The sequence below is a fragment of the Pseudopipra pipra genome, chromosome 5 (genome assembly GCF_036250125.1).
Source record: "Pseudopipra pipra isolate bDixPip1 chromosome 5, bDixPip1.hap1, whole genome shotgun sequence".
Classification (NCBI taxonomy): domain Eukaryota; kingdom Metazoa; phylum Chordata; class Aves; order Passeriformes; family Pipridae; genus Pseudopipra; species Pseudopipra pipra.
This window is the reverse complement of record NC_087553.1, coordinates 12,385,801-12,648,314: the sequence shown is the minus strand read 5'-3', so window position 1 is coordinate 12,648,314 and position 262,514 is coordinate 12,385,801. Positions and strand designations below refer to the sequence as shown.

Sequence of the window (262,514 nt, the reverse complement as noted above, 5' to 3'; positions counted from 1 at the left end):
GGGAGATGCTGTTTCCACATGGCACTGTGGAGAAGTGGCTGCCCTGAGCGTGTCTTGAGGGAAGCAGAGCCCGGGGCCAAAGGCCATGTACCTCAAATGGGGGTCACCATCTCGCTCTGCCCCACCAAAAACCTGGTAGAGACCTTCAAATACCCTACATTTTTCTCCACTCTCAATCTCCAAGGGAAGCTTGGGGAATATGACCCCCAACATCGCAGCTCTGCTAGTTTACATATCTTATCCCCTTATTACACTTTTTTTTCTTGCATAATAACTGCCAGGTTTTTGAACCATTCTTTTAGACCTACTTTTGCTGGCACATGAATATTTTATCATATTTTTTCCCACTCAGGATATACCCATATGAATCTCTTTAAATCGGGGGGCCCATTCCTTCCTGAACTATTTTGTTGACACAGTTGTCAATGTCACTTAAGTCAGAGAAAAATGGAAACAGAAAAAATTCTGGGAGGTAAAAAACCCCAGCAACCTGTGGAAAGGAGGCATGTTAAAATATATAGGAAGAAAGGACACTGGGTATTTGAAAACATAATGAGATCCTACTGGAAAACTTTGCTGACTGTTACTTACAGTGTAAATACACTTACAGTGATCAACTTACAGTGATTCTTTTATATAGTGGACACCTGTCACTGTCCACCCTATACTCATTTTTGTTGCAAGCTTTTTTTCCATCCCAACATTGCCTGAAATGACCCTCAGTTGCTACACAGCTTTAAACTGAAAAGGTGAACACTAATGTAACATTGAAAATCCCAGCACTGCTACATTCAACAGGGATGTGGTTTTCACCCAGACTTCGAAAGATTTTGTAGCACTGTTCGTCTAAAATATAGATATCTCCACAGTCATGGCTAACATGGCCAATACTTATATCAGTACCAACACCAACAAACTAATTTAATCAGCCCAACGTTAATATTAATTTCCATTTCTGGGTTTTTCCATTTTCAGGCAGCACTTACTTATTTCCAGATCCCATCGGATGCTTTGGATGCTTTCTTTTTCAGGCATGAGGTCTGAAGAAAAGCATTGCAGCCAGTGATAAAATATCTTGGTAGTCTGTTAAGAAGATGTATTACCTCTGGAAATACAATGGAGTTGAGATGTTGTCTGCTACCCCAACGCTCCTGTAATGGACTTTGGAAAAGGCAGGTGGGACTGAAGGTATGACACGATCACTTTTCTTCTGTGTACTGAGATAACCTTGACATACAAAAGGCATTTTGCTGATAAACACAGATCGAACTTTTCCCTGTGCAGAGAGAAGAGCATGGTTATTCTCAGAAGGTGGGCCAGGCCTTAAATTCCAATACCCTTTAGGTCTAAATAAGATGTGCCCTTAAGGAAAGCTTCCCAGAATCTGTCACCCTTGGGGGGATGTTGTTCAGCTTTTCCCACAACTTTTGAGTGCACCTCCCACATCTATTTCTGTCTTCTGTCAGTCAGTGCCACTGGGGAACAGAGAAGCAGTCTCTGAAGAGCTGGAGTGCTTTCTAAAAGCACTTCCCAGGCATGCTTCATGAAAGCGATCCAGAAGAAGCCAATTAAGTAAATAAAAATAGTATTGGATCTAAGTTAAGTTAATCATAGCTTTCTCATTGACTTAAAGGAAGAAAGATCAGACACCCACTTGCAATTATCACACAGAATACAAGCGGTGTTTCACACCATCTTCTTTTTAAATCTTCCTTATTAGACGCTGCTAAATGTCAATGAGCAGTTTCAGCACTGTTTTCTCTCATCAGGTAATGTCAACATTAGTACAAAATGATCCATCATCAAATACACCCTGTTCTTTTAGCCTGATGCTTTGCAAGATCTTAGAAAATACTCACTTGGAACAGCAAGGCAGAACATGCACAAAATCAATGTATGAGTCTGTGGCTTGGTACTACAGAGTTTTATTTTTTTCTTTCTCACAGTTCTGTCTAAATGAATTTTCCTTGGGTTTCCAGTTTTTGCTAACCTTGTTTTCTGGTGCGTCAGGAAACCACAAGTGGGAACAAAGATTTGGGCACTCCCATGTGTCCCAGTGAAAATCTATGAGAACAATGACAATTTAAGAAGAGGAGGAGGACAGGCTGGAAAAGCTGCTCTTTGGGACTGTGACATATTCTGAGTCAGCTCTGGTTGAACTTAGCTGGAATGATCTCTCCGAAAGGTGTCAAAAAACCTTTGAAATTCAAACAAACTTTGTTGAAATATGATCTAGAAACTTAAAATGGAGAAAAATTCAGAGCAAGCATGAAGGGCAGAGCAGCCCCACCTCCAGGTCATGACCCCATGGCCTTTTGAGAGCACACAGAGTGTAGAAATGAAGACAGTATCACTGGTCAAAGGGATGCTTCAAAACCTGATAGTAGGTTTTGTTAAAAACATTTTCTGACTTCAGATTCGTAGCTATCTCTCTGCCCCATCTTTTTTTTTAATCTGGAAGGGGATTTGTTGCAATTTGTATCCAATTTATGGACATACTGATATTTCTCAACCACTTCAGGAGGTCTCTTTTGTTCTTTCTGTTCATCCTGCAGTGATGAGGAAAAATGCAGGGAACGAAAATAAAAATACAGCATTTTATTTTCTGCTTTCAGCTAGACTGTTTTCTACAGGTAACCTCGCTTAGGTGCTTCAAGCCAGCTTCACAGGGCTATTTCTAAGAGAAGACACTCTGTGCCTTCCAGAAAAGTCTCTTCTTTTCCTTGTCACTCACATATTATAAGGAGAAGAGGTAAGTGCAAATGTCTAAAAAGGGCTAATACTTGCTGAAGTACAACTTTTCTACCTCTATTTAGCTGCTGCCAAGGTAAGTAATACACAGGACTCTCATTCTTGGAAGACTTGAATGGACACAGTAAGGTTTAGTAAAGCCAAAAGCTGATAAAATAACTGCAAAACCAGCGAAATTCCACTGTGCTGAGGAAAATAAATAATCATAATGGCTGCTAAATTTTAAATAACACTTGTTATGTACAGAACTCTGGAGAGGTTAATGTCACAATATTGATATCAGCTGTTACTTCATCAGAAGCCCATTACCAGATGGCAGTAGGAAGGGAGTGTGGCTTGCTCGGTGCCCTGTAGCAGGTTATTAGCAGAGCTGCAAATAGGAGCATATCTGAAGTGTCCTAGTCAAAAACTGTACACACTTGGCTGCCCAGCAGCTCATAGAGCTAGGGTTCGTAATTCTGGTTTATCCTTTAATAAACAGAAGCTTTATCCCAGGATTACCAAGCACTATGACAGTAATTAAGAGAGGATTTCTTTAAAGGACAAATGTGAATTAGACACCTGTTAGTTTGCAATAGATGCTAAATGCCCAATTGCTCTCTTTGCCTTTGCAAATCTATTCCGATCCCACAAGCAATGGAATTTATGGTGCTATTTTTCAGCCGGGAAACAGAGTACAAAGCAGAACATGCCCAAAGTCAGCAAGTCTCTGACCTTTACCTGGGGAGGAATCACAGGGCTGGGAACAGCATCCCCTGCTTTACAGTTAGACAACACCTTGCTCCATTAATTTCATGTACTCTTTCCAATCCATTAACTAAAAGAGAGTCATTACCAAGAATGGAAAATAAATAACTTGCACTGCTACTTTTCTGGTTCTAATAGCAGACCCTTCCCAAAGGACAAAGCATGATGAACTGAAAATTATATGCAGAGGTAATATGCCAAGAGTCCAGGGCTGGGCCAGGTTATAAGGAGAGTACACCACCATGGAATCTCTTAACAGTTTAGCATAATGCCACTTTTTAATACTGCCACTTTCTAATACCAACTGCTGTAAAGATAGTAATCTGACAAGATGATGAATTCTATTGAAATGGAGAGCACTTAAGCAGCATGATTAAGACATCTAATGTGAACCTAATATATGTACATGCTCAAACAGGCATATACATTGTCCAAAATCTGCCCTTTGTGTAAATATCTGAAGACAAAAGCCAAATCATGCCAGATGGAAATGTGGCTCATGGTGTGGATTTGCAAAACTAGTGTACTCTCATCCCACCTTACTTCTCAAAACAAAGCAAAGCTCTCCTGATTTCAGGCTGCTCTTGCACTGGTACTTCATGCTGTGATCCCTATTTATCCACTGTACCAGCTGCCACGAGTACCAGCTCCTTCAGCTGCACCTTGGCTCTGCCCCAGGTGCTCATTTCCTGTGTCCTCCTTGTGATTTCTTCATGGAAAGGGTTGTCAAGCATCGGAACAGACTGCCCAGGGAAGTTGTGGAGTCACCATCCTTGGAAGTGTTCAGGAAATGACTGGATGTGGCACTGAGTGCTGTGGTTTAGTTGACAGGCTGATGATCCATCAAAGGTTGGACTTGGTGATCTCAGAGGTCTTTTCCAACCTTAGTGATTCTATGATTCTCCTACCAGCCCCCTGAAGAGCCCCGTGCCAGGTCCCCAGGACACTCCCAAGGTCAGTCGGTGGGTCCCCACAAGGTCCCTCATGTACCATGCAGGGGTGCAGAGGTTGGGTTCTCACCCCCAGGTATTTTACTGCTCTAGAGCACAGCTCATCCTTATTCATGTGATTAAAGATAGTCTGATTTATGTCCTTGAGTGTTGGACAAAATCTACTCTTTCAACCTCAGTTGAAACAACAAACGATCAATACTCATGATTAAAAACAGTCATATATAAAGCACGTTCTGGTCAGCAGATGGTCAACTGTACCATGGTAGGATCTCATTATCCCACTGGATAACCACAGGCAGGTTAACACTGTCACATGAGACACAACAACTCTGCTCTGCTGCCTGGAGGAGCAGTGTTTAAAAACTAAGGGAGGATATATTTCTCTGTGGTACTGACTCGCTTCCATTCAGGAGTGCTGCCCTTACAGTCTGTGCTCTTTGTTTAAAGAGGGACAAATTAAAGACTTAAAGCAGAGAAACAAAATACCTGGAAAAGGCCCAGCAATGTCAAGGATTGATTATTTTCAGCAGAGAGGAGGCATTAATATTTTACTAATGGACAAAAAGATGCTTGAAAGACAACCAGGATAAAAAATTTTCTCATTAGCACTGAATATAGAGCAAGCAGTAATGAGCTTAAACAGCAGTTCCAAAAATTTAGCTTAAACAAGATGAAAAATTTCATATCCATTAGAATAAGCAGCTAAGGGAGGTTATGAAACCAGGGACCATGAAAGTACTTAAAGCTAAATAAATAAGCATATATTAGAGAGAATTTACTGCCACTCTGCTCTGATTTTACTGCCCTGCAATATGCTGGCAAAATAGGATTGAACCTAATTTGTAAATATGAGATCTCCTTAAGTAAAAATAACTCTATCTATCCATGGACTCTAATTGTAGTGGTTATTCCCACAATGGTTTTCATGGAAATAACAGAGATTTTACTGGCATTGGCTTCGCATTTCACCTTCCAAAAAGAGGAGCCTGCCAGGGACATCGATGGCAGTTTCAGAATCCAGGTATCGAGTTTACCTTTGGAAGCCTCCACCATGCTCATCTTCCCAAAGGCAGGCAGGGATCTGCACCTCTAGAAAATCCTGCAGGTGGTGGAAAAGAAGAGATCAAGACTCTGTCCAGCTCTGTGGGTTTTTAGGTTCACTTTTGTTGAACTGTGATATACACTACTAAATATTTGCACTACTTTTGGCCTGACAAACTCTTTTCTAGCTGGGTAGTTGATAATTGAAACTCCCTGAGGATAACAGAGAGAAAGGTGCAACTCAATCATGAAAATCTCCTGGGGTTTGAACCCTGCCAACAAATGTACCTTAAAATGCAGTGTTATTCCAGGCAGGAACTGGTACTTTTTGGACAAAGAAGAAACAACTGAAGGGAGGTGTAATGACAGCATTCAAATAATAAAAAAAACAAACAACCCTGCAGCCAATAAGAAGGCAATGGGTTCTCTAAGTCCAGGGGACTTGTTTAAGTCAGGATTCAGAAGCAATGAGCTTACATTACAACAAGGGAGATTTAGAGTAGTGAATATAAAAAATAATTAATCATGCAAAAAGGAAATCACCAGAAGAGATTCAGCAGAAATGACTGTGGAGCCTGCTGAGGGAGGCAGGCTTTCTAAAGACAGATTAAATAAATGTGCTTTTATATAGAATCATAGAATGGTTTGGATTGGAAGGGACCTTAAAGATCATCTAGTTCCAAGCCCTCTGCCATGGGCAGGGACATCTTTCACTAGACCAGGTTCCACTAATCCCACGTCTCAGTAATTTACATCAGACTTAACCAAGTTTAGGCATAGGAGGAAAGACTTGTCTCTTCAGATTCCTTTCCTAATACTAACCACAACTTCTTTTCTTCTCCAAAGCTTTTGGACTGCAATTCTTGCTGTCAAGCCCAGAGAAGGTGATTTATAACCCTTGTGTATCCATTATCACACCCACAAAGAATTCAGCAAACCAACATCCAACCCATGAACAAAAGGATGGCATCAGCAACACACACAAACACTGACAGCCCAGCATGGCTAGAGTGTGCTTGAAGGAAACCCACTGCTTATGCTGACCTGTGCTCCTTGAGTTATGTTCTGGATTAGGATCCACCTGGACAAACTGTTCTTTTTGTGCTGGCTTCAAATGAGCACAGAATTGGTGAGGCGATAATTGGTGAACTTATGCCACTGCCATTTGTTCTCAGCCACACTAGGGCATCTGTGATGATTTGTTTCCTACCTTACACTCCTTTTTTGCTCATCTTCATTAGGAAAGTGCCTGATGGTGGCTCATTAAAACATATTACTTTGATGCATGCTGCAGAGATGTTGAACAGCTACATCCATCTTCCCTGGAGACTGCTACTCCAGCAAGGCTGGAAGACCTTCCTCAAGGTGATAATAGTATTATTGTAATTTTTCAAGTGGATGGGGAGGCAATGTTGTTCCTAGCTAGTCATCACATTCCTTGTTTCATCTGCTCCTGCCTCCCTGTTGCTGCTGGCATTGCCACCTTCCCTCATCCAGCTGCTTCTGCTTGTGACCCCCAGCAGGTTCCATTCACATCCTTGTCAATCACCATTAGGGAAGCACTAAAAAGCCACCAGGATAAGAGCCCATCATTAGGACTAAGTGTGGTAACTGAAGAGGAAGCTGGAGTGTGGGATATCTCTAAGATAGGACTGCAGGAATGTGTTTTGGAGTTTTGTTTCTTTAATTTACACTAGATCTGAGGCACCTCCTGGAAAAATGGTGGAAATGAGGGTGGATAAGGCTTGAAAGCAACACCAAGCAGAGAGTTGCTGCTGATATGGCCCTTGGGGATAGTTATTCTCATCATACTTAGTGAAGCCAGGTTCTCTGCTGTAGGTGTGTGTGGTAGTGCTTTCCCTGGAGCTACTCCTGCTCTTGGGAAAGTGCAGTGCCTTGGCTAGGAGCACACTGGAGATCTCTGGGGATTTGGAAAGAGGCAGAACACTATCTGATGATTGTGTGTAATCACAGTAAAAGCTGAGAGATGCTTTTACTGCTTAGCAACGTGAACTAAGGTACCCAAGTCCTCCAGAGCATAGTAATAGGCATGTGTGAGTGGCACTAGGTATATTATTTGAGTGCAAACAGGGCCAGCACAGGTTCAGTGCAGTGATTAAATATCTTCTTGGATCTAAACCAAAATGTGTATAGGACAGATCAATATTCTCCATCTCAAAGTGTTCACAGCCATTCAGCTGTTAAAAGAATTTTTATCGGAGAGATGATATAGATGGAAGAAGTATGGTTTGGGTTTTTTTTTCCAAAACACCATTAGCTTGTTTTGATTTGCGATTTTCCATCCATTTGATATGTATAATAAACTCCATATTACCCAGTGGGAAATTTCTGGCTGTCCCCTCTTCTATGAAATCATGGTTCTTTCAGAGGTAATGTAATGGATAGAACTCACAATTCTCCAGCAATTCTACCTTTTTTTTTTTTTTAAATTAAAGACTTTGATATCCAGTTTCAAACTGACCTACAGACTTTTATACATCATATTCCTGGTAAGTGAGGGGCTGTTTAGTAACACGATACTAACGGAATTTTCATTTTTTGTATTACATCCATATATAATGGAATTAAACCTTGAAACAATCAGTCAATTTGTTTAGAAGTGACTCTTGGAAGTGAAGGGGGGTTTCAGATATTGCTTTCACCTTTGATAGTACCATAGTTTTAGTCTCAGTGATTCTGCTTAGAAAAGGCAGAATAAGAATTGATAGCTAGGAACAAAAGCTAGAAAACTTCAAATTAGAAGGAGGGTGAAACTTTGCAAATATTTTCAATAAAAATGACCATCAATTAGAAAGAAATCACTGAGGAAAGTGACAAAATAATTAAAACAATTTCCAGACAGTCCTGAATGCCTCTCTGGAGGGTAAAAGTTAGCTAAACATATGTTATTTAGGTCAACTCAGATCTCTACTAGACAAAATTTTGCCCTGCATTATTCATAAGATCATATAATATGAAAAACATTGTAAGGACAGAATATATTATTGATATAATTTACAGATCACAGCTGTTTCATTTACTAAAAATGAAAATTCAGCAACCAGAAGCTAGATCTTGGGGCTGCACTGGAGCGTGTTGGGGGGTGTGTGTATAAGTGAAGCATATAAAATTCCTGTTTCTATAATCTTTCCCTTTGTTTGAAAAGAAACTTGCCTCCTAAATATCTACACATGCACGTGCTGTTCCTGCTTATTCCTGCACCCTTATTCTTTTGGCAGCTTTGTTTTGCTCTAGTTGTCACAATAATCTCCTGCCTACATGAAATGCGTATTCTGCTTATTGTTAAAATTGTCAGTTGTTGAGAAAGGTCCAGCAGCAGAGTATCAAAAAAACCCATGCTCCTCGGATATTCAGTTATGTTCTCTTTCCTGGGGTCTTCAAATGCCATATAATGAGCTGTCCAAGAAACGCCAGAGTTCATAGGAATGACATTTTAAAAGAAATATGATTCCTTACATATTTTGGATGAATAGTTCACGGGAAAGAAACAATAGGATGAGTGCAAAGCTTGCTGTTGTAATCGAACAAGTAAAAATTATTAATCACTTTGTTATGCAGCTAAAAGATTGTCTTGTCCCATTCATTTGCAGAGGACTGTTTTTCCTACTTGCCTGTGAGCATCAGGATCCTCAGCCTTCTACATTTTGACATGAAGAGGAACATCCTTGTTAATAAACTCTACTAGTTTTCTATTAATCACTCTTAAAGGGTACAAATTTAGTATTGATTTCACCATTCATTTAAATGGGAGCAAAAATTCATACAATGGGACTAATCCTCTGACCAGTTAAGCTGTAAGACACAAGGTGATATTAAATGCTTTGCTGTTCTGGATACCATTTGAAACCAGGGAAAACCTGTTTTTAAATATGTGGATTTGGTTTGTTGGGTCTTTATTTTGGTTTGGTTTTTCTCCATTTGGAAAAATTGAAGGTTTTTGTCAAACTTGCTTAGTTTGAGAGTAAGAAAAATTGATGAGTGTAGACTACTGTAAGGAAAACTTAAATGATGCTTTCTGAATTGCATTATGAATTTCCTTATTTCTCTTTCATTTTCATTATCTTAACTCTTAAAACTGAGTTATGTAAGTAGCTGTGCATAATAAGCTACTGATAAATCAAAATGGCAGCGGGATGTGCTTTAACCAATTGATATCTTGGACCTCTGTAGAAAAAGAGCCTCATTGCCTAAATATCAGCAACCCAGAGTGAAAGGTAGGTTGACTTCTCTGCTCCCCCTCCATAAACACAGTTTAAGGGTTAGTGTTTGCCATGCATCAGTTCAGTCACTCTATTATCATCCCTTTAATATTGTGAAGGTGGCTAATTTGCAATGACTGAAGTTTCGCTTCCTACATCAAAGCCTCCTGTTTGTATCATGATTGAAATATTCTGCTCCTGTACAACACTGTGTTTTCAAATCATGCTTCAAGGACTTCAGATTACAAAAAAAGGGGCATATTTTGATCCCTCCAGGGATATTAAAGACTTCATGCCCTGTTACTGCCGTACAACATCCACTCCTGTAACAAGTTCCATATGTACCACATGCATTCCCTGTGACTCAGAGGTTTGAGACCTACAGAAACAATCATTTTACTTTATGAGCTACACAAACACTTACAGTGAGTCCAGAGAGGGCCATCAAATTGATTAGAGGGATGGAGCAACTCTCCTACAGGGAAAGGCTGAGAGAATTGGGATTGTTCAGCTTGGAGAAGAGAAGGTTTTGGGGTGACCTAATTGCAGCCTTCCAGTACCTGAAGGGAGCCCACAAGAGAGATGGAGAGAGACTATTTACAAGGGCCTGGAGTGATAAGACAAGGGGGAAAGGCTTCAAACTGAGAGAGAGCAGGTTTAGATTAGATATTAGGAAGAAATTCTTTACTGTGTGTGTTGTGAGGCACTGGCACAGGTTGCCCAGAGATGCTGTGGATGCCTCATCCCTGGCAGTGTTCAAGGCCAGGTTGGACGAGACTCTGAGTAGTCTGGTCTAGTGGAAGGTGTCCCTGCTGATGTCACGAAGGCTGGAACTAGATGATCTTCAAGGACTCTTCCAACCCATGCCATTCCGTGACTCTATGATAAAATTTTAAAATAACCTGACATATTCATTATATTCCATCTGTTATAAGTCTTATGAAAGTTTAGAAAAATAACGGTGACTTTCTCACACTTCTGTGGTTCAAATCTCTGTTGCTTAATAACTTGCATAAAATAGCATGGAAGACTTATTTATTATTAGTTAAGCCAAAATAATTAAAAGTTATGATAAAGCAATAATTTCACTGTAACATTAAATGTACTTTCCTGCACTGAGAATGATTCATCTGCTCTGTATTTTTTTCTCTTTTAAGTAGTTTGTTCTATCACTAAATTAGACCTGCAGCTTACAGCCATTTGCAGTGTAATGCAAATCTGGGCTGTTGAAGGCAAGATTTATATGCATAATAATTAGATATCTCTCTCTTCCCTTGGTTTAATTTGGTTTAGTAGACAACTCATATTTTGGTGTCAGAGTAATTGAATCATTACTTCTATTTTAGAAAAAGCTAGTTCTTGCAAAGGAACACACTGATCATAAGGGTGGTACAGTATCTATCTAGGGGTTTATTTTTACTCACTAATTTGACATCACAGTGCAGCTCTGGCTCTATACCAAGGACATATTAGCAACACATGAATCCCACCTACTGTTATTTCATCTGTACTTCGTCATGTGTCATCTTACCTCTTACTTCTCTTTTGGACACTGGGCACCAGGACCAAGCAAGAAGCCCAAGCAACACTGAAAATGCACCAACTCCCTTGGTAAAAACAAATTTTACACACAGGTCATACCACAGCTTAGTTTCATCTGATGCCAACAAATAATGACGTTGCCAAAAGAAAGCAGTGTGGGGATACAGTAGCAGTATGGAGCTGTTCCACCAGAAAAGCTTGCCAGGAGGACTCTAAATGAGGAACAGAAGATGAGGGGGGAAAAAACCTCAGCACTCATATATTTCTATCACAGGAAATTCCCTCCACTTTCTAACTGGGGAAAAAAAAAAAAAAAAGAAGAAGTTATTTTACCACAGTGACCACACAGCTGCTCACTCACTCCCCATCAGTGGGATCAGGGAGAGAATTGGAAGAGTAAAAGTGAGAAATCTTGTAGGCTGAGATAAAGACAGCTTAATAGGTAAAGCAAAAGCTGTGCATGCAAGCAAAGAACAAGGACTTAGTTCACTACTTCCCATCAGCAGGCAGGTGTTCAGCCATCCCCAGGAGAGCAGGACTCCATACGAGTTGAATAACACTAATAGACAGAAAGAAGCACTATTGTGCTATAATTGCCTTTAAGGAGCACAAAAACTCAGGAACAGTGGAAAAAAAGAACATTAAATGTGCCTTTGGAGGGGAGGGGTGTGAGGGAACTCTTCAGAAGGTTTTCCTTAGCACAGGGAAGTGCTAAAGAGGTGGTGCAAGATCTCATCATGCAGACCAAAGAGAAAGAAAGGGGGGAAGTGGTCAGAAGTAGGGCTTTTTTCCCAAGTGTTTTTAATCTGAAAATGATATCACCAGACTATATTACTGTCCCCTGGCTCAGGTCCCCCTTCACTTGCCATTGGAGGCATCCTGGACTCCTTATGATCCATGCCAGCCCACTCTTTCATACCTCTCTCTTGCTGCACTATAGCACATGTACATTTTATCTTCCCCAAATATTTCGGTACCAGTGTTGGGTTCCAAAATATGCAGAAAGAAATTTGAGTGGTCTCTGCAGAAAGCCATGGGCTACAGAAGCTGGGAAAACCCTTCTTCAGTAACCTCATCTCTGTGGACTCTTCCTGCCTTCTTCAGCAGAATGTAAAGAGATTCCTTACATGATGCCGGAGCCAGAGAGTCCACATCCTGATCTCATCAGATCTCTGCATAAAACCCATTGTGTTCCCCCCTTTGCACGTGTATTCTCTGTATCCTGTGAATTTTGCAATCCTGAATACCTAATCCCCCCTGTAAAATCCCCTAAAATAAAATGGGTTTTTCCCATGAGGTAATTCCTAAGACCCCAAGATGTGTCAGCCTGGGTTTTTCCCTATTCCTTCATCCTTGCAAAACCCCCCAATTTTAATAGAGTGGATATGCAAACCCCCCAATGAATATGTAAACCCCTGCTGAATATGTAAACCCTAAACTCTTTAAATATGAAATTGTAAGTCCAATAAACGATTCCAGTTTTCTGCCTCCCCTGAGATCATCTTAGCTTCACTGACCTCTGCATACCAGAGACTTGAAGAAGACTTCTGAGAGTTAACTGTAATTTTCCACTGACTACCAGACTTTCAGTTTTGTTTTTAATTGTTAAATTAAAACAATAGTTAGTGGTTAATTCCTTACAAACTTATTCAAGCTTATCTGTGAAAACAAAGACAGATTGGCTGGAGGTTGTCTCCTGAATCAGAACAGCTATAATCATCTGAACCAACAATACTGTTTTTTTCAGTCTTGTACGTTTTCTCCTGACATGTAAATTCACAAAATACTGATGCTATACTCTCTCTAAAGGAGAGTTTTCATAAGGAACTTTCTGATTTGGAAAATTTCCCACTTCAATTACTGGATTACTGCTACAAAATTTAAATCCCATGCTTGCAATCATGATTAACAAAGACAGGAAGTTGGGAGCTTTATCACCCTACTGCCTGCTGTCATCTGTGGGGGATCAAAAGACATTATCCATGCTCAGGGTTTCACCATCTGATTAGCTTCCCTTCTCTTGCAGGTCTGTTAAATGACCAGCTAATCAGAACATCAACCAGTGAAAAAACTATTGACTGGGAGAAGGCAGAAAGGTAATAACAGGATGAAGAAAATACAGCAACAATATTTTATTAGAATTTATTAGAACTGGTGCATATGCAGTAGGAATAACATCAGCATGGGGAATTTCAGGCTTTGTTGAGTGGTGTTAGTTAAATGTTTGATATGTTTCCCAAGTATGTTTTTCACTTGAAATGACAATTAATTTGTGCCTGTTGTTTCAATCTCCAAGTGTTTGTTTTTCACAACAGCAAAACATCTGCATTGCTCTAGGCCAAACTAATATGAATTACCAAAAGAATTGTAATTTACCCATTTAGACAATTGCTGTCAACTGTTTGACAGCTGAAAAATTCCCTGGTTTTGACTATCCCAGTAGTCAGTCTTGCACAGCTGACTAATTGCTCCACAAATGATGTGTTCACACTGCATGAAAAAGAGGGGGCATCAAAGAGAGCTTGATTAGCCAAAAAGTAATAGCCAAATACCCCCCATGGGAACAATCAAACAAGTCAAGTCAAAATGTGTCTTTCTGCTTCATCACTGACTCTGTGTAAATATACCATGACTCTGTGTGTGAACATATAAATTCTCGGACAGAATGTCCAATAGACATTAAAAGAGTACAAAATTGCTGTTGCTGAAGCACAGGCTGCTTTCCAACCTGTGATTTGTGTCTATACTATATGTGCATCTGCTGTGGCTACACAGCACAAACTGGATCTAACTTTAAACTGAGAAAGAATCAAGCTCAGAGTAACTATCTGTATTTTAACTTAGTATCTTGATGAGGTTTTGAAGCCTGGTCTTAGTCTATGGAACAATGCTGTGCTCTAAACATACCCATTACAGTGGAGATGACATATGAAATCTATAAGAATATTACTATCACCATATAAAAATAATTTATTAACCAAAAGAAGAAGGAAAGAAAAAAAAGAGTTTTTCTTGAATTGATGTAATTAAGTTGTAACTTTCTGCTAGGATAGAATCCAGACAGTTATGGTTCATACTCTATTAATTCTGAATTTATTACTGGTACAAATGCTTTTGGAATACTTCAAGCTGCTTTGCTGCCCACATTTCAAGCAAGTGAAAACACAGAAGACTGAGAAAAGCAATCTGGGAGTTGCTGAAGTATTACAACACATTCTGCATGCAACCTTGAGGAGATCACATTTAACATGAGTGAGGCAGCCAGGGCATGATGATCCTAGGTCTGCAGGTATTTCTGTGGAGGAAAATATGTGCGAGTGTAGCTTTCTTCAATCTAACAGGCAGGCACAAGAAGATCTGATGAGCTTTCTAATAAGTCAGATGATGTGAGAGTAGAAATGATGTACACACAGTTTTCAGTGAAATTATTGGAATCATTGGAGTTATTTTCAAGAATTAGTATGGCTCTCACTACCAGACCATCTTTAAAAAGTAAACTTTTTAATACTTCTGCACTATCAGAAACACCAGCTGCCTGCTTTGGTTTCCTTCCAGATTACAAAAGATACCCTGTGTAACCTTCCCTGACTCGGTCAGTTCTGTCAGCTTTGGAGAGTACAGAGCAACCACTTCTTGGCTGACATTCCCAGTCGACAGTGAGGACTATGTGCTGTTAGGGTAAGTGTAACTCACCTGCTGACCAGGTACCAACCAGCTGGACAAGAGGAAACTTCTGTGTTTTGGGAGAGGCTGATCATTGAGTTGCTTATGGTTCTGTTTTTTTTTTCTTCCCTAGGATTTTGCACCATTTCATGTCAGTGGTCCTCTTTTGAATCCTATAGCTGCTAATGTCGCCAATGCCACAATTTTACTCCACAATTTCACTTTTCTAATCTTGCACAGCTCTAGCCCATATACTTTTTCACGACTCAAACCCAGTTTTCTCAGTAAGTGTGATTGTGGCCTCACAGCTCTGCTGACCCAAACTGGGCCTCAGCTCACCACCAGCTAGACCTCCAGGGGAGGGGTTTTGGTTCTGCTGGGAGAACATCTTATTCTAGATGGATCCTGGAGAGGAGCTTCACGTGCTGAAGGCTGTTACAAACCAAATTTAAGCAAAACATCAAAAGCAGGACTGTACATTGGTCACTACAAGACTTTCCCTGGTAGAGATCTCAGATATTCCTAGTACCTTAGGGTCAGTCCTGGAGAAGCAAGGAACCACGGAAGCACAGGGTGCTAAGAATACTGAAGCTAACATGCAGGTGTTATAAAATCCTTAAACTCAGTTAGACCTTAGGTAGGCAGAAAATCAAGAATTCGGGTGGGGTGTGAACTGTGCTGCTGAGGGACTGAAAGCCCTGACCTATTCTGTGGAGTCTGATACAAAGAGCCTGGCCTGTCAGGGAGAAAATTTTAATTGATCCTTCCCCTCTAGCAGAGCTGCAGCGTTACCAGTAGAGCAAGGAGCACTGCTCACAATACTTGCACACACCTTCCACCTCAGATGACACCACTAAAAACATTTGCCCTCTTATAATCACAGTTTCCCAGGATGAGATGTGAGACCATTTCCATGACCCTGGAGTAATTACTTAGTGAAATTACTTACTGAGGCTTCGGTGCATCGACTTTGCAGGGCAGAAATATTGCACAGGAAAGCAGCAGAACACATTCCATAACCAGATGATCAGCTTTTGGCTGCTGAGGTGTCACAGGCTGTTGAAGGTAGGATGAAGGTAGGATACAAACTGATCCTGAATTTTTATTCCAGCATTGACCTTGCTTCTTACATGTGCTCGGACAAACCAAGCACATAATTTTCCTCCTCTGGGTAATTGTCTCTTCAGTAAAACATTAGTAAGAGTCATCCTAATAAGGTTTGTGGGATTTATCCAGAAGACTTCAGGTTCCTCCTTGGGAAAATTCTGAGGGAGATAGCATGGTTAATGTGGTGTTGCAGTTCCCCATGCTGTGTTTAGAGATGTCCAGGACACTTCCTAGTTAAGAAATGGCTGTGGCTGGAGATGCAGGCACCCAAACGAACCTCCTCTTCCATCCCTTGTGTGACACCAGGACATCACTCATCCTTGCCCAGCATATGGCACACAGAGGCTGAATGGGGCACACCAAGCAGGGGCTGAGCACAGCCCTTCCCTGGCAGGCTCCCTACGTGCACTCACCATCCCCAGGAGGGACTGTGGGCTAGGGTTGGGGTTAGGATGGGAGAGGGAAGGATCATGACTCTCTTGATCCTTCCTAATGGGTGAGCGGCCAACAGGGTGAGTGGCCAACAAGGGTCATACCAAAGACTGATGTGGCCACCACATTCCTCTTGAACACAAGGATTTGTGATCTCCCTAAAGTGTTTTTTCTCCTCCGACTGCCTCCCTCAAAGACCTGCCATGGTCTTGCTCTTTGATCATGTCAGATATTGTCAGCTCTAAGGTCAGCACCTTTGGTACTTCTCTGTGAGCAAACACAAAAGGAAAATGTGTTCATTCGACACATCAGATGCATCAGAACCAGAGTCTCTTTCTTTCATGTGACCTCTGAAAGGTGGAGGAGGTGACCTCTAAAAGCAATTGGCTGAATACATTGAGATCAGTCAACCCTTTTCAAGACCTCTCAAAAAACTTATTTATTTATTATAGTGGAGTAAGGTGCCCAAGTTTTTAAACTGTCACTTGATTCTAAAAAATGTTAGACTGATACACTGATTCACAGTGCCTGAGATAGAGTATCTAGAACATATTTTTTATAAATAAACATCAGTTCCAAGTCATTCTGTCACTACAGTTAAGGAAACATTTCTGCAAGATTCCTTGTTAATCTACAGCCCCATATTTTGCACACAGGCCTCTGCTTATTAGATTTCTGATTTTATTGTAATATATTAGTTTAATATATTTTTTGGTACTAACTGATAATACATACAGGCAGGATTTACAGCCTCAACTTCTATCATTTGAGCATTCAGAAATCCTCAGAGAGGACAGAAATCCACCTCTTCTGCTATTTACAGCTACAGCAAAGAAACCCGAGAGCTTGAAAATTACCAGCAGACAGTCCAATTTCTTTGCAGACTTCTGGGTCAGAAAAATTTAATACTTTACCAAATCAAAAATTCCCTCTTTGCAGGGAGTGCAGAAGCAGGTAGGAAGACTGGGGCCAGCTGGCCCTCCTTGCCCACAAAGGGACATGCTGGTGTAGTCATACAGGAGCATGTAGGCTGAGAGCAGAGGATTTTGGCACTGGCAGTGGGAGAGGGGGAGATCTCACTTCCCCAAGGAACAGATTCTGAGGATGGAAGATGTTGTTTGACATGACTATGGTAACTATGTAATTGTTAATTGCTGTAAGGAGCAAAAAGGGAGTCCAGACTCCATATACCCCAGCAGAACATTGCCAGTAGAGGTGATCTAGGTCCACTGGTGAAAATCCCTTACACCAACACCTGTATTTCAGGGTAAGAGTTAGGGCACTATCTTACTTTCCTTCAGACCTGTTTTGAAACAACACTCAACGAACCAGAAGAGATTCAAACACCTGTGTCAGAGACTGTCTTGGCATACAAGATTAAATGCATGTGCCAACTTATTCTGGAAATGAAACCAACAAAAACCCCTCTCCATTTTAGATAGGTCTTGCAACATAAAAAAAAAATAAAGGAGCGAGAGGTGGGGGGGAAAGAAAAGAGATGAATGGCAAGACTCCAGGGAGCTGTAAAAATCTATTTTCTCAAAAGTTGTGTCTTGGCTACAGAACAGAGCATGTGGAGGTATGGCATCTATCCTGTAATATATATCACTGTTAGAAACCAGAAACTAGGCACTTCTCTCATCCTACCAGCAATGCCTTAAAAAAAATAATGGTTTTCCTTTATAAGTTGTGTTTACAGTCTCAAAGTACTCTGTAGCCCCCAAAATACAGCATTAATGGGGTCCTACCCAGCCACCAGCCTCCCACAGAGGTGCTAGTATGTGTATCTGCATGATTTTTCTGAGCAGTGGCCAGGTTGGATGGAGCTCTGAGCAACCTGGTCTAGTGGAAGGTGTCCCTGCCCATGGCAGGGGGGTTGGAACTCGGTGACCTTTAAGGTCCCTTCCAACCCAGGCCATTCTATGATTCTCTTTGCCTGGGAGTTATGCTTACCATGTACAACATGAGGAGGGCACTGAACATCTTCCTGTTCATGGAAAGCCAACAAAGCAGCCCTGAGGTCCATAATTGCCCTCACAAGGCTGCTCTATGGCCACTGTCACATATTCAGAACCGTGGCTTAGAGGGGAAAGTAGAACAAATGCTGCAGAAAGTCACTGCTGTGGGGATTCTGTTGCACAGCTCCTATGCAAGAGATAAGGTTTCGGTCTCAGCTGAATAACCTTGTAATAGCCTCAAATAAATAAAAGCAATTTGGACCTGGGGGTAGCTTTGATTTCACTCAGCTGTACTGAGATTACACCAGAATAACTCTTTGCTATTGTTTTCTCCACTTCTGCCAGCCCAAAAAAATCAAGGAAGGAAATACAAAGGCTTAGTTGCCCTTTAAAAGAACAAAACGCTGCCACTCACATGTCTGCATTCCAGGACTCCTTCAGAGCAGAGGTGGGTTGCTCCAATTCACCTCTTTCCATGCCTCCTGCAGTCCCACATAAGATGCTTCTCGCTGGCAGAAGATGCTGGTGTTGGCAAATGTTCCCCAGAAAGCTGTGTTTTGGCAAAGATCTCCACTGCTCCATGTGGGAACAGGGCTCTGGCAAGGGCACCAGCAGCTGGCACATGCCAAGAGTCGTAACAGGGCTTGCCAGCTTTGAACAATATCTGGGCACTTTTCACCAAGTCAATGTCTGTGCCCTAAACAGCTGGGAAAAAAAAAATAAAAGTGACCTGGCTGAGCACAACTGCTGGGTTTGGATTCAGACCAGCAAAACTCATCCCATCTGCAACATGGGAGGGCAGTGTTTCCTTGGGAGCATCGTGGCTGTGGGGAAAATCAAACTGTGGATAACCAAGAGGTGAGTAGATGTGGAGATACTTTATTCTTATGCTAAGGGCCATTTGACTTCATTAAAGGTGGCAGCTAATTCAGGAACTGGAAGAAGGCAAATTGCAATTTTTGTCACAAAATAAATCATTCCAGTAGTACCCACAGCTGAATAGTCATGACATGCTGCAAAGGGATCTTATGAACTGAACAGGCTTAATGTAGATTAGGCCCTCCCCCAAACCCATAGGCAAGTAAAATGAAACTGAAAAAGTAATTTGTGTTGAAAAGCTTTAAATATGGGAAAATGAAACAAAAATTAGCAATGGCATAAGGAAAGCTTTCTAAAAGTGAAGTGAGAGCAACAACTGCACCAGATGCAATGGGACAGGTGCAGGAGCAAAAATACCCATGAATCTGCAAAACAACGTGGAATCATTGAGGAAGGCAACCTGTTAGTGCCAGAAACAACAGATCTGCTGTTCCTAGTGAGAACCTGGATTGTGCTGGTGTACTGGTGGCCTCTGGGTCATCTGTGCATCAGTGGGCACTCACAGCTCCAGCCGCACACAGACATCGGCGCTGACCACAGCGCCTGCGAGACAGTTCAAACCGAGAGCTGTCGCTGCCAGATGGGGTTTCTGGAGACCTGCTAAGAAGTGAGCTGCAGGCTCCAGCCCAGTTCCCAGTAAGCAGCTGTCGACCCTGTTAAATGCCGTGGGAGAGGCTGCCAACAGCCAGAGTGTGCACTCTGGGCAGCAAAGCCAAGGACTGGCTGTGACACTGCCGAGACCGTCGAGTTCTCAGAGCACTGTACAGCCTCAGCTTCTCTGCTGCCTTTGGACCAGCTCTCACAGGCTGCTGTTCTGGCATTTTAATAGGAGAGAGGAAAAAAATGGCTACAAAAATTAAGCCACACCTGAAGCGGATTAAAAAAAAAAAAAAAGAAGGAAGAAAATAGTAAAAAAAATAAGTAAAGAGACAGTATATAAAAAATAAGCTGCGAAGTGTCAGATTAAATCAAAGACAGATCATGACAGATCATCTTGGCTCCACAGTAGCGTGACTTTAAAAGAGAAAATGAGTGCAGGGAGTTTTCAGCTTCTCTTTTACTTCCTTAAAAGTTCATCTAAAAGAAGCAAAATCATTCATTAATTCACTTCCACTGATTTCCCCCTGATCTCCTCATGGGAAGGGAATATTCTGCTACATGTTTTACCCTATTTTGCAAAAAATATTTCAGAGGAACTCGAATTTATGTGTTGTTTTCAACAGTCTGACATTTCCAAGCCAGTCATTAGGAAAAAATTTCCATCTCAAGTGGATCTCTGTCTTTGAGCCAGCCCCAAGCTGAAGATACTGCCTGAAACTTAGAGCCTGATCTGAGAGCCCAGCTGGCTCAGAGGGGGATGTGGAAGAAGGGTGGATCCCTACCTTGCTTCTTTGCTCCAGCTAGGACACCCTTGAACTTTTGCTGAAAGTTACGCTCCTGAGGTTTTCAATCTGTTTTTCATGAAAAGAAAAAGCTACTAGTTAGACAAAACACATTCCTTACTCTAAATCAAGGTAGCAAGCTCGTCTATTCCTCTCACTTTGTAAATTTTACTAATGCTCTTCCTCCCCCTAGTCTAGTACACATCTGCCCCAGAGAGAACAGGATTTACTCATAGTGTTTTTCCTCTTAAATTTTTATCCATGTCCTTTTTTAGAGCATCTCTAACTGTATTTTCCATAGGAGCTGCTTCCTTACTGCTACTGTGAGCGTGAACAGCACGACTGCTCTAGGAAACCCACGATATTCCCACTGCACCAAAATAGACTACCAGTTGTAGTAACAAGTACACACTGCAAGAGATTGCCTTCATCTATCAGGATGTGTTAGATGAATGCCTGTGCAATCCTTGCATATCTAATTGCTCTGCAGAGGTCATCTTAATTGCTGCAGAGAAAGCTTCTCTCTTGTGACAGTTCCTATTTTAATGACTTGTTTACACACCGGAGTCAGTGACTAATGTGCATTTTGCAAAGAGCTTGGTGTCCTATGCTCTGCCCTGGATCCCCCTGGGCAGGGTGGAGCAGGACGTTTAAAAGCCGCTTAAATCCCTTGTTCGCTGACACTGGTAAGGCAGGGGGATGTGGATAAGCTCTGCACTGACCCAGTTCAAACCAGGTGAATTGGGTGCTGTTCTTCACGCCCTGTCTTGCTGGGGCACAACTGTGTCTGAAGGAGAAAAGCAGGAACCGCTTCAACCCACACTGGTGGATTTCTCCACCTTGTCTCCAGCTCCCCTGATGCTGATGTGCACGGGCAGGCAAAAGGGCTCTGCTTGATGCAGTACAAGCAAGGCACCTTTCTGCACTGTCAGCTCTAACACTGCTACGGAGAGACCTGCCAATAGCAGCCTAATTGTGGCCTTCCAGCACAATTGGGAGCCTATAAGAAATACGGACAAGGACTTTTTACAGGAGCATGTAGTGACAGGGCAAGGGGGAATGGACTCAAACTGAAAAAGAGTAGGTTTAGATTGGATATCAGGAGGAAATTATTTCCTGTGAGGGTGGTGAGGCACTGGAACAGGTTGCCCAGAGAAGCTGTGGATGTCCCATCTCCGGCAGCGTCCAAGGCCAGGTTGGATGGGGCTTTGAGAAACCTGGTCTAGTGGGAAGTGTCCCTGCCCACAGCAGCAGGGTTGGAACTGCATGATCCTTAAGGTCCCTTCTAACCAAAACTATTCTATGATTCTATGATATACCAGAGACAATAGTAGCAAAGGGGGTTGATTTGGGTATAATCAACTAGTTAAACACCGTATGTAGGACTGCACAGCCGAATTTGCTCTCAGACTCACAACATTACCTTACTGTGTCTGAGGGCCATAGAGAGAAAGCCCACAAAGCACAAGAACCCCATGAGTGGGAGCCTGTGAAAATACTGAGTCAGCTCTCATGGTTGAGATTGTGGTGCCCCATGTCATATCAAGAGGATGTCAAAAGTCAGGCTTTTGACAACCAAAAATAAGAAAACTCCAACCACTCTATTACTCTTTCCTCCCACACAGACCCCAAACTACTTCACCTCATTTTATAAATGACCCAGTTCCCAAATCTAGATCCATAAGAGCATGAGAGCTTTGCAGATGCTTTTGGTTCACTTTTATCTACCATAGCTACTGGCAACAATTTTCTTCACATTTGCAAAGCAAAAGCTAAAAGCACGATCCATTTCCAAAAACTCTCAACAGACGGACCCAGACACTACACCTACACCAGTAAATCATGCCCAGTAATTTCTTTGGGACCTGTGCCAGTGTTGTCCACATCCACAATTAATATAAACTCCTGCTTAAAATGAGAGAGTGGCACGCAAAGTACCTTTGGCAATGGTCCCTGGATTATCCTGATCCCTAAACTGTGCCTGGCAAACATTTGGGAGACCCCCAGATGGCAAAGGCACAGGATCACACTGACAGTTTACTCACCTAAATGATTGTGTTCCTGTGCCTAGGAGCCAATCCAGGCACAGAGGAGTTTACCAGAAGAGATGCAGCCATAAAGTCTCTGACAATGACAAATAGTGGATCATAACTCGTCCTCATTTCTCTACTGCACGGGAATCCACTGAGGACAACTCAAAACACCAGGAGCCCGCCTGTTACATTACTTTTAGACCCATCTCCTCCTATTGAAACGAATGCTCTTACTGTGACATTTACTACTACAATCAAGTCATTATTAGCCAACAAATAGCCTTGCATGTGTTTAGACAAAGAGATTTCTGCATGGCCCTCTGAGTGCTACACAAACTCCCCTCCAGTATTCAGATGTCCACCAGTGTCAATAGCTGTGGATGTTGGTTCCATTAATCACTTTCATGGGATTTGCCCTCCTAGATCCCTGCATTTGCCAATATACCTGTCTCCTGCAGAATGATAGGAGAGCTCTGCAAGGCGTATTTACCTCTTTCAGGAAATCAAAACAAACAGTCGTGCCCACAGACAGCTGTATTTTCAGTAAGTTTGGAAGGATCGATTTTTGCAACTTTAAGTGGAAGAGCCTGTCCAAGAGCAGCAGTGTTCTTAAAAAGTGTAAAGCAGACAGCTGCTGACAGCCAGGACCCAGACATGCCCCAGGCTGAATTTGGGAACCGCCTGGAATTTAGCTAAACCACCACTGGCTGCATTTAAAAATTCAGTCCTTAATCTTTTGTTGTCATAACAAAAAGTCAAAATTAGGTATTTAGCATTCAGATTCTCACATCTGAAAAAGGAGATGCCTAGAGAGTGTCATTAACTTTCAACTCTAAACTTGGTAGATGATTTCTATTTCAGATGTGCTTCTACAACACTGCTCAGGTAGCGCTTGAGTACAGTTTAATCTTCCTCTGAAAGTCTGTCTTTGAATGCATAATTGTATATTAACCCTTTATAAACAATAATCTGAGTGTGACAGTAATATTAAAGGCTTACAGGGATGTTGACAATTCCCAACAATTTCAGCAGAAATGTAAATTTCTAGCAAGTTCGTTCAATATATATTTCTGGGCAGTTTCATTTCTGCTCTTTTCAAGTCAAACTGAAGTAGGGTTTCTAATTCTTTTGCCTTGAGATTTTTACTGAACTGATCTTGAACTCAGCTTACATTTTTATTAATCCTGTGTAATTTTTCCAGAAATCCCTCTACTCTTCTCTTTAAATCCAAACCATCTGTCCACAAGCCTTAACACAGAATTGAACTTTTCCCTTTACACATCAGATTTATATGGTTCACCATGAATCTGATATCAGAAAAATCTGGTTCATATTCTGTTTCATTAATTGCATGGCAAAAGCCTTATGAACTATTGGAAATGGATTAAAATGGGAACACGTACCTTCTAATTGCATTATATTTTTGAGACAGACTTCAGCAATCATTTCTTAATGAGAAGCAGAAGGGAACAAGAAAATATTGCTCTGGCAAGTTACAAAATAGTAAACGCCCTTCTCTGTAAGCAAACTGCAAAAAGGGGTCCACCTATTCCTTCATGTAGGGAACATTTCCAGCAATGCAATTGGACCTATATTAGTCCATTAGTGAGGCTAAATGTATGTGCCCACACGTAGGTAGCAAGAAAACAGAAAGAAGAAAAAGAAACAGAAATCTAAAGATCTTGCCCAAATTGTTTCCATACTGGGAGAGGAATGCTGGTACAATGTCCACAAAAGGATTTTCCTATGTGGAATTGGCCAGTGACAGGAACCTGTCCAAGCAAATGCCGTCAGTTGCTGGTTATTCAGTTATTCAAGAAGTGAAAGAGAAATTATTATCTAATTTAAATTTGAACCAAACACAGAGTAGTTTAAACCAGAAAATCAGCTAGCTGAGACAAAAAAAAAAAAAAGGATATGAAAGTCAACCAGCTTTAGTTACTGTATTTGCAGAACTTTTTATTTGCATCTCCTCTGACTGAAGTCCCAGTGCAGATACCATCCCTAACTCCCTACTAATCAAAACTATTCCACTACCAATTTTATGCTGGAGATGATTGTCTATTTAACACCCTCCATAAACTTCATCCTCATTAGCCTCCCAGTATTGGCCTGCTGGCTCCAGGGAATATGAATAAAGTCTGGCACTTGGGAAAACATAATCCAGCAGTGCAGCAAAGGCTGGGAACTACGTGGCTGGGAAGTTGCTCTGTGCAAAGGGACCTGGGGATCCTCATGGACAACAAGCAAAAAAGCCAACAGCATGCTGAGTTGCATCAACAAGGGCATCATCAGAAGAGATAAATAAGTCACTATCCCACTCTATTCATTGCTTGTCAGACCACACCCAGAATGCTGTGCTCAGTTTTGGTTCCCACTATACAAAAATGATGTGGACAGTCTGGGGAGGGTGCAGAGAAGGGACACAAAGGTGATCAAAGGGCTGGGAAGCCTGCCATGTGAGGAAAGGCTGAGAGAAATGGGTTTGTAAGGCCTTGAGAGAGGAAGATTTAGGGGAGACCTTAGGACCATGTTCCAGTATTAAAGGGTGGCTACGAAGAAGACAGAGACTCCCTTTTTACAGAGAGTCACATGGAAAAGACAAGGGGTAATGGAGAGATTCTGATTAGACACAAGAGGAAAGTTTTTTACAATTAGAACAATAAGCCACTGGAATAATCTCCCCAGGTGGATTCATCAATGTTGGACATGTATAAGATTCACCTGGACAGGTTGTTGGGCCATCTTGTCTAAACTATGCTTTTACCAAGAGAAGTTGGACCAGATGATCTTTGAGGTTACTTCAAACCTGGTATTCTATGATTCTGATTCTATGAATTAATTCTGCTTCTTGGAATCTACAGTATGATCAGATAATGCTGATACAGTAAGCCCTTTTACATGAGGGCTTTGTACCTTACTTAGCTGGATGGTGATCAAAATTATGAGGCTTTTTTTTGATGTACACAAGAGAAAAGGAAGAGTTCTGCTCTACTTTTCAAGTGCCCTGCCTGTATCTCTGCCCACTGAAATTTTGCAGGTGTATTATGACATCTATAATTCCTATGTGTGCACACAAGACATTCCTGTGACCAGAAAAATCCCAACTCCCATGATTTTCCCCTTCTTCTTGACCCTTTCCAGCCCATATGGGCTTGCAGACTCTTTGTTGGAGCAGTAAGAGTAGCACCAGTGAGAGTCAATAACAACCTCCAGTAGTGGACACAATAGATCAATCTTTTGAAGGATAACTCTGTTATAAAAATACTACTTGTTCAACAAGGCCAGACTCAAAGCCACACACTGAGACTGCTGGGTCTTATCCAAAGTTGCTTCCCAAACTATCCTTGTGTTTACAGCATCTGCTTGAAACGCAAAGAGCACTGACCTCAAAAAGGGGAGAGCAGCGAAGAAAGATCTCTGGCGTGGTGAAGGCAGAACCATAATTCCTGTGCATAACACCTGCTATTCAAGTAATTTGCATTGATTCTTCCAGGCTTCACACAACAAACTTTGTGCCCTGTTGTGCTCTGCACAGCCTGGTTAGATCCCACTCTGCAGAACCCCACTGCTCCCACCCTGTCCTTGGCCTTCCATCCCTCCCTGAGGCCGTGGCAAAGCTCACACAGCTACACGGTGAACAAAGCTCAGGGCTGGGATATACCCTGGCTTTTCTATGTACAGTTTATGGCACTCTTCCCTGTTAAATCCAGGCAACAAAAACTTCCTACTCATAAAAGCTAATGTTTATGCCCTATCTGTTCTAAGTTACCACTGTGCTTTGTACTGCTGCATACCAGCGGAACCTGTAAACCTCACCCCCACCCCGGATTTTAAAGTGGTTCCTAAAGCAGCTGAACACCAGGGAATGGTGCAGCTATGCCAGTGAGGGCATCTGTGACATGCCCTTCAGATACACTGCTTTAGGGATGTCCTAACAGAGGACACACCAGTTCACAGGCATCTCTTGTGATACCAAACAACAACAAATTTAATTTTCAAGGCTTCTTTTTCTGCATAGAGTATTTTAGATCAGCCATCCCTCCCTGTTCCATGGGTTTGTGTTACTGTCAGTAAATACTGTAGATGGCCAGCCTGTGCCAGGCATTTGTGGAAAAGGTTGCATAATATTTGTTTCCATTTTCTAGGTACATCTGTTCTGAGCTCTGCCTGGTGCCAGCAGGGTTTGCAGAATTAAGCCCTGGGGATCTATAAACTCAGAATTGCACACGCTTTTATAAATATTAAGTTTCATAACAGGCTTATGCAGTAGATAATACCCATCTGAATTATGGATGGATATCAGTACTTGTCAGAAGGGCGACGTTGGCATCATCTACAAAAGCACTTTTTCATCAGTATTGTCTTTCTGTGCTCCTCTTTCTCTCTCCACTGCTCAGTGCACTTGTGTACATGACTTACACACCTGATTTATTCAGGGTTGCTGATATCAGAAGTTACAGAGCACTAGGATAAAGTGGAGCAATGCACAGCGTAGCACAGACACAGGATAGTGGTAAATCCAAAACTGTGTTGCTTTTCCCTTTTAAGACAATTTCCTGCATGCCTTATATAGAGGCATTAACTTGAAATTATTTTGGAGACTTTGCAATGAGACTTACAAATGCAGAAGAGCTCTACAAAGCCATGAAGGAACAATATCTCTATGTGTAAATGTCTGATTTGCCCAGGAGTGAGAAGGAAGACGCCTGAATGTTTGCAGAGGAAAAAAGGGATGGAGATCATATACCAGGGTTTGAGAACACCAGGCCTCCAGCAGCAGCAGCTGCAGTAGCAGCTGCTTTTCCCTCCTCATCCTTGCAGTTCTGAGAAGATTTAAGAAAAGGAATTCAGGTACATCATTTTAAAATGAGGAAGATGACACTAAAGAAACACAGTCTGTCCAGTTTGTCATGATATTGTCCTCTTTGTGTTTACTGCTCTCAGGAAAATGGGGAGACATCTATCAGTTTCCTGAGGAAGGCCCAAGAAAAGATAAAATGTGGACTAACCATTGTAGGGGACGGGAGGACAGGCTTGCCAACTCCTTTGATGTGCACAGGACCCAGGACCACCCTATGAACACCCAATGACATAGGGCTGTTTCCAAAAGACACAGAGCAAAGCCTGTCCAGCACATCCATCAACAGCTCAGAACAATAGTTCTTAATGTGCCAGGCCTTGGGTGCTTAGGAGAGCACCACTAATAGAACAGAGGATGGTTTTAGACATTCATTTGTCTTCAGTCACAAAGATCCTAACATGCCATTGGGAGCTTCCCTACCCAGAAGTGTTTCACAGTGTGATATCTGACTCTTGTATTGGGAAAAGCAATGGAGCTTGTTATCAACAGAAAAAAAACCAAACACCAAAACAAAAACCCACAACCAAAAAAACCCAAACAAGAGAAAGAGTCCCTAGAATAGCAGAAGAATGATAGATAAGATACTGCCTTAGAAAGACACCAAAATCCAAGTCAAGAAGATGAAGCTGAGGCATGATCCTCAACAAAATGAACCTCGCCCTAAGTGCTGAGGTGTAGCTGCCAGAGGAGCTCAGACACATATGCTCTCCTGTGCTCCTCGTTATCACTACTACTTCACTATCTTTAATTTCTACTGATAGCAATTGATTGTGAGAGACACAGCAGGACTGCAAAAATCAGCTGGATTGTGGTTAGTCCCAGTTATGTGCTATTATGAGGCACCTAAATTGTCAAGTGCCTGTGAAGAAGTTGAATTAAATTGTGTTTCTAAGCTCGGGATCTTGTCAGCCACTGTTATAAGATAAAACTGGGAGCATATATTTTGAAATATGCAATATATGGGATGGGTTTCTTTTGGTGGCTGGGTTTTATTTTTTTTGGAGGAAGAAGGGAGCAGACTGTCTTCCAAGAGGTCATATAAAATTTCTGCAATTTCTGGCAGTTACAGATCTGCTTTTCATTGGATGATCATTCATTATGATTTGTATGAATATGAACCATGTGTTAGAAGATAAGGCACTAATGTGTGTGCAACATGATTGCTCTAAATATTGATTTTGATGCACTATACTGTACAATGCTGAAAATTATTTCTGTACTTCAGATGGATAACTGCTTTAAGAAGCAGCAATAATGTAAAAGGAATAAAATCAAAGGGACGAGATCACCCATTGTGTTATTTTATGGTTATGTTATCTTTGTATTGTTACACAATAATATTTGTATTGTGGTTTCATCTGAACATTCTGGATGAGGTTAAAACATGATCAGGCTAAGTCTAAGGGAAGAACTTTACAGGCAGAAAACAGAGGCACAAAGGGACCTCTTCAGCTCCAGAGGTAAGAATTCAGCACAGACCCTTGGAAGTGCAAAGAGGTGCCCTGGTAATAAAGAAAGGAATAAGCACGTCAAGGGAGTAGCTCATCTGATCTACTTTAGGACATTGACTGCACTTTTCTCCTCACTGACTCCAAGTGGGCAATCTCAGGATCTGGTGAGCTGGCAAGGCTGCTCCAAACCTGCACAAACTCACAGTGTAGCATGAGCATCAAAATTAGTCTTATTTGGCTTAGCACCCTCATATACTTGTGGCTGCCTGCTCCAGTTTGCTTGTTTTCTCTCTGTATTTCTGTCCAAAGATCTGAGTACAGACTGTGTCAGAGCAGAGCACACCCCGACAAAATGCTGCTAAACTTTGATATTAACACTCAGATTAGACTCACAACCAGCTTCCAGGCAGGTGCCTGTACAAGTGCCTGTGAAAGTGCTTAGATGCAGTCAGCAGATAACACCAAGATAAAGTTACTCATTTACTCCAGCTTTTTAGTTATTCTTTCTCCCTCACCAACAGGTATTCAAAATCATTAACGTAAATATCTGAGGAAATATACATAGAATTAGATCCAAAAGAACATTCAAAGCACAGTAAATCATGAGGCCAAGGACTTCAGAATTAGAAAATAAAAGAATTATGTTTGTCTGTGCAACATTCAGCTGCTTTCACTTCCCTTGTGCTCCTGCACTGAGTTACATACTTTTTGGGTTTTTTTTTTTGCTAAACAGGAATCTCTTCTTTTTACACTGAATAAATAGTTATTTATATTTCTTTTATATTCAGTGCTGTTGCCGTGAGCTTTCTAGAGTTCAGACCAACAAAATAAGCACTGATGAAAGAGTATTTGCTTCCTCCAGGCTACTTTTGTGGCTTTTTTCCCTACAGCATCTGCCTCAGTCTGTCAAATGTCTTTGATGCAGAGCAGCAGCTTTAGCGATGCCTGTAGGAACCTGAGTGGGAACAAGTGCAGGGTGACAGGATGCGAATCCTGTGACCAGTGTGGGGGAAGTGGGCAGGAAGCATCCACAAATGGCAGGGTCCTGAAGGGAGGTAGAACTTTGGGGTCCAGAAAGGGAGCAAGAGGTAGGAGATGAAATGGAGGAAAAGAAGGAGAAATGTGGAGTACTTGAAAAATTGGGAAAGATGAAATGTCTGAGAGGGATTGGCCAGAGCAGATAGGGGCAGAAAGGGATCTCTAAGGCAAAGGGAAAACTAGCCCCTACCCACTGTGACCCAATCCCACAAATACCTGAAGGGAGATGCTCCATCCCTCTTGCTCAGCCACCCTCACACTGTCCCACCAGCCTGTCCCATCAGCTGCCCACAGAGGTGATACACACCTGTGCACTGCCTGGTTGTCCTTCTGCACGTCAGGCTTGAGCAGGAGAAAATCTGGACTTGCAAAAGGCAACAACGAGGTTCCTCAGGTAGCTGAACAGCCCCACTGAAGAAACAGCAGCAGTCTCACCAGGTAACTTGTTTCCTGGCAGGCAGGCCCACAGTATCAAACAAAGTGCATTTACAGGAGTCCATCTGGAATGGAAAAGAGATTTAGGAAGATGTTCTGCCCTCTCTTCTAATGACTCTGGCGTGATGTAGTTGTTCTAGTCTCCTGCAGAGAAGGAAATGGAAAAGGAAATGCAAGCCCTTCTCTTGGCAGTCCCATGTCACAGGGGTGAAGAAACAGAACTTCACATCTTGTGACAGCATCCTACATCCAGACAAGTTTTAGGATTGACCCTCTGGGACCCACTCTGTCACACAGCAGTATTATTGACATCCCTACTACTCATAGCATAGTTCAGGTTGGAAGGGATGTCTGTAAGTCAGACCTAACTTCAAGGTTCGGACAGGTTGCTTGGGCCTTGTCCAGTCCTGTTCTCCTGGTGGAGATCTCCAAGGCTGAAGACCTCACAGCATGCCTGGGTGCCTCATCTGGTGTTCAGTGACCCTCACAGCAGAATGTTTTCCTTATAACTAACAGGAGGCTTCCCTTCTGCAGCCTGTGGCTATTGCCTCTCATCCTTTCTGTATTTACCTCTGTTGACTCTCACCCACCTGGCAGGAAGTCGAAGAGCACCTGCATCTTCTTTTGTTCAGGCTGAACAAAGGGGCAGCCGCCCCTGTTCTCTTCGGGTGCTCCCCATGGCCATACCACTTTTTTCTGGAGTCAGTCCAGTTTTTCAGTATCTCTGTTGTACCAGGACACCCAACACATAATTGTGGAATCGCAGAGTAGTTTGGGTTGAGAGAGACTTTTAAAGGTCATCTAGCCCAAGCTCAACACCAGATGTAGTACTCCAGATGCTGACTCACAATTATCCTACATGGGAAGATCCCCTACCTCGGCCTCCTGGACACCCTACATGACCACTGGCCCTCATCCCAACCACGTGCTGTTGACTTGACACTCAACGTGCTGCCCACCGGAGTCCAGGTCCTCTTGCCACAAGGACTATACCCTCACCTGTCCCTCATAAAACACGTTGTACTTGTCTTTGTCTATCAGCTGTGAGCTCTGTTGACCGCTGATACCTCTAACAAATATTCATCCAGACAGTTAATGATTCCAAGAGCTAAACCACAACTGACAGGTCACATGCAATCTAAGACAAAAGTGCCTTGTCACTCAACAGATCTAAGGCCATGCCGCTGCCATTCATGATTTTCTTTTGTTGTCATGTTTTTGTCACTCTTTCCCTGTCCCCAGACATGTCTGGTATGTCACCAAAGGTGTTTTCTCACACTGAGCATTTCTCAGTAGCCAGCCAGTGTTTGCAATGCCAATGGGTGGTGGATTTGGAGATGGGGAGCATGAAGAAAGCAAGTGACTAGCGCTGAATGGCAAAGCTCTTGAGTTACCATGGATGGGTTATCAGGTTTTATTAATTGTTTTTGCTAACGATGCATGTTAAAACCGTTGAAGCCTTCAAATTAAATCTTGTTTTTAATAACTTGAACTAAACAGCTTTTGAGAGATTTAGATTCTAAAAGGGACTCTGAAAAACACATTAATCCAAGATAAAAAGTGCTCAGTTATGGTACAGGATTGTAAAAGAGAATGTGACAGAACTATTTTGAACTTTGTGTTGTCTCTCCCATGAATATTTTCAGTCTCATCTCCTTACTGGAAAATGTTACACTCATTTGATTTCCAAGTACTTTATTTTAAAACACTTCTTTTTAAATTTAAACACCACACACAGAGTCTGAGGATGATTCGGCATACACAGTCGTATTTTATTTTTAGTATCATGACAGATAACAGGGATTCTGAATAGCTTTTCCTCATCATCTATAATGTTTTTCTTGTAGTGAGGCTGCATAACACAGTAAAAGAATGTTCCCTTTTTGGGAAAGTACTCTATGTCTTATGAAATATTTTTGCATAATAACATGGGTATAGATTAATTTCAACAGGTACATGTGTAAGTATCATCAGTTGTAATTCTAAATAGTGAATACAAAGTTCCAAGAAATAGATGCATATGTCCTGCCTGAAAATTATCTAGAATATTTTTATTGTGGTCCTGAATTGTAATTTGGCAGTATATACATGTACTTGACTTTTTTTTTAACCATTTTATAAGATGTTTACATTGCTGGTACTGATTATGAAAACCCTAGTTTTTTGCTCATTTATGGGTACATAATAAAGGAAAAGTACAAAGTGGATCAAAAATATTGAAAATACCATGGTGATCTTTTTGAGAACTGGATCAAATTGTGTTGACAGGGACTAAACCACAGTACAGTTTTATCCCTGTTAAATGCCTACAGAATAAAAGAAGTCTGTAGCAGAGTGGACCAGAGCCAATGATTCCATCTCGCAGTATATTTCAAGATAATTAAATTAGTTCTTTTTCTTCTTTACAAAAGAAGCCCATGCAGATCTTTTCACAGAAAGTAGCTGTGTCCTGACATTCTTTCTTTAAAATATCCAAATGGATAGGGCTTGCATTTAAATCTCTCTTCAGTCAGAAGTCTACTCTAGGCACCTGAAGCCATCTCATCAAACCCCAGGGTGTGTACAGAAATTAAATAGAACAATTACATTGAAGAAAATGCAAAAACATTCTAATTTCAAATTTTAGATTCAGTGGCTTAGCCCACCAGACTTGCAGATCTTGAGGTTGCCAGGGAAGAGGCTAAAAGCTGGAGATGAGCAAGGCCTGATTTGACAACCACTGAAAATAATGAAAAGAGACCTTGTAATTCAGATTCCATGGAATTCTAAGCGTTTTATCTCAAAAAAGAAAGAAGCAGGACCAGAAAAGACTGCAGGGAAGAGCAACAGGGATAATCACAGCCACTGGATGCTTTAATTAAAAGCAACAGCTAAATAGGCTAGGGAGTCCTATCTGGAGAAGACTCAAAGCCTTTGGGCTTGATAGATGGAGAAAAAGCCACACTGTATGATGGCAAGTTAACTACCACACTGAATGGGTAATACAGGAGGATGCTTTATGAAGTATCAGTTTAATCAAGATGAACATAATGCAACCTCTCATGGTTGTGGTGCACTTAAAATATTCTCTAACCCACTATGGCAATGCAAAATGTCATGGTGACCTGTGATTAGCACTCAACTGGATGAACTTTTATGGGCAGGGAGGCTTGTTTCTTTCAAGACTCCAATTTTCCCTGCCAGCATTTGTCAAAGTACGTTAAAAATATTTTACTTTAATATCTGAGAGACTGGGAAGAACTGGTCCTTTCTGACTGATAGAAGCAATTTGACAAAAAGTGGTTAATCAGTTTGAGAGGATAAGTAGGCAATCTGTAGCAGCAATCACAATGTTTTTGACCAAAGTCCCAATGTGTCTACTCCTGAAACCCTCGACTTGAAGTCATTACTCATGTTACACATAAAAAAATCTCACGGTCATTAGGAAGACAGCACATGCTGTACATCATCTGCTGCCTGATGGAGGGTAAAATCTCTTTGTTGCTGAACAGGTTTAAGCAAACATGCCACAGCCAGTTGGTAGATCCCTGTGTGCAGAAGCCTGATGCATCAACTCCATAAAACCTCTGAACAGAGCTAGGTAAAATTGGGCCAGATGGGAATACCTCCATTAACCCATACTCATTAACACCATGATACTTACACTGCAGTTCCCTCTGCCAGCTGGCCTTTTCATTTAGGAGTGTATTTTCTACCAGACATCCAGATCAAATAACAGAAGATGTGTAGCACTTCTGCTAAAATGCCATGAGGACATGAACTGGAAAAGCACATAAAGGAAACAGATATTCAGAAGCCAAAAAGTAACAGCCTCACCAAGGTGTCCAAGCTGGGTATGTGGATAGTGGGTTGGATATCTGGGTGAAAAAGGATTTAAAGTGAGATACCAAGAGAGTGTCCTGCATTGGATATACTTCTTTTATCCCAGCAATGACCTTCTCTACGACATTGAAGCATCTTCTGTCAAAGCCAGATGGAGGAAGTCTGAGGCACTGATTCTGTCAACATTTTGCCTTTTCACAGAACATTTTCATACAAAGAATGACTATTAGTGTATCAAGGCTAAAGGGTTAGGAGGAAGAGGCACAGGGCTAAACAAAATACCTGGGATCAGTGGCACAGCTAAGGTCTAACAGTAGCTGCAAGACATCACTCTCAAGTAGCACTTCATCAGCTGAAAGTAAAATGTACCTTCAAGGATTTGGAGATTGGAGCTAGATTCTCCACCTTCCCAGGTAGTGTTGCCAATGTGCAAATGTGCTTGCACACAAGCAAGCACCCCCAGCGAGATCCTGCACAGAAGCTTCTGCTCACAGAGAGCTCACCTGACAGAAATCCTCAGAGGCAAGAAGTTCTCATTTTCTGAACCCCCACTGACATCTGTCCCTTCTTGAAACAGGAAGAAATCTAGGGAGGGACCTAGATGGAGATGGTATATTCTGAAAACTAGGAAATATTAAGTGAGACAAATGAGGAACTCTCATTTACTCATTGTGTAGAAACATGGCAAGTTCAAATGGCAGGTTTTGGAAAAAGAATCATCATGACTAAAGGAATGGGAGCTTCCGTCTTCCCCTTTTCCCTTAGCAGAGACCATATTTGCTATGGATAATTCTTGTAATAAAATAGAGAGATGCTTGTTTTTTTGGCTCTACCAGGCTAAGGAACCCTACTCCAGCTGTCCCTAGAAGGGTGAGGACCATTTCACCCTATATCCTCCATTGATTTTAAAGGGACCTGGGGCATGGAGGTTTAAAGTCAGAGAGGAAATTTTCATAATCTCAAAAGGAACACAGTGTCAAGCTCCAGCTATCTTGAAGAGGCTTGTGCACAGAAAATCTGCATGTGGAAAATCCAGCTTGAAAAATCTAAAGACATCCAGGCTAGGTCCATCAGATGTTCAGATACTAGAACTATAATTTGCTTTAGAAAATGTACTCAAGGACTCCTACACGGGTTTCAGACTGAGCACTAGAACATTCCAGTCCAAGCAAATGGGATTTAGCTATGCTGATTGAAGTGCAGAATGGGAACCTCTCTTACAAAATACCTGTGTTTCCTTGGGATTTCCATGTGCACCCAAAGTTGTGTTTCTGGGTTGTTCTGTGAAGGAAAAAAGGTACAGATTCAGGCCCAGGTTAATCCTCAGACTGACACTGGATAAACCTGTGTCACTGAGTAAGCTACAAAAGAAAAGGAATTGAGTAAGCAGAATAACCAGGAATATCAGATGAGGGCAATGGATGCAAATCTCAACACAACAATAGACTACACAGACAACGTAAAGAGGAAGAGGAAATTACTTTGATTGTTTGAACATACTGAGTTTGAGAGCGGGGAAAAGAGAAGAAAAAGAAGCCCCACAAATACTGTTTTCATTTCTTAAAATGGAGATATTTATTTGTTAAGGTAATTAAATCCAAATAATAAATAACATAATAGTTATCTTCGAAAATTTCCATCAAAATTAAACGAAACAATGAGCCTGTCCCTTCTGATCATGCTCATTAAGACTCTGCAGCTATGAAAAAAGGCATGGGCTACTATAAAATCGTTATTTGTTTCCATCCACTTGCACAACATTATAAATAAGACTTTCCTTATAAAAAATCACATGAGATGATTGTGGTATATTTTGTAAAATGTGACTAGAAAAAGACAAGATACTGTTAATAAATAATACATTCAATAACAAAGCAATTTTTGCTATTGAGAGACATCTAGACATTTTGGGGTACAGTCACCATGAAACCACCTGAAAAGGAGACATTCTTCAAAGGAGCACTACACACTACTTGAAAATGAACAAATTCTACTGACATAAGAGAAAATACATTATTGCAGGGCAAAGAAAGATAAACCCTTAGACCTTGTAACAGTGTTAGCCGACAGCAAACATTTGCTACATTGGAGAGTGAATTAGATCGAAGCCCTAATCACAAGACTCTGAACAACAACACACTTTGTGATGTTTTACACACTCCACACAAGTACTTTTGCCCCTGAGCGTGCCAAAATAATGATGATTCAAGATGTTCACCCAAGTGCTCATGTCATTTTGACACAACATCCAGCCTGTAAAGCTTACACACATCATAAATGGTACAACAAATATTACATGCCAGTCACTGGAGGTAAGACAAATCCATGGAATCACGCAACCTCAGAGGCATAATGATTTTCTTATCTACTTCAAAATCACCTCAAGACATCGAACTACCACATTACCATCACATTTTTCAATAAACTGGGCAAGAGAAGGAGCACAAATGAAAGTACTAGAATTCACCAGCTAACACTGACATCCCACATCACATTGCTCCTTTGGAAATACTGTGTGAGAGAGCAAAAATGGCAATTATGCCCAGTCCCTAAAGATACAGGAGACTTCTTGCACCTGTCCTACTTGGGCTTTGTATATCAGCATTACTGTAAACCACAGACTGATCCCAAGTCAGCTTGTTTTATCCAAACACTGAGCTCCTTCCAAACATAGGTTTATGGTTTGGTATCACCATTGATTCAAGCACACTTGCTTGAGCATTGCACCAGGAGGAAGGCTTGTCCCCTCTCACAGCCAGCTTGGAGACAGGGTCAGCTACAAAGCAGGAGGCCTGAGATGTACAGATGGCATGACAGGGAAGGTGAGAGCAGGGACCTTGCAACTACAGGTAGAGGCAAGTAGAAGCTTTAAAGCAACGCTTCCTAGGCTGCTTGCCTTCAAATCACTACTTTGTTCCCAAAGCAAAACATCAGGGAGTTGGGATAATCCCAGAGATGAACCAGCTGTGGGTTCCCTGGTCACCTACGGCTGGGCAGATATTCCGGATGCCTGCAGCTCCAACAATGAATGCTGGTCCCTCCTGAAATCACTGACCTCTCATAAATACCTCAATGACGCAAAAGCAAAATTAATAATTTTGAAAAACCTTTGCCGGTCCATTTCTGTTCCAGTCAAGCACAAAACTTCCTCAAGCTGAGGCTATGCCTGCAAGAAATGGAAGGGAGCTCACAGCGTTTTAGTTTGCACTTCAGCTTCCAGCCATAAGCAAGCAGCAAACTGTACCAAACCACAGTCACTTATCTCCTGGCACAGGAACAGACTGTTGGATTCTGTGGGCAGCAAACATATGGTACGGCATCATCAGTGAGCCTGACTGATCTCCCAGCCAGTGCTGCCCAGTGAGCCCACGCCTGGGAAGAAGTCTGATCTGCTGGAAATGGAAATAGATTTTCCCTTACAGTGCTGGAAAGAAGTATATTTAACTTTAGGAAGAGAGTAGTTTGTGTGTTACCATCCTTACGGTAAAAGCTCACGTTACCAAAATCTGAGTCTGGTTTTGAAAAGGGAAATAGTTGAAAGAGGACGTGGTTCACTGCAAAACCTGCTAGAAATATCTTCTTTCCATTTCTTTTCTCTTTTCAGTATTTTTACACTACAGAGCTCATACTAATAATCCATGTCATGGACACAACATTCAAATAAAAACACATGCAGGCTTTTACATTCATCATCATCCACATGCTACATTTCACAGTTCATTATCAGAGCAATGTACCACTCTATAAAAACATCACATTGAGGCACCTTAAATCTCCTTCATGTCTTTGTTTTCTTTCCTCTTGAACTTTCAGAAATAGCCAGATGGAACCAGCACTAACACAGGCTAAAGCCAGGTGTCCAGTATGAGTAAGAAACAGAAAGGCAGAATTGCAGCGTCACCTTGAACTTGCCAAAACTGGAGAAGATGAAAATGACTCTACAATATTTCAGCTGGTAACTCAGATACATAATTGTCCTCCAACACACCGTATAAAAACAATAATCTAGGTCTCTAAGTAAAAACAGAAGACATTTCTATCCTATGCTCAGGGTGAAATATCAGAATTTACAGCAAACTGCACATTCAAACTTCTAGCTCTTGACCTGGAAGCGGCTAAAAGTGTGGCACAAAAATGCTTTGCACTGTGTTCCCTTCCACAACAAAGGAAAAAGAGCCTTGTTGCTATTTGATTGCTATAGCTGTTGCACTTGGAAGTTTCTTCTCCTTTCAAGAGTGCCCAGACACTTGCTGGCTTATCCCTCAGCTGATGTCTTGGCTTTGCTGTGGCACCAGGAGGCTGCAACGTGGAGCTCCCAGCACACAGCTCTGGTGCTGAGCTGCTCCAGACCAGGAAAGGCAGGGCAGGGGATGACATACCCACGCTCCGTGCGTTTCCAGCTAGGAGACTACTACTCAGACTGAAAACTCCTTCCCAGCAGGGTCAGCAAGGCTGGCTGTGTCTGAGCACCAAGCACCCATTGCCACATCCCAGGGAGGGAGCAGGCAGCAGGAAGCAGGGGGCAGTGGCTGCTGCTCAGCTCCCACCAAGCGAGGGCCGGGGCTTGTATCCCCTTCTGCTGCCCCGCTGGATCTCCTCTTGTCTGGACTGTGAGTAAGCCCAAGGACTACCCCAAACCCCTGTGCCAGCCTGGCCCCACAGCTCAGCACGAGATACAGCCCCAGAGCATCTCCCAAAGCCCCAAGAGGTTCAGGAGCCAGAGGCTGCCCTCTGCCCCCAGCACAGGTACTCAGCACAAGCAAGATGACATCCAGGCAGTGGTTTTTAATGCCTTGCTTTCTCATCCAAACAGTTCTTCCTCAAGAGGAGTATAAACCCTACTTCATTTAAAATGCAACTATTAGTAAACTCTCCAGTGGAACAGAACTTTTACTCAAAAACCAATTCCTGTACATGACACATAGTAATAATTTAGGTATTGGATGAGAACCTGAGAGATATTCACTATACAAATAAAATAAAAAATTAAAAATACTAAGGTCAAAACTTACATGTACAAAACCAACAGGACAACTGGACTGATACTGATTCGAGTTGTTCATGTTCTTGCCTGAGCTTGTAACTTCCATTACACATAAAATGAAAATGAAAGATATTTTTATCACTACAGTAGTTACAGGCCATTACTAAAAAGGTTTATTAAAGACCCCTTGTTTTTCACTGGGGTTGAAAGGAATTTTGAAAATTAATTTCTATTTTATTGATGTCTCATTGTTTATGAGTGCACTAAGACATTCCAAAGACTCAGGACTTGACTGCATGCAATTTAGGCTGAAACCCAAAGACACTTACAGCCAGACTGGGTTTTAAGAAAGCCAGAAAATTTTTCAGTTCTTAAAGACTTTTAGTGGTTAAAAAGAAGATAATTTGTTGAGATATCATTGAAAAGAAGATACTATGCATAACACAGGAAAAAAGCATAAGACCAACATTTTTAAGAAAACCAACATCTGATAGCTATAAATTGTCATTAAAAAAAAAAAGATAATAAGAAAGATTTCTTCCCTGCAAACACTATCAGAAAAGAAGAATTACAGTCGAAAAGCAGAGGGAAAAGATCACACTACTCCATCAATAAAGTCTAACAAAATTATTTGACAATGAGTGGAAACACTGGCAGGTATCAGATCCATCAAGGATAATAAATTGAGGATATCTAATTCCCAGATACAGCCAGTCAACGGTGAGGCTTCACACTGTAGAAAAATCCTTTTTTCATTTTCTCTTGGCTCATACAATACACTTGACAGATGGAGCAGCACATGGATCTCTTCTATGCAACTTGCTGAAACAAGGACATGACACAGATCATGATTTGATTTCAGACTGTGACACCTTAGCACAGCACAAGTTTGAAATACAGTAAGGTATCTGCCTTACAAAACCAACCAACACATAGCATAAACTGCTCATGATCTACACTTGTGGGGAAAAAAAAATCAATAGCTTACAGAATAGCTCTGACTAAATCCCATAATCTGGCATTGCCTTAAAATTAGCTTAATTTAAATTTTTCACAGGATGAACTCCCTCAAGGTTTGAGAACAGACAACTAGTTAAAATCTAGGCAATTCTATTGATTTGAGAGTGAGAGTAGAGAATAGTAAAAGAGAGTAGAGAATTTGGCTCAGAAATTGAAGGGCAGGGCAGAGAGGACAAAAACCTTCTTTTCCAATTAAAAATGCATGGCTTTTCACTTTCCTACACTCCAGGTGTTCCCTGAAGGTAATGTTTTTATTTACTTATTAACAATGTGGGTGGATTTTAACACAAAAGCATAAATTCAGTTAGATAGAAAGGGTGGTTCATTTGCTTGTTTTCACTGTCCAAAACAGATAAAGTTTCATACTTTATAAAATTTCTGTTTGTTTTTTTTTTCCACTTCCCAAGCATGAGTTAACTAACTCTCAGAACATCTAAGCTAAACACAATCTCCATTCACCTGACAGAGAAATCACCACAGGAAGAAGGACTGGAAATACACTGGACCAAGTGGTATTGGAAATAAGAAAGCCTTCCTTTTAATTCTGAGTTAATACAGTAATTAGCACTAGGAGGATGTGAAATGCTGCACAGAAACTTGCTTGCACTCAGTATTGATAAACCTGAAGCAGTTTATGTCTGTCAATTTTTTAGGCTTATAGCCCAGAGGAAAGTCCACTTTAGTGAAGAAAAAATTTTAAACACTTTGGGAACACAGGTTTCACCCCAGTACAACAAGAACTGAGGGAAAGAGAAGCAAAAGAGTATAGACCTACATCTGTTAATAACTGTAGGTCCCAATTATGAGAAAGACTGAGTCATCTTGTGTATTTATCTCCTTTCTGATCTTTGTCTGGTTCTTTGGACACCACGACTAAATGGCAGCGCATAAACAGTAACAGACTTCAGAAGATCTGAACCTCTGTAGTGAATTTGTTTTTCCTTTTTCTTTTGACTAAATTTAGAGTATAACATTTACTTTCTTATCTAAGGACACCACAGAGAGTAGTCTAAATTTCCAGATTTGGACTTTCTATTTAGACAGCTTTGCAGAAGTGTGGACTTGAATACAAAGCTAGAGGTGCAGAATAACTTGAAACCCAGGGAAAACTCTTGCATAACTCTAACATAGTTTGTTCAGTTATTTTAGGAGAAAATATTGTTCATCACTTTAGGAGAACAAAAGAAAAAAAAGGATCTTTTTCACATGTAATATTTGTGTAATTTTTTTCCCCACTAAATGATTTGAAAGTAATTCTTCAAGATACATACCAGCATTTGAGCTATAAACTTCAGGCTATCAGCTATTTTGTTTATGTAACTGTGTGCCTATAAATTATTTAGGTAGCCTACAGAGGCATCTGAAAAGGGTAAGATCTCTGATTGACACTTCCTTCTGTTTTCAATGCAAGGTGATGTGCATGAACAACAAAAAAAAAAATCTACTGTTTCTGTCTGTGCACGAGCAATTCTTGGAAATGCTTACGATGTGGGAGTTTCAAGAGCACTGAAAGCTGACTTGATCCAATATTGGCTCAATGGGGATTTCATTATTGATATAAATAAAACCACAGCATTTTTTGGAAGTCCTTGCTCTATGCAGCATCAGGCATTCACCTTCCAGTGACCTCCTCACATATACAAGTCACATACTCAGATAAAATGGCTTTTGGATACGGAGAGGTCTGTTTTGTAAAAGGCCAAACCATGCAGCGTGACCAAACGACACACTAAAGGACATCATTTCCAGGCATTTCCATGCTCATTGCAATTTTCAGTACGAAGTCCAGGCCTTTAAAGCTAGTCAGCCCATGATCTGCAGGATCAAAATCCACGCTTGAAGAGCCCTCACAGAACAAAGAAATACCCCTCTGCATAAAGGAGACATCAAGCAGTCAGAGCTGCAGCTACAATACCTTTTTTCACTGTCAGTGCAGCACACTCTGTATCAGCTGCTCGACCTCTACAGCTCAAGAGGCAGTAATCAACTCATGAGTCCGCAGGAGTCCTGCCAGTCTACTCCAAAACAGCATCTTCCTGAAAACTGGACATCTTCTGTAGGTTTTGCTCTGCATACTAAATGCTCTGGGTACCCAAAAGGAAAACTAGCGCTCCTGAAGAGGGACCGTTTGCTTTCAGCGCGTGTACGGATTATAGAAAAAAAAAGTGTTCAAGCATTTTCTACAAAAATACATGCACAGAAGAAAAAGAAATTGTGATTACGGCACTTCTTCAGGACAGCAAGATCCTGGTTGGAGACATCTGAGTAGAGACTCAAATCTGGGTCTCAGTACTCCAGATTATGCTGTTCTAATCAAAAGTGCTTTTCCTCTGCGCATTTATTTTCAGTGAAATTTTTTCCTTTCCTATCAAGATAATCACATAATAACGAAGCTTCCTGCAGAATATGTAAATGCCTTACCTTGTTCATAAGAATTTAGCTTAAAATATATTGTGCATCTGTAATTGCTCCCTTCCAATAAACAGAAAATGATGCAACTCGTCTTTGCTATGGGCCCCATCTGAGCAAAACAATTCATTGAATATACAATTAGAAATCAGCAGGAACCATCCAAAAGGTACTTTAGTGTTTTATTGAACACCAGCTTATTCATAAACCCAGAGATCAATTACTGCTGGTGCTGCTTTCATAAACTCACTCTGGATTCACTCACAGTAGTTAAATCCAGTCTAAAAGGAAAAAAAAGGGGGTTTAAACTGGAAGGTGAAGGCACCAAATAACACAATATATTCCAGGTGGTCTGAGTGCTAAAGGTTCACTTGCCTTGGAGGGTTCCAAATAGGATAAACATTCAGCTCAGCAGAAAGCTGACCCACTCCACAGCAGCAGGAACTACTCATACATTAATTTAAGATGCAGTTTTAATAGGCTCTTCTGAGACTTGCCAGGGATTTAAAGTGTTTCAGTGCAAGGAGCAGGCTGGTCTCCAATGGGATGAGCTGCCATCATTTCCACTAAGGTCAGCACTTCTGACTGTGGAGCAGGAGAGGGCTAAACACACCATGGGTAATTATCTGGGATCTGGTCTGCAATCCAGGAGCTGGCCACTGAACTGCATCCCCTGGTCCTGAGCCCCGGTCAGGGCAGCACCAGTGGGTCCTGGGCAAAGCCACAGCAGAGTGGTCACAGCCAAACAAACCACTACCAGGGAAAAGGCTCAAACTTCTGCTCTCCCCTGCACAGCTTAACCCTACAGACACAGCTGGAGTATTTTCACAGTCCTGCAGAGACCTCAGAATGGTCAGAAAAATCCTGAATCTGGTGGTGCCTGTCTCTCCTGATTGTTGAGAACCTACCCAACCATTTTCAATTAGCAGCACTTCTTTTTCTTTTTTTTTTTTTCTTTTTAGTAACAGCTGAGAAGACAGAGTGTGATTCATTTTAAAGTATATGCATTAAGCTGAAGAGGCTGAATACACTAGGGCTCAACCTGCTGTAATAAAAACTGATGAAAATGAATAACCAGGGAGGAATGAGTAGCTGTTTAAGTTCTCATTGCTGCCAAAGAAATATCAGCTAGGGAGGACAGGTTAAGCCTCCTGTGGGGTATTTGCATTACACTTAGGAAAATGAGTTTGCTAATATTCAACAAAGAGACCACTAAGTCTTTTACTAATTGTTCTGTTAAAAAACTACAAAAAATCAAATATATGATAGATTCCAAGAGACAGAATATGGGAATTCAAGGAAATAGATGTTATTTTACAACCACCACTTTGAAAAATGCATCCTTTGTCCATCCTCTTTCTCCAGTGATGGAATTACCAATAACTAAAAGAAATAGTATTCCATTTGCAGCTAAGTGTTGTTGGATTTACCAACACTTTAGAAGAAAAGATGGTTCAAATGACAAAGTGTATTAGCTGCCTTATGGCTGACTTTTTAAAATCCCAGTTCTATCCCCAAGGTGAATGGTCATCAGGAAGAATAGAGCAGAGATCCTTCAGGAAAATGTCTTGAGGCAAAACACAAGTCCAGATGATTCCAGAAGGAAATCTGATGGAACCACATGACAATAGGAGCAAGTCCCATTAGGAAGGTCACAGCACACAAGGACAATCACAGCACTAAGAACTTCCCTCAAACAGCCATGGAGATGGGGAATAGGCATTTCTGGACAATGAATTTTGCTAACTTGGAAGTATCAGCAAATGGAAACTTCACCATACCATTTCACTAAAAACACAGTGACTAAAGATAATAGCTGGTTAGTCCATTTAATATATGTGTTTAGGGAGAGTGGCAGAAGAGTAGGGAAAGACAGATTCTTCATCATCATTCTTTGTTCCACTGTATTTCCTCTTCTGTTTAGTCAGCTTCCCCTCCTCATTGCATTTTGCTTTGCTGCCATCCTGCAGAAAAGCATCAGTAAGTCCCAGGGAGTCCCTTTTTCACAGACACTGCCAGATGAAAACGTCCTACAGTTGCTAAGCACTGAGGATCTTCATAAAGAACTGATACACTCCAATTTCTTTCACCACTAATTTGATCCTCCTTTTTTTTTCTGTCAGCATCCAACTCTTCAAGAACCACCTGTCCTTCACATAACCTGGACTTCTTCCTATACTTATTAAACCATCAAGCTGAAGAAATCAGAGCAGGCAGCAAATGGTGAGACACCATTCACCTCCAATATCCTCACTTCTAGATCAAAAGTTTCCTCACTCCTTATTAATTGCAGGCAAGGGTGAGCCAGATCTTAAGCTAGTTTTCTTGAAGATGTATAAGGGAAGGGTTTTACATAACTACCACAGTCCAGGACATGGAGTTTAAAAAAGCAGATGCTTTACTTAGTTTCAGCTCTCACAGAGGTGCTAACTCAGCAGTGTATCTTACAACATCATTTTGAGGAAACTAACAAAAAGACAAAAGCAGTCAAGTCAAACAGCCAATATTTCTATATTCTATAAAACATAAGCTGTAACAAAGGCTTAGTCCTATGTCTTTAGTACCTGGTTCACCCCAAACTTGGTCCCTTCACTTCAGCAAAAATATAATGTTCATGAATAGGAGTCCTTAGCACTGTAGCAAGGTTTGTGGCAAAATTATAGATTTTTTATTCTCATGAACACATGCATGTTTTCTCTATGATTTAATTTGCTGGTTTCTGTTTGCTTATCTGTTTCAGAAGGAGATCCAAAGGCTTCATAATAAACAAGAAAGAAAAGTTTTACATAGTTTTGTTGCAAGTTCAAAAACTGATCTTGATTTACTCAAAAACATACACAGCCCCAAAAATATTGCATCTAGAGGAATTTCAGTACCAGCTATCTTCCATGTACAGCTCTTATAAAGGTATTTAATTTATTCTACTCATAAATGTTAGGCAATGCTTCCTATGCAGGTGGAGCAAAGACTCTAGCACTTCTGTCTCTTGTCAGCTCTATGATAAAATTAATATGTAGGAACATTAGCAAATCACTTGGCCAGTCTGAATTAGTTTTTATTGAAGATGAATTGCAGTAGCTTTCAACCTGGCAAACATTTGTGCAGCTTTAGCTACACTATCAGAGAAATTCGGGGACTGACAGCGGAAACAGAGACACTAAAGTAGAGAACTTCACTAACAAAGTAAACATTAAGATTCCAATTTACTTCAAAGAAAATACAGCAACACAAGCAGTAAGATTTGATTAAGGACACTGCCATCAATAGACTGGAATCAACTGATAGGTAAATGCTGGGTGGATACAATCCCTCGCACCAAAGTTTGCCATGACTGTGAGATGTTGATTCCTCATGGTTCACACTTAACAGTTATCCTCCTGGATTTGCTTGTGTCTATCCTTAAGCAGAACCATGGCCCTATTTCATGGCATGACCTGCCTTTTGAAGGCGGCCACATCTTTACACTCCTGCATGCAATGCCATATTTCACATCAATGATCCCACACATGGATTGCCCTCCTCCTGGATTTAGGCAAGACAAGCCTCACACTGGGCATGAATGGAGCATATTTACTTCAGCATTTCTGTCAGGTAGTAGCCACTCATGTTCAGAGCTGCTTGGTTTTGTCTTTTTGGCTGCTCTTGCCATGAAAGACTTGCAGTGCTCTCCTCCATCCCTTTTTATTCGCTGGGCAAAAGACTGATTGCTGGCCAGTGTTTCCACAGACTGACAAGTCAGCCAGCTAAAACAGATTTTGCTCTCTCAATAGGGGCATTTATTTATCTTATTTCCTCAACTTCCAGTTTCTGGAAGTAACAGAAAAATATATACCCTTGAATCCTTTACTTCCTCATCAAAGGTGGTTGCCTTTGTAAAATGCAGTTATATTCACCATACATACATGTGAATAGAACCAGAATTATCAGTTTCTCCAACAGCAGTCACACATCACACACAGCCTGGGTGTCTCCTGTTCCCATAATTTCTAGGAAGCTATCTCCTTGCAAACATCAGGACTGCAGACAGGGACTCACAAAGACCACGGTCTACAGATTCAGTCTTACAGAATTGTGGAATATAACATCTTCAGATACCCAGGACACTGGTTCATCATGAACAAGCCAGATATTATGAAACATTGGACAGAATTTTCCTAAAAGAATACATGTTTTTCCCTTGTTCTTCTAATCCAATTATTTTCTCAAGGCATGGAAAAAAGGATTACCAAAGGGCTGGAGAATTGGCAGAGAGTTTCAGAACTGAATTCCTAAGTATTGATAAAAATACCAAAAAATGACCAGCAAAGAGGCAGTTCCCCCCTACTCTACTCGTTCCCTGCCACCTCTGAGGAACGCTGGCATCCTGCTGAAGTGCCATTTTAGCACACCATATTTCAACAGTTGTTCTCACAGATCATCTCATCTATAAAGCAATAAAAAGTGCAAAACTTGATGTGTACAATAAAAACCATACAGGCACCTCTTCTTCTCCAAGAAAGGCAGCTCAGTAAAATTCTGCCATAACAAGCAGTAAGGAAAATAATTTACTTTCAAATCCTTCTTCACCAAGTACCCACATCAAAGATAAAACAAACATAACAAAAGGGAATGAATTATCAAGTGATGTTCCATCAGTGCTTTGACTGTACTTTTAACAAAAACATGGACAAAGATAACACGGGCTATAAAGGTACATTCAGATTTTATCAGAACAATATCTAGAACACTATTTAATCCAAATCTCCACGTTACCCTTTAGCATTGCCCTGTAATCCTATGAAACAGTCCCCGTTTTATGCTTGGAATATCCATATTCCAATTTTATTATGAAACATAGCTTTAAAAAGCAAAACATGATTTTTTTCCCCCCAGTCTCCTATATCGATAGTCGAATTATTCATATTTAAAGAAGAGCCATGGATTTTGCCTTTTTTTTTTTTTTTTTTAATTATGTCTATATAACTTGCAGCTGGTAGTCTACAAGGAGAGACATTATCAACATATGACAGGACATATGCCCCAAAATACTGGCACTTTGGAGCTAAAACAGCACAGTGAGTTGTTGGGGAAACCTGATGAGATTTGTTGTTTCAACACCTTGACTAAGTTTTCAGCTACTAACGATGGAGGGATAAGAAAGAGAACACTGATCTGGATTTTTTAAGTTAATGGTGATAACACCTTGCAGCTGAAATTGCACCATGGACTGAGCTGGTATTCTCTTCTTGTCCTACAGGGCTAAACAAAAGCAAACAAACAAAAAGATTTCTCATTTACATGGCGATCACAGGACCATCTGCTGCCCAAGTAACAACCCAAAATAAAACAGTCCTTCAGGCGCTGTGCAGGCTGGAGCAGCGTGTGTGCAATGCGCACACTGACATAATTCACCCACTGCGAGGAGAGAGGCTGACTTATGTAAGGGCAGGCCATCCTCTTTTTTTCCTTTTTTCTTGCTGGCTATGCAGCTTTTCAGTGCTCCCAAAGGCTGTTTTATTTTTCAGACTCTCTTTAACCAGAGACAATCTTGCGCGAAAAGTACAAGTCTTTAAGGCTAACGTAACAATCCGAGCAGAAGAGCTAGTCACACACAGAGAAATGATTTTCAAAGCTTTGACTCATTTTAAATGACACTTACATTCATTTCTGCAATTTTCCTGCTGTAAGCAAATGAAGAACCTCATTCTGCATTCCACTGAACCCCTCAAATCCCCTCGACAGTCAATAAACACCTGGAGTGCAAATGAATACAGAATTAATCCCTAAGGCTGGACAGTAAAACAGGTCAGGAACCATCCCTACTACAAAAGTCAGTGTGGAAATCTTGCAGCAGGTCATCTGAAACCAGGCTGCACTTCACTACTGGTTTTGTAACACATCTTATTTTCAGACCAATTTGCCTTATCCAGCTCTTGCCCACAGTACAACATTAGCACAGCTGTAAGTGCAATGAACTAAACTATCCTGATAAAACCTACAACAAGTAGGTCTATCCATGCCCACTAGCAGGGCATTCCTAGGACATTCTTCTCACTAGATTCTTAGCACTTTCACTCTCCCAAGAGTCTTCAGAGGAGCCGATGGTCCTCAGCTCTTGGAGCTTTTAAGCCTTTCCTTTTCCTTCCATTGGGAAAACAAAAAAAAAAGAAAAAAAAGGACAAAAAAGGGAAAAGAAACAAAGTCAACAACACACACATGCTCTCCTACACACACACACGCACACACACAAACAGAGGGGGGAAAAAAAAAGGAAAAAGGTAAGTTAAACAGGGTGCCGATCTGGAATGAAATGGATTTTTGAACAGACAGTCATATTTGGCACTGTCAGCAAAAGCTTGTGAGTGGCCCTGTGTCTCCCCGAGCCTTAATGCCCTTTTTACATCGGTCATTTAAAAACGTCCCCGGAAAGTTCAGCTGTGCTACTTCTGACATCGTTTTCACACTGCTGCTGAATGGACTCAATGGAAAGACACACTTCGTCCCATCCCAGTTCCATAAAGCACTAAACATTAAGGACATATTCCATTTGGCCTTCAAGTAACATTTTTATGGTCCATGCAGATCCGCAATTACTTTCCCTTTAAAAACAATCAACATAAATCAGAACTCTCTGTTGGAGAGCACGGAAATTAAAAACTATTGGATCTTCCAAACCAACTCCTACAATCCTCAGGCAGAAGGCTGGATTAAAGGGTCCTCACATGGTTCTAGCTGCATTCTCAGTACACCACTTTTATGAAGAAACCAAAGCTGTAGAAATTCCTCCGGCATGGCGTGGAATCCAGAATCAGGCAAGACATTGTCATAGTAATGATGGCTAATAAACCTCCCGTGCAGGTCCACCGAGAACGGCCAGAAGCCATAAATTGTTACTTCTTCACACAGACCAAGGGCGGCACTGACTAGGAAGAGTCCCGTGGAAAGCCGTTTGCCATGGATACCTTTGCTCTTCCAGAACTTGCCAATGTCACGCAGGAAATTGGGGTTGGCAAAAAGAACTGTCTGCTTGGCACCGAAGTCCGCCAGGGTGTAATAGACACGTAGGGAGGGTCCCGTCCCTGTCTTCATGGAGAAGGCTGGCATGTAGATGTAGCTGTGGTTATACACCTTCACGCTGTCCACAAACGCCTTTCGAGACCACAGCAGATTCTGGAACCTGTAAAACCACAGGGAAAAAGGAGTTGGTCATACATAGGTTTCCCTAATCGTCTCATAACCCACCTAAGAACAGCTCTTCATATGCATATTTACAATTAACCGCACACTTTTTCCGAGCCCAGAGAAAGTCCAGGCAAACTGCTGACTGACTGACACTGCCCTACTTCTGAGAACAGAAACCTGAATAGACAGCTGGAAACTATCTAACTCCTGCTGGTTCCAAAACCTTTCTGATTTCATCTTTTTAAAAAACTCTGAATGAACACTGGTAACATTCTAGAAAACTCGATCCTTTTTAGCGACATTTTTCCTTTGTCCAAAAACCAACTTAGATTTTGAGGCACAGGAATTTTTTTAAAAGAAATTTTAAAGTCTGTATTGTTCTTGTTTCTGAAAGACATACTAACAAAGAACCCAAGTTATAAGCTGGATAAGCAATATTTAAATAGAAACTTTGGACTTACAAACCTTGAAAGACTTGTCAGAATTGCTTTTACTGTGCCTCTGTAGAGATTTAGATTGTGCTACCATAGTAGTAAATTCTTGTTCTGGAACTGAGAGAAATCTCATAGAACATACTTAGTTACAAACAATAAAACAAATCAGTGAATTAGGGTAAATGGCAGGCACCATGAAAATTTAGCACAAGGCACCAAATAATATTCAGAGCTGGTGTTTCAGATGGCACAATTTACACACTGAGTAGATTTAAAAGTATGTGGTATTTGTAGTGTGCAAGTTACAGGAGAGACTTGTTGACAACCATGACAAGGGCAATGAATATTCACAGATTATTTCTCTGATATGATAATCATCTCATCTCTTGTTATAAAATCTACAGCAGGTTACAATTTGTTAAATTGCCAATAGCTATTTGCTGATGTCTATTTTATCCCTGATATGTTAGACTTACATACTATTCCACAACCAGTATCCTGTCAAAACTATAGCCTTTCCTTGCCATATGCTTCTGGATATGCCAAGACTGAACGAGAAATACGGCAGGAAATCCTAGGCCATTCACACACACCAAAACCTGCACCAATGTTTGAGCTGTTCTGATGTCTTATACCAATGAAATCACATTTCAGAAAAATATTGAAGTATTCCAAATATGTATCACTGAATGTAGCTGGTAGGAAGGTCAGAGTCATGGTAAAACACAATACTTAAAGCACAAAATTTCTAAGTAGCAGAAACACCTGCTGTTCTGGAGTGTTGACTGCATTCATGGGTACCTTTGCATAAGAAAGTCACTATGATACACTCTTGATACTCTACTTGCTTTCCAGAGTCCACACAGTCTTAAGAGCACCAGTACCCGCCCTTTAACCACTTGACAGTGTCTGTAGCCTTCAGCATGCAGGCAAAGCTTACTGCACTGAAAGCCACTTCTGCACAAGCCTCACAAACTCCTTCCATTGCAGTTGGGTTGTTCCCCAGCATGTGATCCCTAGTTCTTTTCTCAGTTCCCAAATGCCCATCTTGCTGTTGTTGCTGCCCCCTCTCTCCATGTCCTGCAGCTAAGGCAAACGTGTCATGATTGATTTCTCACACCACAGGAGTCAGAACAAAAAAGTTAAGTCAGCAGCACTGGATTTCTTTTCCTTTCTCTAGTATTGGCAGAGAGATAGGTATAAGAATACCTTTTTAAATTGTTATGAAGGTATCAATTTTATGTATAGACCTCTTTGAAACAAAAACAAGAATTGCACACACAGCAACATACACAGGTTTAAGTAGAATGCCAGATGACCTCAAGAAGCATCAAACAAAATTTCATCTGAAACAATTGCCAACAAGAAACCTAACAGCTTCAGCAGCATTGATATGACTCATACACACCAGGTTTTTTGAAGTCTTTGTTTTGGCAAAAAAACTTAGTAAGTAGAAAGTCAACATTTTCAACATACAGTATTTTGTCTCCTGGTTTGCTACAAGCTTCTTGCAAAATTTCCTTCATGTGGAATTAGAATGAAGCTATGTTGAAGGAACCCCCCTGAAATCTGCCTGGGTCTTCACTGCCTTTTTGCTCTGCAGATCTGCTCCTACTGCATGGTGCTACTTGCCACTGGCTTCCAAGTGAGAAATCAAATCAACACAAATGTACAAAACAAAACAATAATTTCATAACTTATTGCATTTGGCATTCTTTTCTGCAGAAACAGCCAAGACACAGCTGAGTTTAGAAGGCCAGCCAAGACCAAGGTGCCCTGGCAGAAATTCATTGTCTGGCTGTACCTTCTCACATGGGCCCTCTCACTCCATTACTATCAGACCTATAACTAAGCATTCCCCAAAATAAGCTTTGCCATCCTCTTCCCAATAAGCAGCAAGACAACCTGACAGATTATCAGGGCAGGACTTGGATCCATCCTATCAAGCTTCTTCTATTTCCATCAGTAGTCACTGAGTGCAAAAAAAAAAAAAAAAAAAAAAAAATCCCAAGGTTAATACTTTCAATATTCATAAAATCACACAATGGTTTGAGTTGGAAGGGACATTAAAGATCACCTAGTTCCAATCTCCCTGCCATGGGCAGGGACACCTTCCATTAGACCAGGTTGCTCAATGCCCCATCCAACTTGACCTTGATGAGCACTTTGTGCTCAGAGCCCCAGTACCCAAATATTGTTCTAATAACCCTAATCACTTTTAAAAGGTAATAAGATCAGCATCAGGCTTTCAGACTATTGACCTCATCAGAATTTGGCAAGAAGTGAGCATTGGAGGCTCAAAATTCCTTTCACAGTAAAGAGATCTTGAGCTCACAGCTTGATGCGATGGGGTCCTTGCACCTTGGCTAAGGAGAAGGCAGAGACAGGTTCACTGTCACTCCTGAAGTCAGTTGCAAGACATCCTTTCCCTCTTAAAGCTAGTCCACAAATTTCACTCCAGAGGGCAAATAGTTGTGGTTATTCTAAAACTGCATTTTCCAGCAAATTTACCATTCATAGAAAAGCAGTGTGCAGCTCTGAGTTGAACACATTAAAATTGCTCAGTCTCAGAGGGCCAGAGACTCTCTCTGAATATTCATTTGCTATCATTGCCACAACATGTTTACAATTCTTCTAGATGAATCTCCCCAAATGCCTTAAAGTAATGAGAGGTGAACAGCACCGCCATGAGAGTGGTGCATGGGAGGGACTCCACGCAGAAGGGACAGCATTTGTCATGCTACTGCAAACTGTCCTTCAGAACATCATCACCTCCTGGAAACCCATGCCTCATTCAAGTGATCTGGATCGCAGTGTTGGTAGGCATCCCGCCCACTTCAACAGATGGACATTATACAGGTGGCCAGGAGCCCGTGCAGAAACATAAAACATGATGATTACGGCTGGTCTGATAGTCTAACAGCCAAAAAGCTGCTGCCCATCTTGCACTCCTCGTGAGCAGAGATATCAGAAGCAAATGAAAATTTCTGTTCCCCGTTTGTAAAAACAGCAGCGCTCTCCAGCTTTCTGACACTTCCCAGGATGGTTAGAGGCTGAGAAACCTGGGGACAAATGCTGTGTGTAATCAAGTTTCTAGAGATGGTGCTGGAAGTTCAAGTGTATTTTCCTGTAACTCCCAATCCAGACAGGGAGTCCTCCAGGCAACTCCATCCAGCAGTGGCTTTGAGGGTGCCACACCACATCTGTCCCAGCAGACAGTGAGCAGGCTACTCCATGCCTGACAGAGAGACCAGGAGGGCTCTTCCCCTGCAGCTGACCAGCTCTGTAGTGCATGCCTGAGCAAGATGATATGTTTTTCTCCTGCTTGTCCTGTCATGAACCGGAACAAGCAACGAATCCACCAGCCTGATGCAGTCCTTGCATCCATATGGATGCACAAATGCCCTCCCTTGTGTCGATCCTCACCCAGCACAAGGAGCTGCTAGTTCCTAGTTAGTGCATGTCTCTACCCAACAAGCTGTGAACATTCAGTACTCTCAGGGCACAGCCCAGCAGCTGTGCAGCTCCTACACACACACACACAGAGCTCAAAAGAAATGCATCAAATACTCCAGCCCCTCATAGAAGAGTGCATCTCAGGCAATGCTGTCTACCCAGCACAGCTCTGAGCAAGAAACAGCTGAATGGCTTTCAGGGTCCTCCCCTGACCTTCCGCAGTCAAGCTCGCACAAACGCATGGCAGGTTGCCAGCATTTTGATAAAACTGGAGCTGGAATCTCCCAAGCCCTGAGCAGCACCTGAAGACTCCAAGGACTGCACAAGTTGCTCAAGTGATTTGCAGTAATGCGTCCCGGCAGCTTGATGGCAGCCCAGAGAGGCGCCGACAACGGTGAACGCTGGGGAATCACGACAGCTTCAGCCCAGGTACTTTCTTTACACTGCACTCATTAGTGGACACTGAACAAGGAAAATCATCAGCAACACATTTTTGCTGTCAGGTCCATATGAAAGATCAACTTAAAACCCACAACTTTCAACAGCGTGTGTAGGCGCAGCCACGCAGATATCAGAGAAATAATTTCCCTGCTACCAGCTGTAGAGTTCTGTCGAATACGCTGCTCTACTTTTCCAGGGAGAAAAAGTCATCCAAGAGAAAACTGCCACAGTACATTGTCGCGACAGTATGATCAAGGATTAAGAGCATTAAGTGTTTTGGGTTTTGTTTTTAATCTGTTTTTAATGTCCTTATTGATGTTCTTTAGCAGATATTCAGGGACAGGACTGCTCTCTGGTACTGAGAGACCACTTCCAGTAACCACACAGAATTTGCTGCAGTGACATTGAGCTAACCCACTTGCAGATAATTATGGCAGCATTTTCTTGCATCTTGGTTTCTTTTTGATCTCCCCAGAGAGTCACTATCTCATGCCTATGACGATATCCCAGGCACTTACTGTGTTGGCATCTGCAAAGTCACAAATTCAGCATTCTGGATTAATTGCGAGTTGACTTATCGGAGGGAAAAAATAAAATTAAGTAATGAGGGGAACAGCTCAGATGCCAAATAAAATGTGTATTATTTTAAAATTAAGACAAACAGAGCTCAAGGGAATAGAGCAGAAAGCATAAAGACATGCATTTGTCCCTGTGACAAATAATAACCTCACAAAAATTATTTAGATAATTTGATGTCAGCATTAGCTAAGAATGATTTAGCAATTTGCTGCAGCTGTTGGAATATGCTTACAGCTGGGGTCACAACAAGTCAGCTTGCAACCACGCATCTGAGCCTCCACCGCTGCGACAGACGGGTTTTACTGCACTCGTTTCTCAGAGTGCTTTTCAAAGAGCAATGCCCTCCTTAATGCCCTGTGCTCTCATTCATATCATGCTCTTCTCGATTATCTGCCCCTCCGGGGCTTGTGCAGCCAATCTTACTGAAACACAGACTGTGTCTCAACAGCACACTGGTTTCCATGTGCTCATTCTCCACGCTGGCACTTTTAGCATGCATTAGGTGCAAGGCAGACTATTCTACTTGTCCACACAGGGAGCCAGAAATGAGCACTTAAAGCACGATAAATGGACCCCCTTCCCTGTTTTATGCCAGTTTCCCCAACTACACAGGCTACTGTTTACTTAGCCTAAGGACAGCTACCTGACTTAGGATTCAATTTTAATCCCATTAAAGACAATGGCAAAACCAATCTAAACCCAGTCTAATCTCATTTCAAACAGCTTCATCAGGAAGGATTCTCCCAGTCTCACTGTGGGTCCCTCCACACGCAACATGGTCACCCAGCTGAGAGCTCGTGGAACGGTGGGGTGATGCTAATCCCATCTATTCCTTCCCATTTGCCCTCCTCTCTTTCCACCTGACTGGCCCTTATGGACCCAAAGACAGGAAATCTTCCACTCAGAAGCAAAGACTCAGTTTTTGGGAGTGACTGACGCCCAACTCACTTCAGTTCATCCTATACTTACTGCCTGCAGCATGCTGAGACCCCCACACTGCAATCTCCTACTTATGGATGGGGGCTTCTAACCTCAAAGAGCCTGTACTTTCCTCTCCTCTCTGGTACCAAAGACTAAAGACAAATTAACTTCATTCTCCTTTTAATGTACTTTTTCAATGGTGTTTTCCAGCTCAGGGATTCTGGTTACTCTCACCATTAGCTCCAAAGACCCAAAAGCAAAGAAATACACTCTTTCCACAGTGACTGCAGACTACATCCTTTTCTGTTTCTTAATGACAAACTGTCCTTAGCAGATGACCTTCAGAATAATTTGATGCACTCGGAAAGTCCAGTTAGACACGGCAGAGGTAGGCTCTAATCCCCATGAAGAGGTAGGCTCCTTTTCTGACTGAATTAAGTATTAATTAAGGCTTTTTTTAAACCTCCACCCATTACTGCTCTTACACTGTGGCCCTGGGAATACTATATATAGTGCCAAGGGAAAGCTGACTCTCTGTTTTTCAATGGAACACAGAGCTATCCTATGCACCAAAGCAATGAAACATTAAAATCAGTGTTCACTGATATTTTGGGACTGTGTGTGATCCTTATTCTGCCAACTCAAATTAGAATGTGCTTTTAATAGCTACTCTTTCCAAAACCAGCAGAGTTAAACATCAATCCTTTCTGTTATCTGACAGCTTGAATCTTAGCTTTCAGAAGATGAGCTGCTCATCTTAGTTTGACTCTGAAAATTGCGGCTGCTGAAGTCACTCCCAAGTGAAAATAATATAAAAGGACAGGCAGAACAGTATGGCTGTAAACTACTTGTATTATCAAAATGAAATTGCTACCTAGTATTTCTAAGTCTTCTGAATACTTCACAGTTCTTACGCTGAAAGTCGGGAGGATGGGAAAACAAGAGAACCAATGAAATCAGCTAGGAAAAGCCCCAAACCAACACAGAACTAAGTCTGATATCCTTGGCATTTAATTTCACTGGACTGCACGCCAGAGTGAGCAGGTGAGAGGAAACATAACCAAATCACACATTTTCTCAGGTTTTAATGGGAAAAAAAGAACTGCAACAAAGCCCAGATGCAGGCTTCAGGAGATTTACCTTAGATTAACACAGGCACTCTAAGACAGTCTGTTGTGTCTTTGGGACAGCAATGAAATAGGAACAAAGCAGTGCAGCACTTCCTGCACATCCAGACCTTTCAGCTGACTACAGTCCAGACACAGGTCCCTTGTGGATCACTGCCCACAGTACCACTGCAGCAAACACAAAGCTTATAATGTTATGCCTTTCTGTCTGTTCGTGCTGGTCCTGTATGTGCTTTGTAACCCAAATGTAAAACATACCCAGTGATTACAGCCATGAAATACCTTTTCCTAGCTGAGAACGCTTTTACTCTTTTGAGTTTTCTCTTTAACATCATGACATCCTTCACACATTAACAATTTGCAAATGTCAGTGGTGACATTCAGCTATATCCTCTCTCCAACCTCTCAGAGCTCTTTCCAAAGATAACTGGATAGAGAGAGAAAACAGCAATCTATGAGTGTGTTTTCTTTTTAAAGATGCTCTGTGCTACAAAAAAAAAAAAAGTGTAGAATGAAGAGAAATTATTTAAAACAGTAAATACTTGAAAAGGCATTATGGCAACAACAGTAACTAGGACAGGTTCTTTTTTAAGTATGTGAGGACTTTTTTAAAACCATAGTACATGAATCACTGGTGGTCTCTCAGATCATGCCACATGGCCTGCAGCTGCAGCACAAATCCCTCTTAAACAACACTGTTAACTAGACATTTGGTAATAAAATCAGAAGTTCAGAACTCATAGGATTATGGGGTAAATCTAAAATATTTAAAAAGGGGCAAAATAAATTCACACAACTCTAAAATACACAAAAGAAGATCTCTGTTTTCTCTGTAGGCTGCTCCCACTGGGCAACCTCACCTGTTTTGAACCCCTAGGGTGTTGAGCATTGCAACTGAGCAACGAACTAGTGGCCACCTGAGTATAAGCAGAGGAGGTGATAAATTGTTCTGGAGCAGTTAGATTAGCAGAAGCCAAACATTAGGTCAAAAAGATGGAAAAAAGAGAGAAACAAACAAGAGTTCAACTGACAAGGAAGTTCCTTCCAGTCCTTGGCACAAGAGCTCAAGCCATTAGTAAAATCCTAGGAAATGAGCCAATAGAATTCAAGCCAGCCCAAGGACTGCAGCTGTAGACCTTGAAGTTACTACCTTCAGTGAGCTCTCTAAATGTCCCTTCAGAACAAAAAGACTTTACTGTCATCTAACATCAGTTTACAGCAATGTCTCTCAGCAATTCTGGTGCTGTTCAGTTACACCTAGGAGCATTAGCAGATGCTCCTCAAGGCTTCCAACAGTGTCTGAGCTGTGTTGATTTGCTGCATACTAGATATTTGAGAGAGACCATTCCCTCACAAACAACTCACACAAACAATCTAGGGAAGAGCAAGAACAAGACCAGTGTATTATAAACAGCACATCCAAGTGTTTTCAGCTCAGAAGATTTCTTGATACTGGTGTAGTTTGTCAATCCAGTAACCCCAGTGAATCTTACTTCCAAATATTTGCCTAATCTCTCCCACACCCTTCTAACCAACAGTTTAACCGATACTTCCCCTCTTACTTCATGATTGCCTTGAACCCTTTGTCAAAAGCCTTTTAAAAATTCAAATAGACTTTATCTGCTGGATACCCACACAGATCTATTCAAAGAACTCCAAAAGTTTTACAAGGTAAAATTTCCCTTGAACTTAGCAGTGCTGCCTCTTCACAAGGGAACACACATTTATCCATGTGCTTGCTAATGTTATCTTATACTATAGTCGCTACCAAATCAGCTGGAAGAGATGTCAGGCTTACAGATCTACTTGAACTATTTTTAATATGAACTATATTTAAACACTGATCCCATTTCAAACACCCTCCAGTGTTCAAGCACCAAGGCAGTTTTCAGTGAGGAAGTACACACACTACTGTTCTTTCATGGGCGAGTCCAGTTCTACCTATAAGTTCACATCGATTCTGTATCTATTACATAAATTCTATAACAATTACCTCAGTTTCAGCCTGATGAGTCTCCCCACGGGCACAGGGAATGTTCTCAGTGTCTTCCACAGTGAACAAAGATGCAAATAATTCATACAGCCTCCCTGTGTCTTCCCTGAGCCCTTCTTTTATACCTGATCACACATACACAGCAGATGTGTGGTGGGTGTTTTCTGCTCTTTTTTGGTTTATGCTGTTGCTGGAAAAAGGATGTAGCACTAAGTTTTCATTCCTCTAGTTAGTTCTTCCTGGAAACTTTTTCTACCTGATATTTAATCAGCCAGAGATTATAACAGATTCAATTTCATTGGAAACAACTCCAGCTTTTAGTAGGATGTTTCTGTGTTTCCATTAATCTCCCTTCTCTTTGCCCTTTAGTGATCTCAACTTCCTGCTACCTTTTCTTATGTCTTGATAGATGGTTGCAGCACTGTGTCCCCAGTATGATACCCTTAGAAGAGACCACTATTTTGAGCAGATCATCCAGATGTATTTTCCAAGATGCATGGTGTTCTTATGCTGAGAATGACACTTAAACTTCTTTTCAACATGATTAAACTGCCAAGGTTTCTCCTCAACTGTTAGTAAAGCCTGTACTCAATTTAAATTGCTATAGCTAGAACACTATTGACCAAAAAAATAAAATCAAACTGAAGTTTTTTCTAATCTCTTCAACTATTTTGGTATCTGGGAAAGTGCTGGAGTATCTTCACCTTTTTCTCCCTCATTACCTTCATTCAAAGGAGATAAAGTGTAAAAGAAGTAAAAACCAACCTTTTTCTAATGTAGCAGGAAAGAAATGCTATTTGCCAGGACGCAGTAATACCATTGAAAGGCAATGTGTGTCATTGAGTACTTCAGAGCCCTCCTTTCACTGCCTGAGGAAAGTGGAGCAGAATGTCCAAGTCCTTACTTCTCTTAGTTTATAATGCCAAAGAAGGGTCAGTGGCATTGATATTACATCATATAGGAGCAACTTTGTAACTGTGGTTGGTGTTTTTCCCCTGTCACACATCCTTATTTATATAATACACCATAACTCAGATATGGTTCCACCTTCTCACAGTCTGAAATACTAGGGAAAAAATACTTTCTCCTTATCTCAGGGAATGGCCAAACCCAGTGAATTGTCAAAACTGCGTGGAGCTTGACTCCAGAAGACAATATTGGCATTGGATATTCACCTGGGCAAATATCAGCAATGAGTGAAGAAGGGTCTTTTAATATCTCTTGTTAAAGCTAATTTTACTGGACATAGAATATTCATTAAATCAGAGGGGAAGATAAGGCGGCGGTGACCACCTCTCACAAAATTTCGTATACGTCTTGGCCAGTTTTTGGAACCAAGCTCTGTGTTGATTAGCTGAAACCACTCAACCTGGTTTTGTAAATGGCTTGGCTTAAATCATATTATCTGGAAGTTTTAGTTGGCACAAATATTGCACCCAGCCCTAGATTCATTTCTTTTTGTTTGACTCAGGTCTTTGCACCAATCCCTTTCATGAAAGTACCAAAAGATGATTACAGCAGGAGTCAGACTGAGGTGACCCTCTGACACCACATGGGTTGTGAGGTGATGGTAAGCACCTTACCAACAACTGCTGTATGTGACACTATGGTCCAGCTATAAACTCCTATATTTGTACTCCTTTGAGCTACCTTTTCTCTCCGAAACCCAAAGAACATCAGCTTTTACAGATGTTCACATTCAACAAACTAAGGAAAGCAAGTTGCCACCTCCTACAGAATTAAGATTTCTTTCAAATTCAGCCAGCACAAAAAATAAGCTCCTTTTCTTTAATGCTCAGAGTAATTAATACTGAATTACAGTAGAAATTCTATCAAAAGACTTCTGAAAAATCACATTAATACTACATCATTTCCACATGCTTTATGGGATTACAATAGACACCAAAGATATGAATACAGATTATTTTAAAGTATTACTGACTAATCAAACAGGAACAAAAGCTACCATTCATGATTTGGCTCCCTGAAGCAGCAGTAACACATTACCTGAAAAAAACTTAAGATTTGGACCTAAAAACCAGGCTAAAGGGCATTTTTGAGTGAGGAGGGAGGTACAGTTTGGGGTCTACAGCACAACTAAGAAACAGGAAAACAGGATACCTTAAGGGCATCCATTTGATAAGGTCAAAGTATTTTTCGGATAAGGCCAAATTGTAGGTTTGAAAGTAGCTGTAAATGTCAAGCCTGTCAGCAGCTCTGAAGAATCTGAGGTGGGCCATGAATCACACAGGGCAAACAACAGCCACAGCCATAAACTCCCCCATGAGGAATTGGTTACACTCCCAAAAGGTTTCCAAATACCAGGAGGATCATTCAGTGATCAGTTGCTTTGTCTGACAGACCTTTACATCCCTAGCAGCTCAGTACACATATTCCTAAAACAGCTAATCTAACAGTACAAGTGGTGAAATTCAGCTCTGTGTTTTTACAGACGGGGGCCAGAGTAGTTTGTAGGTGATGAGCAATGCTGGGAAGCTATTGCTGAGGTTTTTATCCACAGGCTTTATCCAGATAACACTATGGAAAACAAATACAGTTTTTAACAAGCAACATATCTTTATCTGCATTTGTCTCAAGGCCAAAATTTCCCTTCCTTAATCTGTTACTCTAGCAAGCCACAGTGCTGCTTTGCTTTGCCAAGCTAGTCAGTAACCTTACACGCTCCAGTAAAACTGGCACTTTGCTTACAATACCAAGTCCTCTTCATACTGGTCCTGCTTGTTATAAAAATGAGACTATTTCTTCTATCTCCTCCCACACCTGCAGTTTTTATGTTAAAAAGAACCTAAGGAATGATGTAAAACCTGACAAATCCGCTATTCTGAATATACTTCGATATGAAGTAGAAATATGATCATTAAGATCCTGTCTTGATTCTTTAAATTGGCACAATTCCCCTGATATAATGGATTTACACTTTCATCAAATAACTACATATCTCAGTCTTTATGATATCATATGTCAGATAGTTAAAGTTTCAGAAACCACCAGTACTCTGCATTATTCAAGAAGCACGCTGTGAACATACAACTAAAGACAATGATATTATCTGGATGCACAAGGCTATGGAGATTATTCATTCAGCATAATCATTTGCATTCCTGAACCAGGTTTAATGTACCAGGAAAAATGAGGGATGGCAGCAACTGTGCTGGAGCATGAAGTGAGAAAAATAAACGAAGCACACTGCACTGATGCTCTGACAAAAAAGTCCCATGTGTTCTGCTCCAGAAGCCGTTCCCAGTTCCATTTCCAGCTTAATGGGCCTAGGAGTGTGAAGTGAAAAGCATAAACAATTTGCACGAGAGCATGCTAGTGTGCCTAATGACTTTCCTTTCAGAAAGCCAGTCAGCAAAAACAGTTCAGACAATATATGCCAGCCAGTTCTCTGGTTTATTTTTCCCCACACCATTCTCTGCATTCCCAAATGTTGGAGCAGTAAGGTAAGCATAGGGCAGATGATGACCCAGTTCAGCTACGATACACCAACCGCCCTGGATCCCTTGGGACAGCCCAGCAGCCGTATCTTTTCCACCACAATCTGACTCCAATTGTTCGTGAACAACTTGTTTGCATGTAGCAACACGTACAAATTTCCCTAACAGTCAGGGGAACAAAGGACTAGGGGATCACCTGGATTTATGGTTTCTGCTGAGGTTGGGTCAGGGACACGCTGAAGACGTTCTGGCAGAGGTGAGATGCCACAAGGGAACCTAAGCAGGAATACAGAAGATGCAGAGCAAAGAACTTGTTGGAAATTCTGCAGTGTCAGCACTGTAAGAGATGCTGACTTCAGAAGGCTCTTTAGGAGCGTCCAATAGCCCTGGAATGCTTCATAAAGTCCTGTAACTAACATGAAACCTGTGATAAAGAATCAAATGCTAACCTGTCAGATGCTGAAAAAAAATAAAAATAGCACAAGAAATCGGGGACACCACCAGTGTCCTCTTTTCTCCAAACTGTGATGATACCTGTTATAAAAAAAAAAAAAAAGCTCACAAAAAAGCTCTTAAAAAGACCCTGGCTTATACTGCAAAGTCTACGAGCAGACCCACAGTTCACAGCAGTGACATGGAGAAAAAACTTCTTGCTCAGTCCAGATTCATGGATCGTTTTTCTCCCAAAGCTTTCTGCAAATTATTTCTCCTTTTCAGCTCAGGATTCCCAAGATCCAGCTCCCAAACCCCACCCAACATGGTTCCAAACTCAGTGGTTTCAGTTTGTAAGGCCAGGAAGGATCAGATCTGCACAAAATGAGACACACAAAGTCAAATGTACAGGCAATTGAGTGCAGCCATGCCATCTTCACTGTCTAAGCCTTGTTCTAAAAATTCGTCTACCTGAGAGAACAGCAAGAACTTGTGCAAGCTTCCATTTTCAGGACGACAATTTTGCACAGCCAACCCTTTTAACTGCTGGGGACACAGTGCTGTAATACTGCTGAGAATTTCACTGTCTCTTTTAAATTAAAAAGGGCCCTGAAACCAGCAGAAAAACTGGATTGCTACAGCTTAATGATGTTAGTTGACCCTTTGACTCTGTTCCAGGTGCCCCAGCTAGTGCTCGCCAAGGCAACTACTCTACAGGGACTCAATGTCCTCGTAAGTCGGTCTGTGATGCTTGGCATTGGAGCCATGGATTGGTCCCTAGTCCTCTCAATTTGTCAGTGTAGCACATCAGGTAAGGGAAGTGAACCATTGCAGGGCAAGGGAGAGAAGGAACAAGCCCCACTTTGCCATTGTCACAAGCCATCTCTGAGACTACAACTGGGAGGCCAGGGCAGCACAGGTAGGCAGTCAATGAGCTTGTCTTTAGGCTGTGTAGCTTTATTAGCCAGGAATAAACAAGGTTCTTGGTGATGTCTATACAAGCCAGTCAGGAATCTTGCAAAGGAAATACAAGCAAAGCCCTGAACACTTCGTGGCTGCGAGTCCCCACGCTGGTAAAAGCTTCATGACCCCACAGGGCTCCAACACGTACGAGCTGACTGAGCTGAGCCCATCTAGGGCAGTGCTTCGCTCTCCTGCCAGGTTCACATCTGGAACTGGGAGCAAACTCCATGTTCCGGGTACTGCCTGCAGGAAAAAACCCAGCACAAGGCCACCAAAGGCAGGGGACGGGGTAGAGCAGTGGGCTGTACCCAGCTGTTATCTCAGGGAGAAAGGACCTGAGGAAGGACAGAAACTAAGTGCCTCCTTTTGAAGGATCACAGTAATGTATTCCCGACTCTCACAGAAGGGGATGAAGTATTGCATAATACCCTTTATAGCACAATCTGTGCGCTGTCAACAGTTTTTTACTTTATTTTTACTTTATGCTGAGTATGGTGCTATACGCTTTTACATGCTTTCCACTTCCATATGCGTTCAAGCTCCCACTTAAAATATCCTGCTTGTCATCTTCCCAAATTTAATTTCCTTTGGGAAAGCTCCTGCAAGATTCAAGTAGCTGCCTTCTGATTTATTGTCCTGAATCATTAAAAAACCCACTCAACTTTCTTCCAAGACAACATTCTGAAACTTCACAGCATACTATGTTTTCTGATATAAATGTGATAATTAGCAGCCCACACCCTCCACATAAAAACCTCATGAAAAGAAAAATCACCACATTTGAAAACCCGTGATGATAAAGAACAAAATTATAGCATCACAAAACTCCAACTCACAAACCCACAATTCAAAAAGTTGTAACCGGTTTTACATTTCTAAATATACAGCAATACTTTAAATAAAACTTCCAAATAACTTAAAAAAATGTATTAGAAAGCTCCCTATTTACATTTCTTTAACATTATCCTCGAGCATTCACAACTAAACCATAACTTACCAAGAAATCTAGTACACAAGAAATCTAGTACACAAGAAGAGCTTATTACAACCATAATAGAAGAAGTTACTGGCTCATTTTCCATTCACAAATCCTCATATTTCAGTGCCATAAAACTTTTAAGCATCTGCACTGCTATTTGTGTGTTTGATGAAAGATTATTGACTGTCGTTAGTGAAGTACACATTAGCTAAAAAATTAATTAAAGCTGAACAGAGAATTTTGCTAAGGGTTTTTCAGATAGTATACTAGGAAAATTCTCACGTGGCCCACATGCCAGGAATTGGGTCTAGAGGTAAATAAAATCTGTCCAATCTATTTTTCCAAGTTCCTCTATTCTCAGAGCCACTTGAAACTGCTGTAATTTTTTAATTGCTACTAAAATAAGATGCATATATTCAAATTCTACTTTTTATTCATTCTGGGGCAATTTTTCTGCCACGAGGACTGCATTATTCTCTGCACTGTTAAACTTCACTATACATACTGACAGCCTGGTTTTCTCCATCCTGTTTTATCTTTCAGAACTACCATTTGGTTCTCTCTCAGCACAATGACAGCTTTTGGCAGGTTTCCATTTCCTCTTCCAACAAACCAGCTATTGTGGAAAAACGATGAAACTGAGATGAAAAATTCCAGTGGATCAGCTTTAACCTACCAAAGTGACCCTTTTATCTTGAAAATCACTGTGCTTTCACTATTTACTCTTTCAAATCAGAAATTTAAAAACCATCATTGCCAAGGGAAAAGAAAAAAAAGAGAGAGGAGGCAGGGAATAGAAATTAAGTATTAGGGTGGCACATTTCTCATTTAATTAACTAATTCTGCAGAAGTTCCTGCCTGTAATACATTCCGGACCAGATGGCAGAAAACTGCCATGAAAAACTGATTAAAACAAACTTCCTCAAAAAGAGAGTGACTGAACTTAGCACAAAATCAGTCTGTGCCATTTGCTATGTTACCCAAATAAAACAGCCAGAACTAATTTCAACCATTCAACTTAAACCCCAAAAGCTACTCATAATATAGAAATTCGGTTGTTCAGTTTGAATGTGTCTAACTGAGCTGGGAATATTTATGTGGAAAGGATCCCATTCCTTTCCTCTTATAGACAAGTGCATTTGCTAGTATAAAATGTGACGGCAAAAACCCTGAGAGGATTTATTTTGCTGATTGAAAACTTTTTACCTCAAAAATAATATACAGGAATCATAATTTATTGTTTTTGTAAGTATATCTACTCCCTTTACGGAAACGTAACTTTTTTACTGCTTTTTCTTTCTGTTAGTTTTGAAAAGCCAAGAAAGACAAGGAGTAAACTGACTTTTCTTACATCTTACACATCACCAGCTCGGTGTCTTCGTAAGGACTGCAACCACCTCCCATTTGACTGTTTCTGGGCAATCGATGTGAGCTCAGCTGAAGTCTATTCTACTTCTTGTGGAGTATCAGAAGAAGATAAAAACAAGACTGCCAACATTTTTCAATCACTCTGCATAGGCTGGAGATTGCAGGATGCTTTTCTCAAAGGATTTTTTCAATTTCCTACTGTGATGAAGCAATGAAATAATCTAATTGGCAAAGACAGGAGACACGCTCTGAAAGGCAGGATTAAGCACATATGAATGCCACCTGCACTGGGAGTTAAGTCTGGACAGGTTCATCAAGGCAGAGGAAAAAATGAGGATGCTGGAGGCTGGCTTGAGTGGCAAATACAAAAGAAACAATTCATCATGAACTTGGCATTTAGAGGTACAAAAAGGTATTTTCATCTTGGTAGAAAGCACTGATTTCCGGCACACTTCCCCCATTCTTTAGAATGTTCCTGCCAGGGCCTTTGGTTATCTTAGTCTGCATAAGATATTATTTCCTCTCTCTACTCTAATCTACTGTTTTCAGCTGCTATCCCTTTTTTTTTCCAGTGTTGCTGGAAAAACCACATAAATCTTTCTACCCTGCCTGTGCTCCTCTCTCCCTTAGCATACATCTATCTGGTTCTTACGTACTCCTTCACTAAACACTTCAACAACCAGTTTTGTAACACATTCTTATTCTTTACAGTTTTTATATAAAGAAAAGATACTTCAGGGTTTTATTTCTTTTTAAAATTGCTTTTTAGTTCTTAGAAAAAAAACCCAGAAGGAAATAGAAGATGAAAGGGTATGTGGAAGGAGACTGTCTGCTTCTTTCAGGGAACCTGTTCAAGGACCTCTTCAATAAATAAAAAAAAATAAGAAGAACTTTAAAAAATAATAATAATTAAAAAAGGATAGTAAGGAAAGGAGAAATCCATAAACAAGAACACATAGATACAAACCTGAACAACAAATAATAAGAGAGGCAGCAAGGAGGACCAAACATGGTCTCCAACAGCCAAGGCAGGATGGCCCTGGCCAGGGCTGTGGGAGGAGGCTGCTGCTCCTAACATCCCTTAACAGGGAAAACATTTTTCTTGCCTTGGAAAGAAAAGAACAAAATGTTTCATTTTATTCTTTCATTTTCACCTAAGCCAATAGAAAATACTCGGTTTGCATTTGTTACCCTGCAGGTCATGCTTATCCACAGATGCATCTTCAAAACATCCCAGAGAGGGCTCTTATCAGGTTCTGCAATAAAAAAATCACTTCCTGACCTGAGATCTCCTGATTGACACACTTTTTTTGTCTTTATACTTGGATCTTATTTTATGTTTGCTTCTGGACTTTCAGTTATCATCATTGCTGACCATTCAGCAAAGGTAAAAATTAACTGATTTTTTTAATTGGAAAAAATGCCGTCTTGAAAAGAACTCGTAAACTGCTTTTGAAAATGGAAGAAATGTAAATTATATTTTTCAATTAATAAATTATTCATCTGGAAAATGTACCCCAGAGCTAGGCAGAAGTTGCAGCCATCAAGGCATGGGAGCTGTTCATAATCAAAAAATGATAAGTTATGGACCTCGACCCTACTTCCTACCCTGTGAAGGTCAATAATAATCCAGGTTCTGGAAATCCTTTCAAGACAGCTATGTGGAAAATTATGCTCATGATACATTAATGTTTTATAATCACACGCATCAGAAAGACAAGAGATTCCCTGATGAACAACGAAAACAACCTCAGAGCTCAGATCAAAAATCAAACCTTCATCTTTTGTCCTTGCCCACACACCCTCTCCAAATCACAAACATTATATCAAAAGAAAACACAAAGAAAACCCGTGTGGCTTAAACTCCAAGGACACTGGGAATGGACAGCCCCAGAAGAGCACTGAACTGAGAAAATCAGAGCAAGAAGGAGGCAAGATTGGCTGGTGATTAGGACACAGCTGTCCCGGTCTGTGAACAGACACCGTCAGGAAAGGAGGCTCCAAAACAAACCATTGCTGCCCTAAATAACAGGTGCTGTGATAGCCAGAACAAGCCTCTCAGCATGCACATGGTGGGTGTCGATGAAGGGTAATGAAAAGGAAGGGCAGCAAGACACGCTGAGATACTTGAGACATAACAGTCTTCCTCATAGGCTCCTGCAAATCCCTGTGAATCAGAGGCAGAAACTGTGTGCAAACTCAAAACATCTTTAAATGTAGATTTTGCTGTATTAAGGCTGTCTCAGATGCAAACCACATGCTCATTTGTTATGAACAAGGTATAAACAGGTTAGTGAGCAAGCATTCCTTGTAACCCTTTGGAATTGCTGATCCCAGATGCAAGCTCACTCATGCTGGCTGTAAGGTGGGGAGTCTACAGCCAAATACATCCTCCTAAATATGTTGTATCTTCAGTGAGACTGAGTGAAAAAACACTGCAAAAACCCCACGTCTCATCAGCAAAATTGGAGATCCAAAAAGCTATAATGAGACCAAGGGAAAACAGCCAGAAGCAGACATTAAAATGCATGTAGAAACAAACAGCTCAGAGACGGTGAAACACGGAAAACCCCGACGTGTTCTACAAACAGATGTCATCGAAGAAAAAAGACAACTTCTTTCAAACCAAATGGTCTGATACCACTCCAACGGAGCACAAAACTAAATTCCTGTTGCATTCAGCATACAGGAACACACTGCACAAATCAAATGGGGTAAGAATTACCTGGAAGCGAAGCTGTCATCACTTGATGAAAGAGGACTTACTATCCAGCTGCATCATAGTCATGCGAAGAAATACACTGGGATGAATCTATCTAAATCTAACAAAGATTAATTCAGCATCATCCTGATATATATGCCAGGTGAATGTACTTTTGATACGACATACATCAGCTTGAGAGATTGCATTTATACTTGTAAATGTAAGGGATGATGGATCAGTATATTAGGCGCCAGCAGTGCGCCCTGAACACGTTATGACAAGTAATTTGCTTGCCAGCAAAGAATAATTCCTTACCTAATGCCAGGATCTTACACTGAACGTGCTGGTTAGACAACAGAATCATTGAAAACGACAAAAAGTCTGCCAGTGCAAACACTGACCACATCCAAATCCCCGTGCTGTGCCTAAAGTGCTGAGGCTGCACCTCCTATTGAAAGATGTCAGGCATTTGACATGGTTACACCATCCTGATGCGGGACTAGGGAAGTGTGCTGTGCAACAGGAACAATGGTGCCTGGGCAACGTCGCTGATGTAATGTCTGACTCCCGTGGAGTCGCTCCAGGACTTTTCTCAATTAGGGCACAAGTAGTCCAGCAGCAGCATTTTGAAACACGCAGGCTCAGGGGAAGGAGTAAAGGGACTTCCTCCAAGCTTTTTTAGAATCCATCGGCCTCAGCAGACCCGTGCAAGAAATGAGCCACAATCCCTGAAGGGTGACCACTTAAAAAACCTCCTTGGTCTTTAACTACTTAGACACATAAATAAATAATGAAAGGACGTGTGGAGATACTTATCAGGCAGGAAGCACCCGGAGTGATGAAAACAAACAATTTCCCCACCAGCTCAGTGAACACACTGCAGCTGCAATCATGAATAAAAACAAAGCCCCATCAGCACAACCTGAAAGCCTGCTTGTACAGCACAAGTGCAGGTGGCCAAACATCACGTATAATAGCATTTTTAACTCCCCAAGGCAATGTCTTGCCCAGCAGATGGCCCGTCCTTTTGCCTTTTGTTAACACATTTCTTGAGCAGAATCACCCCTACCTTGGAGCACTTTGAAGCGTGTTAGGAAATGAGGCGGCTGCACAGAGTAACATCAGTGAGAAGAAGCCTACTATTTAAACTGCTAATCATGCCTCTGTTGCAAAGCTGGGATTGTAATATAATAACACAAGCAAAGGCAGAGACAAAAAAGATGAAAAGGTTACACAGATCACCTAGGAACAGGCTGAGGTCAGAGCCATAGGAATGATGCTTTGAGAGATGCAGCCTAAAAGCAGAGTAAGCAAATTCCCAATAAAACATCGAAAGGCAATGACGTGGAAAGAAATTTTTTAAAACTAGCAATGTGCAAACCACAAGGGAGTCACAGGTTGAGTTCAGTTTATGAGAGGGTGAGAAAGACAAAGGTCATCTAAAATGACACAGATACATATGTAAGTATAAATGCTTTTCAAAAATCTTTCCATTGCCTTTTCCAGGCTATGGTTCATGCCCCAAAGGCTCTAAACATGGCAGGGGTTTCATGCTTTGTTAGTATCTGTTAGCAAATATTTTCTTTCTCTTCCACCACTGTCCCTACAAGCTACATGCTGACCCAACACAGAACAGTTAGCTCCATCATCCAGACTATTTCCTTATTTCCAGAATTACAGGGCCAGTGAGCTGACAGCTTAATTAATAAAAGGATGGATGTGCTGTTGCCTGTAATTCTGCAAACATTTTTCATGATGGATTACAACATTCCCCTTGTTTTCTAGTTTTATCACTATTATCATGACTAATAAGTGGTGTCTGAGATGGTTAGTATGGTATGTCCCCAATACAGGCTCTCCAGTGAAAAGGTTACAGTTTAGGAAGGAAAACAAGGTAGACAGATAGACACTACTGATACACAAAATAATATAGAAGAAACATCTCACACAGCTATAACTAAAGCCTCAAAGAATATGAGGAACGTCAAGTATTTATATACTCTTTTACTGACCCAGTAAAAATTAAAGGCAAGGGAAATCTACATAAAGGAATTATGCAATATTATTAAAATATTGCAACTACAGAAACAGGTGAAAGTATATTTTTAGGAGATTTTGCGAAGAGTTGATCATACCACAGCTCAAGTGTGTAGCAGAACAGTTTCACCCCAGCTGTGGATCTGCTGTTTGTGCACGTACACATTTGTGTATTTGCTGTGATAGTGTAGCTTAATGATTACAGATGGAGATGTGGCTCAGCCTGTGTTGTTACACATTCTCTACTCCCATTAATCTCTAAAATTGCTGGGTGGATGGTGGGAAGAAAAAAGACAGATGAGAAGGAAGGAAATACGTGGCACATTATAGGGTTTGCTCAGCTCCTCAGAGGAGGGGCCCATACAGTAACAAGGAAGAGAAGCCAAAAGAAATGCACACAGGGAACAAAACCCACTCAAGGAAGGGCAGTGTGTTTTAAACACTGCATGTGGAAAAGGAGAAGATTAACCAGGAGGAGGTCATGAGTGTCTGACAGGTCATCACCAAAGACAAGGACAAGGCAACTGGAATGGCAAACCAAAGGAGAAGCAGAGCTCACTGGCTCATTGCATTGTTTTTAAATATGAACTTAAAGGGCAGAAAGAAGGAAGAAAAAAAAGTTAGTCTGTTTCTGATATGCAGTGAATGGGACTCACCTGCCATTTTAAACTTGTTTTGTCACCCAAGGAAAGCTGTTGTTTCATGGAATCAGGTGGTTCCTGCTAACAGCAGAGTTTAGCAAGAAGTAAAAACATCCATTGAAGCACCTCCCGAGGATCCTGGAAGTCCCTTTGCCACATCTGCGAGAGCACCCAAAGCTGCAAGTGCAGAGAGTGTGTCTGCCTGACCTGCATCCCTCATGCTGGAGGGAAACCAAGCAAACCAAAAACTGGAGAAAAAGAGAGAATCTGCTGCCTGGTCAGTACTGCAGAGCTTTTCTGAACATGGTTTTAACAGCACAGTAACAATTAATCACCCCTTTGATCCAGCCACTATTTCTCCATATCACAAAACCTCTCAATGCCTTCATAACGGGTGACTGTGAGGGCTTCTCCTCATCAAAGGCCAGGCAGGTTGAGGACATCCTTTATTGTTAGGCTGACAAGGAGACACCTTTGCAAACTATTTTATAGCTAGGCTGATGAGGATAGACTGATTTTTGGGGGTTTGTTAGAGGCTTTAGGTTTTGATGAGCAAATGGCATTGAATCTGCAAGGGCTGCTCCCGTTTCCCATTTCAAACCTTTCAGGTTAACTGGTAGGCTCATATCCTGCAGAGCATTGAAACTCACATCTGCATCCATGTTCAAACAGATGATGGGCTTGTGGAGGTTTAAAATTCTGGAATAATCATTTTCAACCACTGCAGAGGAAAGCTCCAGGGAAGAAAATCTAACCATTACCTCAGATGCCTAATTCTGCAGGACTTAGATTTATAAATACATAAATAAATACTCTGATTTAATTTCTCACATTTCATTCAGTTGGAAATGGAAGTTGCACCCATGACAGCAAAAGCATTTATTTTGCTTATGGGAATGCTAGCAAAGTAATAATTAAACTGAGGCAGGTCAGTAACATGCTCTCTATCCCACAAACCTCTTCGGAGGACCCCTGTCAATTGACTTATAGCACAGTGTAAAATCTCATAATGTTTCCTGATAAATTCTTTTTGTAGCAAGTACTTACACTGCACAGTATTTTTCCACGTCTCTCCCTCCTTCTTTCCTGTATCTGTCTTTCCTCTCTTCCCAAGAGCATCACATGAACTCTCAGATGTCACCAGATGAGCCTGTTCACCAGGGCTTCCTCTTCCCCTTGTTTATCTTTTAACATCCTCCACAGTACAGTAATACACAGGTGGTTTTTACCACAAAAATAATACTCAGCAACATACACAATATTTGCATCAACTGATGGCACTGACTGCCTGGAAACAAGGCCTCCGAGAACAAGAAACTGCCTTATTCCCTGTGGAGCCAAGGGTATTTCTGCCTTTGCTTCCCAGGAAGCAATGCCCAACAGGAACCAAAATCTAATGTTGTAATTGAGTCAAAGATCGGTGAGGAAATAAGCTTTAATCATCTTTGGGATTTCAAACCACAGCTTTCGCTCTCAGATCTCTTGAGCACATATTTATAGAACTTCTTTCATTTAATTTGTACTGAGATAAAGGAAAAGCAAGTGCAGAAGAGCATGTAAAGGCCAAGTAGTTTTACTGCTTTCACCTTCATCACTGAACCACTGTTTAAAATATTTCTTTCCTGGGGGCAGATCTATACCAGAAGCCAGGCAGACACACCGTCCCTTTCTTTGTGACTCTGCTAAATGTGCCAGACTTATTACTCTGGTCTGGGGCTGGGGGAAGAAAGGGCTGCTTGTAACAGAGAAGGAAATAATTAAGGACCTTGACTCCTCTTTCAGTCCTGAAGCACTCTGAATCATATGTTTGTCTCAGTTTATCAGGGCAACAGAAAAAAATTTATTTTCATTTTTGTGAATGAGAGAACATTTTTGGTTATCTGGGGAGAAACCCCATGATACTGAAAACAGTTGTTCCTGATCCATTTTCAGCTAGTATGGCTCTTGTGTAATTCAGGGATCAACTTCCCCCTTTTGCTGATTTAAAAAAAGCTGCACTGTAAGCTTTCTGTCTCATTCTACAACAGGGAACTTTTAGCAAGAGCATCTAAGCTTTTGCAGCACTGAAGCAAACAGGCTGATGCCACTTACTGAAAAACAGAGATCCTCTCTGTGGACATTCAGAATTGTGGACTATAATGTTCCCTTCAGATATCACTGTATGGCTTACTCTATATGTCCTTCTATCACACTTTGAACAACTATAAATTCCCCGCACCTCTGTGGGTTTTTTTTTCCTAAGCACTGTATACCCATCACAAATCACTGCTTATTTCTCACTTTTAAATGCACTTCAGGGGTCAGCCACACAACAGCAACACTCCCAGGTTTGATGTCCTACAGCAAGGACAAGGAAAAAGGATGCCTATTTAAAAGGGGTCACAATTCACAGTCCACAGCCAAACAGGAACAGTTGGATGGATTTGCAGAATTGCTTCAGGCTTTGACTCACATTCATTGTGATGATTTAAAATGTAATGACCTGTTCTCCCAACTGTTTGTTCTTGCCTCCTGCTAGGGGTTACCACCTCCAAGGAAAGTCAGGGCAATGAAACTTTTGAAGGCTGTTTCAGAGCAAAACTTGCAACTTTGCTGAAGCCACGCTCAGAGGCACAGCCATGAAATATGCATCAGTCTCCATAAATTCTGCCTCAAATCGGTAGCAAGCAGCTAGGAATGGGGCACAGATAGCACTTAAATCCACTTCCACTGTTGGCTAAGTAAATACATACCTAAGGCACAAGGCCCTTGTGTCTAAGCCTGTGAGTCTATGCAAAGGGGCCAGAAATTCAAAGGTTACCTGAAGGATAATCACTCTGAGGAATTTCACCGACTGGTGTAAAGATGCTTTTATCTAAGGAAATAATTCATCATCCATAAATTAGTTGATTCTCTTTTAATAAGTGTTTTTTTAAACATCAAGAGTTAAAGATATAACACTTTACTCAATACCTTAAAATGGTGAATAATTCCTTATTACTCGATACATTAAAATGATGAATAAACAGGAAAAAAATTATTTTCTTAGTTCATAGCAGAACTGAATAACCAGCTGGTGGAGATTAGGATCTCCTGATCTCCTACAGGGGGGATATAAATTTGTGTTTCACTTCTGCTAAAGCAGGACGAAGCAGGAGGCACTGCTGCCACATGGGTGCTGTCTGTCCAGCTCAACCACCAGCTCTTTGGCTTCACATGTGGACTTGGTCTGAGCCTACAATTCCCAGGTGCTACTTTCAGTTCTCAGTGCTTAGCTAAAAGGATTTCTATCTTTTCCCTCACATTTTGACGAGTTAAACTGTTCTTATTAACAGTGAAGCTGTGAAACTGCACCCACGCTGGACAGTTACATCCAAGGAAAGGTAAAGGAGCTTTTCCTCATACTCAAACGGCTCAAAGTGTCTCCTGGCAAAAGCAAAATCAAGATGCAATGTTGTGCAAAAATGCAGAGAAACGGGTCTGCAGTGAGGTGCAGAATAGATGGTACCTGTATCTATATCAGAGATTGGCTTTGAAGGTGATAAATATATTGGTAATTTCAGTTGCAGGAGAAATACATAAACCATAAGGGGCAACACCAACTACATTGTTGCTACAGTCATGGGGCTGCTTCTTGGTTTTAACAGTCCAATATTGTAAATGCTGCATGCACAACACTTAAAAATATTAGCCCAAAATAGGAGGCACTCCTCTTTCTGTAGGACTGCAAAGACATACCTAAAAATGAACACTACTTTACTGGAGTCTATCTCCTATCTATCTTCTAACCTATTAGGAAAAAAGTACACCATGACTTAAAGTTTTTATGGAAGTCTGTACATGCAGTACAGTAAATTAAAAATGGGATAATATAGTCTTTTGTTAATACTGCACTGCTGCTGCCACACGTATTACCGGCTGGCTGATTCCTAGAGAAAGGAATGTTAGTGTTCTGGTGGCCAAAAGCAGACTGCTGTTTTATGGGTAGTCACCATAATGTCATGTTGCAAAATATTAGACAGCCTTCCCTGCTATACAGAATAAAAATATCCAGTTATAGTCTCTAGAGAAATCACATTAATTTAAAGGTACAGGCACCAGAAAATACATAGGAATTGAGCGTGACAGCCTTTTGGAAACACTGAGATTTCTATCAATATTAATCATTGCCAGAAGGGCAGTCTTAGTCATTCTGTAGTTCATAATTTAATAAAAACAACGTCAAATTACAGTTCCAGCTAATAACCAGTAGCTTCTGGTTCCTAATAAGTTTAGGTTTCCTGCAAAACAAACCCAAATTCTGCTTTTAATTACATAATTGCAAATTCAGATTAACTGATTTGGGAGACAGAATGCTACCATGAGAATAAAAGGCTACTTAGAGTTTGATTCAGAGTTTTCCAGGTTTTGCTGACCTTAACTGATGGGAACTAGGCAACGTTTTTGGTGGAGCCTTCCATCCAATATGTTTAGATGCAAATCTAATTGTCAAAGATGCTTTTAAAGTGCGACCCAGCAGCTGCAAATGTTGTTCACCAGGTAAGGCAACTTCTCTCCTCTTTGAGGGACTGGAGAGGACTGGGTTTGGAGGAAAGCTAACGCATGTTCCAACCTAAGCAGGTTATTTTAACTACCCCTGTCGCCAGCTCAGAGCAATAAGCACTTTCAGAGGGCACTTCACCTTCACAAGGTGCTCCTCTCTCTCCAGTAACCACAGAAGCCTGGAGGAAACCCTGGACTTTGAGATACACCCACAGTTAGGTGAGATGATTTGCAGCACAGCTGGATCTGAAGCTCTACAGCTGTCCCAAGTGAACAATTGCACTTACAATAACAAGTTCTGTATTTTGTCACATGGAAATATAAGGTTACTACATTTCATCCAAACCAGTGCTTCATTTGTCCATGTTACTTCAATCCTACTCCTTTTAACAAATTTGATCGGAATCACAAATAATATCGGAGTGTCGTTTTTTGTACTGAAAATTTTTCCAAGGACTAGGGAAGAATATTCAGAAATTATTGGTCTCTGTCTTTAAGAACTACCGGCTTGTTTATGTTACAGATTTCTGTTATAATTTGTATTTGTTTGTGCTTCGTTGTGGACATCTGGAAAGCAGACATATAAGTGTAAATAATTTAAATAGTAAAGGAAATGGGGTATCTGTCTCTGACTAATTAAGGGTTACAGTATGAAATGGTGTTATGGATTGCTAATTTAAATAACAAGCCTTAGTTCAGTGCTACCTGAAGAGTATAGCAAAAATTATAAGTCCCTCACAAGTGACCTAAATCTCGTCCTCCAGAAGTGCTGCATAAACCCCAATTTTGAGGAAAGGCAAAGGAGGCTCCCAGCATTAACATCAGCAATTCACAACAAAACCAATATTGTTTATAGGGCACTCTGCTCCATTCAGGCACAAGGGATATCATTAAGTTCTGTTGGAGAAGCACAAAGGCCCAAACATAAGCTTTGGCAGCTGAAAGAAAGAGAGCAATTGCAGGAGCTGTAGCTGTTCAGATGGTGAGAATTAGTGTATCTCCCTTGGCTTCACTAGAATTATATGGCTGTAATACACCAGCTGAGGATGTTATCCATTATCTGTAACTCCAGCTGTGCCTGAATGGCTAATCCAGCCAGATCTTTGAGTCAAGACTTATACAGCATGAAGCAGACTGCTTAATGTAATATAATATAATACGATAAAATACAATTTAAATATCAAGAAGAGACTCAATATAATTTCTGTTTCAACTCACAAAGACTCAGAGCTAAGTGAATATGGCAGAGCAAATAAACCAACACCAGAGTTATTGAGAGGGCTACTAAACAGTCCACTGAGTGGTCCATGCACGGACCAAAAAGTCATTGAAAATTATTTAGTTGTTGAAATTACCCTTGTTTTGCAATTAGTAAGAAATTTCTTATAAGCACTGACCACTCCATATTCGAGTTGTTCTCACTCAGAGTTCATAGCTGCTGCAAGACGGAAGATAAGCTTCCTACCTTATAAACAGTTTGCTCTTAAAATTCTTTATTTAACCACCCTTTTTTTCCCCCTCCCCTTAATATCTCATAGAATTCAGGGCGAATGTACAGATTTGGCACATATTTTAAAAAGAACTGTGCTTATCTGTTGTGAACAAGTGTAAAAAGGGAGGAAAAATCTAGGTTTGAACGAATTTTTCTCAGCAAGTTAAAGGATACGCACAGAAAAACTGTGACAACATATGCCTGGCTCTATTAGTGAGCCACCATCCTGAAATCAGTCAGTTCATCACGTACTAGGATGTCCTCTTTCTTCAGGCTGCTGCTGTCAGAGCTGCCTGAACAGCTTGCACTTCACGATTACAGTCGATGCACGCAACCGCTCAGTCACTTCGCACGGCTCCAAACTTCTGGCAAACTGCGCAGAAGGAAGTTGCAAAGAACCTTCTGAGCAAGTCACAAAGGAGTCCTTGCCAGCAGGCCCCTGAAGGACGTTCATGATTAGTCTGTCTGCAGTACAGAGGGAACGTGTGCCTTGTTAAGGGCACGTGTTGCCCCCGCATCAGTCAGATACACGACTCTGTCTGGCTCTCCTGTGGCACCGATGTAGTTTTTCTTCCAGCCACACAGATCTGGTGTTACATGTTTACTGAGGAAAGGGGAAAACACAATGCAAGAAGGATGAGGAGCAGATTTATGGCTCAGATCTTTATATCTGCCAACCTTTCCCACGCACCAAGCCCTTCCTCCACTTTGTGCCATGCTGCCAGTCCCTCCCATACCTCTCTAGTTTCAGCAATAGCAGCAGCAGTTTTCACATAGGTGGGTTGTGAGGAGGCTCTGAAGGAGTCACTTGGATAGTCAGTGTTTGCTGCTCGACCAGCTATTCCTCATCTCCTCCACAGAAAGAAATACAGACTGGGCAGAAGCTGTCTAAAGCCTAGATTCAGGCCCCACACACACACTCAGGTAGGCAATCCTGCTTTACATAGAAAGCCAGATTAAATAGTTGAATAAAGCATAAAATAGAAAATGGGAATTAGATTACCCAATATCCCAGCTCAACTCACTTAAATACTTCACCCTGCTTAGAAAGGCAAAAGCAGCATCACTTCAGTTTTAAGCACAGGATGTTATTTGAGTTCTAGGCAAGGAACTCCACGTCTACTCTAAAAATCAACCCCTTCTTTGCCAGTGAGTAACATTACAGCCAATTTCTCAAACAAATGATCTAAAGCAAAAGATCTTTCCTGACGTACGAAAGTTAGCACACAACATAAATCCTGCTTCCCAGTTCCTGCTCTGACCACCGGAATGCCGCTGCCCCTACGAACACTGAACGTCCTCCAGGGAACAAGAAGGCTTTCTCAACAGCGCAAAAAAAGCAAAATTTGTACTGAAAATTCTGGGTCAGGGCTTCAGCTGTCATACCTCTGTTACCTTAACATAGCCAGCAGATCCTCAGCAGAGCCACCTGAAGACAACAAAACACAATTTGGAGGCTGTCAAGCACAAATGCCCTTCTCCATGTGAAGAAGGAATTAGTTCTTAAAAGGCAGCTCACTCTATAGGACAGAATCTTCCTTTGCAACTAGTGAGCATACAAATAAAAAAAAAAAACACATTAATATCTCACACCCACCTTATTCCAAGTAAGTAAACAACATTCATCACCACCAACAACTAATTTATTATTTTTTTACCTTGTGTTTCCAGGACTAATGGTGGTTATTTAAGGCTTCATTTCACAGAGACACATTTTCAGGCAAGGTTGCAAAGAGCTAAATGAGAGGAAGGGTAAACAGTTCTCTGAAACTGAGCTGACCCAGCAACATCCAGAAACACTACCAAAATAAAAGGAGGATGTTGAAGGTCCTTCTGTGCTGTGACTGCTCAGTGCTTGTGGAAAACTAACAGGAAGGGACACATCCTGAACAACTGATGGATATCATCCTCTCTGTAGGAAAGTGGGATGCTCCCAGCAGACTGTGCCAGAGGAGAATTCCTTGTACAGTAAGTTTGTCGCTTGCTGTGCACCTCTGTATCTGAGGAAGAAGAGTCAGAGACGAGAACTCAAACCTGCAATATTCTGACTGTGTGTGAACGGCAATTAGCAACTCTGTAGACAGAAACAGGTTCTCTGGCAGGTCCCATTAATCTCTTTATGCAGATTTAATATTCGTGAAAGAGACTGCACGAGCAGCCAAGAATGTTAAGTCTGTTCTTCACACCAGGTACCTCAACAAACACCTATGATTAAGGACTGGGCAAAGAGCCAGGAATAAGCTGCTCTGGACTTCACTGTGACTCAGTGTTGGTCTGTGATGGCTCCATAATGTTTCTTACATTCTGTCTGAAAATGAGGGACAATGATATTTCATCTGCCTTGCTAAATACTTCAACTCCGTGACAGTCTGTAAACAGCAGCTTGACTTAAACTTATTCCATTCACAAAAAAATGCACCTTCTGATGTGGGACGGAGATCAAATCTTTTATATCACACCCCACAAACAAGCCTTTGGGTCCTTGTTCTGCACTACAGTTCACAACCAACAGCCAGAGACCCTCCCTAAAGGCCAAACTGCAAACCCTGCAGCTGGCTGTCAAACGTGCTTTTGTACCACCCACACTCTGCAGCTTTTCTGAAGGCTCCTTCCCGCCTGACACAGAAGGATGAGGGCAGGTTCAGCCGTCATTCCCGGGGAGGCTGACTGGGACAAGGTGGGAGTGGACTCGAGCCAGCAGACAACCCGTGAAGGAACTGCAGTTCTGAACTGCCTCCCGTACCACTTGTCAGCAGCACCTTTGTGCCAACACGAACACTCGGGTTTAGCGCTGTTCTACTTCCAAGAAGCTCCCACTCGGAGATCCAACTCTGTTCTGCACTTGCATGGAAAGTTCTACTGGCCTAGCCCATAGCACAGTGAAAATCAGCATGACCAGGTGGTCAGAACAAGCAGCATGACCTCAGGGGCACAACTAGGACTCCTGGGATATCCCTGCTAAAGCCCCAGCTGGGTCACCCCAGAGTAAACTGAGCTCACCTGAGCCTTTTAGGGCCGATGGGAAGAGTGTGACCAGACGATGAGATGCCAACCTCCTGTTATGAATCACTTAGAGAGTAATGAGCTTTCCTGGCTCACACGGCTGTGCTTTACATCCATGAAAAGGCCTGGATCTGTACATGCCACATGATCATATTCTGATCAGCAAAGAAGCTCCACCTTAGCCCCTAGAATGACTTAAATTTACAAAGATTTCCCCTGGCTATTCATCCTTCCTATCTTCCACAAACAATGTGAGCCTACAACAAACCTGGCACTGATGCAAGGTCTTCACTGTATTTTAGTTGGCAACCTCTGATGTATGTCTGACTAAATTTGTATATTCTGTTATAAAGCCCAGGTCTCACAAAACAGAGCACTGCAACTGGTGTGTTTGGTTGTGGGGTTTCTTTCTTTTGTTGTGGTAAGTAATTCGCTTTCTGAAAAAATGAAGCTTAACTCTTACTGTTTTGCTGTGACTACTGCTTAAGAAGTCTGCTGTGAAGATACATATCTTGGATTGTTATTTCCCCCAAAGAATAGTCTGGCACAACCATAATGGAAGATAGGACACAGATTGGTCAGAAATATCTGAAAAGCAACTCTTCATCATATCAAGAGCAAGCCTAAGTGTTTAATTAGTCTAATGAATCTAAGAAACACCCCCTTTTATCTCGTACAGTGTAACTAGAGCTTTCAGTTACTGAACTGAGCTTTATAAAAAAAAAAAGATAATTAAGTTATGTTTCTTCCTTTTATCTTGCTTATTAGATTTTGTCTTTTGCTCATTTTGCAAGGTTTTCTTTCTAGTTGTTTTTTATTTACCTCCAGATAGGACAAAGCAGAGAAGTGCCACTCAGTTTGCTGCTTCACAGCTCAGTCTTTAATATAGTAACTGGGAGCTGAGTGGAAGAAGTGATATGAGTCTTTCTATATGTGTTAGACTAGATTTTGATTTAAAAAAAAAAAAACCACTTTAAAACTGAGTACATCACCTAAGGTATCAGTTACTAGGAGAATGCCACCTTTGTATGTGTTGGCATGCAAAATGGAAGAGCAAGTACAAAGAGCTACTAGACAGGAACAGAGAGAGAGAAAAAAAAGTTGAAATCTCATTATACATAAGATGTGGTTATATCACAGGGCTTCAGCTCAAGCTCTAGCAACTACAGATAGCACTCTCAGCTATGGATATCTAAGCAGACCTTCCAAAACAGACATCTCAAGTGACCGGGCACCTGGTGTGTGAAACTAGGAAATTCTGTTTAAACACAGGAAAAGCTTATTTTCTGTCAGGGTGCTCAAACACTGGAACAGGCAGCCTAACGAGGTGGTGGTATCTCCGTTTCTGGAGAACATAAAAACCCAACTGGAAGTGGTCCTGGACCACCAGATACAGGTGATCTCACCTGCTTGAGCAGAGGGTTGGAGCAGATGATCTCCAGGGGTCCCTTGCAAATTCTGTGATTCTGTGAATTGTCATCAAGCTTAGCTGTAAAAAAAGATTTCAGCTCAATCCTGCCAAGATGGTGCCTGCTTTGATTGTATATTTGCAGCATTGCCAAGACTTGGGTAAGTCACCTCAGCTATGAAAATCCGTATCCATTTGGTCTCTCTAGAGAGTAAGAATAATTTTACAAATCATGTGCTTATACTTGGGTATGTAAAAACCTACCCACAGGGTTCAGCCAGTCTCTGCCTGAAATGGGGTTGGAAAAGGTAACATTAGTTTCTTTTTTAGCTGGATAGTAAATACAACCATCTGGTTTACAATACTACAGTACTTCATAACAAGATAGTACACAAGAACAGAGACTGAAGCTTTTAAGAGTTTGATCAGAATGAGGAACGAAATCTTGACTGAAGTTTTTCAATGAGCCATGGTCTTTTAAACCACAGAATGAACTTCAGCCATAGAAACAGTGACAGGTTCAGCTGTCTGTTCTACACTCTGCTTCAGATCAGTGTTACTCAGTGATGCCAACCTGCTGTATGAAACAGGCATGGCACTGAAAAACTGAGCCAAGAGTATTCTGAGAACAGTCCATATTCACCACTGCTATCAATTAGAAACATTGCTCTGGGCATAAACCCAGGCAGAAACTCTGTCTTGTTTGTAAGTGAGGCCTGCCAATAGTAGCAGAAGTAATAATTATCACAGAAGAATTGACACTCTCCCACCATGTAATAGAATAAATTAATTAGAAATGCAATAATGCATGTTTTTTCATAGAATCACAGAATGGTTTGGGTTGGAAGGGACCTTAAAGACCACGCAGTTCCAACTCCCCTGTCCCTGGGCAGGGACATCTTTCACTAGACAGGCTGCCATTTTGCACATTGTTTGCTATCCTTCCAGATAGAGTAAAGCAAAAAAGGTAGGAAAGTCACAGTGGAACATTCTAGTCTGAAAAATGAATTTCTTTTCCTTCTAAAGCACAAAGAATCCATACCCCCACATACACAAGCCAACTAGAGGGGCTGGCATAGATGAAGTTGAAAACAGTTTAATGTACAAAACATTTATAAAGTAGCTAAAAATTCGTATTCTAAGACACTTGAGAAATCTCTTGTGTATTGTTTCAAAACTCCTGTGAAATGAACATTTAATTTTAGTGTGCAATTTGACCTAAAGAGTCAGAACCTTAAGGGTCTGATTTTAGCATCCTTCCTGCCTCAGTGACAAGTACACAAGTTATTCAAAAGCACAGACAGCTGCCAAAATCAGCAATGCCAAACCTTACAACTGTATATTCACATACTTAAGGGAGAATGTTAAAATTACTCTACTGATCTTTTATAGTGGCACTTTATAGCTCCATCTTTTATTAGCTGTTAATAATACAGTTCAACATTATAAGCTGTTTAAACACTCTGACCTATCTTTCTATCCTAATTCATCAAATTTAAACTCATGCAAGCCTGAGCTTATTTTATGATTACTGTCCAGGTATTCAAGCTTTGATTTTTTTTACTATGATGTCATAGACTTTTCTTTGGAAAGTCTCATTGTAACTGGGTGTTTGCTATTTAAGTGCAATCTCAAAGAAGAGAAAGTGAACACTGTGTACAGACCAGACAGATTGCAAGAAATGGACTTTGGTGGAACTTGCTCTGAAGCACTCAAGATAAGGCTTCAAGATAAGGCTTCTGTTAATGTAAACACAAGTTTTTTGCTTTAGAAATGGCACCAAATTCAAAGAGGCAACTCTTCTTATTTCTTGCCATATGTCCAATGAGAAGCAGGTTTTGTTCATAAGAACTGAATCCAGCCCATGCACTGGTTAAGTGGCTTTATGAAAAAGGAGCACTCAAGCAATGCAGAGGCTGCTGCTAGTCATGCCAAACCATATGGCTTTGTTGAACTCATCCATGCCTCTGTACTGTTATTTTTTGCCCCTCTCTACCACCACAAGTTCTTTGGAGCTGTCCTGCTCCATCTTTTTTGTTCTTTTTCAGACAACATCTAGCCCTGTGCTACAGGGATCACAAATTAACACATGTAAACGCACTGAAAACTTTCAGTCTTACAGGCTTGACAAAACTGTCAGGAGGTAGAGCTCAAATTGCCACACCATCCCTTGGTATGTCCTATGTGCTGATGGAAATCAGGAGAAGTCTTTGTGGTTCAGTTTAAGCACATGGATATGTTACCACACTCAGTCACCACTGCATGGGGAAAGGACAAGAAGCCAGATGGAGACAGATGAAGCCAGTGCCATACATTCAGAGCATTTCCCAACTTACACTGTAGCCTTTGGCCCAAATCACCTTCTTGCTCTCCTCTAGTTTAGTCTTTCTTACTGGTCCAAAATAGATCGTTCACTTGGAATATCCCACTCACTTGGAGCCCAAGGAGCAAAGCAGTTCACACGTCCTTCCTGTGTGGTATTTCTGGCTTAGTCAGAAAACAAAACCATAAATGGATAAAATAGTCCTACATGCCTGTAAATAATCATGACAGCCTCTCACATCACATCCTGAAATGCAGTGTGTTTACTCCATTTATGTTTGGGAGAATCAAAACCACACTGGGGCATCTCAGACACTTCCATCAGATTTCTTTCATCACTAAACTGTCTCCCCTGTCACTACCATCCACCTTTTGAGGTCCTCTTACCCTCTTGCAGAGGAATTCCTGCTGCTAAGCTCTCTAGTGGAAGATGCAGATGAACTGATGTCACTGTAGGCCACACATTACACTTTATTTGAGTCCCTCTGCACCACTGAATCCCTCCCCTGAGGCCCAGGGAAACCATTTGAGGAACTCTCTGCAATCACACCTCACTGTCTTCTAGGCTACTCTGGGACCACCTTCAAAACCAGGCTTATTTTTCTTCTATGGTATGAACCTGTGAGTCCAGCTTCAGGTGTCACTAAAATATGTCCTTTGGCCCAAATCAGGCTTGCATTACTAAAGACATACAGGAAGGAAAAGCCCCAGGCAGGCTGCCAGAAGAATTGAGGCAATACCCTGGCTCCCATCTGCTCTGGAAGCAGGTCTTTCCCTGCATATAGGTCTGAGGCCAACACTTGAGAGTGATCCTACACTGCCAGGGTATGGATGGAGAAGAGGATGACTGGAAGAAGACTTTACCTCCCTGGCAGATAAACAAAGCAAGATCTACAGGGAGAAGCCATGTCTTAGATCAGCTTGTTCATTGTAAAAAAACAGAAACAGTTCTCAAAATTGCTGATGTTTAATTTGGTACTTTTTCTTGTTTATGTTTTGTGGCAGGGCTTCTGTGTGCTTAGATGTTTGGCCATATTTTATTGAACATTCTCTTTTTCTACACACCTTATCTTTGGCATCCCTAAACAAGAAAATGACTGTTGCTTTTTGGAAAATGGTGGACATGCTCCTGGAGCAACAAAGGAAGGAAAACTCTTCCTAGACATGATGAGTAAAGAGGAAATTACTTGTTGTATCATTTTGTTCACATTGCTCCTCCTGGAAGGTCTTCAAAGAGTTTTCTGGGAATTAGTCATGACTTGGTCTTATATTAACTGAATTCTTCAGTTTTGACTTTATGTTTCTTCGGAAATTCAACTAACTCAGAAGAGAAAAACAAGGTAAAAAACCCCCACACTGTCTTTTTATCTCTGCTATGTCATTTTGAAAGGCTGACTTCCATAAATATTCTACCCATTTTGCATATACATGGCTACCTAATTGTTCATTCTGTCAGCCTGCATACAAGTGAAACACAGACATCTCTACAATAAAATCAACATTTCCTCCAAAGATCTCCTAATGAACAGTAATGAGTCTGTGGGCAGAGCTGCTCGACACTTTCTTCTCCCTCTCCTCTGCCTCTGAGTTTAAAAACACATTCTAGACTTGTCAGAATTGAGCTATTTACAAGACTTCTTACAGAACATAAATCAATCAATATCAGCAGCAGCTCACAACTTTCTGAGACAGACTTGGAAAATTAACTTTCATACCTTGCACATCTTGGCTTTGAAAATAGGTTTTAAACTCTGATGATACTTTTTCCTCAGTGATGACGACATTAAACTTCTTTGTTACCTCCTGTGGAAGACTTTCTGAATATTTTGATACTTCCTTCAGTGTTTAACCATTTCCACTCTCTTTCCACGTACTAAACTAAGTCGGAGCAACTGATTCCTTGTGTCCTTCAATTTTTTCCCCCCACTCTTTTAATACAGGTAGAATCATAGAATCATTAAGGTTGGAAAAGACTTCTAAGATCATCAAGTCCAGCCATCAATCACTAGCATGTTCACCATTAAACCCTGTCCTCAAGTGCCATATCCATATGTTTTTTTAACACTTCCAGGCATGGTGACTCCACCACTTCCCTGGGCAGTCTGCTCCAATGATTTACAACCCTTTCAATGAAAAAAAATTTCCTAGTATCTAATTTAACCTCCCCTGAGGTACTACGCTTTTACCATTTTCTGAGAACATGTGAAAAAACGGCCCCAAAAATTCTTCCTTAGTGGTTCTAAGTATAAACAGTATATCTATTTATAAATAGTATATCTATTTATAAATAAACAGCTCTGGCTATTTATTTATAAACTCCTGAAAAAAATTTCTCCAGATCCCCCTAACTTCTAGTTTACTTAAAAATCCCTTAACCTGTTTGTTCTCCATTCTCATTCTGTTCTGAAATCTTTGTCAAGACTGAATGTTTACCTTTGCTATACTGACTCCTTCACTGTCATCCACTAGACTTGCTCTAGCCTACGTCATCTTCTTCCCTTGAGTGTGTTACACACTTAAATACTAGTTTCCTCAATGATAACAGAGTATTGTTTTGCAGGTGTTGTTCTCACTTAAGCCAACTGTCCCTTTAATCAAATCTTTATGAAAAACATTTCCTGAGTCATAACCTCACACTCCTAAGATTTTAAGCTGCACATCCAGCTTTAGGAGGAGCGCAATAGTCTGAAAAACAACAAATGTCAACAAATTCTTGTATCTCCCAGGGAAGTAACAGGATTTTCACTAGCACTGGTACCTAGAGCTGAAAACTGTCCAGTTAAAAACTACACCAAATGGCTTAGCTATGAAGCATCAGCTTCTTCCATGTCTCTACTAGCAGTCTAGTATCGATGCTTTCCAACTGACCAACTTGCCCACATGTACAGGACAGGCTTTTGGTAACAAACAAGCAAATCTTTCCAGACATCATATAAACAGAAATATTACCTACAAAAGCCAAAGTGTCCACAGCAAAACATTTCAAATATTTTTCATTCATTATAACAAATTCTGAGAATGACTGGCAAGATCTTGACCTCCCCAGTTCAGAGTGCAAAAATAAAAGCAGGGAGAAGGCACAAGCTCTTGCTGACCAACCTAGCTACTTGTTTCCCAACCTACCTTGCTGTTAGACTAAAGACTGCTGGAATAACCCACCACACAGACTGTCATCCTCTCCCCAAGACCAGCAGCCCTGGCATCTCACAGGCCTGCACAAACCAGCAGAAATTAGCAGAGGAAAAAAACCTACCAGCCTTCTCAACTGGATTATCTCATTCCCAGCAACCCCCTCCACTGTTTAGTGAGAAAACAGATACCAATTAATGCCTTTGGCTCTCTGACATCTATGCTTAACCTAAAGTTTCTCGCCTGTTATCCATAAGGATAATTTCTAGGCTCCTGTGACCATGTCATGAATTTGCAGGTTTTCTTTGAAGTTTATGGGATCACATGGCTGTAGATGCTGCAAAGAGTGAAAGCTATTTAGAGACAGGAACAAAAGAAAAAGTGGGAATGTCACAATCTGACAGACTGTAGAGACGTAGCAGTTTTCTGTGTTCTCATTATCTTTCAGACTGTAGGATGCCTTGTATCTTCATTTAAAATAAATAAATAATTCTTTTTAATATGTGTGTGTGTGTATTTGCTTTCCAGTCAGTGTCTGAAAAAATCCAGGAGGTGCTACAGTGGTAAAAAAAAAAAATCTAAGTTAAAGTCAAAGACTGTAAAGAAAGATTAGTTACCTAAACATGGATTAGGCACTCAAAAACCTTTGAGGGTGTTACCCTGAAGAAACTTGGGTTGTCCACACAAGGCACTAAATTTCTTGATCCAACAAAGTACATGTAAGTTATTCCACTGTTTTCAAAGACATTAGTTCTATACTTAAACATAAGGTACTTGAGTACACTATTCCACGTATTGGTAGTAGGATTTAGAAGCTCTCATATCAAGTCCTACTGCAGCAATACAAGGATGAAAAAATAAACCCCACCTTAATTAAAAGCATTATTTGCTCAAGGACATATATAGCTTTCACATTTCACAAATCTAATAATGGAAAATCAGACAGCTGGTTGTCTTTCTGTTTGGTACTGCTGGCAGACTCTTTGATACAGTGGTCTTAAGAAGACACCAGGAGGTGGGTGAGGGGGGAGGAATGAAAAGCAAGTCTTCCCGCAGTGGCTTGCCAAGAAAATGAAAATGTGTGAGACAATGTGTTAATGAATATCCTCACATATGGGCATGGACTGGTGATTCTGGTAAGGCAAAGATTTGCAATTAGAATGCCATTCACAACAGAGATAACTATGATTATCATCAAAATCTCAGTTTAAGACAGGAGACATACAAATGTGTGTGTACAGTAAGGCATCTTATTCCTCTCCAGTTCTGCAGTAAACACACATTAGAACTGTAAGTACGTTTCCATCAGAAATCCAAATGGATCATTTTAATCTTAGTATTTTCTATCTCTGTTTTATGACAACTACTAATAAAACATTTATTTTTGTTTAAGAGAAAGCATCAAACCACGATTTCATGACATCTCATTTAAAATTTCCCATTTCATCCCCATATCAATATGCCCTTTAAATTACTGTAATATGGAGACTTTTATAGTTCTCTGGGAAGTTCTTCCTAACATTTAACAATTGCTTTTACTGATGAGGTAACATCCTCACTTCCACCATCTTAGCCAAATGTACCCCCAGGAAACTCTTACCACTCTCCTCAGGCTTTCCTTCTCCCTTCTTTTCTCCTACCAGATTAAATAACTTTTCCTCACAGTTCCCATTTTCCTAACCCAGAATTTCATCCCATTGTTTCTCATCTCATCAACAGCATCTGACCTTTCTGTTTAGAGCCAATGGTACATTTTGAGACACCTCTAGATCCAACAGCCCTTTCCTTGGGTCTTAGGGTTCATACATTTCTTTCTTCCCGCTCATTGCTGTATTTTGCAGTTGAGAGGGATGAATAAGAGATTAAAAGCCATTTATTTAAATGGGGTCAAAGCAGCAAAGCATGGCTTTGTTAAAACTTCACATATTTCTGTTCATCACCTGATAAAAACACAAAAGCCAGTCAAATTCTGGATTTTTTTTTCCCTGGCTCTGTCTTTGGGCTGGTGGTGACATTGGCAAGTCCTCTGCACCACCACACTTCATCACCAAGAGAAACTAAGATGTCAGTTATTTATAACTTTAAAGCTTCTAAAGGAACTTTGTATTAAAGGAGAGAAAAAAACTGATTACCAACAAATCAAGCAACCTCCACATACAGAAGGATTTCTTACAGTCTCGCCTCTAATGACGTGCTTCCCAGAAATTTTATTCCCTTGCTGTTGGCACAGATGTTCACAGGCTCTGGCAGAAGAACATAAAAGGGCAGTTTTGTAATGTGAATGAAAATAATTTTTCTTATAACTTTGGACTTCTTCTCAATGAAATAATCTGAGATATATTTAGACAGTAGCTTAGATATCAGGAATAATAAAAAAAGAACCTCTATGTGAGGCATTTAAAATCCGGTGACTAATTGACTTTACAGGGAAAGATCTCATCATCTGACTTCTAAAGTAAGGACAAGATGAACAAGAAGGGTTTTCCTTCAATAACATGTTTTATGAGTAGTTTTCTGTCTTTATTTTTCTGATCTTTAGCAATTACTAAATTATAATGTATCTACCTAGGAACAGAATATATAGTTTTTACATGGAGACACAGTCAAGAGGAATTCTCTTTTTCATGAGTGTCAGCAAGAGGCATAATATTGTACAATTGTTTAATCAGAGATGAAGGAAGCTTTTATTAAATTAAATTATTGCCTCAGTTCCATCTTTTTATTCATAATGGTGTAAGTCAGTAGGATTCGAAGATGTCTTCAGGAGTGAATCCAGGAAAGATTATTAGTTGTCTCTAAGATGCAGGGAACACCGGAAAGCAAATTTAATCCCACTCAAAATTCATGGGAACCTAATAAACAGCAGCGATATTTAACTGACATTTCAAAGCTCAGAGGCAGAATCATTGCATTTGTTAGCCTTTAGTCTCATTCCTTCATTATGCTTTAGTGCAAGAAACTGGATGCAGAAAAAACTTGTCAAATATCACAGAGATCAAAAAAGGGAATTAATTTACTGAAAGAAAAATGTTCACATTCGGTGATGGAAGTTCATATTGAGCTGCAGAGTGTAACGGCGGATCCTAAATCTGGTCACCCCAGTTTCAGTCAGACTATTTCCATTGGTAATGTTACACAACTGCTGAGAGACTTCACTGTAAGGTCCTAAATAAAAACATCCACGTTTCAAAGAATGAAGATGGATATCACTTCAACTAACCCTTCACTTATTTCTATATTCAAAGCAACAAGGCACGCTCCGGTCGAATCACTGTAGTAGCAGAAATATGGATTCACCTACACCCTCAGCCTGTCTCTGGCAGAGGTATTTCACAGAAATCTTCACAATTAATCTAACTAGGGTAACCTCCAAAGCCCTAGACACACACAGGAATGACTGGTCCTCATCCAAGTGGATTTATTGATGAGGGGAGAGGACATGAAACAGGAGTGGCAGAGCTCTGCCTCAGAGCTCAGCTCTGCAGGCACAGAGCTCCTGCTTTGAGGGATTACGTTTCAAAAACAGTGCAGGGAGGTGTGTGCTAATACCTCGAGGGCTTCTGTCGGTTACACCAATGCTGGACTACAGTGAATAAAGAATGTTGCGAGTCACCGTGCCATTTTCTAACAGGATTATTTCTACACAGGCCAGAAAAACTCTCACAGCTTGTGGATAAAATACTCACTGACAAACATCAGTTGATCTGAAACTCACTGAATGCTGGGAAACAATCTATTTGGACTATTGCTGATGATATAAGTGTGCCTGGATTAGACAGAGTAAGCAGATGTGACAACTAGAAAGGAATATTGCTGCAAACAGCATTTGTTTGCAGATTTAATTAAAAGTTTAGACAAAAGAGTATAATTGTATGACATTTGCAAGAGTTGTTGAAGACAATAGCAAATTCATAGAATTTGCTTCTCCTAAACAGCCCAGATCCAGTGACTTTAGAAACATATAATAATCCACATCCCAAATAGTACCTCTTTGTATTTCTTAGTTAAAAATCTCATGCCAGTGGTCGAATATCATCACTACCTACAAAGCATTTTTACCTTCACATGCTACCTGCTGACTAGTCCCTCTTCACAGCTGTAGATAAGTGTTCAGAACGTAGAAACAATCACTGTAAGTGACACAACCTCGTTTATTTTTTCCCAGAGTCTAAGAACAGCTGCAGGCACATCACAGGTCTCGCTACTGCACTGCCTCTTTCCTGGCAGGGACTTAAAGCTGCTACTCATGGAAAGAAAACAAAACCCAGGACAAACATAGAATAATCTTCTGCCTACAAAGTTGTTCCCTGCAGATAAGGCCAAGTTGACTAGGATAGTAGGGGAATGAACTGGAAACATCAGCGATGCCAACCTTTTTGCAGTCCCACAACAATACTGGGGGATAGAGGGAGGGAGAGGTCACATTGGCCCCAGGAGTAGCTTTATGCAACATTTCAATCCCAAATGCCACCTCAAGCCAAGGTTTGACAGAAAAGTAAGTTTTGAATACAAAGTGGAAAAAGCAGTTTTTCCACGGGCTTGAAGGACTGCGAGTTCCAATATTGATTGAAGGGAGATGCCTGTGAAATATTTTAGACAAAAAGAGAAACTGGGACAGTCATCACACGTCCTCTTAGTCAGATGGGAAAATTTCTACCATAATACATCTATTGTCAGTTCTCCTGTATTATACTAAGTGAAGTTAGGGTAGGAAATTCCCCGTCATTTTTCAAACCCAAATAAGGACTGTGAAAAACATTTCCCAAGTGAAAACTGTACTACCTGCACAGTTACACTTCCTGCTGAAAACAGAGTAGGAACTTGACCTCTAAGTTTTGCAAAAGGCAATGTTTAGAAGGTATCTCCAGTCAATGTACTCTCAGATTAAAATCTTGACTCTCCCATCCTTAGGCTCTAAGTCTGGAGGGAAATGGTGGCATCTCTGCAATAATTACTGCCAACAATTTGATTTTCTAAAGGCACTAATTCTGATTTTAGAACCAGACAGGAAATTGCCTCTACAGCCCTGGCATGAAAACTTTGCCCTATGCAACATGCCTCATCATAAATTATCCGGCAAGGCTAAATCTTTTAGAAGCCATGAATGGTGTTGCCGGACCAATTCACTAAACCTGCCATAACACACTTGAGAGATAATTGAGATGTCAAGTCTCATCAATATCAACCTACTTTAAGTAAGAACAAGAGGAGAGGAGAAGAATGATAATGAATGATACCATTATGTGACTCTAGTTAACTTACAGCTTAGACACATATCAGCCACCAATCTGAACGTCTTTGAATTTCATGAAAGTCTGGACTTAAAAACAGTCTTAATTCCTTAAAAAACTTCTTTCCATAGAAATTGATGACAGAATGGTAGTCTTTGTCTCTATTTTTACTCCCAAAATGTAACATTTTTTTCCCCTCCACTCTATCTTAACACACAGGAGGTAAAATAATGAGTTTGGAGAGCACACTGGAAACATCAGTCAACTATTATTAAAAAAAAAAAAAAAAAAAAAATCCCTTCTGGACCAGGCAGAGGAAGCAAAGTGTCAAATCTCTCAAGAGCTTCAAGCCTCAGAGGAGGTTTCTGCCAATTTTCAGCACTATAAATTTGTTCCCTGCGTCATTCTCAGTTCCTGGTTGTAGATTTCCTCCTAATCAATACACATGCATATGCACTCCACATTATTTTCCCATCAAAGGTCTTGCATTGCAGTTATTGTACACTCACTTTGAAAACTACATTGATCACAATCCTGTTTCCTTCCTCCCTTTCTTTTTTCCCCATTTCTCAACCCCATCCCCCCCGCCACTCCTTGTGATACCCACCTCTCACAAAGTAGCACCTTGCTCTCTCCATCTGGTTCTTCAACCATCTGCTCACTCCTTCCTTTCTCTCTTGCTGGATAACTCTACGGTCTCTCTAGTGTAGTTCCACATTCTCCTTGTAGCATCACTAAAACAATTTCCCTTTTCTGTTCAAAAATACTAAGTACAGCGAGCTTTCTACTCTAGGGCTTGAAGGAGGGGAGGGTACAAAAAAAATATCCCTGAGTTAAATAATCCTCTGCCTTGAAAACTGTAAAATCTTTTGCAAGCTTTATGTTTCATACTGCTCCTCTTCATTTCATCCAAAATGCCACGGCCAAACCGATCTCTTTTCCTTGATGGGATATTCTGGCCATTTCATTCCACTTCATAAATGAACTTCATCCACCATCTACATCCCACAGGATTTTCAGATTCCCTGTCTTCACGTCCACTGCCCCTCTTCTTGCCTGGCACCCGGTGCCATTCCCTGACAATTTTGCTTGGTTTGCTTTGATCTCATCCCACAAGCACTTCTGTGCCTTTCCCTATTCAGGCACTCTGCCTGGAATCAGCTCTTGAAGATGATTACTACTCCATTTCCCTCTTGCTCACCCTCTCTTTTCTACTTTGTCAAAGACTGACATCTTTTACACACACAAAACTAGAGAACCCTTCAATTCTGCTAGAGAGGAAAAATACTACATTTAAGTGCCATCAAACATCAATTTCCAAACCAGTGCCTTTCTTCTTTCTAAAACACCTGGCTTTCTATTATGTATTTTATTTCCCTGCTTTGCTTCCTTTCACAGTCCTTCACCTCGCAGTGCTCCCATTATACATTTCTTTATGCCTAATCATTTCCTGTTCATCCCCTTGGTTTATGCCTTTTCTCTTGTGTTCTTCAGTGAACATGGCAGGTTACTACCAGATCTTTTTCTGCCGGAGAACAGTCTACCTCGTTCCGGGGGATAAACAAAAAATATAGCAATTAAAATTCAGGAAGGCAAAATCAGAGAGATGGCACTGACTTTTATTTTTTTCCCCTCTTTCTCATCAGCTACTGACATTTGGAAAATTTCAACCAACTGTAATAAACAACAAAAATCTGTCCCAGTTTCCTAAGAAAGCAAAGCTTGTATGATCACAACCTGTCAAGGAGTTCCATCCTAACCTTTTGTACTCTGTAAGTTATTATCAAACAAAGAATATGAAAACAGTAAAGACCCAGAGGTTATCGGTGTGGAAGCAAAGAGAAACCCAAACTAGCATCTTCAGTAACTGTGGGATGCATCAGCCAGCTGGCCTGACCAGCAGAGTAGCTTGGGACACCCATCAGTAGGTGCCTGGCTTGGGAGCAGCCAAGGCACCTCAGGTACATGCCCAGCACGTGGAAAAGGGAAGGAGCTGGAAGCACAGAGGGAAGCCTGGTAAATGAAATAACTCTATAAAGGCCAACCTTCATTAGTTTCCCTGCTTATAGTGAAAGGATCGGGGTTTTAGTCTTTAATTATTTCACCTAGCACCAAACCATTGCCTATTTCACCTTTTTTAAATCCCCTTCCAGGATCAGACCATCATTAAGAACACAACTCTGATGCACTAATATCTATAACACAGATGAAGCATTTTTCTTTTTGTTTCCCCCCCAACCAGAAAAAGAACAATATGCTGTCTACCTTTTCTGAATTATACTTGGATTTGCAGTCACCAGCTGGGTTTTTGATCCAACGTCCTTGCTGTATTCACTGGATAGAGGAGGAAGGTTGCACCTGTGCACAGAAAGACAACCAAGATTTTAAATGACATTCAGGATTGACAAGCTTCAGAAAATGTAAAAGTGATGTACAAATACCAGACCAAATATTCCCTACTGCACCAGACCTACAAACACAATAGGACACTTTTGTACCAGACTGTGGGGAAATACAGAAATAAAACCTTTTGCAGAGATGATATCTATCTATCTGCTAAGCAAAAACAAAGGCACACATTTGGCATTTCTGACAGGCTGAAAGGCTGTGGAAGAGGTTGTTATTATCTCTTGAAATTTTTTATCCAAACTCTTTTAAAGTTCTGCTTTGCACTCTGGTCTGCCTCATCTACCAGTATCAGGTTTCAGACTCCTACCACTCTGTGGTATTACAAGCAAAATTGTCATTTTAAATATTTCACTATGGGGTACCTTCAGTGTACAGAATTTACCAAGAAAACACAGAGGAAAAAAAATCAAGTGGAATTTGGAATTTTTCCCAGAGAAACACTTTTAGTTGTTTATGTTGTTGGGTTTTGGGGTTTCGCTGGGGATTTCTAAAGAAAAAGAAAAACAAAAACCAGTTTTGAACTCTACCATAACCAAATTTGACCTCCAATTTTGAAGTTCAACCACCGAATCAAGACATCTCCATTTGCACACACTGGTTTAATTGTTTTTCTGCAGCAGGCTGGGAAAGTGCAGCACGGAGAGGGAGCACGTGAGGTACGGAAAGACAAGGGGCATGCTTGGGGGCCAGCTCCTGTCTCTTCCTGCCCCACTGAGAGCATGTGCTGAGCAAACACTGACCCTAAAGAAGGGGCTCAAGCAGCCCCTGGTTGCTTTAAGCTCTGCAGACAGTCACCCCCACACAGGGTGAGACCCCAGCTTTGGAAGAGGGCAGGCAGTGGCTCAGAGAGGAACTGTTCCACATTCATGACTTCTCCTCTCAGTACCAGAGAGACATGGGTTCCTTTGATGGATTCTTTACACCTTGAAGAGCCACATCATTTTTCTCACCATCTTTTGCATTAACCTCTTTGTAGCACTCCAATTCTGCATGCATCCTCCACACAGTCCACGTCAGTAATGACACCCCTGAGTCCAACAACAAGTTGCTGATCTGATTTTTTTCTTTTTAATCTTAACAATTCAGAGGCCTCTTTCCAACACTAGTGAGAGGCAGGAGCTGGGGAAGTGAGCTATGGCTCAGTTTTTACAGCAGTTTCCAGGGGCTACTGCAGAAACTGTTGGGCTGTTTTATTTATTACGGGTTGCTGTTCGCATCTGCCACGTTGGGAAAAATCAGTCTCAGCACAAGGAAAGCCCTTGCTTCCACAGCAGTCACTGCCTCTGTGCATTTTCACTGACCTCTGCAGTGCCTGGAGAAGGGATCCAGGTGCTTGTGACAGCAGAATGAGGCTGCATAAATTCCCGGCTGCACCTCCACGTGTTACGGCTTTGTGCGGTGTCAGTGCCCACAGAGGGCACCGGTGCCCACACAGCACACTCTGCAACTCTGGCTAATGCAAAATACCCCACATTCCGTAAGAAAAAACCCACACTAATGCTATATCTGCATGTATTTGCATGCAAATACCAGCTCTCAAAATCGTATGCTTCATTTCACATCATCAGGAAACACCAAGAAGGACAGTGATGTCTGGCCTACGTGGAACATGGATGAATTCAACCACATTCACCAAGAAACATAAATTTTCCAGGAACATTTTCTCCTTTTCGTGACTATATTTGTCAAAATGTGCACAATTACAGTTGCAAAACAGCTTCTAGTTTGGTCTACCACAATTTAAGAGAAGCTAGACAACTTCAAAAGAAGCCAGAAAAGAGGAACCAAAATAAGAGGTTTCAGGAACTCAAAGAAAAAAATAGAAGCATAATGGAAGCTTAATTCTCAGACATAAAGAATGAAAATCTTAAGAATCGAAAAATATTTACATAAAATAAAGTAATATAAAAACTAAGTAAAGTCAAATTAAATAAAAAAATATCAAATCAAATCAAATCTGGCAATAGGTTGCTTCCTTCCCCCAGCACTGGGTAGGATACAAACTAATCAGATCAATACTATTTGGAGAGATTGTACAAACTCTCTCAGTAGCAGTTTTCAATGGCAAGTCAAACAAATATTTGTGAAGAAACATATATATAGGTGATTTGCCTCAGGGCAGCAAGATGGCATAAATGCCTCTGCCAGATTACAGCTTAATGCTCTCCAATTTGCATAAACACTAACTCATAGGGCAAGCTTGTAAGAAACTGCTTTTGATTAAAGTTTATTCAAAAGTACTATGAAGGACTAAGATATCACCCTGCTTTTATCATCTCAGCATCAATTTTCATCAATAATGAAAATTCTTTCATAAGGCAGTCCCAGATGCATTGTTTAAACACATCTAATCCCTTTCATCAGTAAGTCTCATTCCCACTTTTTTGTGCATTAAACATTAAGAAAAGCCCTGAGTACCCAGAGAAAGCTGTAAGAAATCAGTTGGTTAACAGAAACTATTTGGCCTTTCTAATTATTTTCTTGAATATGCCAGCAGAGTGCCAAATGTTGTGCTGGTGAGGAGCACATCAAGAAATAAAATATTCATCCTAAGAAACCTCTTTCTAATTCTCTTACTGTTTACATCTGGTACTGAGGAGTGAGTATGTGAACATGCAGGAAAGAAGGAAACATCATCAAAACAGAGACAAAAACATGGCTTTGGGTGAGTACCCAACATTTCTCTCATAAAATAAGCATTAGCAGGAGGTGTAAAACCAAATTTTTTTCTTAGAAGTAAGGATTACAAACTTGAAAAACAGCCAGATATCAGAAGATAACCACACTAATAACCACACTATGAAACATGTAAACTATATGCCATGCACCTTTTTCATTGCAGATGCAGCATGCTATGCCTTAGGGGCTGAAAAATGCTGCTCTTTTCATCTCTGTGTTGGAAAAACTGTGTTTGTAGAAGATGCTCAGCAATGAGTTTAAACTCATTAAATAACCTTAGTGATTACAACATATGAGAGAAGATGGCAAATACACATAAGTGAAATCAAAACCCACGTGGGTGGAATAAAAGAACAAGGACAAAACCTGGCATGACATTTTGCACTGAAGAAATACTTTGAAGATATTACACAAATTTCTTTTCAAAAAATGAAAAATGTTACGCAGGTTACCACTGTGCTCTTTCTCTCTCAGCTCTGCGATTATAGAAATCAGATTTATAAAAGATCAACCAAATCCTGTCTTTCCCCTGCTGTAAAAATATTTTCTCCCAGGGGTGTATTAGTTTCTAATCCAAAAGAATTGACACACAAATATGACTGCACATCAGTAACACAATATAGCCTGCAGATTTTTGCAGAAAACTCCCTATCATTTATTTCCAATTCAAAACAAGTTTTGCCCAGATAGTGGTTGCTTTACTGTCCCTGGAGAGAAAAGTTTTTTTTCCTCATCCAGCTACAATAACTGATGGTTTGGTTTTTTGTTTTTGTTTTTGTTTTTGTTTTTAAATTTCTATTGTTTTTGCAACTGATTGCTCAGTTTTCCATTGCATCTAGGTAATATTACCATGGTATACACCCTGCAGTTTCTTATATTTAGTCTGTGGAACACCTAGGGAGCTTTGCAGTAATGGCAATCAGTGTGCTGCCTTTCTCCCCTGTGCCTTGCATCTTCTGCTCTATGTTTCCTTTTGCCTTTATTTTGTTTTGTTTCTTTAACATAGAAGGCATTTTTGGTCTTTGAGATGCAAACTAGAAATTACAGTAATACTGTTTGGTTCGCAGCAAATTTGTACAGCTTTACAAATAAGCCATCAGGATCTAATAAGGAGACTTGCTAAAGTGGGTGTTCATTATGCACTCATGTCAAAACCCAAAAAAACTCCATTTCTCGTCTCTTTGGGAGCATTCCTCCGGTTTCTCCTTCACAATGTTTCTCTTGTTCATGTTTAACAGGGAGGAACTAATTTCTGTCTTTCTTCCTTAAAGATTGCAGACTGAGAAAGTGTCAAATTCAATCACGAAAGCAGTAGCTGCTTCAACATCCCTCCTGACAGGTTCTTATAACTTCAGGAAGGTTGGAAGGGAAGGAAATGTGAGGAATCCCAAAAACTCTGCATCAAGGAAAGAGGTCTGGCCTTTCCTCAGACAGTCAGCCAGAGGGAAGAAAAACACAGGAAGATTTCAGCTTGTACCAACTTAGATCTTAAGTCTTGCCTCATAATCAGCACCTACTCATCTTGAGTTCAAGGGGTTGCAGAGATGGCACTTAGAGTTTCAGAGGACATTCCTCAGGATGAGACCCTGCCTATCATTACAAAAATAATGAGAAAAGCAGCTCCTCAGTACCTCCCTGAGACACTGCACCATCTGTCACAACCTTAACCACTGGCAGATTGTCCCCACACCACACACAACCATTTGCAGAAGCCAGCCACAACTCTTTTTTTTGCCTCTCCTCACACTTTTACCCAAGTTGCCTGTACAAAGCATCCTGCAAAGGCGAGGCAACAAGGCAAATTGTACTTGATTAATCGCAACTGAATAGCTTTGAAAACTCTGAGACTTAGCAGGGGGAAGGAGGGACAATGTGGCATTGAGGTTTCTGTCTTACCGCATGACAAAATCTGCTTGATCTATTTGTTTGCCGCAGCCGCTCTTTTTCAGGATCCCACCGTTTCCCACCACGGAGCATTTCTTCAATGGCAGCTGGAAGGGAGTAGCCTAGCAACACAAAACAAGGACCGGTTTTACAGACGAGAACACACACATCTTTGTAGCAGCCACTCCTGGAGAACCCGGGGAGCTGGCAGGGCTCAAAGTGACGAAAGAAAAAGGATAATTAAGAGCTAAGGAAAAAAAATAAAAGGGCAGAAATTAGCTGGTAAGTAGATGTAGGACAGGTCTTATCCCCACTCCCCAAAGCAGAATGCAACAAATGTGATATAGAAGATAAAAGATATTTCTGCAAAACCAAAACTGCCTCAAGTCCTGATGCAGATATTGACCATGAGCCTACTAGGCAAGCTGCAAGGACACAGGGGAAATATGACAACCAGAAAAAAATAAAAAGAAAAAAAGAATCCATGCAAGTGACCTTCCTGAGCTGATACACAATAGATATCTCTGGGGAAGAAAGGAATAGGGAACAAAGTGATGACAGAAACACACTGAGAATCTGGAGTCACCCTGGCTCTCTCCATGGTTGTGTCACTGGGACGGGTCAGTCCAAAGCCTTAGGCAAAGATATTTGTAGCCTGACAGCAGCTCCTTAAACTGTCAGCTGCCCAGACACAGAATAAATTAAAATTAGAAAGGGACAATTTGAGCTAAGAAGCTCTTGTAGTCGCTTAGCAGGGCATAAAATTGCAAGGTCAAATTGTCCTGCTCTCCTGTGCATCAAACACAGTAATAAATTAGATCTGCACAGTCTTCATTCCAGAGGATCGCTAAACTATGAGTGGGACATCTTCCTGTAAACCCCAGGTCATTCACCTTTAGTGAGGCTGAGACAATCACTTAAGCAGCACACAGGGCATCAGTGCAGCACAGCATATAAAAAAAAAAAGTGGTGAAGAGACAGGTGAATTTAAAGCAGTGTGATTTTGATACAGAATGGGATTTGTCTACAATGCAAGAGTTAATATTCTCCTCATGTAAACAACAGTGCAGGGCTTTTTATTTGTCAAACCTGTCAAAAGCTGACTTTGCAGCAGAGACAGAAGGTACTGCACAGGCCTCTGAGAATGCAGATGCCACGGCGACAGGATGCAGCACCGCAGAACTCTCTGGAAGGATGAGGCAGAATGGCAGCAGCACTTGGCCTCACTTACACGTACAGAGCAACGTCTGACTTTACATCATGTATTCACCAGGCATTGCAACACAGTATGTGGTCCAGAAAACAGACCCAGTGTTACGGCACAAACTCTGCATTTGTTAGAACTCATTCCTGCTTTCTCATTTCTTTAATTCCTTGTATTTATTTGCTTTGTCTTCTTTTCTCAGCAAATTAAGACTCTGTTCAGCTAGTATAAAGTCACAACCTGCTTTCTAACGAAAAACATTAAAACATGTTTGTTATCCTAACTGTGGATTAAGATATGCTAAAGCAGAAAAATAAATTTTAGTGTCCTGAGGCTCAGCCACAGTTAGGAACCCACTGACAGCACAGTGGAGCAGTACTGAGTGTGCAGCTGCACTCTTGTCCTGCATCTGCCTTCTCAAGAACATTTTTTAATTTACAGTTTTTGAACTAGGAGGATGTCTTCAGATTCAAAGGACTTGAGATTCATCTCTGAGGTGACCCTGACCAAATGAGAGCTCATATACTCAGTAAAGGAAGGATGTGGGGGTGGCAATTAAAGGAAATGTAGAAGAGATATATTTTATAAATAACAGTTTCTTTCTCATTCAAGATATATCAAAGCTCCTTCCAAGACAGGTAGTTATACAAAGGCAAGGCTGTGACAAACCACAGACAAAGGCAGCAGCCATTTAACTCTTGCTTTTAAGAGTAGTGAACACTGTCACATAAATTCTGTGCCTGTAGTACATGTTGTGTGGCTTTAGACCCCCAAAATAAACACTTAGGAGTTACTAAATTCTTTGAGTTGGAAAGAACCTTTGATATTGCTTGAGATGACTTGCTGTCCCCTTCAAGTGAGGTTTATATCCTGTTATGCTCAAAAATGATAATATCAGTTGTCACTTGCATAAATGCTTTGGTTTCCAAAAGCATGTAAAGCTTTGAAACCCTTGTCCTTCTGTTATCCTGAACACTGGCTTCTTACCTGGTGTGCATGGCCAATTCACACACCAAGGAGAGGTATTTCTATTTTTTACTCCAGTTTGTGCGAAGTAGGGAGCTGGGTGGTAACCCAGAAAACACTAATCATCAAAACTTCACACAATTTATACATTTTAACAAACAAAGGCATCAACATTCATTGGTTACAAACTACATATCCTTTTCATTAGTTAGTACTCAAATCTACTCCAATCCTTATTTGCTAACTATATCTCTTGCTTCTCATGCTAATTAGTCTGCATGTACAGTTCTTCTCTCTGTTTTTATAAGGTGGTCAATGGGCTGGTGGTTGCAGTCCCCCACTGCCAGAATTACCTTTCCCCCATTTACTGCTCAGTCCTGCTGACTTCACTCCCAGTGGCTCTTTTCTAAACAGCCCATTCATCTTGGGATTGTGTTCCCTTTTCTTTAAAACAAAGGATTAACCAAGCCTCTGAGTTTCACAATGCAACTGCTTAATCACACCTGCCTAGCTATAGCTACTGATTAACAACAAAATAACTGCCAAGTTTGGATCAAATCTTGAGGGATTAGATATCACTTCAGAGAGTCTAAAAAGCAAAAGAACAAGATAAGGGCCGAGAAGGCGGTGTGAAGGAGCCAGAAGAAAGTAGAAGGGACAGATAAAATCACCATGCTGGTTGTCCCTCTGCCTAACTTGTGGAGAAATCTACTCGCTCTCTGGACACAGGAGAAAAAACAGGCTGAATACAGTTCTCTGTAAAAAGCCACAATGCCCACAGGAGCCCTCAGATACTTTTGCCTCACCTAGCAAAGTACTGAAAATTCAGGACATGGCACAGACATCAGACAGAGTCTACACGCCACCATTTAGCTTAAAATGTTCAACAGATCCGCTTTGCCGAAGACCACACGTATAAACTTTCCATACGCGTAAAGCAAAATACACAGTCCAGTGATGGGGTGTGGGGGGTTGTAAGGCCAAAGGATTAAGTGCCCCTGCTGCTTGGTGGCATTTCAGCTGCTTTGAACTTAATGAAGAGCAAGCAATTGCTTAGGATGACCTGGGAGAAACCTGCATTTATCTCGCACGTGACTCTTCTTCAGACATCCAAATCACAGATCTGTATTATTGCTGAGACTGCAGGATCATTTCAGGAACTCTTTGTCCAACCAAACACAAACCGACTGGTCACAGAGAAATCATGCAAGTCTGAAACTCAAGTGCTGCCCATAAGCAAGTATAAAACACATGGTTCCTTTTTTTCTCTCTACAGAAGGCATTTCTCCTTTCCCTCTTTCAGAGGGGACTTCACTCTATGACTTCCCATAAGCACTCAGTTCATTCCTTCCTTTGGGCTGTCCAAAACAGGCAGTGCAAACAGCTTAAGCAAAATTACAACACAATTAACCAAAAGGTAGTTTTAGCCCTCAGACACAGTAGAATTACTCAGCTTGTGGAAATACATCACCACTGGGCTCTCAAGATGTTTCCCTGCATCCTCTAGCTGTTCCAACTGCCTGTTTGTCAGGGTGTGCATTGTGGGTTTAAGGCTGGATTTAATACTTAATTAATTATCAAAACCTGGAGTTATTTTTTTCCTGTAAGGGTAAATAACATCAAAGATGAACTCCAACAATGACTTGTTTCCTCATACCAACTGATCTCACATTGTCTTCATGGTGTAGGTGTGGGTCATCTGTCTTCAGATTTTTTTAATGTTGTTGGGGTCAAAGGTTATAATAATGGTATAACTTGTTCCGGAATTAAACTGGGTTTACTTTGGTTTGTTGTTTTTTTTTTTTGTAAAATAGATTTGGACATTGTAATTTCAACAAGAGCCAATTTTCAGTTTTAAGGAGATAATACTATATAGTAAACCCAAGTTGGCTTCTAGATTTCTATTACCAGCAAAATCTATTTTACAGGACTCATAAAAACCTTCTCATGCTTTTCTTCTTAACCTCCCACAGCATAACTCTTTGCTAGGCAAATTGTCAGTTCATATTGACAGCGTGAAAGTTCTCACATTGTAGGGACCCAGCTGTCATTTATGCTAAATGCTCAAGAAAACTCAGTTGTTTTTCTCCTTAGAACTGTAAGCTGGCCTAATGAATGCTGGCTTTGGACAAAAAAAAGTTGTTACAAAAGCATTTCCACTAATATTAGCTTCCTGAAACACTTATTTTCATTGTCAACACATTTGTTATTTTCTTCATTCATAGAATTTTCATGAATGGCTGGAGTCTTGTGGGTGGACTAATAAAAACAGTGCACCATTGGTTCATCTAGTGTAATAGAGAAAATGTACAAATAAATCACCAACTCTTCCTGATTTTTAACAAATCATTACCACAGAATTTGCAAATACTCTTAATTAAAAGCACCTTGCATATTGGAAATAAGCAGAGTGAATTCCCTTTAAAAGTAAGTCAAGTAATTTTAAAAGGATTGCATAAAGTGGTTTTTTAAAGGCATCTCCAAACAAAAACAAAGACAGAAAGGCCCCACTGTCTCATTTTCCCTGGTTTAAAACAATGAAATTCCATTGATAATTAAAGAAGATGTTCTATTTCATATTCATATAAACAAAAGAAGAACCTGTACATCCCCCTGCGAATTCAATGACAAATAAGCACACAGAGCAATAGATTAAAGACTCCCAATTGAATATGGGACTAATTTAACAAAGCATCTCTCCAGCAATTCACTGATTAGTTTAATCATTCATCGAAGTAGAAATAAATCATTGTCATCTGTTAAAAGAACATTACACAGTACTAACAAAAAATAATTTCTTTTAGATAATGCTACACTAAATCACTTTGATTTCATTGTTAGGTTGTTAATGCATTAATTTTTGCCTACTCCCTGCCAAAGACTTTAATCAGCAACCAAGTTCTTACTGGAAAAATAGGAAAAATTACAGTATTCAGCCTCTGATTTAATGCTTAAGACGTCAAAATCATTGAAAACACTGAGAGCATAAATTAGAATAATTTCTTCCTAAAATAAGCGTTTTGAATTTGCAGGTTTTGCTGTGGTTTTACTGTCCCTTTTGTGAAGGCAGGATCCTGATGTGAAGGGTGTTGTTCTACTGAATTTTCTGAGGAGCGAGCAAAACCCTGAGAGTTCACAAGCAGCCAAATTCAGCTCTTAAAAACACAGTTTCTTGTACTTTTGAATAAGGATGCAGCTGACACTTGAAAGGACAGCTCTCTGTGTGACAGCCTCAGGTAACGTGGCCTTGGTTTTTCACACTGTCAGACATGGCAGGGTGGCAAATGCTCCTTCTTCACTGTTTACAAATCATCTTCAGTCTGATGGGTCCTTTTCTTCCGCCTGCAGAGCTGTCAAGACATGACAGCTTGATTGCAAGTGGCCCCAACAAAACATCAACTTCAGGGATGGTGTATTCCCTGTAGGGGACTGGGGAGTTGGCTGTGGTTCCTTGCATTTCACTCAATCCTACCCTGACCTGGCTCCAGGACCCCAGAGCAAGGAGTAACCACTGGCAGCAAGGTAATAGAAAAATTCATAGAGTCATAGAATGGTTTGGGTTGGAAGGGACATTAAAGACCCCATCTAGTTGCAACCCCCCTGCCAGTCTCCCCATCATGGGCAGGGACATGTCCCACTCGACCAGGTTGCTCAGAGCCCCATCCAACCTGGCCTTGAACACTTCCAGGAGTGGGGCATCCACAACTTCTCTGGGCAACCTGTGCTAGTGTGTCTCATCACCCTCACAGTAAACAATTTCTCCTGTATATCTAATTTAAACCTCTCTCTCACTGGAACAGGTAGGGCTCTGATTACCAAATGATTATTAGAAGAAGAGACTGCAACAGTGACTAAGAAATCCCTCTAGAAAATAAGGAAGAGATCCTACAATGGACCTCCAGCTACCTTCTTCAGTTCACTTTGGCACTGCCAACTAACACATTTTGAAACCTCAAGCTCGTTGCTCATACAAAAGAGAAGTTGTCCAGGTGGGACAAGCTTCTCTGCAGGTCCATGCAAGCATGTCTCAGTCATGACAGCAGTGTCTTTATTCAGAACTAAAGCAGAACTAAACAAATGTTTCGAGCTTATGTAAACTTTGTGCTCTTCACAAATATGTACTTGAAGCAATATTGTTTTTCATGAGATTAGTATGTCATAAAATATTTACACAGGGACACAGGACTGCAAAGGATCACTTGGGAGACTGAAGGCAGCGCTGTGCTGCTGCAGGACACCCCCTTCTATCCAAAAGGGTATTAACTGCAGAGCAACCACACACAAAAGAGAGAACACTTTGCAACATGCTGCATGTTCACATAAGCCACAGAGTACCAGTGACTAGCTGGCAGCCACTTTTAGTTCAAGATGTACTTTAAGCAGGAACTTCAAAACCTTGTGCTCTCTAATAGCTTTCCACTCAGCGTGAAGGCACTGCAAGGGAGCACTTGCCATGAATTAAAAGAACATTTAAATTGCTACTGTGGCATTTAATTCAATGGAGTCAGCCTTCATACAGTGAGTGGGGATTATAGAAGAAAAAAAAAAAAGCACATTTGGAGATTGTAACAGTTTATTTTAGAAAACAGACTATTGACAGTATATCATGTATAGTATTTTAAACCATGAATTCTCTGGGAATGTCAAGGGAATTCTCCCTGACAAGACAAAGAGATATGAATGGGTGGGAAATTCTAAAGTTCTGAAAGACTTCTGGATTCAAACTTAATGACCTGCAACACATTAGGACCCCAAACTTTGGATTAAAAATTATAAAAAGCAAATATCATTTCATGATTAATGGAAAAAAAGGAACTCAGCCTACTGGGAGTGGGAAGGGTGTCTCTTCTTCTGGATGAGTTATAGTTTCCAACACTTCCACAACAGGGAGGCCTCATGAAGGACTTGAGCTGCCTTCCAAATATCTGCATTTAAATGTTCTGTGGAGTCACCCAGCCCTGTGTAAAGTGTGCAAAATGGAAAAATAACATACAAATTCCCTGAGAAACAGCTTGACCAGAATTCATAAACAACCGCCTCTGTTGGCTACCCTCAACACTGTCTCGTACACTTGAGTAACTCACTTGATTTTTTCTTTTTAAATCCTGTGTGATAAGGATGAACTTTGAGTCCCAGGTCAAATCACTAAACTCTGCCAACATCCAAAGAAATAGTCAGCAAATCCTTCCTTTTCCCTGACCACCTGACACCACCAGATGCCACAACAAGCTCAGAGGAAAACACCATCCAGTGTGTGGGATTCTCAGCCCTGCTCTGCTTTGTCAACACCTTTGGAGGTAGGTACACAAGACTCTCCCACTTAATTTCAGCTGACTCTGACTTAAATGGTGGCTCTGTGCAATATTTACAAAACCTCCTAGTTCACTGGCACTCGGTGGCAGAAAGACACATAGGCAGAGCAGGTATTTCAGCATTATCTCATACTGCACAATGGTGAATGCTTGGCAGCAACCTCCCATCTTTTGGGTTTAGAGACATAACTTGCAGGTGCTGCTTTAGAACAGTTTGCCCATTCTTCACTTTTTCCCTGTGTCTTTCTTAATCTGCTCCAAGTCTGAGCAGAAGAGAAAAAGCTGTGTATCAACCTGTATACGCCACGATTGCATCGATGCAATGCTCTAGGCTTAAGCCAAAAAAAGTGCATCAAAACCTTTTTGGGTTTTTATTAGATGTTTCATGGAGACAAGGGTGAGCACAAACAATCACTTCATGGGGAAAAACTACTTTTTTAATATCATGTATGTCTATTAAACAACAAGAGTAGTTACCATTTTATGGCAGTTTAATGGGTTATTCTGCGGGTGTGGGGAAATGCAGTATAAACTTTTTAACTAATCTCCTGCACTGCATTTCACAGTGTCCTAGCTGAGGAAGCTACACCGTGTAGGCACACAATACCACTTTTATGCACAAAGGTCTTTGTTAAAGTAAATAACTACTACACTACAGGTAGAGAAATGTAGAGTGAAAACAAGTAATACAACTGCCAAGTGACAAAGTCCTCCAACTCTGCCTGTACTTGGTGATTTCAGGATGGACAGTTTCCGTAACAAGCTTTCAGTAACAAAAGAGAATAGGGAAAATTGCAGGGTATCTGCTTACTTATGTCTGGTGTAGGAATAAGTAGACAATGCACTCTCACGTTGAATTATTCTCTTGTGACACTGTGGGATAACACATAGTCAGGAAAGACGGAAAATATCTGGAAATTTTGCAAGACCAGCTATTGCTCAGTAAAGGGAACTACTCACTTCTCCCAGCTTTACAAAGGATTTCTCAGCACAGTTTCATATACGTGCAAGGTTATTGCCAGGACCAATCCACAGTCAAATGAACAGTTCCTAAGCATTTTAAGAGCAATCCTAACCCTGCAGAACTGATGAAGGATGAATGTTTCCACAGTCACATGAGCAGAATACAAATAATTGTGAAAGGCAAACAATAACCCGCACTGAACATGGGAGGAAGCAGAAAAGACAGCACGCAGGAGGACTCTGAAGGTGTCAGGAGACCCACCTGCATGTATGTGGTGGATTTATCAGAGAGCTCATACAGCTGTAGAAACACAGAGTTCTCTCAAATCTGATTAGTAGGACACGGAATATGCAATCAATAAGGTTTGTTTCAGCTCATAAAAAAATATAAAGGGCTTCCAATTCTACTTGTATAAAGAACAGTAACACTTATGTAAAGGAGTGGCTTTCAGAGTTCCTGATCCCACTGATATGAATAATAAAGGAAATCGATCAACATATACAGGCACCAAAATATGGATTTAGTGATCATGTGGGATACCAAAGTTAAAGCTTTGGCTTTCATTTTTTAGCCTGTCTTAAAAGCAATACACTTCCATTACACTAGTATATTAAACAATGAATTTCTACAAGGAAAAGACCCTCTAATCAACAAGTGTTCTTTGCCTTTGCTTTATGTCTAAATAGTTCAGATGAATCAATGACATTTACTGAGATTCACTGGTTAAAAAGACATCAAAGACAACTGGTAAGGATTGATCTCCCCAGGAAATTTGCAATTAGAGCTTGAGTGGAGTTTAAGCACTGAGATTGGTTTCTGGCAGCATGGAAGCACTGCTTATTTTTAATACTTGCAGACTTCATTTTTTTTCTCCTCTATTAATAAGAAAAATTAAGCCTCTTAAGAAAGCTTCATTTACCTTATAGATAAAGAGGAAACACGTAACTATTTGAACACAAATTTTAGACTTTGAAAATTGCAAATTTTACAATACATATGGAGATTTATTTACCAACCTATCCTGGTAAAATCCAAATAATTCCTTCTGATTCCAATTAAGTACACATAGATAAACAGCAAAAGGAACCACAACAGGTTACCTAGGAAACATTTTAGGGGCTCTCTGGTGTTTCAGGTGTTTAGAATCATAGAATCATAGAATCGATTGGGTTGGAAAAGACCTCCGAGATCATCGAGTCCAACCCTTGGTCCAAATCCAGTCCATTTACTAGATCATGGCACTCAGCGCCACGTCCAATCTGCATTTAAAAATCTCCAGGGATGGTGAATCCACCACCTCTCTGGGCAGCCCATTCCAATGCCTGATCACTCTCTCTGTAAAGAATTTTCTCCTGATATCCAACTTAAATTTCCCCTGGCGGAGTTTAAGCCCGTGCCCCCTTGTCCTATTGCTGAGTGCCTGAGAGAAGAGACCAACCCCCACCTGGCTGGAACTTCCCTTCAGGTAGTTATAGGCGGTGTGAGGTCACCTCTGAGCCTCCTCTTCTCCAGGCTAAACAACCCCAGCTCCCTCAGCCTCTCCCCATAGGACTTATGCTCCAGTCCCTTCACCAGCCTTGTTGCTCTTCTCTGGACCCGCTCCAGCACCTCAATATCCTTCCTGAACTGAGGGGCCCAGAACTGAACACAATACTCAAGGTGTGGCCTCACCAACGTAGAGTACAGGGGAAGGATCACTTCCCTGCTCCTGCTGGCCACGCTATTTTTGATACAGGACAAGATCCCATTGGCCTTCTTGGCCACCTGGGCACACTGTTGGCTCATGTTGAGCTTCCTGTCAATTAGTACCCCCAGGTCCCTTTCTGCCTGGCTGCTCTCCAGCCACTCTGTGCCCAGCCTGTAGCACTGCATGGGGTTGTTGTGGCCAAAGTGCAGGACCCGGCACTTGGCTTTATTGAACTTCATCCCATTGGAATCAGCCCATCTCTCAAGTCTATCCAGATCCCTCTGCAGAGCCCTCCTGCCTTCCAGCAGGTCGACACTCCCTCCCAATTTGGTGTCATCAGCAAATTTGCTGATGATGGACTCAATCCCCTCATCTAAATCATCAATAAAGATGTTAAACAGGACTGGGCCCAACACTGATCCCTGGGGAACACCACTGGTGACCGGCCGCCAGCTGGATGCAGCTCCATTCACCAGCACTCTCTGGGCCCGGCCCTCCAGCCAGCTCCTAATCCAGGAGAGGATACACTTGTCCAAGCCATGGGCTACCAGCTTCTCCAGGAGTATATTATGGGAGACAGTGTCAAAGGCCTTGCTGAAGTCTAGATAAACCACATCCACAGCCTTCCCCTCATCCACCAGGTGGGTCACCTGATCGTAAAAAGAGATCAGGTTGGTCAGAATAGTTTATGGGTAGAGATTGGATGGAGAAGCCTTATGATTTGGGCTGCCTAGACACATTTTTAAAAATGCAACATGTAATATCAACTTACAGATAGAGAGGGTTATTTAAATGCACTCCTGAGTTGGACGAAACAACAGCATGAATCCAGAGAAGTGAGCAATCACTTTTCTCACTGCCCCCATGACACACAGTCAAACCAAATGCATAAAACACACTAAGAAGCAAGAAACAGTTTGAGGAATCAATAAATGTATCAAGCACCATTATATCTGGGCCAGGGCAGGAGCCTGTATCAATCTGTATCTTACATCTTTAGTCTGTCCTTCACCCAGAAAACCTGATTGCACACGATTTGGCTCATGTAACTAACAACACAAGAAAAGTTGACACGTAAGAGTCAGAAGTCACATAAGAAAAGCAAATAATAGAAAACAACACAAAGAATTCTAAAGACTGCACATAAATCAAGGGTATAACTCTTCACTTAGAGCACTATCTTTCTTCAGGGCAGTCTTTCTGCAGAAATGTAGAGTCAAGGTCAAAAGACCTTGTTGAAAAGTAAAAAAAGGACGTCAGCAGCATAATAGGATTTACATATAATGAGTCACTAACAAACTGTTTAAAAAGGCATGTTTATCAAACAAAGAAGCAATTAGAGGGAAGTGCAGTGCCATGTAATGCCATGTCTAAAGGTTATGAAAACAGAAGTTTAGAAGTCCAAGGAGGTTGAGGGGAATAGCTACTACAATTACAGAATCAATGCAGTTTATAGTAGCTACTTATTTTTTCCGGTAATGAAAACAAAACTCCTTAAAATGTATTTTCATATAGAAGCACAAGAGTAATTAATGAATAATTTATCATAACTGATTTGAATAAACAACGGTCATTTCCATATAAATAATAAAACACTTAGTGACATAAGCTTAAAATTGGGAAAAGTGTAATTTCATTATATAAGGGTGTAGGTTCCCGAAAAGGCAAATAAAGTGTCATTTGTTGCAAGTCTACACGAAGCCTTGTCCAGAGAAGAGTAACAGAGATGGTGAAGGGTCTGGAGCACAAGTCCTGTGAGGAGCAGCTGAGGGAGCTGGGGGTGTTTAGACTGGAGAAAAGGAGGCTCCGGGGAGGCCTTATTGCTCTCTACAATTACCCAAAAGGAGGGCGTAGCCAGGTAGGGGTCAGCCTCTTCTCCCAGGTAACCAGCAGCAGGACAAGAGGAAATGGCCTCAAGCTGAGCCAGGGGAGGTTCAGGCTGGACATCAGGATAAATTTCTTCACTCATAGGGTTGTGAGGCATTGGAATGGACTGCCCAGGGAGGTGGAAGTGTTCTAGTAATGACTGGACATGGCACTCAGTGCTCTGGTTTAGTTGACAAGGTGGTGGTCAATCAGAGGTTGGACTTGATGATCCTGGAGGACTTTTCCAACTTAAATGATTCTGTAAAAATTCATTTGGGGCTAGCTCCTCTACTGAGAGCACAACCAAACAGGCTGGGTTTCAGGGACCCAACTCAGCCCAAGGCTGAGGTAGCACAGGGTACACATCAGAATATGAAAATTAATTTCACACAAAGGTACGCCTTTTCTCACTTGGTGCCTCCCTTGCTTTTAGCATCATATAATTCACGCAATGTAGTCCACCTCCTGCCCCAGGCAGGGCCAGCCATGACACTTGGTCACTGTGTGCCGTTTCTTACATGCTTCAATGCAGGGTTCGGTGGGTCAGGACCCTGGACAGCTCCAGGCATCCACCCGGACCCTTCAGCTTTCCCAGCCGTCCTTTTAGACGTGTAAATATTCCTGAGCAAAGAGTTAAAAAAAAATTACATGCTGCCCTGTTAGAGGCTCCAATTTGGAGAACCTGGCCTTGAACACTTACAGAGATGGGGAGTCAAGCTCTGGGCAATCTGTTTCAATGCCTTGCCACCCTCACAGTAAAGAATTTCTTCCTAATAGTACTCTCATTTTGAAGTCATTCCCCCTTGTCCTGTCACTACACGTAACAGTCCTCTAGTTTCATCTTCCCACAGTATCTCCAAGTTTATTTTTAGAGCTACCTCAGTCAATTAAAGATATAGCTCTAATTAAAGGGAGACATGGGGTGCTCTCCACCCATGTCTGGATAGTCTTTAAAGGGCAGTCTCAGAAAAAAATGATTGTAAAATGACATTGTGTTGTAGATTACATTCCTTCCCAATTACATCCAGCTAAAAAATGTCACACTTAAAGAAAAGGTTTTTTCCCCTGGAGATATAATCTCTTAAAATATGACCTGGGATTGGAAAGACAGATTAGGTTCTTTTCTGGTTTTTGTATCACTACTGAAGATTCTGCACAAGCAGGCTGCTTAGATCTTCCATTTTTGTGCTGGTCTCTTGACAATGCCATTCAGGATATCTGAAAGGTATCAGACCACCCCACTGCTAACAACCAAGTCAGCAACAACACTGTGTGCTTTTTTCCCCAGTAAATGAGAGTGTAATGACTTCAGAATGTGCAGAGAATTGCTAGATTAAACATTCTTTTTAACAGCATCCCTCTTGTACTCCTAGTTACATTTTCATACCCTTCAACATAAATCTTATTCTTTCCATCTCTTTTCTCCACAAACAAATGGGACTCTGTGCTAGACTGCCACAGCCTACATATTCTCATTTTTTTTACTCAGCTTCTCCCTTGCTTTAGGAAAGCAATGAAATGTTTGGGTATGTACCTTCACTGTTTCTACCATCAACACAGACAAGCTGGCATGCTGTATGTAAAACATCCCTAATAAAGCTTGTCCATAATAAAGTTTATCCATCTGGTACATCTCCAAGGTCGACAGTCCAAAACACAGCACTGTACTGCTAAGAAGAGGAAAATAACCTCTATCTCACCTGAAACCACGACACTTTCCTTTCAGATTCATATTGGTTCATTTTAGAGCTAAATCCCAATGCAAAAAAACCTTAGCAGAACTACCAAGTTTCATGGACTTTTTGTATGAAAATCTTGGAAGCCTGTGAAGTTTGTAAACTTCCATCAATTTAATTAACATTCATCTGAAAAGTTTATGGATATTAATGAATTAATGGCCTGCATTTTTCATTCACAAAATAGTCTAGTGGCAAAGCTTTCATTTAAGCAGTGAAAATTTTGACCAAGATTTCATTAAGCCTGAAGAGGATACTTGTAGATACAAGTGACTGGCAGATTCTGCACTCCAAATATTGCACTGAAGTGAAGAGGAGGTTGTTTTACAACACCATGCTAAAGATAAATTAGCAATGCTTCTACATTAAAATTCAAAATGGGCAAGCCTTTCACAACGAGTTTGGCAAAGTGGTGGGTCACAGGCTACAGCATTTTGTTTAAATCACTTCTCCCACTCCTACTTAAAATTCAGACATCCAAATTCACTACATCAAAGAAAGGCTACAGCTCCACTGAACTTGCAATAATTTGTATGTAGCAGGAGTCTACACAGACCTATGAGCTTGCTACATACCCACAGACTTCATCCCACTACAGAACAAGAAAAAAACCCATGTGCTTCAGGGCAGGAGCTGTACTCTGTCAGGTCAGCCAGGGGTTGAGATGAAACACATCCTCGGATGCTGGATGTGACTCATCACCAGCAACACATTCCTCCACTGTGGTGCCATCGAGATACCAGTCATCAATACACAAGTCAGCCATTCCCTCCTGCTTTAGGACTTTTTACCCCAAGTGCACTTGCCTGCTAAGCACACAGGTTGTTAAAGAGACAGAAGCTGCAGTGTGACTCCTGTCAGTCTCACGCCCAGAGAAACTCCATGAAGTGCCATTCCACCCCGGACTGCAGCCTCAGCTCCCAGAAACCTCTCACAGTCACACCCACTACCTCACAGTACAGTTAGCTTCTCCACAAGCACCTCTCTGCCTCTTCACATTGAGTGGTCCAGGGAATAGCTCTACAGAGTTTCATATGATGGGTCAGTAAAAGGTGAATATCCTTTCCAAAAGCATCACACAGCAGGATGCAAGACTTCAGGCAGCCAGCACTCAGCATTTCTCCCTTTATCTGTGCTGCCACACACAAGAATGTAGTCCAAAAATGAAGGCACACAGGCAGACAGATTAAAAAAAACGGTTTTAGCTGAAGCCTGTAGATCTGGTTGATATGATGGACTCTAATGCAAAAGCTCACACCTTAGTCAGATAAAAAAATCAGTAACTCCTAACAAAAAGTACATGTACGTATGAAGAAATATCAAGCTGTAACATGGAGAGTTTTCAACAGATTTCCTTGGTAGATACAATATTGTCAGTTACTTCCAAAGTGCTGAATGATGTAATATTGTATTCATATATATCACACACATACATCTACAAAGTGAGAGCATAGCAACAAAAATGCAATTACAGACTGTAATGGCGGGGAATCAGCAGTAAATAGGGAAAACAACGAACTCCACGAATTAATGAAAAAAATACTGCCATGATTTTGCAATAATATAAGAGAAGAGCAAGTGCTCAGTGTTCACCCAGCAGATGAGGTAATAGCCTGCACAGCTGACTGGACACCCCAGAGATCCCAACTTCCATTGTCTCTACACACTGATGTAATTTATATCCATTTGCACAGCCACAGCAGTGCCTTAAAGAACCTAAAGCACAAAAGTAAAGCTCAATCATCCAATTAACTGCCCAAGCAGCTGTGGGGATAGAAATTAAATTATTTGCTCCATAAAAATCTATACTTTCTACAGTGAATTTTAAATTTAGGTTATTTTATTTATGAATTTTAAATTTAGGATAATGGCTAGCACTTCTCAGGATTCTGACTGCACTCAGGATGTATGTTATATTTAATTTCTGTTTCAATTGTTCACGCAATTCAATGATTTGGTAAGGTAATATATTTTACGTCTTGTCTGCATTGTAGACCCAGGCAGCAAATTTGCTGAAAATCAATTTTTTAAGCTACAGTGATGTATTCTGGTATTGCACAGCTTGACAGGACAAGTCAGCAGTTCTATTCCCACATTTATACTTCTGGGGATGGTAGAAATCAGATATATTCGAGATGCAACAATGAATTAGTGCAACTCATTACTGGGGTATCGTAAATGCTTCATCGTAAGGGGTCCTTTGTATGCAGAGGTAGTAACTGTTGTAGGCTGGTGACTGCAGCCTTGTAGCACTGACATGCTGCAGCTGAAGCACCAGTGCTGGAGCAGGCTGAGAAATCACCCCGTGCAACCCTGCAGCCTTCAAGCCTGAAGCACTGGAGACACTGACACAGAGCACTTGGCACCTGCAGGTGTCAAAATACCTGAAGAAAGATGTTAATGAGTGTGGCCGATGGAATTATAACCATCATCATACAAACACCTGGGATCTGATCTGCAAAAACAGCCTTTCTGTGGCACTCCAAGCACAGGCAATGGGGATTCCCAACTCCAGAGAACCTACAGGCTTAAACACAGCCCCTACTGCAACTGATTTATTTTCTGTTCCTTCCCTCAAATTAAAGCTCCTCTTCTCCATTCAAAGGAAACTACTGCAAGTCCCAAAAGAGTGGGAAGAATATCAAAGCACAGTGCAAATTGCTCTTAACACGCCGCCAAAGTAAAAAATCATTTTCACTCAGCTCATCATTCTTGCAGAGACAGCTTTTTTCTCCCTCGAATAAGTAGCTAGACATCCACTGAAGGCAAAACATAAAGACATGGCAATCAAAAGAGAAATTTTAAAGTACAAACCCGTGGTTTTTAAATTTACTCTTTCTGACAGAAATTTGGAGTGCACTGCCAGTAAGTGGTAGTTAGGCGTATGCTAGTGAGATGAAAAAGACCCTGGGAGCATAATTTCAGAGAAAATGCTTTTTGAAAGGGAAATTCCGTGAATTCTGGTGGAAAGGTTACTCAAAGCCACACGCATACCTGTCACATTTCTGCAAGTTGTACAGTATTTCGCTTCCTTGAAAGTACAAGAGGATGTTAACCTATTTGACAGAAGATAGAAAAAACGTTCTTAAATTTACAGAGAAAGGGGCTGTGAATTGACTGATTTGGACCACTGTCAAATCAGGACTACTGCACATCACAGATTTTCTGTATCTACTCAAGTTTAAAGGAGGTTTCAAAAATGAGCCACACCTGGCCTGTTAATGAGCTATTTAACAAAATAATTTCATACAGTTTCCAAAAATCTGATCTGTAGAGCTTTAAAATAATATCAAATTAACTTTAAAATACCACAGACAAACATCATCACAACATGTTAACTGAGAGTGGAATCAAGGTATTTTTGTGATCTAAAAAAGATCAAAAAAACCAGAAACAAAAACAAAAAGGAGAGAGTAAAAGAAAGAAACATCATGTGTTCATACTTCTAAATAATGGGTTGGGGAGAAGTCTAACAAGAGGGGATGCTGCATGTACAGACAGGCAGGGAAAACATTGTTACAAAAATAGTGCAAGGCCATAATGGAGAACTTCCCCCTGCAGGAAAATTCAGAAAGTAAGTATGAACAAGATTCTAATTATGAAGGATTAAAGAAAAGAAAAGTGTAATCCAACTGAAGTTAGGTAAACATCATGCTGCCTGTGATTGGTATATACCCTGCCTGGTTTGACTACATTGCTTGCTAAAATTTAGCAACTACCCAGTTAAATTTCAGAAGTTAGTGCATCGAGTGTAGGATATGAGCTTAAAGTCCAGCAATCTAAAAGATGAAAAAAAAAAGACCTTTTTAGGCCAGTGAGCCTTCTGAAGTCCTCTTTTACAACTGAGTCATACTGCACAGGACTGGAAGCTCAGTGGCTTAGATCAGGGAAATACAGAATGTACCAAAACTTCATACAGGTATTTTAAACTTTAAAGAATTGTGCATTTTTTCCTTCAGATGTGGCAAACCAAGCATATAGTGCATATTATATGTTATTTGCACTGGAGTTCTGCTCTACATTACAGAATAGCAGGCTGGGCAAGGTTGGAAGGGAACACAGTGGGTCATCTGGTCCAATCTCCCTGCTCAAGCAGGGCCATCCTAAAGCACATGGCACAGGATTGTGTCCAGACAGTTCTGCAATATCTCCAGTGAGGAGACTCCAGAACCTCTCTGGGCAGTCTGTTCCAGTGCCTGGTCACCCGCACAGCAAACAAGTGCTTCCTCATGTTCAGATGGAACTTCCTGCACATCAGTTTCTGCCCTTTTCCTCTCGTCCCATTGCTTGGCACCACTGAGCAGAGCCTGGTCCATCCTCTGACACTCTCCTTTCAGATACTGATAGATATTAATGAGGTCCCTCTTCACTCGCCTCTTCTCAAGGCTGAACAGGCCCAACTCCCTCAGCCTCTCCTTGTAAGAGAGATGCTCCAGTCCCTTAATCATCTTCATCACCCTCTGCTGGACCTGCTCCAGGAGCTCCATGTCTCTCTTGTACTGAGAAGCTCAGAACTGGAGGCAGCACTCCAGATGTGGCCTCACCAGGACTGAGCAGAGCGGCAGGATCAGCTCCCTCCACCTGTTGGCAATGCTCTTCCTAATGCACCCCAGGATCTCCTCGGCCTTTTTGGCCACAAGGACACAACGCTGGCTCATGGACAGCTGGTTGTCCACCAGGACCCCCAGATCCTTTCCTGGAGAGCAGGTCAGACCCTAGCCTTTGCTGGTGCCCGGGGTTATGCCTCTCCAGGTGCAGGACCCTGCACTTGCCTTTATTGAACTTCAGACAGTTCTTCTCAGCCCATCTCTCCAGCCTGACGGGTTTCTTCTGAAGGGTATCAGCCCCTGCCCCCAGCTTTGTGTCATCAGCAAACTTAGGTTCTGCTAATCACCTTAGGTGACTCCTTGCTTCCCCATCCACATAAGAGAGAACAGTGAAACTTGTCTTGTGGGATCAGCAGGAAAGGAGCACGCCGCAAGAGCCAAGCTTACCTTGCTTTAATAAAAAATATTACCTCTCCTGACAAAGCTTGTTTTATCTGTGTTCTTATACCTTCAAAGCCACAACAAAGCTAGAATAGCAGCAAAACATTAGTACACAGTATTACTACAGGGAGGAAAAAAGCCATCTAGACAACAAATGAATACATAGCAGCAAAGCAACTGCACCTCCTACCTGACACCGATCACGAGCAAATCATTTTACAGTTCAAAAATTGACCACAAAAACTTGTAATTCATTTTCAGACCACTTTGAATTTCACTCCAGGTGTGCAAATTACCCCAGTATCAGCCTAATGGAGCAGCACTTACGTGGAAGGGGGTTGTCTCATCTTTATGCAGGATTCAAATCCCCACAGCGGGATAAAGCAGAGAAGCCAGAGGCGTTACACTGCTGGGAAGCAGGTGCAAAACGAGACCTGTGCTCGCCTGTGTCGCTGTAATGACTCTCTGTCTCTAAGGTCTGTGCTAAGCTGTGTGAACTCCACACAACATGAACATGACAGCAGCCAAGAAAGTATTAATGGGGGAGTCAACTGATCCCCTAACTGTGATTAAAAGGCCAACTAGAAAGAGACGCTAACAAAGACTGAAGAATAGCAGCAGTAGGTGGGGAGGCCTGGGGACTACATGGGGGAGATCTCAGAGACAAAAATGCAGTGGGAAAAGCAGGATAAAGAACTGAACCTGCAGACCGGGGAGCTGTCATCATTCTCCACCAGAGAAGGGGACACTGATCCAAAGGGATGCTGTGGGTAGCAGATATCTTTGACAAGAGCCAACACAGAAGTACACAGTAATGAGTCAGTTTTGAAAAAACACTGATTTTCTCTCACCTTCTTAACCATAACATGATTAATCACAAATACACCTTTAGTGTACGTGCTAGTTCACAGTTCTTCTGTATTATCAAAATATCTGTTGCTATCAACAAATGGTCTATTTACTGTGGTTTTACATTTTCTCCTCAGTCAGACACTCAGCTCAAATTTCAGCTTAGGCACAGAAAGATCCTGTCCCAACTGACGAACCAGAGTTTTGCTCTTACAGATTTAAAGACAAAGTGCCTACTATGAGAACATGTAACTTCTGAAATCAAGACCTCTGTCAGCTCTCTTAGCAAATCTGTTTTGATTTTGTACAGGTTGGATTTTGCCTTGTATATTGCCAGCTCCATGGAGAAGGAAGGATAACAGAGTCATGTAAAATATTAACTTGTGACAAATGTATCATAAAAATCCAATTAAGCTGGTGATGCTAGTCAGGAGCAAGACAACACACAATCCAACTTGCTTTTCTGTAGCTGAAGGTGCTCTGAAGGAATGGAAACTTGCATCCTTCATAGGGAGATAAACCTTGGGGATATGGAAGAAGCAGCTCTGCTAAGTAAAAATTGTGATATTTTTGCAAGTGCACATTTCTGTAAATAACTTCAAGTGACTTGATAGAGGTACTCACAGACAGCCTGTTACCAGATCCCCTTCGCTCCAGCTCCCCCCAGCACTCTGCTGGAATCACCAAACCACAGTGGGTAACATCTATCCCATTAAGGTCCCTGCCAGGTCAAGCTGAGCTTTCAGGTCACCTCACCCAAGGCAAATATTACCCTCAACTAAAGCTGGTAAAGAGAATGAAGTGCAACGGTACCTAAAGCGCAGACCCAGCAATACTCACAAGTAGGGGAAAGGAAAGAAAAAGGATAGCAGGGACACAGTTATTAACACGCATTTTACAAACCAAATCAGTGTGAAAATCAAGTTTACATGGTTAGGAAGAGTAATATTGCACGGAGGTAATTGCCATATCAAACTTCAGAGTGCAGGAAAAATGGAAAGAAGGGTTGAAACCTTATATTTAAAAGAATAAAACCAGATATTATATCTTGCATAGCTAATTACTGTGAATGAGTAGTTCCCCAGCTATGTTCCTTGCAGGATCAAAATGCTAATAATGAAGCAAGCAGGAAGGATCTAATTTACACTGGAACAGAACCAGCCCGAACACTTTCTAACTCTGCATCTACACTTTTCATCTCGGAGGAATGAAGACCCTTTGAAATTACAAAAAGCAAGTTTCTGATCTACACTGAAGAAGTTATTTATTTTGCAGACTTCTCCTAACAGCAGGTTTCAGAAAAGTATTCAGCCTTACAAGTGCTTCATGGTAGCAGATATCAAACTCTAAAGAGAAGACACCACTGCCAATTATCACTAAATAGGTTTTCTCTACAACTTCTTCATCCCTCAGATGGTCTGTTCTCAAGTGACCGGCCATTCAATTTGAAATTCACAAAACACAGGGACTATCCAGGCACTCTGCAGACAATTTGGGGTAAATTCATCCCTGAAGTTGATTGGATCTGATCCTCTCTCAAGAAAAAGTTGCAGAAAATAAGAGTTCCTATTACCACATCTGGAAACCAGCACACACACACCTCCACACTTCTTCCATTGGGTCATCCCATCTGAGTGGCTGTTTCAAATTGCCTTGCCTTTTCACTCAGAGTCTGTCTTAAGGGGTACAATTAAGTATTTCTCAGTCAAACTAGATGAAGATAACTCATTCAGCACATGAAAACAACGGCTAATACAGGCTGAGAAACTGAAAAAAAAAAAAAATTCTTTGTTACCCAAGAAGTCACAATACCAAAATTATGAGTCCCTGGCAGAACTACACTCAGCAAGAGGGTAGTGTTGGCTAAATCCTGACCATGCTCAAGTCAACTGGAACACTGCCACTGACGTGAGTGTAACCAGGTTTCACTTCACCTATTTTACCACAGAGCTTGTTGTCATTTCCCCACCACAGCTTCTTTCAGTGCATCCACATTTTCCTGCTTAGCGGCCACTGTGAAAAGATGAGTGCAACCACTGTGCCAACCGCAGCCACAGCCAGGCTAGGATGAGGGGATGCCAGCCCTGGGTATCCCTTGGAAGACAGATCCTAAACTGGAGAATTGGAACCGCATAATGTCCGCCAAGACCAGAGCCAGGAAAGCAGTGCTGGTGAACTTAAATGAGATAGTCCCAGTTTTCAAAGGCCTTGCTCAATGCCACAGGGTGGAGAAGAGCTCCTCTCTACTGCCCCAAATACTGCAGGGGCTCTCTAGGTCTCTTCCAGTTTTTTGTCTGTGAAGCAAAAGGAATAATGGTTCAGCATCTCTGTCTGTTTATTGAGCGGGAAAAAGGGGTTTTGCAGTATTTCTTCTCCACAAACTCCCCATGCAGAAGCCCTCATTTTAATTGTCTCCTGAGATTTCTAGGCATAGACTTAGCTGTGCAGTAACACCATACATTGAATTTGAATTACTGTAAAGTGCTTGAGGGAATTGTTATAAAGAGCATCATACTCATAAACAAGGATTATTCATCTTTGGCTTTCCCATTTTTTCTGGCATAATACTGGATCACAGAATTGATCTGTGTAGCCTTTGCATTTATTGTCTCCTTTTACCTAAATTGTCTCCTATTGAGCCTAGTCCCAACACTGAAATTTGCAGCATTGCTCCTGAATAACAAGCTACACTGTGCATACAAGCCCTGCCGCAAGGGAAGGGAAGCAGGACAACACAGGAGGTCTTAGGTTAAGGAAAAGGCTGGAGATGGTCTGGATGAAGGAATGCCTATTAATGAATTAGCCTATAAATATGTTAGGCAGCCTACAATCCAGAATGCACTACACATTATCCGTTCAAGTCACAGTCATCATCCTGTTAAAAATCATCAACAGAGAGCAAGGGTTGCTTGGTATTACTTCATGCCCTGCAGGCAGGGCTAACTCAGCTTGGCTCTGTACACTGAGAAACAAAGATGCACAATAGCAGCTCTGTGCAATCTCCACTGTGCACCCTGGAGAGAGAGAGAGAGAGAGAGCTCACCACTGTCCATCTGTCTGTCTCCAGCTACATGAAGTACATTCAGTTTACTGAGGCAGAAAGATGGGCAAGATTAGCTGAAGCAGATTATCAGAGCTGTGAATGTGGCACCCAAAGCTCTCCGGGAAGGAGATCCCTGAGCTTCGTTCCCTGTTCAGTCCTCAGTGCACATGATCAGGGAGAAAAGACAAGCACATATGTTGGGACACTAAGTTTGCCTCATTAATAGCAACACCCAGTGATCTCCTGGCTACAGAAATAATGAGCAACTCTAAATACCAGCTTAATGTTGCCGAAAGGCAACATTAAGCTCTGCCTTCTAAAGGATATGGCATTGATGCCATCTCCAAAAGGGAAGTCTGAATATACATTTCAGAGGGCACCACATAGTCAATTGTCACATATCTTCCTTGTAGAGCATTAGAAAAACAAAAATATTCAGATGTCTAGAAAAAACTATTTTATTAAAAGACTTGTGGTTGTTTAGCCTGGAGAAAAAGACTGGGAAGACTTGATAGCAGTCATATGTGGAAAAGATAAGAAGAAAACATCTCTTAAATTATAGCCAAGGGGGAATTTCAAGTTAGATGTCAGGAAATATATCTTATGCATAAGGGCAGCAATGTATTAGACTGGCCTGCCCAGTGGGCCATGGAATTTCCATTACTGGAAGCTGTAAAAAATTATTAGACAAATATGGCTGATAAAACCGGAAAGAGAGTAGATTTAGATTAAATATTAGAAAGAAATTTTTTACTGTAAGAGTGGTAGACCCTGGAAGGGGATGCCCAGAGAAGCTGTGGATGCCCCACATTTGTAAGTGCTCTAGGTCGGGCTCGATGGGGCTTTAAGCAACCTGGTCTAGAGGAAGGCATCCCTGTCCCTAGCAGTGGGGTTGGAACTAGGTGATTTTTAAGGTCCCTTCCAAAATGAACCATTTTATGATGTTTGGTACAGCCCAGGTGGAGCTGTCTGCCATGAGGCAGAGACAAGAAGGCAGTGCCCTCTGAGCATCCTCTCCAGACAATGACTTGGCACAGGTTTCACCAAGATACCACCAGAATAAACTGACAGTGCCCCTGTGTTTTGGTGTAGCATTGCCTAGTGAATCCCCCTGGGAAGGTGCACAGCTTTTTCCCCTAAAAGCCTGACTGTGTAAAAGTAAAATCATAAATAGTGTGGTACCTCTGGATTATGTGGTGGGATTTAATGCATTTCTTCATGCAGTCTTATGAGTGGAAAGGGAACTGTGTGAAAACAGGTGTTAATTTTACTTTGGTGTTGTTCAATGGAGGGGCTACAGCGGAAACTTTTTGTCTTGAAGCTGGAGTTTCTTGTCCAAGTACAGCAGGTAGAGGTTGGAGCTAACAAACACACCTGAAAGGAGGCTGTAGCAAGGTGGGGGTCAGCCTCTTCTCCCAGGCAACTAGTGACAGGACAAGAGGAAATGCCCTCAAGCTGTGCCAGGGGAGGTTCAGGTTGGACATCAGGAAGATTTTCTTCACTGAAAAGCATTTTAACAGGCTGCCCAGGGAGGTGGTGGAGTCACCATCCCTGGAAGTGTTCAAAGAATGACTAGATATGGCACTTAGTGCTATGGTTTAGTTGGCAAGGTGGTGGTCAGTCAAAAGTTGGATTCAATAACCTTGGAGGTCTTTTCCAACAGTAATGATTCTGTGATACTCCCAGTCACCACGTGTGGGTGCTGAGCATTCCCCAGCATATCTGCAGCTAGTTAGGATGCATTTTTAACTAGACAGAACAGAATCAGTGAGATGATACAGCAAAGATGAGTGAGGAGGGATCTCCAGGGAGCTGCCTGCCTGTGCACACCACCAAAGGCTGCACTAACACCAGTGTCACCATGACTCCCTTTGGTCGCTGTGGGAAAGCCTCATTACCATGGGTCTTAAAAGGTATCAAACACTTTGGTCACACCCTATTAAACCATAAGTAAGGAGATGTTATACACATGAGAAACTGGTCTATCAGTGTTACAAAGTACATTTATCCCTACCTGACTGACTCACCAGATAGTTCCATCACAAGGCATGTGATAGCCCTCCCACGAGGCAGCAACACACCCACATTTCAGTGCAATATACCTGCGTTTAAACTGCTCCATGAATCTAGACCTTGTTTTAAAACAAACCCCCTAATCCCACACTTTTCAAGTACAGCATGTGAGGAATTATGGTATTTATTTGTTCACACACAGCCATACAGATCTTATGCTAGAAGTTAGGACAGCAGTAGGTGGACAACAGTGCTACTCTATTAATTAAGGAAGTTGACTTCCAAGAGCTGGTTCACAACAAGCTAATTAGATCACAACCTTTACTTCTTCACACTGAGATGGATAATTTACTCATAAAAAAACTTCTAATAAAATCAAAAGGGGCAAAGGGAAAAGCTACGTGTAACATCACATGTTGCATTATCAAGTTACATCATGTCTAAATTTTTGCTCTTCACCTATCACAGAATTGCCATGCCAGAGAATGAAGGCACCCAGATACATCTGCATGACCTGGGAGCTCCTAAAAAAACATTTCAGGTCACACAGAGCTAATACGTGTTATAAAATGTAGGTAATTCCCTCCTGAACAAATGATCATCTGGATCCAGTGTCCCTCATCCAGATGTTCTAAAATTGGAGACCCTTAGACCAGTAAATTCTACACTGAGAAATATACAGCCATTGGAGCCTGTGCTTCCATGAGGGAATATTAAGACAGCTCTACTGCAGCCACCAAACTGGCATGCAGAAACCTTAAAACTTCCATCCTCACCCTGCTCAGTTATAACTGACTTTCAACTTTTGGATCAAGGGCTCACTTAGATAAGTGTGCAGAATTGTGCTGGCAATACTGTACCCTACACAAAAATATCCTGCAAATTTAAGCAGCAGTCTTCATGGGATTGATGGACTGAACTAAAGCCAATGAGCCTAAGCCATCAGCACTGCCAAATGTCCCCAGCCCCATCAACTGTCCCCAAACGCCAACAGTTCACATAAGTGTCTGAAACAGTCTTTAAAAAGGAAATTACAGATGAAGAAGGTAAGAAAAAAGACACCATCTCTGCACTGGAAAGATCTGTTTCTTTCTGCATTTGGGCTTCACAGTTATATTACACAAGTCCAAGTTCACAAGCCCATTAAATGTTGTATTTTTGGCTCATTTCAGCTGTAAAGATGCCACTATTTTCAGTTATCTTGCCTTTGCCTGACACTACAGACTAACCCTTTAGCTGCCACACACCGAAGTCACCTCAGATTGGTAGTGACTGGCCGGTAGACAATCTGCACCACAGATTTTATTGTCAAATTTCTCCTTAAAGACCCTAAGAAAGCATAAGCTCTGTAGATCAAGAAGGAAAAAACAGCATAGATTCTTGATCTGAGCAACCTGCACATCCAGTATCACAGGATTTGTCTGGTGCCTCGTGATGGACGAAAAGCACTACTGTGTTATTTTTCCAATGTCCAAAATGTCATTTGGAAGCCAATGCCTGCCTCGTGGGAATGATTCAGATGATAGAAGTTATTCCAGAAGAGAACCACAGACCTTCCCTTCCATGCCTTATCAGGTTATAAGGGCTCTAAATAAACCATGCCTGGCTACGTAAGTTAATTCCTGAACTGTAATACATCAGAGTTCTCATTAAATATAAAACTGGGCTTATACTCCCCCCTAAGCAAGAAGACATAAAGGATCTATTGAAAGTCACTATTTAATCCTCCTACAAGATTTGTAACTGTGCTACCCCTTCTTAATAGCTTCTGCAGTGGCATAACCTTCCCTGACTTTCTCCAAGCCTGCAGACTTCACTAAGTCACACTTCCATCTATATTTAGGAACACGTAGGAGAAAGTGGGGCTATATCTTTGCTGCACTTGAAAAATACCTTCTGAACATAACTGAATATCCTGTCTCACTCCAGTAAAATTTACATGAGCCATATCAAGAAACCAAACAACTGTATGAAAAATAGAAGAATGTAATATTCCATCAATTCCTACTCAGTCTTCTGCCACGTGGTAAGAGCCAGGCATGAAATGCAACTAAACCTATGCCTCAAAGAAACCAGTATGGGTATTAAGCCTATTTTAAGAAGTATGTCACCAAATAAGCTAACTACTGCATACAGAAAATTAATGTAATGCACTGTGATCATTGAATGATTCAAATATATAGTCCCAAGTACAGTAAAAAGTCTTTAAACTCAACAAGATCAATTTTAATAATAGAATTCATGGATAATATGAAAGGCCAACAAGTGGCCAGGATATAAAGGATACAGTTTACTCAAGAAGCAAAGGTATCATTGCACCTGTAGGTAGAAGCAGAAGTAGGTAGAAGGTATAGAAACGAGTTCACTACCAGAAAAACCCCTGCATGGAGAAACAATCTCCTTTTAGCATCTTATCAGTTACATAAAACTACAACAAAATAAACCAAACAAACTCGTATTGACTTTGGGTGGAGTAGATCCCACTCTTATTTCTACTTTTATACCCTCAGCCAGGCAGCTCCTATGCCCTGTAGTTACTTGTAGCCACCAAAAGTCTGCTGTTCCTGTAGCTTCTCATCTGTGACCACTTCCTTTAATTATCCTTTTGCTTACAACAGTTCTTGCTTCTAAAGCAGCAATTTTATGCCCCCATAAGCAGAAGAACATTGACTAAAAAGCCCATAAAATTCCCAGGGCAGAAGTAGAGCCTCTCTGTCCATCTTTGCTGCGCTGTCCACTTCTTCTTCGAGTTCAGCCTTTTTGCTCTGTACTTTACAATCCCACAGCACAACATCTGTAGCTCTGACTTCTAGGTACTGTAAGAATGTTACTCGAGGCAGAACATTTCAGTTGTGCAGCTAATGAGTAGAAATGTGCACAAGCGTCCACTGTGCCACGAGATCCTCCCTGCCTCTGCCCTTCCACAGTGCCCCTTCCCTCCCTCCCTGGGACAGCACCACTGCCACATTGCTCAACCTTTTCCCTGTCTCCAGCCCTGCCATGGCCACTTCACAGCCAGCAGCTGCTCGGTGCACAGCCTTCCATTTTACCTGTCAGTAACTGTACAGCCCCAAGTACCAACAGGAATCAAATAAGATCTTTGAAAGCGCTTTCCAAATATAAAATCAGTGCAAGCTGCAACACCCTCATGGTTGAATTATCCCCTTGAAAATACCCCACGTTCCTTCTGTCTCAGGTGGCTCCACAACAATCCCACAGGATTTCACACTTCTTTTTGTACAGCTCCATATCCATAACGTGGCAGAAGCTGGACCACAATTGCTCTTCCACAATCTCCTATCCCCAAAACCGCAAACAGAGGTGGGATTGATCTGTGAGGGGGGGTTCTGAGTGCACAAAGGCATAAGGGTTTGTCTGGCAAAGGCACTGGATCAGCTCTTGTATTACCTAGTAAAGAGAGTGATGGATGCTCAGTCAGTTTAGATTTGAAACAGAAAGGTTGAGTTAGGGCAGCCACTCCTCTTTGCCTGCCTGCGGGCCAAACTGACACTTTGCAGCCAGATCTAGTCTTTCCCTTTCTCTCCCTTACATTTGGAAAGGTCAGCATCTATTTCTGTATTTGTACTGACTGATATAAAGCTAATTTGGCAGGTGCATTATTGCAGATAAACTCCAGAAAAATTAGGCTCACCCAAGACAGCCTGGCCTGGCAGCTTGGCTGAAGAAATTTCAACAAGCCCAGAGAGACCACATCCAGTGATGATCAACAGGGACAGAAAGCAGCTCCTTAGTCTGTCTCAACTACTTCAACAAGGGCATGTTGCTCGTCCTTTAGTTAATTACTTCTAACCATACACATTCCATCTCAGGTTTTTTAGCATAATTTTGATTTTCACCATCAGGCATGTTTGTATCTCATCTCTATGGAGCAGTTTCAGATGGACTATGGCTTTTGTTTAACTGACCAGCTAGAACAGATGATGCCCTATTCCAGTTTACTAACAGGCTGCACAAAATGGCCCAATTACACAATTTGGAATTAGTCAGCATGGATTCAAAGTGAGGGTTGGGGTTTCACTTAAGTAAATATTAAGCCACATTTTTTTATTTCATTCTCCCCCATGCCAATGGCTAGAGATTATCTAGGACTGAAGGGAAGACTCAAGCTCCAAAAGAGCATAGTTTGTCAGGTCTCTACAGACAGTATGTCATCTCCCAGTTTACAAAAGGCACTATATGATACAATTGCTTAAATAATTAAAAAGATCTCTTATTAGTTGCTTTTCTAACACAGAAGTGTTACTTCACAAGATTTAACTATCTCTTCACCTTATAGTATACAGCACATTTTTCATGTTTGCAATAATTCATGTTTATTAATTATTATTTGTATTAATGTTTATTAATTACATTTTCAGTTTGAATGAATAAATGTAGCCCCCAATCAAGAACAGAGTTTGCATTATAGTATGCATGGGGGGATGGGGGAAAATAAAGGAAATAAAAAAAGGAAGACATGGGACAGCATCAAAAAATTCCCCCAAATCCTGATTAAATACAACTCAAACGCAGTCAGAGAGCTACAATTTAGACAGCAGAATTAACAGAAATAGATAAAAAAGATGCTCAATAAATGTTAAGTCTACAGGCACTTCATGTCCTTATCTAAGACATAAAGAAAAAATACCAGGACACATATGACAGCCAATATTTCAATGTATTTCTCCAAGCAGTTACTAGATACAGAGCATTACTGAGAGCAAAGGACTTCCATAAGTTAGATCCCTAGCAAAAAATTAACAGAGTTCTTCCAAAGTCAACACCAAAGGCAATAATTCCTGGCAGCACCACAGTCCATCAGATCCTAGCCCACTTCGCTTCAGGTGGCTTCTCATTTTACACACAAGTTCTGGATCACCTGTGTCTAAAATCAGTCCAACAACACAGAGAGTTGGTAAAGCAAGGTAACATGGTCCTCTTAAAGGGGTTCATGTTCTTCACACAGCTGTAGCTTCACATTCCACCCTGCACCTGCAGAGCAGCTCTGCTCCCACCTAACCCTTCCCAGAAGGTGTTGCTCCTAGGCCTCACCTTTTGCTGGAACCAAACAGTCCTTTTTCTTCCTCAGGATGAGAATGTTTTTCCTGTTATTTTCAACATGCAGTAAGGGATCAAGCCTGCAGACTCTACACCAAACTCCCTTTCCAAATCTGAATTATTTCCCTGAAATAATTACAAATTATTCTACTAGCTGTGGGCTATAACTCTAAGAGCAGGGAATTCGCTTTGAAACAGCACCAGTAGCTCCATCAGAGGGGAACACTACAGTCTCTGCCCAAATGAAGAACATTGTGAACAACCAAGAAAAACTAAACAAGTTCCCAGAATCTAACAGGCACTCTGAATGAAAACCACAAATCTCACAGCATGATCATAAAATAATTCACTGTTACCTAAAACACCATTCAGGAAACACAGAAAACATCAGAGAATGTCTCCATCTTACAGCTGCAATCAGAGCAACTAACTTTTCACCTGCCTTTATATTAAGAATAAGAATTTGAACTTCAAATAAATATCTGTATTATATATGCAATTTGAAAAATATCATCTTTCTCTTGATCACAAGGTATCCAGAAACTGATGTCACCTTTCCCAGATTTGTTTGTGGCCTGCAGTTTTTTCCCTTGGATTTCTCCAACACCATTTCTGATGACTATTCATGAGAAGCTCAATGCAAGTAGCCCCTCTTCTAGCTGACAGCATACTGCAGGTGAAACTTTAGAAGGGATTTGATCAGCTGTGGAACCACACTTTAGTAATTTGACATAATTTATTGGTACCAAACAAGTCTAACTGCTTCAATGCAACTGAATATTTTTAAATTTGCCAAATTAAAAGCTGAAGTATAACATTTGAAATATCTTTTGAAATGTATTCAACTTCTCTACCCTCCAAACCAATACTCTGCATGGCAGAGTGAAAAGTTACATTTGATTTAACTATTTTTTAACCCTTTGGGGGATGGGGAAAGGAGACCTCAAAAATTCACCTTGGTTTTTCCTTTCTATAGGCTTTAGCCAACAAGTAACAAAAATCAATTATTTGCATTAACAACTAAATACTAGGGTGAGGGTTTTTTCCCCTCTAATGCTAATGATAGTCTGAAATTTGCTTTTGAAACTCTGAGGAAGAAAAAGACAGGAAAGAGTGAAAAAATATCCCCAAAAAAACATTTGAAACTGGGGCTTGTTCTATTCTGTAACTCAAAAGCAGATGAGTGTTAGCTCACGTGTCTCTCACATGGTTTTGAGTTACATCCCAACTACTCCTGTGGTTACATCACACTTACTCATAGTATCTAAAAATTACTGGAGGAATATATGGAAGCCTGGTTTCTTCCATTCTAGTCAGATGGCAAAGGGTGGAAAATGCTAGTCATGCCTTCTGTTGTGCCTCCATGCAACACAACAGGACCAGAGCTGCATGGCTAAACTTCCAGATTGGAGAGCAAGGAGGGTGTATGTCTCTGTCCCATCAGGGACACTCCCCAACACACAGTTCCCTGTTCTGTATAATAGTTGGTCCACAATGGAGAGGAAATACATCAACGAGTTCCCATGACCTTTAGTGGCCAACATGAGACGTGGCAGCCTGGCTACTCAGACATTTATCCAGCCAAGACTGTAGTAGGGTCACCTACATCTCTGAACTCTCAGTGCTTCCAGACACATACCAAAATTACTGGCTGATATTGAAACTCTAAGTCTGAATTAAAAGGTTTAGAGGAGTGGAAGGCAGGCCGTAGGAATAACTTCTCGCTGTTAAGATTAAACTACGCCTACAGTGATAGTGCAGACTCTATGCTTCTTGTCTCCTAAGAGTGGGAAATAATGCTGTAGATCACAGCAAGTAACATAACAAAGCTGCTGTCAAGAAATATCTGATTTTAATTGAAGTGACACTCCATTATCCAACAGCTCCAGGCAACTCAGCTTAGCCTATGCTGGGAGATGGGCTGTAGGTGGGCACCCTCACTGCATGCTAGTCTGTCTTCTCTGATGAGCCACATCCTGAGCTGCACCTTCTCCTGACCTTTAGGTATTGACAATGAGCCATTAGCAATTTCTCTCCAGGACGGAAAAGATGGTGCAGTCTGTGTAACATTTCATTTCTGCTTCAAAAAAAATTTAATTCTTGATATCGGGGGGAAATGACACAGAGAGGGGTAGACTAAGAGGAGCTACTTCCAGCACCTGGAATTATGGGTTCACACAAAACTCTGCAACTTCAAATTTTGTTCTCATGAACTGAAATGAAACACTGAACGACTATTTCCACATAAAAGCTTTTTTCTTTTGCAATTTTCTCCCTTGGCCTCTCAAAAACTTGAAAAAATAAAAAGGGGAATAATATAATCATGCAAGGTCTGAGGAATAAAAGGCTAGCAAAGGACTTGATTAAAAAAAAGAAATCTAACAGTTGAAATATTACATTAAAAAAATGGTACAATGAAATAATATAATACCACCAAAACCTTTTAACCTTTTCACTTCAAAGAAAAACTGAAAAACCAATGAACTGATATTAAATTTATATTTTCATGAAACAGCATTTTTACTGGAAAAGCACTCTATCAGAAAATGTTGGCCCAGCTGTAAGAACTTTAAATATAGATTGCTCAGAAGAAAAAAATATTCTATTTTGTATTGTTGCCATTCAAGAGTAAGAGACATTTTACATATTAAGTCCTGACATACTTATTTATTCCTGTAAAAGGCTCCATTGATGCATTAGCCAGCTCATTCTATGCCATGAAATATGGCAAGTTTCCTATTCAGTTTTGAGTTACGTTATTGTATAAGTTAGTAACTGGTTCAGGGCTGAGAAATCTTCTGCAAGCACAGAATTGCTTAAGCCCAGCAGATTGATGTGGATGGAGTCAGTTTTATTTATTCCAGAGGAAATATTTTTTTGGTTATATCAACATAGCTGCGGCCCTTCACATTCCTGTTACATCCCCTGGGCATTTCAGAGTATTAACCGTATTTTATGAGAGGTTTTAAGCTTCTGGATACTTTTGAAAGGAATATTCATCTTCACAAAACTCGCCTGCCAGTCACTAGCAAGCTAATAGACACCATTCTTCAAAGAGGGAGCCTGAAAAATTTAGGTGAGTATTTTTCTTGAAACAAAGAGAGAAGTAGAGAAATACTTCACTTAAAAATTTACCGCAAATAAATCTTCCTAAGCTTTTAAGCCTACCGGGATTTCATCTGATAAAGGCCTACGAAATTCCTCTGGGCAAAATACATAGGAATAACACATCAAATTAGAGGCAGTGGTACTTGCAAGGAAAGGAGTAGTAGTGAGTAGCATTTGTCAGAAACGAACTGCCCATCGATTCATTAAAGGGGCAGCCTTTCTGGCACCACTCCCAGAGCTGCTTTCTAGCATTGTTCCACAGTTGGAATATCAGAAAAATTCACCTTTTCCACCATCACCAGCAGCATCTTCCCATCCTCTTCACAGACCGCTTGGCAAGCCTAAGGGACACTGAAGTCCCAACTCCACAGCTCACCTTGATCCTCAGGAGTTTATCTTTCCAGGACTTCCCAGATCCTTACTCTTGATCCAGCCACTGATAAACTTTGAAGATGGGACTTGGGAGCCCAGGAACCACTGGAGTTCCAGACCATGATTTCTCCCTAACCAGCAATGACCTCCCTAAAGGAGTCCATCCAGCACTCTCCTCTTTTCTGTGAGAGGAGGTAGGACACCTCTGCAGCCAAGCAGAATGCTAGGTTTTAATACAAAGAAAATCAAATCTAAAAATCCCAAATTCATCACAGAACAGTGACCTCCCTGTGCCAGCCCAGGTGGGGTTTTTGTGAAACCCTGGAAGGGACTTGCACATTTTGAGCAGCTGTTGCCAGTATCTCTGTGTGGTACAAAGTTCACAGCTCTGCCGAGGGTTTCTGTTCTGTCCAATAAATGACGCAATATTGTAGCAACAAATCACACTCATAATCACAGAAAAAGACTTACAGCCACTACTCTGCGACACATCATAAACTTTTTGCCAGTCTCCAGAAATTCACTCAAGGCAGGCAGCCCCTTTCCAGCTGTACTGCAGGAAAAAAACCCACTTGCCATGCAGGTTTCAGCATCTGCTTGTTTTCTGAGCTTGCAGGGACACAGCAGCTGGGAGCAGCCTGAGGGAAGCCAAGGTCCATTGTCTGGATCATGGCAACAGGCACAAGTGACAAGACAGGAGACTGGCAGCCTGAACAAGACACAGCTGTAAAAATGCTCCTCAGGATGATGTCTCAACATACGAAGTGGCTGTTCCTATCTCCTCTGCCCTGCACAACAGTTTCCCCTCACACTTCTCCATTAAAAGAAACTCATTGAAAGTCATAACTGTTTTTGAGATCTTGGAAACTACTTTAAAAAAGAACCAAACCAAACCAAACCAACTTTTTCATGCTTTATTGGCAGGATGAGGTTAACAAGTAAGAACTCTGCTAAATGTTTAACTGAAATAGCAACAAACAAAAAGCCCAGTGTAAATGATTCAACATCTACTGGGAGGCTTAACAAATTTGTATGTCTTCAGTTTGAGAAATTAAAGCAACATGTAAATCAATTAATACATCCAGACGTTTGGCTTTCTTTAAGTGTGTAACCACATAAAACATCTCTCCTTCCACATACAAAATTCAATATAACAACCTTGTTATTTAACATCAGTTCATATATTAATTAAATAAACAAGAAGCAGCTTAGATCAGTACCACAAACTGCCATCACTCAAAAACCCTGTACTTAACCCAAAACACCTTTGCTGAACAACAATAATCACTTCTAACATTCAAAACCAGCAAGAATCAACAAAGTCAAGTTGTTGGCTTCTGTTGTTGGGCTCACATTGACTGTCACCAACAAACTCCATTAACTTGTAACACCTTCACACAAAATACTGTCGCATGTGATCTGTACAGATCTCAACTGAAGCAATCCTAGGTGAGAGATCAGGCTCACAGTGAGTGTGATCCCTGACTGAAATGCAGAAATCACCTACTTAAAATAGACAGAATTTCAGCATTTTAAGAATCAAGATGGGTGACCCAATTTCACCAGCCCTTGTGTACATCTGCACACCCAAAAAGCAGCCAAGGAAATATTAACATGCATAGCAACAAAATTTTCAGAACACGGAAGTAAAAAAAAAAAAAAAAGATTGTTTTGTACCAAGAAATGAAGACTCAATTTCTTGACAAGCCTTTAGCCTATTCATGCTCCTTTGTACCATGCTACCATTTAGTATATTAATACTTAAAGTGGCAATAAAAACAGTTACTAACCTGTGGGAAGAGAGAGTAAGTTGCATTGTCGATTGTGACAGAATATAAAAATTCCCCGTCGAACCAGAGGTTCTTTCCCATCGGGGAGTTCAGCTTTGTCATGGCAAAGAGCTGCCCGGGGTCACAGCATTCTTCCAGCAGCTTCCTAGAGAAGGCAACCAAAAGAGAAAGTGTGATATTAATTAGAGCCTTGGCACGCCTTCGTTAACGACCACCCCTCACATCTGAGATCCTGCCACTCTCAGATGCTCCAAAAGCCAACCTTCCCAGCCAGCAGATGAACCAGGGGTGACTCTTTTTTACTTCAGAAAGGCAAGAAAAGCTGCTTTTATTTCAGAAAATCTTAGAAATAGATACTAAAAAATTTAAGTTTCCAGTCGGGGGGCACAGAAATAAAACCCAGATTCAGCAAAAGAAACTCCATCCTGTACAACACATTTTAATGGATAAAAAACTGGTCTCCAACACATACAGAAATCAGTGAAATTTAATTTCACAAATTTAATTTGAAAATTAAATCTAAGTTATATCAAAATTCAGTACCAAACCTTATTCATGAAGAGCAGGTTTCCTAAAACCCCATAGTTACATAACTTATGGATGGAAAAATTTGGCCTCCCTCTCCAGTTACTGAATGTCCTTGTGTATATTCCCAGCAGTATTAGAGCCTGCCTTCTAACTCGAGTCCAACTTGAGTCATCCCAGTATGATAGATATATAGAGAGAGAGACTGAATATTATACCTCTTAGTTTCCTTGCTGAAACTGCATATCCTCTTACACATTCATTTCCCAAAAATACTTACTATTCGGCTTGAGTAGAAATTTGAGAGCTGGTGAGCTGGTTGAAGGTTATACTGAGCAAAAGTTCTATATCACAGCAAACCCAGCAATTAATATCCTAAAATACAGAATGGTGAAAAGGGTCCAGAATATCCCATCTTTCTATAGCCTGCATGGCAGCAGAAAGGTTGACACTCATACTGTTTTTTATATGAAATAGTTCTGCAATGCATGTTTTAAATACATCTATGTCATTAGAGTATATTTTCATGTTATTATATACACTTTTCATATATTCTAAAGGGAATCCTAAAGAGACTGGCACAATTTCCAGTGGTTGCATAAGCCGAAAAACATCAATTATTAGTGACTACTAGAATGCTTGATGTAGCTGTTCTCCTCTGAGAAAGAGATTTTATTCAAAACTGTGAAGTCACTAATGGAAATTTAAATTTTTTTAGCATTTTTAAAAGTTTTACAGCTACTTTTCATTTCTAAAAACTAATACTTGAAAAAAACCCCTAACATTATTTTTCCCTGAAGTTCATAGCTTTCTGCAACTGTGTATTACTTTTCAGACATACTTCCAACTGAAAATCTGATGAAAACTGGAAAACTGTAGAGTAGATTTGTGATAATCTTAGCAAAAGAGGAAATAGCTCAAAAGTGAACTCCTCCATCTGCATAAATATTTCAAGAAAGACATAAATCACTATGCTCAGGCATGTAAGTTAATTCCAAATTAATGATGTCTAGGACAATACTGTGGCTAGTTCTAGATCCCAAGGTCCTAGAAGATCAAGGAAGATGCAGACAGACTGGAGAGAGTCCAAAAGAGGGTCACCACAATGATCAAAAGGCTTGAAAATCTGCCCTATGAGGAAGGACTTAAGAAGTCAGGTCTCTTCTCCCTGGAGAACACAGGACTCAGGGGGGACCTCACTGCAATTTTCCAGTACTTTCCAAAATTAGAATTTCCAAGTGAAATCCTACAACTCACATCTTCTCTGGAAATCTGCAAGAAGCAGAACAAAAAATCCCAGATAATTTAGTGTAAAATTATCCAGGGAGTGTTTTATACTAACAAATCTTTCCTTAGCCAGGCTAAACTGATAAGGAACAGTTCTTCTTACAACTCCCTCCCTATCAGTCTAAATATATATACCTACTCTTTCCTGTTCCCAAAAAAGCATTATTTCAGTTCCCACTGAATCCTTCATTAATAAACCTATTATGAAAAGCAGTAGGTGTATCCTGGAAGGTCCACAGATAGGCAAGTCACTAGTTCAAGTATGCATCTGTATGCACTAGCACAAAAATCCTGGGCACTCATATGTGCTTTCTGTCAGAAAAGAATAATTATTAAAAGTCTCACATTACTCAGTCTCTGTTTCTGATCTAAATCCCAAAATTACAAAGCAAGAAAAGCTTCATAGGAAAATGTTCATTAAAAAGCAGAATGGATTCAAAGGCAAACCTAGAGCAGGATACTTTGCAGGGTCAGGGAGACTGAACTGATTTGCTGAGCTTGATTAAAATGCACAACTAAAACATTAGGACAGAATTTGCAAAATTGCAGCAGCTTTTAGCCAAGAATCTCAATTCGTTGCAAACATTTCTCCACTAGCAGGACACAAACAACATGCTTTTGTCTCAAAGTTATCTCCAATTCAGCGGAGACCTGGGTATGAGAGGACTTAAAGAATATTGGTATTGAAAAGGCACTGGAGGCCCTCAGGTCTGAGAGCACTTGAGGGACAAATCCCTACTAGTGAGAGAAGAGGGAGAAGAGTTACTCTGACAATCTCACTTCAGGCCTCTCGGATTTCAGCTGGAACTGGGCACCAAGCAGGTCATTAAGTACAAGGCAGTATCAGCACTGAAGTGGCTCTGCACATCAACTCAAGCAGCAACCTGTGCAAGAGGAGGGAGCTGAGCAGCAGTTTTGAGACCTGTCCCAGCCGTGCCCCCACAGTGTAACTGGCTGGGGTGAAATAAAGACAAGACAAAATAAAATAAAAATTTAGCTATGTTACTGTGAGTTTGCAAAATTGTAACTGCTTGAAAGAAGGTTGCTGCCCAAATTGTGGGCAATTAAGACAAAGCTAGCTTACGTAAACAAAAGGGACTGTCAGGGAAAGCAGGAAAGACTTTTAGCACATTGCAAGGGAGACAGAAGAGGAGTGGGGGGAACCTAAGCTGTTTGAAATGATAAAACTTTATGTAACTACTCTATAATAAGAAGAATAGGAGTTAGGCAACCAAATGTCTATTTAGATAAGGCAGACTTCATAAAGAGTGTATATGATAGATAATTTTTGAAACTTGCTGTATAGAAAGCTGTTGTGTTTCTTTTCTCAGTGGACATGCACGGGGGGGGGGGGGGGGGGAACCCCCCTGCATTTCCCCGGCCATAATAAAAGTGTGCTTTATATATACTGTTTAAGGATTTCTTTGAATCAGGGGTTACACCAGCAGACACTGCACACTGACAGAGGCACAGTGGTACCAAAGATCCTACAGCCACAATACCTTATTTTCATGGGTTTTACTCCAGGCTAACTCTGGTCTGATTCCATAAAGATCTTGTGAGTGGCTGTAGCAATGGAGAGCATTACTAGGATGCAGTGAAATCTGGGGACAACTAGGTTTGCCTCCAAAACCCACCTCTAATGAAAGGGCTAATATGGGTGCACCCTTCTCCGCCTTAAAACAGAAAGGAAGCCAGACCTCCTTGCCTAAATTCATAGATAGTCAGTGAGAGAGCTTATATAAAAATCCCAAACTACTTGTTCTTCATCTTAAGCTTATGAACTTCTCAGTTTGATTTCAGTTTGCAGCTAGGCAATGCTTAATCTCCCCCTGGTTTGAACAAAGTCCCAGTCAATAATGACTCAGAGTAGCTCTTTCAAACATCCCAAATGACAGCAAACATAACACCTAAAAACAGAAATGGGCAATTCCATAGTATGGGTAGTCAGCCAGGAAGTTACAGCCCTTTATGTATCTCTTCTGCACAGGTGTCCTGCCTCCCCAGCACACCCACCACTTCTCCAGCTGCCTTTGCTGCCCTACATGTGCTAAGTGCCACCAGCACTGTGCAAGGGAGGGTGAGCAAAATGATTCCTCTCAATGTTTTCCTTCTCAACCCATGCAAGGGAGAGGTAGCACACCAATGAGGAGAAGCTCAGACTGACAGGGAGAGTCACTTGTCAAGCAGCAACAACAGCAAGGCAGCTTCATGAAGCTTCCCCAGGGAAGTGGTGGAGTGGTGGAGTCACCATCCCCAGAAGTGTTCAGAAAACAAGAAGACATGGCACTTCACAATATGGTTTAGTGGGCACGGTGGTATTTCGTTGCAGGTTGGACTTTTGTGGAGGTCTTTTCCAAATTTAATGATTCAATGATTCTGTGAAGGAGGACTGAAGGCTTAAGCCTGATCTGAACAGGACTCCAAACAAGTCTGCAGAACAGTTCCCCATGAACGATGATCCAGTGCACACGGGATGGGGAGAGGGCAGGAGCAGCTACAGCCTGATGCTGCTCTTGCAGGTCCCAGCAAGTGTCAGCAGTCCTCCCACTAAATAAGGGCAGCATGGCTTTAACAGCAGCAATAAAATAATGACTGAGGTTCAGGTTCAAGTTTGAGACAAAAACAACTTGTCAAATGAATTGCTTTAGTCAGACTCTGCTCAGCTGCCTGGATTTAGCTGATATCACATTAACCTTTGTCCAAAACAGAACCTGGATCTGAAGCACAACCCCGCAGTATTTGGGCTGGCATAAACCTCCTTTTCTTTACATTGCAGTTCACATTCACCTCAACTTCACATGTTTTGCTTTGAGATCAAATGAATCTGAAGGCTCAGAGAAAAAAAATTGATCTGCCTTCGGAGTTTCAGCTGGTGTCAAGCCAAAAACCATCAGGTCTTCACTCACAACCAGGGATTTGTGGCACTGCTGAAATCCAGGGTACGGGTGGTCGCTTGGGTTCACTAGGGAAGATTTGCACAGCTCCATTTCAGTGCAATTGCTTAAGTGCTTCCATTCATGTATCCCCCAGTAGAGGCAGGAGGACCTACCAAGAACCTCGTGGAGTCCCCAAACTAAACCGACACCTATTTCCCAGCATCTGCATGCTTAGGGACCCTGAGCTAACATCCCTATTGGAAATACTTCAGGGATTAATACCAATAGTGGCTCTGAAACACAACCGGTCTGAGCACCTCCAACACTGTGAGTCTCAAAATCTAACCCTCAAATTCTCCTAATTAGGTCTTTGGTGCGGTGCTTCCATACGAATAACACATTCAGATGTTTTGGCACGAAGTTTTGGTGGCAAGGGAGATACCAAAATCACTGCTTAACAAAATATTGCCTTTAATAAATTTGCACCCAGTTCAGGGTCTGATTTTTCGGCACTTCAGGTTTTGGTTGAGATTTTAATTATTCTTCCCCATTCCTTTAATAGATCCCTGGCTTCTGAAATTTCAGCTTGAATGATGATCAAAAAAGCTGAAGTTTTCCTCAGTTTCTCGCTTTGAACAAAGTTTTTTACTCCTTCCATAATTCTTGTGGCTAATCTCTCTTTTACAAGATTCACCTCTAAATATTCCATTCTAAATAAAGCCTGGAAATACTATTTCTAGTGCAGTCACCCCCCGCCAACTACAGGGACAAACTGACCTTTGTTCTTACCCACACATGTCATGTCCAAGGCCAAAGTACAGTTAACCATTAACTATTTAGCACTATTTTTGGTGTCAATGCTTCCCAGGTTGGGAACATCCATCTGTAACTGCAATCTGAACTTTGGTTTCTTAAATATAAGACTTCATATATGATTCTATTGAAAATCAGGATGCTTAGCAGGAGACCCAGGTTGCTCTGCCCCCTGGACCATTTGCTGCCCTGCTTCTTTTCTCATCTGAGAAACTTATCAATAATATTTTAATAAGTTGCACCGATGAAAAGAAACACAGAGGATCAAGAACTAATCTGAGGAAGTTCATACCTGGACATATCCTGAATTCATCCATACAATGACCATCACCATCCAGGAACAGACAAAAAATCCAGGCCTATACCCCATCTCCAACAGCAGGCAGTAGCTAATGCTTACAGCTGTAAGAGAGTCCTGTCATATAGCCATGTAATGGCTCTACTTGAGGTCATTTTTTGGTCCAAGCTGGCAGTTTGAGAATTTTATTGCTCTACAAAAGCCATTCAACAACAGCAGAATCACTGGTTCAATTACAACCAGTGTGGTCGCATGAGTTTGTAGCTGCAGTTGGCATTTGGCTTCTGAATATCCTGTGAAAACATCATTAGTTGGGTTTGGTCACATACACTGAATTCCTGTTTCCTAAAGAGCTCAATATAATACTTGTAACTGGGGGTTAGCTTGAGGCTTTGAGGTTTTCATGGTGTTTAAAGTACCTTACTATCCAAGGCATACGAGCTTCCACCTTAGGCAGGGCAGAAGACAGCAGGCGTAAGGAAAAAAAGTGGAATGTAATGTTCTTATTTTATCAGGGCAGATATCACACACATCAAACTCTTGCTCCAAACACCCAACTGCCTCTGTATCAAAGCTGTGGGTAAACATGATATAAATTTATTAGGGAGAATAAGGGAAAAGGCTGTCGCCGTTCTGCCGTCACCAGATGCCAAGGGACACACTGAATGAACTCCAAGTCACCCAACACAGAGCCACGTGGTCTTTTCTCCTTCACAACAAAATCAAAGCTGGCTTCAGCCTTGACAAGTATTTTGGCACCATTCCTCTCTACAGCAGACTCCACCCCACCTGAGATGAAATTTAAAATTACCCTCAGCACAACTATTCAGGAAGACGATCTCAGAACTGCCCTCCTAAGAACACCATGGACATGTACCAAACGAGTAAGAGAATGGCCAATAAAAATGTTTTTGATATTCAGAAAAGCATACAAAATTGGTTTTTTTGGGGACAGCAGTAGTAGCTTAAGCTCTAACTAAAATTAAGACCTTTGCCAAAAACAACATCTAAATCAAGAATACATTGCTCTGCACAGGTTCATTTTTGAAAATACCCCAGTTACCTAAGCTTGAAGAATAGGCCTAAATGCAATGAAAAAGAAATATGAAAAATGGATACCACAGAGCAGAACAAAGAGATAATCTGGTTTACTTCCCAGGCAAGCTTTCTGTAATATAAGATTTTATGAAGACTAAAGTCATGACCGTTTTCCTCCTCACATTTATTACTGTATTTTTTTCTTGATATGAAACTTTCCACCTATTTCAATGCCTGCCCCCTGCAGCAATTTCTAGTGTCTGGACTCTACACAGACCATGTAATATTTCCCCCATCTTCCTCAAGAGAGGAAAGATATCAGGACAATAAAAAGGTTGCAGACAGAAGCAAATCACGTACCGAACTTCCTGGCACTGCAACCTGCATGAACAGAAAGATTGAAGAGACCACAGACACTTCTCAGAATAAGGGAGTTCATGAAAACCACATTCATTATCTTAGCAGTAGAGCTGTATGCTATTTTTTAAGTAAGAAATTAAACTATAAATTAAAGATAATTTGTTACAAATTACCAAATTAATAGTTGTGGGGGAGGAGAATTATGAAATCAAGCATTTCTATCTTTTCTGCATCATCAGTATCTTTCCTTTTAGAACTTTCTCCCAGGCTTTTTTGAGGTGCCCAAAAAGGAGAAAAAGTATTTTATTTAACCTGAGAATATTGTTTTCACTACCTGTTTTTATTTAACATGAGAATATTTGGGTTTTTACAGCCTATTTTAAAAGCACTGAACAAAAAATCTGGTGCCTCCCACACAGTATAGATCACAGTTCTGTTTCCCAGACTGCAAAAGAAACACAAAATCTCTTTCTCCATCCTCTGTGTTGGGTTACCCTATCCTTGCTTCCCTGGCCCTGTGCTAACAAACCCTGCTGTCCTGCAGGAGGCAAAATCTGAGCTGTCAGGCATTGCAGCACATCATCCAAATCTCTGACTGATTTTATCCAAGTCTTTTTTTCCTTTTTTGTTGAAATGTACAAGTGATATCTTTTTTTTCCCAGAAGTGTTCATAATATCATGGGAAATGTGTGGCTCTTTTTCCTCTACTCTCCTTCCAAACAAAGACAGATTAGTGCTTAAAATTTCAAGGATCTAAAGTCTTTTATCCACTTTCAGAAGACAGCAGTAGCAACAGTATTACACGGTGCACCTTGTAAACTTGCCTAAATTCTCTTCTCATAAAATTTAACTATGGCTTAGCTCAATCTTTGAATCTGCAAATGACTTTGGATTATCTAACCTCTATCAGGTTCTCCTGTGAATTTAAATTCAAATTTCAGATAGCTTGATAAATATATGCAGTCGCTTCAGTTGATTATGCATTCCCTCTTTCATCAAAACTCTGCATTTTAAGAAAAGTAATTGAAAGGATACACTTTTCTATCACTGTAAAGAGACATTACTCTTCTAATATCATCACACCATTATATTCCATACCTTCATTATTATTGCAAGTGCAAAGGAGGACTGAGAAGTGCAACGTTTAGGTTGTAGAAGTACAGATGAGGCCAAAATTTGCCAGGGACTATCTTTGTTATTGAACAATGTCTGTGAACTAGAAGAAACCAGGATACACCTCAGTGAATAGAAGTCTACCTGAACATCTGACAAGTCTTAAGTTTACCTTTCCTCCTGCAAATTATTTTCTTTAAAAATGGAGCAGATTTGATCTGGAAAGCTATTGAAAGACAGAACTGTTTGCCTCTTTTCAGAGAAAACATTATTTTGATTCACACAAACTTGCTTCAAACTCCTATGCACAAAGCCTGCTTATAAGCTTTGAAACGCAAATTATAATGTATGAACTACAATGTATGAATTACAGAGTTTAAATTCTAGTATTTGGGCAGATGAGGTTTTTCTAAGACTCTCATACCAGATGTATAAAGAGGTATATTATAAGGAAGCCACCACAAGTTGTGACTTGCAATAGCAAAAATAGAACTTCATTACTCATGCAGTAAAATCTATTGAAATACAGGATGTCTCTGAGTTGTCTGTATTGTTCCCAACCACATCCAGGACAGACAGCAGCAGTGACTCAACATCTCACCTAGGAACTGCCACGAACAGCCACATTCCTTTGAGAAGTGATGAATCTGAGCATGAGCTCAAATGATGGTTTCTGGACAGCAGCCAGCAGCTCAAGAGAAGTGACCTCACACAGTGCTGGAATTCGCTGGCACTGCACCAGACTGCTCCTCTGCCTTGCTAATGACACCACCACCAGCCCCCATATACGACAACTATGTCTGAGGGCCCATCCCAGAGAAGACAGGGTTCATCTCACTTCATTTATAGTATTTGAAATGCAAACACTTCCAAGGCTTCTCTGTAGCAGACAAAGCATCCTTTAGGGTGGGATTCATCTCAAAGTAGACACCTATTTCCTCTCTAATGACCATAAAGTGACCGCCTTAGACAGAGACATCTACGTTTGGTAGCTCAGTTCCAATCCATGAAGCCAGACCTGCTGCTCCAGACTCTAGAAAGCCTATGGAGGCTTTTGCAGTTAGCACGAGCTGCAAGGGATGGACTGTAGGTCCTCTGCCTGTCTACAGCATCTCATGGAAGGATCCTATCTGCCAGCAGCCTCATCTGATGGTCTTTCTTCTCTGCTCACACAGCCCTCACAGTGGGCTGTCAGAAGGATGAGCTGGCACAACTGCATGAACGGGCAGTTTTGTCAGAGAGAATTCAGAGGCAAAGGGGAGTGGGGAAGGGAAAGAGATTAATTGCTTCATGTACTATTCTTTTTTTTTTTTTAATCTTACAAACCTCCAGGAGGAGAGCAGCTTTCACAGACACGAGGTGAAATCAATGAATAGCTGTCTTGCAAAAAACAGCAGAACCATCAGCTAAGACAAGAAGTTATACTACACGATGGTGCTGCTGCAGAGGGGGGAAATGAGTTGTTCTTGCCACTTCCCTCCTTGCTTTCAGCAAAACTGCTGCTTGCTTTGTGCAGCCACAAGCAAAAAGAAATGCTCGGCTTCAACAAGGGCACAGGATGGCCGTATTCTTTCAGGAGAAGGAGATTCACTAAAAATAAATCGAGCAGCTCTAATCTTGCATTTGAGCTTGCACTATCTAGAGTGATGATACATACCACCTAGATCTAACCAGTCAATTATCACACTACAGTGACTTCTCCACCTGCTTCTGCAACCCAGATAAAAGCCCTGTAAGTATTACATAATGCTCCTCACAAAAAAGTGCCCCCACGCTCCAATCCAAAAAAGTCCATAGGGAGTTCTTCACTAATTTGATAGTTAAAGTCATGCCCCTTCCTAGAAGGTGAACTGGACAGAAAAAAAAAGAAAAAAATTCCTCCATTACACAGATTTAAGCATCTTGAAATGCCTAAAAATTGAAACCACAGAAAGGAAGAGGAAAGGAATGCTCCTGCATGGTCATTCCGAGCGCTTTTTGATGCAAAAAGTGTAGGTAGCCAGTCAGCTATGGCCTATATATATGACAGAGACAAGAATATGTAAAAGGCATGAAACATGAAAAGGTACGAAAGAGAAACATATTTTCAAAGGCCTATGAAGCTGTACATTTGGAAAAAAGTTTTAACCCATCAAAGACATATGAATAGATCTGAAGGAACAGACCGAAGGGAAGCCCTGTTTTGAAGAGAAATTTGTTCCTCTCACTTCTCAGGAACTGCTTCCCACATCTCACATCTATCAGTTGTTTGGGAGATGGCAAAGGAACAAGCCTTGTCTGGTTGGGAAGCATCCATCGGATGCCCTGCCAGCTAGCAGGACGAGCTGATCTGCCAAACAAAATAGGAAACCTTGGGTTTGATCTCTCTCTTTCACCCAGTTTTTCATGAAACTGCTAGGAACTCACTACCTCTAAGACTTCTGTTATTCTGTTTAATCTGGATGAAATTAGCCAGTGAGACAAATTTCTTAAAGGGGGTGGATTATGATTAAGATTCCAGTCATATGTATCACATTTCCTACTGACTGAGAGGGGGAAAAAAAAAATCCAATAAATGCCAAATAATGCCTTGCTTTAGCTTCTTTGAAACGGACACTGACAAAACTCTGTACTCTTTGTTGCTTCTGTACACCCAGAATTATACACCAGTTAAGTTCTAATAGTCCTATTTTGGATGAAAGCCATGATTTAATGCACCGCCAAGCACCGACACTGGACTTCACTTACAGCCCGAGCTGCTGCAACCATCGGCGTCACTTTTGTAAACAGCTGACGATCAGCTGGCCAAGTATCCAGAGATATTTCTGAACTGAGTTCAGTGATCCTTCTATGTGCTGACAGATGGTTTCCAACAGATGAAAATGAATGGTAAAATTACCACAGATTAAAACACAGCCATTTAACTGAAACTTGATAAATATATACCTTGAACTTGCAATTCCCCTGTTTGCAGTTAAAAGCCTCATTTTTAAAGTTTTGCTAATGTGTTTTAAACCTTGCCTGAGTGCCTGGTGCTATAAAATCAGTTTCACTGATGCAAATGCTTTGTTAAATGCACTAAGTGGATTAAAATAAAGGAAAAGACATATCCAAGTTGGAACCTTTTTTTACTAGAAACTCCAATGCCAAGTCTTTTAAGTATTTTTTCTTCTAGTGAAGACACAGAAAAAAAAAAGTCAAGTGGCAAACATTTTGCACTCAACTTTAACTCCATCATATTTGAATTTTGGCTATTTCCTGTTTTACAGATGTAATGAAATCAGAGGGGACCTCACCAGCTCTGATTTGAAACGAGTCTGTTCGTATAGCTGTGATGCTTTCACTAGTCATCTCCAAACACCTGTCCCAGGAACAAGAGGTAAATGTACTCTGTTTGTCTTCACAGCTTGCTCTCCTGTAGGCCCAGCAATAAACAAAATCAAGTTTATTGGTGATCATCAGGGTATACTGGAGAACTGGGGCTCTGGTATGATAAGGCAGAAGCTGCCTGCTGCTGGACCACAGGATTTCTTTTTGCTACTCTCCTACTTCCATTCTCAGCATCTGAGTGACAGCTCTGTGTTGTATTAATTGATTTGTGATGGTCAAAGCTCCATTTTGCACTCATGTAACAGTCTATGTGTGTGCCTCAGGTCTGTGTTCTTCCTAAGATGCTCAGGAAGCCCAGCCACCACACAGTTACCACCTATTTTCTGCTGGTCATCTGGACTTTCCTCAGTCAACAGAAGGATACTTACCCTACCCTAACACAGGTATCTAAGGCAGAATAGAGCTGTCAGTATCTGCAAGTACCTCTGCCTGTTCATTACTTCTAGTGGGGGAAACTATGGCAGGAGTACTAAGAGAGAAATGTAATTTTCAGATAGTTAAAGTAAGTGTCTTGAACCTCACTCTCCTATATCCACAGGTGACTATATATCATTAAAACTTGTTGCTTATCTCCTGGCCTACACAACAAGAACACAATCACAGGAAAGTGATTTTTTTTTTTCTTCCTCAGTAGCAAACACTGCTGTATACCTTATTCCCTCTAGCACCTCATCAGAAAGAATGCAGAAGTAAACTTGTGCCATTTGGTCTCAACAGTGCTGCCAACTTACTTACAGCTCTCTGTAAAACATCTCTTGTGATTACTTAAAGCATTCTCAGACTTCCACTCTCTCCGGCGCTCACTACAGCAAAGTAACCTCACCAGTACCTAACAGGAGGTGTGGAAGAGTCCAATATAGACATTTCCTCACTTTCTACCCACATCATCTCATTTCTGAGCCGCTCCACTCCTTCACTGGCAACCTAACCTGAGCCAAGTCCCTTTGGCTAGAGTCACAGCATCAGTTCACTGCTCGCCACCACAACTATCCGCTTGGATTCCAGGGTGTACAAAACACTGGGAATTTCCTGGGTCAGACTTAAGTAGTGGGGATCCAAGCACTCCCTGTTTCGTCTAAACATGTAATCCACATTTCTTTTAGTCAACAGCTGCTTCCAAAGGACATGCAGAGGCTTATCATCTGAGCTATTCCAGACCATAAGGAGAGCTGGCAGGATTCCCCTGAACACTTCCCCCAGCTCGCTAGAAAGAATTTGCCAGTGTAATCAGGGAATGTAAACCTGGCCTTTCAGGACAAATATTCACATGGCGCTGAAACACAGTTTCCAAAACTCACTTCCAAAGCTCACAGAACTTCACAGGCACACCACTACATCTTGTCAGAGCTCTGAAACAATCCTTATTCATTACATAATCCAACCAGCTCTGGTCGTCAAGGTCATCACATGTTTAAAACTCCGGTTTCCAACTCAATGCATGCTGCTTTACCATTACCATTAAACAACTTTCTGGCAGCACTCACTACGAAAAAGGAGTTTCACAACACACCACAATGTTTAGTGGTTTGGGTGTGGTTTTGGGGTGGAGACTGTGCTACACAGAAAAAAGCAGCAGAAGTGAAAACCCAGCAGCTGTTTGTCAGTGAAAAAGAAGAGGTGAGGAGAAGACAGGAAGCATGTCTGAGTCTATCCTGATCTAACTAGTTTGCTGCACTATGCTCCGTGCTGCTGGGAATAAATCAGGAATTCACAAACCCCATTACCCAGAGCAATCAAACAGCTTCCCGGGGATAAACGTGATTTATGTACTAAGCTCTTACAGGCCTGAAGTCCTGGCAGAAAATGTAACGTATCCAACTTCAACCTCTGCCCAATCTGGTGGCCTTTAACAAGGTAACACTACATGTGAGATTATAATTCCTAAAAGCCTGTCAAATGTAAAACCACAGAGATTACTACATGCTATGACTCCTGCCTAGCTTTGCCAAGATGTTTATTTTCCATCTACCTCTCCTGCCTCTGCCATCTGTCAGACCTGCCCCCAGCAATACCATCACACCTCCTCTGCACAAGCACGCACACCAAGCAGGCGGTTTTGGGAAAACCCTAGGCTTCCAGTGCTGCAAAAGAGCTTCCCTACAGCTATGGGAAATGTTCCTGTCAGAATTCAAGTCTGGAGTTTTACTTTCCCCCCTCTTTCTGCTCCACTGGTTGAGAGTTTTTCATCCTTTCTAGGCTTCTTTATTGCCAGAAAACCCAGTTACATCAGAGTAAAGGTCGTAAATAGGAGACCTGTTGCTGTTTAGAGAGCTGCCTGGCATACTACAGCAATGCAAAACATGCTACCTTGTAATGCCTGCAAGAGTTATATATAGTGCAACATGATGAAATTCTAAATAAAAGGAAAACCTGAAGAGTTTGACATACACAGCCAAACACATCACAGAAAACTATTTTTGCTTGAAGGACTGTTGAAATGCTACACTTAATTAGCTGCTGTGCTCTAGTTTTAACAGACTACCCATAATCCAAAGAAATCTAAAAAATAAAAAATACTGGCAATAGGTTCTCACAGTCATGCAGTCTCTCAGGCTAGCATGTGCAAGCGATCCCACTGAACAGGAAAGGGGAAGAGGAGCTGTAGGGCTCCTAAGGAATTATGCAAACGCTGCACAGCTGGAGCTCCCACAACCAGGGTCCCCCTCCATAGTGAACAGGTAGCAAGCTGAAGTGTAGTGACTCTGGTCAGACCTTCTACTTTCATTTTCCACTAGGTAATCACTGTGGGGAACAACTCTTTCAAGACAGCAGAGACATCCTTTAACCACTCCCAGGTAGCGCTTGGCTGCCCAAGCGAGGAACCTTCCTGTTTCCCATCCACCTTCAGCCTGTCATACTCTGTTGCATCACCTCCAGCTGCAGGTGGTCCTGAGCAACTCCCCATCTCTCCAACATACAGATCAGTAACCCGAGTTTACTTTTACCCAGGTCGCCAGTTCCAGAAGAGGCACAGTTTCTGGTAGCAGAAACCCCCTTTAAACAACTCGAAGAAGTCTCTGGATCACAAATTCTGGGTCCACCAGGAGACTTACATCTATCTCCCTGGCACCTATAGGAAGGCCAAGACAGAGTTAGGCAGCAACCTGGGAGATTTCCGGATTGAGTCAGGGATAATTTTTGATACAAGTATTGATGGGTCAACTTACAGCTGGATCGACTATTCACTAACAAGGAAGCACTGGTTGGGAATATATCATCAACAAAAGCCTTGGCCCGTGAAATAGTGGCATTCAAGATCCTGAAGGGAGTGAGGAAGGAGGGGAGCAGGTTCTGTAATTTATTGGTTGATCTTGAACTCATGAGTTTGGACTGGAAGTGGCTCATAATCATTTAGGAGCCTTGTGGAAACTACATGTTAGAAACAAGAATCCCATAGCAGAGACATGGAGCAAAGGCAGTCCCTGGTGTCAGGAGAGGGCCACTCTTCCTGATGCTCACTCTTCCTGATCCCTTCCTCCTCAACTTGTCAGGGCAGCACTGGACTGATTTCACCATGAACTGACATAGATTCCAATACAATTGCTGGGTTTGTGGTTTTCTTTCCTGGGTGAAAATGAGAAATGTGCCCTGTCAGGCAGATAAATGTTAGGCTCCGTGACCTGCATGAGAAGACTTCCATGTTCACACCCACAGGATGTATACTACACCAAAGTTAATCCAACATTTGCTTTCTTTGACAGAGCCTTTCATGATATTGAGAGCTCCCAGGCCTGAATCCAGCTGGTTTGAGAGAAGCCAGCAACTGGGCAGTCCAACTGCCAGCTTTTGAGGTCGCATAGTCATCTTTAAAATTCACTTTGCAGCTCAAGAATGCATGACAAGCTACAGAGCTGTATTGAATCATGGCCAGTTCATCTATATATTATTCATCTCAAGAAATAAAAGCAGTGAATTACTTAGGAAAACAAATGTATTTAAGAAGTAACAACTGAGCAATTTTAAAGAGCAATAGTTCAGTTTTCACAGTGGTTAAACTGTTTACTACAAGGTTGAAGATGAGCTATTTAGTTTTCAACAGCATGATGACATTTTGCTTTCTGGTACATTATGACAATCTAAAAATAAACCATTTATCTGGCTTATTTTTAAAGCAAATTAGTACAAAAAGGGTATATGAGCCAAAGAGGAAATATATATTTTTTAAATCAATTAAGCAGCATTCTAAGAACAAGACATAAATATATAAGAACTAACCATCCTGAGAACACCTGCATTTCCTAAATTAGGCATAATGAAGGTTAAGAAGGGATTGGTTGTTTATGTATGCACCAAGAATATGAAAGGTTTATAATTAACAACAGTAATTTTGAATGAGGTGTTAAACTAAGTTAATGAAGGGTAAATGTAGTCTCAAAACTCTAAGAATTCGAAACACTGATTTATTTGGAAGATTATACTACTATCTATTGCATGACTTCCTCTGCAACATTTGGTGTCAGGCCTTGACAGAGATAGGAAACTACACAAATAGACCTGATCTAGTAATCTGTCCTACTAGAGACATTTCTGTGTTCCTATGCACTGTAATAAAAGTCCATTATCAATTGATTTATGCTGCACACCTCTCACAAATCTGCCCTGCAGATCCCCAAAGGTGTATTTCTACAGCCACTAGGAAGCAGGTGTATTTGGAGCAGAAGCTAGATGATGAAAATGTTGCAGAATAAGAAAATGAGAGAAAGAGAACACCCAAGACATAGACTTTCACCACCTTCCACTCTGCTTCTTGCATGGTGACATCAGTCTGGAGAAGGTGCTGGCATTTGACAACCAGAAGTGCAGAAGCTCCACATCTGCCCCCACAAATCCCTTGCCTTCCCAGAGCTATTCCACAGTTCAGAACCATAAATAGCCAAGTGCTTTTGGCCAAGGAGATCTGGAGTAGCTGACTATCCTCAGCACAGTTTTGAGTCTCTGTTTCCAAATACATTATCTATACATCATAATGCCAAACATGTGAACAATCCTACTAGAACACCCAGTGAGAAGTCACCTCAGCAGAAATGCTATGGATGGCATCCAGACAAAACAAAGCAGGCCTTTGCTTTAAAGCCTCATCCCAAAACCCTGGTAACCAACCCCAGCTTTAGATATGAGAAGTCAAAGAACTGCCCTCTGTAATTCATCATCCCTAAGCCTGAGCTGCTGGTGTACCAGAGGACAGTCTAATCCTCAGCAAACAAAGTTCACTAGATGTCAGGTCTGTGGATTGTCTAGTTGGCAAGATGCAATCACAGAATGAAAAAAAAAAAACAACAGAGCAACAAATGTTGTTTTCCTGTCTTATTGCTAACCATATGGACATTTTCCCTACCACAGCTCTTAAGTAGGACAGGTACCAGAGATAGCTGCAGTGAGTGGGCTGTACTCCACATATTTCATCACTCTACTTCCAAATCTCACCACTTGAACAGTCATCTCTAGAGCAAAATGATTCTCCTATCTTGTGGCATGAAAATGCCCTCTCCTATTACAGTTTCATAGCCTCTCTTATTCCTCACATTGGCCATTGAAACTGGACCTTCAATTTACTCAAGAGATCTGCTTCCATCTGATATTTGAGCTTCTTCACTGAGATTATAATTTAGCCCATATTGTTTTAATTGTTACTTCCTTGGGTTATCTTGCCTAACCAACTGAGCTGTTCTTAAACTGTCCAATTAATGTTTTATTCTTATTAGATTGCCCTTCTGATTTATCCACATACTCATTCTCAAATTTCCTACCTACAGTCTTTCTTTCTCCACTATTCTGCTTCACATAAATGTTTCTTTATTCTCTGCTCTTAGTATTTCTTCTTCTTCAGCACCCCTGCTGGTACAATCTACTTGCCTGTATTTTGTTAAACCCTACCAATCTTTCACCTCCCAATCTCCCAAAGCCCCTCCATCTCACCACACTACCATCACCCCCTCCCATCCTCCTTCCAAGTGCATGTATTTTCTTTCCTTCTGGAGTACCCCACTGGGCAATCCTTTCCTCTAAGCTGATTAGGGGGTTCTGACACTTTTCCCAATAGAAAACTCAGTTTTCAAGTAAGAATAAGAATATATGAAGAAAGATAACCTGTTCCTGAGAACAGCCAGCAAGCAGGACAAGGCTAAATGCCAGCAGGGCTGTGCACCCTGCCCCGCCTCTCATTCCACGGTCCTGTCACAGGGGACAAAAGGAGCTGAGGGAACCGGGGACAGAAGTGGAGCCTAATTAGCACCACTATTTATAGAACATCTTCCTCTTTGAAGTGGGAAGAGGTGCTGGTGACAGCTGAGGTGGTTCTGGAGATGATCCAAAGTGTTAAGGTAATCCGCTTCAAAAAACCCCGGGGGCATAAGTTATTCTTGAGCTGGCACGCCTGCAATGTCACCTGTGAGTAAGTTTTCAACGGGCAGCATGCCCAGCCACCACCAGGCAGGGAGGGATGCAAGGACAGGACCAGGAAAAGGAGGTAAGAAATCCCAAGGGTACCCCTCCACTACTCTTTTGAGAGGAGGTGTACCAGCTTCCTCAGGCGAAGGATAAGCCCAGAGGACCCAAAGTACTTTTCATTATGAATCAACTTTCTGAAGTTTTATGGTCTTTTACAGTATCAATATTTAAAAGATGCTGCTAAAAAGAGCAAGGAAAAATCCTAAACAAACCTTCAAGAAATTAATGCAAGAAATCTACTCAGTATGAGGATAAAAGTAAAAATTCACTAAATAAATCATCCAACCTACTTAGTCCTTCAACAAGGCATCTTAAGAGAGGACACTGCCTGAGAGTTGGTTTAAAAATACTTTTAAATCTCATTTATTTGTGCTCGTTGCCTAGTCCAGAGCAAATGTGTTTTATGAGATCTTCCTCCCCGGTACATTCAACCCGTTTACTTTAGACCTAAAAAGGTGATGATGAAAGGACAAAGCCTTCATCCTTCCTTCAAACTTGTTGAAAACTAATCTGTTCTTAGCAGTTACCCAACAGTTTAAGAAATACCTGTAGACAGGCAGCATTTCAGGAGTGGAAACAACTTCTCAAGGATTTTAGGATTCTTTTTTATTTCTCTAAGGCAAAGTAAGTTATCGATCTTAAAGGGAGAGGAGTTAAGAGTCTCACCAGACAGACTGCACAGCCACAAAAGACATCACCTGAAACCAAACGATCAGGTTAAATTTGGGAAAGAACTTATTAAGCTCTGCAGTCCTGAGCAAGCTCATATTCACCTAGGCTGATCCATGGTTTCAAGTGAAAGCACACTACACACGTGCTCTTGGCTGTGCTACAGAGAAGAGAGCCCACACCCCAGCAGAAACCCCACGAGCCCATTTGCCTCCATGCCAGCAGAGAGAACTCTGCTTTTCTCCACGATGTAGATCTGCTGTTCTGCAGCAGATGAGAAAACAGAATTTGTACTAAACTTGTAAAACCAAGTGAGACTATAACAACTTGGGCCAGTGAATACATTTTTCCACAGATTAGGTGGGGAAGAACAACAAAGTCGACCCGCTTAGTGCAAGACTTTCACTAGCAGTGGCCTGTTTGACATGTGAAACACAAACCAGGTTTTTTAAAACAAAATCAGAGAAAGCATCAAAGACACGAGGCAAAAATAAACATGTTATCACATGCTGGACCTCATTAGCATTTACTGAACTACACTAGATAAGTGTTTTCACTTGTTCTGTTGTCTAAACAGAACTATCAAAACACATGATTTCTCTAATGATAGGTTTACTTTTTTGTTGTCGTTACCATTTTTGGATCAGTGAAGCTGAAGTTCCACACTCTGCTGTTCCCTTCTGGATCTGCTTAAACATTTAAAGGCAACGGCTGGAACAGGACAGAAAGAATAAATATCTCATGTGCATTTTTACTGCCTCATCCAACTGGGCATACAAAAACCTGGAGATGTTCAGCATTTGTCCATAAGGCTTAGCAAGTGTGTTTGTGCTAGATGCTTGCTGGGTGCCAAGACAAAATGTTCAATAATATGACCTATAAAGGAATGCCCAGATTGGTCTTGTTTCTCCTATTCCCTTCACTGTTGCAGTTTCCTTAGTTAAAAAATGCATCTAATTATAGGCTGATATGTAATTCTCACTACAGCAATCCCTAGCAGTTAGAAATCACGAGTCGGGCCCCCAAAATTATGATTAAGGCACAGAAACAAGGCATCTGAAGAACAACAACCCACAACGAATTTTTATTTGCCTTTTGGGGGCCAAGCCACCGTTCACATTTACAAGCACTTCACTTTAGCTATGAGGACTGAAAAATTCCTTTTCATTTTTATTCCATGAAACCAAGACTATCACAAATTCACCTGACTGCAGGAGCTGGCACAAGTATTCCAAGGGTGGGGAACAGCAGAGTTTGTAGCATTCCCCAAGTCACACTAACTGCCCCTAACCACAAACATATGCAGTTCAGCATCTGCTCCTGCTTTGCTCTGGGAGAGGAGTAAGCATCACCAAGCTAGGTGGAATTTCACAGGTGGACACCCCCTGGACTGCTGATCCTCAGAGCTCCAGAGCCTGAAAACAGTCAGGGGCATGGCCCTTGAGGGTCTCCTAATACTTCATAATTAAGACCACCACAGTGATAAATGTTAAAGTCCTCTCTCCACATAACCGAGGAATAGTGGCTGATGTGTAAACTTTCTGAGAACTTAACAGGTGAGCTCTCTGCTGTACAGATAACTCTTCAGAAGAGCAGGACAGACACATGTAGAGAGACTTAAGTTTCTCATCCCATTTCTTAATTAATATCATAAAAATTACAGAGGTCTAAAAGCTAACAAAAATTAAATACAGCATGTATTTCTTTAAAAGGTGTTTTTTGAATCGATCTTAAGCAAGCTGTAGCAAGAGACTTCACCCCATCATTCCCACTCTCATCTGATCCAACAGCATTCCTCTGCTCCTGCCTCGTGAATATTGCATTTCCTTTCTATCCCATACTATGGCCATACCCTGCATGGATTTATTCTCATGGCTTTTACATTCTCATTAAGTAGTAAATGGCACAACACAGGAGACTGCAAAGAGTCTGAACCTTGTCAGACAAACAAGAACCTAATGCTGCCTGAGTGGATGGCAGTAAATCACCCACAACGAGCAAGGGTAATCTAAAGATTACAGTCTAATTAGGGATGTCTACTGCAGCACTCACTGCTGCTGCTGTCTAGTGACAGAGCCCACAGATCAAGCAGCTCCCACCTTTCCTGGTGCTTCCACCAAGCTTTCATGTGACCTACAGACTGAACACTAAGCTGATGATTTGCATGGGTCAGGTACAACCATTAAAGAACATGAACATCAGCTGAAAGGATGCTTCAAGATGAAAGTAACAAATACCTGTGCTCAACTCCCTGAGTAGCCTGATACCTCCTTTCTTTTCTTTGCCTTTCTCCGGATCCTGATTTGCTCCCGTTCCATACCAGCTGCTCTCACTGTGCTCTGAGCTGCTGTTCACCAAATATCATTTCACCCTCTGACTCCCACGACTGCAGCAGAAACCTTGAGGAGCACCCCAGGATGACATGGAGGTGCTGCCATGATGCAGAGGGGACCAAAAGATCCCTGTGCTGTGAGGCGGGTGGATCTGAGACGTGAGGCAAAGAAGGGCCCAAAGCACAGCATCACGTGGGGCATCACACAAAGAATTAGGGAACATCACTGCCAGCAAATGCAATGTGAGGGCACAAAAAGCCAAGAGGTGCACTGCTGACCAGCAGTGCTGCTCAGCAGATGAGAGGAAACAGAGACTGAAAAGTCAAGATACAGCTGGAGGGGGAGGAAAACACACAGGCAGCAGAGTAGGCTGACAGCAGCCAACAGCACACAAGCTCTATGAGGGCTATTTCTTTTCTCCCCAGATGGGTCTAAGGTAGAAGATAAGATATATGGAAAGAATAGGGAACAAAAAAGAGCAGCTAAAGAGGAAGGACAGTGGTTACAGCAGTCAGTTACTTAGCCCAAGGAGTAAAAATTTTGGTCAAAAGTAAGAATCTGAATTGCCTCAGTAGATGAAGATTCATTCTTTGACTTCTTTGTTAATGTTAGACTCTGGTTAATCCTTCCCTGTGTTTTTTTTTTCTCCTCACAAAGGCACATGCCTGATTCCACATGCATGTTTTTAAACACTAAGCCAAACAGAGCATACAACATATTACAAATGGTAACATACCATCATTTAAATACTGGTGAGGATTTGCAAGAATGTAGGAGTGTGAAATGTAATGAAAATATTTATCCATCACTAATCAAAAGTTTATCAACATTTAAAAAAAAAGGACTGCTACATGGCAACTCAATAGGGAATAAAAGTGAAACTGTAAGGTACTATCCAGGAACAGTGATTCATTTCCCAAGTGAATGCTATACATGGGAAAAAAAGCTCTTCTATTCCCTTCTGAATAGATAAATGCTTCAGTGAAAGCCATAGAAAGAAGATAAAAACTTACATGAAAGCATTACACACTTCACAAGTAGCAAGCTGGTGTCTCCAGGTACCAGCAGCAAGAAGAGCCAGTACCCACCAAACCGTTACCACAAGTGAAGGATCACTCCTCCAGAGAATACTCAGGCAGCCTGTCACTTGCCCAGGTATTTCTTCACACTGAAAACTGAACTAACAGGTGGAAAACCCACTCCATTAATCAAAATTCCTAATCTGCATAGCTGGGACAAATCTCACTACACGCATTCTTGGAACGAAAATCCTTCAGAGTAGCTGAGTAACCTGAGAGTCTTCATCCCATTTGTCATTAAACCTAAGTCTTACCAACTCACTGAGAGAGGCAGGCATCAGAGAGCCTTGGATTCAGCATCACCCTCCCTCATTGCATATTTCAGTGCTTTTTGAACTGGTTCTCCCAACCATTTTAGCAGCAGATACCTCATCACCCTGCACTGGGACACACCACACTGCAGGACCATCAGCACATGGAAAACATCCTTCATGATGGAACCTCCAAACATTGAAGCAGACAAAACAGAATTCCCAGAGCTCTCATTTGGCCAAGACAGAACACATAGGAAAACACTAAAACCTTTTCACTGGGGGAAAATAATAAAAATTATGTTTTGTTTGTTTTTCATCTTTGACAGGAATACAAAGCTTTTATCCTCTATTACAGCAATGGCCACTCCAGGCATTCCAGAAATAGTCAGAGCAAATTTTTCCCACAAGAAAGCAAGCAAAATAGCTGTTCTGTTTTCCTAGTGCTCCTGAAAATACAGGCTAGCTACACAGCAGCTTTTAAATTAAAGCTGGCTGTGCCTCCTCAGAGCAGAGGCGACCTGACGAGTAGAGACTTTATCTTGCTAATACACGAAGGCAAAGTCTGCAGTTTACCTGGAAAGCCTGATAGCCAACAATTGGGATGCCAAGGATGGAAAATGACAAATGCCCCAAGCATCAATGCTGAGCTGCAAGACTCTGAAGAAGATGACTGGTAACTCAGCAGGGGAGGGAGATAAAGGAGTAAATCATTTCACACAGGTTCTTCATATCACTGCTATGAATGTTGATTGGATAATTATAAAAGGAGCCATCCAAAAAGACTGGGGCTCCCCTGAAAGCTGAGGAGGGCATCAAGCAGCTTAAGAATAGGAATAGACTGAAGAGGTGAAGCAAAAAATAAAAAGGAAAAAATATAAACAAGGTGGTTGTTTGGGAAATTAAGTGATGCTGACAGCAAATATGGAAGACAAAAAAGTTAACCATTTCTATTCAGTATTCAGCTGTTCCCAGCAGCTTTAAAAGCCTCATTGTAGCCACATCTCCACTTGAAAAGAAAAACTCTAAACCAAGAAATTCAGGAAGGCATTTTCCTGGCAGATGAAACAGTAGAAGTCAAAATAATCCAATCTGTTTTGATTTAATACAGCATCAACAAAAAAACCCACCACTGTGCTGGCCGTAAAATATTTTATAACAATCTGATTTCAACAGAGCAGTGGGAAAGTGACCTTCAGAATCCTGGTCAAAGCCAGGATGTTGTTCTCCATGGTTTAATTCACCTTGTTAAAAATTTCAACTATCACTAAGGTCAAGGCAACAGGCACAACTTCTTCACGAAGCCCAGAGCTTCCGTAGCAATTACTTTAAAAGACTTTGCCAGGGCCAAATGACTTATCAGTGCCTCATCCCAACCTCTGTTTATCACAGATTAAAAGACCTGGCAGAAGAATTGTCTTTAGTCTTCTGTACATAAAAACTGTGACATGACAAAACCTGAACGTGCACTGTGGTTTACAAATAGTACTTAACATGGATTAATGTGCCTCAGTATGAATTTAACTCCATGAAGCTATTTTAAAATGATTTAACGTTAGGAGGAATTTTCTCATACTTTGAGGACCCCATGCAGCTTACAGAAAAAGATTAATAGTTATACAGGGATTTAAAATTTAAGCATTTTTTGGTGCTTACAAAACTGGAACAACAGAAAACTGCAGTCCAAACAGACTCCTCATTTCAGTGAGGTTCATCCACATTGTGGGAGGATAAATTCCAAAGGGGGAAAGACAACTCATTTTCCATAGGTCTTTTAATATATATCATTGAACACATGTCAAATGGGAGCAACACTCTCAGCTGCTCTGAAGATGAAAATTACAACTAAAAGAATAAATCACCAGTGACTGTATTGTATGGACAAGTCAGTGCCCATTCCATCCACTCTACGGCATTAAAAAGGAAAGCACAGATGTAAAAATACACAAATCCAGCAGTGTCTGTGTATGTACATACCAGACTTTTGGGGCCCTAGTTGGGTAACCTAAATTCCAGTAAAGTCTCTGTTCCTCCTGTTCCCCAGTGCCTGGCTCTGGGCCTTTGGATGCTCCCGGCTAACAGGAAAAGAGCCTCAGGGAGTTGGCTACATCTTTGCAAGACATTAGAAACAGGGATCTCCACTGACTGCTTCATGGGGATCATGAATCAAGTCTGTAAGAAAATGCTACTTAGGGTCAAGGAAGGAGGATATCAGGAGCTGGAACTTCGGAATTTCAGTCAATTCCTATCTTGCCAGCACAGCCCTCATCTGCAAAGACACAGTGAGCTAATTCTCATAGTTTTCATGTCATCCAGGTATCCAAAGACATCTAAAGATCTTAAAGATATGGAGCCAAAACCCTCTACAGCTTGCTTTCTTCATCACAGCCTCCAAATAATAACATGGAATAAGAACATTTCTTTCCTCTCATCCTTAACTTGCTCTTCAAATTGTACCTTTTCACCAAAACAACTTCCCACCTCAGCTACAGACACCAAGAAACCACAAATTACAACACACTTATCACCAATGAAGCAAATACAACCAGAAAAAAAATAATCAAGCGAAATGTTGATAAAAACACAGCCAGGCAGTAGCAGAACCTACTCAGGAGAGAAAAATCAGCTGGATTCTGCCACTGCACAGCATGTGAGCGTATCCACTAGTTTCAGGGCAGGGCATCACAGGCCACAGAGGCAGAACTAACCTAAGCCAGCACCTCCCAGCTCTGCTCTTAAGTCCATCCTTCACATGTCTCAGTGAGAGAAGCAGGAATAATTCCGCATCTGCTAAAGCTGTTTAAGCAGGGCAAAACTCTTATCTAACTCTCACTTGAGCAACATGAAGTTTAATCTCAGATTTGTCCTGAAATACTCCACTTGGGATTGCAACACGTCAAAAGAGAAGACAAAAAAAAAGCCATCTGAACTAAAGAAACCCTTGCTGACTAGGCAGTACCATTCGTCTCACCCAGACGGGGAAGTGACCTGGAATTGTGTGTTAACACAATCCAGAATGAAAAAGGATTTGCACACGGGGAAGCTCCTCGGCGCCCGCTGTGATTGCACTCAAGGTACAGACAAGGAACAGCTGGCAGAGAGCAGCTGGCAGGGAAGGTTACAGTCGGAAGAGCCCCTCCGGCACAGCACACAGAGGCAACAGAGCATTCTTTTTGCAAGGCACGCGAAAGGCTCCACACAGTCTGTCCACACTGCAAGCACCAGAGAGCCTGCCATGCCCGGATATCCCGTCCAGTCCGGCCACTGATCCCGTTGGGTGATTTCACGGCAGTAGCTTCTCCACTCTGTCCGCGGAAAATGGACAAGAGGCCAAGCCTGATGAAAAGGAGGGAAGAAGCCACCTGCCAAGGTGAGCATGGCCTGCTTGGCACGGAAGAGCAGAGTCAAGTTGTAGCAGATGCTTTGGACTGGAGGCAGGTCACAAACAGTGAGTTCACAGGGGACATCTTCCACCAGCTTAATCAAGTTACCCCCAGAATAAACCCTGGGTGATCTTTCGGCATCACACAAAATTGATGCAGCAGAAGCAAGATCACAGTCTGAATCTCAAGGGAGGCCTTTCTGTTGCCATGCAGAGATTGTTCCGTCTCTTCCTGAAGAACCTCTAAGTCACTAATCACCACTGAACCCCTTCGGTGGGACTCCTGACAGTCAAAAGCCCACTGGCCCCAAGCAAAGTCACTCCTCAGAGAAGGTCCACCCCAATCAAAAGTGTCACATAAACACACAGCGCTTGGGATTTGTGGTTGTATGGAGCTTGTAAGGCAGACGAAAAGATCCAGCTATGCCTTTAATGAATTGCAACATTTTAAATAAAACCATCCTAAAGGTATTATTGTATGTCATTTACTTCAACAAATAAGAGACAACAATTAACAACATTTTTGCCTAAGTAATTTCAGCAGCCCCAGGCTCTTAAAAAAAACCCTGAGCAATCTGTAAAAACAATTAGGGCGCAATAACATTAACCACCTCAGAGGATGACAAGCCATTATATTGTAGGCAAATTAGCCATGTTAGCTATTAGTGACTGTAATGACAATCTCATTCCTATTCTGACCACTTTGTAGTTCAAGCAGTTTACCATCTGACTGACAGACTATTCAGCATTTGTCAGACAGGAGATGTTTCCACAGCGGAGAGTTTGACTACCCTTGGCCACTCCTGAGTTGAAATTTAAAGGATGCCACTAGTGATAGATGTCTGGTAGGCTGTGCTCACAACCGCAAATGCCCTGAATTTGAGGACTTTAAAGGAACCTGTGTTCAGCTGAGGAAAGGATTTGGACCAATAGCTCTTTTAATCAACTTTTAATGCAACTTCAGTTGCATCTTCAGGCTTTTCAACACACGTCCTTCCATCGAAGAAGGCAGGCAGCTCTCGTGCTGACACCCACTGCACTGCTGGCAGCACGACTCGGTGCACTTGTAGAATCACAGAATGGTTTGGGGTGTAAGGGACCTTAACAATCATCTCATTTCCCTTAACAATCATCAAGCAACCCCACAGCCATGGGCAGGGGCAGCTTCCACTGAACCAGGTTGCTCAGGGCCCCATCCAACATGCCAGGACCTCTCACAAAAGCCATGCATGTAGAGTCCAGGCTGAGAGCATGCTTTAAACACAGAGTCACACACAGTCAAAGGCTTAATCCTGCTCATTTTGTTACTCCCATAAACTATCCTTCATCACAGCTGCAGCAAGACACCACACACTTCAAAAGAGCAATCCATGGCTATTTACACAGGTATTTTTATTTGAAAACCAGCTCTGGGAATCTTTATTCGAACACAAAACCCTCACTGAATCATTCCACAAGGACCAGGACAGTCTGTGTTCTTGCATTAGCAAGAGTTTACATGGATCTGATCTTTACATAAGGTTTCTGGCTGTTCAGAGCGGAGGAAGGGGCAGTGAAGACTGAGGAGCTACTGGCACTTGGTTGCCAGAATTCAACTCAAAATACTCCAAATTACCCAGATGCTTTCATTGACCTTGCTAAGTCACTTAGTGATGTTGTCTTTGATCCAGGTACAGAAGGCAAAGGGGTAGTAGCCCTTCTGAGGTTTGAAAAATATTATTTGATCAAGTTAATTACCCAGCATCTACTTCAACAATACTTATCTACTTCAACAGTAGGAGTCCACAAAGGAGCAGAAAAACCCATCAGGTGTTGGCTCTGTGTAGCAAGGATCTGGCTATTCAAACACCTGTACAATATCACAAATGCCACCACATTACACAAAGCAGTAATGTGAAAGTTTGCATATAGATTTTTAGCACAGACTAATTCAAAGTTTATGCTTCAAAAACTGAGTAAAACTAAAATTGTTTGGTAACTAGAATCTAGCAGGAGACTAGGGAGAATGGCAATTGACACTGCTCTTAAGTAATATATTAACAATACATTAAAGCCCACTTAGTATTAGACTATTATGGAAACACACACGACTTGAAAGTCCACACGCAGGTTGTCTGTGAAGCTCTAACCCTCCTTTCCTATTGAAACAGAGACTCACATTCACAGGCAGTTTCCAGCAGAAAGTGAAATTTGGAGGTTTTACAGCAAGCTTGCTTAGAGACAGCAGGACCAGAGCAAAGACTGAGACAGTGTTTCTGTTAATCACCTCAAATATACAGCAGCCTGCCCGACATGGACTTCAATTTCAAAACATTCTATCATGATAAGAAGCAAATTTATGCAGCAAAAAGAGAGCTCTATGTCACAACTATTTGAATCATATAGTATACTATACTCACTACGTATCTCCAGTGTACAATTTCTCTTAAAAACTTGATTTTTTGAAAGAGATTGATTTAAAGCTCATTGTATTTAGCATTGCACCAACTCATCAACAGACACGGATAAGAAACAATAGGTCCTATTATTGCATGAGACTCTCTTCAGTAGTATCTCTGAGATTATCACTATGCCTGGAGAGTGGAGAAGCATATGGGCAAGTGGAATAGCTGATGAACCACACAGAGTTTTTGTTACTAAACCACGTGGTGGAAATGGTCTAAAACCGCTTTGTAAACTGAAGCTGCAGCAGCACTGCGAATCTTCAAGCAATATTTGGTTTACAAACATGAAAAATAATAGACCAAACTCCTTCCTACATCATCTATCAGGGTAATTTTTTAAAAATTTGGATTCTTCTACCCCCCAAATGGGGATCTGTAGCACAGCAGGATTAGTTAGTATGCAGAAGATCAAGCTAGTTTCTAGTGTTAGTTAGGTGTTCTAGGAAAAGGGTCACGCATCTGTATCTTATTGCTAGTTCTGTATTAAAGACAGGACTTCAACCAGGCCTGCCCAATGAGATAATATTAACACACCCCTGCTTATCACCTATCATTGTGTATGTCTCCTGCAGGCTTGGAAGAACTGTAAAGTTTCTGTTATCCCAGCAGGCAAGACATTAACCGATCACATGTCAGTTCCCGTTCATGGCTAATGCAAATACATTCGAAAAAATACTGAAGAACATAAAACTGTACACTACTTAAAAACAAAGGAAAAAAAATTAAAAGGGGCAATAAAGGCCCTTGGAATTTGGGTCTGATTCATTCTAGCTTTTACTAAAGAGGGTTGGGAGGGGGTTTTGGGGGGTTTGTTTGTTTTCCGGTTTACCACTTACTCTGATCTTTAATTTTCTACTCGGAGGACAGGGAGAAACCCCAGCTTCCCTCCGGGAAAAGGAGGGAAATCTGCTTCTCTTCCACTTGTCTGCATTTTACCCAGACACATGTGAAATTTTTGCGAGGATGAGAATCCCCCCTGCACACGCTTTTAAGGCAGGGCCATTCAAAAAAATCCTCCCCGCTGCAGAGACCCGGTTCTCCACCGCTATCAGCGGCACCCTGACTGCAACATTCCTCCTCTCCTGTGCAGCTCGGTAAGGTGAAATGGGCTCCAAGGATTATCGCCATTTCCCAGCCACGTCAAAAGAAAAGAGAAAAAAAAGGTGCCTTTTCACGTGGTTTCTATAATAAACCGCAGAGTCAAGGACCAGCGCGGTGCCTCTCAAGTGCTCCTCGGAGCGGGGATGCTGACACGAATGCACATCCACGCAGACCTTCCCTTACGCATCCCAGGAAGCTCTACAAGCCGAGCTTTCCCTGGCAGCAACCTGGCAGTGCCCATCTCTGAGGGAAGCCGGGCTCCCAGCCCCGGGCTTTGTTAGCAGCCACAGGGGCTGCCGGTGCAGCTGCTATCCGGGAAGCGAGAAGCATCCTATTGTGCGGGCAATGCCGCAAGCCTCGGAAATCTCAGCCCCCTCGGAAAGGCATCCCTGCGAGGATAAGCATCCATCCCCCGCGCCGAGCCCCTTCTCCTCCCCGCAGCAAACGGAGCCACCCAAAAAAAAGTTTTGCTGGGCAAGAGGGGCGGGCAGGGCTGGGAAAAAAAACAAAGGGTCGGGAAGGAAAGAATAAAGTTTGGGGTTCGGCGGGGCGGGGAGGGCGCCCGGGAGGGCTCCGGCAGCCACCCGCCTGCCCGCGGCTCCGCGCCCGTCCCCGCTGCCCTTGGGCCGCGCACGGCGGTACCTGAACAGGGCGACCGCAGTCTGGTTCCTCCTCCACGCCTTGCCCTGCTGCAGCAGCACCCCCTGCACGATCTCCTTCTCGTCGGGCAGCCGGTACACGGGGAAGACGTAGAGCCAGCAGAGGACGAAGACGCCCAGGGCGCTGGCGCCCACGGGCAGGCGGGTGCGCGGCCACTTCCACGGCAGCCCCGCCATCCTCATCCTCCTCCCGCAGCACCGCCGCGGCTCCGGGCCGCGCTCCGGCATCAGGCCCGCGCCATGCGGCGCCCGCGGGCTCAGCCCGGCTCAGCCCGGCTCAGCTCAGCCCGGCTCAGCTCAGCCCCGCCGCCGCCCGCGCCCCGAGCCCGGCGGGCCGCCCGCCGCCATCGCCGCCCAGCCGGCCGGGGGGGTCGGGGCTGCTGCCGGCGCTGCTGCCGCTGCGCCGCGGCTCGCTCCTGTCTCGGCGGTGGCGGCTGCCGCCCGTCCTCACAGTCATTTGGTCCCTCGCGTTCCCCGCCAGACGATGCTCCGCCGCTCCCCGCCCTCCCTCCGCCTCCCGCCGAGCTCCTCGCTCGCTCCCTCGCTGAGGACGGACCCGGTAAATTTCCACCCCGCCCCGGCCCGGGGGGTGCCCCGGCCCCTCCGCCCGCCCCCCAGACGCGGAGGGGGGAGGGAGAGAGGGAGGGCAGCGGCGCCGGCAACCCGAGTGCTGCGGGGATGTGCTCCGGCGCCGCGGGCACCGGCCGAGCGGAGCGGAGCGGAGCGGAGGGAAGGGACGAGGGGGAGAAAGAGAGAGGGAGGTCCCACTCCGGGCAGCGCCGCCGGCACACACCGAGCCTCCCTCTCTCCCGGCGCCGGTCTTTTTCCCCCAGCACCGGCCGCGCCGATCTCCAGCGCGCCCTGGCGGGCACCGACCCCCGCCCGGCCTCCTGCATCCCGCCCTGCCTTCCACTCGTGACTCCCCGCGGAGCCCCCCGAGCGCTCCGTGTCTGGGGGTCCCTCGGGCTCAAGCCAAGGAGCCCCGGAGCCGGGATCACCGTGCCAGTCTAAGTGTTGGATTAAGTTTTTGTTGTTTTTTTTTTTTTTTTTTTTTTTGAGAACGTAGCAAACTCGGGGTGGGGAGAGGTGTGTTCAGCAAACCCAAAAGCAGAGCGTACCCCAGCCGGCAGCGCCGTTCCCAAAGCAGCAGCTTTGTATCGGCATGTGTGCAGCATCACCGGCCGGCCGAAGGAGATCAGTGTCTCACTCTGCGCTGCTGCGGCCTCACCTCCAGTCCTGTGTGCAGTTTGGGCAACACAATATAAGACAGATATAAAGCTATTGGAGAGTGTCCAAAGGAGGACTATGGAGATGGTGAAGGGTCTAGAGGAGAAGCCATACTAGGAGTGGCTGAGGTCACTTGGCTTGTTCAGCCTGGAGAAGAGGAGACTGAGGAGAGACCTCACAGCAGTCTACAACCTCCTCTTCAGGGGAAGTGGAGGAGCAGGCTCTGGTCTCTGCTTTCTGGTGACCAGGAACGGGACCTGAGGGAACAGCATAAAGCTGTATCAGGGAAGGGTCTTCACCCAGTGGGAGTTGGGCACTGGAACAGGCTCCTCAGGGAAGCAGTTACAGCACCAAGCCTGACAGAGTTCAAAAAGCATTTGAACAACTCTCTCAGGCACATGGTGTGATTCTTGGAGTGTCCCATGTAGAGCCAGGAGCTGAATTTTGATGATCCTTGTGGGTCCCTTCCAATTCAGGATATTCTATGATTTTGTGTCCCCACACATAGAACGTGTGTGCTTGGGTCTTTGAAGAAAACACACTGGGGTTTATACCCCCAGGTATAAGCATGGGCAGTTGGTGGGCTGTCCCAGCCCTTTGGGGTTATGGCTGAAGTGCCCAGAGCTTGGAAGAGTTGGTAGAGAAGCTGCCCAAAAGCCAAGGAGCAGCAGCATGAGCCTTGCATACCTACAGCAATGCCCAGCTCAGGCTTTCCATTGGGAACCCACCATTTGCCTGCCAGTGACATGAGAGTGACACATGAGTGATCTTCAGCCCTCCTAAATCAGCAGAGTGTGATCATTTCATGCCAACAGAGTGACTCCAGCAGTAGAAAGCACCTCTCTGTAGTAATCAGGTAGGTTCAAGTATGGTAGACATGTTCAGCTCCTCTCAGTGAGAACGTCAGAGGCAGTCTCCAGTTTCAGAGCCCAGTTTCTACTTCCTGGCATAAAAGGCAGATTCAGCCCTGGCTGGTACCGTCAGTGTGTGTTCAGCATCTCCAGACACCTTTCAGACCCACTGAGAAATGCTGCAGACTCCCACATAACCCTAGAAAGAGTTTTATGTGAGTTAGTGGCCAGCTCCTTTCCAGACTTTTCAGCACACGGAGACTTGGCTACTTCGGGCACTTTCAGGGTTGAGTGGTAACCAAGGGATGGGTTTGAATGCTCAAAACTTGGGAGGCTTGAGGTAGCAAGGACATGTTGACAGCCTTGAAAGACAAGGATTAGCCTGACTCAAAGCATGTCAGCACAGAACATCTTGCAGAGTTACATTGATTGTGGTGGGTGATGGGGGGGAAGTAAAACTGAATTCATCTGCTGAAATTGTCTGGAGCACAGTGATGAACGGCTGCTGTTAGTCACCTAGCAAAGGGTGGCAAAAGAACAATCCATGGGGCAAGATTCTAGCCAAAGCAATTAGAGATTTGGTCAAACAAATTCTGAGCTTGAAAACAGACAACCCCAGATTCTACAGCTCTTTCTGCAAATGTCTTGACCTTACCCTGGATTCATGATTGAAGGAAGCTTTGAAAAAAAATTGAGTCAAGGAAGGAAAGCAAGAAGGAAGTTTGACACAGTTTGTTTAGCATCTCCTGGCCATAAGGCAGCAATAAAATAATCATAAATACCAGCTGGGTGTTTAAACAGCATTTACAGCTAGAGATCCCAACAGACACTACTTAGTTCTCAGTAAAAAAACCAACTTGGAAATCTCAGTGCACTTTCAGTGCTTGAAAGAAGGAAAAACATTCTCTTTCATAGTGTGTTGCCATGTAGAAATATACACTGACAAACAGTACATTAACATCGTGATATCTAATTAACACAAAAATGCCAGAAACATGTAATTGCATAAGAAATACTCTTTTCATTCATATCTGATATGCTAGAGCTGTCTAGAGCATTATAGCTGTTTTCTCTGGACAAAAATGGGAAAAGAAACTGAGGAAGGCATTTTGGTTAACATCTGGAAAAAATTATTTAGAGCAGGATAAGTATTTTCATTTTGGTGAAGAAACTATTTACCAACAGCAAAACAAGCCAAAACCTATTCAGTCACCTCTATTAAAAATGAACCATTAAACCTCTGGAGACTAATTCAACACATAGTTAGCTAGACTCATAATAAGTAAAAAAAAAAAATAATAAGGTTTGAAATGTACAAAACTGTATCCGAAATTAAATCCTGACTCTTTGCTCACCTTTAATTGAGAAGACAAACAAACTAGAGGCTCAGTGTTGCTTGGGAAACCAGAAAGTGGAAAAGAACAAGAGAAAGTAGGAGTGACTTATTCTTTCACCATCCAAACTGCTTGCAATGAACCAAGTTAAAATACCACCAATACACAGAAGATTTTTGGGATGTGTTTTATTTGTGAGTTATTCCTAAGCCTTTCCTCTCCTTTTTCCAAATCTATTTCAGCATGAAACCCCGAGGCTGTTCACTGAATTCATAACAGTCCATGGTCTGTCTAGTGCCGTCACCGTGTCCTGCCTGCTGCCCGCAAGGAGCTGGGTGCATCGACACAGAGATGAGGCAGAGCTTGTTATGTTGCTACTGGCTTGCCATGGGGAACTGAAAACGCCTGGCCTTGTTCTGCTCTTGCACAGGTGGGAATTACAGATACACCAGGACAAGCTCAAAACCAGGTTTTTTACTCTAGAGTCAGATCTGTTTCTAGGCAGCGTTATCAGTTGCTGTCCTTTCCCTCCGTCAGTGAGCCCTGAAGAGAAGTGCACCAGTGCTTTCTGCTGAGGATGACAGCTTCAGGTGGAGAATAAAGAGAGGGCAAGAATAAACTGCCAAAAATGAATCTTGTTTACAAGAAAATAGTCTGAAGTACCTCAGTGACACTTTGCAATCGTGGTGAAGATGTATAGATGTAGTGATCAACAACCTATGTCTTGAAATCAAAGCAGAAAATTGATATTCAGGCATGATCCTACTCTGCTGAACTCAACTCCATTTTAGTGATAATTGAGTGGCAAGATTTGACCTCACCTCCATTACTTTGGTTCCAGGTATCTTGAGCAGGGTCCATCCTCTACAGCAAAAAAAAAAGAAAAAAAAAAAAAAAAAAAGAAAAAAAAGTTGTTCTTGAGAGGTGCCTTTAAAAATCAGCACAGAGGAAAGCAACAACTGAGAGCACGAAATAACATGTCTTCTAAACACTCAGAAGAAATAGTGCGACTACCCTCTGATCAGAAAGAAAAGGCAGTGATGTGGTTTTCCCGGTTTCCCTCCAAAAAGCACCGGCAAAATCCCCTCTGTTCCCTGTTGCACTGCCCTCCTGCCCCTGCGGGTGGAGCTGACACTCTGCTCAGCCAACACCTTTCTCAAGCATTAGAATACAGGTTCTCTTTCCCTTGCTCCTAGGCCAAAACACACACGACGATCAGAGCTGCATCCTTCCAAAAAATCCAGGTTTTGCCTGCTTTCATTTGGAGAATCTTGTACTCCTACAGGCATCGCTCTCTTTCAGCTCTCTCACTTCCAAAATAACAGGGATTCCCCCTTCACTTCAGCATCCCACACACTTTCCTCTGCAGAATTTAGCAGAGGAGTTGCATTGGAATCAGCTTTCAGGCTATGGCATCCTTTTAGTTGAAGAAATTGTTATCATGCCATATACCTGGTAAATCCATTGTCTTCCAAATGCGCTCAGTTACCACCTGACTAAAATTCCTTGCTCTGCATCCTGCCATCAGCTCTGCAAGTATTTCATGCTTCATTAGCAGAGTCTATGTGAAGGTTGGATTTGTTTTCTAAGGGAGAAGGAAGCTGAAAAGGGTAGATATTCTCTGTCTAACCCCAGCTCTTATTCCCCGCTGCCATAAATCCTCAGTGTTATGTTTTTTGACCCAATGTACAGGAGCAAAATGTTCAGAAATCATCTCCCATCTGAGCTATTATTGTAGGCCAGCTTTTGTGTGCTGTTGCCTGTGAACGAGCTGATTTCTCTGCATTCCAGCTGTTGATACAGTTAAAAAAACTGGGATCTGAATCTCACTCTGTAAGAATAACACAAACACTGTGAACTCCATGAATGGACACACAGTTGCCTGTACAAAAACCTGCTGGCAAATTCCCGTTATGCTTCTCCCTGTCAGAATTTACTCTGCAGCTCTGCTAAAACCACCCACAAATGTGTATTCTCACTGATAAAGCATTTTAAGCCACTGATATGACAGATGATTTTATATAATCCTGTTGGAGGGGAGAATTGTAACTACAATATCAAATTAATATTCGAATTGTAGGATGCAACTTATAAGTTAAATATGTGGAAGAAATTCTGTACTGTGAGGGTGGAGGGCACTGGCACAGGTTGCCCAGAGAAATTGTGGCTGCCCCATCCCTCGAAGTGTTCAAGGCCAGGTTGGATGGGGCTCTGAGCAACATGGTCTAGTAGAAGATGTCTCTGCCCATGGAACTAAGTGCTGTTTAAGGTTCCTTCCAACCCAAACTGTTCTATGATTCTCTGTGCTAGAACTGTCATGCCAAATGTATTGTGGCTAGAGGGGTCCTATTGTATTATGCACCATTTATGAAAGGAACAGTGGCACAGGTACATACACATGCATACAGACTCCAAGCACATCTCCAAAGCAAGCAGGCTCTTCCCTTGTTAGTGTAGTTCCTTTTCCTCGGGGACTCAAATGGATGCTGACCTCATGTCTGACATTTGCTGAAATTTCGATCTGAGCAGTTGCTGTCAGGAAGCCATCATTCATAATTTAGTGTTGTTTAAGAATCTTGTTCGTGAGAAGGTCGTCTCTGACATAGAGGGAGACATAATAAATTTGGTCTTGCAAGAAGTAATCCCTCTAGAATAGGATGAAGTGGATGGGGAAAAAAACAGAGGAGAGGAAAAAGCTTGTTAACATTGTTGCTCTATCTTTTCTTCCTATAAGAAATGATCCTTAAGTTCTTATTAGGAAGAAACGCAGGAATGTGTGTGAGGCATCAGGAAGCCTCTCTGCTTTTGAGACCAGCTGAGAGTTAACAGTAGATCCAGATGATGTGATTTGTTCAGTTGTCCACCCTGGAAAAGGTGATGCAGAAATGTGTTTAAAGAGAAGGTTCAGCAAGGATGACTGGGACCCTCAGCCATCCTCTCCCTTTCCTCACAGGAAAGGTGCTCCATCTCTCTGATCATCTTGGTGGCCTCCTCTGGACTCGCTCCAGCAGGTCCGTGTCCTTTCTGTGCTGGGACTCCAGGGCTGGATGCAGCACTGCAGGTGGGGTCTCACCAGTGTGGAGCAGAGGGGCAGAATCCCTCCTCACCTGCTGGCCACGCTGCTTTGGGTGCAGCCCAGGACACGGGGGGTTTCCTGGCTGTCAGAGCACACAGACTTGCCCACAGTGAGTTACATGGTTTCCAGGGAAGGGCAGCTTCCCACAGGGATCTGCAGTATTCCCCAAAGAGGACGTCAACACTGTCACTAAAGTGATCAAGGACTTGGGACCAACCTGCACATTCCTTTGGTGAACTTCAGCCATACTTTGCATCTCAGACCACAGCAGCTCCTTCACAGCTGTCAGTTAATGTGATCCCACCAGTGCTACCCAGAGTACACGGACTCTAGACACACAGATATCTTTAGCTCTGGAGCTTCATCATGCTTACTTTTCTCAAGTTACTTATTCAAATGTGAATCCCTTTAAAAACAAATGTTTTGGGTTCACCCTGTTTCAAGCTTAGTCCTGCAAACTGTTTGAAAGGCAAGGAAATAACAGTTTTCTGTCTTGAGAAGAGACACAGGAGATGGATGACTTTGTCTTACTAAACATCACACTGTGATGTCTGTCATCTAGAAGGAAAGCTTCACAAGTCATTAACTCAAACAGCTGGTGGGGCAGAGTCTAATAGATAGCATAAGCTGGTTGGGAACATAAATATCAACAAAGCTCTTTTTTTTTTTGGAGACTCAACATATTTTTCAACCTACCTATTCACTTTGTGGGAAATATGACATTATTATATTTTAGCACTGTTGCACAAAGAATAACATAAAATTGATGGTATATCAGAAATGAAGCAAAGAACAAAAATTTTGACTTGAAATTAATCAGTCATCTGTTGACATGTCCCCTTACACCAAGATGGCAAGTGCAATTGTACCATCATTAACATGATTTCTGCTGAACTGGAAGGGCCAAAACATAGGTTGGAATGTAAAACATAGAGTCTGAAAGTCAAGCCAATTGAGATAACACATTATTGAGTGTCATTCGAAAATCAATTTTTACAATAAGCCAAGTCCTTACCTGCATAGTACAGTGTCTTTTGCGGATTTGAAGATTCAAACAGACCTAATATTCTTGAAAAAATGCTGGAAAAAAAATGCCTAGTGAAGTGCCATGTAAAATCTGTTCCACAAGTGAATACAATATCTTCTTCTCCTGACTGCCATACTCAGCCTGAGCTACAAAAGGAAGATAAATGACTATCCATAAGGTCTGCATATTAATACCTAGCATAAGAAGCTTAGAAAAACACAACAGAAAGACAAAGTGGACTGACAAAGTTAACTGAACTTCCATTTTCCCTCTTTTCCACGTTCCTCAGCTGCAGCAGGGAAGACACAATTTCTCAATCACCACAGGAAAGCCTGTGTTCATGAGATTCCTAACCTATCAGTGTTTGGAAAAGCTTTGAAATTTAGGTCATTTAAACAAACTGCATGAAACCACTAAGCTTCTTCATGTCAGGACACGAGGAAGCTCTAAATTGCAGTGAAAGCTGCTATTTATAGCCACCATAACCACAAACTGAGAGGAAAAAAAGAGATTGGTATCTCTCTCTAGAATTTTGTCTTCAGAGAGGGAAATGGAAATTAAAACATTATCTATGAGTCCTCAAACAGTAGCTACCTGTACTCTGAAGAGTATAAAAGCAAAGGAGCCTGTGACTCTGAGTGAACAGGGAGCCCATGGTTTGCAAGGGTGGATTTCTCGAAGCTGATACTGGATTCTTTAGATTCTTGCCTTCAACTTCTTCTAGGTTTGAACTGGATTTAGATTTGACTTCTGTTTCTAGGTCATGAGTGTAACCAGGAGCTCTCACACATCTCGCAGTGATGGTTTGGTGGTGCCTGTGTGGGATGCCAGCGCACATCATCACCTACTTTCTGTTCCCAAACAAGAGGAAAGGTCTGTCAGGGAGGTTTTTATTAGAATCCTAGGTTGCTAGGGTGCTCTCCCCATTCCAAGAGTCATGATTTACATCATGATGGATGGAACCTGCCCTTGGAAAGGCCCAAGACAAGCTCGGTGCCTGAGCTGCCAGCCTCCGAAGGGGCCTGGGAGACAGAAGGGGTGTGCGGCGACTCACTGGCTCCAGGCTTAGAGGGGAATTTTATCTTACAGTCCCAGCTGTCACAGCTTTGTGACAGTAAGCTGTATTTGACATTGCAGTGTCCCACTAATAGCAGAGGAAGCGTTTCCAGAGAGTGATACTACTAAGCACAAATGTGGGTATCAACAACTTCCTTCCCTCGGAAGGGAAGGAGAGCGTAAGAAAGGATTTTAGTAGGAAAATGTGCATTCTCAAATGCCCGAGAACTGTGGCAAACTTGAAAGTCTCTCTTCAGCAGCAAAAAGAAAACACAACTCTGCCCACATGTAGTTACACACTGTGGATCCAACTGTCAAAATACTTCCCACAGCTGAGACCTGGAGGAGGGGCAAACACTCTATTGCCGCAGAGACCTATTATTGGAACAAATAATGTGCTGTGTTTTGCAGTTATAATAATTATAAACGTCAAAGATCTTGCAAAGTCTGCTTTTTTTTTCTCTTCTTCTGCAGATTTTCAAAATCCATAAATGCTGAATAAGCAGATAAGTCCTCAGATGGAATGTTGGGAGCTTTGTTGCCATATGTTGAATATGACTTCATGATTTTTTTTAACTGTCAAAAAGTTCTAGCTAATGTTTGGAGATGACCCAGCAACTACTGAAGAGGAACAACTGGTTGTTCCTTGAAGAGGAACGGGGACTGAATAAGCAGATAAATCCTCAGAAGGAAAGTTGGGAGCTTTGTTCGTAGTTTGTATGTCTGTTTGTATGTATGTATGTATGTATGTATGTTTGTATGTATGTGTGTTTGTAGTTTTACAAAGGTAAGTTAGTTACTGGAGGATGAAGAGGAAATGAGTGTGGAAGAACAGCTGAGTACATCTGCAAGTGCTGCTTTGCATCAGCACATAATCGTAACAAAGGATGCTCTGTTCTTTGGGGACAGAGGCTTTATGATTGCTAAGTTTGGAGCATAGATAAGGGCTGCAGTCTGGAAAAATGTCAGTCCTAGGATTTAACTATAGCTTTTGCTGCTCTGCCTTGAGTGCCATCTAGATTAATTCAAATATTGTTTCTTCTGCATGACACAGATCGCAGGAGCAGATACACTTGGGTTTTGAGTCAGTGTCTGTTCAAACAATGACTCCAAATTTTTGGGTGATCAGCTCAAAATATTCCCATGTCTACTTCCAGTGATTCATTTTATGATTATTCAACATGAGACATCCTCAGGAGCCAGATTTCCAGAGGGGTTAATTACTTACAACTCAAATGATTCACAGTAGCTCTAAAATACCATTATAAAACCATAGGCAGAGTATATTAAACCCAGTAAAACTCAGCAAGACATTTCTGAGCTGACTACCCATCATCCCTTCTAATAAAACAAGGATCTTGTAGACCAAATTCTACTGAGTGTATTACCTAATTTCATAGGGAACTGAAACTTTTATTACAGGGTGGAAAAAAAATTACTGAGGAGCTTACAGAGTTTGAATTGATTTTCAGTGGGTCTGTTAAGAAGCAGCATGCTAACCTACTCACTTAACTCAATTTTCTAACAAGATAGGAATTAACCCAAGCATAAGTTTAAATGTTTCAAAAATAATGTAATTACCATGATATCAGTGACTCACTGTTTTATTGGCTTCTATGTTATCTCTGTATCAGACCAGTGTTTAATTGCCAGTGTCTTCCTTAAATTTTGTAATCTGGTTTTCAGGAGCAGCATGTTTTGTCCCTGTTCCTCTTCAAGGAACATCTAGTTTTTCCTCTGGAGTAGTTGCTGGGTCATCTCCAAACATTAGCTAGAATTTTTTGACAGTTAAAAAAAAATCATGAAGTCAGCTGCGTATTTTTGCATCTCTAGGTAAGAATTCCCACAGCACCAATATGTTTGCACATGCTCAGGTATTGTCATAGGTGTTATGGTTATATGGATCCAGGAATAACACAAATATATTTGATAGAATCACAGAATCATGGAATCACAGAATGGTTTGGGTTGGAAGATACCTTAAAGCTCATCCAATTCCAACCCCCCTGCCGTGGGCAGGGACACCTTCCACTAGACCAGGTTGTTCAGAGCCCCATCCAACCTGGTCTTGAACATTCCAGGGATGGGACATCCACAGCTTCTCTGGGCAACACGTTCCAGTGCCTCACCACCCCTACGGGGAAGAATTACTTTCTAAAATCTAATCTAACCTATGCTCTGTCAGTTTGAAGCCATTCCACCTTGCCCTGTCACTCCAGGCCCTTGTAAATAGTCTCTCTCCATCTTTCCCGTGGGCTCCTTTCAGATACTGGAAGGCTGCAATTAGGTCACCCTGAAGGTTCCTCTTTTCCAGGCTGAACAATCCCAGTTCTCTCAGCCTTTCCTCACAGCACAGGTGCTCCATCCCTCTAATCACCTTGGTGGCCTCCTCTGAACTGACTCCATCAGGTCCATGTCCTTCCTGTGCTGGGGCCCCCCAGAGCTGGATGCAGCACTGCAGGTGAGGTCTCACCAGAGGAGAGGGGTAGAATCACATCTCTTGATAAACTGGAAAGCCAAGGAAGAAAAGAGATTTAATGAATATTTCACTGCCTCATCCATCCAAGACTGAGAGTTAATTTTCAGAAGTTTCCTTAGTCCCACAAATCTCCAGCCTTTTGTAGATGTTTGAAGGTTAACAGCTAAAATATCACTACTCAGAAGCTGTGTCAGTGCTTGGGTGTTTCCTCACTTCATTCCAGCCATACATGCTTCTGTTCATCCTTTGAATGACTCTACATTCTTTTCACCAGTTCATTGGTCTTACAGCTGTTTTGAGCAGTCCCCACTTACCTACAACAGCAGGATTTTTAGCAACTGAAGAATTTTTTTGACATTATACCAGAGAATGGTCAAAAATATTTGAATTCCCCATCATTAAGATTGTCAGGACTAATATAATATGAGATTTTCTTGGGGGGAAAGTAAGCAGAGCTGGTAAAATGCAATACAAGTGAAATTTGTATTTCATTTGATTTCTTGTCATCTCCATATATCATATTTTCCTTCTCTCTTGCTGCTTCACTCCCACTCATTCTCATAATCTGTAAATTACTTTAGTCTAAAATATTTCCTGTGTGTTAACTGCATTTCATTGGTTGCCAATTCAGTCTTCTGTTTCTGGCACTTGCATTTGTATTTAGGCAACATGATGAAAATTAATATCATAATTATACCATTCAAGCAAATCACATGAATTAGATCTCTGTCTAGCCAGCCAAAAATATCTTTGGTTGTCATTGGAGTGTACTTTTTTTTCCCCTTCTCAAGTAGCATCACAAGACAGTGTCGTGGTTTAACCCCAGCCAGCAACTAAGTACCAGCAACCACTCACTCATTCCCCCATCCCACTGGTAACTCTATCCCAGCTGAAACCAGGGAAGATAGTGGGAAAACTGCTCCTTGGTGCTTAAGTTCTGTGGACAATTACTCTGCAAAGGAAGAACAACACTCAGACTGTTCTCCTCTTTAAATACCATCTTTTAACTTTCCTGTTATTTCTTGCAAAGTGTTTATTCTGATTTCCTTAAAGCTCTTGCAGGAAAATGCGGCACCATTCATTTTGAACAAACTTCTAAACAAAGCAAGTTACCAAACCCACACACCTTCTTTTGTATTTGCCCAGTTGCAATATCCTTTTAACTCAAACCTCCCATATGGCCTCTCATATTTCCTTAAAAGTTCTACATTGTTCTATAGCTTGTACCCCCACGTTTTATTGACTGGGCTTGAACTATGCTCTTCAATGCTGTCAGTAAAAACCTCACCTGAGGGCTTCAAAGGAAGCAAACTGATCACACAAGCAACTGGTAGGATTCAAGACACATTCTACACTAGACTTGCTTTACAGTAGGTATTTGAGAACAGTTGGCAATGCAAGTTCGCAACAGAATGAGCTGCAGAGAAATTAATGACACACTGTTACTATCTTTCACAGACTGGCTGTTTGATATCAAACAATTCTATGGTTAACCCACTGAACTCATTAATCACTCAAAGCTTCTAATGTCAAATTCCTAATCGCTTGGACAACTGCTTCGAAAAGTCTCACATCATTTCCTGTCAAATTTGTCCCTAAAGTACAGCCAGGGTGCTTGGGAGACCAGCTGCTTGTCCCATACACCTTTTTAATTGCAAAAACTAACGACTTTGTGGTTCGTTAAATTAAATGAGACAATGTAATTGTTTTATTGCAGAATATCAGATTAAATTTATGCACATGTATTTGAATTATCGTTATCGCTGGGATCTGATCAAACTTCTGTCCAGGCTATTTTCACATTCCCATTTAACGTAAGCGATCTGGAGGCTGATTTAATTGCTGTAGTACAAACCCTTTTTGTTTCTGAGGGGCCTGGTTGCGTTTTTTTGAGTCTAAACTCTATGATGAGGTCAGACAAATCATAATAAACCTTTCTTCCTAGGAAGGGAACAACAACTACATTGGATTTCATGCCACTCTAATTACATTATTTAAATAATATCAGTTTATTTATAGGAAAGGCAACTGTAAAAAGCAATGTCTGTTTCTCTCCATGTATAATTAAGTTTGTTGTTTTCTGCTAGGAAGTTACCAGAACATGGGTTAGAAGGAGCAGCTCAGGCCAGACCCGAGTACTTGGGAAGCTGGATCTTTTTCTCAGTTCAAAACTGAATTCATGTAAATCCATAGGAGGAAGAAGGATCTTGGGAAGTCATACAATTCTCCTCCTGCTCAGAGGCACACATGCAAGTGCTAAAAGATGCTCATCTGCCCAGCTCTCCAAGGCATTTGATGGAGCCTCCCCAGGGCAATAGGTCAGCGCTTCCTGCTCCTCGTGACTGCAAACCTGTGAGTGTAGCCTGAACCTTTCCTGTTCTGCCTTAAGGCCATATCTTCTTCTGCTACCTGCTGCAAGTGTAGGAAACAGCTCTTGAAGATGGTAGCCAGGCCATTATTTTGCTCCAGCTGAGTCAACCTTTCCTCACAGGTCATGTTTTCTGGGCTCTCCACTCTCTGGAATGACAGTGACCTTCTCCAAGACAAAAGGGCAGAGAACTGGACTCTGTTCTGTGACAATTAACTCACTGAAACTGTGAATCCCAAGCATAGAAGTGCAGTGGTGACACCTCAGACCATCAGTCCTGCTTTTTACTGTGGTAAACGTAGGTCATTAAACACGGTGACAGTGGTAAAACATTGTAACTCTCAAAGTGGGATTCAAAAAGTTGATTCCCGTGGGTCAGTCTTGTTGCCCCTCACTGTAAATCTGGACATATCTTGGCAGCAGGATTCAAGTCCTAATAATAAAAAGTTTCACATAAGAGCAAGACATTACTGTAGCAAATGCTGAAATAACACATTATCCTACTTTATTTTCAGTATTTCTTGCTCATTTTGGCTGGGGAGTCATCACTCATTTGTGTCTCCAATTACCTATTTTCCTTCCTGTCATTTTTTGCTGGTAGACACTCAACTTCATGTTATGCTCTTTCCTTGTTTCTCCTGCCCACATTACCTTCTTTTATCTATCCTATCACCTGCCTTTCCCTTCTTTATCTCAGCCCCTCTTATTCTGCAGAGGCAATAGGGAAATAATCCAGTGACACCGAACTCTTCTGGACTGTGAGATGGCCTGCAGATTTGCCTGCTGCTTGTTGTGGAGGCAGTCAAAAGCATCAGTGGTATCAGACACACATTTCACCTTTAACAAATAGTGCTCCAACACTGTCAACAAGAAACGATGGCAAGAACACATCATTGCTGAATTTCATTCCCTTCACATGGCCTCCGGGTGAGTTTAACAGCTGATATACGTAAAATCGAAGTGACAATTTAAAAGCCTGTTTGCAGGTTTCTGACATGAACAAGAGATCCCTCCAGACCAGCGTGCTCTGATTACTCTGCACACAGAACTCCAGCTGACAGAGTGAATTGGTGACGAAGCTCGCAGTACACGGTGCAAGGGCAGGAGCTGAGCACCAGGGAAGACAGAGGAAGGACGTTATGACAATTTAATAACAACTGACTCTTCATTTCACCTTCTCTCAGCTGTTTCCACTCCTGCAAACAGCATCTGGACTGAGAGCTGCACTTGGACTGAGCCCAAAGAATAAATAGATCACCAATTTCAGTAAAAGCTTGGAAATTGAATTTCCAAGCACAGCTCTGCAGTGCAGACAGAGAGGTGTGAACAGAACCTGCCACTGCCCGTTTCAAACACAGCGGCCTCTTCTCCTCTGTGCTGAGCAAATGCAGAAGGTAAGACCATGTGTTGTTGCCTACTTGTGTTTGACCAAACTCTCCAGAGACAGGGCAGGGAGAGGAGGAATGGAAATGGGAAGTGCAGCCCAGGGCAAGACCCCAGGAAGGGAAGGTGCCGGGTGGGGAGATGACATGGAGAGACTGGGCAGAGAAGGAAGGCAGGAAGAGGAAGGGTTGCAGCCTGTAAGTGCTTTCACTTGCTCCTCTGGCTTCTAGAGTGCATGCCAGGAGATAATGGCATCTCTGCAAAGCTTCCCAGGCTCTCTTTGCACTTCCTCAAAATTTAAGAGCTCTTTAGGTGTCAATATTCTGTGCACAAGGTTGTAATTACTCTGACATTTCCAAAAATCTCACAAGGTTTCCAGGCAAAGGTTCTCTGTGATTGAAGTGTTATAGACATCTGATTTTAAGAAAAGGAAATCAAAACTGGAATATCACCCTAGTGCCTCTCCTTCCTATAATTTACATCGAAATATCTGTACACATTAATGGAAATGCTTTTGCAACAAAAATAAATGAATATCATTTAACGTTAGCGTGCATGTTCATACTAAAAATGTGTAAATCAATTGAAATGTTACTCCTGTTTCCAAAAACTAAATAAAAATCCTTCAGACTCCATCTTTCACCTAGCAAGTTGCCCATTGACACATACACACAGTAAATTGCCCATACACACAGTAAATTATTATCCAAGATCATTAACTCCAGCTACATTGGTGCAGATGTGCTCGTGACGTGGGTACAAAGACAGCAGACCCAGCAGCACGCAGATTTGTGTCTGGCTGATTGTCACTTGTCACACCATGCTCTCAAGGACAGCGTTTTGATGCCTGGAGAAAGACTGGCTTCTCCCACTGGTCCCCAGCATGGCCTTGGGACGTTCCTTCCCACCTCTCTGTCTCTGTTACTTCAACCATGAAGCAGAGAAATGACACCAACCAATTCTGTGAAACACTGGAGGCGTTACCCGTGAGAAGTGGTACCTGGTGGGGTTGTTTGTACAATGAGGAACAGCAGCCTGGCTTGCTCTCATCCCAGGCAGAGTTTACACAACTGACTTCTCAAAAACCCGAGAAGAAAGCCAGCCTGTGCCTGGAAGAGAGCCCCAGGAAGTCAGAGCCCTTCCTGCCACTGGAAACCTTTGGCGTGTCAGACTTACCACGACTGATGTAAGCTATGCCAGTTTTAAAATGGATGATGATTCAAAATTTAAGCTATTTTGTCAAACCCAGTTCTTACCCCTGTGTCCCACTGCTGCCCAGGCCCCCAGGAGCGATGGGGGCTCCCCAGGGTGGCAGGGCAGGTGGGGGCACTGGGGCAGCCCCAGTTCAGCAGTGTCCATGGCCAGGCAGGGCAGGGATGAGGGGGCTGGAGACCAGCCCTGCTGCAGCACCGCTGGGGCAGGTGGCCCCAGGGGCTGAAATGGGGCCATGGGCAGGGTGGGATGAGGCCAGGCACAGACTGTAAGACCTGTTAGTGCTCGAGGGCCCAGCACTCTTCTGCAGACAGGGCAAGTAAGTCACTTCATCCTTTTTTGCTTCATTTCTGCATTGCAGAGTAGTCAAAGCTGAGCTTTCTCCCATCCAGCAAAACTACACATTCTGCATAGCAAGAAAACTCTTCTTGCCACACAGCCCAAGGCTCAACAGATCCATGGATGCTGCAGCAGCACAGTTGTTCCTAATGTGCTCACCAAGAAAACTCTATTGCTCAGATCAATCATCAAAGCTTCCATCGGTCCTTACCCTTATCTGAACACTCAAAGGGAACTGAAAACTCTCCCAAAAACTTCACAGTCACTGATGTCTCACTCTTTGCAACTGTATGTAATCCCCTGCATCTGTCTTGCTTCTCTTTTCATGTATCCACCTCTCAGTAAGTCTCTAGGTGCAGGGCTGCCTTCCAGTCTGACAAAAGTGAACCAGAGCCTCAGGATTCATCTCCTAGGAAATTCTGATTTCAACTGAACACCAAGAAAAAAAAAAATTTTGATTCCACCTGGGGAGAAGGGAGTCACAATCAACCTCACACCATTCACTAGAGGAGATTTGCTCCCACTTTGCACCTTTCACATGTGTGCATCAGAATTCACAAACTTGGAGAATAACATGGATAAATAATGCAAAATGAGAATTTTCCAACCAGCTCTGAAAACCAGCTTCTAACAGAAAAAAGGAAGTGGGATGTTATTCCAGAAGATGCATTCCTAAAGCACTGAGCCAGCCATCATGAAGCCAGTAACTCCCTTCAAGTTTATTCCTGTTCACCTCCAAGCTTAGCAAGCACTACACATCTCTTATAATAGTGGTGGTTAGAGAAAGATGTGGAAAGAATCAGCAAGCAGCACCAGCATCACCTGCAGAAGCTCTTCCCTACTCTGCTACTATTTTGCAGAGGATGGGACAGTTCTCCACGCCCTGAAATCCTGACATAGACCCAGCTTTTCTGCTGCAAGTAAAGCAGTGCTTGGAGAAGGTGGATTTTTACATCAGATGCTACCACTTCATTCTAACAAAACCACCCAGTTTATTCACAATATTGAAATGAAGGTTTTAAACCCAAACTTGGCGGTTCTTCCAAGGACTGCAGATAGGAACAGGGCTACTTTCCCTCCACCCTGTGATGTTTGGGCTCCTCAAGTCAAGAGAAAGCAGCAATGCTGTGGATCAACCCTGGGAGGCAGCCAGGCACCACACAGCTGCTCACTTGCTCCTTCCCTCCCAGCAGGAGGGCATGAGAAAGCTCCTGGCTTGAGACAGACAATGCAGCTATTCCCAGAGTAAATTCCTGACAAAGTGTGCTTGCACACACTTATCCCTTTTTTTTTTACACTGGAGAGAAATATAAATAACAATCAATGCAATTTAACTGTACAAATTTCTAAAGGTTACACTTATCCAACTGGACAAACTTAAGAAAAGTCAAATCCCAATTAGTAACAGTTAAAACCCATGTTTGTGATTTCTGGAGAAATAATTAGAGAAGAATTAAAATTTCCAGATGAGAAAGCTCCTCCTCTATGTCTAATGAAACACACTACAGGAAACTGTGACCTTTAAACAGTTAGAAATGAAAAGATGACATTAATGCTTCCACAGAAGCAACCACCACCCCACAAAAAAGAAAAATAATCAAAACCAGCTACCTTAATGTGCTACTTCAGATAATATTTCATGCTGAATACTTATGCTGAAAACAACTTCTTGTGCCAGATCCAAGACCTTTTGAAATTATTCATATTCTGCCATCAGCTTCAAAGGGGAACAAGACTTGCCTTGCAAAATAATCAAGAGAGCTGCAACTGTTCACAGGCAAATTAATTCATGGCAGCTTTGGTTGCAACAGCTGCAGAAATTGGAAAGCTGATTAAGTGTATTAGTGACGTGTTCTGGTAAGGACCGAATTCAAACACTTCAAATACAAAGGGTAATTAATTTTCCAAAATATCAGAATTGTAGGATCCTAGAATGGTTGGGGTTCTAAGGGACCTCAACGTTCATCAGTTGGGGGGCTGGTGTTGAGGAGGGTGTTCAGGGGTTGTTGGGGTGGGTGTTGGGGGTTGTCCCCACCATTGGTAGGGACAGCTTCCATTAGACCATGCTGCTCAGAGCTCCACCCAACCTGAACACTTCCAGGGATGGGGCAGCCACAACTTCTTTGGGCAACCTGTTCCAGTGCCTCACCAGCCTCATAGTAAGGAATTTTTTCCTAGTATCTCATCTAAACCTACTCAAAATCTTTCAGTTTGAAGCCATTCCCCCTTGTCCTCTCACTCCAGGCCCTTGTAAATAGTCTCTCTCCATCTCTCTTGTGGACTCCCTCCAGGTACTGGAAAGCCCCAATCAGGTCACTCCAAAGCCTTCTCTTTTCCAGGCTGAACAATCCCAACTCTCTCAGCCTTTCCTCACAGGAGAGGTTCTCCATCCCTCTGACCACCTTGGTGGCCTCCTCTGGACTTGCTCCAACAGGTCCATGTCCTTCCTGTGCTGGGGACCCCCCAGAGCTGGAGGCAGCACTGCAGGTGCCAGAACAGAGGGGCAGAATGCCCCCCTCATCTGGTGCCCACGCTGCTTTGGATGCAGCCAAGGATACAATTTTCATCCCAGGATACAAATGATATTGTAACATTCTATACAAAAAATGTTCCTCTGAGGAGAATCAGGGTGGGACATCTTTAGTAGGTATTACATCATTACACACTTACCTATTACACACATAAAAAGGCAATAAATTTTATAAAGAAATTTATTGTGCAAGAATGATTTTCATGCTCATTTACAATGAAATAATTAGTTTTAACAAATAATCATGCCATTGTATAATTTCAACACTAAACAGAATATTTACATTCAAGTTTACACCTTTGTTCAAGTTCCATGTACGATATTGTCAGAATTAAGTAAGAATGCATCTTCAAATCAAAGTTTGCATTTTTTTGTTACATTAAAATATCACCACCTTTCAGACATTTACTGGAAACGACAAATTTCCTTTCTTTGCAGTACCTTCATTTCCACTGGAAAGGAACAAAACCAAACAGGAAACCCCAAACAAAACCCCCTTCACAAAACCAACCTGCAGAAACCAGTGTCACAGACATAAATCAATCTCCAATCAGCCAGGCATTTCCCACATGTTTAATGGGAAGGAAGCTGCAGAATAACCTCTGCACAACTGACTTTTGGGGGACAGTTTATGTCATCCTTGTAAGAGATCATTCATGCCTTAAGAAAATGAACCTCAGGACAATTCTTCCACAAAACCTTAAATAACAGAAAGACTTGTTTTGTCAATATTGAAGTGAACATCATTTAATAGTACCAAACACACTTTGGAACTTTTTGTTCTTTTTTTTTCTCCCCCTTGATAGGCATGCCCAGGAACACTGCACTGTGGTCTAGCAGCTTTTTAAAAACAAAGAACAAAAAACAAACAAACAAAACCAAAACCCCCAAACAAACAACAAACAAACAAAAACCCCAAACAAACAAAACCAAAACAAAAGCAAAAAAACAAACCAAACCAAAAACAACAAAAAAACTCTCTCAAATACCCACCCGAAACATCTGCTGTATAGTAACGATTATAAAAATAATAAGCCAGCAGTTCACAAACAGTCCATAGGAATAAAACAAAACAAAAAACCCCAACATTAAAAAAAAGGAAAAACAAAGAAAAAAAGAAAAACAAAGGAAAAAAGAAAAAATAGTTTTAGTGTGCAGAAATTTAAACTGTGACTTTTTGGTGCTGCTTTGTCCTCTTCACATTCTACAGTCTGAGGGAAATTCAGGCTCCAGCCTGCATTTTCTTGGCCTGGGTACAAATCTCTTGGTCCTTGGACAAAGGCTGCTAACACAATCACCTCCTTCCCACCTTGACCTGAAAGTCAGCTCATATGACACCCAACTTCAGAAGTGGTTCTGAATTACAACTTACTGTGGTTCTGTTGAACAGCTCAAAAATACAACAGAATTTTTGCTTAATTCCACAGTTCCATGTGATGCCTGCTATTCTAATCCACACTCTCCTATCAGTGTTTCACCTGCTCCCTAGATTTCACTGCAGCCTGGAATTGTAACAAAGGAACCAGTGCACACCTGCCAGTACCCTGCCCTGACTCTTAGATAAAGTTAAACCACAAAAAAAAAAAAAAAAGTGATTGTCTTGGATTTTGGCTATGAATGTTACAGAGACTGATTTTGAAGATGCAAACCTAAACATTCCCACACTTTAAATAATCTTCATATTTGGCAGAGACTATTCCACTTTTTCTGTCTTCATGTTGTGACATCTCCTGCAGAACTTGTGGGCTGAGGAACAGCCGTAGAAGGCTGTGCTGGTAACATTTCCAGCTCAGACTCACGGACAAATATGACGGCGTCGCCACTGACATTTATTAAACACTGAGCCTGGGAAAAAAGACAATACTCAGTTACCAAACTATTAAACTATTTTATGTTTACTTATATCTGCTAGATATAAATACACAGAAAAGTCAATGGGGATCAGGAGAAAGACAAATCATTAGAATTCATTAGTGAAGCAATCTGTGCCATGTTTTCTTTTATATTCACTCACTTGTGTGCTACCAAACACGCAGACGGAGTCTTGTAAGACACCACAAATGAAATATCTGGGTAGCTGTACTTGCTTTTACTACTGTTTTGAACATATTCCATTTGCCAAAACAACTGTATTCAATTGTTAGTCGTTACTAATAAGGCTTTGTCCCTTTATGCACAAAATGAAGCATTTTATATCAGCAACTCCAGGTATTTTTACAGGGAGTTTGGATGAAAATCCTGCACTGCAACATCAGGAAAACTAAGTAAGTTCAGCACTACTGTGCAACAATTTCCTGCAATTTACTTCATTCTAGTAAACTCAGTATTTTTACCCATATTCCTAATTTTGTGTTAAGGCAGGTGTTCGAGAAGTCTCTTGGCTTCTTCAAACATTATCGCAAGATATCCAGAAGTGTTATGCAGACACAGCTCTCCAGAGCTGCTGATTTTTAAATACATCAAATGTGTATTTGTATCATACTAATCACAACAGCACTGTTACTTCACATCATAATTTACCTGATTTTTGTTTGGATTCTCCATGAAAACACACTGCTTCATTATGTAGGAGACAACTGCATTCCCCCCTAGAGCTGCAACGTGAGCTCTCACCATCGCAAACACTTCAGCAATAAAAGCATGGAGAAAACCACTGACACCACCCTCCTAAAATGGAAAAAAAATACATTACATGTTATGTTAGGTCTAGATACAAGATGCTGAATACTTTTCTTAAATATTTATAAGCTGAATATTTCTAAATGGTGAATATTTCTATTAGTGCATCCTAAATGGTGTATTGCAGAGAAGTTAAAAGCTATTCACTGTTTAGCTGGTCACAGTTAAAGATCAGATGGAGAAAGACTATTTAAAAGAGCCTGGAGTGACAGGACAAGGGGGAATAGCTTCACACTCTGACAAAGAGTAGATTAGATATTAGGAAGAAATTCATCCCAGAGAAGGTGTGGGTGCCCCATCCCTGGTTGGATGTGGCTTTGAGAAACCTGGTCTAGTGGAAGGTCTCCCTGCCCATGCCAGGGGGTTGAAACTAGATGATCTTTAGTATCCAACCAAATCCAAACCATTCTGTGATTCTATGAACTTACTGTCTGAGGAAAAGTGTGACAAGTAGGTTATTCATTTGTGACTCATTCTCTGCAGTCGGTATATTACATATACCCATGCTTTTCAGACATTCCTACACCTCTGCAGGAACATTTAACATTCCAATGACAGTTCAATAACAACTTTATTCTTTCATCAGGAAGGATACTGCCCTTTTTTTTTTTTTTGATAACTGGAAATCAAATAAAGAATAATTCATACTGAGGATTAAAAAGATTTAGACTTACTGGAAATTACCAGTAAGGAGTGGCCATTACCTCTGATCACTCCAACTTCATGTATGTTAATGACTGTCATTAGTTCTCAACACTCAGTAAAGAAATGATCCTTCAAAATAAAAAGTAAGCAAGGGACAGAGCAGAGACTTGAGCTATTCAAGCTATTTATTTATTTTATTTTCCTCCTTGAAGCCCAAAGGAACTTCTAGCCATCCCATTTCATTAATTTTTTTGACTTGATGGTGCTTGTGGGGAATTTTTACTTCTTTGGTGCCAAGTTGAATAATTTAAAATGATGTGAAAGGAGAAGGAAAACAACAAAGTATGGACTTTCCTAGATAACCCTTATGAAAGAATGTGAACAACTACACAGTGAGGAAAAACATACACCAACCAGGCAACCAACCAAAAAAATAAAAATCCACAGAAAAAAACTATGAAAATGAACTGATCAAACAGAGTTCACTATTGGTTCAAAATATCTGTAAAATTTCAAAATGAAAGGCAAGACCACCAAGACTTCCCACATGTGTGTGTGTGTGTCACTGGTGAAAATGAAAGAGGCAGGCAGAAGAGGAGATTGAACTAAGCTGAACTTATATGGGCTGTACTCATATCTACTGGAAGAAGTATAATCTACCTTGAACAGATTCATAAAGACATTAAAAAAACATATCCTGGATGAACATTTATAAACAAAAGGGCAATTTATAACTTTATCAATCCTAGCATAAAGCAGGAATGAAGTCAACTGCAGACAAAAATCAAAATTCAATGCAAGTTTATCGTTCTCATGAAATTTGGATTTTTTCTAATTTTTTAACAGAGCGACCGATAGGGAAAAAAATACATTATAAGCCTAATACAAAGTTTAATGACAGCAAGTAACAAAAAGATTAAAAATACCCACCTGTAAACAGCAAAATCTAAAATTATTGGATCAATCAGACTTTAAATTATTATTAATTTTTTATTCTGGTACACATTTCAGCCTATGAAAGCATTCACAGGGCCTCAATATTCTGTAAGCAATAACAACAGAAATGCTGCTAATTACTTTCCTGTGGAACCTGAAACACATTGCTGGAGTTGGATATAACAAGTGCTCTGTTCTGACTCTGTTACAGCCTCGGGGCAATACTGTGCAACCAGTGTTACAAATAGTTTGTACCACAGCCTGTGTAGCTGAAGCAATTTAAATGAGCTGCCCTGGGTGCTGGAAACAGCACACTGACAGTATCCCAGAGACTTTACAACTGTCCCAACTTCATGGAGGAGCTGAATCAAATTCTTGAGCAACCCATCTGTGTTGGGATCTGGTATCACAGTTACCAAAGCTGCTTATCAGCTACTGAACTTGTATCTACAGAAGCTGCACTTCATATAGAAATGTCACATAACCATTTCCCTGCTCTGACCATACAACCTTTTGAAAATACTGTCCTTTTCACACATACATTTCCCAAGTTAAAAGGGGCCGTAACTTGCAAAATCCAAACAAAAGTTTGTCTGACCAATATTTCTCTAGAGAGCTCACAGCTCCTTCTCATGAAGGCTGATCAGCTTTATTAACATCTGCTCTCTGATTTTATCCATGTGTAATCATTAAGAAACAGCACCCCCTTCAGCACTGACAAACCAGGCAAGAGGTACTTGTGGCCAAAAGCAGAAAGATGCAGCTACTTCCCCCAAAGGACATGAAAATGATAAGGAACATGGCCTGCATTTTGGCATCCTCAGAGGATTATTTGTTTTCCAGACCCAGACTGGAGATCACTGTTTGAGTATCACTGGCTACACCTGTAACCTGGTTGTGTGGTTATAGACTCCATGGCATACTTTTTGACATTCATCACACAGAGGTTTTTTACAGAGAATGCATGGAATGCAATGGTAAAAATCAGCAAAACAGTTACCTACAACATGAGTAACCTTGTGTTAACCAAAGAATTTTAAAATCCAAATACGCTGTGAAAGTTATTGAGCTTGCTAAAAGAGAGAAGAATGGATGATTTGGTCTGGTGGTAGGGGTTTGGAACTAGATGATCTTTAAGGTCCCTTCCAACCCAGGCCATTCTGTGATTCTATGAATTTATTTCTTTTAGCATTTTAACTTAATCTCTGGTTTGGGTTCAAATGATCCCAACTATCACTTTGGTCAAAAGATCCATTTTTTCCATACAGTTCTGCCTAGGAACTCATTGGTTTAGTATTATATCCAACTGAACAGCAATGGCAATGGTTAAGTAACCCTTTCCTAACGTTGCCAAACATGAAGCAGCTCTGGGTGTTCTCCAACAAGAACAGTGCAATGGAACTTACTCCCCACTCAGCACGTGCCCTCAAGTGACACAAATCCTGCTCCCTGGTTGTGCCATACTCCAACTCAAAACTCTTCACTTTGATTATTACAATTAACAAAAAAATGCTAATCCCTGGGCACACAGCTCACCTCACGCAAAGAAGTGGTTTCTCGTATAAAAAACATGTTGATTATCCCAAGGTATTTGGTTATTTTAGCCCCAGGTAGAAAAGAAAGAGGTGTCATCTTAACAACTGAGACGGTGGAATTGGTGCACGACGGAACAGAACGGTGCCGTAAGTATCCCTCAGCCAGTGGACTTGCTTTATCAAGTGAAGCAGCTGAAAAGATGGGGAAAAAAACAGGAGAAAGTAACTATCAGGATCGACCACCGTTGCCCAAAACACAAAAAACTCTTCTTTATGGTTTCCAAATAGCTTGGTGACAACATTCAGCTGCCTGTGATGCTCAGCCATACCACGTGAGAAAGGAAAATCATCATGCAAAGCATGCAAAAGGAGACAAAAAGCTGAAATGGCATTTATTTGGGAGAGTGGCATTCCTGCAAAGGAAAACATTGAGGCGAGCAGCTGCACGTACAACAATCAGTTATAAAGTGAAGGTAAAGAAAAAAGTGCCAACATTTTGAAATACGTATTCTGCTGGAGGAACAAATTACAGGAAGTGTGAAAGTTGTTGTGTTTCCCCAGTGCAGCATTTTCCATTAAAACAGGTATTAATCTCTGCTAATTTAAGCAAGATAGTCAGACCTGTGGCCAAAGAACTACTAAAAAACAACTCACCACTTGCTAATTTAGTGACCATTGCCTTGACTGTCCCCTTGGTGATTGCTTCCTGTTTCTCACCCCAAATTTTCCAAGATCATACATACACCTACATCCATGCAGTGTATGTTATACAATTAGTAGGCGTACACATTTATCGAGAGCTAATTTTTACTAAGTGAACAGAAATGCTACATTTGGCTTTTTATGCTACTGGTTCATAAACCCTACGGGAGCTTACAGAGACGTCAACAATGTCGGCAGTTTTCACACTCAGAATTCATTCTACACGCGATCTGCAATGCTACTGCTGGGCAGGGAACTCCACTAGTCACCACTGGGAAATCAGAGATATGTCTCAGATTATCATAACGTGGTAGAAACAGCCGCCTACTTGTCTTAATTGATCCGCGCCTTATGGTCTGAGCTTTCAGTTTAATGAGCTCTATCCAGTTGTTGCATCTGTCTGCAAAGGAACTGTAATCAACTGACGTTGCTGAAAACACAGACAGAAAAACAAAAGAAAAAAAAAAAACAGAAAAAAAATATGGATGATGTCTCTTGCTCATCTCAATGCTCCTTTTGAGGAAGCAATTACTGAGAGAGAACAACCATCCCTTTCCAGGTCTGTTTAAAGGAAAAGTTACAGTAAAGGTTTGGACTTGTCCAAACCAGTATACCGATTTCTGGTGATGTCCCAGCTCTGAACCAACTGCCTGACTGGGACTTCATCACTGCAAAAACATGCAAATACAGTCATTAACGACTTATGCTAGATTAGGGTTTTTTTTAATCTCAGTTTAGGTATTAAGTTCTGGCTTCTTTAACTTTATTTTAAGCCTTTTTTAATTTCAATTTTCATTGCTGTTCTTTTCCTCACAAAGAGCTGCTGGTCATAATTTAAACTTCCCAACTGTCTTTATCAATAACTAACCTACAGACTGAAAAAAAAAGCTTTGGTGATGAGGATAAGAGTCACAAGCTGAAACAACACCTCAGTTTTAAACACAAATGAATTCTTACAAAACGCTATCTTCTTGCCCCAACATCCTCCCTCCAACATCCCCTCCCATTATCATTACAATAAGAAGTAAGAGTTGTTTCTGCTATGACTTTTTGGTATTAGTTGCAGGAGTGTTTGGATATCTTTAAAAAAAAAAAAAGGGTTTGCAAACACCGTTTCTTCATTACCCTGAAGAAACGGAAAGAACACATGCTAACTTCAAATTAAGACAAGCAAAACAGCTCTTTCAGGGAAATCATTTTCTGTCAGATAAAGTGGTATTCAATATATCTGACAGAAGGACACTTATTATTAACAAATCTGACTTTTGTCATTAAAAAACACATCAAAATATTACGATATCATTAAGCCACACCAGAGCATGCATTCTCAGTTAACTAGTAAACGCTTCCTGGATTAAGACACATCCAAAAAGAGTATACCAATATCCCAAGAATGCTCTTTCCGTGCTGGCATACAGCTAAATAAAGTAAACTCACCTCTCTGAGCAGCAGGAATACCTGTGTGGGAGCTTGCACCCTCCAAGGTTTCTAATAAGACAAAATTAAGTCTGTTCAGAGAATATATTAAGCAGAGTCACACAGTACAGGACAGCAGCTTTCAAGAAAGACAGAGACTATTTACAAGGGCATGCAAGGACAGGACAAGGGCAAATGGCTTCAAACTGGAATAGAGTAGGTTTAGATTAGATATTAGGAAAAAATCTTTCCTGTGAGAGCAGTGAGACACTGGCACAGGTTGCCCAGAGAAGTTGTGGATGCCCTATCCCTGGAAGTGTTCAAGCCCAGGTTAGATGAGGCTCTGAGCAACCTGGTCTAGTGAAAGGTGTTCCTGCCCATGGCAAGGGGTTGGAACTGGATGAGCCTTAAGGTCCCTTCCAACCCAAACAATTCTATGATTCTTATAAAAAAAATTACAGTACAAAATAAAAAACCACCCCGTCTATATAGTATCCTATGTGCTTTGATAGGGACAGAATTACTATAAACAATTAACTTTACCACATCTATCTTGTAATTTTAATATGATTATTTATTAAAATTCATTATTGTATAAGGTTGTACACAAATATTTCTAAAATAACAATCCCACAGAAAAGTAGCAATATATTAAATAAGCTGCTAAGTAAATGTAACTATAATGAAAGCTTGACTCTAGATGTGAAGAAATGACAGATGGAATAGTTATCCAGCTGAAAAGCTCTAAGGCTGTGTACAGCACGATATGGAATGTGAAGAACATCAGGAAAAGGGATACATGGAAACAGGCTGCCCTCCACTGGTCAGTGCCCAGTACACAGGTAACACAGTTCACTAACAGGGACAGATACTCTCCAGTGTCTGGATATTTCTGGATAGCTCCTCTTTTTGAAAATAAAAGGTCAACAGTATCACAATGTGACCAATTAAAAGCTAAGCCCATGCAAATGCCTTAAAAAATTGCAAAGCAACGAGAATATTATTGCTGAAATTAATGTGACCTCTGAAAGTACATGTAAATGTACAGGTACCTTTCTTTATACAACTGATGTAATGGGCAAAGAAAAGGAGCTCTTGAACATCTTAGTAAAAAAAGATTTACAGTAATTCACAGATACTAAATTTCCTTTCAGGAGCTATTTTGGTGAGTAGATAATCCAACAGTGGAGAAGGAAGTAAATATGGCTGATTTCAGTGAATGACCACCTGATTTTTCATGCAGTTGTAAAAAAACTGTGACAACCATTCTTGAAATGCTGCTCTATCTCAGGTAAAACAAAGCAGCTGTTTAACAGCTGAAGTGTGCTGCACTGTACAAATTATTAACTATACAAGTTTAGGCTCCTTTCACTTAAAAAAAAAAAATCAGCATGCAACCAGTACTTGCTAAATAAAGTATTCCCCACCATGAAAACAATCAGATTAATTATCTGAGGCAGAGAAGACAGATGTACTTTCCATGGGCCATTTACAGAAGCAAAGCAGTATGCAGCAAGCCTAATTATTAGGTAATTTATAACTAAGTCAAATGACAGCAAACACCCAGTGGTTTGTAGCATTTTCAATATTCTAAGTGGAAAGATAGAACTGCTACAGGAAATCTATAAAAAACCCAATAGAATTATTAGCCAACCCATCCAAATTGACAAAATTGAAGACAAAAATTTTTCTTCAAAAGTAAATATACCCATTATGCTTAAGTAGCAAAGAATATTTAAAGCATGTGAAAGTACAGATATTTTAAAGCCATAGCAACCATGAAAGATCAGAACCCAAAAATCAATTAAAAACAATAGTTTAACATTCCTCCACTTAACTGACCTTTAGCTGGAGAGAATGGTTGAGAAGCAAGCGGATCAGAGCAAAGTTCCAATGGAAATTGCAGCTGTTCTTCATTATCTGTAGATGCTTCAACAATGAAAATATTCCCAATTGATAATTAACCCCCAAAATAAGATTTGCAAGTAATAATTAGCAGAATCAATTTAGTCAGGTCTGACTGGAACAGATTTTTTCAGCATATGCAAATAGTTCTGTAGGGACAGTTAGGTGTCTGACAATAAATCCAGCTGCAAAACTGAACAGAATCTGTGTTCCACTGAACAGGATCTGATTTAGTATTTTTAGGAATAAATATCAAGTCAATTCATGCATTTTAGTTTTGATTCTGCAGTTGGATATATGTCAGCTAAACGTTACAGTAAAAATTAACATTTGGATTTATTTCACATGAAAGAAAACAATATGCTGAAGAAGTCAGTTATAACTAATGTTTTAGAAGCATATGGCTCTGTCCACTACCTAATTCCATTCCTCAGAATCTAGCATCTTTAAAATTTTGTCTGAATTCCCATTTCCAGATTGCATATATACATTTCTAGCATAAGATGGTGCTTCATTAGCAAGAGGACATATGCAGATTATAGTAGTCTCTTCTACTCCCTCCATATTCCATATGCTTCACTGATCTCCAAAACCATTACTGACCTGCTTAAGGGTTTTCAGAAGGTTTTTTTCTTTAAGTATTATGAATAATTTATTTTCTACTTTCTTGAAGTAAGGGCAAAATTTGGTGCCTATAAGAACAAATATTCTCTGATGACTTACACCACGTTTCAAAATACAATGGAAATGTCATCATCTGTTACACTGATTCTTTAGTTAAAAATAATCCAAGAAATATGGTAGATGGAATAAGGAAATACCAAATTTTATCTTTGTGTTACTGTAAGTAAAGCAAATACCTAATAGTTGATAAGTAAGTCATCCTGCTGGAGGTATGTACATGAACTCTAAAAAACCTCTATGTTTTGAAAGAACCTCTCTGTAAAACTATTTATATGTAATAACTGAAATTAAAATGCAGACTCATTAAGTACTGGGGGAAAAAAAAAGAAAGAAAAATACTATCTCTTTTCTTTATATGCCTCACAATATTTACCTCTTTGTTGTGACTTTTCTGTAGGGGCTTTGTTGGTTTGTAACGCTTGGTTTTTGTCATATGTAATTGCAACAGCTGTGACTGCAATCTGCAAATCAAAAATAGCTTATTAGGTAACTTAATATCTTGTGCAATCTGCAAAAATAATTTTGAAAACAAGCAGCTTTTTGCACAGAAACAGAATATGGGGGGGAAAAAAAAAATCATCTGAGCATACCCATTAAAACCCTCAACAGCAGAGCCTAAAAGGTAATAGTAAGGTCTGTTGTTAGATCATATGCCTGACAGTGTTTGTCCCACATTTGTGGATTTGTTCACCAGTTCTTTCCTTTTTCTTGGTGAACAGACATTAAAAAAGATCACTGAAATTCATTATCATAGTATTTGTAAGAGGAAATGGTATTTCACTGAACACAAGAATGATGCTATACTTCTAAAAAAAAAAACAAAACCATTTAGTCTAAAAATAATGAAAATACAACACATCATCTTGAAATGGCAAGGAAAAAAAATGAGACAATTACAATGACAGCAACAGGCAGAAACTGATGCACAGGAAGTTCCACTTGAACATGAGGAAGAACTTCTCTCTTGTGCAATAGAACAGGTTACCCAAAGGGGGTGTGGAGTCTTCCTCACTGGGGATATTTCAGAACTGTCTGGACACAATCCTGTGCCATGTGCTCTGGGGATGATCCTGCTTGAGCAGGGAGATGGGACCAAAACTGGTGAACTCAAGGCCATAATGTTCAGTGAAGAAAAAAATGAACTGTTGAGTTTTACTTCCAAATTCACCAGATATACAAGTAAATCAAATCATAGCCCAGTTCACTCTGAGCAGCAAACACCAATTAAAGGCCCAGACTGCCATGCCTACATCCTGAAAGTCAAAAGCAGCAGTTCACTCACCTGAACTAATTCATCCTCTGGTAGAGCAACTGTGAAGTTTACATGGCAAAGACAGCAGGGAACCATAGATCGGAGTTTAAAATACAAGCTCTGTTGAAGACAAGACATTTGTGTTACTCAAAAAACAAATCTATGGTTTAATGCAGAGAAATTAAGAATCAAAACTCTTTTCATAGCAGAAGTTGTGTCATCATATGTCTAGCTGACATGGTGGTGTTTGGTCAAAGGTTGGACTCAGATCTCAGGGATCTTTTCCAACCTATTTGCTTCTGTGATTTTGTATTAATTTTTTCTTCAAGAAGAATTACATGTGTGAAAAGTCAGGACAGAATGCCAGGACTCCTTCAAATTCAAAAAGCTTTGGAAATCCTTAATATACTAAAAGGCTGAATTTAGTTCTAGAGCAACTTACAGACACTAATTACAGACACTTTGTAGTCTAATTTCAAAAAGTAATTATGAAAAATGTATAGCATAATTCAGTATAGCATAATTTTACTTTGCTTCCATTTGAACAATTAAAAAATATTTAAAATAAGATTCTTACCTTCAACAGATTCTCACAGAGATCATTAAAGTTCTTATTAAGTGTTTGATTTGTTGGATTAATGTTGCTTAATCTGGATACTCTTACTGCTGTGAACATCTGAATTAGAAACAAGCACACATTTTTTTTTGCCAATATGAGGAAATATATTTTATCCAATATATTAAAACCAAAACAAATTCATAAAGAAGGAAAATAATGCATAACATATTATCATACTCAGTACCTCGTGCTAAGTAACACAGCCAACAATCTGTTTTAGAGGCTTCAAAATCTAGCCAAGATCTTAACGAAGTCTAAAATCTTGAAGTTCATATTTACTGTAATTACTTTTGTATTTTTGTTTTAGGTTCTCTGTTAAACAACAGCACTGAAAAAAACAGGTTCTCATACCTCGTTTTTCTTACCAAAACACTACTTTTATTTCCAACCTAAGGGTATCCTTTTAATTTATCTTTGAAAAGTAGTGCTCTCAAATAGATACTTAAATTACTAGAGCATATTTCAACACAATTAGCAAAAGGTTTCAATTTTCTTTGAATAAATAACCTTACTTGAATTTCCGGTGTCCAGTTATTTATACCAGGCATAATTTCCGTGTTGCAACTGTAAAAACCTGTGAAGAAAATATTTGGGAAAGTCTATTTTATACACTGACATATAAAAATACTTCTGAAGAAACATGTGACCTTAATGTTTTGCAAGTATTTTCCCTCATGTAGTTTTGAATATTGAATAACACACCAGAAATGAGACTGACATTCAAAAAACAAATGTAGTATTCTTGAAGGGAGAGCAAACACCCAAAATCCACAACTGCTCCACCTAATTTCTAATAGATAAACTGTGTACAAATGAGGAAATTTATCAACAAGGTGTGAAAGGAAAAGCTGAAAAGCCAACCTTTGACAGACAGCATAAAGATGATGTAAAGAAACTACCTAGAGACTAGGTAAAAACAGCACTTAAAAAAAAATAACTAATCAGTAAAGTAAGAAAAGTTATAAACAGCAAATAGGCAATGCTGAAAGTCTGAAGATATAGTTAAATAAGCAGAAAAGAGGCCCATCTGGTAGAGCCAATATAAAAGCAAAAAATAAGTTAGAAAAGAAATTGTGTAGCAGCTTGAAGAAGATATAAATATTAATAGATTTTCTTTCAGAACATCAAAAGCAGAAATTATATGAAAGAATCAAGTAAGATATGGAAAAATATGAAGAGATGATAACACAAGAGCAGAAAACATGTCCCCTTTTTTTTTACATCAGTGTTCATCACAACAGTGGAAAACCAGTCTCATGTTTATTTTCCATCAGAGAATCCATCTCAGAGATGTGTCTGAAGGAGACAAGTGGGCAAATGAAAAATAAAGATTCACATAAACAAGAGAAAAGGCAAAAAAATTCAAACAGCTGACTAAATGGCATTGAGCTCTTAACTTAAACTTGCTCCATTACCAGAGGAGAGGATTCTTTAATCTTCAAGTAGTGAGGAGCTCTTACTGACTGGGATCTACTAATTATTTGCCTAATACAGATATCTCTTTTACTGGCCCACAGCAGCTATTCCAGAAAAGGGAGTTAATGGGCAGAAGGAAAAACAAGACACTGCAGAGGAGCTGAGAAGACTTTCCTAAGGAACAGTCATAGCTCACAAGCTCTCAAGAAGCATATAGACAAAAGATCTCTGACTGAACCAGCCTGCTTGGGACATCAGAAAGCACATGGTAAGTTCCTTCACCAAGGACTCTTTACCAAACTAACAGAATGAAGTGTCATTGAAGGAAATGCAATTATTATAAGACTGGAAAAAGAGAGACAAAATAAATTCTCCATTTTCACAGAAGAGATATCTGTAACTCAGGATTTTATGCTTCAAGCATATTCATAACTTATCTGCAAAAGAGGATAAAATGAGATGACTGCTAATGGCCTTATTTTAAGGTAGTAAATTCAACTGCAGCAGGACAATGGATAATCAATGAGGAATAAAAGATTTGGTGGTAATAATAGATAACTATGACAAGGATGGTTCTGAGCTCAACAGGACTTAAAATTATAAACACTTATACCAGTTATTAGAAAGGAAACAGTTACTTGCTCAGAAGAAACATGGGGAAACTCACATGACAACAAGGAGGACAAGGACAACCCAATGTCCAGAGCAATTTCCATATAATGGACAACTACATTAACCTCTTCTCCACATCCAGAAGTTCCATCAGGGAGGGTATGACAGAAATGTATACATCCACAAATAGCATAAAGATGATTGATATAAGGCAATAATTAGTTTTCTGTTCTACTTTAATTGATTTGAAACCTAAAAATTAGTCAGTCAGTCTAAAAATCTTCAGAAACAGTAATATTTTCAGTTCTTGTGGCATTTTTTAAAATAATTTTTAATAAAACTAGTTCCAGTTTTTCCTTTTCTACTATAAAGTAGAAAAATAAGGTTTTAACTATACCAGAAGGTGGTGGAACATCTGTCAGTAAAGAATGTACGTCTTCCATTGCATCTGTATCATCAATCTGTAAAAAAGAATAATTGATGAAAATCACGTTGCTGTGCCAGTAAGAAGTCTCAAAAAGATGTAAAAATTCTGTCATCAAAAGATCTATATCTGGCAGCTTGGCTGAGATTTTTGAAAAGGATTCTATGAACCAGACCTCTGAATCTTAACTAGCAGCCTATGATATGCTTAACACTCAAAAAATAGTTCCCTTAATTAGACTGTATAAAGCTATGTGCACAGAATACATAGAAAAGTGCAGTAGATAATAATATAAAGAGACTTTATAAAACAATTTAAAATGCTTAACAAGGTTCCACATAATAACTCATAGCTTTTTCCAGCTAAGCTGTACTACACTGATGTGATTATTCTTTGCCTGTCCTAAAGACACATGAAAATCTTCCCAGCATTTTAAAAACCTGCCTTAGAAAGAACAGCAGAAAATGAAATGGGAAAAGGTGAATTTTGGGACTATTACTTTTTCCAATCCAAATAACCTCTAGTTCATCCAACCTTATTTTAGATCAGACTGCTACGTGCCCTGCTACCTTCTGTAAATATTTCTGTCATGTGTCTTTAGGTTTATTCTGCCTTATTGATCTGCAAGAGATCCAAGTTTAACCTCTGACTTCTAACATTTTCTTGCAAGTATTTTGGAAATCATTTAACTCCAGTATTAAAAGGTTTTCTGTCAGGTATTGTTTCTCCTTGTCTCTCTCCAAGTAAGAGGGTTTTGTCTTTTTTTTTTTCTTTTTTTTCCTCAAAAACTCCCAAAAAATCCCAAATAATAAAAAAACCCAGACAGCTTTACTTGTCACAATTGCCTTCCCAGGACCTCTTAGCATTTCCTCATCACAGTGAACTTTTTCTTACATATTTCCAGTGAACAATGATTTTACTCTTCAAAGGTCAGTCAGGAGCATAATTAAAGCTTCTGAAATATTGTTTCTGACATGCAATCTCTTAACAAAGGCAGTAGTAAATGATTTCACAGGTAAAAAAGTCTTTTTTTTCTATAAAGACTGAACTACCAAAACACAGGGATGTATATTCTAGGACCAACATATTCCTTAAACATCAGATCTTATTTTTCTTGCTAGCATTAGCACTACTTTTATGCACTCTATAGTACACTACAGTGTACTTAGATTTTTTTCCCTTCCACATGGGGATCTAGAGCCCATACTGGAGTTAATAAGGCAGAAGGAAGAATTCTCCAAAACTGTAGAAAAAGAGCTGAACTCTGCTTGTTGTATATAATCATAGAATGGTTTGGGTTGGAAGGAACCTTAAAACTTCCCCTGTTCCAACCCCCCTTAACCAGCTGATCTTCGGTATAATGTATCACACTTCATGAGGCAACTGGACAGAAAAAGTACGCTGAGTTTTTGTTATCACTGCCTGTCTTCTATTTGACAGCCTTTACAAGAGAAATGAAGGCTGGGCTTATGTTTTTTCCAGTATTTAGTAGTCTCTGGGTTGTTTTTTTGGGTTTTTTGTTTGTTTGTTTTTTAATGCCTTACAAAATCCTCTATTTTTAACAAAGGCATTCAACCCCTTTTGCATTTAGCAAAGTATTTTCTGATTTTCAATACAGCGCCTCAGAGAGCATCAATCATAACTTTTGTTTTGAGGAAACAATTCTGCTCCTGTCAGATTAAAATCAAAACCTGAAATTTAAAGTGTTTTCTTAGCCAGGGACAGGTATTTGTAATACCTGTATCTACAGGATGATCAAAACTCTAGCCCTTCTTTAATACTTGCCTACTGTCCTTCAAAACTGTACAATGTTAAAATCACATCTTTGAATTTTAGTGAATAGAGAAGTTCTTTATCTACAGCTGTTGTTCTTTTTTCTAATTGTAACTAGAAAGAATTGGAAGGTGTTGTTGGAAGCTATGAATTCTTTAACTGTGAAGAGCATCAGCTGAAATTCAGAAAAGCAAGTCTTCTTTTATTTGCTCTCTTGACACATGCAGTTTTTTGAATGCTTTTAATACCACCAGTTCTGGAAACTAATTATTCTGAATATTCAACTATAACAATAAGAGCTTTGAAACCGGAAGAATATACAAGCTTTTTTTTTCTTTTTTGCTAAATTGGGACAACACAGAACCTCAATGTTTATAAAAATATATTTAAGTTTTTGATCAGTGTGATCTGCTGCTTGAAGTAGGCAGAAGGGCATTTCTTAATGGCTCTTAATTATTATTCTAGATATTGCTACATGTCCATGAACAGCAGGGCAATCTTTTTTCAGATACTGTCCCTAGGCATAATACAGCTGTGCTTTAAGTGAACAGAAAAAGAAAGACAAAGCAAAATCCAATACTTAACACTTTCTGCTGATACAAAATGGAAAAAAAAATTACACAATTTAAGAAGTGTCCTTGGAGACGAGTAAGAAAACTGGTGGTTTGAATTTCAAAACCACCACAAAAACTTCTCTCAGGTTTTTTTTAATATATATTTGAGGAGAAGAAAAGTATGAACATGAGTACTGAAAACGTTTAATCACCTCCAAGACGAAAGCATCTTTTTTCCCATGTGAAAGGTCAAGCTCTGTAACTTCATCAGAGCTTTCTGACTGGGATCTTAATAGCCTGGAACGTTGTCTTGGCTCTGGAATGGGAGACCCTATGATTTCTTCAGGTAGTTCCTAAAAAGGATATAAGAATTAGCAGATGTTCTACATAGCTTAGAAATAATTTCAATCAGAAACAACTTGTTAACAGTTTTAAGAATCGGAACACTCTGAAAATAATTTTACTGTGAAATAAATCTAAATAAGTACAAACTGATTTAGAATCACAGAATCACAGAACAGAATATCCTGAGTTGGAAGGGACAGGTTACCAGCACAGGTTACTATTGTAAACTTCTTATTTAAATTATGCCTGTACTGATCTTGAAAAAACCTCGAAGTTTGAGATAGTGTATGAAAGTTCCTAGCTGAGTAAAAAGTGCTAGGGATTTCATCCAAGCCAAGGTTGAGACCGAATTCTTTTTAACATAAAAAACCCACATAATATGACACAGATCTGTGAAACAGCCTGGCTCACTCCCAGAAGTTACAGATTTCTTCAGGATTCTTTTGGCTATGGGGCTGAAGAGATCTGAAAAATCCAGTAGCTTCCCAAAATACAGCTAAAAAGATAGAATCATAGAATCATAGAATCATAGAATCGATTGGGTTGGAAAAGACCTCCGAGATCATCGAGTCCAACCCTTGGTCCAAATCCAGTCCATTTATTAGATCATGGCACTCAGTGCCACATCCAATCTGCGTTTAAAAATCTCCAGGGATGGTGAATCCACCACCTCTCTGGGCAGCCCATTCCAATGCCTGATCACTCTCTCTGTAAAGAATTTTCTCCTGATATCCAACTTAAATTTCCCCTGGCGCAGCTTAAGCCCGTGCCCCCTTGTCCTATTGCTGAGTGCCTGAGAGAAGAGACCAACCCCCACCTGGCTAGAACTTCCCTTCAGGTAGTTATAGACGGTGATGAGGTCACCTCTGAGCCTCCTCTTCTCCAGGCTAAACAACCCCAGCTCCCTCAGCCTCTCCCCATAGGACTTATGCTCCAGTCCCTTCACCAGCCTTGTCGCTCTTCTCTGGACCCGCTCCAGCACCTCAATATCCTTTCTGAACTGAGGGGCCCAGAACTGAACACAATACTCAAGGTGTGGCCTCACCAACGCAGAGTACAGGGGAAGGATCACTTCCCTGCTCCTGCTGGCCACGCTATTTTTGATACAGGACAAGATCCCATTGGCCTTCTTGGCCACCTGGGCACACTGTTGGCTCATGTTGAGCTTCCTGTCAATTAGTACCCCCAGGTCCCTTTCTGCCTGGCTGCTCTTCAGCCACTCTTTGCCCAGCCTGTAGCACTGCATGGGGTTGTTGTGGCCAAAGTGCAGGACCCGGCACTTGGCTTTATTGAACTTCATCCCATTGGAATCAGCCCATCTCTCAAGTCTATCCAGATCCCTCTGCAGATAGAGATCTATATCTCTATTAATAAAGAAACTCATGTTCAATGATTCAGTCACTAAGGAGTCATGGATATACACCGTGTGTATGTTTGATTCAGATTGTTTTATTTTTAAGAATGAAAGATTTACTTACTGGAGGATTAATCTCATAAAGTTCCTTGTTTTTTGCTATCGTGTCATTTATTTTCTTTTGCATATGAGATATGTGCTGCTCATAGGTGCCATCATTTGGAGTCTTCCCAGCAATCTGAATACCCCCAGGTGTTGGCAAAGCTGCTAGATAAACACCTGTTGCAGACTTTTAAAAAGTCATTAAGAAAAAAAAGACAATTACATAAGGATGTACTGCTAACATCTGCAGATAAAGTTTTCCATAATGCTCGTGCTGTAACAGACAGCACTGTGACATGCACAGCACAGCCTCTTGCCACAATAAATGGATTTCTCTCTCCCATTCACTTATGAGGAAAAAAATCCCACTTATGAAAAAATCCCACTACTCTTTGGGTAAATTCTCTCCTTCTCATGGGATTTTTCCATAGTGGAGCACTTCACTTACCTAAAAATTCTGAAAAGACTAAAAATTAAAACCTCTGTCCCAGGATATTTTGCATAAGCAAGTGATGGTTTTGAAGATTTAAAACTTGACCCAAGCATTTATAGTGTCACTGAAATTGTGACAATCCTATTTCTATTTACAGAAAACAGATCACTGAAGACAAAAAGAACATGCAAGCTTGTCAGTATTACCCAAACACCCTCTGATGCAGGAAGAAGCAGCACATTTCACTATTCTAACCCAACATGACAGAATGGGGTTAGAAAAATACTGTTAATGAACAATTCTTGACTCTAAGACACTTCCAATCTATCACTTATTTCTTCAGTGCCATCACAGAAGAGGCAACAAACCTTCCTCTCGTTGGCACCTAACCAGAAGATTTACTGAGACTAAATCGACCTTACTTGTCATGGAACTGTAATGCAATTTGAGGAACAGGGACCTCCTTCACAGGACCTTTAAAGAACACAATCATTTTTCTGAAATTTATGCCATTAAACCATTTAAAATCTCTTTTCCTCTCATTCTCTTTCTAGTAATCTTGTCCCCTAACAAGGTTTCAAGAGATTTGCATCTTCCTTCTCTGCTGATGAAAGACAGTCTGCCCTGATTTGACAATAATTAGACACCTTGTTCCTTTCCATCAGTTCATTTATTCTTAAAATGTCATTTTAATATCTCTAGTCACTCCGAATTCCACAACACTGCTATGTCTTCTTGAAAAAATACTGTAAGAAAGCCAAAGAATCTGAAGATTCAAACTGTACTTACTGCTAACCCCATTAGCATATTTTCCCCCACGGTGATCTGGATTCTCAGCCCAAACAGAGCATTCATTCCTCTCAGCTTCAGTTTATTCATCAGCTGTGTGTGCACTTCATATTCCATAAATGGCAGGAGGTTACTGATAGAGGTTGCATTTGCTTCAGCTTGAGCTTTCTTCTTCAGGCGGCATAACCTGAGAACACAGAGCAGCACGTGAGATCTGCAGGGATCAGCAGACACAGAGTCCTAATGGGATAGTGAAGATTCAAAGTCATCACAGGGTATTTTGAGTTTTTTCCTCACTGTGTAACTGAATACAATCAGTTTCTTTTTACTGTATTTTAAAATCCAGTAAAATACTAAATTCTCATCAGGAAGGATCAAGGCAGACTGAGGTACCGACTCTCAATAAGCAAGGTTTGATTTTTAATAGGAACTGTGTTATATTAAACTGTATTCTAGTAGCATTTAAAATGGGTAACATAAAAAGTAAACTTATCAAACAGAACAATACATAACCTTCAGCAGCATTCAAAAATATTCCTTATCAAAGCAGATTATCAAGCACAAAAATTACAAATAATGTATTTTTTGCAAATCACTGAATGATACCTCATGTCTTAAAATATGCTTAAGGACTGTTATCAGACAGAAACACCACTCATCACACAGGGTTTCTGTCATAACAGTCTGACAGCATAGAATAAATATGCAACATTAAGACCTTATCTACAGATTCCTTATAAGCATCTACTGAATGTTTGGCTAAACACATTAACACTCCTATTACATAGCAGCAACTGTTAAAAATTTGCCCTGATCATTACAAGGCAAATTCTGCAGACAAACACAGCTCTCCTGCTATTGCAAGTTGTCTGGTAGCTGTTAAACACCACCATTATACCTCCTCAAAAAAAATTATTTCAAGGGATAGTTCCTGCAGCCCTTTTCAATTAAGCCTCAGAACTGATGAGGTGTATTCTTTTGGATTGCTGCAAGTGTAAAATAAAATGCCAGTTCTTTACAAGAACTCCCTCAGACTGTGTCATCTGAAAACTTGTATTTTCAGCTCTGCTTTGAGTAAGACCCCAAATGTAAACATTCATTTCTCTTGCTGCAAACCTCAAACACTTCAGGTACAAGCATAGGAAATTACATCTACTGGTAGAACTTTTAAAATTCCTATTAATACAGTTATTGAAGACACACACTGGAATAAAGAAAAACAACCCCATCCAAGTACCCTCACAGCTCAAGCATTAACCAGACTGAAAGTACTTATCTTGAAAGAATAAAAGAAAGAGTATAGCAATTCCATCTCTGGCTATATTATGTCACTCTTTGGGTTTAGTCCTACAGGCTGAAATTCAAAGCCCACACCAGGGATACTGTCAGAGAGAAATTTTGTTCAAAAGGAGCACATGCCAACTGTCCATTTTAGTGATACAAATGAGCAACGCTTTCTTCCATGGACCTCATTTGCTACATGATCAGGAAAACATACTAACTCACCAAACTGTAACAAGCTCATCTCAAAATCTTTCTATAGTTTCAGTTTTTTGTTTTGTTGGGTTTTGGGGTTTTTTTTGAGCAATGGGAATGTTTTAGGAAATGAATTCTCGAGAAAATGACACATTTGCAAGTGCTCCAGAGACATATTGGGGACCACTGTTTAACAAAAAGTAAATTTCCAAAATGGTGCTGAACACAGAGTTTAAAGCATAGAACGGCCTGGGTTGGAAAGGACCTTAAAGATCATCCAGTTCCAACCCCCCTGCTGTGGACAGGGACACCTTCCACTAGACCAGGTTGCTAAGAGCCCCATCCAACCTGGATTTGAACACTTCCAGGATTGGGGTATACACAACTTCTCTGGGCAACCTGTTCCAGTGCCTCACCACCCTCACATTAAAGAATTTCTTTCCAATACCCGATCTAAAGCTACTCTCTGTCAGTTTGAAGCCATTCTCCCCTGTCCTGTCACTCCAGGCCCTTGTAAATAGTCTCTCTCCATCTTTTTTGTAGGCTCCCTTCAGGTACTGGGAGGTCACCCCAAAGCCTTCTCTTCTCCAGGCTGAGCAATCCCAATTCTCTCAGCCTTTCTTCCCTCTCTCTAATCAACTTGGCCTCCTCTAGACCTGCTCCAACAGGTTCATATCCTTCCTGTTCTGAGGGCCCCAGAGTCAGATGCAGAACTGCAGGTGGGGTCTCACCAGAGCAGAGGGGCAGAATCACTCAGAGCTTTGGCCAGTCATGTCTTGAAAACGCCCCAAAGATGGAGACTGCATAACCTCCAAGGCAATCTGTCCCACTCCCTGACTGTCCTCATGGGTAAGTGGCTTTTCATGCACTCTGAATCTCTCTTGCTTCAATTGGGCCTCACTCTCCCACTGTGCAGACCCTGGCTACACATGCTCTATAACCACCTTCTAGATACTGGCAGGCTGTTATTAAGTGTCCCTAAATCCCTTCCCTCTCCAGACTGAACAAGTCCAGCACCTGCAGCTTCTCAGCATAGGCCAGGTACTCCTTACTCCCTTGCTGGCCCTCCAAACTTGCTCTATCATTTTCTGGTGTCTGTCCTACTCTCAGAGAAGGACAAAAATGAACAGGTACCATATTGGCTGGTTACACTCACTGTGGTGTAACAGGCAAACTTGAAGAAAATGCAGTCCATCATCCCCTCCACATCATGAAGAGGTTCAACAGGACAGGTCCCACCACAGACTCTGTTATACTTGTCATGACCATCTAGGTAGGTTACAAAACATAAATCGCTACTCTCTCAGCCCAAACATCCAATCAGTTATTTATCCACGTGGCTGGCCACCCATATAGATTGTACATAGCTGGCCCTTCCTTCTTTCTCACTTTTTTCCCTTTTCCAAAGTCAAAGACCACAGCATAAAACAGGACACAGTCAACAATTCCACAGAGATGATGTTCAGTTATGGACATCAGCATGGAATTAACACAACTGGCTGAAACAGTTCATTCAGGTGAACCTGCCTACAGCAAGGGAGTTGGAACTCAATGATCTTCAAGGTCTCCTTCCAACTCAAACAATTCTATGATTCTAGGATGAATAAGTTTCCAGTGGAAGAGCTGTATCTAACCATTTTAGCAGTCCCAAACAGCAAGAGAAAGCATGAAAAAAGTTCACATCCAGGCAGAAAAAATGTAACAATCCTCACTGGCAATTAAAGACAAAAGCAGAACATTTAGCAAATGTTTATCAACATGGGTAAGTTCACAGATGTCCATCAACAGAGGTGACACAACATAGAGGGAGGAGTAGGCTGTCCTCTTCCTTCTCCTGTTCCCTAATACCTAGCAATTCAACATAAAAATATGAAGTTTGATGACATACTGGATTTTAGCAACAGGAATTATTTCAAGGATCTCCAAAACTTTACTAAGGAAACATTTTGATAGATACCTGGCTTGAATAAGACATCCCTTCCCAATAACTATTGCTTCTACTGGAAGATCAATTGTGGTGAAAAGGACATCAGGAACTTTTTGCTTCCTGCAGTTGTAACAGTAAGTGAGGTGAGCAGGGAATGGCATGTTCAATTCATCATATGGTATATGGCAAAATCCACAACCTGGTGGTGAAGCTTCTTCAATCCTAAAAATACATTATGGAGAACATACTTAAAACATCTGCATCTTTTTAACAATGATCAGTAAGTGCATGTGTATAAACTCTACAGACACCTACTTAAATTATACACTGCAGCTCTACTCTGCTCCATTATACCAATGTGATAAGTATTACATTATATGAATTAGAAGAACACAATTAGGTTAATTGATACTAGCTAAAACACTGTAAATAAAACTTGCATTGAAACTTGTTATGCAGAGATTGAGAAAAAGCACAATTTATATAAACTTAAAACATTACTGAGTTGCCTTTAGGCATAACTCCTAAATGTAGTCCATGGTACAACAGTTGGAAGATGAATTTGCTGTACCAAACACAATGAAAAGTCTCTTTTACATTGACTGTGTCCAAAAACCTACACAAACTCAATGAGCAGAATATAAACAACAAACCAACCATCCTGAGAAGGAACACAATATATATTAACATTGTAAGAAGAAGAGCAAGATTATTTCCTAAGATAAGGTATTAGGTAAAACTTGTTATCCACTTAAAACACTTAGTCCCACTCCCACAAACAATACCCAGGAATGACCACTATAAAAATATGACCAAGGAAAGCACAGGCTAACTGCACCACCGCAGATTTATTCTGTTTCATATAAACAATTCTCAGTGATTTTGAAGAGGTGCTTAAGCAAATCTGATAGATTTGGAACATTATTTATCATAAGACTTTGGCAAATATATTTTGTCTCAAGCATTAGCTTTGTCTGTTGTTTTACCTTTCTTTGGCATTTCTAGTCTATGCCAAGACTCTTAGTAGCACCAAAATACATATTTCGATAAAAGTGCAATTTCCTTTATATTATAAACATGACACTTCTTTCTCTCCATCATATAGTGACTACAAAGACAACTATTTTTGTTCTGGCTACAATTTTTAAAAGTCTATCTACACTAGAAGGTAATGACCAAAAAAGTAAAAGAATAATAAATAATACTACATTGGCTGGTTTATTATGGAAAAAGTAATGAGAATGCTTAAGTGTAATAAATAGCCTTGCTTACAGGCACAATAATCCCTTGAAATATTTAAACACTATCCTGATGAACACATAATAAGTTACCAGTATGCGTTAGTTCATTTAATTATTTTTTCCCCAAAGTAATTATTTGGCAGTACCCATTCTTAAATTTTATTTGCAAAAGCAGAAACAAATGGAAACTTCATGTTTGTCCTTCAGTTTCACGATTTTGTTCACAAACTTCAAATAAAACATTTTGTAATAATCTGGCACCGTCTTTGTCTCACAAGGAAGCTATTTTATCTCCCATGCAGCTCTTAAATAGTATATATAGAGCATATATACACATATTACAGCTACAGCTGCTTTTGGCTTATGTATTCCATCAAACATCTGTCATTTTTATAGTGTGATATAAAGTTGAGAAAGATACCTGAAGAGCAGCAAAGAAAAAAAACTGAGTTATGATCTGTGTTAGTAGTCAAACGTGTTACCTTATTCAGACTGTTAGAAATAAAAACAGAATATCTAATTTGGTGCAGAGTTCCATTACTTCTGTGGTTGTTGTTGTTAGTGAAAAGCAGTAAAGTGGTTGGTCCCGCATCCTGCACTGTAACACTGTAACCTACCCTAATAGAGAAGAACTATCTTGGCTCTGAGGAAAAAAATCAACCTCTCCCTTCTCTGACCCTATGGAAAAGAAGCCAGGCTGCCATGACAACCTTTGTTCCAAACAGCCTTCCATGGTGCCATCCTGAAGGAACCTAGGGTTCAGTACAGCTGCTGTGCCAGACGCGGACAAAATACAGACCTCTTCACTATAAGAGAAAAGAATGACAACAAAGTGAATTCCTACTGCTCAGTGATGATTTCTTCTAGAACTATTAGATTAAAAGGCTGGTACAAAAGACTCCATGAATTTAATATTACTATTAACTTTGTACATTTGTGCAATTTTATCCATTCGATCTCACCAACTCTTCTGGCATTTAAACCATCATATAAATAAGAATGAGAAGAACTGAACCAAAAGACTAATGAGCTTTGACCTATGTTATAAATAACAGAACAGAACAGGAAGGCTAACCAAGTTTAAGTATGGTTTTCAGTTCTGTGGTTAACAATGGTTCTATGGTTAGCAAACCAACAAAAGCAAAGAAACACTAAAAAACCACAAAAAACCAAAACCCAAAACCCAACCCAAAGTGTAATTGTTTACCAAAGTAAAATGGAAGCTGAGAGCCTCATCATCTTATGAACATTCAATTTTCAAAATGAAATTACAACACAACACTGACAAAGGTGTTTCTTGGAGGATAAGAAGTAGCAAAACAGTAAAAACTGTGTATGAACAACTAGAATAATGGCAAATATAGCATGTAAAGTAACTGATAATACTTATTATTTAGGAGTGTTAGAGCTCAAACTCAGATCTAAGAGTGTTAGATCACAGAGCTTTTAATATTTCTCAAATTTTTCCCCACATTTCCTAGAATTATACATGTGCCTTTTTAATTTGTTGTTTCACTTTCCAGAATAATTTTTCACACATGTCTGGCAGACCAGTACTTACACACAGAGGCTTGTGCTTTAAGCATGGAATAAAGTTGAACTGGCAAGTAAGCATGGGAACTCTAATAAACTATTTCATCAACTACCAAATACTACCACACTAAGTTCCTTAAGAAGAATGAAAGTGTGAAACAACCCAATAGCTGACTGCCTACCTACACTCTGTATATTCTTTCCCTGTAGCTTTTTACAATGAGATTGACAGCCAAAGGAATAAACTTTTCATTTTTTGCAAGTTCATCCCTCTGTGATGGAGTAATTCTGAGATAAATATGGTCTTTAATACACCAAGCAAGACAGGACATAACCAGATGAGACAACATAAGGAATACAAACCATGCCTTGTCTGTAAAGTTCTTTTCTTTTTCTACTCTAAATGCAATTGACTTTCAAAAATTGTTTTCAAGTTTTGTGAAAGATGAATATATTCAGCAGTTGTTTTTTTTCTACCTGCAGTGAAGCAATACATGTGAAGGAGCAACAAATGTGAAGCAATTCATGTGGATTTCAGACAGATGCTGTGCTCTCACTAAAACACTGTGTAACTCTGTATTTCTTTCTTCAACTTTTCAACTACAAAGTAAAATGAAACTTCTTTTTCCAACTCCTCTCTTTAAAAAAGCAAATCTTTAGTGTTTTTATCTTCTAAGTATTTAGGCAAAATCAGCTTGACAGAAAACAAATTCAGATGTCTGAATTTGCTTGTTCCTTTCATAAAGCAATTCAAAACAAACAGTGAGTATTTTTGTTTTATACTACCAGATATCCTTGCCCACGTAGCTCTTCACAGATTACTTTCCAGAGCTAAAAAGAGACACTTTCCAGTGTCTCTAGGGGTCAGAGAGAAGGACAATTGGCTAGATAAACCTCAAATTATTTCTCCCAAATTCCAAGCCTCTCACAAAGTTTGTTATTAAGCCACTAAAATACATAAGATTGGAATTTTTCTTAGCCAAAGGAAACGCAGTAAGACAATGGAGTTTTGGCATTCAATCTCACAAAGACTACTGCAGAGCTGCAGTTTAGTATGTTAAACACTAGTGTAGGTCTGAAAGACAAAAATAATGACACACATTTTCCAGAAAGAAATACAGAATATTTACATCTGAAATATTCTACATCTATCAGGCAGCATATTCTCCTTTAACTTACAATTGATGCATTAGAAGTAAAAAATGCCTTAAATTTGACGTTTGCCATTCAAGTACTGGTCTGCCAGTTGTTACCTAATAATGAAACTTCAATACATATACTTTTGGGGAGACTCTTAATTATTTAGGCAGATTAGGTTTAGAAAACTTTGTAGATAAATTAACATTGTTACTACAAAAGTAAATATGTAGGATTTATTAAAAAAAAAAAAAGTAATATTTGTAAGGAAAAAAAACTTAAGACCCAATAAAAAAACAAATCAAACTTTTAAAAAAAAGAAAAATCTAATACTGAAATCTCAAAGTCACTTAAACTCTCTCAAGTAGGTATACTAAACAGGTATAGTATAGTATAGTAGGTATATTAGGCAGTACCAACAACTGTGCAGAAAGAGTTAATTTTTAATCCACCAAAGATGCAATAACATTTTCTGTGGTATTTTGAAAATCAAATCATCATCATGATTTACCAAATGCTGGTTGATTCACTGTAGCCCACTACAGCATGACAACCCAATGCCTTGGCATGGGATTTTATTTCTTGTCTGATTTCTGCCCACCATGCATCTCGTGTCTCTGGTTCATCTGAAAGACAAAGTATAAATCAGTTCACTATTCTGCACAATGTCAACATAAAGTTTCATGCAATTAATCTGAAAAGTCAGATTTTTCATATTCAAGTATTTTGTTGTACCTGGTCACTTTTTATTTCCTAGCTATCACACTTTAAGGAAACATTAATGGGACTTTTTCATTAATTTCCTTGTTTATCCCCCATGTGAACAGGTTCTGACAAGATGGATAACACCAAAATACTGTAGATACTGTTCCAATCTCTGCCTACTTGAAGACCACACTGTCAGCTTCCAACAACAGGTAACTTGCAATAGAGCATCACAGATACTCTGTCATACTGAAAAACTACTAACAGTAACAAAACAGTATTTGTAATAGTGAAGTAATATTTTATTTGGCTATACACTTGATGTCTTTGAAATAACCTCAATAGTTTTTCCCATTTCAAGTAGTTCTCTCTCTATTGACGAGATTTTAAAATAATTTGTTAAGACTGCATCACTAATCAAACAGACAGTTCTGTGGCACTTCTAACTTTGAGAAGAAACAGGGATTTGAAACTAATGTATATTTACGACATTAAGTAGTACAAGATATATGTTGACTATGCATTTGTTGGTGCTTTTTTTGCTTCAGTATCCTGGTAACTTCACCTTTCCCTGTCCCTACCAACAGATTCTAATTACCTTTATTGTCCTGGAGGTTACATGTTAAACGTATCCTGTCTGCTTTTCTTGAGCACTACATTAAAAATATTTTTAAAGAGTGCTGCTAGAATAAGTTCATGCAATCCATTTACTTTAACTGCTCAGCAATTAGTTCCCAGAACTAAAGCTCTTGTATCACAAGTTTTTTTACATATGAAGTCAACAAATATTGACATTTACAATTCCAGTTTATCAGCTGTTTCTTCTATCAAAATTGCTTACCTGTACCAATGAATTTAGTTGAAAACTATGTTAATTGGATACATAAGGGGAAAACCAGTAACAAACAACAGGCACTCAGTTGCTACCAAGGATTCTGAGTAGAGAGATTCTTATACAATTTCCCTGAAGTCAACTGAACTTTGCACAGATACAAACTTCCAGTCATTATATCTCCTTGCTGAATCATAATTTACAATATCAAGGTCAAAACCTGGGATTTATTTGGAACCAATTTTGTACTATCAGGAATATTTATCGTGTATGATAACCCCATATCATACACTAGGTTCTCTGACAACATGACAAACAAAAATGAAAGATGTAGATATACACATAACTTGAAATTTACTGAAACAAAAACATTGCACGGCAAGATGTACTCATTCATGAATTTGCCTCAATTTGCATTTAGAACTAGGCTTTCATCTTTCTAAAATAAACTAATGATCATTTTCTAATTAAAAGGAAGAGCACAGAGGTATGTATTTACATTCAACTGCACATAACTTTAGATATCAATGTCGTGTAACTCACAGCATTGCACTGACTAACAGCAGCCTGGGTGCCCAGACTGAACTTTATCCAACCTTTGCTTTAAGAAATGAATGCTGAACAGAAAAAATACCTACAGTGAGTTCTTAGGAATGTTCTCTGCAATTGACAAAAATATACACATTAAGACAAACCAAAGGGTTTCCATGAACTGATATGTTTCATTATATCAGAGATCACTTGAGCAGGTTTCAGTGCATTACTGGTAGAATCTCGAGATGCTGCACTTCACACTCTCAGTGTGAAATCACTGTTTAAACCCTTTCACTGACTGGGAATATCAAATGCTGGAGATGATACTCAGTAATCCTGACTTAGATGGCTCAACCACCTGCTGGCAAGGGCTCACACTTCAGCTTCCAAAACTGAGAATCACACAGGAATAACCCATCACATCACAGGGTTGGAGCTCCCAAGCTCAGCTCTGAGAACCATTTGTGGCACCCCAAATAGGAAGCAAAATATCTTCTCTTTGGTGTGTGCACCTCTGGACAGAGGCTGTTCCTGCTGCCACCAGGTAGCAGCAGTAGGGTTGGTTGAATGGAGCAACTTTGGAAACGGATTGTAAGACAAAAGCTGCATCTGACAAAAAGCAGAGCTGTATGGAAGATATAAGACCACAAGTACATTCTGCAAATGTTATCTCTAACTCTGTTTGGTGGAATGGAGCAATTCCTCCTTCCCCCTCCAGTCATAGACTGGAATACTGCTTTGATAAGCAACATGTTTCTCTCTATAACATAAAAGTGTAAGTAGTAAGAAAAGTGGTTCTCTGACCATGCAGAACAATTCTTGCTCAATGAGACTTGAGTACAGGCAGCTGGTTATAAACACTGACTCAACAGTCACACCAATTTTTGTACTTCACAGAAAAACACCTGCAAAGGAGAAGTAACCTTTTTCTAGACAAAAAAAAAAAAAAACAAAAAAACCCCAAACAACCAATTTTCTAATTCATAACTTTTTATACCTTTAGGTACCATGTGGCAAAAACTGCTCCTACTTGTCACCAATGACCTTTCTATGACAAAGAGTGCAAGAAAGTGTGAAGTCATGATGAGAGTGAGCAACAGGTGAAGTGACTGGATGAACAGAGAAAGTGCTGTGAAATAAAGATAAGATTGCAGGCAAGAATATGACATATTGAAAAGGTGTGATGTAGTCACAGTGAAAACTGAAATGGAATGAAATGTTGAAAGGAAACAGGTATGCTTGAGGGGAACAGAAAAGGTAGAAATAGTGACGGGTCCCAAACCCTATGCAAACATTTAGCTTTCCTACACAAAAATTTATAGCTTAAATTATTAAGTTTAGGAACAAGTTACTAATTTTCTCACCTAACTTATCTACCAGAAAGCCTCATCATAATGGAAAACACATACTGTTGTGAAGTTGCTCAACACTACATCTTGTGAAAGCAACATTTAACCCCTTATTCTGAGAATCTCTTCAACATCAGTAGTACAAAACTATTAACTATAGTAATATAATGGAGCATTTTCAATCTTATTATAGATAAGAACAATTTTCCAGCCATTGTGTTCAGTGTAAAAAGGATCAGGCTCAATATATTCAAAAAAATCCAGCAATTTATTATTGCACAAGATCAAATATTTCTCTAAGAGTCATGCATAAACAAGTGTTAGTAAAGAAGACTTGGACCTCTGCATATCACATTTAAGTAATTTTTTTCTTCCAGAAAGAGGCCAAAAATACAAATCATTGTGTTTATATATAAATACCGTACATTCACAGTTTACATAAACTTACCTTTTCGTATTAAAACACAAAATTATTGTCTACAATCAAAACCAAACACCATGACATTGCAATCATAAGTTGATACAAAACACTGAATGCAGTGCAATGTGTAGCATTCATATTCTTCTGACAAATATTTTCACAAGCAGCCTTTTTTGACACATGAGCCACACAATTTCACATGGGGATGCTGTTGTAGCATTTACAAGTTTAGTAAAGCTAAGGATTTACATAAACAATTAGAGGAGTTAGGGAAGCAGGATGGCATGTGTCCAGTACACTCTGTAAGAGTGCCTGTTGTTTTTTTGCTAAGCAAAAAGCTTAAAGAACTAAGGGTTTGCAAAGCAGATTCAGCAGACAGTAGCCAGAAACGGTGGGTATTTTGGCGCATGCTTGGATCAGGTGACAGTACAGACTGAAAACTATGGCAGCTCACTGAAATGGTTACAGAAAGTAATGGCCCTGGATTCTAGGTGGAAGCAAAAAGGCAAGCATACAGAGCACTCAATCACAAGCTTGTCTAGCAAATCTACCAAGTAGTTTATAGCAAGGTTTATCTACAACTCGAAGCAGAAAAGTTTGCAAGAAGTTACACTGCTATTATGCGCCTTTTGTTGGCAACCAAAGACTGAATATTCAACCTATTAACGTTTTATTAACGTTTCAAAATTGGCATGATATTTATAACCCAGTGGAAGCAAAGCACACTGTTTCCAGAGTTGAGGACTTGAGAAACAATGTTGTTAACAGTACCATGTTCTATAAAAATCGTGCCAACTCAAACCTCCTCCACTAAGCTTCCCAAGCTCATTTTATGCAGCAGCTTTAGGAGACACAAACAGCACTGTATTTAGCTTGTGCCCTAAATGCTACTTGAGTCAGCCCTATCCACCACCAAGTCACTTATCTCCTTCAAAATATGAGGTTGACTCCCATGAGCTGTACTGTCGACAGGACAATATCCTGTCCAAATCTTTCACCTGGAGATAATCCTAGACACTATCAATACTTTCTGATTCATAAGAAGCAACACCTTTTCCAAGTTATTTGCTAGAGGTTCACTGGTACAGGGTCTTTCAAGATTTAGCTAGAATCTGCATTAAGCTAGGTGCATATATGTTTTTAAAAACTGAATAAAAATTAGGAATGGACTCTTGATTACACAGTTCATCCTCAAGAGTTCCTGCATTAAAATTGAATCCCTAGACATCCTGAGGCAATTACTCTGAAGCAGGAACTGTATGATTCATTTCAACCTATTATACATTGTATCATTTAGTAAATATTTACATTTATAATGTAACATTCTGAAACAAGGAGGACAATCATACTATGAAAGTTTTCACAGTCTATAAATGACTCATTGTTCTGTTGTCTCAAAAATGGTAATGGAGACACAAATAATATTATTTCAAATTCAATCTTTGAGTCACTATGCAAAGCCATTATCCACACCTGCCATATCCACTCATTTTTGTATCTTCTCAATTCAAACCTACTAATCAGCTTATACATAAAGAAGTGGGGAATTTTTGGTTTGGTTTGACTGGTTTGTCACCTTTGTTAGGTTTACAAGCACCTTTCCCTGGAACTTGAAGTTCTCTTTAACCCTTTCTGGTCATCCCATAAACACTGACATTATCAACTTTCTAAAATATTTAACGATTGAACAAGTGGATAAAGTTTAAACACAAAGTTTAAACTGCCAAGTTTAAACACAAAACTCGGGCAGCAAATAACTAAAACTACAACATGTTACTCCCTATAATCTTTAAGATGCAAAAATGAAAACTTAGCTTATGATACGGAAAGTAAAGGAAGTAGATTACTGGGATATATCAAATGAAAACTAAACCAGCAGCCAACACCACCAAAGAGAACAAGTACACTTTCTCCTACGAAGCTTAAACTACAAATGAAACATCCAGCCTGCAGAACAATATTGTGCTTCTCTGCCAGATGAAGTCAGAGAGCATGGATTTCACTTCTCAAGCCCAAACTGCTGAATAAACAAATAAAAAGCAAGTTTAAGTTTGTTCACTTTTTTTCAATTGAAGAAATTATTCAATCAATCAGGAAACAATTTTAAAGAATATTAATGATTAAAACTGTACCCAGATTTTGTTTGTTTACAGAGATTCGAGGTATTTTAGCTGCTTGATTAAACACAAACCCATTCATTTGCAGAGCAGTTTCTTTTGGGTCAGTCAGGCCAAATCACTACATGACCACCAGAAGACTCCAAGAGTACATGGCAGAAACCATACAGGAAATTCCATTCATCATTTCTTTTAGTTAGTGGCAGCTCACTGCTGAGGAGTGTTAGCTTTAATTCCAAGATATACCCCAAGAGAAGCAGTGAGGTGTTCCTCTTAGAACATTCCCATCAAAACGCCTGAATTTTTTTCTTATATTCTGAATTCCATGAAAAATACCTACATCACTGCTAGGAGGCTGGGGAGTACTCTGGATTTTCTTACAAAAGAAAAAAATAAAAAGATACTGTATGAAACAGAATTAACAGAATCTGTATAGCTTCTGTATCTCTTATATGGGTAAATGTATGTAACTCAGAAACATATATTGGAATATATTGGAATTATATTTCCATTAGGGAGTTTTAACATGGATTCAGGACATGTTTTTACCTATCTCGCTCCTAAACGGGAATTATAAAAATCCTACTTCAAGATTTGGCTTCTGAAATTCTATCTTAAATTGCAACCAGCTAAATCTCTCAGCCATATCCTGAATAACTTTATATTCTCAACATCATCATGCTCCCTTAGAATTATAAAAGCTCAAACTACTGTCCAGAACTAACAAAATGTTAAATATAGGAAATAAATTTGCCTCTGGAAAACCGGTTCCAGGCCTAAATATGTACTTTTGTCAGTCCAGCTTACAGTTATTATTCTGATCAGCCATTCATCCTAGAAGGGTGAAGTCCTCGCTAAGTAATAAAGTAACTATTTATTCTATTTTGTGTCTCTGTTCCTTTGTCATCTTGGCACAATAAATGCAACCTATTTTAAAACATGAGCAATCTTCAAAGGACAGCTTCAAATTGCCACAGCAAAGTGCCTATTACCCAAAGCTGGGCACACTGCACTGTAATAAGACAGGTCTCTCTAAAACACATTTAATCTATTTTATAACTGCAGAAATGGGATGGCCTTATTTGGCACAAAATGATACTGCCTCTGAATTTCCTATTCCTTGTTAATGCAGTATCTCTCTATTCATTATTTCGATACACTCACAACTATTTATTTTAAGACAAACTAGTCAGAAAGACCTCTTTGAACTTCTGAATCCAAGAAGTGCTTTTTGGAGCAAGTTCAGGACCTCAATGAGACTGCATTGAGAGAGACCAAAACCTCACAACTTACAAAACCCTGTCAAAATATTAGTGCAAAAGACAAATTGCACTGTCTAACAAAATCTAAAGTACAAACTGAACCAGGAAACAAAAACCAAGCCACGACTATGGTATTTCTTTTCAAGAATCATGACATATTGAGGAACTTCAGTCTGTGCACTTAGAAAGAAAATCTCTCGTGCCTCATTCAGCTCAGATCATGATCTCATCCACTAACACTTGTCACAGTTACTTCTATAATCCTATTACAGTCAGCTAGAACTTGTGTTATCTGTCTACATATTTTCCTACAATACTGTCCGTAGGCATTTTACAAGGACAAGTTTACCTGTAATTATGTAGCAGTTGGGAAGGTGCCCTTTCAACCAGAATCATCCTAGTTTTCTTCTAAGAATAATATATTTTGAGCGAGGAAAGTAGTTCTACAACTGTATGTTTGCAACCACATGATGAAACATCACAGGACTGGAAAAAACTCATTGCAATCCATGAAGGAAATGGTATCAAGATAAAAGTTTTAATCAAGACCCATATTTTGAAATTAAGGAAGAGTTATGTGCAAGAATAACAATTTTCTGCAAGACCAAGATTCCCTCTCTTATTACTATCAATTCAAAGACAAACTGTAGTTGTGCAATAAGCAAGAGCTTTTTTTGAGTATTTGTGCAAGGAACAGTCTGGGTTGGCTTTCACACCATTAGCCAGATTTCAGAGAGAGTTTTAAATCAATATGAACAGATTAAATAATATTAGTTATACTTAGGTAAAGAATTCTGAACAAAGATTTTAAATGCCAAGTTTATTAATTTATAAATTTCTAACAGAACATGTGAATATTATTCTATGCTCACTGACAGTGATCACTCTTTGTTCAGTTATATAAATACCTACCAAAAAAAATTAAAGCACAGTTCCAAAGAAAATTATTTCATTAACATACAAGGGTGTATCTGCTTTAAGAAATAATATTCAAAGACCATACATATTAACCATAAAAATTACTTAGAAATATTCACTCCTCTGGAAAGGTTGCAGAAAACTAGAGTAAATTATTACTGAAAAACCCCTCACTCTGCTCAGAAAAAGCCTCTGACTACTGCTTTAACTTCCCGTTATCATATCAACACACACTGATGGACAAAAAATCAACCTGGAAATTCTCCAAGAAAAGGCAAGAGGTCAAGCTTAAAATGTTGGGGTTTTCCTACTAGTTCTGAAGGATACCCACATCAGACACTAACATCAACATTCTGACATTTTCCACTGTGTTCTTACGAATCAGCCACATTTACACCCCAGACAGAAGCACAAGATGTAATCTGTGCATTCACTGATGTTTGTGTTTCTGTGAAAGAAAAACATTCAGTTACAGAACCAAAGCCTATCCAAGCTTTCCTCTTGCATTTCCTCACACACAAAACAAGCTCCGGAGAATTTCACACTCCAGTAGCAAGACTGGATATCACGCAAGGAGCTCAGGAGATGCTTAGGAATTTTCTTAACAATCTTTTATCCTTCCATGTTTCTGACTACTGGAGATGAAGAACTATTGGAGCAGCTTCCTAGATGAGTTTAAAATTTAAATTCTCTGTGTGAGAATACTGTATATGTTGGTGCTATCAAACAGCCATATGGAAAAGCAGCCTCTATTCAACAAGCTCTTGCACTGCCTAAGGAATCTTTCTGCTCTGTATTTAACCTCAGAGCAAACTTCCAGTCTTCAGGACCCAGGATTCCTTCAACAGTTTTATATTTATAGTATATCCTTAACATTCTTTTTCAGAGACAGCACCAGTGTGTATCTTCCACTGTATTATGTGCCCTTTTTGTATTTTACAAACTTTTAGCCAATTCTGTCATCAAACTATATGCAACTCTCAGATGTTTAAGCAGCTTCTTTTCCATTAATGAAATAGTCAGTTTTTACTTCCATGTCTGATTTTCAAGCACCTTCAAATCTCTGACTTTTCAGATGTTCCTGTTGTATCTTACACAAAATTAAACCAATATCCTTGCCATTTGCAAAAAAAAAAAAAAAAAAAAAAAAGAAATATCCTTCTATGCTATGCAGGTAGCTGAAATGAAGCCTGAACATTTTCAGAAAGGAAAATAATTTTAGCCCACTTATGGTTGTGATTATATTCTTGCTCACATGTAATATAAAGATGTAGCACTGTTTTCCCTAAGCTGTATAAATCCCTACTCTCCTTTAGGCCAAGAATTAGCCAATAATGACAGAGTTAGCAATAAAGCTCTAGAAGGTGGAGATGAATAGAAATGTTCTCCTCTGGTTTCTCAGTGACAGATCTGCACAGGATATTCATTATTCCAGTCTAGGACAGAGCAAACTTGGATGCAATCTGCAATTCTGTTATTACATATCAGTGACTGACTTACTCTCTTCCTCCTTTCTTCTCTGTCCTGCAGCACATTGAGCACTGCAACAGAAACAGAATTCCAGGAATATGGGTGTAACCTGCTCAGTCCCTAATCAGTAGGATTAATCAGCTCTTACTACACAGGTCAGGCAACAGAAACACTGTTCTCAGTGTCTCAGAGAGTTCTCAGCAAGGTATTAACTCTACAATGACTGTTTGGTTTAGACCTCTCTACTCCAATATTTTTAGGTAACAAGCACCTCTGAGTATAAAATGCATGAATATATATATATATATATACATATATATATATATATGCCTTCTTTTTCCTGCAATTTCTAAAAAAAAAAATCAGACTACAGTTTTGGATATTGTCAAGCAACAATTCACAACTTTCACTTTGCTTCCCAGGCTTACATTATGGATCACTTTCTACCCCAGCTCAAGGCATGTTTTGTGTCTGTACATAACTAAATTACTCCATTATTCCAATATAATTCTTCTATGGTAACATCCTGCTAAACATGGTCTGGAAGAAGCAATAATTAATTCAAACTTTTCAAGGTAGCATACAAGACGAAAAATTTTGACCCATTTTTAACACCTTGGATCAGACTATGCTACACCAGTAATAGATCTGAGAATTTTATAATATTCTTTTCATACTGAAATTTAATTTTCATACTGAAAGTTAATTATTAAAGATTATCACTTTAGAACAAGCAAAGAAAACCAACAAAACCAGAAAAGCTCATAATTATAATATCACAGAATGCTCTTTGTAGCAAGGGACAGGCACACAAAAATGAGCCAGCAGTTTTAGGCTCTACCTATTATTGAACTACTTGTAACATGGAAAATGTATAGAAGATAACTTAAGCTGAACTTCAGAGCATGACCCAGAGCTGCATTACAACACTGAAGCACCAAGAAGGAAAGTTTGTTTCCATGGGAAACAAACCCTCAAGAGGTCAGCTTTGTACTTTTTTACTGTGCCAGCTTTAAAAAACATCAAAGTTTGGCAAGGTCTGCTGGCTTGGATGTTATGTGTAGAGAAGTTATGCCTGCCTGTCTTCCAAAGCATGTCACCTTTCCAGAGGAAGAGGGAGAAGGGAAAAACTCTTTATTTCTCCCCCTAACACGCCAGGTTTCGTATAAACTGCATCATCGACCCATCTATTCTTTCTGCAGCTGTTTAAAGAAGTTATATATTTTGATCCCTAAAATTGCATAAAAAATAGAATATAGGGGCTTTTTCCAAGTTAGGTATTAGAGTGATTTAAAAGTTCAAATAATTATGCTGTAATTTCTGCAAGCTGATTGCATTTTACAATACAAGATTTATGAACCAACAAATCCTGGACTACATGGTACCCTTCTCTTTAAACAGATAGTTCTCTATTTTTCATTCTTTTGGGCAATTTTTACATCTATTATTTAGAACAAACATATGAATTAATTTCCTGAAATAACAGAAGTATAGCCACTGTTAAAGAACGTGCAAGCTCATGCAAAACAAAACAAAAACTAACCCACAGACTCCCCCAAATCAAACCAATAAACAAAAAAAATACCCCATTAAATAAAAAAAACCCCAAACCCAACCAAACAAAAAACTAAACCAAAGCAAAAAAAAAAAAAATCCACACCTGACATGATCTCAACTGTATAAGTAAGAATCCATTCTCTTTCCCTAAATGACTTCCTTCATGGATGCTGAGCTGAAAGCTAGTACAGAATAAGTATCTGAACATTCAGCTTTCCAGATCGATATTAAATTATTCTTAATAATACTAGTTTATACTAAAACAATGGTTTGTAATTTTAAAGAGAGTCTTTAACAACATTAAAACATGACATTTAGGCATTTGATGATTAAAGAGATTTAAATTTGAAGCATTAACCTAAATATTCTACAGCATTTCTAAGAACTTCACTGAGCTGCCATAATTTCTGTCAGCATATGTAGTACTGAATGACTAGTAAAATACCTGAATTGAAACTATTCCAGTCTAGCAGTTTGTATGATCTTGTGTTACCCATAATTCCGACAAAGGCTGAGTTCAAAACAGCAAATTAGTAGATCAGTTATAGGAGCAGAATAGTGAAAAAAAACTACCAACAAGAACACAATTGACAACACCAATCCACAGGAACTGGAAAGACACAGACAGCAGAGTTAATAAGAGGCTGAAAGAGAAAGGGAAAAAAGGAGCATGCTATAGCAATCTAGCACTAGGGTGACCAAAGGGTACAGTGTATAGCAATTATTGTCTTATTGTAAGTTCTCAATCCACCTTCAAACATTCTTTCCTCTTCTGCATTTTCCTGATTTATTCATCTGCCAGGTTATTTTCTTCCTTTAATACTTCACAGACTCATTTGACTCAAATGCTTCGTGATCATAACTATAACCAGATTTTTTTTTTTACTTCACCTTCCCTCTCACAGTCATGTGCCTTCATTCCCCCTTTTGCAATACACGGAGTTCCAGGCAGCACACATTTTACATTCACTTGTCAGGAGTAATTTTCAAGTCCCACAAAAACAACTGCAGCTGTGCAAACATGCATCTCTATCTTATTTCTTATCCTGCTTTCAGTCAGTTGGTAAAAATAAAGGAGTCCATAATGCAAGAGGTTAGTTTTTAAAACTTCTGAGCAAAACTGATTTTTTTTTCCATTTTGTCTTAAATAAATTTATCATAGGGTAAATTTTGCATGTAACAGATCTGTATCAGAAATCTGTTGAAAATACAGCAGCCTAAAATAACTTTGTGGCAAAGAAAGGGAAGACTCGCATTTAAATTATACTTTGACTTTTTTTTTCATCTTCACTGTATAAATAGATCTTACAAATAGGAAAAAAGGAACAATACTGTGTAGTCACATGCTTTAAAAAATCCCTTACAGTAGGGGTGTTTAATTCAAATCAAGTCCTGTATTTTATTTCATGTTGCCAGTTTATTGAATCCTTAGGTCAGCAACAATCTACTTGCTTGGAGAATTGCTTGCCTTGGGCCACAGGAAGAAGAAAGAAAAGAAGATTATTTTTTGCAATTGCTTTTAAAGATGCATTTGCACAAACTTTGTTTTATTACTTCTGACTAGTGCATGCAAAACCACTGTAGGTGCTATTTTCACTCTCCTCTGCATTTTTAAGTGCACTGTCAACTCCAGCTTTTTACAGAGTACTCATCATCTTGTCTCAGTGACTAAACCAACAAAGTCTTCAGAGTCAAAAGTCTTTTAATTCTAACATTAGAACTAGAACATGCAAAATACACATTCTAGTACTGGGATTTCCAGGTAAATATTAAATAAAAATCTTAAAGTACTGTTCAGTACGGGGCTTTTAAGAACAGAACAAAGCTGCCAAGGTTGTATCAAAAGAGGTTAAAAACCACGTATTTAGGTAAATTGTAGCCAATAGTCCTTAAGGATTTCAAGGAGCTGAAAATTAGAAAACATTAATAGTTAAGATCAAGCATTTCATCTAATTTGTGTTTGAATGGAAAATTTGCATTGAGTTTAAATTCTATGAAGTGGTAAAAAAATTAATTAAGCCCTCAATAATTCAGAGACAATTTTCAGTGCAAAGTTACTGATTCAAAGTACTTTATTATAATATTCTTTAACTTGCTGAAGCGTTTCTCACTAAAAACATACCCTCTGAGTAACTCGTTTTTCCAGCTTAAACGACTGTCTGAAAAACATTGCTTCTAATATACATTGTTAGAATAGATTTGTATCTATCCAAATGCTGATATGTCATAAAGATTAGAAGCAGGAGATCACTACGACAGGTCCTGTGCAAGGAGGTCATTCTTGTGTCAACATACCAGGATTGTGGATGCGATCCAGCAGCTTCACAGACCGTGCACTGACAACGCCACCAACGTGGACAAGAAAGCCTGGTGGAAAGGTCGTCAGGGTAAAAAATGGAAATTCCTGTTATGATTAAAAACAAACATCAAATGATTGCTTACCAACCATGGCTGATTGCCAATAAACATGCAATGAATCGATACATTTCCCTGAAATACAAGCAGAGCAGTTACATTAGGCCAAACATGTCTTTCAGGCTTACTGAGCACTATGTAACCACGTGTCTCGATATACCCAGAGTATCATAAAAGCAGAGGTATTATACAATGTAAGAATACTTTTCCCCCACAGAGGTGTTTCTTAGTACAAGAGTGATAAATAATCAAAACTTTACACACTTGTGTTGACGAAGCCTCTATTGATCACTTTTACCACGGCAACTAAACAACAGAAATCTACTTTCATTAGCTCGTACAAAGTAAATATTTTTTTTTCCATTTTTAGGTCTTACTGTTACAACTGACTGCAGTTTGGTTCCACAGCACAGGGTGAAACAAACTGTAGTCTTGCAAGAATGATGAATAACTTATTACAGGAAAACATGCCTAAAAAATATTAATTGACTGCTCTGCTCACAAGCTCTAAATATAAGAGGTAAAAATCCATCTTGTAGAATAAAGCAAAAGTCTTTGAAATACAATTATAAGTTCTTTAACCTAAGAAATTCACTTCCAATTAATTTGCATTAATTAGTTTTTACCAATTCATAAGTAAAATGAAGAGCTAATAAGTTTCCAAAACTACTCAAGAACGCAGTTTCTCCAAGAGGCAAAGTAAGTGATAACAGCAATTTTTCATGTTACATGTGATGAAAAACAAGTCCTATTCAAAGGAGTTGAGCCCAAAACTGAAGATTTTATTTTCTACAGAGACATTCTATGAAATGTCTAATATATATGTAATAGCACACTTATGGGGGAAAGGCAATAATTCATGTTCAGCAATTCTAAATGCAGAGAAGCAAAAACAACATAAAAGAAAAATCATGCAATCATTGTTTGTATAATCATAATTGGATAAATGGAAAAAATAAAATACTATAATTTATGAGAGAAAGTATAGGATAGAATCCTTTCTCACATACTTTGAAGCATTTGGAACAGCACAGCTCAACTGAGCTTCTACCTAAACAGCATACATGCTGCAGATTAAATGAAGATGACAGTTCTTCCAGCAATACATGGCATGAAAAGTCCTCTTAAACTAAAACCCAACGTGAATTCAAAAATTATTACTTCAGAATTTTTACTGCCCCTATTATAAGTACTGTTAAAACTTAAAATTTCAAGTTTTCTGTATTTTTGTTGAGCTTAGACTTTCAAAATCAGCAACCATAGTATCAACAACCAGAAAAAAAACAAAAAAAGGAACCCAAAAAACCACCAAAACCTGCAGGCATGTCTTATGATCCAATTAAAAAGCAGGAAGATTTGACCATAGGACTCTGCAAACCTGTTCAACTAATGTGTCTTCAGGAGCATTGATGCATCTCTAGAGAGCATTAAAGATTCCCCCAGAAGGTTCTAACAGATCAAAGTGCTCTGCAAGTTACCAGAATAGTCAAAAAAGCTCTGACTATAACAGCCTAAACTCCTTTTCTGAATGTCTTTCACGCTGAAAAATGGAAAAAATGCAGTACATAAACATATTGTTAGAAGCTATTTCACTGTGGCTCTGAAACAGCAACTGCTCAGTAATTCTCAAGTACGCTCATAATATTTCTCCCTGTAGAATTCTGTGACACTCATTTTGCCTAACTTATCTTTAAATATCTAACATACACACCTGCTCTGTCCCTTGCATATAGTCATCCCACTTTAATGCCATTCAGATTATTAGCTTTTCCAGAACTACAGAAATCAATAAAAAAGTTTACTGCATATGCCACCTATATGAAATTCTATTAAGCCTATACTACATTTGTATTTTATACATATATATACATATACATATATATACATATACTCAAACTTAAACTATGCTAAAGCAGTATGGAGTGAACAAAGTAAACAACACTCCATACTCCAAAGCTTAAGCAAATACAATGTTTTTTAATTTATATGGAGATGCAGAAGTTACTTTCATTTTTTTGTTTATTTTCATAAGGCTGTGTGCTGCAAGTAATTTTAGTGTGTTCAGACTCCCAGTTTGCCTGATTTCCTACACCACAAATCAGGAATAAAACCTCAAATAATGACATGGTTTTCTCTCAATCAATATATCAATACTTGCAAGTCTGTATTACAAAACATGATGAAATCAGACCTATGTCCTATCAGTGAATTCCAGCCACAGACAAATCTGGGTATCAGACTCACTGAACCGTTCTGACATGACTCCTTTAACAGTCTCTCATCCATTCTTACACAGATGGAACTCCATAGCTTCATAAGATGGCATTTCTTTTTTTTTTTCCCCTTCCTTTTTTTTTCTTTTTTAAGCTCATTTAGAGGTTTGGGGGGGTTTATTATTATATTGTTCAAATACTAGTTCCAGCCTCAATTTCATGTGGTACTCTGTAATACTTCAAAATTATACATCTATAGTTACTGCCAGGAAAACAGAGATTTCATAAGAACCAGATGCTGTGTTCTCATATTATAAATCTCCTCTATTACTACAATTTGCAAAGGACTATCTTTACATCAAGGTGATTTAAGCAAAGTATTCCAGTGTGTGACAAAATAGGATGAACTTAAAGTTTCCTAGCTACAACTGAAGATTATCAATCATTTTACCAATACCAATTCACTGTGCCACTTCACAGTCATTGACTGCATAGACCCCAAAAGACTGTCACTGGTTTCATCCTTGCAACTACATACAGATTTTATAGTTGTCACTTGGGGGATGTTTGATAAGGCTACAATAAAATTCTTATAAATATTTGCTTAATACAATGTTTAAAAATGTCTGTGTACACACATACATGTATTGCTAGTATTCTTTTTAGAACTACATTTCATACAAAGACACACAAAATGATGAAAAAGCAGATGGAACACAGCTACAGACACATCATTTGGTGTTAGTGCCAGCTGAAGCAGTTCTCCAATTCCCTTCCAGCCATCCACTCATTCCCATGGTTAAACCACTCCCTCAGATAATGCTCAGGTGTGCTCATAGAGCTTTTGGGGCTGAACCAGTGTGGGGAACTGGTCCACACTAAAATACTGGCAATTTCCTGGTTGAATGTGCTTTTATTCTAAACACATCTACTGTGCCATCTCACAAGGTGGCCCAACAGTCTTACAGTTTTTCTTGAACTGTACTGAGGGGATGGGCTGGGTAAGAAGTCACTGGAAAGAGAAGATGATTAAGTCAGGATTTCAGCCAAAGGAATCACCCAGAGAACTGAGCTCTCTGGGTGGAGAGCTCAGACACAACAGGTGTCCAGCAATGCCTTTCAGAGATGGAGATCAACAGATCCCCATTTTGAAAAGGCACTGGTAAAGATCTCTCAGGCACTTGCAGAATGCAAATATGGAGGAATAAAACAGCATTTGTCCAAGTTGAGGTCAACGGAGATACTAAATACCATCAAGAGCAGCATTTGGCCATTTCTACAAAAACAGAGGCTAATTTTTTAGGGGTAGAGTAAGCTCAGATTTTCCCACTGATGGAAATACAGCTTATTGATTTATAGTTAAAAATATACACAAAGGCATGTGTGCTATAGTTACACTTGCCATCTACAGGCATCCTGTGAATTACTTAGTTATTAACCTACAATACAACACATGTGAGTTTTCCACAGCTGATGTATTTTCACAGAAGAAATTGAGTAAGATTACCCTTCTGCAAACAGCACAGAGTTTGCTAATCAGGGTTATTTAAATAATACATTAAAACCACATTTTATTTTAAAAAGCTGTGGAGACATCCAGTTAAATGAGCTGGTTTCAATGTGCCTTAGCAGTACCATATACCCAAATAAACTAAGTAAGACTCCAAAGAACTTGAGCAACCTGGTCTAGTGGAAGATTCCCTGTTGGGGGAACAAAATGATCTTTAAGGCAGGGGGTTGGAACAAAATGATCTTTAAGGTCTCTTCCAACCCAAAAAGCATTCTGTGATTCCATGATATAACTAATACATGTGGAAATATATTATAGATACTTGATTTATTCTTTGTTTTCCCAAATAAGTGCTACCCTAAGTAATCCAGACAAGTAACTAGAGTACACTATTTATGTGTACAATATTAAAACAGACAAAGTAACTTATAAATGTTATTCATTTTAGTTAAGTAATTCAATTTTAAGGTAAATAAATAAGAGGTAACACCATAGCAAAAACACATCCAATATGAAATTTTCAGAAGACAGAATAAACGTTTTTTTATCAATTAACAGTCCACATGCTTTGCTACATCATTAGCAATTAACAGACAACATGTTTCCATCCCATTTTACAGTATTTTTCTACTAGACAATACACAGGCCTTATCAAAATAATATGCAAATAATTCAAGCTCTAAAAATACATTAAGTGCTCTTAATTTACATTTTTATTGTCTTTAAAAAGCTTCCTAAGGAAATGAGAGATCAGCCATGAAATGTCTGAAATGCCAGCAAAATCCAAGGTAAACAGAAAAAAGGCTCTTTTTAAAGCATTCCTTTTGCCAAATTAAAACATTAAAAGCAAAAAGCCATGGATTTGTACTTATATATAAATTAAAATTTTAACTGAAACGTATCAACGTGCAAAATACGAAGCAAAAATACGCTGATGTGATAAGAGCTCTTAAAAACAACAAAACAAATAGTAAAAAAAAAAACCCAAAAAACACATAAATGAAGATTACAAAGAAATCTGCAAAGCCTCAAAGCAGAAAAATGAAAATACTTCAAATAATGATTTAGAAATCCTCAGTAGGAGAAGAAAGGGCTACAAAGAGTCGCGCAGTGATTGCCAACATACCCGCCGTCTACAGAACCTATGGGGCGATCCTCCCTTAGCAATGGTAACACAAGAAATGAGAAGAGAATCATCCACTTACTCAAAACAGCAGCTATTCACTTATATTTCACAGATGCAGGTGGTTTTGTTTTAAACAAACATACATGGTTCTATGGCAGCAGGTCAGGCGCCCAGAAATAGTAATTAAACTTGCATTTATTTCGGAATAAGGTAAATAGTCACATTTCTTCCTTCAAGACACCTCATTAATGACATTTTGACAAAAGCAGTGTGTAATCTATAAATAAAGTTGCAAGGACTCATTCCAACCAGAAACAAAGAATTAAACCCACTATTTTTATTATACAGTCTATTCAGTATAATGACAGATGGCATTTTCAGTCCTACAGAGGAAAAGCTTAAACCTATAAACCTCTTCTTTTGCTCGGCAAGTAGTTCAGGTTTAAGTTCTCATTTAAGGGCTACATGCACACACATTTCATTTAGCCTTCAATGAAGGCTAAATTAGGCACCAACTCTACTTCCCAAAACTGAAAGTCTTCCCAATTCTAAAAGGGAATTTTACCTTGTTTGAAGCGTTCCAATGTTTCTGAATTTGGCTTCTGTAAAAACTTTACCATTATTTATTAAGTATTAAACTTACACATCAGTAATTTACAGAAACCAAGTAACAGTAGTTTTTCCTAGAACTTTTTCTCTTAACACCACTTGAGTGCTGTTCACAGTTAATTGCTTCTCTATTCTTAATGCTTTAGTAATATATTAAAATTAAATAATGTGTGTATATAAAGGTTAAACATTCAACATTTGTAAAAAAGTTTTCAAACCCAAAAATTACCCATATTTTTAAACAGAAAGCAACAGGAAACATTTAACTTACTACAAGCTAAATTTTCACTTTAGTAGATCAGAAATGTAAGTTTAAAATGCCTTACCCTTTGTTCCAGAGCTGACTGAGTCTGTTGTCTTAAAAGAGTTTTAAATGGCCCCCCTTCTTTTCCAGCACTCCCACTGCCCATTCCTGAAGAGTATCAGTACAAATGACATTCAAAGAAACATATATTATAATTTGCAATCAAAGGTTAAATTAGAAAGTAGATACAATAGTCATTGAAAACAGTCAAATGATCCCCATAATTTTAATTTTGAAAATGCTGAGCATCACAGTTTAATTTGGGTTTGGGAGGGGTATTCTAGAGTTAGGTTTTCACATGACTAGCAGTAGTTTTATAGCATTTGGACAAACCCCCCCAATCTAAGATCTTTTTCTGCTGTCAATCTGAATTAAAAACAATTCCAAAATACAAAGACTTGAAGATCTGGGCTTGCATTTCTTTCCTGTCACATGTAACTTTTCTTCTTGCTATTGGGAGTTTTGCCTGTGATTTAAATGTAGATCTGCCTTCTCTGCTGTTCACAGAAAGTTTCTACATAACCTATCAAAAAGGGCCTCTCTGCCAGATTACTCTGTTAAGTATCTCTCACAACTATCATTACTTTTTTTTTAAATGAAAGTAATAAAAATCTGGCTTTCTAACAGCTTCAGAGTAACTAAATCACCTTTCCTAACCACTGGTAGGAGACTGGACACATAATTACAGCAGTAGCTACATAACACATGATTAGGAGCAAAAAGAAAATTGCAATGGCAATGCACATCCTTTAATTTAAAATATAAACTCCAATTTACTTTTATTTTCTTTAATATTTAGGCAATGAAATATTCACTCATCTGATTCATTCACATAAGCCAAGGGTTACTGCTCAGCATTTAAAACCACCACACTTATTTGATGACTATATTTGCACACACATAACCTGCACATTATCTGTAAATGAAAATAAGAGATAAACTCCGATTTTGCATAATATGGGTAATTCCCTCTTCCCTTCTTTCAGATTTATCTCCATCCCTACCCCCCACTACAGGAATTTTTTCTGAAGAGAAAGTTTATCAGGTACAAAGACATCTTTGCTACTGAATTACCTGTTCCCAAGGACCTTAACTGAGCGTGTTGAGATGCAGGTTATGTGTACGGCAGTAAATTTTGTGCTTTATGGTTAGAAATCAAAAAAAATAAACACATACCAAGATTGTGTTTTTTCCTAAAGTAAACACAATGCTGGTGAATCAGATTTTCTTAGTAATATTTCATGGCTAAAGACATACTATCATTGGTATTCCTTGTTTCTAAAGACATCAGGGCTAATTTGACAAAGCAAAAATAAACACTTAAGTTGTATAGGAAAGCACAGGATAAAGAACAAAAAGGTGTCAGGAGCAGGATGAAATACAAACACCACAGTGCAAACAGTTATGAATGAAGCCAAGATTTTCTTTTACAGAATTTGTAACTAATTTAACATAACAATTCCTTGCTAGTTTCCTTTTTCTTCTGATCAAGCATCTGATAAAGGTCAACAAAACCATAAATATACATCGAAGTGCAGTTATTTGTTTTAACCAAAGACTGGGAGATCTAGAAATAATACTAGACTTAATAATGTATGTAAAATCATTCCTAAATTCATTCATTTTCAAGAGTTACTAGGCTACCATTACCATATAATTAGATAGAAAAATACTACGATTTTCAACAAATATTTTTAGCTGTTCTTGGATAAGGAAACAAAAATATTAGTATCTGTATAGTCCCATTAAACAAGATTAAATTGCTTCTACTCTTTGGCATTGATTCTAAACATCATTGCCAGGGACTATACAATAATAAATACAGACAAACAGAGCATAAATACTGGACATGAAACAAACTCAAAAAATAGAAACTAACCAAAATAGCTTCTACAAAAAAAACAAAAAGCAGTAATATCAACTCTTTAATTTAAATCTGTGAAAATAACGCATGTCAGTGAAATGGAAAAATGGGCAGAAAAATTAAAAACACGGGCTTAGTTTAGAAGATTAAATGAAAAAGCAGAGTTGCTAGCCATCTGATAACCATTGTTTCGACCAACTATGAATGAATTAATGAGCAAGTGCAAGGAACATTTGCTCCGTGCAAAATACAGGAACAACAAAGTGAAGAGAATGTAGGTGATTGAAAAAAAAAGGTAAATTATTTTAGTCCAATTACCAAAGGAAATTTTGCAAGAGTAAAGGAGAAAGTTCTGTAGCATAAGCTACATGTTTCAAATCCTACAAGCAGTTCTGAAGCTGTTTCAAGCTCCTGGGGCAGAGGTGAGAGATGGGATGAATAGTCATGTAGCCAGCAGTTTTCAGAGGCTAACTGAGCAAAACCAGGGTTATAGAAGGCTGTGTGTTAATTGCCCCCGTATCAAATAACACAACAACATTTCCTTAAAAGTTTGCTTAAAAGGCCATAATAGATAGATCCTACCAGAAGCAGCCAGAAGCAGCTCTTCAGTGAAAGAAACACTTTTCCTCAGAACAACTGGGCTGACATGGCTAGAGTGTAGAGGTTTAATGCTAGACCCCGAGAGGAGGAGACAGGACTTTTTAAGATGTGGGGAATCACAAGAGAGTGTAGGGGAGCTGGGAAACAGGAAAATCCTAGGTCCCTGTGGGGAAGGTGCTGTGGAGGAAAGTAATAGAGACAAAGAGATGTAGATTCAGAAGATGACTAAAGAAACGGACAAAAGAAATCAAAATGAAGCATTTTTGTTTTCTCTAAACAAATCGACACTTACTGCTAAATTATTTCGCAACACACAAAGAAATGGAATGACAATACAGCTCCACAATGTGAATGAGAAGCATGTTTTTTAAAAATCATGACTTGATTATTTTCCTTTGGAAATTATTTTTTTTAAAAGCCATGGTAATCTGATATTTATTTTAAATTTTAAACAAAATTTGATAACGAATATTTTGGAGTAAAATAAAAGTAACATAGTCTTTGCACACACTTAATCTGATTGCTTTCATTATTTAGGTAGAAAAAGTTATTTTCCAGAGAGGTCATGGATTTGGTTTATGATTTTCTAAAGTAATAGATCTTGTAGAATTCTAAGTTCCCGCAAAGAAAAGGAGTTCCCACCTTCTGAATTTCCTCCAAACATATACTATGTGACATCAAAATGTATTACTGGATTAAAATAGGTCATGCTTTTTATCAGCCTGATTCTGTTCATTTGCAGTGGCAGAAAATCTATCACTACTCACAGAAGTCTAACTTCAAACCCAAATAAGCTTTCTCAGCATGTGTATTTATAGACCAGAATGGATAACACAAGCACAGTTGTATTTTACAAAATACATTAATGTAACATTCTTCTGATTTGGAGCTACTGAAAACTAGATGCTTAAGCAGATCCAAGTTTCAACCTCCTCTATTTTGTTAACTCCTATTGTGAAATTGTGGTATCTGCACTCTTTCTCCAGGTCAGTCTCCATCTTAGACACGTGAACACACAAAATACCTGACTGAGAAATAAAGAGGAATATAATATACTGCAGAAATATCAGAAAATACTTCATTTTTCACATCAGCCAAATCGAGTAATGGTTATCTCGAATCTGATAATGTTTGAAGTGCCACATGAGAAGTCTACATTTCTTTAACTTTTTTTAAACACTAACATCACCTATTTTCACACTGAAATATTCCAACTTAGCAACAGTCTTGGGAAACAAAAAACAGAGGTCTAAACACATACAGGGAATTCTTAAAAACAACATACAGAGTTTAGTATGTTATAGGAGCAGCTTCTGCACATCACCAAATTTTTGGTGAAAGGTAACATGAATGACTCAAGAATCATTTAAACTGTCATTAAACTGTCCTTTTAATCTATTAAGATTCAAAATCGAGTTTGTCATAACCAAGATATGGAATCTTTATATGCAACCAGCAAATCCTTTTGGGAAAAGTTTCAGCAGCAGAGTTAAAAGCTGCTAAAAAGACAGTGCTGGTAAAAAAACTGGGCCCACTGTTAGCTTTAGTACTAAAAAGACAGCTAAAAAGTATCTTCACATACTTGAAAACTCCCTGAAAATAAGAGCTATCAGTTACACAATCTGTTTCTGTTCTGAATGAACTGACTAAAGACAAAAGGGTCCATCCATCTCCATAATATTGTCAGCAATGATGTAAGGCTGCTGCTTTAAAACCCTAACAAATTCACACCGAGTTGCCACTTTCCTAATTTGAGAACATTTACATCTATAAAGACAACCACCTATGTTATATTTAAATCCTTTACATGAAATGATCTTTACCATGGAAAATATGAAAAAATGAAAGAGTTTTCAAATATTCAGTAAACCAAACACATGAATTTATGGTTCTATATCATAAGCATCCAGTTATATCTGCATGTCCTTTAAACAAGTGATCACCATCCACAGAACAGTCATAATTTAAAAATAAAGACAGAAAAAAATAAACTGCTTTTCTTTGCCTGTTTGTTTTAAGAATGGGACAGAGAAGACAGCACTGAGAAAGACAGCTTCCTAATTGGGAACGGTTTTAACAGATATCCAGGGAATAAACCAGGTAAAATATTTAATACAACTCCATTTGAATGCAACATTTAACTTATCTCCTAGGAAAAATTCTTGAAAGGGGTGCTATCAAGTAAAACTGAATAATCTGCTTTAATATGCTTAAAAATTGTCTAATTAGATGGAGACAAGAATGTTCTGAGCTTCAAATACCACAATTTAAAACATCATTTGAAAAGTAACCAAACTTTTATAAACACTTCTGCAAAATATTTTGCTCTACAGTAGCAAAATTCAGGGCCTTGGTCACATAATGGAGAGTAAACAGACACTGAAGTTGTGCTGACATTATTACTAAAATGATTCTAACTACAGACTAAAAAAGAAGGAGGGAGGAAACAACAAGTTGAAAAAATTATGACAGACCAATGCAGAAAGAAAAACGTTTTTTGAAGATGGCTGGAGTTACGTGTGATGCAATTTAAGTGACCTTCAAAGTGTATAATGTGTATGTAAAGCCATTTCCACACACCAAGAGAACAAAAAGACAGCAGCTGCTAGGTTTCTAGTATTGCATTTGCAAAAAAGAGTTCAAAACCAGAAAATGTATGCAGTATATTTATAGCACAACGCATGAGGCCTGAAGACTACATAGTTTTAGAAACACCATCCTTGACATATTGAGGTGAGAAATGTACTCCCATGATTTGTGATATGAAATGGAGGAAATACGAAAAAGGCAATTACTTAGGACTCCCTTGATGCTCCAAGATGTTTTATTGTGGCTTGAATACAGTTGTGTTACACAAGTAATTTTAATGTTATCCAGGACAGTGGAAATGCAGGCAGGATTGAAATTTTTGCCCTACAGAAACCCTTTTGAGCTTGAGGTGTGCTACGTGAAGTCTCCAATTTCCACATCATTTTGATAACTTAAATGCCAGAAAGCAAAAAGGGGTTGAATGAAAATATAAAAAGAGAAACACAAATTAAACAAAAAGTGGGTGGAAGCGCCTTACCAGTTTTGGGTGTCAAACTCAAATCTGTGTCAGAAGAAGAGGACTGTCGACTGTAGGACTTGGAAGGTGAAAAGGAATAGGTTTGGTTTTTCAGAGGGGTGGAGGGTCCTGATGAATGAGTATTGGGATTGGGATCTTCATTGAAAGGAATCCTGCCAGAAGAAGGTGGAAACATATTCAGTAATCCTGTGCCAAAGGACCTGGCTGACAGCAGCATGATCCAAACACCAGGATGGGACTGGGGCAGGGCCAGCAGCTATTCCTTAGGTGCGAGACTGGGGATGAGGCCAGAGGCAAAGAAATGCTGTTTTACCCATTCAGCATTCTACAGGTAGATGCTGATAATCTATAATGAAACAATTAAGCCAAATGAAAGGCATGAGATGTGACAAAAAAATCATATATATATATATATGCAAAAGAAAAAAATTGAAAAGTTTATGGCTTAAAAATCTGGTCAAGTACACAATGCTTTGAGTTAGTTTAATAAAGAAAAAATGATTTCAAATTATATTTGTGTTTATACATATTTATACATTTATGTATATACACACATATGCATTTAAAGGAAAAAAAAAACAACGTTTCCTTATCCTATAGCAGCAGCAGCATGCCACAGCTAAAAACAGAGCAAAGAGGAGAATCTTTATGGGAACAACTATATTGACAAACAGTTCACTTATGCACAGGTTGACTTACCTGCTCTCTAAAACCATCTCTTCCACAAATGGCACAGACCCTTCCTATAACCAGTTTAAAACCTAAATACTGTATCAGAATTATGCTTGAAAGCAATTATGAACTCGAATCAAAACATGATTTTCTCCAGTGACTGTACAATAGTGAACGTTTCCCAGATACACTGAATTTCTCAGGAAGCAAGCACGTTAAAACGAAACGAAGAGCGTGGCTTTGTGGAAGAGACTCCGATGCATTTCCAAGAAACTATTGCCTTTGTTTCAGCAGCTGCACACTGGGTAGTTCTTCCCTGACAACAGGAGGTGTCTCCATGAGAAAATGAGGGAGGAAGGATGGGTGGTACCTGCCTACACTGCCTGCCTGCCTGCCCTTTGCGACCACTGTGCCTGTGGCCTGCCTCTCCCCAGCTCTGGAGTCTGAGCAGTCTCGTACCAGTGTAGATGAGAGTGGGAACAGACACAGAGAAGTTCTGAGTAAGTCGTGAGCCAGTAGCAGTGTGAATTGGGCTGTTGTGAGTCGAGCGGCATCCATGGCTTGGCGGATGAACCAGCGGAGACCTGAGAGAATTTGCGGCCAAGGTGGAAGAAAAGAAAACAATACATACAAACAGGTTGCAAGGTTATGTTATCAATGATTTCAGGGAAGTTTAGCTAGAAGAGATCTCTTACTCTAAGCAGACTCTAAGAATTTAAATTCCTAGCATGCAAGAGTCCAGATGAAAATAAAAAGAGGGAAAGGAACAGCTTAAAGCACTAGCTTGTGAATGCATAATTGATTCTCTGGCAACAGGGCATCAGGTTAGTAAAGCCAAGAATAAGAAGTATTAGTTGATTTTGCTGCTTTAGAGAAACACGCCCATTTTTTGAACTGAGTCAGTATCCACCACCAAGCTGAACAGGGATAATTTGGGAGGTGGAATTTCCACATTTTGCTGCAGAGCGAAAGCTACCGATTTATTCATGGATGTTTTTTAGGCTGATAATTACCAGGTCTACCTTTTTTCCTTTTAAATCACCGCTGTTATTTTATGCTGCACTGTATCCAGTAGTTCTTTTGATGGCAATTTTTTAAATTAAGACAAGTTAGACAAGCTATTATTTGAAATAGAAACCAGTAATTTTTAGAAGTCAGAGCATATTTTGCAGAGCAGTTGATGCCTGCACAACAAAAAATGCCTAATTTCTACTGCCAGGACACAACAGTTCAAACTAATGAAAATGGCTACTTTAATCAATACCTCTAGAAACACAGCATATGTAGGACAATTTTTTGTGCTGTTTTCTCCTTCCAGAAATTGGATTGCTCTAGCAAACAGAAAATTTATCCAAGTAGTTAACAGTTTGAAGAAGACCGCAAGTATACTTCTATTAATCTGTATGCATATCAAAAAATTGCATTCAAACTGTGTTTGGTGCTGCAGTAGATACAACAAAGATCATGAAATTCTACCTCTCATCATAAAAAGTTTTCTCTGCAAGTTCACTGTCTACCTGTTTTGCCATAGTCCTAACTTGTTTTGCAACAGTAAAAAGGAAAGCACACAACAAAAGATGAGACCTTTTAGGGGTCATTGTCTAAATCACTGACAGAACTGTCTGAATTCAAAATTTATATCTTCTTATATGGTCAGCATACACACTCACACTTGAACCAAAGGTATACCCTGAGAAGCCCCCACAGAAATGTTTATTGTACAAACACAGAGTCAAAGCAGAACTAATGATCAGTTAAACTGGTGGATCACAACCCAAGGATATGTAATACTGTTGCTACATGAATTCAAAAGTCATCTTAAGTAAGGATTACCACTCCATCTTCTATTGAAATAACATAAGTAATCCAACCTAAAACATTTCAAAATTGTGGAATACAAACTGAATTGCCGACAAATAAAACTACAAAAGGAAAACAAATTCTGGGGAAAAAAAGAAATCACATCGGTTATGTAAAAAACTGAATGAGTATGAAGAGAAGAGAGGTGAAACTTGTTTCCCTGCAAGCTACTAATTCATACTTACTCCTTCATTTCTTTGGATGGGGAGTTACATGCAGGTAAAAATGCTGATGTGTTACTTAATTTATCCAACGTGCAGGCTGTTCCTATGGCTCGCACTACCAGTCCAGACTCTCCCTCCAAATCAAAACACTGCAAATAACCAACAACAGCATTTCCTCTCATTTCAAGCACCTTCAAGCCAATCTTCCTTTGCAGTTCACCTACAAAACAAAAGGTAAAGAGCTCATAATTGCAGTGAACTTTCCCTATTCTCTTTCGTGGTCTTTGACCTCTGCTTTTGGAATTGCCAACCAAGTCAGTAGAACAGGTAATAAATGCAATCCTACACAGTTATGCCAAGGAGCTGGTCACAACCTCTGCCTCCTATAACATAGTGTGATACCAATGTCTTGCATAACTTTTTTCTTTTTTTTTCTCCATATCCACTCTGATTGCCAAAATAACATGTTATTTCAGTTTTTTTCCCCATCTACTTTTTATTTTCATTAGTTTTTTCCTTTTTCTGTTTATTTACAGAAAGAGACAGTCAAGATGTGTCCTGGAACTCAGGTAAGTTTCTAAATACTCCTTCACACAGTTCAGAACAACGTAACATCTTTGACACCTATGTGGATAGGCATCTATAATTTCTTTATTTACAAACTTATTCAAGCGTATTTCAACCTAATTCATACTTTTTGTCCTCTCCCACTGCAAATAAAAGATTGCCACTTCTCTTTTAGCTGCACATAAGGACTGAAAGACTGTGACTGTAACACACTGGTCTGTTATTGCTGCTTACTTAGCAGGATGCTTAAAGAAACCATATTTAATGGATCTATGTAGCTAGATTGTTTTGGCCATACTTAGGTAGAAAGTATCTCTCTTATGATAACAATTAAAGACTTCCAAAATCCTCTGTTAACAAACTGAAAAATCCTCACTGTCACAAAGGACAGCCCTAACAATGTCACTGCTGCTGAGAACTCAAGTGGAATGAAATGGTCACAGAATCATAGAATATCCTGAGTTGGAAGGGACCCACATGGATCATCAAAGCCCAACTCCTGCCCCTGGTTTCTACTGCTTTCTTGAAGTTTGATTTTAAAATTACCAGCACAGGTTACTATTGCAAAACTTCTTAATTGAAATCATGCCTGTACTGGTCCTGAAAAATCTCGAAGATTGAGGTAGTGTATGAAGTTCCTAGCTGAGTGAAAAGTGCTAGGGATTTCATCCAAGCCAAGGTTGAGACCGTATTCTTTTTAATATAAACAACACATAACATGACACAGACCTGTGAAACAGCCTGGCTCACTCTCAGAAGTTACAGATTTCTCCAGGATTCTCCAGGTGTGGCCATCAGTAATGCATTGCAATGTGAAACATTATCACATGACATTGCTGTGAGGTGTTTTGGTTTTATTCCTCTTAACCACTTCCATTAATAAAATCTATCAGAACACTTCCACATGTGCTACTTTATCCACTTGCACTGTTTGTGCAAGACGAGAGATATGCACATTTTAATCCCGTAAACTAACAGGGAGCTATATTAAAAGGGTCTTCAGGTCAGTTACAATAGTTTTTTTCCACTTTATTTCCTCAAAATGTGCTTTCACAGTGAAGACACTGAGTAACATCTCCATGATCTCTTTCTTCTATATTGCCCCACTTACTAAAGATCTCCACACATGCTTGCAAAACTCAACTCACTGTTTATTTTAGTACCTTTCTTAAAACACAGCTGTATCTACAAGAAACACAACAACATTAAGAGCCAAGTAGAGAACTGAAACCACTGCCTATCATCCTGGTGTCTATGTTTCATTTCTTTTTGTTCCTTACACCTTCAAGATTATCCATCTTGAATTGACTGCCTCTTGTCTTAGTGTGCAATTACTAAGGGCACAAGGGTGTTTTGTTCTGTACCTGACACTGTGGAGACAACTGACTCTAATCACTGGTCTCTCCAGGAACTGTAAATATGTTGTGCAGAATCAGTGCAAGGCAATACAGTTATCAGAATGATAGAAACATAGAATGTCCTAGGTTGGAAGGGATCTTAAAGATCATTTTGTTCCAACCCCTTGCTGACAGCCCTAACCAACCTGGCCTTGAAGACTTCCAGAGATGGGGCATCCACAGCTTCTCTGGGCAACCTGTTCCAGTGCCTCCAGTACAGAATTTCTTCCTAATATCTAATCTAAACCTACTCTCAGTTTGATTCCATGCCCCCTTTTCCTGTAACTCTTGGCCCCGGTAAATAATCCATCTCCATCTTTCCTGGGTACTAGAAGGCTACAATTAGGTCACTACAAAGTCTTCTCCAGGCTGAACAATCCCAGCTCTCTCAGCCTTTCCTCACAGAACAATAACCCAAGCTTGACTTCAATCAGATGGAAGGAATAACACCAGTATTAATGCACACTGTATCTCAGATGGTGTATATTTGTTCACATACTTCAAAGTAGCCTAAAGAGGGTGGAGTTGTTAATTATTTTAACTGTGTGAGTTAAAATTCTAGTAATACTCTTCATATGGGTTAAGAACATCTTCAAAAAAGTTTCACAGGTTTCTTTGACCTTGCTACAAGCAACCAACAAATTAAAAGCAGGATGGCTTCACCAAAGAAGGGGGGGAAAAAAAGTCAGCCATACTGGCCATCAGTTAGAACAGTACAATCCTCAGAAAGAGAAGACACTGTGAACTGAAAAAAACCCAACATAATTAATCCCCAAAATCACACACAATCTTAAGCAAAGCAGTTATTTAAATGGTGAATATTTTTAAAAGCAGCAATAACCATTACAGCCTACATGATTTAATACCTGACATGAGTGAAATAAGTCTTTGTCTGGCCTCATTTGATGCCCTTGGAGTACGAATTCGGTCTATCCACTGGTATTCTGGGTCTTCGTTAACTACAAGTTCTTCCACAAATCCATGAATTATTACTGCTCTGTAACACTTAGGAATAGATGTAGCTGTTAAAAAATATATATAAAAGATGTAAGACATAAGTCTGTGAGCCAAGAATTACAAGAAAAATAAAATTACATATAAAAAGGGATGTGAACAATTCCAGATAGTTATCCACGTGATTTTCTGTGAAAATGTGGACATGCCCAAGCAGCTTTGTTCTGGGGGACTGTGGAACACCAGTAAGATAACTGTCCAGTGTATCAGTTACAACATGTACCATTATGAAACCTTTTCACTTTGTGTCTCTTTAACAAGATATAGACCCAAAATAACACTATGTATGTATTCACAGACATTGAAATGGAACTTAAATAAATAAATAACTGATTTTTTTTTTTATTTATGTTGTTTTGAAGTATGGACAGTAAAAACGTATTAAAAACAGAAAGCAAACCAAACAATTCTATGCATTTTCTACTGGCTTCAGTGTAATCTTCACTGAGCTTATGCAACAAGCTGGCAATACAAGGGAGACTGACAGAACAGGTAAAGAAAGAAAAATGGGGGAGAGGGGAGAGGTTTTCTGTTCCAATAAACTTTTTTTTCTCTACTTACTGCAAAAAAATTTGACTCCACAGGATGACTGCCTAAATCTGTTTAAGTCATTGAAGAGATCTACTTTCACCACCACGTTGATCTCCCCACGTATACCTATCAATAAAAAGCCATGAGATATCAGAAGCTGTATCAATACAAAACTATCCCTATTAATTATTCCCTATTATTAGTAATTAATGCAGTTTCTATTACCACTGAGTCAGTTTTTCTGCAAAGAATGTACTATAATGAACTGGCAGGTCAGGTGTCAACTCCAGCCTGGGCCAGGGGAGTAGGAAGACCTGTCCTCGCCTCTCAAATCAGCTGCAGAGGTGCCAACCAAGAGGAAGTTTCTAGTTCTGCTAAGCCTTTGAGGTTGAAATGATGTAAACAACAGTCCTCAAATACCTGTCATACCAGACAGGGCTTTAGGAGAAAGATGGGATTGGGAAAAAGAGGCCATCAGCCTCCTGGTGCTGCAATGGTCCCACTGCTGCAGGGTGCACGTGCACATCCTCTTTCTGCTGAATTTTCAAAATTGCAGTAAAGCCACTCTCTAAAGTTCAACCAAGCGAGAACAAATTATGGTTCTTTCTAGAACCCCAGAATGGCATTAATTGTTTGCTAAATACCTTAACTGTGAGAAGAAATATACAAAAAATAAGGTATTACAGACCTTTTAGATAGATCTTAGTTTTCAGCCACAATTAAATCTTACTAATAATGGAATATTTCCTAACACAGACGTTCATTTTTGACTTTTTTTACTTTCCTATTTTGAGCTCTTTCTTCTTTCTCCCCACCCAGTAACAAAATCACTTCACATATTATAGGTTCTGACATATTGAGGACTAAACTTCTGAAGACACTAGAGATCAGACTCATCAAGAAGCCTTTATCACATAAGTATATGACACAAGCAACAGCATTAGATTCGTTGTTCGACTTAGATACTATTGCAATAAAGTCAGCAAGATCTAATTCCAAAATTCCAAGAGACAGAAGCCTTCAGTTACTGTAACTGCCTCAGGTTCATATATTTTCACAGTTAATCACGTTGAGGTGCAAAAAAAAAAAAAATTAATAGGAATTTAAGAACATTATTTCTTTTTTTTTAAGGAAGCATCAATTACTGTTTACCAAGAGAAAGGATAATTGGAATCTAGTGCTATGAGCATGAAGATATACTGATTCCAATTCCACTCAAATAAGAAAAAAAAAGATGTGAAATGCCAACAGATCTAGAAAAACATAGAGAAATATAACTCTCTCTGACTTACAAGTTGTACACATCCTGAGACAAGTGTTCACCTAATTCAGCTTCAAAAGAAAATGTATGATAGGAAAACGTGCACCGAACAAAAGGATAAATAAGAAAAACATATGCAGTATTTCTCAAAAAAAAAGTCTTTAATATAACTTTTAAATATAAAAAATACTTTGCATCAGTTATGATGCCCATCTAGTAAACACCACAAACAATTTCACTACAGTGATTTATAATTAGCTTTTAACCCAGTTAGGTGACTTAATTCACACTGAATAATGAACAACGAGAGTAAGGGCAACCACATAAATGTCCTGTACTCAAGCAGCAAGCTAAATGGTATAAACTGACTTTGACTTTCCAAGACAAAAGCTGTTTCATTAAAATCAAAAGCGAAAATATCATAAACTTCATTTTCTCACACCTCCAAGACATTCTTATGAAATCTCTCTAGCACTGAGAGCACTCACTGCTAGGAAAAGGAATTTCATCCTGTTGAAGATATGTCACATCCTGTCCCTTGATCTCAAGTGAAGTTTATCCCAAATCCCAGGAAGGCACACCCCAAATAACTTCAGCAAAATGATATTCACTTACTAAACACGTGGTAACTGGAAAAGTATGTTTGGGTCTTTTTTTTTAATGTTATTTTTGCAGTAACTACTTTAAATACCAAGTGAAGGGTTTTTTTCCACTTGTCACAAGCCCTGTGGAAGGCGTTCTGCCAAGCACTAATCTGGACTCCTATGCCAGAAATCTTTTCATGCCAGAAATAAGGGGGGAAAAAAAAGCCAGGAAAGTAGCTTTCCAGCTCCCAAAGCTAAAATTATTACAAATTTCTTTGTAATGTTCTACAGAAAGGAAGATTACAAGAAGGAGATTACATCTCACACAGGACTGTTTTAAATTAGCAAATCTTACCATGAATAGTATCATAAATTGGAAACCATCCCGAAATAACTGTAGCTGCTTCACTATAGAGCAAAGGATCAATATCTATGTACACTTTGCCAATGGCATCATTGGCACTGTAGGTGTCATGATCAAGAACTGTGATCTGGAGAGGCTCATCCTGTAGCTCTTCATCATCTACCTGGAAACAAATATTAACATGGAATCTGAGTATTTAAAAAAAAGTGCAGGGAAACACTGCTGAAAAAGAAACACAGAAGAGGGGAGAGTTAGTTATGTACAGTGACCTGGCAGAAATAAATGTGGAATTTCAGTTTCCTGGAGCTAAACAACACATTCACTTATTTTGATTTTACCCTTCAGAGACTGGTGAGATCCTGGAAATACAGTTATCACTGGGAGAAGAACAAAAAATGCAAGATTATGGTGATTATATATATCAAAATTCCACTCTCTAGATGTTCCACCTATCTCCTCAATACATACTTTGAAATTAAAAAAAAAATAAATTAAAATTTAAGATCAAATATCCCAGAGAACTATTGTACCCTGATGTTATGATTAGTGGTGCTTTCACCACTGGTGAGTGGCTTAAAAGAAGACATTATAAACCACCTGCTGTAAAAATCCAGTAATTTCAGACAAGTAATTTCCTAAATAAGTGCAATAATCCAACTGTAGATACCTTGACTATTTTTTAGGACAAAGACAGACATTGTACAACTTTTTGTGCTGCATGTTACAAACCAAGAATCAGGTTTGCTAAATGCAAAGGGATGACTCATGTAAGTGTTTGCAGAATTGTAACATGTAGCCTTGTAAAAAAGATTAAACTACACACATGTGCACACACTTAGGATGTCTTAAGCAGTTAAGTGTTTTTCCACTCTCTGAAATGTGGGATTCTTTTTTTTATTATTTTCTCAGTGTTGCTGTTTGTCTCTTGTCTTTCCCATATCCATTTTTCCATGCAAAAGGATGAAGTTCGAGACATCTGTTATTGTCAGAAAAACTCTTTCTGCATGAAGAGAAGGAGTTCTCCTTCTCCCTTCCCCACAAAACTGAGCCCAGGAACTGAAAGATGAAAAAAAGGAAAACTGATTGAATTTCAACATCACAGTACTACTTTCTTAATCAACATGTGCTGCTGATTAAGAGATGCTCTTAATCATGCTTTCTATGTTGATTAATAATCTACTCATCCTTACTATTTTATATTTGCTCTAAAATGTTTTAACATTATCAGCTACTACATCACTTGCATGTATTTACAACCATGTTTATCCTGTGATATTATCTGAGAACACTATAAATGAACCATTATGTATATTCAAATGTTTTATCAATTAATTTATTCTAAATACCTTTTAATTTTTTTAATTTAATAAATAAAATGTAGTAACAAAAACCCCAAAAAAGAACATGTAAACGCTTGTTCAGGGCACAAGTCAAAGGACATCAACAAATTAGATCCTGGAAAGCAACAAGCAATTACAGGAAAAAGCAGAGTGCCCTCATTATTACATAAGCAAACGGGAAGAGAAAGTGTCCAGTAATTGTTGTCCAAGCTCTTTATTCTGTAATCTTCTCACAGGAATTTTCCATTTTCTTCTTTGTCAAGTGCATCATTCTTGCAACCCACGTTAACATTTCAAATACTAATTAACTTTCCTTACCCCAAATTTTAAAAAATACAAGAATACCTGTACCCAGATCTGAAAGCCCAATCCATGCTATTTTTCCCCCCCACTTTCACCTCACTCTTGTCTTTTCTAGTATTACCCAGAACAACATTTGAGTTGGATCCAAGCTGGCAAGCTTTTATCTTCACAAACACTCCTAAAAAGCCAACGAGACACCTTTAGCAAACAAGGTATAACTGCAGATGGGATTGCTGAAAAGGCTTCGTGTGTATTTAGGCAGAAACACACTTCAGTGCTCAAAACTCATTTTCTGCCTGAAATGCAATCATTTCATTAAGGGCATCTAAGCCAGAGTGTCTATATAGATAGAGGCAAACTCTTAAAAAATACTTACTTCAAATTTGAACCACTCAGAATTCCACTGAGGATTAAGTGATTTGGGATACACATCTGTCTTAAATGTTGTATTTCCAAATTTCACCTAAAATACAAACATTCAATTATCAATAATAAATACTAATAAGTAAATTCACAGACTCATTAAAGCTACACACACAAATAATTTCAAATATATATTTCAGTAATTTCAACAAATCATATTCTTTTCACTGAGAATGGCTTTTTAAATTGATTTATATATATCAGTATTCATCAACCAAGGACACTTCCAACCAACCTCACTCTCATAATATCCAAATTGTTTCTTTTCCTCCTCAATCACTTGAAAGGCAAAAATACTGCTTATATTGGCTATTCAAAGTCACTTGGTATACTCTCCTTGCCCTCTGTTTAGAAATATTGTAAGGAAAAATTATCCAAACATTGACAGTTTATGGCCTATTACTCCTCTCTCTAAGATTTCTGAATCGGTTTAACAGAAAATTGATTAAAAAATATAAAAACAACCTGGGAGTGTGACACATATAGAGAGAACACTACTAAAAATTAAGTATTCTCCATATTTCTATTTATTAATGCACCTTCAACCACATAATTGCCTATTTCAGGAGTCTCCATCTGGTCTCCACAGGCGTCTATTTCAGGCTGACCCAGTTTGGGTTTTGTAGCAGGTTTTTTTTGGTTTTTTTAATGAAACTGAATTTCTGTGATGTTCCATACATCCCAAAACCACACAGCACCATGTAGGAGCCTTTATTTCACTGCAGCTTCCATTCCAAACCACTTATAAACATCTGTAGTTCTCTGAAGGTTGCCTCTCAAAAAAATTAGTACTTCAAGTCATACCAAGTATCTGATGGTACTTACAAGTACCCAAAGTTATGTTTTTGAATTCATTTGAGATTCTTATGGAAATAAAGAGTGTGCTGATATAAAAGAAATGCTGCATTTAAAGACAGTTGGGGATTTTGAACTGTTGTCTTCTTTTAAAAGTCTAAATGATTTTGGAGACTAAATTTAGGCCTAGATTTGAAAACTGTATAGTAATTTTTGTAATGTTTTTGCTCAAGACAGTATTAAATAAACACTTCACCTATTTCAATAATATGTTGATTATTTTGCAAAGGTGCATAACCTGACTCTGAAGAGATTCTGCACTTGCTTAAGTACACACAGTTAATTTAGAAAGCATAAATCACCAGCTATGAGTTCACACTTAGCTCTGTATAAATCACTGTACATACATCAGCTGGAGTAGTATGAAAGCACGGGACTAAACCTTAGCACACAAAATCATCTGGTTATCCCAAAGTGGGTGGATGCAGCCTGTGTGTCCTCAGAGAAGGGACAGCACAGCCCTGTGGAATGGGTACCCATCACACAAAGTAGTGCCATAAAGTGATACTGGCTCTGGCTTTAACAGAGCCACCAGTTAAACACCACTTCTGTTCCAGAAGCTGCCAAGACAGAGCAGTCCCGAGCTCCACCCAACCTATTTTAACACCTTATCTAGGGAGTAAATGAGTTCCCCTGGAGCCCCAGGCTGTTATAACTGAATTTCTCCAGTACTATAGCTAGTCCATTAAAGCTTGTAAAGATAATCAAGCACCACACTGCTGTTTGCTGTACAAAGTTAGAAGCACATTTAGGGAAGAAATTGTCACAGAATCACAGAATATTCTGAGTTGGAAGGGACCATCAGCAATCATGGTGCTCATTGTCTCCTGATCAGATACGTTGGTGAAGTTCCTTATTTTGCACAACCTGAGCCAAGTAAGAGCTTTCACATCTTTTCTCATTTTCTTTTCTAATTCTAGGTTTATATTGCACTATTTAACAAGGAAGTTAAAGGCTAGTGATCAACCAGAACCTTAACATCTGCTTTTCATTCTTGCTTGAGGAAAAACATGTTGAAAAGATTTTCAACAATCTCACACAGAAAAATAAAGCAATAGTTTCAAGGTCAATTTATTTTGAAATAAATCTCACCTGCTGCATTGCCCACTCCACATGAGGAAAGGATAGTTACTCCACAGGTGGAAAGGGCCATTCCCACACTATTCCTAAACAACAGTCCTAAAAGCAAGGCCCCCACCTATGTATTTCTTTACCCTTATTTGTGCCCAGATGTTCCTGGAACTGCATATTAACCCAGCTAAGCAAACTGATCTTACTGAAAAAATTTATTTTCCTTTTTTGCTAAGCTAGTATTTAACTAGATGAATTTCAAAATTTACTTTGCTACACAACTACACAGAGAGTGAGGTTGGGAACAGATAACCCACATGGGAGGAGAACTATTTCCCCTAAGTCAGCATAAAAACAGACCAAGTGAAACTCAGAGAACTGTATTTCTTATCCCTGTTTTCCCTGTCTCCTAGTAGCACACATCAGAGTTGTAATTTTAAATTGGATTAAAAGGCAGCCTACAAGAGAAGCCTTTCTAAATTAAAAGCTGACTGATGAAACAGCTGACAAAACACTGAAAAATTAAGTTACACGATTGTCATTCATGTAATAAAGTAGAATAGTGTACTACTTCAGCTCCACTGGAAAGCACATGAGAAATACATTTTCACTTTACTACCAACTTACTGACCCACTAAGCAATGGCATTAGTGTCTAATGTCAACCAAATTTTTAAGCACCAAACAAAATCAGGACTTATACACTCAAAATCTATTTTGATATTAATATTATCAGACCTTTCAATTTATTCTAGAAAGACATTCTGCCTTCCTACCTTTAATTTCAGTATTGTGCCAATCTCAATCACTGTTTGTGGTACCAGCATGCATTTTCACTGCACACCATTTTTAAACATCTCTTTGCTTTTTCTGAGAGTATGATTCCTGAATCTATGAAATGCTTCTGAAATGTTCTAAGTTATTTATATTGGAAACAATGAACCAAAAAACATAAGGATTATGTAAGAGAAATAACAGCAATCACAGAATGGTTGGGGTCGGAAGGCACCTTAAAGATCATGTCGTTCCCACCTCCCTGCCATGGGCAGGGATGCCACCCACTGGATCAGGTTGCTCAGAGCCCCATCCAACCCGGCCTTGGACACTTCCACTTATTTTGCACATCAACTTTTTTTTACAATCCCTTTCTGAAAAACCACCCTACATATTGCCTGTTAACCACATGATCGTAAAGAAGGTTGAAGTTAGATGCTTCGGGTTCAATGAAGTGATTTGAACGCGCAAATAATGTTAAATATTTGTTGATTAAAAACCCTCTTCGAAAACATTTTACTATTTCAGACATTTTAAATCTTCAAATTTTTCAAACGTTTTTAAATTTTAAACGGAAACACGAATACTGGCCTTAAAAGCGAAGTCTATACAACCGCTCATATATTCAGCGATACAAACGACTTAAAGATGCTTTTATTACTTCTCCATCCTCCTTACAACGCATCTGCCTAACCACAGAACCAATGAGGCTGGAGAAGATCTCTGGGACCACCGAGTCCAACCCACGACCGAACACCAGCAGACCACGGCACCAGGACCACGGCACCGGGTGCCACGTCCAGTCTTTCCCCGAACACCTCCAGGGACCGTGACTCCACTACCTCCCCGGGCAGCCCATTCCAATGTCTAATCACCCCCTTTCGTGAATAAATTCCTGCTGATGTCCGACGCCAAGGCTGTGCCCTCCCGTCCCGCCGCCGGTTCCCCGGCACAGCGGGGGCGCGGAGCGGGCCCGGCAGGTGCCTCCAGCGCGCGGGCCCTGCGCGCCCGCCCTCCCCCTCCGCCGCCACAAACCTCCACGAAGGCGTCGGTCAGGTCGCTGGCGCGGTCCATCACCGGCAAATGGCGCCCTGCCACGATCTTGACCTTCAGCTTCCCCGGCATCTTTTCCCCCCCCCTCGCCCTCCTCCTCCTCCTCCCGCGGGCTGCAGGGACGGCGCGACCGCGCCTGTGCCATGGACCGCCGCGCGGCCCGGCTGCGCATGCGCGGCGCTCCCGCCGCCGCTCCGCCCACGGAGCGGGAACGGGATCGCGGCGGCGTCAGCGACCTCTGGGGATCGTCCGACCCCGCCGCCGGGGCAGGGTCACCGCGAGCAAGTGGCACAGGAACAAGGGGGTTTGGAATGGCCCCACAGAGGGAGACTCCACGCCCTCCCTTGGGCAGCCTGTGCCAGGGCTCTGCCACTTTCAGTGGAAAGCTGTTCTTCCTCACGTTGCGGTGGAACTTCTTGTGGTTTAGTTTATGGCCATTGCTTCTCTCGTCCTGTCGCTGGGCAGCGTCGTCTTGGCACCTGCCTTTGAGATATTTATGTGCATTGATGCGATCCCCTCTCAGTCTTCTCCGGACTAAACATGCCCAGCTCCCGCAGTCCATCCTCACTAGAGAGATGCTCCAGACCTCTCATCATATCATCGTGGCCTCCACTGGACCCTCTCCAGCAGCCCCTTTTCCCTCTTGCGCTGAGGAGCCCAGACCCGCACACAGCACTCCAGATGTGCCTCACCAGGTCATAGCAGAGGGGCAGGATCACCTCCCTCGACCTGCTGGCCGTGCTCTTCCCAATGCACCCCTGGATCCCATGGGCTCTCCTAGCATCAAGGGCACTCTGGCGGGTCATTGTCAACTTGTCATCCACCGAGGCTGCCAGAGCTGCTCTCCAGCAGATCAGCCCCCAGGCTGTGCTGGGACTCGGGGTTATTCCTCCCTAGGAGCAGGACCTGCCCTTGCCCTTCTTGGGCGCCCCCGGGGTCGCTCCTGCCAGGCTCCAACATGGCGGCCGCGGCCTCGGACACGCCGCTGGCAATCGAGCGCCGACTCCTCGATGGGTCCCGCGCTGTAGTGCTGCGGCGGCGCCCAGGGTAGGCGGCGGGCTTGAGTGCCGAGTGATCGATGCCCGGGAGTTGCCGTCCCGGTCAATCCAACTGCGGTCGGGACCGCATCCCGCATCCCGGATTGCGGCCGCTGGAGCAGCCTCGGGACTGCTCTGCCTTCCCCGAGGAAGGAGCTGCTGCAGCCTCGGGACTGCTCCGCTGCTGCAACCTCTGCCTGCAGCCTTCCGAGGAAGGAGCCGGTGCACCCTAGGGATGCTCTGCCTTCCCCGAGGAAGGAGCCGGTGCACCCTAGGGATGCTCTGCCTTCCCCGAGGAAGGAGCTGGTGAAGCCTCGGGGATGAGGGCTCTTTATAAGGGAGACCTGGAGCACACGTGCATCCCCAGGCACCTGGTGGGAGAGTCCTGCAAAGCGTTTCAGTGCAACCCTCCCCCCCGTGGCTTTAGCTTTGTCTTTTTAATCAAAAGACAAATATTTACAGTGTTTGAAGGATTATGAATAGATTAGATGGAATTTAGTTATCAGAAATAGGATTTGATATGGTTCCTGTAGCCAGGTTTTGACTTTCTGATGCCTGAAAAAGCTCTTTGTTTGGGAAATAGTACCATGGAAGCTCGGGACAAAGCAAAGGAGCGGGGCCAGGAGTTGGATCAGGCGTGGTCCTACAGGTGGGAGTACGGAACCAGGATATGTGAGAACCTGTGGGACACGGGTTGTGCCACTGGTGTGGTCAGGAGCAGGAACATAAAAGAACCCTTGTGTTTTGGTTAAGCAGTCTCCAGGTGTTGAGCCAAAAAGTAGATCTGCTTGGATTATTTTCCCTTCTTTCTAATCTTACAAAAAGACTAAATAATCTTATGGGCTGGAATATGATACATCAAACAAACGACATGACTGGAATGCAGCAGTGTGGGGCATAGCAAATTGATGTACAGAAGATCTTAGGCTATCTGTCCTCCAACTTGCTTTAGTTAGTCTCACTGACACAGCACTTCCTCTCTTTAGCTTGTTTTGAAGTTGTCTTTGGAACAGTCAATACTGCTGCTAGTATTCATTGTATCCAAGAAAACTGTAAACAGGTGTGTTTTTTCCTCATCCATCCTTGTTCAAGTGGAATACTGTAACGGGAACAGCCCAGTGGACCTGGGGGTGCTGCACATTGAGCCAGCAGTGTGTCCAGGTGGCCAAGAAGGCCAATGGCAACCTGGCTGTATCAGAAATAGTGTGATCTGCAGGACTGGAACAGGGATTGTTCCCCTGTACTTGGCATTGGTGAGGCCACACCTCGAATCCTGTGTTCAGTTCTGGGCCCCTCACATTGAGGGTCCAGAGAAGGGCAGCAGAGATGGGGAAAGCTCTGGAGAGTAAGTCCTGTGAGGAGCAGCTGAGGGAGCTGGGGGTGTTTATCCTGGAGAAAAGGAGGCTCAGGAGAGACATTATTGCTCTCTACAACTACCTGAAAGGAGGTTGTAGCCAGGTGGAGATTGGCCTCTTCTCCCAGGTAGTAAGTCATAGGACAAGAGGAAATGGCCTCAAGCTGTGCCAGGGAGGTTCAGTTGGACATCAGGAATTTCTTCACTGAAAGGGTGGTCAGGCATTGGAATGGGCTGCCCAGGGAGGTGGTGGAGTCACCATCCCTGGAGATGTTCAAAAACAAGTGGATGTGGCACTTAGTGCTCTGGTCTAGTTGACAAGGTGGTGATCAGCCAAAGGCTGGACTCCGTGATCCTGGAGGTCTTTTCCAACTTTAATGACTCTGTGATTCTGAGAGTGCTCTGGAGGCAGGATAGCAGTAAAGAGCAAAGATCCAGGAAGGAAATCAGAAACAGAAAACATACTACTAATGTTAGGTTTAGACCAGAAATATGCTTTTTGAGTGGAATCTCCTGATCTCACCTCAGTTTCATTGTGGCTTACATAATTGGGCAATAATAGAGTGCATGAGCTGAATATTTCGTTTGGATGGGGCTGAACTGAAAAGGTAAGGTAGCAGTACATCAAATACATTGTAGCTGTGTAAGGGCATTTGGTCTGTGGCAGCAAATTAAAGCTGGAATCAAATTAACTCCCCAGAGCTGCACGTGGTATGGGTGATAGTTCCTCAGCCCTGTTTCACCCTAAAGATGGGGCCATTGATCCACTACATTACTTGTTAACATAGCCATTCTCATGTCTTAACTTCCCCGTTAGAGCAGAAAAACAACCAGCAGGTGGGACTACAAAAAAATTAAAACAATGTAAAAGTAAAGTTTGCCATGTCTTCTTTATTTCTGGCAAAACTTCTGTTTCTTTGCTGCTTTTGCTAGCTGAATTGCAATGCAACAATTATTAAAAAACACTTTAGTTGCTGAGATTTCAAGTCCAGGCTGGGAGAAGCTCTGAGCAACCTGGTCTAGTGCGAGGTGTCTCTGCACATGGCAGGGGGTTGGAACGAGACGATCTTTACAATCCTTTCCAACCCAAACCATTCTATAATTTTACAGCATGTCTCATATGTAGCAAAATTTTTTTTAAAAGGACATGAATCTTTGAAAAAAAAATAATTTGGAAGAGGAATGTGTAGCTCATTGAACAAAAGATGGAAACTGCCTTGTATGTTATAAGCAAAAGGACACAAATGTAGTTTATCTGTCTCTTTACAGATGGCTACGAGGCTCTATCAAAGTGTTTCTGATGCCAGGGTCTTCCTAAACTCCTCTTCAGTCCTTGAATACATCAAACAAAACTCTGGAGCTCTTTATTCACCGAAGATTGGACAATTTGCCTGACCAATGGCTGGTTAATACAGTGAATACCTGGCTAAATGTGCTATTCTTGTAGTAGCAACACTCCTGACTTTGAAAGACGTCTCTCATCTTCCCAGACAACCCACCTCAATGATTCTTATTCTCAAACTTTAAAAAAAGATATTTTTTTTAAGTTAAAACTGTTGGTTTGGGGTGGGGTGGGGTTTTTTGTTTTGGTTTGGGTTTTTGTGCTGAAATACATATCTGTTCTTGTCTTATTTGCTGAACTTAGAGAACAGGTAATTCTCTTACAAATACTAGAAGACTTACTGGATTAAGTACTAGAGTGCTACATATTTTTTGAGATAATTTTTGTTCTTGTTTAATTCATAGCATCTGGTGCAGTAAGATCCACAGATTGACCACCTGCTTTGGGAAAATTTGTCTCCTTTTTATTTTGAATTTACAAAGTGGTTTTACTTGTTGGCTCCTATGTCTTACAAGAGGAAATGAAGAATTGTTCCCCTTCATTCATGCAGAGTTTTTAATGGACTTTTTTTAATGGATTTACCATTTAACTCTTTTAATTGACTTGTTTGAGATAAGTAACTTAAACTTTTCCATTCTTTCGTCACTGGTCTTTTTTCTGCCTCTAAACATTCTTTTTAATTTCCCTTTGAAGACTCTCTGAATAGGCCATGTTTTTTCTTAAAATATAGTGTCTCAAACAGGAACTAAAATTCCAGTGTTGCCTGGTGAACATCTCCCTCTCCCTGTGATTATGAAATATGGGGATTAATGCATATTTCTTTCTTAAAAAATTTCTGAGGATCTAGCTTTTCCGTGGAAGATTTGGGTAGTCAAGGGACTGGAAACGTGGAAAACACCTGTTTTGGAGAACCAGTTCAAATCTGGTTTTGAGGTACTAGGGAAGATCAATTAGATAATGATTTAAGGCATTAAGAAACCTGCTTGGTGTATTTTACCTGCCTCGGGGCAGAGGATTTTCTATACTGGCAGAATGAGACCTGTCTTTCTGTAAATTTGCATGTTACTTCACACATTTCATGCCAGTAGTATTCCAGTTCTCTAAGGCCAGTGGGAACTTGTGGAAGGCAGAAGGGACTGAGCTGAAAGTATACTCAAAACCCTAAAATTTATGACCTATTTGAGGCTTCCAAAACAGCATTGCATTTCCCTCAGTTTTAGGCAAATACAGTGGATATACTTGAAACTAAAGCTATAGTAAGTACTTGCTCAGTAAAATTCATGCCAGAACTCCACAGAAAATACTAAAAGGTGTTTTTTTCATAACAAAGAAAAAAAAAAAAGATGTGATACCTGACTTTGCACCTTGGCATTGGCTTCTTGCTGAGCTTTTTTCTTTCTGCTGAAAAGGTCATGACAATAGAAGTCATGTTTCAGCAAGATAACAAGTATGATATGCTTCAGAAACAGCATTGTCTTACTTGAGCAGGCTTTGTCATGTATGAAATAGCATTGTAACTCAATTAGACAACCAATAATGTTGCTAATTACAACATTAAAGGCATCTTTTGTGGAACAGTGAGTGTCAGGAAAATGGGAGGGTTTTGTGTTGGCAAGCTGGGAGATTTTGCCACTTAAATCTAAAGATCCCTGTGTTCCTTTATTTTCAGTTGTTTTAAGTATGCTAGAGAGAGAGTTTGAGACAGACGTGAATGTTGAACCCTTAGTTTGGAAATTGATACTTCAAAGAAAAGGCTTTCCCTGTAACTTTGGTCTGCTGACCATCACTTCAGGGTAGGTTTCAATTATATTGACATACCAGCCTTCAAGATACAGGTTAGAAGGGGGTAGTCTAGGCTTTCCTCAGCTTACAACATGACCTGGGATGTGATGGGCTGTCTCTTAACCATAGGGAAAAGGGCTTTTGTATTATATTGCATTGAGCTGGTTTCAATAGAAATGAATAAAAAAGGTGGTGATTTTTTTTTTGTTTGCTTGTTTTTTGGAGTTTTTTTGCTTTTTGGTTTTTTTTTTTCTTTTAATTTGTTGAAACACACAAAAAATGCTTTGTATCTGCTGTTCACAGAAGCTACTGGCTCCATTTCTACTGCAGTTACTCTGATAAGAAGTCTTTGAAACAGGAAGCTTTTTCAACTATCACTGAAAACTGCAGTGACAGTTTTTGGTTTCGGGAAAAATCCCTATATTTCTTTGTAAAACCACACATTTCAAATCGATCTGGCTTAAATCTGCCGGACACCAATTCAAAACTATTTTGAATAATGCTCGCAGGGCTCCTATATCCAGGGTGATAGATCTTTAGTAGAGGACCCCTGCATCCCAGAAAAAAACCCAAACTGTCTTCCACTCTGTGTGTGCTGTGCTGTGTCCCCACTACAAGGATTTAGACAGGGGCAAAATCCCAATCACTACTATTTAGAATTGCCTTTGTGTATCTGACATGACATTGCAACCCTAATCCCTCTCATTAGATTAAAAGATCTGGAGTGAAATCCTGCCTCAATAAAATCAATAAGGTGAAACTCACTGAAATAAAGAGATGGGTTTTACTGTGAACTCCTGGGATGAACAAAGGCTTCATTACAGAGGTTTCTGATGTACACTGGAGGAGCTCACTGTAGTTAGCTTGTTTAAACACAAGATTACAGCAATATTAATGTCTATTAATATCTACAGGAACAAATTCCTGCTACCATAAGGGTCTCTAATATAGCAGGTGTGATAAGGAAAAGACGGAAGCCTGAGCAGGACCAATTAAAATTTGAAATACGTACTTCAGGTTCACTTTGTCTCTCAGTTACTTGGGGAGGCTCTTATGGGCTCAGTTTTGTTGACTTCATCCTGCATTGCCTAAAGCAGCATCTCTCAATAGTGCTTTTTAATCTTGATGCTGTAACTATTAGGTAAAAGTTAAATGGTCATAGTCAGTGATTTCCACGGTGGAAATTTGATGAAATTAAAGGTATGAGTAATGGTACACATGGGTAGTTTATTTTTGTCCTGAGTCTGTTCAAGCTGTTCCCAGGCCAACAGAAGTGACATTGGTGATATTCTTGTATATTATATAGGAAGTAAAACAGAATGTACATGGAGACAGTGTTTTGGAATTAATTTTTTGAAGTTAAGCATTCTCAGGAAATCCAAATACTGTCCTGGTGATACAACAGATAATCAGATTCAGATAAATGTGCTCATGTCATAGAATCATTTGGGTTGGAAAGGACCTCTGAGATCATTGAGTCCATTACCATTACCCTGACACTGCCAAGTCCACCACTAAACCATGACCGTAAGTGCCACATCTCCTCATCTTTAAATGTCCTATGATACAAAGGAAAAAAAGCTTATTCAATGAACTCTAATTACAATGATATTCAAAATAACATTCCCATGCAGATCTAGTGAATTGAATAAAACCTGATTGTTCTTTGAGGAAAAACAGAAGCCAAGAATTACTCTAAAGGCTTACACTAAGAGGGTAAAAATAAAGACCATTATGTCATAGTCCTAAAATTATATTTCTGGTTTCTTTATGTTTCTTGGCTATCAAATGAAAGTATTTTCTTTGGAAATGAGATCTCAACACTTTATATTCTGCTGAATGTGACACTTTTCCAACAGTCTACTCATGTCAATCTTCTGTTGACTTCAGCAGTTTGGGATTTGGTCCACATCAAGCAATTTGTAAGAGCGGAAAGCCATCAAAATATTCCATTTCATTACCCCATTGCTGTATGAAGATCTCAATTTTCCAGACAGACTTAAAAGAAACTGGATAAAATAAATATTCACCAACACAGGGATGTATACAATTACCTACTGGGGGAATCAAACAGCTGGATCTGATGTCATGTTCTCAGATAGAAATTGGATTTCATTTCTCTTTCTCACAGTTCTGTGAGGGAAATAACATTGCATATGACTTGGTGCTTTTTATGAGCAATGAGTGGCAATGGCATAATTGGGATATCAGTTCACAGAGATTGCAGCAGAATCCATGTACACATGCTCTAGCAAATATATTGAGTTACAAGCAGTACAACAATAATAGCTACTCAGATTCCTTCACACATACAAAACCCTAGTTAATTAGTCAATGCCTAGTAAATAATTTAATTAAATGTAATTGTCAGCAGCACTATTTCTATCATTAAAAGATAATTAGTCCTTCAGTGACACTTTCAGCATTTCTGCCTTTCCTCATTTTAAGGGTTGAGACAAATGAGATACTTATCTGTGATTGTAATATGTATTAGACTTAGTTATTAAACCAGTTATATTTGCTGGTTATTTTATTCTGCTTAACACTGTTGGTATTTTCCTTTTCCTATCTAAATGTAATAAAAAGATCCTTTATTCAGGTGTCACACCAACACATGGAAATATTAATGACTGTGTGTATTTATGTATTGAAATCTCTATCAGGATGAAAGATGGTGATCCTGAAATTTTGAAGTAGGTTAATTCTTATTAAAGCCATGGTCCCTGTATATCTGACCAACAACTATGGCATAGGCAGCAAGAGCACATACATACTGCTCAACAAGTCAGTCTGTGCCTTAGAGATTATTTTAAGTATAGTAACTGCATAAACTATCTATAGAGTAGTCTTCAAGATTCTTCACAAGATATGCAAGTTATTTCCTGGTGCATTAGAGAGATTAATTTGGATTAAAATCAAAACAATAAATCTTTGTATTCTAAAACATGGAATGAATGCAGTTCTTAATAACCATGTGATGCTTTTGCTTCTTCTGTCCTATTTGGAACAGCCATGGTAAGTTATTAAACGGTAAAGTTTTTAATATATAAACAATAATAATTCATTCACAAAGCAAACCAGTGAGTTTTGTTTTTCAGCAGCACGTTCAGCTTCTTACAAAAGTGGAATACAAACTTCTGTCTACACAGTGATACCATGTGCTGTGAAAACATCTGATACAGAGGGGTTTGCACTGTGCCACGCCAAAGGATACCAAAGAGGCTCATGACCTGAATTCTGTCTCATCCCTGAGTACAGACGAAGCAATAAAATTAAGTTCCTAACTCAGGCTGGTAAAGTTGGAAGTTTAAACTGTAATCAAAAAGCAGTGTCCCTATAAACCACTTTCCATCACTGTTTTTTGTGAAAAGTGTGTGCTACTGCTGCAGAAAATATCAGCCAAGCTTGTCTTAGCAAAGTGGTCCTGGCACATCTCGTGAATATAGGAGAGGGAACTGTGATTGCTACAAGGTGAAGCACTTCACAGGCTAGATTTCAAAAACTCTCCCTTTGGGTGCCCAGTGGTGGGGGAAAAAGGTGAAGAAGTGGAAGAATCTGCCCTCTTCTTATACAGAGCTCTCAGGGAAAGGGGGTGGGCAGAGAGCCCCAGCTAGAAGCCCCAAGTTCAGGTTTTCTGTTGAGAATGTGCATTGTATGGTGTGATGAGAGAACGACGCTGCTGCTACAGGATTTGAGGTTCTGCACTAGGAATCAAATTTTAATGATCAAATCTTATGCTGTGTAAGAAGCCACACAGAAGCCTAAAGTACAATAGAGGCTTTGAGTGTTTTTACTCATGGCTGATGAGTTAATGGAACAAGAAAGATGACTAATTCTAACAAAGCAAATAATTATTTTAGTTCTGTCGTGAGTCCTGAGCACATTCCCACCTGAGGTCAAAAGGAAATACACATTCACAGAGAAAGCATAAAAGTTCAAGAACTGCAGGATAACTGAAGCCCACAACAACTTTATTTTTTCAAAAAAACCAAAAAAATTTATATATAGCTGTGGATTTATATGGCTGAATTATGTACAGTGGAAGTAAGATGGACAGTCTTAGTACTGACCATGCCTTATTATCCAATGGGAATTAATGAAGTTTGCTCTCTTGATTACCAGCCATTGAAAGAAGCTCTTTATTTTCATTACTTACCATGTTACTTCTTAAGTAAAAACTCTTGTAGAGTGAAATCTGGCTAAGGGAGAAGCCTGTCATTGGTTCCTGTTTTCTGAGTACTATATTAATTCATTCCTGACAAGAGTCATGTTCAATGCAGCATTTGACCCTGTTAATGGCAATTTATAGGGCTTTTGAAATATGAGGGCAGTGTCTTCAGACTGCCTTCAAAGTACAAAAATTCTCATTCATCAGGCCTGTTCTGCTTTCCTCTTCTTTTATGTACAGGAGAATTATGATCATCACCTTGGACTGTCTTGATAGCAGCTGAGGGAGGCACTGCTTTGATTTTCTTAGTGAAGATTATCACAAAAAGCACAACTTGAGAAATACATGCTAAATATGTTGCTTAATTATACATAATAATTCTGTAGAATGACAGTGCATCTTACAGTGCATGAAAATTAAATACAGACCTTAATTAGACAAGTCAGGAGCTGAAGGTGACATGAGGCAGGGGCAGGGACATCACCAACCAGGGTGCCATCTCACACCACCCAAATAAGAAAGCTGAGAGGCTCCAGTGATGGTAACAGAGTTCAGTTAGCAGCTTGGTAATTAGCAATCAGGTCTGTAGTAACGAGGCAGGTTGAAAGCCAAGAGAATGTAGCAAGGCCAGGCTATGATCCTGCTGACCCACCAAACCTCTCAGGCGAGGTCTAAGGAAGGAGCAAGGGCTGGGACCTGAGCCTATGCCCAGCTCCTTCCTTCCCTGTAGGGATAGAAGCTGCAGAGGCTACAGGGGAGTATTTTCTCAGCACTTACCTGTTTTCACAAAAGCTATACAGCTGTGATGCATTGGTGCTCAATCAGATGCTGACAGCTAAAGACTGAGGAGAGAGGTGGAAGAGACTGCAAATGGAGAATTATGGGGGCAGGTGGATGCAGACTGGTGAGAGCAATTGGACCTGGTCTAATTGTGTTGGTACAGTCAGTGCCTCAAGGAGGGCACACTGTTCAAGTTGGAATTTAGGGTAAGTAGGCTGCTAACTAGCACTCAAGGCATCTAGCAGCTGGGAAAATTCTGCTAAAATTAAAAATAAATTAATGCTAAATATGGAAAAACACTACTATATTTTAAGGAGTAACAAAAAATTCCTCTCTACAGTAGCTGAGAGGAGTTTTCTTGTATGTAAGTTTGCCATTCCATAAGAGCTGTTTAGGATCAGTTTAGGATTTTGGTGTAAGAAAGACCTCTGCTATCTTGCCATTATTAATCATAAGTGTAACAGACCTGCCTTGGTTACTTTTAACAGTCTGAAAGAGGCAGGGAGAAATAAAAATATTCCAGTATCCATCCTCAATTTTGAACACATTCACTAAACTTGTATCATAATTTTACACTCCTAGTCTTGAGATGTCTCATGGATGACTTTCAGTAGTATGAAAATCTACTGATTTTCCTGATTTTATTGCTGTGAGTTCTGAACACTTCAACAAAGAAAGGCAGAGAAGATTGATACAATAATTTTTCAAAGCTAAGTGTCTGCGTAATTTTTGCAAAAGTCAACTCTTTAAAGAATATGTTGCAAAGCATAGCTGTGATCTGTGTGAAGACAAGGCCTTGAATTTTTGAAGGCCTAATTCTCACATAGCTTCTGAATCCAAAGAGTTAACTGCTGTCACCTGTAGTATCATATTTTATCCGTGGCCTCCCTTTCCAGTGATTTTCCATTTATGCAGGAGATTATCTCAAAGCACTATATAAGGTTCTGTGCTTTAAGTCAGCAGATTAATCACTTCATCAGCCTTCACTTCATTTTGGAGGATTGTTTTGAAATTAAGACAGACCTAATATTATTTTAGCCTTGTTACTGTTTGCATGTGTGGAGAAACAGCTTGACAACATTGATCTCCAAGTCTGAAAAAGCACGAGCTGTCTCAGATAACATTTGAAACATTTTTCTTGTGTAGCTGCCATGTACGACCTTGTTTTATAAAAACATGCACATAGCATTTGGGTTTGGTTTTTAGGCGCCACTGAGATAAGACAACATGTGAACTATCACAAGAGATGGGTTGTACTGCAGGTAGATTCAAATTAATTGGTGGCCACTGACATGGGGCTGGCAGTTGGTGTGGTCAGACCACTCATAGTCTAAAAGCTGAGTTGGTGGCCTAGGGGGAAACTCTGGTAGAGGTTTATTGCTTATTCTTCACAGGTAGAAATTCTCATGAATGTGCTATTAAGTGATTCTAATTTGAGATTCACACACGGTCTATCACATACTCTGATATTCCACTGACCCAGGAATTCTTAGCATGATGCCTCAGACAGACCAGAACACGTGTGAGAACTAAGAGACTGAGGCAAAATCTCTTTGGGAGTGATGCTACCGAGCTAGAGGAACTGATGGAATAGTGTGGAAAGGATGATGACTCCCCCTATCAATTTAGATGTTTGCCTGTCCTTTGTAATTCACATCCTGCAAGTCTTTTTGCTCATCAGTGGTTGTTAGATAAGCATAAAAATTGTTTCCATGGACACTTTTTGCTATCTGCTCGCAGCAGAGAAGTAATAGCTCAGTCTTTCAGATGCAGCTTTTGCAGCTATGATCTTTTCCAGTCTCTAACTGAGGCTTTGTTATCAGAGCCTGCTGTTAGAGAAGTTGTATTTCAAATCTATCTGGGATATTGAATGGCTCCCAGGGGAAAGTGAATCTTCAGCTCACAAACCAGATATGTGTCACATTTTCATTTTCTGTTCATGGTGGCTGTACACTTTTCTTTCATGCAGTCACTGAGAAGAACTTTGTTTGCAGTCACTGAACTTTGTTATGGAGTAAAATGCAATCCTCACTCACAGGTTTGTTAACTGGCAGTACCTAAATTGTGAT

The 262,514-nt window shown here is 40.4% G+C and overlaps 2 protein-coding genes across 22 annotated transcripts; both read right to left on the bottom strand.

Annotated features, from left to right (window-relative positions):
* Positions 1-35,868: 35,868 nt before the first annotated feature.
* On the bottom strand, positions 35,869-165,197 carry ST8SIA1 (ST8 alpha-N-acetyl-neuraminide alpha-2,8-sialyltransferase 1). Its single transcript, XM_064654478.1, has 5 exons — positions 164,490-165,197; positions 134,460-134,604; positions 99,516-99,625; positions 94,797-94,889; positions 35,869-49,887 (listed from the first exon to the last, which is right to left on the bottom strand). Exons 1-5 carry the CDS (start codon positions 164,732-164,734, stop codon positions 49,401-49,403), a joined length of 1,080 nt encoding a protein of 359 aa, XP_064510548.1. The 5' UTR covers positions 164,735-165,197; the 3' UTR covers positions 35,869-49,400.
* An 18,354-nt stretch (positions 165,198-183,551) lies between these two features.
* On the bottom strand, positions 183,552-250,916 carry C2CD5 (C2 calcium dependent domain containing 5). Of its 21 annotated transcripts, none has more exons than XM_064654455.1 (29): positions 249,965-250,908; positions 246,184-246,270; positions 244,156-244,327; positions 241,986-242,081; positions 241,277-241,432; positions 238,468-238,666; positions 235,751-235,902; positions 232,666-232,860; positions 230,242-230,327; positions 229,307-229,339; positions 224,338-224,446; positions 222,488-222,553; positions 211,389-211,503; positions 208,825-209,013; positions 206,997-207,188; positions 203,564-203,750; positions 202,364-202,528; positions 200,753-200,893; positions 198,187-198,250; positions 196,274-196,335; positions 195,720-195,818; positions 195,173-195,262; positions 194,264-194,351; positions 193,144-193,230; positions 191,323-191,373; positions 190,214-190,315; positions 189,185-189,375; positions 185,909-186,055; positions 183,552-185,233 (listed from the first exon to the last, which is right to left on the bottom strand). In XM_064654455.1, exons 1-29 carry the CDS (start codon positions 250,052-250,054, stop codon positions 185,102-185,104), a joined length of 3,543 nt encoding a protein of 1,180 aa, XP_064510525.1. In that variant the 5' UTR covers positions 250,055-250,908; the 3' UTR covers positions 183,552-185,101. The 21 variants fall into 21 exon arrangements, with proteins under 21 accessions (XP_064510525.1, XP_064510527.1, XP_064510530.1 ...); XM_064654457.1 differs by having other exon boundaries at positions 208,885-209,013; positions 249,965-250,907; XM_064654460.1 differs by having other exon boundaries at positions 208,918-209,013; positions 249,965-250,905.
* Positions 250,917-262,514: the final 11,598 nt, after the last annotated feature.

Coding starts and splice junctions, on each gene's coding strand:
- C2CD5 (XM_064654455.1), bottom strand. CDS start 250,054: ATGCCGGGGAAGCTGAAGGTCAAGATCGTGGCAGGGCGCCATTTGCCG. Junction 207,189..208,824: donor GATAGTTCTTCTCTATTAGG/GTAGGTTACAGT, acceptor ATGTATTTTTAG/GATTGAAGAAGCTTCACCAC. Junction 191,374..193,143: donor ACCATTCTCTCCAGCTAAAG/GTCAGTTAAGTG, acceptor TTGTCTTATTAG/AAACCTTGGAGGGTGCAAGC.
- ST8SIA1 (XM_064654478.1), bottom strand. CDS start 164,734: ATGCCGGAGCGCGGCCCGGAGCCGCGGCGGTGCTGCGGGAGGAGGATG. Junction 99,626..134,459: donor CTTACTCTCTCTTCCCACAG/GTTAGTAACTGT, acceptor TTGTGTTGCTAG/GCTACTCCCTTCCAGCTGCC. Junction 94,890..99,515: donor CAAGCAGATTTTGTCATGCG/GTAAGACAGAAA, acceptor TTCTGTGCACAG/GTGCAACCTTCCTCCTCTAT.